General features: G+C 40.7%; 1 protein-coding gene across 3 annotated transcripts; it reads left to right on the forward strand.

Annotated features, from left to right (window-relative positions):
- The first annotated feature begins 62,071 nt into the window (after positions 1-62,071).
- NXPH1 (neurexophilin 1) lies at positions 62,072-217,310 on the forward strand. Of its 3 annotated transcripts, none has more exons than XM_068157097.1 (3): positions 62,072-62,258; positions 63,232-63,515; positions 212,797-217,310. In XM_068157097.1, exons 2-3 carry the CDS (start codon positions 63,462-63,464, stop codon positions 213,556-213,558), a joined length of 816 nt encoding a protein of 271 aa, XP_068013198.1. In that variant the 5' UTR covers positions 62,072-62,258; positions 63,232-63,461; the 3' UTR covers positions 213,559-217,310. The 3 variants fall into 3 exon arrangements, with proteins under 3 accessions (XP_068013198.1, XP_068013199.1, XP_068013200.1); XM_068157098.1 differs by having other exon boundaries at positions 63,354-63,515; XM_068157099.1 differs by lacking the exon at positions 62,072-62,258 and adding an exon at positions 62,502-62,516 and having other exon boundaries at positions 63,354-63,515.
- The last annotated feature ends 71,048 nt before the right edge of the window (positions 217,311-288,358 follow it).

Raw genomic sequence — 288,358 nt, forward strand, 5'->3', positions numbered from 1 at the left:
GGTAACTCTCAGTTTTTCTTCTGATAAACAGCAAGAAGTGCTAGCAATTATCAGTTTGTACTTCTTAAGCTGGTATTCCATAGAATCAGACCAGCAAAACTAGTTTCTTCGGATATGTCTAGAAACAGAATTAAACTTACCAGAAATGCCCTGCCTTAGAATTGTAGAATCATACAATCAGTCAGGGTTGGAAGGGACCACAAGGATCATCTAGTTCCAACCCCCCTGCAGGGACACCTCACAGTAGTTCAAGCTGGCCAGAGCCTCAACCAGCCTGGTCTTAAACACCTCCAGGGATGGGGCCTCAACCACCTCCCTGGACAACCCATTCCAGGGCTTCACCACTCTCATGGTGAAGAACTTCCTCCTCGCATCCAGCCTGAATCTCCCCACCTCCAGCTTCATTCCATTCCCCCTAGTCCTATCACTACCTGATATTCTGAGAAGTCCCTCCCCAGCCTTCTTGTAGGCCCCCTTCAGATACTGGAAGGCCACAATTAGGTCACCTCGGAGCCTTCTCTTCTCCAGACTGAACAGCCCCAACTCCTTCAGCCTGTCCTCATAGGAGAGGTGCTCCAGCCCTCTGATCATCCTTGTGGCCCTTCTCTGGACACGTTCTAGCACCTCCATATCCCTCTTGTAATAGGGGCTCCAGAAATGGATGCTGTACTCCAGGTGGGGTCTCACCAGAGCTGAGTAGAATCACCTCCCTTGACCTGCTGTCCACACTTCTCTTGATGCAGCCCAGGATCTGATTGGCTTTCTGGGCTGCAAGTGCACACTGAGAGCTCATGTTCTACTACTGTCTTGTTCTGTCCTGTGTGCAAATTCTGTATAGTGCACCAAGTTAGTTTTAAATCAACAAATTAATTAAAAGATCAATAAACCATGAGGTGGACAGCTTTGCTTATATGACCAAAATGATAAAGCTGTTTTCAGTGACTTGGCATTTGCCATGGTATCTATGATTTATTAACAAGTTCATGTAATTGTTAGCAGAATAACTGCATTGCTTGAGCACTCTCATGTCCTGACAGAATATGATCTTTTCTGTGCATACACAGTGCAAATAAAATGGAAGGTAATCTCTCTATATATACAATCCTAACGGGCAAAAAAAGCATAGCCAAAAATAAACAGAATTACAGTGAGAAGAAATGACTTACCTGTTGTCCCATCATACATAAGTGAGAAGGATGAAAACAGAAGGCCAATCTTTTGAGCCTCATCCAGCTGAATCTCAGTCCAGTGCCTTCTTTGTTGGTGTAACCTGTCTCTCATATACCTCTTCATCCTGCCTGACTGCAATATCCACACAGCAAAATCAATCCAATCATTTTAAAAGGGTATTTTTAATAATTATTGTTACACAGAAAGCTTTCCAAATTGGCAGAACTGTTGTAATGAAGAGGCACTGATACACCAGCTCAAAGAAAAATATTTCTGATGCTGATTTACTCAAGACAGTCTCAGGTTTTATGTTGAGTATATGCTTGCTATGAACATCTGCTTTGACCACATCCTATGTGACATAGGGTATTGCTTTGCTTGATGGTTGTGCTTGTTGGCTGATCTCAAATGTATTGCTTGGTATGTATTATTGCATTATTTCTGTTCCATCCTAAATGAGAAAGCCATTGAATTAAAATGTTAAACAAAGTGTTAGGTTGGACAATGCCTGAGAAGATTTTTAATTGGGCAGCCAAAGGGACATGCCCCAAAACTGGCCATGAAATGGTAGAACCATAGAATCACAGAGTGGTTTGGGTAGGAAGAGACCTTAAGATTATCTAGTTCCAGCCTCCACTAGACCAGGTTGCTCAAGACCTCATCCAGCCTGCCCTTGAATGCATCCATGGATGAGGCATCCACAACCTCCCTGTGCAACTTGTTCCGGCGTCTCACCACCCTCACTGGAAAGAATTTCTTCTTAATCTTCAGTCTAACTCTACTGTGCTCAAACTTCAATCCATCCTCTCTCTTCCTATCAATAGAAGCCCTTGTAAAAAACCCTTCACGACTTTCCTTTAGGTCCCCTTCAAGGTACTGGAAGGTCATTCTGAGGACTCCCTGGAGCCCTCTTTTCTTCCTGCTGAACAGCCCCAGCTCTCCCAGCCTGTCTTCATAGGGGAATTGCTCCAGCCCTCTGATCATCTTCAAATCAAGGACTATAGCATCATTTGGTGAAGTTGTCTTCCTAAAGATAAACTTGAATGGAAAATAAGAACAACTAAATATCAAAGGAAACTGAATGTGGCCCTGGGAAACCCTCAAAGAGAGAGGGAAGCTTACATTTAGCAGATGATTAAGTGAAATCCAGAGTTGAAAATTTCCATGTGGGAAACTCTTCCAGTATCTGTTCATACCAGCTTCTGTATGTTCTTTCTATACATTTGTTATAAAAAAGTATGAGACCATGGAAATAATTTGAGTCATGTATTACCTTTCCAAATAGAAACAAGATGGTTTGGATCCTGACTAGCATTTGAAGGCTTTTGTGGTCCAAGCAGATTAAGGGGTTTTAAAATATGGAACCCAAAGGACATTTTCATATAAAGGATAGGCCAAAAATGATTTGGGGATCTCAGAAGAAATAACAACAACTTTCTACATCAAATTATGGCATGACTTAAAGTAGATAAGAGTATGAAGGGCCAGGAGGTCTTCCACAGACATGTTTTCGCTCTTTTCCTTAGAGGTGCTTCCTGTGGGATAGGCTGGGGGGGAAGGAGGTGGAGGGCTGGGGAGTCAGCTTAAAAGATCATCAGAAAAGTACATTATAAATAAACAGGATTGGGTGCTGAACTCATCAGAGTGACTGACAGCATCCCTGGGAATACAGAGTGCTGTGGAAATCACAGCATAGCAGGAGATAAGGAGCCTTTCAGCAACTAAATTGCACAAGGACTGGGCTTTCTTTCACCCTTAGCATACAGAGTGCATTGCAATACTTTTATAAAGCCCTATCTAAAAAGTTATATTCCATGCATTTTTAATTAAGGAAACACTATGGTTTTTTTGCATGTTGTGACACAGGAGAGTAATAGCTGGCATTAGAAAGTGCTACCTATATGTTGTGGGGATGCTGATTGAAACCTTATGCATCATTTCACCACTTAGAATTTGGTATGAGGAAAATAAACCTGTTTTTCAAGTGAGTGCCTTGAAAACAGGAATTCATCTAAATGTGAAGGAAGCCAGAAGATATTATGGACATCATTTCCCTTCTGGAGCAAAATATTCCGTGTAAAATGTGACTGCCAACTCAGAGGAATTGTTATTTAGCTTCTGCCTACGAATGCTGACACATTAATTGAATTTCTCATCAGGAAGTTGTTCCAGTCTCCTCATTCACCTAGTTATAATCCATCTGATGCAGCAGTTGCTATGGTAACAGCTGGGTCAACATTTTTACCTGTATAAATATTGCTGGATATAGGCTGCTTTGATAACACAGTTAACCTGTGTAACTGTTACTCCTCAGAAGAAAATTACTGTCAATATTAATAATCAGATCAAACAAATTTGCGAGAATTTGCTTGCAGGAGAGCCTGGCAAAGGCTGGTTGCGTAAAGCAAGGCTGACACCTGCCGGCTCTTTCTCTTGAACACAAGTGTGTTTTCTGCATGCGGGACACGTCCAGCTTTATTTCAAATAGTCTTTTTAATTCTTTGCATCAGGAGAGTTTTGGGTTTCTAGCATCGTCCCCTATTTCTTATCCTTTTTTTCCCCCTGTGGGTTGTGAATGATTCCTCTGTAGGGCTTACAGCTCATCACAAAACGTCTGCATGTCCTTGGTGAAATCATGCTCAGAATCAGAGCTTCCCATTCTAACTTCCCAGATTGATCGTTCGTAAAGTTTGACATTTAGGACAAATTCAGTGGTGTAAATTGGCTAGTTAGGCATGCCTAAGGACTCTGATTGGAGGGTGAATAAGCCTTTTTCATTCTTTTAAAAACACCCTTTGTCATTTTAATTTTCTTTTTTTGAGGCAGCAAATGAATGAATATGTAACAAATAATCTCTTCCAGCCAGAGCTAACATCTTATGAAGCATCGTGCATATGGCCGGTGTTTAAAAATACCATAAATAAATCCAGCAATAGGACATGCATAAATCCTGTAGGATGCCTATTCTCCCAACACCAGCAAGGGCACAGCAACATCATGGGGGAACTGCAGGTGCACTGCAGAGCTGGTAATTCCTGAGAGCGTGGTGCCTGTCAGCTCTCAAGGGCAGACGGAAAGTCTCAGTGTCATGGAAAGGATTTCTCCAGTGACAAGTAATTTGTACGTCTCCTTTGTGGGGGTGTAGCATAAACTCCCTCTGTTTAGTTTGGTAGCTAATGTGAGAGAAAGAGAGCAGAGCTTTAAATGCCCTCCCTTCTGCTCCACTTCCCTTTGAAAAGTGTTCTGCTGCTGGCATTATTAACTCTGAAACTCCCTATACAGCTGTGGACTACAAGGACTGGCTCTCCTATGCAGCCGTGGAAGAGGCACAAAGGTTTCCTTGTGACCACTCGTTCTTTTTGTGTCCCCACAAAAGGCCAGTCACAATGTAGTGTGCTGTTAATAGTTGAAGCACAAGATGTGGTAATGTAAATGAAGCCTGAGCAGCTGAAGCTAAGGTTTGGGGGAAACTGGGGCCTAAATGATTGTGCTTTATCTTTCTTATTGAGTCACTGCCACATGACTCTCTTGGCTTAATCCCTTCATAGCATCTTATGCAGAGGCACTCCATTCAGATGTTTAAACACAAGTTCATTATATTCCATACATGCTCAGATGTCCTTGCATGTGAATATGACTTGGTTATTACTCTGTCCTTGAGTATGTATTTCACCTGCCTATGTGAATACAGGTAATTTGGCAAAGAGCTTCATTGTGGGGCTGTACTTCCTACTCTTTGAGCTAACATTGTGCTCTTCTCATTAGCAGGGATGAAACTGCACTTTTTGATTTAATAAGGAGTTATTAAGAATCTGCAAAATATCAACGGGGAAGCAAAGAAACTGAGCATCATTGAATCTGTGCCTGCAGTAGCAATACAAGGAGCTCAGGCTTTTCAAAGAGAGGAGCAGTGTGGAGAGGGGAGGGGGGTGATGAGAAGTGTGTGCATGCCATGAATGACCCTTCTGTTAGCTCTGCAGTGGTGTCAAAGAGTCTCCTATCTGTGACAGACAGACCTGACAGACAGCATCCTTTTGCTAGTTTTATTCCTACTTCATCTTCCATTTGAGATTCACAGATCTTAGTGTCAGGATAAAGTAGGACTAACTAAGGGGTCTCATGGGTACTGCTCTTCTAGGGCTCAGGCATCCAGGATGTCGTTACAATACGTAGCTTCCATTTTGCTGACAGGGTCTCAGATCACAGTGAAAGAGCAGATTTCTTGTTTGTGTGTTGTAAAGATTTGAATATGTTTATAGATTCAAAATATGTGCTCCTCCATAGAGTTCCTAACTGGTATACCTTTCTGTGACAGCCTGCCAAGGTGAGGGAACAGTAGTGGTACAGGCTGTGAAAAAAAGAAAGGTAGAAGAAAGTCAGTCTTGGTGCTGTGCAAGAATCTTAATAAATTCATCAGCTGCCATTGCAGAGCTGTACCAGTTTAGGACACCTGACAGCCTCACCAAGTTGGTTGCTGTTTTCTGGCAAAGGATTTCTGTTGCTTACCTGATACAGGCTGCTTTGCTGGGTGTCTGTGACTCCTAAAGTGGAGGAGCTACTGGATAGAAGCATCTGGGGTGATGAGAACCGCAGTAAGTCACAGGAGTGTGAGCATGTGGGCTTACATCACTGAAATTGTAATTGCAAGAATCATATGCAAGGAATAAATATGGTTGAAAACTTTTTTGTCATTAACCAAAGAAAAGGACGTCCCAGTTCTTAATTTCCAGTGTACATTCTTTTCCTAAATCCCTCAGATGCCCTTGAAAACTTCACCCCATGAATCATTCCCTACCTTCTCCCCAAACTCCTATCTCCCCTCCCAAGAGGAATGTCTCTTGAGAGCATTTCCCTAGAAACCCTGTCTGTAACTGCTTGTAAAGCTGGAGGATCACTAATGACACAGGAACAGATGGGAGTTCTCTAGTTCCACGTTCTTGCAGCCTTTCTTCCATCCATTGAGGACTGGATTAGAACAGGCAGAAATATTAACTTTGGTGAACTTTTGTCCATCATGTTATTCCATGTAATTAATAGTTTTAAATTCTGTATCCCAAGGCAGCTCAGAGTTGTGTGTTTGCATTTACACCTCTATGTCAGCACAGCTTGTGTTCCTTCAGAGAAGCAAACATTGATACCTTTCAGTTACAGTAACATAGCCACCAAGTTATTGTCTAGAGGGGGTTCCTGAACTCACAGTATCACAGAGTGGATGGGGTTAAGAGGAACCTCTGGACACTGTCTTTTCCAAGTCACTGATCAAAGCAGGGTCAGCTGGAGCAGGTTGTTTGGGATGTGTCCAGTTGGGTTTTGAGTATCTCCAAGGATGGAGAAACTTCATGACCTTCCTGTTCCAGTGTTTGACAAACTTCTATTTAAAAATTAAATGTTTTCCTTCTTTTGAAACTGTATTTCAGCTTGTGTCTTATTGCCTCATCTTACCACTGGACACTACTGAGAAGAATCTGGCTCAAACTTCTTTACTCACTGCTGCAAGGTATTTGTAAGTTCCCAATGGGCCATCTCTTCTCCAGGCTGAGCAGCCCTAGTCCTTGCAGTGTAAAGCATGCAGACTGGGAATTCAGGACATCTGGTTTCAGTTCTGGAAGTGACAACTCTGAGCAAATCAGAGTGAGATTCTGTGTCCTGTTTCTGCAGCGGAAGCACAGAAATCATGACCCAGAAAGAAGATAGGCTAAAGTAACTCCAAGATACTTTTGTGCTCCTTTAACCTTGGATTGCCCTGGGGTCTGGTGAAAGCTCTATCATAATCGGTTCAGCTCAAACTGTGCTTCTTCTGCAGTGTCCTATGGGGATGTGAAATAGGATTGCATGAAATAGAAATGTCATGGCTGAAATAGCCATAATGCTCTTCCTCTTGTCTCTGCTCCAAACTGTAGCATGCTCCTCACACAAGACCTTGAGCAAGGATGTTAGGAAGAAAGCTTATTGCTCCTTTTCATAGTGCATCTTCTAAAGAAACCTTACTTACTTGCACAGATAAGCATGAAGATGAAGCTTTTCTTTCTAATTTCTCTGAGTCTCAGGTGTAGGATTTCTGCAACTTGTCCCTAATTGGGTTTGGATTTTGGGCTGAGTTTGGGCTTTGTCCCATGCATTGGCCATGGCAGAGAGAAGCCTATTTATTTATCTACCTACCTACCTACCTACCTACCTACTTGCTTATTTATATATTTATTTATCTCTCTCTCTCACTCTCTCACTCTCTCACTCTCTCACTCTCTCACTCTCTCTCTCTCTCTCTCTATTTGTCCTGGGGTTTCCTGCCAGTGCTGGAGAGTAAACCATTTGTCCAAATAATTCAAAACCACAACACTTGTGGTTTTGTATTAGGTCATTTTGCCTTTCTGGAATGGAAGGGGCAGTGGTGCAGCAAGTGACTAATTTTTATATGGTGACTTCTAGTTGTAAGGACAACTTCCAGAAATGTCACCACAGTGGGAATGTGAGTCCAGACTTCTGGAAACTTTTCCTTAAGAGCTCTCCACTGTTGCCACCTGGTAATACTTCCCTCCGTATGCTCCTTGTGCCAAGATGGACTTGCATCTCATCATCCTGTGTCATGCAATGTGTGTTTGTAGCTGCAAAGGCCACCTGTATCCTGGGCTGCATCAAAAGAAGTGTGACCAGCAAGATGAATGAGGTGATTTGCCTCTTCTACTCTGCTCTCATGAGACCCCACCTGGACTACTGTGTTCGGTTCTGGTGCCTCCATCATAAGAAGGACATGGAGCTGCTGGAGCATGTCCAGAGAAGGGCCAAAAAGATGATCAGAGGGATGGAGCACCTTCCCTATAGACACAGGCTGAGAGAGCTAGGACTGTTTAATCTGGAGAAAAGAAGGCTCCAGGAAGACCATAGAGCAGCTTTCCAGTACCTGATGGAGGCCTGGAAGGGACTATAGACAAGGGCTTGTAGTGCTAGGATGAGAGGAAATGGATTGAAGCTTGAGCAGGGGAGGTAAGACTGGAGGTTAGGATGAAATTCTTTCCTGTGAGGGTGGTGAGACACTGGTACAGGTTGCCCAGGGGAGCTGTGGATGCCCTCTCCCTGGAGGTGTTCAAGGCCGGGTTGGATGAGGCCTTGAGCGAGCTGGGCTAGTGGAGGGTGTCCCTACCTAGATGATCCTTGTGGTCCCTTCCAACCCTGAATGATATTATGATACTATGATACCTGCATCTGGGGGCTTGGAATTAAGATGATCTTTAAGGTCCCTTCCCACCCAAAGCCTTCTATGATTCTATGACACCGCTAATTTTGATGCAAGTCATCTTGGCACCTGCCAAGGAGTGATGAGAAAATTCCACAGTCTTTTAGCTTTGAGAATCATTGGGATAATTTTTGATCTTTTTACCAAAGGCTTATTACTTAATTCAAATTGCTTTAAACAACAGCATGATACCAAAGGCCTGTAAAACTTTTGTGAAGTGGCTCACTTCAGCACCTGGAGGTTGCTTCTATCAGAACTAATTAATGATGAGTATATAGGTGGTGAAAAAAAAAATCAAGATTTGTCCTTGTTCTGGTGACATGCCTGCTCCCCTTCATTTTTAAACAATAATACAGCTACCACATTAAATGTTGCACTTTGACACTCAATGTTTGTCAATTGTTATTCAGATCCTATGTCCTGCTCATGTATTCATGCAGCAGTTAAAAGTGCAATTGCTGTATTATAGCAGCCTTTATCATCACAGCTGATTTTTTTACCTGATTTAAATCAAAACCTTTGATGCTCCATTAATGTATGGTACATTGGATAGAAGACAGGTGATGAGGTTTGAATGAACTCATATCCCTTCATATTCTCATCTCTTTGCATACGTATGGTCTCGAGGGCAACAGAAGTGGGAATGATAATGGGGAATTAAAGACTATTTAGAACTATGGATTTAAACATTGGGGAAGAAAAATGTTTATAAATGAAAGTATCCTTGAAATCCAATCATGTTGAAAAGACAATAAACACTACCAGCAAAAGAGAAATAATTGGAAATACAACAGTTTTGGAGCTGAGATTGTGATCTCAGAACAAATAATTTCATTCATGCAATCACAAAATGGGAGGTGTTGGAAGTGACCTTTGGAGATCATCTAACCCAAACCTGCTGCTAAAGTAGATTTGTCTAGAGCAGGTTGAACAGAACTGTGTCCAGGCAGGTTTTGAATCTCTTCAGACAACCTCTCTGTGCAGCCTGCTCCAGTGTTCTGCCACCCTTTTAAACTCCCTGTCTCCGGATCCACAGCTGGCTGATTTTCCAAGGGGAGTGGATACTTTTAAAAACAGTGAAGCCACTGACAATTAGGCTTATCTATAGTGCAACTTCTATGTCTAGAACAAGATGAAAATTGGACAAGAAGCAAGAGTGAGAATTACTCTTTGGGAAATGAACTTTGGAGCCATCATGTATTGTCCATGGCATCCTGTTTGGAGTAGTAGAAATGAACCAGAGTGAGATTACTGTCATTTTATTCTCAAATTCGTCTTGCTGTCAAAGGATATTTTCTGAGTTAAACTTTGTCTTTAATCAGGCAAAATTTGATTCTGTTGTTATTGTATTGCTATGGCAACGCAATGTGAAATGGTGTTTTGGGCTGGCTATGACCAACTGTTTCCTTTGTCATGTCCAGTAAGCAGCCCCTGTTACAGCCTGGAGTCCCTTGAGTGCAGGATCTAGCTTAGCTCTGTGAAGCAGTCTGTGATGAGTCAGAATAATACCATGGACGTTTTGACATGTTTATACTTCCACAAGAGCTGAGGCACATCAAAGGACCTGTCAGTCTACAGTAACAGCATGCAACACAGAGCAGATGATCTGTGGTAAATTAGAACCTGGGGGTTCTAATTGACAAGCAGCTGAGTATGAGCAAGCAGTGTGCCCAGGTGGCCAAGAAAGCCAGTGGCATCCTGGCTTGGATTAGAAATGCTGTGTCCAGCAGGAGTAAGGAGGTGATTGTCCCTTTGTACTCTGCAATGGTGAGGCCACACCTTGAGTATTGTGTCCAGTTTTGGGCACCTCAATACAAAAGAGATGTGGAGGTGCTGGAGCCAGCACAGAGGAGGGCAACAAGGCTGGGGAAGGGCCTGGAGTGGCCCAGGGAAAGAGTGGTCAAGCACTTGAATGGGCTGCACAGGGAGCTGGTTGAGTCACCAGCCCTGGATGTGTTTAAAGGTTGTTTGGATGTGGTGCTTGGGAATATGGTATGGGGGTGAACCTTTTAGAGTAGGGTTATCACTTGGACTTGGTGATCCTGAGGCTCTTTTCCAACCTGAACGTTTCTGTGATTCTGTGATTCAGGACCTGTGTCACTCCTCACACCATGAAGACTCCTGGAGCTGGGGTGCCAGCGCAGCCTGGCCTGATTTTACTTACTCATTAAGGAGTATGGTAGTAAACTGACATTTCCATTCTAGAAGGGTAATAATGATTCTTTCTGGAGTGAAACTTTATCCATAGCAGCATAATTACAGTGAATTATCTGGGGGTACTGTTCCAAGGCAGCAGTTCCCAGGCACTTGCTTTGAAGAATGTACCTCTGCAAATGTGAGAAGGACGATTTCTGACAACCCACCATTGATTACAGAAAATCGTTGAGTTCTGGTTTCACCCTCAAACATTTGTCTCTCTGCTGCCTTGTTTTGGAAGATGAAGCTTCACAGAAACTGAACAGTAGATCTTATTGATATCGACTCTATTTTACCTAACAGCTCATTTACCCCCTTCCTCTCTGCCTGCTTCCCTCCCTTCCCTTGCTGCTGCTGGCAAGCTAATTAGGCTGCTCCCTCAAGAAAAATTCATCCAAGGCCATAATAGCCATATCAGATGGAAGCTAGGATAAAACTCTCCACAGTATAGCCTTGTAAGTGCCTCTCAGCTTGGCCTAATGTTTCCCTGCCTGCTTTCTTTTTATTCCTCACTTTGTAGGGAGAATTCTCTCATCCTGTCTTCTATGCAAGTATTAAGTAAATTAATTAAAAGAAATTATGATGTGTGTTTCCTGAAATATGCTCCTTTATTTCCTTTTATCCCTCCTATTTATACATTTTAGGTGCTGAATCTCAAGCTTTGTCCAAAAACCCCACATTGTATATTTCTATATCTTTTCCTTTTGTAAATCCTTAACCTTCTGTTAGACTAATATATTAAAATTCTTCAGACACAGAGTAGCAATGCTCATAATCTACAGTTCATTATCTTAATTAGATCTGCCTTATATTATCCCACAGTTTATTCTCATTACTTTAAAGGTGATCAGCCTGAGAAGGGAATGTGAGCAGAATTTAGTGCGTTCTATTGTGGAAACATTTCTATGATCTGGCTTTGGATCTTTCAGGTGCAACAATGATGCTGCTGGTGCAGTTAATTAAAAAGTGCATTTGAATGGTATGAATATTCATTTTTTTTGGAATGAACACAGGATTAACTCAGGGGGCAGTGTCTGAAATGGCCCAGGGATGTGAAGTGAAACTGGATCCCCATTAAGACACAAATGAATCATTAAAAATGATGGAAATTCAAAATCCTCCCACCTTGCAAACTATTAACAAAGTATTGCCTGGGTTGAGTCTGCCTCCTAAGGTGGCAACAGACATTAATGTTCATTCTTCAGTAACAAATTATACGACATATCCTTGACGTACAGCTCTGCCCAGGAGCTAATACCCAGTGCTAAATCTTCTTTAAATAATTAAGAAGGGCTAGTGGCTTTTGAAAATTCTCAGGTTAAAGTGCTATATCTCTGAGATCCAGGTTAATTTTAATAGCTTTCTGCAGAAGATCAAAATTGCTTTCCCAGAAAGTGATCGTGACATTGAGAATGCTGTTGGGGAGGATAGAGACAAGAACTGCTGAGACCTTTGATAATGAAGCTCTCTATTCCTTAATCATCTCTCTGGTAAAACCCAGGACTTTAATATTCTGTGCAAGAATGTTAGAAATGTATCTTTTCTTTGTCTCGTGAATAGCTCCACTGAAAATATCAAAGTGGTGTCTGGGTTTTTTTTTCCCCCCAGAATTTATTTGTTGTAATTTATTTATTTTTTTTCTCATGAACAAAGGAAACATCAAATAATGAACAGCTTTTTTAAAAATAAAAAGCTTATCTGGTACTGCAGGATGCTTAAAAAAACGAGACTACAAACCAGAGATAAAGCCTCTTTGGTGTAGGACCGTTGTGTGAAGTTTAATGGGCATTTGCCAGAGAGTATTTCGCCGGCTGTGAGCTAGTTGCCAAGGGGATTCGCAGGATGCATGTTCTAGAATAAAATGCTCTGTGAATAAACTGGGGTCACTTAAGGTAATTTGCATGGTGCTTTTGACTGGAGCTCTGGGGTTGGGGCTTGCTGTGCACTCAGAGATAAGTGCACTGATGTGTGTCCTTTCATTCCTCTCTCTGCGTGTAAGTTCTTATATGAGGCACTTCTAGCGTCAGGCCTGCATTAGACATCTGCCTGGGAAAGCCCAAATTCACTCATCGCTTGTCTCACACGACACAGAATTTGGCCCTCCTAATACAAAAGAGAATCAGGAACATTCTATCTTTGTAGTTCAAGCTGTGTCACCACATAAAGGAAAGGGGGTTTTTGCACATTGAGAATCCCTCCCTCCTATCTTCCTAAATGAGGACAGACAAAAGGAGAAGGATTCTGCTAATTCCCATGTTTTCTTGAGGATAGTCAGCCTTTTTAAGGGAGGATATAGCAGGGACAGGGATAGTCTTTGAGTCAGATTCTTTTTACAGTGGTGATCTCCCAACTAAGCTGCTCCTCTTTAACCTGGTGGGGTATAGAATAGAATAGAATAAACCAGGTTGGAAGAGACCTTCAAGATCATCACATCCAACCTATCACCCAACACCACCTAATCAACTAACCCATGTAACCAAGCACCCTGTCAAGTCTCCTCCTGAACACCTCCAGTGACGGCGACTCCACCACCTCCCCGGGCAGTCCATTCCAATGGGCAATCACTCTCTCTGTGTAAAACTTCCTCCTGACCTCCAGCCTGAACTTCCCCTGGTGCAGCCTCAGACTGTGTCCTCTTGTTCTGGTGCTGGCTGCCTGGGAGAGGAGACCAACCTCTGCCTGTTTACAACCCCCCTTCAGGTAGGAGAATGGAGTTCTGTCCTTGACCTTGCAGTTGTTTGTATTCAAGAGGGCACCTTTTTGCTAGTTCCACGTGGGTCCTCTGGGACTGAGCTAGAATTTGAAAGTAGTATCATAAAAGTACATAAAGGAAAGATTAAAAAGTAACAAAAAGCTGTGATCAATATTTAATCTGAGTTTTATTAACAGTATTAAATGTGATAAATAACTCAGGAACATTGTGACTGGATACAGCATACACAAAATCCAAAAATCTCTTTCTTTGGCACATTTAAGCTTCCTACCCACTGGTGTCATTGAAGATGCTGCAGGCTATGTGTGCCTGGTAGGTCTGATGCTTGGACCACAGCAAATCTATCCCCTCTAGAGCTGTGACTGGTGGATTCAATCTGCATCATCTTTGACATCTTAGTCCTTGTAGAGAGACACTCAGCTCTTACTGAAATTGGATCCCTCAACATTTAAATACTAGCAGAGAGTCACTTAAGAAAATCTCTACTGTAACACACCGGTGCAAATGTATGCCATGTGCAAACTGCACTGAAAGGATTAACACGAGGGCTTAATTTGGCCTGCTAATTAGACTTGAGAAGGAGAAATTGTGGCCAGACAGCAGCTGTAAGAAGAAAGAATGAACAAACTCAAACTTCTTGTTCATCTGATCATGGTTCTCACCCTTGTTTAACTGTCTGGCAATTGTTGTGCATATGCTTGTGTTGTTCCTAAAAATGTATCCTGCAAGTGAACGCAGATAGTGAGGAGTTGCTGTTTCTCTCCTCCGCCATGGTTTCACCCCACTGTGAAGGCCAGGCTGATGGTGGGAAGGTACCTGGCCTTGCATTAGTGGCAGCTGTTTTCCTTGATCTTTCTTTGGAGCAATCACATTAATTTATTCATGGAATGTCATGGTGCTCAATTCTGAGGAGGAGTGTGAGCACTTGCCTTTTGTACCCTGATTCTGGTTTGTATCTTTTTGTGGAGTCCATGTGTCTATTGCCTGATAGTTAATCCCACTGATAGTGTGATTTAATAAGAGGGGGAAAAAATGATATAGCTGCATCCTGCCCATTATGCCCTTAGGAAGGAGATTTTTATTTGCTGTCAGATGTCACTGATGGAGCATTTGGCTTCCTTTCATCAAGTGACAACTGCAGTTTTAAGAGTACAGTACAAAGTGCCACTTTGAAGCCAAACATCTCAATTCACAAGTGAGGGAAGGATAAAGTTGTGCAGCTGGAGGATGCTATTTCTTCTCAGCAGCTGTCATTGAAAAGGCATGTGAATGCTCTAGATGTCAGGTGTCATAAATGCTCCATCCAGAGTTTGGCACGTGCCTGGTAATATCATGAGAAGTGTTGGAAAGAAGTTTCTGTACACATTGAAATTCTTCTCCAGATAAGCTTGTCCTGAATTTTGCTATACTGAAGTCTTAGGGAATGAGAAATAAACATAAGTGAGATCTGCAGAAAACTGTCCCTGTTTAAGCAGAGTTACAGAGCCTTTTTATATCACTAAGACCAAAATACATGACTTTGGTAGGAAAAATGCCCATGACAGGTTCTCTGCCCATGCCCCAACTCCCTAAATCCATAGATGTAACTGCAAGGTGACATCTTCACCTTCTGAGGACAGATGCATGTATGCAGCAGTGGCCAAGAATTCAAATGGGGGAAAAGCAGTATTCCAATAGAAGACATTCTTTACACAAGGAAAATACTATATTGTATGCCTTCTGTATACTCTACCAGCAGTTATCAAAGTGTTCTTTATACTCTTTCCCTTTTCTTCCACTTCTTCACTGGAGGCAAACTTCACCACTGGGACAGAGGAAAAGAAGAGCTGAAGCCATGAAAAGCCTTCAGGTCTTTTCACTTGATTCAGACTCTTGTCCTCTTCTACCAGATCCTTGCTTGGAGGAGTGCATTGTTTGAGAGAGCTGATGTGTGAAGGCAGCTGGGAGTTCTGGCTATATGAAGGATCCCAAGTCTCAGCTGTGTAATTGGTACATTAAGTACCCCAGACTGCTTGTGGGATGGTTCCCAAATTTGCAAATAGTTTGGTCTCCAGAAAGCAGATGGATGCTGAGTTGCATTTAGTTTGTCCTTTTCTTTCCAGAGTGTATTAAATATGATCTGTGTTTGACAGCCACTGCACTATTCATGTATAGGAACACTTACTAAGAGTCAGGAAAGAAAAACACAAGCTTAGGATCTGTTTAGGTCTGATGCCTGCTGACAGCTGAGGCTAAGAAAGGATAAGGTTTGAATCTTATTTAGTGAGATCTGTTTGGCCTTGGACTGTGGTGTTAACATACAGGTTTTCTGGTATGTACTGTTCCTTTTCAGTTGTCAGTGGTTGGCTTTCTCTGCTTATCAGTTCTGTCAACTACTGAAATCAGAGCATCTTTTCCTATTCCAGCTGGCAGTTGCCAAAGCTATGTGAAACAGAACTGACTATACAGAAGAACACTTTCATCTGTTGTTATGTCAAGTGAAGATGTAACACTAGAAACATAGGGGTGTTTATTGATGCAGGGGCCACCAGGCACTGAGTGCTGGAATTCTACTCAAAGGAAGCAAGCCGTGTGGGAAGAGAAGAGAAACTCTTCCTGTCAGGTATCACATCATTATAGGTGAGTCCAAAGAATAAGAAATAGCATCTTCTTCCAGTCCATTAGTACCTCTGCACAAGGAATCCTTTGACAGCTTGTGTCTGTGGTTCATTTAATTGAATTCTAGAAGAAAATTAGGAAAATGTTGCATACATTGTGCCTCACTGCATTGAGTTCATGTCAGTTTTTGTGAGGTAAGGAGTACTGGGCCCCACTGCACAGGTCTTCCTTCTGTACTCACGATCATGGGAGATTTAAAGAGATTATCATAGAATTACCTGGTTGGAAAAGACCTTAAGCTCATCAAGTCCAACCATCGTTTAACATCTCCCTGTACACAACTGTTAGACCAAGATTGAATGGGTCCAGAGGAGGGCCCCCAAAGTGATCAGGGGTTTGGAACACCTCTGCTACAAAGACAGGCTGAGAGAGCTGGGGTTGTTCAGCCTGGAGAAGAGAAGGCTCCAGGGACACCTAACAACAACCTTTTAGTACCTGAAGGAAGCTTACAAGATGGATGGAGAGAGTCTATTTACAAAGGCATGTAGTGATGGGATGAGAGGCAATGCCTTCAAATAGAGAAGAGTAGATTTAGATTGGATGTTAGGAACAGATTCTTTACCATGAAGGTAGTGGAACACTGCAACAGGCTGCCCACTGCAGCAGGTTGCCCAGGCACCATCCCTAGAGATACTCAAGGTGAGGCTCAACAGGGCTGTAGGCAACCTGATCTGGTTGAGGATGCTCCTGCTTACTGTGGAGGAGGTTGGCCTGGATGACTTTTGGAGGTCCTTTCCAACCCAGACCATTCTATACTTTGATGATTCTAAGGCTAACAAGAAGAGTTAGGTATGGAAGTAGCACTAACATCATACTAATTTTGCATTGCAGATGGCAAGTGCATGAATATTGTGGGTAACTGGAGCAGTCATCTGCATGGAAGTCTCCTAAGGAGAACTCATGATTCCACTTTGTCTTTCAACAGAATACAACTGATTCGTGGTCGCATGTAAAGACTTAATTTGGATATTTCCAGAGTCTGTTCTATACCTTATAAACCTTAACTTATTTGGAATGATTGATAAATGCTGCATTTGGTTTTGAGTTAAAGATTTGTTTCCCAATTTGTCTGAAAGGTAAAGAAAATCTCTGCCCTCTTGACCACGTATCAGGTCTGACAATTTTCTGTGATGGGTTTGTCGCGTATGTTGAGCAAAATGTGGCTTTTCAGATGAAAGTATGGTTTGATTTTTATACAGGAGGAACAATGACAGGAAATGTCAGTCTTCAGAATATAATGAGCTCAGGCTACATTTGTATTATTTCCTGCGCTTAAGTTTCATTACAGTAATTTTCCCAATGAATACATTGCATAGTATGCTATTTCCTCTTCTCATTACCATCTTTGTCATGGAGAGGAGGTTATAGAATCTCAATGATTCAGTTATTTAAACCTTTTTGATAGTCTCTCTTTTGAATGACCTCTCTGTTTCACCTTTTCCCTAAGGTTGCTGTACTGGAGAATAGGAGTTGCTTTCAAATAAAATTACTAAAGAAGGAAAAGGGCAAGGCAGTTCAGATTGCTCTTATCACAATTACAGAGGTTATAACAAGGATGAGAAAAAAATAAGCACACACACAAAAAAAAAATCACAGTCTGAATCTTCACTATCTTTCCACTGAAAAGCAGAGCAAACAATAGTAATTATTGTATGTGAATCTGATGCAAAGCTCACTGGAAATCACAGATTCCCCACATACCAGAGTTAAAAGATTGTTCAGGCTTCAGACACCATCGAATCAGGGGTAATTCTGTGTTTGGGGTTAAAAAAAACCACAATCCAAACCACTGTTAACCACTGATTGCCCTGGTGAGACCACATCCGGAATATTGTATCTAGTTCTGGGCTCCCCAGTTCAAGAGGGACAGGGGTATACTAGAGAGTGTTGAATGGAGAGAATGGAACATCTGTCTGATGAGGAAAGGCAGAGAGACCTGGGGCTGTTGAGTCCAGAAAAGAGAAGGCTGAGAGGAGATCTTATTAATGTTTGTAAATATCTGAAGGGTGACTGTCAAGAAGAGGCCAGGCTCTTTTCAGTGGTGTCCTGAAACAGGATAAAGGACAATGGTTACAAACCAGAACCAAGGAAATTCCACCTCAACATGAAGAAAAACTTCTTTACTGTAAGGGTGACAGAGCCCTGGAACTGGCTGCCCAAAGGGGTTGTGGAGCCTGTTTCTCTAGAGACTGAGTGTGTTCCTGTGTGGCCTGCCCTGGGTGATCATGCTTTGGCAGGGATGTTGAAGTTGATGATCTCAAGAGGTCCCTTCCAACCCCTACCATTCTATTATTATTTGTTTCTCTGGTAATCACTGAGGCTGTGACTTTTAAAAGCTTTGTCATCTTGAAAAATGTACAAGTGTGATTGGTTTATCTGCATTTGATATGTTTCAAGAATGATAATTTATAAGACTTTTGTATTCAAGTAAGAAGAGAAGATTTTAAAGGCTTGGTTGTTAGCTCAGTAATCCTTTCGGTTTCACTGCAGAAAAATGTGTTAACACGTTGTCAGAATTGCTCTGTCATGCCTCATGCTCTTTCAGGTTGTGCACTTTAGTAACACTTTGATCTCTGAAAGACAGAGTGAGGCAGCAAGGGTCATGCTAATGCAACCTTAGCTCTTCCTCCTGGAATGGGCTGTAATCATTTGGAGTTATCTGCTGGTGTCCAGGGAGAAAATTCACTCTTGGAGAACTTTTTTAGTTTGTGAAAACTTGTTGTTTTGATCTGAAAAGCACAGATTTTCCCACCAAACGAAGTGATAATGTTGGAAGGATTTCATTGTAATAGCCACCATTGTGCTTTATTTTATGAAGTATTGCTGTGTTTGCTCTTTTTGCATGGAGGCAAAGCAAACCATGAACTGCACTTGTTCATTATGAAAGATTTATGGAAAATAAAGTTATTTTAGAATCCCCTTCTTTCACCACCACCTCCCCTTTTCCACCCCACCCCTGTCTCATTTTCCCCTTTTTCCATTCAAATCCCAGAGCACCTGGGCTCTGTTGTAGTCTACTCTCACCCCAGGTGTGGCCACTTTGCCCTCCCCGCCCACTCCCCTTTTTAATTCCCCCCAGGGAAGGGAGAAGCCCTAAGCTGAGCCCATCTGGGCTGAGGGATCCTCCTCTCATCACTGGTGAGTCCCCATGGTGCACACTGGGTGATGGTGGTGGTGACAACAAAGGCCGGGGGGCCTGGTGGCCCCCCGGTTAGGTAGGAAGATTGATTACTACTCCAATATCTTCCACGGGTGCTGGCTGGGCCTCCTTACTGGGGCTGAGCTCCTCTGAGTGGTATCTTGGCTGGTTGAGGGTCTTGCTTCTGGGATGGGTGCAAAAAGGGTGGTTGTGGAGCAGGAGCTGCTTGGGCTGTGGTGGTGTACAGGGAGCAGGGGTTGCATTGGGAAGATGAAGGTGGGGGGGTGGGGGTGGAGGCAGAGTGGTTAAACTAGATGACCTTTAGAGGCTGCTTCCAACTCTGGTGATTCTATGATCTAGTTCCAACCCCCTTGCTGTAGGTAGGGGCACCTTCCCCAGCATCTTGAAGGGCATATATTTAATTTTTTACTGTACATAGAAATAAAAATGTAATATGGTAATTATGATGAACTGATGGACTTTGGATTTGAAACTACCTTATTTTGAAAATAAGGTCTTCTGTGTGTTGACACAAGAAATTAAATGACTACATGAAGTTCAAGAGTGAATAAAAATTCTTGGCATGGGAACCACTTAAAATCCTGAATTTGTGGAAAGGGTTTGGCTATTTCAGTACTGTTCCTCAGCAAAAGTTAGTCATTGTCTGAAGTGTAGGTAGTGGAAACACTGAAATAAATTCATAACTCAAAGACAAGTTGTCTTACTAATATATTAAATGATGTCATTCTAGAAAGAAAGTTCCATAATCCATGCTTAATTTTGCAGCCTGACTCAATACATTTTGATTCAGAAAAAGGGTAGGAAGGTTACTCCAGGAGAGTTGGGCTAGATGATCTTCAGAGGTCCTTTCCAACCCCTCCCACCCCCTGATTCTGTGACAGGCATTTGTTAATAGCTAGCTTTGCTTCCAAACACGCTGAAATATATGGAAATAAATACTCTTGTGTCTACTGATGTAACTTTCCCCTGAGAAATATGTTAATCTAAGGGTGATTATGTCAGCAACTAACCTCAAAATGTTGAGTCTTATATTTAAACAGATTTCCTTTACAAGCCTTCATAGTACCTCTAAAATCAAGTTTGGCTCCTGAGCTAGAACAATGGTAACTGCCTTAATAATTGAATAACTTATTGGTGTTCTTCTGTGCCTCTGTAAGAAATAAAGGTAAATATGTAAAAAAGGACAATAATTTACTTCATTTTTAGCAGCTCTTCTTAGTGAGGTCAAAACGAAACATGCATTGTGATATAATGAGAAGTATTTTATCACTATACGTTTGTTCCAAGCCTTTCTGCAGCTGCAGTTGAGAGTTTGTACACATATGGAAGGCTTGGGGTTTGTATTCTAGCATCTCTTTAAAGTGACAGCTGAGGTTTTCAGTCAAATCCCCTTGTAGAGCCCAAGCTGCTCTCTTTTTATTTCAAAGGTGTTGTCCACATTTCCTGCACAGATTGGAGGTTAACAATTTGGGACACAATAGTTTGAGTTATGGATATGAATTACAGCCCAGAAAGTTCCTTCTCAACATGAGGAGGAACTTCTTTACTGTAAGGATCACAGAGCACTGGAACAGGCTCCCCAGAGAGGTTGTGGAGTCTCATTCTTTGGCCCTGCTCTGACAGAGGGGTTGGACTAGAGGGTCTCCAGAGGTCCCTTCCAACCCCTAACGTCCTGTGATCAGAACCCTCAGCATTTGGATTCAAAGCACTGGCCAATGATATGGATTGAAACGGATTACTGACTGCTTGGGATCCATAGTCCCCAGAGGAAAATCACTGTGTGAAAAGTACTTAGAGAAAAACACTTGTGTCAAGTTGCAAAGTGTGTTGCCACGCATTAGGACTGAATGGACTCTGCCAGCCAAGTGAGTCTCACCATTTAAAGGCCCAACTGAGAAGCCTGTGGTGCTTCACAGGCATCTGAGATGCTCAACCAAGAACATTAAATACTAAAAGTTGAGATGAAGGATTTGAAGGATTCAGTGCTTTCCATTGTCATTAAGACCCTGGATGTGTTCACTGACCATTCTAAATGGTAAATAAACTTCACTTGCATAAAGCTTGTTTTCCTAGAGTGGGCAGGGAATTTGGGTGAGATACTCATGGAAGGTGCACAAAGGAAAATAGAAGCAAAGGCTTTACCTGCAAAGTTTTGTGTTTGGGTTTTTTGTTTGTTTTGTGTGGGGATGCTGTTCTCCAGTCTTCATCTGAATAAAATGGTGTCATGGGACATGCTGCAGTGTTGGTAATGAGTTTTATACCTATTCAGCCTGAGAAGTTTAAACAGATACAGGTTGTGTATCAAGTGGATTTAAAATTGTATTGTCACTGCCTTGCTTTCTGTGCTGATTGCTTTTGTATTGCAGCTCCATGCCTCAATAAACACTTTGATTGTCTATATCTGCCACTTTGTTCACGAGTGTCTCTATAATCTGTGATATGAAACTCTTTGTTTTAACACTAAAACTCAATGTGTGCTCCTACAATGATTATTAACTTAGGGATATAGCATCCAAAATGACATTTTGCTTTCTAGTTCCCTTCCCCCTGCTCCCCTGTGTACATTGCATGGTAGGCAGCAATCCACTTAAGTCAAGGGCTCAGCTTAGTGAAGGAAGCATCTCAGAAGGGGTGTTGTGAGTACAGCTGCAGACATTTCCACAGGTTTGATTACCATGCTGCACACAGCTATAATAATAAACCTTGGCTTAGCTGTTGTTTTAAATTCGTAAGATCTGAATCCAAACTTTCAGCACAAAGTATGACTGCAGTTTAACAAGTCTCTTAATCATGTAGTCCATCTTAATCACATCACCTCAAGAGCTGAATGTTCAGTGTTTTGCAGAACTGTAGTTTTAACACTTTGTCTAATCACTATGGTCTGATTTTTATCAGAAGTGAACAAACCTGCCTACAACTTAGTGTTTATTCTTTTCCTTATACTGTTTGAAGTTATTTCAAGCAGGTTTCACTCCTTTTCTGAAAGAAAGGAGGTGAATGAAATCATGGCTAGATTGATACACATACCTTTTATTGTTACCTTTTCTCATCTTCTTCTAACAACTGAGTTTCTTGGCCTGTCACAACCAGTCTGAGAGAAAAACAGTAACCTCACAGATAAATTTCCAAACACCTTATGAGATAAATAGCTGGGTGGAGACACAGAAATTTCTTCCTCTTGGTCCATGGAAGTGTGAGCATAGTCCTGAGACCCAAAAAGATACCAGGTAGCCATAGAAAATAATCTATACTGCTGCTTTTTTCTGTTGTGTAATTGGGTTCCAGACATTGCTATAGTTTCCTTTGGAATGTGTTGGAGTGCTGATGGCAGGTGTTTTCCACCTAGAAAGTCCTAATATAAGCAAGACTATTTGAAGTTATTTCAGTTCAGTGGGAAGAAATAAATCAGGGGACTGTGCCTAGAATTTTCAAATTTCTCTAGATAAATATTTTGCTAGGAATAACAAGTGAAAGGGACAAGGAATAAAAAGAGGCAAAGGTAAAATTTGTCTAGGTGATTTAATTCACAGAATGAAGTTAGCATTTTGTTTGTTCTGTGTGTTTGCTACTTCATTCTTCACATTTAAGAGTTTTATAATAAGGTTAGTTGTAACCTGTGACCCAATTCCAACTTCCAATCTGTCATCTTTGTCAACCAGAAAACTAAAATACAGGGAGATTTAAATAGATGACTAAAGGCTCTGCTGTAGGTTGCTGGTTATACCTCCAGAGCACAGTGCTCTGAACAAGCCTACTTGGGTACCAGAAGCACTGAAGTCATCCTAATAAAATGGTCTTTCTAAGATTAAGTTACCCTCAGCAAGTGACTTGAAACTGTAATGTATATTACAGCTATATCCTCCATCAGGATGAGGATAATAATCTCTGACTCCAGTATTTATACCTTAGGTGACACCTTGGAGTTTTGCCATTTCTTTAAACGAAGATCACATTTTGTCTTTAATCTATTAGAAGACAGGGGCTCATTGTGCTAACCCCTGGATGCAGGCTTTTAAATATCTACAGTATAAGAAACCTAACACAACTTTAACCCTTTCTTTAAAGAAAGGTGATATGTAAAGAGAGAGTCCCACTCACTGAAATGGAAGTATAAACCAGAAATCATAAATATTGTGTTTTAATTCTTATTGGGGTGTGCTAGTGCCACAATAACTTAAGACAGTTTTCAAGCTAATTAGAGAGAATATTATTTGTTTGTAGGCAGAAGGGGGACCATTCTCATTTCTATATGAAGTCACTAGGTTTTCTGATTTCTACATGCTTCTGAGCAGCTACTGAAACACCAAAGAATTAAGTTTTAATACTAGGCAAACATATTGACATCTAGGAAAGTAAAGTTGTACACACTAGTCCTCTTTATATGGGTTTCTTTAAAGTGGGAGCTGTAAAAAATCTTTATAAGTCTGGAAAACAAGAAGGATATCACAGGCTCACTTAGAAGAAAGATTTCCTTTTCCAAATTAGTGTAAAGAAGTGGCATTCATGTTGTTAATTCTTTATTTCCCCTCCACCTAACCAGATTCGGTCATCTATTTAACTCGCACTTCAGGATTTGCATTTGAGCTCAATGGAAAATAATCAAGTGAGATAAATTAAATTAATATCCTTGAAGATACAATTAGTTTAATAACTTTTCCATTTCCATTCCCTTCTTATCTGCATTATCACAATTCAATAACATCCTACAGTAAACCAGCGCCTCTGTGAACTTCTCTCTCTGCCTAGCATGGAGAGATTAGGATTTCTAATTCTAATGCTCAGATTCTCATATCTTGCCTTATATAGCACCTTTTATTGCAGAAGGAAGCTAGATGCTTTGATATAAAGGGGGATGACATTTCTCAGAGTTGATAGATATGTGCTTCTGGAGTGGAACGGAATGCCCAGAGAAACTGGATATGGGTGTAGTGGTTTTGCTTGGAGCTTGGGGCACACAGGACATCTACCCAGATGCAGGCACATGAGTACTCCTGAGTACTCTCACTGAGAGCTGCTCTGCTTTTAACCTCTGAGTGCTTGGGCTTTAGGTGGATGGAAGATGGATGGCCTGCAGAAAGCAAATCTGCTTTTTAGCTTAAGGGCACCTAGAAGGACCGTGGAGCCCCTGTTGCAATCATTGACAATGAACTACAATCCCCATGCGTTCTTCTCTGTGATGGATTTGCTGGGCTCAAGAGAGAGCAGTGCCCACACTCTTCAAGGTGATCTTCTATATTGAGTGTAATGAAGAACTTTTTGGTGATAGTTTTTATACTTCTTAGAGCAAACCAAACACCAGTTATATATGCATGAATACACAGAAACACTCCCTGATTTTGTATTTCTTTGTGTTGGCTTTTCCCCCTGCATTTCTGTCTTTGCCATCATAGAATGGCTTGAATTGGAAGGGAACTTAAGGGTCATCTAGTTCCTGTCCCTGGTCAGGGACACCTTTGTTGTTACAAGCTCAGCAAAACCATTGGAAATTTCCTCCATAGCAGCATCTGTTAGCATAATGATGCACCAAATTCATAGAATCATGGATTCGTAGAACGGTTTGGGTTGGAAGGGACCTTAAAGATCATCTCATTCCAACCCACCCAACCATGGGCAGAGACACCTTCCACTAGAGCAGGTTGCTCAAGGCCCTGTCCAACCTTGCCTTGGACACTTCCAGGGAGGGGGCATCCACAATTTCCTTGGGAAACTTGTCCCACTGTCTCACTACCCTCATGTCAAGAATTTCCTCCTAATATCCAGTCTAAATCTCTCCTCTTCCAGCTGAAAGCCATTACTCCTCATCCTATTACTACAAGTCCTAGTCAAAGGTCCCTCCTCAGCTTTCAAGAGCTTACAAGCCCTCTTCATCCAGTTTTTGCTGTATATGAGGACCCAACCAAGATGTCCTTCTTGGCAGAAAGGACAGATCTCTGTGGGAGTTGTGCAGTAGTAGTTGTTTTGGGTCAGCAATCTATTAACACTGGCAGTTTAAGCCACCGTGTTTCATAATTGCCCTCTGTATGTTTACAGAAAAGATTAATGTATACACATAGAAACCTTTCAAGCTCATGTGTGGGCTGGTTAATAGTTTACCAAGTGCTATCAAGCTATCTCAGTCCTCCCACTTATCCTTGTCCACGCTACCAAGTGTGCCTGGAGCAGTTTTTAGTGGAAGGGTTGTTCATTATATGAATAGCTCATGCTTTGGTCCTCAGGCCCATTCCAGGTGCACTAGAAGAGAACAAGCCATTTGAAGGAAAGAATTTCAATCCCTCACTCTATCCCAGACTTCTACATGACCTTGGTCAGATCTTTTATATTTAGCTTTCCAAGTGTGGTCAGACTCAGATCTGAAACTGTGATGGATCTGGGTATTTTCTGTTGGGTGCTGAATGTATGGGGAAATTTTAACCTCTCAGTCATTTTGCTTGTGCCTCTGTATCAACTCACTAGAACAGGTAATTAAATCCTTTTCTTCTTTGAAGATATAGAGAAAGGCCAGGGATAACAATAGTGCCCACATTTTATATAGTGCTGAGAAATAAAAGCCTTCCAGCAGGGTGTTGAAGACCTGAATAAATGGATTTTGTACATGTTCATAACTTTTTGTCTTGACAAAGCATAAGAAAGACCCAAAATAAGTGGGAGATAAGACTCATCTGGAAGGCTGAACCCACCTTGGTTTTCTTGACATTAATTTGAATTGTTTTTCCTAAGAGGACAATGTCACAATTTACTACTTTTGATGTAAATTAGGCCTTTTTTATTCAGCAGTATGAGGAAGGGAGCATACAAACCTTGCATACAAAAGCTTTACTTTTTATACTGCTATGATTCCAGAAGCATTTGAATATTGCTGTGCTAAGGTACACTCTGCTGAAATAGTTCTGGTTTCATTAAGGCCCAGAAGAGGAGTTCTCCTGAGGTAGCTCTGACAGGCTATTTGGCTTTGCAGAGCTCTGTGACAGCTGAAGCTAAACACATTCAGCCTTTACAGAAGGACTTAAGCATATCAATAAAGGAAGGAATGGAAAACAAGGAGATTTGTAGATCTAAAAAGAAAAGATTTCTACCCTTTAGGATTATTTTCTTTTTAAAAGGATAATTAAAATCATGGCTAAGGTTTCCCAGGACTTCTCAGTCTTTCTCTGCTAAATACTCTTTTCTCTTTTAGGGGTCTGGTTTTGCTACTTTAATAAAATTGTTGCTTGTAAAATCCAGTTTTAAATGGATAAAATCCGTAGAATCATAGAATTTTCTTGGTTGGAAAAGGCCTCTAAGATTCACACATTGCATTGGGTTGGAAGGGACCATCAAAGGTTATCTTGTCCAATCATCTGGCAGTGAGGAGGGACACATCCAACTAAATCAGACTGCCTAGTGATCATCAAGTCCAACTGTGAACCTAACACCACTGTGGCCATTAAACCACATCTCTTCCTCCTCTCCTTCTTCTGTGTTGTTTCAATTCTCTGTCTCTTCTTTAATTTGATGCTAGAAATTATTAAGAGTTAATGGTTCAGGCAGTGACTTCCATTACTTTGCTAGGGAGAAGTGGTACAAATCCCAAGGACTTATTTCTGTCTCTCAGGCAGGGTCTCTGCATACATTTATTCCATGTTGAAGATAATGGTCTTAAACAGTGTTCTGAAATTAATGACTATTCATAAATCTACTGAAAAATATCTTCCAGGCCACTACAAAAGACCAAAAATTAGAATATGAAAAGTTTGTAAAACTCTCTGTAAAGTGGTGATTGACTCTAGAATAAACCCCAGGAATTTCTATTGCTGGCTCCCTTCAAGATCAGAGATTAATTTCTATGAATACACCTTGGCTTTGCATGTGTTTAACAACGTTAAGAAATGAAAATAATTGAGCTTGAGCGAAAAAAGTATATAACAGTTTGCTTTGGACACTGAATTTCTCTTGTCCTCACAGTGTGTGGCTTTAGCCAAGTTATACTGTCCCCAAAAGGTAGTAATTTAATACATACCAATTACTTCACCATCTGTGATCCAGTTCACAAAATGAGGAATGGCTTAATTGGTAGCTCAATTTCTTTCTTGAAGAGTTTTAAACCCATATGCTCCTCACACTTGACCTCACATGACCCCGTTGATCTCTATATAGATTCATAGATTGGTTTAGGTTAGAAGGGACCTTAAAGATCCTATAGTTCCCACCCCCCTGCCATGGGCAGGGACACCTTCCACTAAACCAAGTTGCTCAAGGCCTCATCCAACCTGGCACTGAACATCTCATTGCCCTCTACAGCTACCTGAAAGGTGGTTGTGGCCAGGAAGGGGTTGGTCTCTTCTCCCAGGCAACCAGCACCAGAACAAGGGGACACAGTCTCAAGCTGCGCCAGGGGAGGTTTAGACTCGAGGTGAGGAGGAAGTTCTTCACCGAGCGAGTCATTCGTCATTGGAATGTGCTGCCCAGGGAGGTGGTGGAGTCGCCGTCCCTGGAGGTGTTCAAGAGGAGATTGGACGTGGCACTTGGTGCCATGGTCTAGTGTGGGGTCTGTGTTGATAGGTTGGACTCGATGATCCTCGAGGTCCTTTCCAACCTAAGTGATACTGTGATGTCCAGGGAGGGGACATAACCTTCTTTGAGCAACAATGGCCTGAGAACATGAGTCTAGTCTGCTCTAGTCTATTCTATGATTCTAACATAAGGTGAGGCTATATGAAATTTATTTTGATTGACACTCTTTGGGGATTTAGCTAAAGGAATTTCCTATGTATTTGACATAGCCTAAGGGGAAGGAAATTTGGACAATTGTTTTGGATCATCTAGTGCAAGGTAACTACTTACATGTTGTAACCTGATCATAGATCTGAGCTTTTTGGTTTGGAATCACCAGCCTCACTGAAATTACTGGGCATGACAATCACTGTCTCTTAAGATAAATGAGAGCAGTTAAGTGATAGTATGTATTAAGCAGTAACTGATTCAATGAGATTGCTACTATGAACACTGAAAGCAGATCCCAGCAGTCCTAAATTTCTGGAAAGCTGTCTCAGAGCCTGAGGATCTAATGAATAGAGCAGAGAATCAGCAGTCATGGGAAAAACAAGCAGGAAGGACCAGAAAAACAGGAGACAGAGAAATATGTGTTACGACTGAAGGAAAGCCAAAGGGGAAGGGGGAAGCAGCTTTTGGGGCAGAATGATTATTAAAAAGAAAGATTTAGAATGATGAAAGAAAAAACAAATATTCTATTGCTTGTTCCTGCTGTATCAGGGATTTATGCCTGTTCCTGGTGAAGGAAATGGGTTGTGCCGGAGCAAATGCAGACTCTCTCAGCAATTTATCCCCCTAACAAAACAATTGAGAAAACCCCAAATATCTGGTTAACTACATGGATAAGAAGAATAAGGATATAAAAGAGAGAACAATATTTCCAGCTGTGGAATTTGTTAGATAGGCAGTGAAGTGTGTTTTTCAGCTGAGTTTTGCATAAGAAACACATTTATGCTGCATTTCTAATGCAAATTGTCTGTATTTCACATGGCCAGAATGAATCCTTGCTGGCTTGATCTCCAGCTTTTCAAATCAATAGAAAGACTCTAATGTATTTTCAATAGACTTTGGAGCAGGCTCTTCCTCCCATGCACTCAAAATTACTTACAATCAATTTATGGCAAGAATCCACTTCAGAAAGCTTGAAAACTAGGAATATGCAGTTTCATAGGGAAGGTAGCATCAGTGGCCTAAAAATAGACTCAATTTCAATATACTGATCCAGATGCCTGCCTGTGAAGAATTTAGTCCCTGTGCATATGCCATCTAGCTTTTAGTGGCTTGAACAAAAGAGACAGAAGACTATGTTTAAGGAAGAGATGACAAGTGCCTCTTTTTATCAAATGTTCCCTGCTTCAAAATGGAAATACCCAAGGAGTTCATTTTGATGGCATGTTATTTCTTCCCCCCCAGTAACTTGTTGAGTGACTGATACCAAAATTGTTATAGAGAAATGGATCAGCCACTTAGATTCACACAGATGGGTCTGCAAAGAACCTTTTTGTGTGGTCTATTTTAATGCAGTGGCCTTTTTTTCCCTGTCTGGTTATGTCTGTACCTCAGGATTTGAGAATGTTTTGCAGCTTATGGCTGTGGAGGCACCCACCAGCAGTGTCCCAGCTCCTTGTTGAGTTAAAACCTAGCAGAATACCTTCCTCCCCTTGGGCCTTGGTGTCCATGCAAAACAAAAATAAAATGTCATGTGCACTGGCTAGAAGTTTACACCAAGATATCTGACATTCTGAACAGTCAGGGGATGAGGAGAGAATGTTTTGCAGAGTTTATGTCCCTGGTAATACAGGTATGGACTTGAAGCACTAAATTAGGGAATGGAGTACATATGCTAAGCCCAGCAGCCTTCCTGGGACTTGAAAAGAGGGGAGGACCTGAAAGAGTCAGTGAGCAGGGTGGGCTAATAGAAAAAGATGGACCAACAAATCCAAAAAGGCATAGAATATTTTGGAGTTGGAAAGTAGGATAAGAAAAGATGATCAAGGAAAGAGATGATGTATTGCTCTGAGGAGGCACATGGGGGAGTAGAGAAAAAGCAATGGGAGGTTGAGTGTAGCAATCTACCTGGATCAGCATGTGAGAAAAGGAGAAAATGGGTGAGGATTAGGGATTAGCATTCTGTTCTAGGAGGTGATAATTTACTGTTGTGCATCTGGTTCCTTGAAATGTGAAATAAGGGATTTTGGGGAGTCCTGATTGGGGTTGAGAGCAGCCACAGGAGTCATATGTTCCAACAGTACTTTTCTTTGCTGTGCCAGTACAGCACACTGTATCAAATCCATACTATGAACAGCCGGATGGGACAGCAGGAAAATTGGTAGAAATATTGATTAAAATGTCCCTGGCAGAGTTAACTATTCCACATCTGGAATTGTAAGAAGATTGCAATCAACTTCTTAGTATTTTGCAAAATCCAAGCTATGGGAGGAACAGGCAAAAGTACAAATTCTTGGTGCACAACTACCAAGCTGTGTTAGTTAATCCTAAAGTAGTCACGAGACAGAGCAATCCTGGGAATCCTAGCACTGCCAAAGCAAACAGCAAAACTCTGGACAGGGACCTACCCCCACTATGACTTCAAGAGGCAATGATGAATTTTGTCATTAAATGCTTGCCACGAGGACTGCACCATGAGTGCATGACTAGATTCCTTAGTATCACTCCTTGAGGAGGCAAGGAGGATGTCCAGAATGACAATGAGAGAGCCACAGACTCACTTGGCTACCTGACAGAGCAGCCAGCAAGAAAACTGTACTCTGGAAGCTGATACAGAGACTGCATTATTCCTTGCAAATCTCAGGAAGACACTTCTCCCCTCCTTTTGTTTTGTTGATATAAACCCAATATTTCTTAAAAGCGTCAACCCAAGAAAAATAAAGGTGAAATATATCCAAGAATTTGTATACCCCTGCAAAACTGCCAGCATCCTGCTGCTACAGACAGGGATTTCATTGAGTCAGCGGAGAACAGAGCCAGCACCTGGTGTGAATGCACCTGGCAGCAAGGGCTACCTAGGATGAATTCCTTCCTTTCCTCTCCTTGTGTCTCGGTTTTTAAATCACTCTCCACCATCTCCAACAACTGTTGATGAAGGAGTTCCACTGCTGACATCCTCATCCCTACAGAATTTGGGAGAGCTGTATGATAAGGTTGCTCCCAGCCCACAGACTGTGTGCTCCCTGACATTCAAGGTCAAATCTCATGGGGCCCTCAGAAACCTGGTCTAGTTAAAGATGTCCCTGCTCACTGCAGGGGCGGTGGACAAGATGACCTTCTAGGGTCCCTTCCAACTCAGTGCATTCTATGATTCTGTGATTTTTCAAACTCCTCCTGTGGAACTACAACCTGCAAGAGACAGAAAATGTTGCACTGTGCTGGGGTTTTAGCGAGATTGCATCAAAGTGACAGCTTGGTTTGTGAAAGGAATAGAGACAGATAAAAAAATAAGATGCTAAGGAAATAGCTGCATTTATTCAAAGTGAGGTTTATTCTGAGTATCCTTTCTGCCATCAGAGTAGCAGAATTTTAACAGTCCTGGTTTTAAGTCAGCAAGAACAGAACTCCTGGAAAAGAAATATATTTGAAAAGGAGCTTTCTGCCTATTATTTTTACCCTTTACATCTCATTTCACCCCTAAATCTGTTGCTTCTAAGCAGTGAATCCTGGCACACACTGCCCCACACGTACATGCTTTCATGCTGATAGTTCAGCTCTGGCCTCCTCTTCCAGACCAGATGTTCTGCTTCTCCCTGGTAATGGTTAACATGATGCTACCTCATCATACACCTCTCCCTGGAAATGATGCCAGTGCTACTTCAACATCAGCCAAGAGCAATGGGGAATCAATGAGACAGCTGGTACCCTCCCTGGGGATGGAGTGCTTTACCTTTTGGATTCAAGCAGTCACTGTGAGCTGAGATCTAGGATGCTCTGAATGATTTTTCATAGACAGGTGAGAACAAAAGAGCTTTGAAAACCCACTTCAATAGAATCTGGAGACATAGGGCTCTATTGATTAAAGAAGAAAAAAAGCCCAACACATACACAGTCCAGCTGCATTTTCATCTTAATTGATTTTTGTATGAGATGGAGAAGTGAATTCTGTTGAACAAAAGAGTTTTTAGAAATCTTTTCTTTACATACCATTAAGTAAGTAGATTTTTGCATGCACAACAGCTGTGTTGTGTTTGCAGAAATCAAATAATTCCCTTATAAAGCTCACAAACTGTAAATTGATCTCTTTGATCTTGTACACAACATATGCTAATCCTCAAATATCCAGGGAAGTAGGAGATGAGATAATGCAAACAAAATAAACACCTGGTTAATATAAAACACTTGTAAAGTAGGGTTTAAAGCCAGCCCATAGTTAGTATATTTACTTTCGTAAAATAAAAGGAGAGAAAGCTAAGGCTTTAAAAAGAGAGTTTAAACAGGAGGAATTTGGGTTTGTTCTGTGAAGTCTTATTAAGCTGCAAGCTGGAAAGTTCTCCTGAAAATAAATGAGAATAGGCTGCACTTCATTTCTTCCTACAGTGTGTATGCCTGCTTTCACAGGAGGTACTTGACAAAGCCCATCAAGAATAAAGCAGTCAGTTTCTACAAACATTGTCTGACTCGAATAGACTGGATGATTCTCAAGGTAATCCCGAATTCATAAGACTGCCTGGCTGATTTACAGCATCTAGTTCAGAGCATCCTAAGGAGCACTCTGAACATTGTACTACTTTCCCTTACCTCTGACACTGTACTTAATTTAGGGCTATAAGGTTTGGGAGTGATCTTTTTATGCTACTTGAAAGTCTCTCAGTCATGTTGGATGCTGCCAGAAACAACAATTAATAATAGCCATTTTCCTTCCAAGGCAGGTGATCCTCCAGAGATGTTTCTGATGTCTCCCTCTGCCAGGATTGCATGGAAAAACATCTAACCATGCCCTGTCTCTGCTAAGTTTGTTGAGATCAATTTTAGCAACCTGTCTTAAGCACATTCCTTTGTTTCACCTCAAGGTGTAAATTTTTCTCCAAGTCTCCAGATCTGCAAAACTCCATGGAACAGGAATGAAAGTGCAAGGTACCAATGAAAACTAGACATCTGCCATCGTTTCCATCAGGAATTGCACTGACTGTGGCTGATGACAGACCTCTCTCTGTGATTCTTCTTTTCTTACTTCCCTTTGGTATACAAAGCAAGCACGAGTTTTGCTGAATAGAAAGAAATACAGCTGAGTCACTTGTCTTCAAAGGACCTGCAGGGGAAGACCTGAAAATGCATTAGTATGACAGCCATCCTTCACAATAGCTTCCATGCATCCCGTAGAGATCATGCCTGGCAGGAAGAGCAATTTCCTTTGAAGAAAAGCACCATGGTTAGTTTTTTTTCCTCTCCTGTCTGGATTATATTTCAACTGCTTTTATTTTGCTTAATCAAAACCAATTTCCTTCCCTCTCTCTTTCAAAAAAGAAGAAGAAGAAAGAAAAATAAAAAAGAAGGAAACAAATCACAGCCCCCTGATGATCTTAATTAATTGCATTCAAAATTGGACAGTTCCTTGTAAATACATAGGTCATCTGAATACTGACAGTGCTTCTTATCTCAGTCCTCCTCAAAAAAACCCAAACCCCAAAATGCTTAAACTTCACAACATTCCTGTAAGGCAGGTAAATCTTTTCATAAAAGGATTATTTTACCCTTTACTGAGATACAGGCACCTCCAGGGTGAATTGCTGTGGTTGTTTAACTGCCTGTAGCCACATAACACAAGAAGCAAGGGGAAAGGAAATGAAAACCATTGTATCCAATTTAATTTTAAGGAGAAAATAGACAGAATGTAAGGCTCACCACTGGGATTTCATCAGGGTAGAGAAAATAATACACCTTAGAGTAACATGGCACAGTCTCTTTAGTGGATATGTATACATCTATAAATAACTGAGGGCTGAGTGTAAGGAAGGAAGAGACAGGACAAGGGGCAATGAATGTAAACTACAGCCCACAAAGTTCCACCTCAAGATGGGGAAGAACTTCTTTAAGGATCACAGAACACTGGATCAGGCTCCCTAGAGAGATTGTGGAGTCTCCTTCTCTGGAGAGTTCCTGTGCGACCTGCCCTGGATTCCACAGTCCTGCTCTGGCAGGAGGGTTGGACTCAAAGATCTCCAGAGGTCACTTCCAACCCCTAACATCCTGTGGTCCTTTGGGTGCAAGTAGCAGACATTCACACCTTGTCTGGGAGATAGAGCCTTTTGCAAGTTGTTGCTTCTCACATTGTCAGAGTCATAGAATCATAGAGTCTTAGAATCATAGACACATAGAATGATTGAATCAAAGAATCATAGAATCATTGAATGATAGAATCACTGAATCATAAAATAGTTTGTCTTGGAAAGGACCTTAAAAGTCATCCAGTTCCAACTCCCCTGGCATAAACATAGACACCTCCTACTAGACCAGCTTGCTCAAGGCACCATCCAGCCTGGCTTCAAATACATTCAGGGTTGGAGCCTCCATGGTATCAACCTGAGATTTAGTGTTAAAAGAGAAAATGCAAGGTACTGATTGACTGTTTTCCTTCCTGAGGAATCTAGGTATCCCTTAGGAGTTTGCTATGCAAATACCACCTGGGCATCACTGATGAGTTATGATGTTATCACTGTGCAAGGTGGAAGAATGCAGCAGATGTTTGAAAGTGACATAGTAGAAAAATACCAGAGGAAACATCATCTACCAAAAATGTTTGCTCCCTTCCACCCCCCCACCCCCCCCCTAGAGTCTCACAAGCCATATATGGCTGTTTATCCCTCGTTTTGTAGTGACTGGAAATGTTTATATGTCTTGGAATAGTTTGACTAATTCTCACCATCTGGGAATGGGCTTCTGCACTTAAGGTACTAGCTGAGCATGGAGAAAGGAGAAATTACACTTTACAGCCTCAAAGAGGCCCAGAGCTGTAAGCAAAAGTAGCAACAGTGGTAACAAAAATATAGAATTTTAATGGTCATGTCTGACTGAAATGGAAGAAACTGAAAGGAAGTCAATGAGGACAGAGTAAGCACTTGCTGCATTTGGGCTGCACTTGTCTTTTTAGAGAGTCACCATGAAGGTGTGGCCACAGAGCAATTACTTGCTGTGGCTCAAGAGAGATATAGCTATGGCTATGAGCAGAGCCTTCCTGATAAGGGCCCAACTAGTGGCAATGGGGTGGGGTAGGAGATCAGAAACAACCAAAGAAACCCTACTCCTGTTACAGACAGAGGTGTTTGATGTAAAGAAACTCACGATTTTATGAAGGAAAAATCACAGAATCACCTAGATTGGAAAAGACCTTTAAAATCATTGAGTCCAATCATTAGCCTAACACTGACAAGCCCCTGATAACCCTACTACATCTACACAACTCTTAAACACATCCAGGGATGTGGACTCCCCCCTGGGAAAGCCATGCAATACCTGAGAACCCTCTCAGTGAAGAAATTCATCTTAATATCGAACCTAAACTTCCCTTGGTGCAACTTGAGACCATTGGCTCTTGTTCTATCACTTGTTATTTTGTTGAACTTTCAAAGGGGACAAATAATGAGGTGGGATCTTTTATTATTTGTGTCCTTGCCTCCTTTTCTTCCAGTGGATGTGGTGTGGCTTCCCTAGCTCTGAATGGTGTAGTCCTTCAGTAAGTGCTTAAAGCAGTGTTTGGACACGTAAAAAGAAGGATGAAACTCATTTATTGAACCTATGCTCTGGCTCACAAAATAAGCCAAATAAGTTTGAAAGGAAACCAAGTATGTTTTTTTCCTCTGAACAATCCATAAGCATCCACAACAGCTATGTTCAGAGCTTGAGTGACCTCTTTCTCTGCACACCTCTTCCATAACTCATGCATTTATTTCTGACTTCCCTGGGCAAACCCAAGCAGTCTGTTGTACTGTTTATGGGTGGCCTTCATGCCATAGCTACATTAATTTCCAAGCCTCTCATGGATGTTCTTCTTAGGATAGGAAGTCTGCAGGGCTGCAGGGGACTGTGGCAAGAAGATGTGTATTGTCTCACACATGAGGTTTCTGCATGTTGCCACTGAGAGATGATTTTAAACAGCAGAGTCTGCCTTGATTTGTGTTACTAAGGCATAAAGCTGTCAAATGCTCTGCAGTTTAAAGAGAACAACAGCACTGATGATTGTGATTTCAAATAGATATTGATTACTGAATTATACAGAGAAGACCTGAGGTTATTTATTTCCTGGTCAAAAGAAATGGGAACTGAAATACCCATTGGGTGAGGAAAATAAAGATCCCTGAGAATCCAGGAACAAAGACATTGACCAACTTAGTCTCTGTGTTATGGAGGAACAATCAGATGGAAGCCATGGCATCTGCACCCACTGAGGAGCTGGTAGATGCCAGGACCCAGGACCCAGGGTAAGTCCTGCAGAACCAGAAGCAAGCAGAGCTGGGAGAAGCAATGGCCCACTTGCCTTCCAGTGGTCACCAGTGAAGGCCTTCACTTCACCTATGAAGTGAGGAGGTGGTGGAGATGTGCTGGGAGAAGGGGAAGAAAGGTAATGGTTCTGATAATCTCTGCACAGGAAGGAACAGAACTGTGTCCTTGAAGCAGAGCTGATACCATGTGGAAAATGGTGGAGAGTCCAAGATGCAGTTTTCACAGGACTGCCAGGAGATGCAGACAATGATGTGTGTTGCCTGTAATTCAATTTCAGCAGTATAAACCAGAAATCAGTGATGATACAAGAGCTATTGAAAGGTCTCCATCAAGTGGCAATGTAAAAAAAATAGAATTGATAGAATTTAGCTGTCTGTCCTGTTATTTCATAAATGCCAAGGTCTTTCATACCATACTCCAACAGACAGAATACTGGTTTTGAGTCAGTGATCTAATATTTGGGGTGGTTACTCAAAATCCAGCAGCTGAGAAGTGAGAAAGGAGTAATTCTGCATGAGAAACCTGACATTATTTCAATGGGGTTTTGCAGAATTAAACCAACCTGGTGTCTCTTACAGATTAGTCAAGTGATGCCTGGACCCAGCCTGAATCAAGTCTTCTCACAATTTCTCTTTGATGTATAGTGCCATCTCCTTCTCTGCTTTTCTACTATGTGAGCTTCTTTATCTTCTGCTCTCTCTGGTACTTTGTTTGCTTTCTCTTTAGAGAGAGAGAGAGAGGAAAATGGTCTGAGGACTCATTACTTTATCCCCAAGGCAACACTGGAATGGAGACAAGGGACATCATTGTTGAAAGACGGTAAAATGATGGGATGTAATGAGAAATACACTCAGGGAATGCCAGCTAATGCTCACAGCTCTCTCAAGACAGTTGTAGCACTGAGCATCTTGCGTTTGTCACAACCAATCATCCTGAAATCATTATGGTACTTAACAAACAAAGAGCTTATAGCCATGCATATTTTATTATATGCTCCATGAAGAATGCAGAAAGAAATATTGCAAAGACAAAATAAACTTCTGGTTGTGATCAATACTGCTACTACTACTAAAGAATAATAAGAAGAAAGAATAAGAATAAATTAAAATAGGACTGTGTGTAACCTGAGATGTTATTTCATGTGTCATTTGTGGTAACTAGGACTCCTTTCTACAATAGGTCTTTTGAAGCATAGTGGCCAAATATTACTGTATTTATGAGCTTTATAGGTCACTTGTTGCTGCTTATTTGTTCCATGCAACCACATACCTACTCAGGGAAGCCAAACTAGTGCCAGCATCAGAAGGTGTAAAATGGAGGGGTGCTGTGATGTGGACCCAAAGGGAAAAGATCAAACAGGGGCACACACAGTGTGCTCAGGACAGAACATCTTGTATTTATAGATAACCAAAGGGTATTTCAGATAGTTTCTGTATTGGAAGTGCCACAGGAAGCTAAGGGATGAAATGAAGGGCTCAGAGGTTTCAGTTCTGTGAAGGACAGAGAGGGTCTCACCACCCTTTCAGTACAGCACAGAAGTAGGTAGCTGCCACAACAGATACATTTTCTATAAGGTGCAAATACTAGTGACATTTCTGTGTTCTCTTCCCATTATTATTCAGAGCCACACTACCCAGCAGCTGCAGCTTCCAGAGAGTCCAGCTGAGGCTCAGCACTATGAACTAATCTCACTGCACCTTCAGGCATCATTTTAGCTGGCATCTCTCATTCTTTTAGCTTAGCTAAAACAAAAGACTGTCTTTGGAGTCTGTCTGCCCTGTTCTATGTGGGCAGGAATATGCAGGCAAACTTAGGACTCAAAAAGAGCTACATGACTAAGTGACAAGATCTGCACACACTGAAGCACCTGCTGTTCTGACAGCCCCTCCTGCAGGATGAAAAAGGAGAGGGGCTTATTTTGGTCAGATTTTGCAGCCCTGTGGTATGAGCAGAAGGAGGAAAGAAAAGAGAGTAATTTACAGCTTCCCCAGATGATCTGTGTATCCTCTCCCCCAGTCACTATTTCACTTGTTGACATTTTCTCTCCACTGTCCCTTCACCACTCCTCTCCTCACTCAGGGGCTTGACTGAGTTTACCTATCAGTGCCTCCCATTTTTACCACTGAACTATGTAGGAGGCAGTGCTGCCATTTGCACAGTTCTGCATATTCCAGAGACATTTACATTGTTTTTCTTGTTCTACTCTTTTTTAATCTTTTACTTTCTTACTGCTTACTATTCTTGTTCTACTCTCTGATTAGAATTGAAGTGAAATTCAGACAGACACATCAGTAACAGCCCCTGTAACAAGATTTTGGACTACATCTCAACCCACACAGTCACCTGTCAGCTCCCTGAGGCTTTCTTCAGTAACCTAGCATACCTTCTTTCCAAGGTTTTACAGAATGACCAACTGCAAGCCAACATCTCACTACCAGCATCGTTAGAGACACACTGAACACTCAGCCACATTTTTTGCTAAGCCACAAACCTGCCACTAGTGGTGGGATGAATAACTTGCTTTCTTGGGACACTGAACAAACTCTTGCCCCTTGACTCCTTGCACCTCTTGCTTCCTTGCACCTCTTTCTTGATGGCTGCTTTTGCAGTGTGCTCTGATGAACAGGCAACATTTTTACAAGGGCATACAGTGGCAGACTTTCCTACCACTCACTAGTTCTTTAAGCAGTTTGCTGGCAATCTCATACATGCCCCAGTCTTTTCATTCACTCTTTATTTCTGTTTCTCCTTGAGTAATGTCAGTTTCATGCAGTCTTTCATTAGCAGCTCGTCTAGCATCAGCTGATCCACAGTAGTACAGTATTTCCATTTCCAAGAACCTGTTGCTGTACATAATAGGAATCCTTTCATCACACAGCATTTTCTTTCATCTTTGTCCGTCACTGATTCCAGTCCAGTGACCTTTTCACTTCCTTTTACAATGAGCCTGTTTACAATTGTAAACCATTACTTGCTTTCATCTCACTTGCCTCATCCATTTCCAATCTCTTCTCTCTCAAGGACAGTGTAACATCACATCTCATCCCTGTGTTGTTACCTCTTTATTTGGAACTGGTCTTGCAGCTTTTTTTTTCTTTTTCTTTTCCTTTCACCTCTACATAATCTTAGCTCCAGTAGGATCACTGGGAAATTCAGAGCTTTGGCAGTTCTCTCCAAGTGGGAGAAAGGACAAAGTTAGGACAAGTGAAGCTCAGCAAACATCACACTGTTGGAGGTTTTGGTGGATTATTGTCTCGGTGTTTGATCCAGTGGGATTCTTTCAAATTCTATTGCAATGGTCTCTCAAACATGCAAGTTCAATTTTATGTAAGTGCTAAATACAGCTGTGAATTCTCACTTTCCCTGTCAGTTATAAGCTGTATGTCATACATTCTTGTGTGACAAAAAGGAGGTTTCTGCTTGAAGAGCAGCTCAGCTCAGCGTGTTGTTCCTGTAATTAACACAGGAGAAAACTCAAATCTTGGTTCTGAAATGCTTCAATGCCTTCAAACACAGGAATGTTCTGACAGCTGGATATCCAGTGGGAGTTTTGGATGAGGAATAGATACAAATGGAGTAATTTTTCTTCAGGCCTTTGCTAATGAGGACAATGGATAAGTGAAGCGGGCAGCATCTAACTCAGCCAAATGGCACACAGGTCTTTTATTTATAAGTTTGGTTATTGGCAGCAGTAAAACTTGGAGGGAACATTGCCAGCAGAGCTACACAGTGAATATTTATCTATTGATCTATTCTTCCCCTTCTAGAAGTGGTCAAATGCTACATAAATTTAAGTTGCTGCTCTACCACTCTGGGCTTTGCCCTATTCAAGCTTATTTGTCATGGCATCCATTTATTTGGATGCCTGATAAGGTATCTCAGTCTAAAAGAGCCATGAAGGACCCAAGACAGAAATCCAGAAGTTGGAGACCTCCAGATAGTGATTTTCTGCACAAAGGTGGCATCTAGAGTAGATGTATGGTTACAGTAATCCTCCACTTAAATGTTTGTGTTAAACCCTGAATAGGAAATTGGTTTGCCTGGAATTAGAATGACAAAGGTGTCCCTGAAGTCTTTGTGCATTACATTATACATACATAATATACATTTATTTTTAACTGGGTGACTAAGGTGAGCTTCTCAGCAGAATAGGTCACCGTCCCAGGGAGCTTATAAGAAAAGTTGCTTGTTTACCTAAAGTAACATGGAAACAATCCAGCTGGTGGCCAGTCAGTAGTGGTGTGCCCCAGGGATCAGTGCTGGCCTCTGTGCTCTTTAACATCTTTATTGATGATCTGGATGAGGGCATTCAGTCTATCTTCAGTAAATTTGCTGATGACACCAAGCTGGGGACAGGAGTTGATCTGCTGGAGGGTAGAGAGGCTTTGCAGAGGGACCTCGACAGGCTGGACAGATGGGCAGAGTCCAAGGGCATGAGATTTAACACATCCAAGTGCCGGGTTCTGCACATTGGCCACAACAACCCCATGCAGTGCTACAGGCTGGAGTCAGAGTGGCTGGAGAGCAGCCAGGTGGAGAGGGACCTGGGGGTGCTGGTTGATGGTAGGCTTAACATGAGCCTGCAGTGTGCCCAGGCAGCCAAGAGGGCCAATGGCATCCTGGCCTGCATCAAGAACAGTGTGGCCAGCAGGAGCAGGGAGGTCATTCTGCCCCTGTACACTGCACTGGCTAGGCCACACCTCGAGTACTGTGTCCAGTTCTGGGCCCCTCAGTTGACTTGCTGCAGCGTGTCCAGAGAAGGGCAACAAAGTTGGTGAGGGGCTTGGAACACAAGCCCTATGAGGAGAGACTGAGGGAGCTGGGGTTGCTTAGCCTGGAGAAGAGGAGACTCAGGGGTGACCTTATTGCCCTCTACAACTACCTGAAGGGACGTTGTAGACAGGCAGAGGTTGGTCTCTTCTCCCAGGCAACGAGCACCAGAACAAGGGGACACAGTCTTAGGCTGCACCAGGGGAGGTTTAGGCTGGACGTTAGGAGGAAGTTCTACACAGAGAGAGTGATTGGCCATTGGAATGGGCTGCCCAGGGAGGTGGTGGAGTCACCATCATTGGAGGTGTTCAGGAGGAGACTTGATAGGGTGCTTGGTTGCATGATTTAGTTGATTAGGTGGTGTTGGATGACAGGTTGGACATGATGATCTTGAAGGTCTCTTCCAACCTGGTTTATTCTAGTCTAGTCTAGTCTAGTCTAGTCTAGTCTATTCCACTGCTGGAAGCATCTTGGCTGTGTTTTAAAAGAACTGCTTCTCAATGACAGTAAATGTTCCTGGTTCATTCCGTATGTGTATGTGGAATATTCTATTGTATATATTATGTATATGCCTGTATCTGAGCAAGAGCTTTGAGTATCTTCATTGATGATCTGGATGAGGGGACTGAGTCAGTCATCATCAAATTTGCAGATGACACCAAGTTGGGAGCAGATGTTGATCTGTTAGAGGGCAGAAGGGCTCTGCAGAGGGACCTCAACCGACTGGACAGATGGGCAGAGTCCAATGGGATGGCATTCAACAAATCCAAGTGCCTGGTGCTGCACTTTGGCCACGGCAACCCCATGCAGAGCTACAGGCTGGGGTCAGAGTGGCTGGAGAGCTGCCAAACAGAGAGGGACCTAGGGGTGCTGACTGACAACTGCGTAAACACAAGCCAGCAGTGTGCCCAGGTGGCCAAGAAGGCCAATGGCATCCTGGTCTGCATCAAGAATAGCGTGGCCAGCAGGAGCAGGGAAGTCATTGTGCCCCTGTACTCGGTACTGGTTAGGCCACACCTTGAGTACTGTGTCCAGTTCTGGGCCCCACAGTTTAAGAAGGACATCGAGACACTTGAACATGTCCAGAGAAGGGCAACAAGGCTGGGGAGAGGCCTTGAGCACAGCCCTGTGAGGAGAGGCTGAGGGAGCTGAGATTGTTTAGCCTGGAGAAGAGGAGGCTCAGGGGAGACCTCATTGCTCTCTTCAACTACCTGAAAGGTGGTTGTAGCCAGGAGGGAGTTGGTCTCTTCTCTCAAGCACCCAGAACAAGAGGACACTGTTTCAAGCTGTGCCAGGGGAAGTTTAGGCTGGAGGTGAGGAGAAAATTCTTCACTGAGAGAATCGTTTGCCATTGCAATGTGCTGCCCAGGGAGGTGGTAGAGTCACCAACCCTGGAGGTGTTCAAGAGGAGATTGGACGTGGCACTTGGTGCCATGGTCTAATCATGAGGTCTGTGGTGACAGGTTGGACTCGATGATCTTTGAGGTCTCTTCCAACCTTGGTGATACTGTGAATTATCCCTTATCTGGTGACTGCTTAGCATTCATACTGGAGAGAAAAAAAAACAATAAAAGTCTTTCAGATTTGACCTTCAAAGTGATTTCAATTGTTATCTCAGGCCATTTTAATTGTATTTGTTTTTACAAAACAGCTTCTGGTTTTGACCATTAAGTAATTTAGACTTTAAGGTTAGGATTTTTTTCACTGTGAGGGTGACAGAACACTGGAACAGACTGCCCAGAGAGGCTGTGGAGTCTCCTTCTCTGATGACTTTCCAACCCTCTTGAATGCATTCCTGTGTGACTGCTCGGGCAGAGGGGTTGGACTAGAAGATCTTTTGAGGTCTCTTCTAACCACTAAAGTTCTGTGGTTCTGTGACTGTGATTTTAGTGTCTGGATGATGGAAGCAAAGACAGGCAAAGGGTTGCCTAGATAGCATCATTTAAAATCCAGTTAATGGTTCCAGCAAGTTTGAGGATGAGAAAAATGGGTTTCATTGTCTCTGACTTTAGTTGTCTGATATGATCTAATCTATGCTGGCCCCACTCCTACAGCCAGTGGAGGAAGATGGCATTTTCAAAACAATATGCTCCGACTAAAGTAGGTGCCCAATTGGTGCCAAGAAGCTACATCAAATGTCTAATGACTCTAAACTTCATGTTTGAGACAAATTGTGCTCTGGAATTTCCTGCCCTGGTCCTTTGACTTTGAAGCCTAAACAGCTAGCTAAGTTCTACAAGCCAAATTTTTGATCATTACACTTCAGTGTGGTGAATCTCTATCAGAAATGATGGCTACAAAAATACTGTTTGACTCCCTGTACTGCTAACACTGTTTAAGAGTGAAGGATCTGCTGAACAGTCCCTCTGAGACTAAATGCTCCTGGTTCATATCCAAAGTGCACAGAGGTGTTGAAGAACATGAAATGCTCTGCTTTATATCACAAGCTCAGGAAAACCTTTGGAAATTTCCTCCATAGAAGCATCTGTTGGCATAATGATGCACCAGGTCATAGAATCATGGAATCATAGAATGGGTTGGGTTGGAAGGGACCTTAAGTATCATCTAGTTTCAGCCCCGCCTCACCATGGGCAGGGACACCTTCCACTAGACCAGGTTGCTCAAGGCACTGTCCAAACTGGCCTTGAGCACTTTGAGATAGGGGTCATCCACAACCTCCCTGGTTAACCTGTTCCAGTGCCTTACCACCCTCACTGTTAAGAAATTTTTCCTAATAGCCAATCTAAATCTCCACCTTTCCAGCTCAAAGCCATTGACCTTTGTCCTATCACTACAAGCCTTTTTACAAAGTCTCTCCTCAGTTTTCTTGTAGACACCCTTCAGGTACTGAAAGGTTAGCTGCTTTCAACAAGTACAAACCACAATTTACCCTGAAGGCTGGAGCTAGACGCAGCTGTATGTTGAATAAACTAGTTTGGTTTTCTATTGAGGATAGAGTATATTCAAGCCCTTACTTTTTCCAGCTTGCAATTCCCTTGTGTAACCAAACTTCTCTGGTTCAGTTATTGTGGTGAGAATGAGTTATTTAATATTTGTGAGTTGCTGTATGTGCTGAATATTAAAACATATGAACACCTCACACAGTTGGGAGTGAAGCTCTGTGCATCACATAATTCTGCGTTTAAGATCTGTTGAAGGACCATCACACCACGGACAGAAATACGCTGAAACCTCTGTCTGTTGCAGCTGCAGCTCCACTCTGAAGGCTATATTTTCCAGCAAATTACTTCTGCAGAGTATTCCATGTTTTCCATAAATAGATAAATACATAAACAAACCCCAGATGATACAAAAGTGAATCCAAAGTGTAGATACTATTTTCTTCACAGCTCAGTCAGCAGGACTCTAGAAGGATGCACAGAATCAATCACAAAATCACAGAATTGTCAGGGTTGGAAGGGACCTCAAGGATCATCTAGTTCCAAGCTTCCTGCCATGAGCAGGGACACCTTCCACTAGATCAGGCTGTCCAGAGCCACATCCAGCCTGGCCTTAAAAACATCCAGGGATGGGGCTTCCACCACACAACCCTTCTTTGGTGAGAAGGCACCAAAGACAATCTCAGATATGAAAGATTCCTTTTCAGGCTTACAGAGTGGTCTGGGAAGTGTTGTGAAGAGACAAAAATATTCATGACTGAAACTACAGTGGCTGGATCGAGAAAATAGTGTGAAATCAATTTTGTTTGGGAATGTTATGTTTTGAAGCACCTCAGGAAAAGATGATGCATGGACTGGTTTGTTGTGAAGACTTCTGCAGGAGCATGATTTCAGTTATCAGTCATCCTACATAGCTGGACATACCTATACCTGCCAGGCACAGCTGGTCAAGTGACACAGTTAAAAATGTGCCTAATTTAAAGAGTGCTAGTAGTTCCACTGGTGCATGGCTTAAGTGAGCAAAATTAAGATGCTTAAAGGCCCTAGATTAAACAACCATCTAAAAAGTTACCTCTCCACACACAGTTGTACTAAATAACTACATGTCCTGAGTGAGTCTACAGAGACATCTCAAACTGCCTACCAGCAGGGTGACAACAGACCCAATAGGGACAGTGAGCAGCTTTTAAATGGGTATCTTCAAAGTGCTACTAGCAGCCTGTGTCCTCAGACAGATTATCAGTAATTTAAAAACAACTTATATTCCTTTTCCAGCTGTCTATAAATGGACTGATATGGTTATGGTTTTGGAGAGCTGAGCTGTGTGAAGACTAATGATTGCGCACTGAATTATAACACACAATTAAATTTGGAACGCAGTAGTAAAATGATTAGGTTGCTGGGTTTGGTGGGGTTTTTTTTGGTTGTTGTTTTGTTGTTGTTTAATTTTTTTTTTCTTTTTCCTGTTTTGGAAAGCTGTTTCATTTTCATCATATTTTTATTTTAATCATATTTTCCTATGCTGCCTTCCGCTCACGTATTTCTTCTTTGCAACAGTGGCTTTTGGGCTGAGGCCTGAATCCTGCTGTAGTGGATCTTCTCTTACACACTTTGCATTAGCAATTTCCTGCTTCACTGCCCCTCCACTATGAGACAAGCCTCAAGATTTAGTGATCGGATAGCAGAGTTGAATAACAGCACTTCCATTTCCTTTTACAGAAATTGGCATCTCTCTTGCCTTTGGAGAGCCTCAGTCACCCAGATGCATCTAAACAAAAACTGCAACCGAGAAGGGGAAAAAGTAGCATCAGACTTTTTAACAGTGGCTTTTAGGCATCTGTATTTTTAGGAATATAAGCACAAACAAGCTGATTTGCATTCAAAGGGGATTTTTTTCAGCCATGGCAGTGCAGCAAGAAACACTGTGTTTGGGTTTAGTGGGGTGTTTTTTTTTGCCATCTTCTGCTGGGTAGGTCTCATCTGCTTTCTGCAATTCTGCTTTACTAGGGGAGGAATGTTGGAGAGTGATTGTGCCCTTCATCTCTCCTATTATCTCCTGCTAATCCACTGCATTATTGTCTTTTCCCCCTTTTGATTAGGTTTCAGGCATGGAGAAGCTTTATACAGCTCCGGAAGACTGCTGGTTCAACAGATGCTTTCTGAGCCAGGCAGCTGCTGTTGGAGGTCTGTCCATCTGAGGACTGGACTCTGATTCAAATGGTTTCTTCTGGGCATGGTTTGTGCACCTGTGCTACTGTAAGATAGGGGTGACTGGACAGCTAAAAGATCTGATTAGCCTGAAAGTTTCTCTTTGACAGTAAATACTGAATAAAGTCTGCAACAACAAAGTTTCCCAGCTTCACATAATCAGCAATTTAAACACTGACTGACCCAGAAGGGTGCAGCTGGGCTGTTGTCACTATTTAATAACACCTGATGGCTGTGCTGTCTCTTTTTAAGTTCTTTCAGTTGTGCAATCTGCACATCCTTTGCCAGAGCTCCAGATTTCACATACATCTTGACCTTAACTTGCCTTTAAAAGTACTTTCTTCTAATTTCACTGGTGAGCATTTCTTCTTGTATTGAGAGCAGTGCAAAATCTCCACAGCATTTTGTTCCTTCGCCATTGGTCTGACTAGCAGAGGAGGTGGGTTTTAGACGTTTTCCTTATGTGGAAGCTCTAACACAGTGGTGATCTTACCTTTCTCTGCAGCTGTCCTGCTTCTGTTAAAGCCATTTGAAGATTGAGTGAGCAGACCATAGTCAATGATGGGAACATGGTAACCATTTGTGAGTGATGTACTCATGTTGTCTGACTTTGCTCTTTATTTCTAAAGACATGATTAATACCTATTTGTCTCCATGATTCCACTGACTGTTCAGCTGAACTTTTCACACATCTCTTTCCTGAGTGGAAATTTCTTGTTTAGAGCACACTGAACTTCACTTGACATTTTATTACCACTTTAAATTCAAGCCATTTTGTACATGATATCTCTCCACTGCCATCTTTTTCTCCTGTCCTGAATAATTCTGTGTCATCATGGTGTGCAAATCATAGCACATCACAAGGATAATGCTCTTGTGAGATCCCACCTGGAGTACTGTGTCCAGCTCTGGAGCCCCCAACACAAGAAGGGCATGGATCTATTAGGGAGGCTCCAGAGGAGGGTCACAGAGATGGTCAGAGGACTGGAGCACCTCTCCTGTGAGGACAGGCTGAGCAAGTTGGGTTTGTTCATCCTGGAGAAGAGAAGGCTCTGGGTAAACCTTGTAGTGACTTTTCCAGGACCTGAAGGGGGCCTACAGGAAAGCTGGCGAGAGACTATGGACAGAACAAGGGACAAAGATTTTAAACTAGAGAAGGGAGGAAGATGTTCTTTACTATGAGGGTGGTGAGTCACTGGAACAGGTTGCCCAGAGAAGCTGTGAACACCTCATTCCTGAAAATGCTTGAAGCCAGGCTGGATGAGGCTTTGAGAAACCTGGTCTTGTGGAAGGTGTCCCTGCCTGTAACACAGGAGGGTTGGAACTACCCGATCTTTAGGGTCCCTTCCAACACCAGCCATTCTATGACTCTAAAATTCTATGATTCTTCCAGACCATTTGCAAATCTGTTGAGCCCTGAAAATGCCCTGTGAGCCCCGTGGCTAAATCCCTCCAGTGTGAGTACTTTGAATTCCTAGCAGGATCTCCAGCTTCCCCTAGGCAAGCTTAGTGTTTTTAAAGCCCTCACAGAGAGAGTTTGACAAAACTTTTTAAGAAATCCACACCCTCCTGCTGCTCTTCAGTGTCCTTGTTTACATATTACTTGACTCTTCAAAGAAATACAACAGATTTATGAAGCATGACTTCCCACCACAGCTGGCTCTTCTCCAATATATTGTGTTTATTTCCTAAGCCTATGGGTTTGGTTCTTTAATATAGTTTCTACCAACTTGCCCCTGATGGAAAACAGATTTCCTAGTTTCATTTCAGCAACTACTTAAAAAAACTGGCATCACACTTAACATCTCTGGCACTGAGACCAGTGTATGTTTTAAGTTATGAAATGGAGTTGGCTCCCCAACAGCTTCCTACATGAATTGCTTCAAGTGAATGTTATTTAGTCCTGAAATCTGATTTGTTGCAACTTAGTTTTATGGTTTGCTCTGAAAGCTGCTCTTCTGACATTTCAGTTTGAGACAGATCATCATACCCTTACTCCGTATAAAGCACTATGGTGCCTGAGCCTCCCTCAGATCCTCCACCATGAGCAGGAGTGGAAAAATTCATTAAACATTTTCAGTCTTATCTTCCATGAGCACTCCTTTTACATCTTGATCATATATCTGCTTGACTAACTAGCTGGCAGGCTTCCTTCTTCTGAGCTGTTTAAAAGAAGCTTTTTAAGAGAGCTTCTTTTTTATGAAACATTTTTATGCCTTCAGCAAATTGCTCCTAAAAATATTTTGGGCTTCCTTGTGGTTTTCTTTAAACTTGCAGCTTTTATGATCTTCTTTTCTCCTCACTTGGATGAATATTTTTTGTTTTGTTTTGTTCTTTTTACTTTAAAAATCTTTCTTCACCCTCTTGTTTACAGATTTTATTCTTTGATAGTTGTTAACAGCTTATTATGAGCCTCTAACATGACAAACCCACAAGTTCCACACAACACACAATTTTTTACCCCTTTGCTTATTATATTTACATTCCTCTTGCCTAGCTCTCTCTTTTTAAGGTAGTTTCCTTTTTGAAGTCAAATACCATTCATGTTAATTCTTTCAACTCTTTTGACCCTATGGGCATGTAATATAAGGATGTATTCCATCCCTTTTGCCAGCCACTTTGAAGCTGGCCACTGCTTGGAGCTGCTTGAAAAATGGCTTTTTGTAATGTGGACTCTTCAAGCTGTTATGCTGCAAAATCATAAGTGGGCAATGTCTATGCTGTTTTCCAGGACTGGGACACAGTAGCTACTTCTAATGCTCTTCTGCACAATAGCAATCCCCCACAACCTTTGAAGACTTCTGGAAGATTCTCCAAACTCTTAACAGCTCACTGACCTGGCTTTATCACACACATGATATGATCCCACCCTGTCACTCTACTGAAAGGGTCCTATTTCATTTATTCGGCAGTATCCTGCAGCACAGAATCACAAGATGATGGGGCTTGGAAGGAATCTCTGGAGATCATCTAGTCCAACCCCCACACCAGAGCAGGTTCACCTGGAACACGTTGCACAGGACAGTGCCCAGGTGGGTTTTGAATGATTCTAGAGATGGAGACTCCACCACCTCTCTGGGCAGCCTGTTCCAGTGCTCTGCCACCCTCAACATAAAGAAGTTCCTCCTCACTTTTAGATGTAACTTCCTGTGTTCAAGTTTGTGCCCATTACCTTTTGTCCTGTCACTGGACACCACTGAACATAGGCTGATGCCATCCTCCTGACATCCACCCTTAAAGGACTGACAAGAATTGATAAGATCCCACCTTAGTCTTCTCTTCTCCAGGCTGAAAAGCCCAAATTGCCTCAGCCTTTCTTCATAAGAGAAATGTTCCAGTCCCCTAATCATCTTTGTAGCCCTTTGCTGTACCCTCTCAAGCAGTTCCCTGTCCTTCTTGAACTGGGGAGCCCAGAACTGGGCACAGTACTCCAGGTGAGGCCTCACCAGCGCAGAGAGAAGGAGAAGGAGGAGAACCTCTCTTGATCTGCTGGCCACAGTCTTGATGCACCACAGGATGCCGTTGGCCTTCTTGGCCATGCAGGCCAAGGAAAGGGAGAGAAGAAGAGCCAGCAGAAGGAGGAAATGTCTCAAGTGCAATTAAATTTAGGAACAGAAGTCTTTGCCCAGAGTCCAGTGAAGATAGAGTTCTCATCAAATGCTACACACTTATTCTTTACAACTATTTCGTGGGAAGGTATATTTGTGTTTTTTTTCCCTGGCCATGAGCAAAAAATAGACCTTCTGGGTTAGTCATCAAGAGCACTGTGCTTTCAAGCCTTGTGTTTATCAAGAATGTCCCAAAGTTTTGGATGCACCAGCTCAGTCCCTCGCAGGATACTTCAAAACTAAGCACTCAGTAGTTTGCTTTCAGCTGTCAGTTCTGGAGCTGGACCTCATGTCATGGACAGGGGCATCTGCTGCCTGTGAAATTAGAGTTACTCTGGATGTCACAATCACCTAGGCCTGTCATCATGGAGGTAAGGAGCTCTGTCTCCAGGGGTTGCCATATGTATAATGATCTCTTACTGAGAATTTATTAATCTTCTGAGGGACAGAGGGGAGAACATCCCTTCAAATAGCAAGGTGGTCAGATACCCCATGCAGGGGTGCTTTGCCAGAGCTGTGGGCTTGATGAAGAATACCATCTGTTCAGATAGAAAGAGGGGAGCAGTCCAACTTCACAGAAAGTTTTCACAAGTGTTGGCTCTCCACTTTTATTTTTAAAGTTCAGATGAATTAATGACTTGGTTCTGGTTTGGTTTTGCTTTCCTTCTTACACAGATTTCAGCTATTCCAATGAGTTCCAAAATGGAACCTTTCTGCCTTTGCTGTTTTCTCAGCCATGATGTAAATGTGTCTTTTCTCTGGCTCTGAGTATGGTACTGGGGGTATTTCAGAGTACACTTCAGTCTGCAGCCTGGAAGATTACGTTTTCTCCCTTTGACATTGATACTGTCATCGTCTACAGCTACCATATGCTCTTTGATGTTTTGTAAGAGAAGCCTTCAAATGTTCATCACTGTTACATGTGGCATACAAACCACTGGCCAGTTTTCCATGGTATCTGAAACTTTGTGCCTGAGAGATGAATCTTTCTGTGGTTCATCTACTTCTCAATGTAAGCTAGATTCCTCATCCTCTTGCTGATGTCTTCGATACAGGAGAATACATGGCCATTCTACAGCTCATGGAACCCATTTACTGCAGATGTTGACTCCTCTTCAGATGGATACTATCCCACCATGAGACTGTTTAGTAGCCGGGTGTTGTCAGCCTGCAGCTGAGGCTGGGCTGTGATGCCTCCATGAGTATTGGCAGTGCTCTTCTGCCTCCTCAAGTTCCTTCAATTTGTCACATTTACCAGTGCCAGGATCTCAGTTTCTGTGAGTACACCCCATCTTCTCAGAGTGCAGATAATTGTACAGATGATACCTCTGCATTAAGTGAATCAAGTAGCTTCCACTCTCCTTCTGGTCTCATTAGATAGCTTGCTCCAAGCTTCCGCAAAGGACATAGTTAAATAAGGGTAATTAATCTACTTTTGCAGCACCCAGCACTCAGACAGAAAACAAACAGCCACCTATTTATCATTCCCTCAGACCAGCTTTATACTGGATTCAGTTAAATATTGTTAAATCTGTGGATTTAATTCAGACTAGGAGTTTAAACTACCCTGCTTAAGGATTTACTAAATTTTAGTCAGTAAGGGCTTAAATTGAACAAGTTCTAAACCTGTAAGTCTGTTTTATCTAAGTACACTCTGCCATGCTGGCAATATTTTAAATTTAGCTGAACATAAACCCTAATTGAACTATGCAATCCCTGCCTCAGGGGATTAAATGTATTCATCTTAAATTTAGGAATTTTAATTTTAAATGTAATGCCCCCTTAAGAGTAGCTGATCTCTAGAATCCGAATCTACTCAATGTGTTTTTACTGCAGTGTTTGAAACTAGTCAGCTCAGAAAAGCAGATTTTATCCTAAAGAGTCTATTGTTATTGCAGAATATATGGAACATATTATATACCTGAACCTGTAAATATCCAAACTTCAAAAAAGTGGTACATCCAAGTTTTGATTTGTACATAGATGCCTGTTTAGTTAGCATGTGCTTGGCTAAGAAGAGCACCCACATTCATCTTGAGAGTGTTTTCCACACCTGTAAAGACAAAATGAGATCTGCAAGCCCCAATTTACCTGAGAAGCTGGAGTGATCATGGCCACCTTGCTAGATTTAAACACCAGGGCTGTTTAAATCAGGCCTCTGATAGCATCTGATAGTCTCATTAAATCTATGGGTGGATATAAAACCATGGACACGTCGTATGTCCTCAAGAGGAAGATGAATCTTCTAAAAATGTGCTTCTAACAATTATGTTTTATGATCCTATTACCTTATGAGTGGTACACTCCATAAGCTTAGCACCTTTGCAAATGGCATAATATATACTATCGACAGATGACACGAAACAACAGATTTGTCAGCACAGATCTGGAAGGACTATAGGCTGGGAAGTAAAAGATGGATCTGTCAGTACAGTAAATGCTTGATTCTCCAAAACAGGAGTCCCAGTTTAAGGCCTGCAGTATAACGTTTGGCTGGCACTGCCTGATCGTCTGAGACATAATTAACCAGGATTGATTTTGATCTGTTTTGCAAATTCTGCCTTAGTAACTTGGATATTACAGATTCACAGATTGCATGGGGTTGGAAGGGACCCTCAAAGGTCATCTTGTCCAAGTCCCCCTGCAGTCAGCAGGGACACCTCCAACTAGCTCAGGCTGGCCAGGGTCACATCAAGTCTGATCTTGAACATGTCCAGAGACAGGGCCTCAACCACATCCTTGGGCAGCCTGCTCCAGTATTTCACCACTCTCATAATAAAGAACAGTATTCCAGATGAGGTCTTTGTGGGTCTCATGGATTTTCATGTCCCAAAGTGTCATGTCCACATATTTCTTGGATACCTCCAGGTATAGTGACTCCACCACCTCCCTGGCCAGCCTGTTACAATGCCTGAGCACTGCTTTTTTTCCTAATATCCAACCTCCCCTGGTGCAACTTCCTGACTATATGTGCAAGGTGTTGTTCTTGTAGCAACATGGAAGGGCTGCTCAGGAGCCATAATTGTGTTGCTGTGAGTGTGATGTGATGACAGTCTCAGGCTGCAGCAAGAGCATCTTGGTAGGCTAAGGAGCACAATCTTCATGGTGAGAGCACTCAAGCACTAGAATTGGTGCCCACATGTGGTGATGCCTGCATATGGTGATGCAGTCAGTTACATTGTGACTTTTGGATGAGGAGCTTAGGGACATGGTCTAAGAGTTTGTGTACAAGGAGATGCTAGATTATGGTTAGACTCAATGATCTTAAGGTCTTTTCCAGCCAGGTGATTCCATGATTGTGAAATAAGAGCAGTGGTTTAAACCATAAAGTACTGAGTTATATGCTGTAGCACTGCTGGAGTACTTTGCCACAGCCTGTTGCAAAGCCTCCCTGGGAGTCTTTCTGCATGCTGCTTTGGGGAACATCCTTTGAATAACACCCAAATATTAACATCAAGTGCAACAGTTGCAACTCAGCACCAGCAGAAGCTGGCATTTTATTGTTGCAAGGGCAGAAGGTTGTTCAATGCCTAAGATGAAAAAACTCTCTTCTTGCTCTCAGTTTGTTATCCGAACTTTATGGACTGCTGCATGGATAATTGGCCCAGTATGCCTGGTGAATGTGAAGTTTGATGTCAGATGTGTTTTGCAGTATGGTGCTAAGCCACATGGTGGCACTGAAAGATTGTAATAACCTAGTGTAATTAAACATCCCTCCCCTCCCCAGCCTTTGACAGAGAAAGCATGAATTTTTACATTAAATGGTGTAAACCACGGGAACTGGTTGTTTCTCTTTCTTCTGATTATTATTTTGTTTTCCTTTTGGCTTCACTGTTCAGCATTTTTTAGTGATGTTTTCTCAAGACTAAGATGGGAATGCATCTTCATACAGTGCAGCTATTGCAACTGCACACCAAAGTAACTTGAGGAATCCACATCCCTTTGTTTTCAAACATGGATACTGGAGATCCTGACAGCTGTCTCTCTGTTGGGTTTTTTTGTTTGTTTATTTGTTGGGTTATTTTGTAGTCAGGTATTCATACCTCAGCAGCAACTGCATGCAATAGCAGGAATTTCATTACCTCTGTAATTTCTTTGATATGTTGCATGAAGCAGTCTCTTCCTTTGTAAAGTAAAGATGCAAACCTATTTCAGATTTTTGTCAAAGCTGAAAGTTCTTCCAAACTTTCTAACTTTCTATTTCTAACAAAGATTTACAATAGTCTGGTCTAAAACTTCTCACTTTGTTTTAATACCAAATGTAGGCTTGGGTGAGCAAAAGCAGTTAACTACTGTATTGTTATTACAGGTGAAATATGGCACATTTTGACATGATTTTACAAAGTATATAGCTCTTCCATATATATATATATCCTCTAAATACTTAAAATCTTGAATCTGGTTCATAGCCAAGTAACAAGACGCTGTTCGTTTTAATGGGCTGATCCCTGGGAGAAGATTGTCCTTTACACCTGACTAAAAGATTCCCCTCTAGATAATAAAACCCCAAACTCTTCTGAGACCTTTTTAGCCCTAACTACTATAGTTGTCACATGAAATCCTCATCCTGAACTACAGTCTTGAGTGTTTTTAAGGCTATTCCTTGTTGGCCAGATGAAATAATGTATTATATAAAGGACTTAGACAAAACCTGTCTTTAAAAATTCTTGTTGTTGCAAGAGGTATCTAAATGACACTTCTCCCAGGCTCAAGTCTACCTCATTTGAAGGTAGTCTGAAAACTTCCTTTGATCTGAAGAGGAACAGACTGGCTGCCCAAATTTACAGGTCTAAACCAGAAAAGACAGAGTGGGTTTAGGTGTTTTTTTCCTAACAGGAAAAAAAAACCATTGCTAATTTATGTCATGAAAGGTAAAAGAACCCCCTTCCTTCACTCAGGTTCTGTTTACCAAGCTCCTAGCAAAATCAGTGTGCTAGGTAACTTACAAACCCACTACGGAGTAAAAGCTATTTGAAAGAGTGCAGAGCTCCACATGTCACGCTCAAGACTTGCTCAGGAGCCCATTTCTTCTTAGCTACAGCTGGTGACCACAATATTTGACATGAAGAGTCCTGTGTCTGAGCTCAGCTCTCAGGCTGTTCTAACCTGGATTGTTTATCCCTTTATCAGCTGCTTTCTTAGAAGAGAATAAGCTTCTTTTTGAACACCAGCAATTCCAGTGATTCACCTTCCTAATGTCACCAGAGCTCTGAGGTTCTTTATTGCTGTGTGCAAAAGCTATAGCCCCAGCCTGGCTCCCTGTTGAATGGGCAAGTGTGTAGCAGAATATGCAGAACCACTGCAGGTTGGCCTTGCTCTAACTTGTTTGGCACACTATCAAGGGATGGAGATGAATGGGGAAGGAGCTGCCCTTAGAGCCTTGAATGTGACCACTCCAGCAGCAAGGAGAGGCCGGCCTGGTGCCCTGCATGGCTTTGGCTTCTGTCTTTAGACCATCAGCCCAACATATTTTGGTGTTTGTTTTGTTTTGTTTTGTTTTGTTTTGTACCAATACAGAAAAAAATGGCAGAGAGAAAGACACCAAGAGATCTATCTTCTTCCAGTGACTGTAACTGTGTCAGAGGGGTTTATTCCTGCTTACAGCACTGAACATTTTACTATGCTGCTTCAGAAGGAGGGGCTATATGGTGTCATTGTGGCACATGTGATAGAGAGCCAGGATATCCTGATCTGCCAGGCTTCTGGGGAGAAGTTTTGCTGTTCTTCCTTATTCTCTATAAGATGGTCTTCTGTCCTGAATGATCAGGGTTTATGCAGCTTTCTAGTCCAAGCCATGAAGAGCAATGTGCTCTGAGGAGTCCTAGAGCAGCTGCTTCAATAGTTCCCTGGGCTGCAAGCATCCTTCCTTCCTCTAACCCTGCAGGCACTCCAAGAAGCCTTCAGGGACTTTCCTGCTTTCTTCATTGCCATCACACAGAAGGTAAAGACAATTGTCATAGAATCATTTCAGTTTGAAAATACCTTAAAGATCATTGAATCCAACCATTCCCTAACTCTGCCAAGTCTGGGGCTACACCATGCCCCTCAGCACCACATTTCTGCCTCTTTGAAACACCACCAGGGATGGGAATTCAACCACTTCCCTGGGGAGCCTGTTCCAATGCTTGAAAGTTTCTTCTCATATCAAATCTAAACCTCCCTTGGCGCAACTTGAGGCCATTTCCTCTCATCCTGTCACTTATTACTGCAGAGAAAAGACGGACTCCCACCTTTCTCCAAGCTCTTTTCAGGACTTGCAGACTCTCTCCCACATTAATCCCTACTTCAAAGCAATTTAACTCTTATATTTAGCTCTCTTGTACAAAGCCTTCCCAGCTGACATCATAGACTTTGTGTTATTTTGCAATTAAAAAGCATAGCCACACATGCACAGATATTAATAAAACTTTTGTTATCAAGTTTTATTATTTCAACAAGTGTTGCTGTCAGCTAATAATCCCTAGAGTGGCCATCATGAAGCATTCCAATAATTGGATTTTAATTAAGAAATTCACTTAGTCCTGCACTATTTTTGAAATCTAATTACGTCTTCAGGAAACTCACCCAAGTTGTGGTATTGTGCAAACTCTTTCCATTGCTTAAAGTTTGTTTTGGTTTGTTTTGTTTTCCTTCTTTATTTCCTTTATTTTCTTATGGCCATTATTAAAACGCTTGTGGCTCCTGTATTGCCCCTGTAGAACATCGTCAAGATCTAATGGATGAAATAAATGTGTGCTGTGGGTTAATGCCCATTCTGAAAACAAAGGGGGGAGGGCTTGCAGGTGCTTTGCCCTCCCTGCAGGGTGTTTTCCCCCTGGGAATCTGAGTCTGTTCCACTCCCCCCTCCCTGCCCAGATAGGGTATAAAAAGCAGGGTACTGCAGCTATTAGCTCTCCTTTTGTCTCCTGCCTCTCCTGGATGAGAGCTACTGCAGCTGCCTTCCTGCTCCTCTGCCACATGGTCGGGCCTGATCCTTCTCCCTGCTGCCTCCATGCCTCTTCAGAGAGAGACTGGTTTTATATTATTCTTCTTTGTCCTCCTCCCATCCATCCTTGTTCCTTGCCCTTGTGAACCTTACCTGTTATTGTTATATATATATTGTTTAAAGAAAACTCTCTACCTCTCTACTTCCAAGCTGACTCCAAATTGTTGTTTGGTGGATTTGCTCCTTCCTTTTTTTGCCCCTCTCTGTTGGGAAGGAGGAGGGGGGAGTGGGGGAGAGATTCTCAGCCTTGCCTTCATCTGAGCTCTTAACTCCCAGTTAAGGCTCAAACCACCACAATGTGGAATGCAAATTCAAATCTCTATTATGCACTTTATGTTAGAAAAGAAGCTCCCCCTATGCAAAGAAGGTTAGAAAGCCTTTTTACTTCTTATATTCATGATCCTGAGATTATTTTTTTCTCACTTTCCTTGGATTTAAAGGCATTATTAATGAGAAAATCCTGTAGCTAAACTTGGTGGTAAATTTTATTTAGACAATAAGTTGTCTTCTCACTTCATCTAGAGTATTTTGGGAAAAATCCTGAGTTTATACATGCATGCTGAGTGTCACCTGGAATAAGTCTAGTGAAGCCTGTAGGCTTGCTCATATTTATATCACAGAAGCACTGAGTGATCCAGACACTGCTGTTTGTACATTACCTTTCAGTCTTTTTCTTTTTTTTTTTTGATGCTGAACGTCACATCTCACTCCAGCATTGTGTGAGTCCTCATGACATAGCAACAGGAGGAATAATTAAGAACACCATGAATTCAAGGCATTTGTTCTGAATCAGTTTCAGTATTCCTGTATTTTTCCATATGGAATACAGAACAACGCCACTTCACAGTATGTCTGTGACTGTAAGGAGGCAGGAATCAATGTAATAAAACTAAAAGTCTTGCAGAGATATTTTTATATTTAGAAATATTAATGGTACACACAGTCATATTCTGACCTTGAAAGAATGGGAATAAAATGTGACAAGGGACTCTGTTTGTAGTATTTATACGAACCATAAAAAGACTCTGTTCCAACATGAAGATTTCCTTGAAACAAAAGAGATCTATTTAAAATGTGAAGAGGGGAAGGGAGAAGAAGAGAAGGTCTGATGAATTAATGGTTGGCAATATGAAGAACGTTTCAGTAAGATTATTTACATGAGTGATATGAGGCATCTGGCCTGTACACTGTACAGTACAAATATAGAAAAGCTGTGGAGGCCATAATCTGTCACTGTACTGCATATGCAACTCCAGTTGAATTCAATAGTACTTCAACATGCATATAGATGAGCTGGTATTTGCTTATAGCACAGGCTGATTTTTTATTTCAAGACAGCCATTGTTAATATTTTTAAGCTTCCTTTACAGAGATGGGGCAAAACTTCCACTGACTTCAAGAGACAAAATTCCCAACAGAGGCACTGGCTGTAATCCTGAGACACAGAGGAAAAAAAATATAGTTAACAGCAAACTGAAAAAATTATTGGTAGTCTGTATCAATTTTTCATCTTCTTTGATCTGCTTCAGCCCTTCCTATTCTGGCCCTCCTTTGCCTTTATTACTTTACTTTTCAATTCTTTATTTCCAAGCAGTACTTCCAAGATAAGATACATGGCCTATATGAAGAACATTCCATGGAGTTCAGTTCCAGGTATTTTTATTTCATACATGACTGTCCATGTTTAGGCAGATTACCTGCAGCATGCAATAAGTTTAGCACAGTAACTTGATATTTGTCATTGCAGCATTGTGTTTTCTTCTAGTGCCTCATATGATTAAACCATGTGCCTATCTTCCCTTGGAACCTATAGCAACTATTAATCACTTGCCATCATCTTTGGATTTTCTGCTTGAAACCCTTTCAGTTCTACAAGCCAGGAAGCTATCTTTGCAGCAACAGGGGCAATGCCTAAAGATTAGAATGTATTTTAAAGCTTTAAAAATAGTCCAATTGCATTTTAAAGCCCAATTATGTTTTGGTTGTTTTTTTTTTTTAAGTCCATTAGTAAACCCACAATTTTTGATTCTTTAAAACCTCACTGGCTGACACTACCATACTGGAGACCTTATTGCTAAGATTACAAACAGCATTCAAATGGTTGAAATTCAAATTTGCTTAAAAAAATTGTCTACTATTCCACTTAAGCTGCTGTACTAATATTACAGAATCAGATAAAAGTCAAAACACTGAAAAATCCTAAATGTCAGATTTTCATAAGCATTGCATTCCCTTCAAAAAAGTATCATGTATTCCCAGCTGGAATACTTTGGAGCTTGCTTTTCTTTCTTTCCTCCTTTCCTCCTTTCCTTCCTTCCTTCCTTCCTTCCTTCCTTCCTTCCTTCCTTCCTTCCTTCCTTCCTTCCTTCCTTCCTTCCTTCCTTCCTTCCTGCCTGCCTGCCTTCCTTCCTGCCTTCCTTCCTGCCTGCCTTCCTGCCTTCCTTCTCTCTCTTTCTTTCTTTCTTTCTTTCTTTTTCTTTCTTTCTTTCTTTCTTTCTTTCTTTCTTTCTTTCTTTCTTTCTTTCTTTCTTTCTTTCTTTCTTTCTTTCTTTCTTTCTTTCTTTCTTTCTTTTCTTTCTTTCTTTCTTTCTTTCTTTCTTTCTTTCTTTCTTTCTTTCTTTCTTCCTTTCTTCCTTTCTTCCTTTCTTCCTTTCTTCCTTTCTTCCTTTCTTCCTTTCTTCCTTTCTTCCTTTCTTTCTTTCTTTCTTTCCTTTCTTTCTTCTTTCTTTCTTTCTTTCTTTCTTTCTTTCTTTCTTTCTTTCTTTCTTTCTTTCTTTCTTTCTTTCTTTCTTTCTTTCTTTCTTTCTTTCTTTCTTTCTTTCTTTCTTTCTTTCTTTCTTTCTTTCTTTCTTTCTTTCTCTTTCTCTCTTTCTCTCTTTCTTTCTCTCTCTCTCTCTTTCTTTCTTTCTTTCTTTCTTTCTTTCTTTCTTTCTTTCTTTCTTTCTTTCTTTCTTTCTTTCTTTCTTTCTTTCTCTCTTTCTCTCTTTCTCTCTCTCTCTTTCTCTCTCTCTTTCTTTCTTTCTCTCTTTCTCTCTCTCTCTTTCTCTCTTTCTTTCTCTCCTCTCTTTCTTTCTTTCTTTCTTGGTTTTTTTTTCAGTGAAAAAAACAACCACCTCAGTCCAGGTTCCCATATGCTCCTTGCTTCTTCTGGAGTGAAAATTGAGGAAAGGTGCAGTCCAAACAGCATTTCTGAGGGGTGTCTCAGTTCCACTGTAGCTGAAAAGCTTGTCCCAGTGGTCTTTGGCTAAGGAGGTCAGCTGAAGAGCAAAGAAGCCCTCAGTGAAGCCAATGGGACCTTCTGTCTCAACAGAAAATGTGTTCATCTATCCTTAAGAACTTAATCACAAGAGCCTGCTGACAACTCAAGTAGATTCTACACAGACCAGGGTGTTCATGAGAGACCTTGCTGAATTTATAGGGGACTGAGGTGAAGAGGAGCCATGCTTGTGATTCCAATAGAGGCAGGAGTTCCTCCCCAGTGCTTTCCTACATGAAATATAAGGACCTAGATGAGAAAGAATGGGAGGACCTCCTTCTATCTGACCAGGTGAAAGAATAGTTCTTTCCCAAGGACTAAGTCCTTGTCATTTCCAATATGAAGACATTAATGATCAAATCTTAGAGAAACCAAAGCAAGTTACCAAGACAGTAGAGGTGAAGAGTTCCTTCTTGAAAAACTTATGTCCTCCTCAGGAACATGACCCATGGAAATCTTGCAGACATTGCACTTGCTTTTCTTGCTCCATGTTAACTCTTATTTAAGGTAAGAGTGACCATGCTGGGTCTAAGTGAGTACCGCCACCAAAGATCAGCAGTATGTTCCTCACAGCTTATGGCAAGTTTGTTCTATGCAAGGAGAGTAACATTTGTATCTCTCTCTAATTCTAGACTGATTACTAAGTGTGGACAAAGCACCTCACTTCTGAGGAAGTAAGTGTGTAATAGATAGGAAGGAGGGAATTGAAAGGGAAAAGGCAGATGTAGTTTGCTATTTGTTACCCATTTGAAAGCATCAGTCCCTAGGTAGCTTCAACCTGCTCTGTGGTGCAGAGGCTGTCTGGAGGGGCCGGATGGCAGTGTGATTCCTCGCAGGCTGCACAGTGCTGTTCAAAGCTGTGACGTGGGCATTCCACATGTCTAGCAGGGTGATGGTGCTGGAGACATATGGAGGTGTCCATCTTCCAGGTGTCTGGAGCAGAAATGGCTGTGGGGGTGGCTCTGGTGTGGCTCTTAGAAAGAGTACTCATTACCTTCCTCCTCCTTTCTCTGTTCCCCTTTTATTACAAGTGTTCCAAACTCAGACACCCCCAAATTAAAATGGTATTTTATAGCTTGGTATTGAAGCCTCAGATTGCAGATATTAATTGCCAGTATGTGCTCTGAGGGAAGCAAGGATTTGGCAGGACAACTGAAGTCCTCTTTTTCTCTCTCATTTCCCTCTGTACAGCATCCTGGCTTGCTTCATGGTTCTCCTTTGGGAGGTGATAAATCTGAGTTTTGCTATTGAGGCTAGGCATCTGGTAAGGCTACCCTGAGCTGTTGGTATCCTCCTCTTCACCCTGTCCCAATGTCACCCTGGTAACGATACAGTTTGGGGGATGGAAGAGGGATAGAAAACCCCCATAGGACTCCTTGTAGAGAAGAAAGAAAACAAGGTCGATGAGACCTTTTCCTTCGCATGACAGCTGGCGGGATTAGCAGCACAGGGCAGGGATGAGCTTTCCAGCTTCACTCCGAGAGGCTGTCCAGCTACAGGTTCCTGCTTGCCGGGGAGAAGCAACCCTTCCATCCCAGAGCTTGGCTCCTGCAGCGGTCGCTCAGCTCTGCTCCACTATCCCGACACCTTGGTGCCTGGCTGGCGGGCACCCGCTGCCTCTACAGGCTAAGCAGCACTGCCGCTGGACGGGACACCCTTGAGGGAGGTGGGAAAGCTAAAATGAAAGGAAAGAAAGACGAAGGAGGTGTTCTCCCGGGCTCATTCCAGGCGCTGGGCAGACAGCTGGCACCCTCGGGCTGGCGGAGAGGGAAAGGGCAGAGCGGGCATCAGGGCTGGCAGCGCAGGCAGTGCAGGCATCCCAGGTGGGGAAGGAAGCACTGACAGACAGCATAAGCAGTGCAAGCAGCACAGTCAGCCCGGGTAGGGAAGGCAGGAGTGATAGTGCAGGGAGCTCGGGCAGGGCAGACAGCGCAGGCAGTCCGGGTAGGGAAGGCAGCACTGACAGACAGTGCAGCCAGCGCAGGCAGCCCGCGCAGGGAAGGCAGCAGTGACAGACAGGGCAGGCAGCAGCGGGCAGCTCAAGGCAGCTCGCAGCGCCCGGGGAGGGCTCTGATTCATCACCCCGTTCAGAGGAGAGGATGGGACGCCGCTGAACTCCCCTTTCTCTCTCTCCTCCCTTCCCCCCCTTCGCCAAGCAAGCCCCCCCCTCTCCTCCCCCCTCCGCTGCTCTTTCTCTCTCCCTAAGCAGTGAGGCTCGGACAGTCCTCGGCTCCAGAGCTTTATTTTAAGATGATCAGCCAAGGTCTTTGCAGAAGTTAAATAGCAGGCGCTGGTCGCTCCCTCGCCAATAAGTCATTTTTAATAGAGACAAATCGCCCTGGACGCCCCGGAGCGCCGGTGCCGCCGCTCCTTGCCCGCTCCCCCCGCCGAAGGCGAGCGGGCAGCCCAGGCAGCTCCCTCCTCCCGTAAGTGTCCTGCTCGGCGGAGCCGAAGCGCGGCCGTGTGCGGAGAAGGGGAGGCGAGAGTGGGGGGGAAGAGCCAGCCATCCGCCCCGCCGCCCTGACAGTGCCTGCGCCGGATGCGGAGCGGCCGCGGGACGCCTCGGTGCGGAGCGCGGCGAGGAGATGCGCAGGGGCGGCGGGCTGCGCCGCGGCGCTCGACCCCTCTAGTCTCGCCCATGGAGCGCCCCGCGGAGCCCCGGCCGCCGTCGGACACCCCACGCCGTACGTATCCCCGCCGCGGCCCCCCCCGCGGTGGCGGGGCTGTCCGCGGGGCGCGGGGGCGGAGGAGGGCTGGGGCCGGGGATGGGGGTCCGCGCCCGTCGGAGCTCCCCGGGGCGCCGGTCCAGGGCCGGCGCAAGGCGCGGAGAGCCTTAGGAGCGGCGGAGGGAGGTGGGCACTTGAGGGTGTAGGCAGAGTCCGCGCGGGGGTCCCGAAGGCGAAGCTTTTCGCCTCAGCTTTAAGAATCCAGGAGCAGCCGGAGCCCCGATCCAGTGTCTCTCGCCCCTTCTTCCAGCTCCCGCGCCTCTCCGCACTCCAGCGCCCTGCCGGGCAGCTGCCGCCCAGTCCCCGCCAAGGATGCGCAGGCAGGGCAGGGCAGGGGTGGCGGTGGCACCCCCGGGGCGTCCCAGCCAGGACAGGGCAGGGCACAACACGGCTGGCGGTGGCACCCCCGGGCCGTCCCAGTCAGGGCGGGGCAGTGCTGGCGCTGGCACCCCTGGGCCGTCCCAGGCAGGGCAAGGCAGGGCTGGCGGTGGCATCCCCGGGCCGTCCCAATCCACACCACGGGGCTCTCCCGCCCAGTTAAACGACTGAGCGCCGGGGAGCGCTGCCTCCTGACGCTCTGCAGCCAACCCGGACAGCGCGATCACTTTGCTCTGACGCTGGATTAACTCGATTTTAATTTTTTTTTTGTTTGTTTGTTTCCCCCCACCCCCAGCCAAACACCCCATCTCCTCCTTCTCTCCCGCCCCCCTTTCCCTACACACCTCACTTCCCCCCTTGTCTCGAAGCCTAACCTTGTCTTGTGGTCATGGGGTCTATAATTTCATTTTTGTCTAGGCTGGTGAGAGCTCTGCTTGTTCTGTAAAGTGGATGTCAGGTGGATCTATGTTCTGGAAGGAACAAAGAGGCAGCGAAGGCAGCGCGGGGGAAGTTTGAGCGGCAAGGATGCAGGCTGTGTACTGGTACGCGGTCCTTCTGCTGCAACCCACCCTCTACCTGGTGAGTGCACCCGGCCCCCTCACACGGGCCGGGGATTCGGGGCAGCTCGGCGGAAACGAGGGCACCATCCTGGCGGAGAACGGACAAACTCACTGCCCGTCCTTCCGGGGTCGTGCCAGGGCTCAGGCGGGATCGCTCGGCGGGGCGTGCCAGGGGGCCAAGTCCGTAACTTCTCCGTGGGGAAGGGGCGCGCCGCCGGAAGAGAGCGGGGTCGGGGATCTCGGGACGAGTGAACCGGTGTCATCTCACGGCCGGGTGCCCACGGTGCCTGAGGGGGCAGCGGAGCACCGCTGGAAGGGTGCGCGCCTAGGCTGTGGGCTGGAGGCAACTTCTTGCCCTCGGTTCCCTGCTGAGGATGGGAGCCCTGTGGCCCTACGTGCCACTACGGGCGACGCGGCACCGGCGTGAGGGCACTCAGTGACGAGCACAAGGAGGTATTTTCCACCTGAAGTGTCATTGACTTTGGTAGCAAATCTCCTCTCAGATTACTGAGGAAGCACGAGTAAACAGCAGCGTTATCTCCTGTCGCACACACTTTATTCCCTCCACAATCGCCGCGAACACAAACAACGCACAGCTGCTCCTTCGCAGCCCGTGTACTCATTTCGTCGGCCGTGCGCTCAGCAGGCAAACGTTCGGCGGGGTACTATCCCTTTCTCCAGCAGGATGGCCTGGAGAAGCACCCCAGCGCCCGGTGCCGAGGGTGGCAACGGCCTGGCTTCGGCTCCCGTTCCTGTTCCCGGGTCCCCGGGCGTTCTAGGAGCTGACGCTCCCTGAGCTGTCGCGGAGGAGCCGCCTGGGGGCGCTACAGTGCAGCGCGGCGGAGGGCGGCGCAGCCAATCCTGAGCGGTCACGGGGCGGGGCGGGGCGGGGCGGGGCAGGGGGCGCGCTCCTACCGCGGACGCGGAGGGCCGGGGGCGCGCCTGGCCCAATCCGGCCCGTGGTGGGTCGCTTGGTGGGTCCCTTGGTGGGCCCTGCGGTGGGTCCAGCACCTCGGAGCCGCCCGAGGTGGGTCCCGCCTGATGGCCCCTAGCCGCACCGTGTGCCGCGGGTTTCTCTCCTCCCCGTGAATTTTATAGCCGGGAGTAGGACGGGGAAGGGGGGAGCAGGGAGAAAAGTGCGTGGCAAATAATCTGTCAAAAAGCCGAAGCGAGATCGATACGTCGTGTTAAATTTTAAATGTGTTTGCTGGCAGTTAAACTGCTCTCGACTCATTACAACAACAGTGCTGGATTTATTCTAATGCGCTGCAGTCTGAACAACAAGCGCATTAATTCTCCTTTAATTGTAAACTGGGAGCATTTGAAAACCATTCAGTGTGGAAATTATGCTGATTCAATTACCGTTTAGTTACAGACTTCATTACCTGAATGCTTTTCTCTTTTTTCTTTTTTTTGCCTTTATTTTTTTTCCTTCGTCTTTTTTTTCCCCTTTTTCTTTTTTCCCCCCCTTTCCTATGTTTTGGCTTTGCGGAATAAAGGAGGCGATTTTCCAGTTTCTCTCGAAACAATGCGAAATATGAGACAAAATTAAAAAAAACAATTAAATGAGGAATAAAAGACAAGGTAGGGGGAGGGGATGCGCTAGTCGGCAGGGCTGTGTCTTCTGCCAAAACACTCGGGGGGGGGGTGGTGGTGGGTGAGAGGGCTTGTGGAGGGAGCCAAAGGATTTCCCTGTCTAACCCGATTGTTCTGAGTCGGTATTTCCATGGTTTTTGCCAGTCTTTTCCTATTCTTTGTGTTTAGGGAGTGACTCTCAGGGTTTCCATTAGGCCGTTGCGTGATAATAGCCTGTTTATTAGCGTCGAAGCTCGAGTTCTGATTAAAAGCTTCGGTGTGGTGCCACAACCCAGCAAGGTGCAGCACTTTGTCTGTCTGTGCCCATAGCTCTGTGTGGACCAGACGCAGTTCCAATTAGGAATGAAATTTCCAGATTCAAACCTGTTAGGAAGGGTAAATGAAATGGTAGCACAACCAGATTCCTACTGAGTTTGTTTTAAAAAATTCATTTTTAGAGGGGTCAATATTATCTGAGAGAGGGAAAACAGCAGCCCCCCTCCTTCCCCCTCCCCCCCGCGTGAACTAGGCTGTGTTCAATAATAGTGAATGGCCCCAGCTAAACTGGACTGCCTCCAAGTTACCCATCTACAGACACTCACTGGTTTGTGATTTCACCCCGCCAACCGCTGTTCTTTTTTCTTTTTCTTTCTTTCTTTCATTCCCCCCCCCCCCCCTCCTTTTCTTTTCCCCACCGTTAAACCTCTTCCTAATGAAATCTTGCGGCGGGAGGGGGAAGTACTGCTGCTCTTCTCCACGTTTTAAATTGAGCTATATGCCATCCAGCCTTATTGCCTGAAATTTATAGAGGTCACGGCCGACCAGAACGAGTAGGAATGTTGCTGGGTTAGGGATGGTTCACCCTATTATGTTTATTGATAAGAACATTAGTTAGCCTCTTCGAGACATGCTTTCTGTTTTTTTTCCCCCTTGTTTCGAGTTATGCAGTGTATCGAAAATGTTTTATTTGATTTGCAGTGGAAGTGCATTTCCTTTGGCCTAGACGGATAACTCGGGACTTACTTGGTAGAATTAGGAGTTAACCTTTAAAGACTTGCAGTTATTTTCTTTCTTCACGTTAAAAAAGCTGCAGAAAGTGTTTGAGCAGCTACACACGGTCTTATTTACCAGGAGACTCCACCGCTGTTCTTTCGGAACTATCTTAGTCTTATTCCAATACATAATGTTTTCTTACCAGCGCTGTGCCGAGCTCCAAATCGTCATTAAAGAATCACGTAAATATTAAGAGAAAAAACCCTCCTAACCTAATCAACCACCCGGAGATCGCAAACTCTTTTAGGTTTGAACTCTTTGTGTTTATAAGGATACCAGGGTTTTACACCATTCCCTTAAGGGGAACCTTCTCGTTTAATTCCTGCCAGGTTGCCGGTGAATTTCCAGTCTGATAGCACAGGACAGTAAAACCTCAGCCTGTTTCTCTTATTTTTTGTCACTCCTGAGTGGAAGCAAGATGCTGTAGAAGCAACTACAAAAGGCGCGGAGTGCTACAAGGACGGCAAAGATCCTAAATTAGTTATTTCTCGCTGGGACAGGTCAAACATGGCCCCAAAGGAGGAGGCAGATCCTTTCCGTACCGGCTGCAGAGGTACGGGGTGGGCAAGGTCCCAGGCTCTGGACTGGCGGCGGCGGGCGGCCGCCCCGTCCTACCACTCCCGGCCGCCGAACAGATCCCGCAAAGCCCGGGCGCCCGGGGTGGAAAAATCACTTCTAGACTGCAGGGGTTTTAGTCCCCCAGCATGTTCACAGGCTCTGCCTTCGCATGCTCCAGGCTGGAACTTTCCGCAGGGAACAAGCAAGGAATGATCCATGCACCTATCATTCCGGGCTGAGGAGACTTCGGCTCACTAGTTGGATACTCCTCACTCGGTTTAGCGTGTGTGGAACTAAAACCACTCGGAATTTTGCATTGCATGCTGCTAGGGCAAGGATCTCTTCCCCCCCGCCTCAGCCTCTCCAGCTTGTCATCCTTTCCCAGCAAAGTGTTTCTTTCACCGGTGCCTTTGTAAAGCAGGACCTACAGCGGGGCTGACTGGCAGAGTCTTTTCACTCCGTGCAGAATTTAAGCAGCGCCAGAGCAAATGGACGGGTGTTTTTTTTTCCACACACACACCCCCGCCCCGCCTAGGGCTGCGAGCAGGTTGTTTCTCAGCGGGGAGCTTCTCTCCGCGGCGCTTTGCCAGAGAAGTACAAGCGAGGGGCTCCTGGGGCACCTTGTTTTACAGGCAGTGGCTTTGGCAGAGGGTTTTGGAAGCAGCCTGCTGACCCCCTCCCCGTGCCGGGCTGGGATTTTAAAGGTTTGTTCCACGCCTTCACCGTAGTTTGGAAGCCTTCTGACAAGCTTTCCTCCAAAAAATGTTATCAGTAATAGAGGTTTAAAATTGTCCCCAGCGGTGACGCACTTGGTACGGTGTTTGCTGAGGGGGTAAAGAAGGGGTTGGTTAGCTCCAGAGTTTGTGTACATTTAATTTCGCTCAGTGTGGCACTGTTTGCGGTCATTTCACCCCGGTTAATGAAAGCTATGGAGAACGTCAAGAGATATCACGTGCCGGAGGAGAGAAGTTTATTTTTTTTCTTTTTCCTTTTTCTCTCCCCCTCCCCCCCTTCCCCCCTTTTTTTTTTTCTTTTTAAGATAGTTGCTGATTGTGTATTTCTTTGTCGTGGGAAGAAAGAAAAAACACAACCTTCTATGGGCAGAAGAGATAAAACAGAAAACAAAAGAAGGCATTGTCCTATCGTAATCACCACCCCCAGGATTTTCACAGAGGCATTTAGTGCTGAAAGCATTCGTGTGTTTCTTTTTTCTCCCCCAAATAAGCAATTTCTTGCAATTTTTAATTTGACGTCGAAGGCGTGGAGGAGGAGTGTAGGGGTGGGGGAGCAGAACGCTTGGCGTGGAGGGAAAGAAGTGGCTTTTGGTGCCAGAGTTTGTGTAGCCTAGAGATGATCCTCCTTCCTCTTTCTGGAGTTTGGGGGACGCTTTGGCGGTAATATAGGGGGAGTAATTATCCTTTTGGAAGGTAAGGCTCTGGATTACCAACCGAGCTCTGACCTCTTGTAGGAGAAACAGATGTATCTGCGCTCCAGGTATTTTTTATTTTTTTAAGAGGAGGGTGGTGCATTCTTTCCCAGGCTTCGTTATTTCCTAACCACCTGTGCTAAGAGTTTAAGTAAGGTTTTCCTCGAACTGAAATACCCTTTCCCAGGTGTTCAGTACACGCGGTTTTAGTTTCTGAACTCTCTGGAGAAAGCAGTCTGGAGAGGATTTCACCTTTCACGGAGAGAGGCACCCGAATATAATCTAATATCCCTGCCTCTCTGTGACAGCCCAAATCTTCCAAGTCGGTACCTAGGAGTATCCATTTTAAGCTCTTCAATATTTTCTTGCATCTCTAACCCGCCATTTTAATTAACTAAAAAGCCAATTTCTGACTGGTCTTGGAAAGTGCGGTGAAGCAGCTTAAGAAACCAATTGCTCGGAATGGCCAGCATTGGGAGAAAATGAATGTGTGAGCCATCCTTCCCTCCCTAGGACTGGTTTCTATTCTCCCGATTTGGTCTGGGTGAAGTTAAGCTCTGATTTATCAGATAGTTTGACACCCAGCTCGCTCTCTTGTAAGCGTTAAACCACCTCCTGGGTGCTTTCTAAATACAGCTTTAGCTCCCCCCCCCCCTCCCCCCCACCCCCCCACCCCCCCACCCCCAAGTAGATTGACATGTTGACGATTCTGCTTTAAGGAATGTGACAATAAAGTGGAAAACCAAAGGCTGGCAAGCACTTCATCAAGGATAAAAAGGTTCTGCTGTAAGGATGTCACTCAATTTATTGTGAAAGTCGAATGAATTACGTTTAATGAAAGTGCTCCCCAGATGAATATTACCAGCAATTTCCCGAGTTGGCTCTGTCAGATTGATATGAGGAAATGCCAACCCATATCAAAAAAGATCTCCAATCTCAATTACTATGCAAGCTTTCGAAGAGCTCCTTTTTATTGATATGATATATATTGGCAGGTTCTCAATGCTGTGTGAAGAGCTCTCTGTTCAACAGGACAGCATATTCCCTAGCTTATTGTTTAACCCTTTAATTATTTTATTTTTTTTTTTTTTTTTTCTGGCTGTTGTTTAAACTCCTGCGAGTGTCCTTCTTTTGAAGGGGAAACCGCCTCTTTTCCCTTCCATGACCTAGAGAGACCAAAGTTTTGTGTCTGGCAGAGAGCAGGGGCGATGCTCACTGCAGGAAGTTTGTTCAGCCTGGATGGACAAAGCCGAAGGTCAAGAGAAATAACTCGGCTGAGACAATGGTGTTGGATCCCTTCATTCTCAGTGTATTTCTGGGTGACCGTCCAGAGCACGGTAATATTTGTTACGACTAGCAATCCCAATATTCCCGCCCTTTTTTCCTCATTCCTCTAGGGTTTCTTTGGGCAAATTAGAAATTCACTAAACCCGCGAGGAGAGAGAGGAAAGCTCTTATGTCGCCTCATCTACATAAGAATTGACTTTGTGAGAGGCTTTTCTGTTCTATTTTAACTACTATGACACCGGTCGCTGCTTAGGAATACAGCTTCTGTTCCCAGAATCCATCTTGCTGGGCTTGCTTGTGATTAAAAGAGGGATTCAGTCAGCTTTCTTCTACCACTTCCTCGTTCTCTTTCATTTTTTTTAAACCGAAGAGGAGAAAGAGACGGTACTGCAGGAGAACCGGGAGGTACTCGACAGCCTGCAGCAAGACGGGACCGTGGGCATCTTCACACGTGCGTGCAGCACTAAAGAGGAAGCAGAAGGAGCTTGTCCTTTTCCCACGTCGGGTTAGTTTGGGTTCCCATTTTCCTCATCATTACTGGATCTGCATCTAAAACTTTTATCAGTGCAGGATTAGTCCACGGTTGTTTATCTCTCTCTTTTTTTATTTCTTTTTTAAAGTGAGCTTTTCCCCTCTCGGTAGGAGGTGTTGAGTGCTTCGGGCCGCGGAAGGCTGGCGCAGGGAGTGCGGAACAGGGCTTGCAGAGCGACTGGGACAAGGCGGTCTGTGGGGTGTCCAGCTCCTCAGCTGCGCTGCCGAACGCAGCCGCCGTGCAGCACCGTGGAGAGATCCCGGGACGGGCGGGCTGCAGCCTCAGCCCGCGAACGGCGCCCGGCTCAGTAACAGCTCCCGGCCCGCGGACAGGGCCCAGCCCCACGGACAAGGCCCTGCTCCGCGTCCCCACGTCGGTGCCGTTCTCAGTGCACTGCCGGGGACTTCGCCTGCCCTCGGAAACTCCCTGCCCCGGGCTAGTCAATGCTTCTGGCCCCTATTTTTCAGAGCTCACTCGCAGCCCGCTAGGGACTTGGGATGTGGCCTCAGTTTTCCTGAAGGATGAAGCAGACAGGCGGACCAACAGTTCGACGTGTTTGCTGTTGCTGCTGAATGGCTTTCTCTTAATGGCGAAGCAGCTGCTGTGTTTTCTGGGGAAAGTCTGACCTGAGGGGCAGTATATGAGTGTGGAGGGGAACAGGGATGGCGTCTTGGATTTAACAATCTAAGGGCTCTGGCAGGATGTGTCTGGGGACCAGGAAGGCTGTTCTGGCATGCTTGGGTTAGTCTCATTCTATGCCAGCACCATAGCATCCTCTTCTTTTGGGGAGAGACAAGGGGCACCCGAGAGCATTGAAATCAGATTCGGCTGTGGGACTCAGCTGACACGGAGACATGAGAGCAGGGAGTGATTAATTAATAATGACAGTTTCTATCCTGTAGGTCAGGGCAGAGGTGGCTCTCTGACACGGTTGATGTAATTTTTGGGGTAGTGGCACTCTGGGGCACCTGTAAGGGGCAGTCAGATCTTGCTCCCTCCCCTTGCTTGTGTCCTGGCAGCCAGTGCTTGGAGTATGTTCCCACTCCCTCCTTGCTTTCAAGAGGAGATAATCGCAGGCAAGTGCTTCCATCCCTGTAAATCCCCCCTCACTATCGACAGAATTGTCTTCTAGAAGTCTGCTGCCTGAAAAGCACTTGTCAATGAAACACTGACTTTTGACAAGGCAGGTGTAAGTGGATGACTGATGGAGAGTCCTTCAATAAAGGAATGTGATGGGAATTGACTGGGCTGAGTTGAAAAACAACCCACAATACCCACCAACCCTCCAGATAAAACCATAAACCATTTATTCCCAATCCATATTCTCCCATGAATATCAGTAGCAATTGTGACGCTTTTGCTAGACGTAAACATTTTACAGTCCCTTTTGATTACACCATGTCCCTGTGTGTGGTGCCTGGGAACTGTATTGTCTGCTTCAGAGATATTGCTTTTATCTTCCAAATGCCACCCTCATTAATGTCAGTGTCTTGCAGTCCAACTAGTGACAAATGTCTCAGGGACGTTCATCTGCCTTGCACATTGCATCCATCTCTCCAGGTGCCCTGTCTTTTCCTCTCCTAGGAGTGGTTTAGCAGTATTTTCTTCCTTGCCCCCCTGTGTGTGCCATAAAATGATTTGCCCACTAGTTGGTTAATGTCCTGCTAGTTTTGCCAATGCCCTCTGGGGTATCACCTCTCCCGTTAATCTGTGTCATCATTTTGGTGACAGGTTGACTTGTGCATGGAAAGATAATCTGCTCTTTCCACATCTGCAGATTGTTGAAGATGGATAAATTAGACTTTTTTTTTTTCTTCTCCCCTTTTTTTCAGGAAGCCTACAAAATTATATTGATATTAGTGTCCTGTACAGGATCCCTAGGCTCAGCAGACTGCTTTTAGCAGCAGAGCTGAGAGATGAGGTAATGCTAGGGAAGATCCGGTAGATCTGGTAAACTCAGATCTTGGAACTGTAGTATGTATTTAACTGTAATATATATATATATATAAAATATTGATTAAAATTATTTATTTAGACAGAAAAGCAGAGAGTCATTAAAAAGTTAACTGATACAGAATCCTCTATTGAAACCCAGAAGATGCTACTTACCTTCACAGATAGATAGATAGATAGTCACCCAGGGTGGAAGGGACCTGTTAATGTCATGTAGTCCAAACCCCTTGCAGTGAGCAGGGACATCCTCAGCTAGATCAGATTATCAGTAGTATTTTTCTTTTATTCTTAGCAAGAACATGCCTAGCAAGAACATCTGATGCTTTAATTGATAAATCTCTGAACTCTGTGGTGCTTCTGCCTGATATTGCATACCTGTGTCAGAACAGCGTAAGTAACATTACAAATGATTAGTGAGTGGCATTGCTCTCCCCCCCTGCCCCCAATGTCAGTAAAAGGAAAAAGAAAAACAGACAACACACTCTAGCTATATATTGAGAGCACTATTGAAAAACATCCTATAGATCAGATCCTATGGCCTGATCCTGCATTGTTATACAAGACAGGGTTTCTGTGTAAATCAATGGTTTACTTGTGCGAGGAGGACAGATTCTGTCCCCTGTTGAAGATTAAGTAGGCCATTTCTATCACTGGGAATTGCTTGTCATTATTCAGATGCTACTTCAAAATGAAAGCGTAATTGGCAGCCCTTAAAAAAGTTTAACTAATGGAGTTTATGTGATGCATAGTTCAGACCACCTGTACCATAATATTTATCTGCACAGTCACTTTTATAAGCCATTCTTGATTGAACTTTAGAAAAACAGTTTTTCTGCTAGGCTATTTTGTCAAGAAATGTTGTCGTAGGCCTTCAGGTACATAAAACTGCTTATATAAAATTAATGGACTGCTTTTTATATTTACAGTCTCATCTGGAGCATTTGAGATCTTGCAAAAGAAAGTCTGAGCTTAAAGCAGGACTAGTATTAAAGCTGTGTTCTCATGGTTGTTGCACTGTCAATAGCTATATTGTGAAATATTGGTCTGTTTAAAGCCAGAATGTTAGTCCATAATTTGGCTCTAATTTAGAGTAATTTCTCTTGTCACTTTCTGCAGCTACTCTGAATTGCATACTGAGGATTTTCTTAATGTTTATGTGGGGAATGCTTTGCACCTTGAGAAGATTTGGTAAGCAATATTGCTAGGTAAAGCATAGCAATAACACCGCAGCTTTATGGAGGACGATTGCTGAGTGAACAGATCTTTAAAGAGCAGGGAAACAGAAAGAAGCACAAATACAGAGATGTGACATAAAAGATGGTACAACAAATAGCACATCAAAACCTTCACCATTTAAACAGATGGGCTCCATCCTGCTGTCTTCACCTCTAATGGGTATTACCTTAACAAGGCCCACAGTTTTACATTCCCTGCTTCCACAAGAAATCCTATTTGCTTAATTGGCTTGCTTGGAGTACATGGTAGTGTAGTACAGGGGAGGGCAAAGAAGCTAGTGTGGATCCTGGAGAAAATTCTTATGAGGAACGACTGAGGGAGTTGGGGCTGTTTAGTTCAAAGAAGAGGAGGCTGAGGAGACCTCATCACTCTCTACAATTACCTGAAAGGACGCTGTAGAGAGGTTGGTGCAGGTATCTTCTCACAGGTAATTAGCAAAAGAGCAAGAGGGAATGGCCTCAAGCTGCAATAGGGTAGGTTTAAGCACACAGAGAAAGAGTAGTCAGACACTGGAACAGGCTGCCTAGGGAGGTAGTTGAGTCACCAACCCTGGAAGTGTTTAAAGGTCATTTAGATGTGGTGCTTAGGGCTATGGTTTGGGGGAGACCTTTGTAGATTAGGCTTAATGGTTGGATTTGATGATCCCAAGGGTCTTTTCCAAGCCGAGTGATTTTGTGATGCTGCAAACAGAGGTGCAAGAGACCCTTTACTAACACTGCTTTTGAATATCTGAATTGTAGAATTTTGGGATTTAGAGTAGTTTCTTGCACAAAGGATATCTTCAGATTCAGTGGAGCCACCTCTGTGAGTGGTCACTTGGAGTGAGTATAGAATGACATCATCTAGTCCTTGATAAGATGGTGCTCTGTGTGAACCATCTCATGTATTTTTGGTATCGTTCTACTGAATCAAATGTTGGTACCTCTTGCTGTGTACCTCCTTCCTCTGTGAGCAGCTCTTCTGGCTCTATTAGCAGTAGTCAGTGCAGTAGTGCACTATCCCACAGAATTATGAATCTACCAGAGTATAGCTTGTGTTTGGATCTTAAATGCAGAGAATATTTGTTATCTGGAGCAGAGTGTGAATCTTGGTGAATTAGCAGATTGTAATGTTATGGTTCAGTCTTTTAGTGTAATGAAATCCAAATGAATATGGAAATGTGTGACTAAGAACATGAGAGGAGGTGTGAGTGCTGCTTTTATTCCTCACAATTTGTAAATATTCTGAAACATATTTAGACACTTCAGAGTAGACAACAGACACTTCAGAGTAGACCACAATAGTCTGTAAATACTTAAACAGATTTAACTGAAGGTAAGAGACTTGCTCCTGTGTGCTTCACTGCTTTAATCAGGACCATAAGGGAGTGAGTGAATGCAGTGTGGTTTTTGCAGTTCTGTTTTTAGAATATAAAATTTTCTTATTCCATCCAGAAAAGACCACACACCTCTATAAATGCTGCAAAGTGTTATTTTTGCCAAGAGCTTACCTCTGGGTTGGTTACACTCTGTAAGACTATTATGCTTATAGCCAAGTCTTACACTACCTTCCATCCCTTACCCTAGTGATATTTTATTTATTATTATTGGATAATAATGAAGTTGATAATAAAAATCCATCGGTCACTGGTTAATAATTATATTTTTTTGCTTGATTTTTAATCTTTGGAATCATGATAGGGGACTTATTCTCACTTATGACTCAGCTTCTGAAGAAATAATTTTGCAAAATATTTGTGTCTTTGAATGCAAACCAAAGTTAGATTTTTTTTTCAACTAGATCTTTTTTTAGTGGCTTTGTTTTTAAAGGGTGTTTTTGAAATTTTCAGGCACCACCACCACTTATTGTTTTCTAGAATTCAAGAGAGATGCAAATGAGAAAGCTGTGTGGCCTGTACACGGTGTTATACCTGTGCTCTAGATCTGAAGTCTAACTGTTACTGGTGTACATTTATTTGCAGACCTCTGGAGACTTTTTTTTTTTCCTTTCAGAAGAAAACTCAACTTGAATGATAACTATATAAAGCAAAAAATACACCTTAATTTGTTCTTCCCCAAGAAACTTGCATATTGGATCAAGACCATTCAGACTCCTGAGAAATTTGCCATTGATTTCTCTGGTTGTAAAATGACTGAGCTTGATAAGTATTTCCGTTTTTATAAGGTGGTTGGAATTGATATGTCATTACATTTTAGCTTGAGTTGCTTTGTATGAGTGGGCTATTCTTAGCTGGCATAGCAAGGAAGAAGGAAGCACTTCTAATAAATGTGGAAGAATATGTATGTATGGCTATGTGGTATTCACAGAATCACAGAATGCCAGGTTGGAAGGGAACCCAAGGATCATCTGGTCCAACCTTTCTAGGTAATAGTCAAGTTTAAATGAGGTGACCCAGCACCTTGCCAAGCTGAGTCTTAAAATGTCCAGTGTAGGAGAATCCACTGGTTCCCTTGGGAGATGATTCCAGTGTCTAACTGTTCTCATGGTGAAAAATTTTCTTCTTGACTCTAGTTGGAATCTTCCCAGGAGTATGAGTGAACACACTATTCACTTGTGCCGAGCTTACTGTCCACCAAGACCCCCATGTCCCTTTCCACGGCGCTTCTCTCCAGCCAGGTGGATCCCAGTCTGAGCTGCACTCCTGAGTTATATATTGCCAGGTGCAAGACTGTATTTGCAGCCTTCAGTCCAAGCAACTTAGTCTCCTGTGAGGGTAAAAAAGGCTGAGTGGGCTCTGTACACTTTTATTTCTAGCATTGTTTCTGATATTGAGTTATGCTTTAGTGAATGCACCCAGAATAATGTCATCCTGTCTTTGGTCTGCTGTGAATCCCTTCCTTTAGATCCAAGACCTTTTGCTGTTTGGCAGAATGGCTCAATGGCTACAGTACTCCTTCACCTAGGCTAATGACTGCCTGATGCGTCCCTAAACTTCTATGTTTTGTTTTATCCAAGTGGCACAGTGTTAGTCATCTCTGTCTGGCACAAAAATGAATCTGTGCTGCCAGCTGTTATAGGTAGATGGTTTGCTGTAGCTCAACAGGTGGAGCTGTGACTTCGCCAGCCTGTTGATCCAGCCTAAAATTCAGCTAGTTGGACAAGTCCCAGACTCAGTTTTACATTCCCTAAATTTGAACCTACATTTCCATTGCTTATGGAAATTTTTTAACCTCCTGTCTGTAAAAAAATCAGATAAAGAGAAGCCTGCATGCTCATGTATTCATCAAGAAAAGCTGTTCATTGATGGGAGTGTGATGGTTCTGGGGGGGCTGCTATGCAAGTTTTTTCTCTCTCAGCTTTGCATGTCAATGGAGAAATGAGATAGAATCTAAGTTAGTGTTTCCAGTTATCTCTGAGTATGATCCACACTGCATAATCGATTTAAGATTTCTAAGGCATTTTCTGTCCCTGTGTTTTTGTTAGGACCTCAAAGACTACAGAAATGTTTGGAGTATGTTTAGAAACATACTAAACTAAACTCATTACCCTGTACATGCTGTATTTTTTGTAACTCCCGTGGGCTGTGGGCCATGTTCCATGTCACTCTTTTCTCCTTGATTTAGCTGAAGCTGATCATGTGGGGGTTAGAGTAATAGATGAAGGATCTTTTTGGGTTGGAAAAGCATACCACAGAAAAACAGGAGTGGCTTGGGATGAGTTGAGACAAAAGCCCAGAAGCTTTCAATTCTCCTGTGATCTCATCCTTTTATATTAATTTCTTTCCAACATACACCTGAGCAAACTTGTGTTGTCTGCTGAACGTTTAGGGAAGGATTGTTTCCATGTGGATTTGTGCATCCCTTGGTAAGTCAATGCTTCAAACATAACACTAGCTGTTCACTAATCACATCAGAAGTGTTCCTGTTGCTACAGTTACAACAGTAAAGTCAATTAAGGTAACAAAGACAATAGTAACTGAAGATTTCAAGTCACACCATCTTTAGTAAAGAAATAATCACCGTGACTGGATGAAGAAAAGGGCTCCCAAGCAAAGTCCAGACTGAAATATGCTGACAACATTCACCAAATGCTTATGAATAATTAAAAAATAAAAGCTGAAATCAAAGTGGAAGAGGGTATTTCATCACAGAAATGTAGGATAAATTAATCAAACCAATTGTTTGCTATTAATAATGTGGCCAGCTACAGTCAGATTCCAATAAATATGCCCAGTGGGGATGGAAAATCTACCCAACTGAAATTACATTGATAAATTTATCCTAGTTTCCAACACCTTCTGAGTATTTATTTAGGACAAAAAGGCTGTCATAAAGATAGCTTGACAGAAAATGGACTCAACTGTTCTTTTTAATTGAGATAGTTCTTTCTGACAATGGAAGTAATTTTCAGGTTACTTCAGGATATTAAACACATCACTTGCTTAGGCAGAGAATTCATAGCAAAAATGCCAGTATAAAAGTGACCTCCAGTGGCTATAAAAATCAACTTGAGGTTGCTTATTTTCATGCTAAGTAAACATGATATGGGAGCTACCTTGCTGAAAAATCACATGGTTTCACCTAAGGAATGTTTGCTATAGTCATCACTACTAGAGGGCTCATTGGGAGTGATACAGACTGCATGGTATTAGCTCTCATGCCTGAAGAAACAGGAGCTTTGTCTGTAATGAAATCTTGTTGGTTCTAAAATATGAATGTGTCACTGAAGTTGCACAGAAATAAGTACAGTAATCTAAAGGCAATCCTAGAGAAAATTCTTTCTTAGAAGTCAAAACAAAACCTCAAAGAAAGCAGAATCTGAATAAAGATACATCCTGTCCCAGTTGCTTAGCTCTCTCAGTTTCTTTGATATCTGTTTCTACAAGAGTCTGTCTTCTCTAAGCCTGGACCTCTGTTTCATTTTTGTCTACTTAACCATTTATACAGCATCTGGCATTATTGGTGACTGAGTCAGTATTGCCACAGACCTAAAACTCTGACTCTCTGACTTGTGTTACAGGCTTGGTTCAAGCCTGAGCTCTTCTTCTTTATTTTTTATTTTCTTTTCCCTTTTCTTCTTTTTGTCTCACAAAGTGTTACTGCCATTGAGCACAACAAAGAAGCACTGCAAGTGCCCAATGAAATGACTCTGCAGAAAATTTCTCTTACATGCACTATTCTTTATCCCTCATCTTTGTTGTCCTGTTTCACAGCTTCTAGTTTTAACTGGTTAGCTACTTCGCATTCAGTTGCTTAATAATTACTTCACATCATCCACACAGGCAAGCTCTGGCTTTCTTTAGCGTGGTGATTTCAGTTCATGACAGTCTGAACATCAACTTTGCACGTTTTCCAGTGTGCCTCTCCTCACTGTACAGTGCCTTTTCCATGGCTGATATAACTCAGACCATAGAAATCTTGTTTTGATCATCCTGGGCTCAGCTGTCAGCTTCAGTCACACAGTCAAGCATCCTATTAATCAGTTGTAAGAAGCTAACAACACATAGCTAAGCTCTTCTCCTGGGTGAATGACTGTACCTCACATTCAGCTATCACTTACAACAGAATTATTATCAGCTGTGATAGTGACACTTCTGGATTACTTTTGAGCTTAAATGCCACCACTGCAGCCTAAAATCCCATAACTTCTCTGGTAGGCATGCTCTTGACTTACAGAGGCACATGAAAACCAAAAACAGGGCAGTGCTGGCCACTGGGAAGTAGTTCCATCTAGGTCTGTAACACCCTAGATTCACTAAAGCTGTGATAGGGTCACAGGACTTCACTTTCCATCTGCATTTCTCTCATCAGCCTAATATCTAAAGTCCTTGCTATGAATTTAGGAGACTCAGTTTCTTCCTCTGCTCCAGGAAATGTGAATACAAAGCTCACATTTCCAAGGTAATTGCTTTAACCATTGAGAGGTGGAAGAATTTGGGGAATTTTCTTGATTTTCCTTGTTAATTTTATTCTGCTTGGTTTAATACACTCAGCTACTCCTCCAGTCTAGAAATAGGATCTTCTTGTAGGCATATTCTGAGACATTTGTGGAATTAAGTGTCTCTTGCTCTTTGGCCCTATGTGTATGAGTTCATGCATAGTGGAAGTGCTTCAGGTTTGGAGAGCCTTATATCAGAAAAAAAACCACCTTTATTTTCTGATGTGAAAGAAATTCTTGAACCAGAAAGCTGAAATTATGTTGCCTTGCCAACTCTTATCCATTGGGCATGGATAAGATAAAATAAGGTACCTAGTTCCAGGAGCAGTTTATGTCGCAGAAATGTCAGAAAGTATTTAAGTTAATTCTTTGTCTTCCTTTGGCTGCTCAGTTTGGACAGTTTGGTAGCTCCTGTGAGCTGTACTTTTAGAAAGATCCTTTCAGCAGGCTATGTGGGTATCTATGTCCAGGTTATGAACTCTAGCAGGTCATTGGGACTCACAGAGTGAGCACTTCATTGCAGTAATTATACCACCTTCTGGATCTAGCCTGGAGGGTTTTCCAAAATTGCTAATACTAATCATAAGCAGTCTCATGGTTTCCTGTTAATCTTCTTGCTGGACCTCCTTTATCTTCACAGCTGCATTCAAATCCAATTTTTGCCCTTACATTTTAAACCCTTCTGTCAGTCTGTCATAGCACAATTAATTAATTACTTCTAGAAAGCTGTTTATGTGCCTAAGATCCTAAAAGCTTTTACTTTTCCTTAAGAGCAATACTCATGGTCAGCTGGGGGTGTATGGTGTTTTGAAACAAGCTATTAATTTGCAGGGCACTACCCTCACTCCCCAACCATAATTTTTAAGCTTCTAATTGGCTTTATTTAATGATTTGTATATGTAACTCCCCATAACATCTATCAGCAAACTATTGCATGCTCTCTTTATGTCTATCTGCCTCTTCACCCTCAGTGCACCAGCAGGAGCTGTCAGTAAAATGAAAGGAGACTTTGGCTCCAGCATCTTATTTTATTGATCTAGGACAAGGATTGGTGCAGCCAGCTTTGTGGGCTGAAGAAAGCAAACTGTTTTGCAGAGCTGAAACACATAGAGGTTATTCCATGCAAACAGCTCTGAGCATTGAAGCATGTAAAGAATATTAGTGGTTTTGAACTGCAAGAGCTGAGGTGCCTCTGGGAAGAGGTAGTTAAGACTTGAGATTAAAAGCACCCAACAAACTAGGCTGGCTTTGAATGGGCATTTCAGGAATTGTAAAAATTATATACCTGACTAAAAGGCTGTGCCCTGCCACATTTCAAAGGTTTTTCTTTCTCCAAAAGGGCAACATTAGAATTTTTCAAAGAACTGTTTTTTGTTTTGGTTTGGTTTGGGTTTTTTTACATTTTCCAAAAACAAGGTATATTTTCCTGTAATCTTGTCCTCTAAGCCATTTTGTGTTAAACTTTCCACAAAGACTAAATATTGAGGCAGGTACCTTGCAAGGAAAATTTTATTCCAAGTAATCAGAGTTCAGCAAACTTACAAGCAACTGAGAAAAGGTCTTATTATGGGGAGTTTCAGGCAACCTTAATCATAGCCATTGCTATCAGGGCCACCTATAATTTAGAGCCACATGTGCCTTCCCAGGTGCTCTATGTGACAGTACTCTCCAAAATGGAGTTATCCTACAAATACATTTGTTGCTTTTTTAACACTGCACTTTGGAGAGGTTCAAATCATTAAATAGAATGGTCAGAAGAATGCAGTCATTGCTGTTATTTATAATTTCTTTATAACATTGCCTGCTCTATAGTGGTTACAGACAAGACTTCTAGTAATAACTTGTTTTATTGTGAGCTACTTAGAAAGGACAGAGGAAATGCTGGGCTGGGCTGGATGGATTAAAAGAAATAATATTTATTTTTAAACTAAAAGTGACAGACAGTTGCATTTGGTGTGCATGGAATGAAAAATGCTCTTCATTAAATACTCAGACCTGCAGATTGTATCAAATTTTACATAGCTTTAATTATTTTCTAAGTATATCTAGAAGTGCAGCCATCAGGGTGCTGTTGATCCAGAAGAGTGCAATATGCTTCTTGATGAAGAAAGCTTTTTCACCCTGTCATCTCTTTATGAGTAGACCTTTTTAATCTCTACAGCTGAAACATGTAGCTTGTTATAGCAGCTCAAATGTAATTAGTGAATGATCAGTTTGTGCAGAAACAACTAAAGGACAGAAGAAACAACCTCTCATTATTACTTATTTGTCCATCTTCAAATAAGTAGATTTTTCAAGGGGCAAATGAAAACAGGTCACCAGTGCAACCTTATTACTGTCTACAACTACCTGAAGGGAGGTTGTAGACAGGCGGATGTTGTTCTCTTCTCCCAGGCAGCCAGTACCAGAACAAGAGGACACAGTCTCAGGCTGTGCCAGGGGAGGTTTAAGTTGGATGTTAGGAAGAAGTTCTATACAGAGAGAGTGATTGCCCATTGGAATGGGCTGCCTGGGGAGGTGGTGGAGTCGCCATCATTGGAGGTGTTCAGGAGGAGACTTGATGGGGTTCTTGGTGCCCTGGTTTAGTTGTTTAGGTGGGTTGGATTGGTTGATGGGTTGGATGTGATGATCTTGAAGGTCTCTTCCAACCTGGTTTATTCTATGTATTCTATGTATTCTATGTAAATGTACTAGTAGCATGAATAAGAAAGTCTTTCTTCACTTCAGGTTACATGTGACCTTGGGAGAGTTTGGTTATGCCTTGGGACAAAATAAAAAAACCCTAAACAACTGAAAAAAATAATGCTTCATTTTGTAGTGGTCTCATCCTTCACCTTTATGTGGATTTAAAAAGGTAAATAAAATTGCTTTTTGTCAGTGCTCTATGTGAAGGTCACAGGAGAATTCAGACTGCCATTTGACCCATTATTGGTTCAGTAGATAACAATGCATTCTGTTCCCTTCCAGTAATCTAATTTATAAACATTTTACAGCCCAATATTTTATGCCTAGTCGCTAAAAAGTAAGAAATAAACCTTTCAGCACTTCATCACAGATTTATTTACAGAATAACCGTGTATCAAATAGAGACGTTTTTTAGTGTGCCAGGACATCTTGTATTGCAGCCTTGCAAAAATGGCAAGGCAGAGTGCTGTGAAAGATAGGAGGAATGACTAGCAAAAGCGTTTGAGGGCTCTCTGATAGTTGTACTTTTAGCTTCTATGTGCTTATCTCTCACAATTCTCTCAGATGATCATTGTGGCGGCTTTGGCATAAATTCTCTTCTTCTAAAATTGAAAACAAACAAAAGCCTCTGTGCCTGCTGTTAGGAGGTGGGGATAGAGAAAACCAGTTTAAATTTAGATGCATGATATAAATGAGATTTTTCTGGTTTTTGGCAAATGCGCTCCCTGGGAACAAGTGAGATGTTTGTTTGCCACAATGCAGACTACCCCAGTGCCCGCAGATTTCTCTCTGGATATCTGGAGCATTTGTTGGCCAGCACTTCAGCTGGTATTAAGTCTGGATGGTTCCCTTGATCTGGCCATATGTGACTACACATACCTTCTGCTGTTGCTTCCTCTCTTGGCTAGCAGAGCCATTGTTCTGAAAGTATGTAAGCTCTCATGCTTGGAGAGAGAAACAAACCCTTAAATGTGAAATGCTAGCATGAGACTTTCCTACACACAAATAATTCTGCATTTAGTCTGTGCAAAGAGAAGATATTTCTGTCACTGGATGTGAACAGTTCCTGTTCTTAACTATTTCTGTACTTCCTTAGAAACACCTGATATTTGCCATAGGTAGAATCAGGACACTGGATTAGGTGATTTGGTTATTACTTTGTTTCTCTATCAAGCTGAATACCCTGAATACACTTTATCATGAGTTTATCTCTTCTATCACACTGTTGGAAGGTAACTGGTGATAGCTAACCACTGTTGGACTCTACAAATGGTTTATGGCAACAGAACCGTGAGAGAAACCACTTCTTAAACTATCTGTGGGTCTTCAACAAGATCTGACTTGTGGTATCCCTTGACTTGCAGTATCTCTTCCAACTCCTACCATTCTGTGTTTCTGTGAAGATCTGACTTGTTATATCAAGTGGAGACACTGTGGACTATTTTTTTATTAAAAAACCAGAAAGTTTTCTGTGGTGGGATTTCATATAGCTTCTTCTGCGAGGAAAAGTAGGTATCACTGTGGCTGGCAGTGAGAAGCTCAACACCTCTCATAAAGCAGAAGAGATTTCTGTGAAGAGTTACTGTAGAGAACATTATTGTGGCTCTTCTTTAAAAACACAGCTGTGTGATTGGATGCAGAAAACTGTGCTTAGAGAATAGGAAGCATCCTTAATCCTCAACATATATTAATTCAGGTAGAAATGACAATATTTGAGCAAAGAAGCCCTGGCTCTTAGATTTGATTATTGATACGGGTGTAGCCTGGAAATTGCTCACATACAGGCAAAGAAATGCACTGCAATGGACCACACAAATACATTCTTGGTGAGTTCTGTCTTGAACCTCAGCATAAATGAACAAGATTAATATTGTATCTGAGACACAGGAGTAGCTCAATCTTCCTGCAATTCTCTCATCCTTCCTCTTGTCAAGTACTTTTCCTGATCTTTGCTTACAAAGGTATTTCTAGGCTCAATAAGGGATATGAGGGCAGTGTTTATTTGTAGTGTTCACAGTAAATCTCAGCTTGAAGGAAGATATGTGAAAGCAAGTCCATGAGTCTAAAGGAAATGATTCTTGTGTTTATTAACCAAGAGGGAATATTTTTCAGAATGTGTGTGTTTAAAAGGAGTTTTCTGTTAGGCTCAGTAAGATCTATGAATATGTGCTGACTATAACCAAGATTACTACATGGTTTGGAGAAATAAAGCTGGTTTTGATTTTTTTTCTTTTGCTTTTTTATATTAGCCCTTTGAGGAAAAGTACAAGCATAAGAGAGCCCTAAGGGGTTATAAACTGTATTCTCAACATATTATCAAGAGCAATAAATGTGGGAAGAAAAGCATAGTAGTTGCCCATTCTAGACAAAGTCCGACATAAAGCCCATTGGTGAAATAATTTGGTGTTTTTTCCTACTGCCTCCAGACAAGTTTAAGAAAAACTTCCACCCAAATCTTTTGGAACTTTGTAAAAAGTTAACCCCCACCCCCCTTACTCCCCTCTTTCCCCACCCCTTCCCCAACAAAACCATCACAACACGCAAACTAGTCGGAAGTGCAGGGGAGGAAAGAACATGCTGCCCGTTTTGCTCACATCTAATCTCAGCTGTTCAACTTCAAACAACCACAGCACTTGTCAGACTAACTAACCACAACGGTGCTGGTGGTGAAGTTGGAGGTGGAAAGCAGTTCTCTGCGAGTCATACTCTAACCACAGACACTTAACATGAACAGAAATGCTGGATACAAAGTGGGACATTGTACTACAGCTACATCTCTGTGTGAGGCAATTATCCTATCTACCATGAGCAAGGATGTTCGTATAGGACTAGCAACACTTCGTAAGTTCTGAACAATTGAAAGCATGGTAGATCAACACTTTTAATCTTTAATTGAAGCTGCAGACCCTAGGAAAAGATAAATCAGTGAGGCAGAAATAGTGGAAAAATATATTGATTTGCCAGTAATTGATTTTAAAAAAATATTAATAAAAAACCCAAATCCAACAACAAAACCACCAGCCCCATGAATCCTGATCTGGTTGTGCTATCTCAGATTGATATTTTGGGATATTGTGTGTTGCAACTAACTCATCTGTAATAAAGGCCCTAGATCAGAGAAATATGCCTCAGAAAAAGCACCAAACAAAACTCAACTTCTCATAATGCCTTAGAAAGCTCTTCATAGCTTATTGCCATAGAGAAAGATCTAGCAGAGGAATGGTGAACAATCTCCCTTTTTGGTGCTAAGACCTGTGCCATAATTTTTAGATGCCAAAAGATTTTGTGGTGTCTGATCTATCTTGAATAGCTGGGCTGAGCTCTCTACAGGTCTTTGCACATTAGTAAATAAATTCAAGCTGAGTTTTAGTGTTAATTTTTAAAGCGTTCACTGCTATGATGAAGAGAAATTGTTTGGTGTCACTTCCTTCTGACATGGGAACCCTGTCAGTGCCAGTCAAGGAAAACACCAAAACATATGCTGAACTCTGAGTGTGCCACACAGGTTGGAATGAGATGTGTTCAAACATTTGCTTCCATCTTCTGCTGGACTGAGAAATGCATCCTGCAAGAACATCTCTGAGTACTGTAAAAATTGACTCAAGGCTAAATTCTTGTATTACCAGTGAATTAATATTAAAACTAATTAAAAATTTCTATCTGAAAGATTACATTGTAATACATTGCTTAACATAATGCTGTCTCATTTTTCTCTGCTGTGAATTGAAAGTTAAACACCTGAGTAGTGCCAAAGTTCACCTGACAAACCACTGCCCAAGTTGTGAGCAACTCTCGAGGCAATAGCCTGAGGATTTAAACAAGAAAGCAGAGCTAACAAAGATAACTGCTTATTATTTTATACTGAGTCTTACATCTTTGTTACCTAGCTTAGTGGTATGTATCTGATGATTGGTACAGAAGCTGAGGGTCTTTCTCCTTCAGTGAGGCCCACAGAAGATCTAGGTACTATCCAAAGCAAGGTTTAAGTAGGATAAACAAATGGGAAGGGGTTGGCTTTCTAGCTAGTCTTCAATTATAGTGAGAAGTACTCCAGTGTTGGAAGTATCAGTAAAATCAGTTGTAATACTGTTTTAATGATAAGCCTGTTGTAAATTTTAAGCTATTGAAATAGCAGAGAAAATGATGGAATGCCCTTCTGTTAACCATTGTTGAGAGTAAGAGATCTATTTCACTTAGTGTTTTGGATCAGTCATGTTTTCTTATGTAAACTCTGGTGCATTTTACAAAAGAACCTTGCTCAGTGCTGGAGAGAGGTGATTGTCCACTGCTTGATAGGACATTATGGGGAGAGTCCCAGAATCTCATCTGAGATTGTTACCTGCTGCAGTTAGCACCTGTCTCATTCACACAGCTGAACAAGATGTGTCTGGAGTTCTTGGTTTGGACAGAAAACGAGTCTGTCAGCCTTTTGCTGATGATGCGGACCAAGTGTTGAGAAAATTATAGCTCAGATTTGCCTGTCAGATCTGTTGCAAACCTTTTACATCGGACAGTTACTGCTGCTTTTGATAGTCAGCACAACATGCACACGTTTGCAGGGCCTTTGCTTTGCCTTCCCACAGTTACCACCCTGCTGCTTCTGCTCGGTCCTGCCTCTGCTTACTTCATGTGTCAACCAGTGGAACCAGTACTAGCTTTATGCACATGTGGAGTGCTGGAAGGATGTGATGAGTGATTGCAGAGGCTGGTAAGAAAGGCTGGATAGCTTGAGGAATATACTTTCATGTGCTGGATTTTGTTAGGGAGTTGACTATTGGAAAGTGGTCTGCCACTTGGATTCAGAGGACTGTCAATGAGGCCAGAGTGTAGCCTCCTATGAGTAAAGATCAGTATTTGCATCAAAATTAAGCATAAAGGGCAGATACATTTATTTATCTGTTCATATGTGTGCATAAATGTGTTCATATGCATATAAATGACCATTAACTTGGTCTGCTTTGGTGAAAGTCCATACCAGGAATGGATTCTTGGCATTGCCTGTCTTTGACAGAGCCTTCAGGTTAGGGCTCAGACAGCTGAGGTGAGGCTCCCCATGAGACTCTATGTTTCAGAATACTAAAGGGTGCGCTAAGGACAGGGTCCTTTGTGATAATTGTCATACTTGCCTTCCAGATGAACCCAAAACACAGAAAAGCACTCAGGGTGCTGCTCTTTGAAGCAGGGTTGTCAGAATTCATTCTTTGTGAAGAGACTGAAGTGTGGAGTGAAGTGAACAAAGGTCTTTTGTTCTGGACAACAATAAAGGTTTTTTTGGAAAAGGAAAAGAGAAAAAAAAAGTGTGACTTATTATGTAGCTCACCTTCTGCCTGTGTGACTTGGGAAAAGATCTTTGGCCTTGGTCATATCTTTTCTCCCAATGTCTCTGCACCTTTTCTTGTGCAGAGACAAGAGAACTGTAGTCAATGTTGTGTGAGCTGTCCTGTATGTTGTGTTTTCAAATCTTGGTGACCTCTGATGACTTAGCATCTTCTCAGTGGGGAAACACTGCTCCAGGATATTGTGGCATGAGTCATACTCAGAAAAACTGTGTAAGCAGGTCATAGTGCCTGCTGGAGAGCTCTGGCCTGGATCTTTGGGAAGACAATACTTGTTTTCTACCCAGCCCTCTTGGGTTTCCAGCTGCATTATGCACATACACTTGATGAAAGGCTGATATCCAAGTCCAGTTGCTGGTTTCCTTTTGCTTTGGCTATCTTGATCAACTGATGATACTGAGGCAGAACCAGTTAAGTTGTGTGATTAGTCCTATGGTACAGTAGACAAAGGTATGAAACTTTAGGCAGGGACTTGTGGGAGGGCATGTCAAGACATGTAGCATAAGGCCCTTCAGAGGGGACAGGAATGTGTGTAGCTGCCTGCAGTGCTGTTGCATGGGTTGCACTTGGTGGGAGAAATGTAAGCATGTGATATAAATGGCCTCACCATGTTCAATTCCAAGGTTGTGGGCTACTGATTGTAGTGGATTTTATACTGTACAACAGTCAGGGTGTCACTGTGGTGCACAGGGGTAATCACACAAAGGTACTTCACTTGCCTGTGGTCCTGTTGGCTGGAGGAGCTTAATGCCCATTGGAAAGCAGATCTCATTATACTTCTCTTAACAGGAATCTTATTCCTTATCTGTGAATGGTTTCTGTGTTTTGTTTTTGCTCAGGGTTTGGCATTTGTTTTCTAGAGGCCCAATTAATTAGGTGAAAAACCAATGACAAAATGTCTATTTTTAAAGCTATTTCACCATACCCACACTTGAAGCAAAACTTGTACTTTACATTTCTATATTTTGAAAGGCTGAAAGACCCCACTATCACTCTTTTGAAAGTCAAAGGGAGATTGCCACTAGGCAATAAGCATGATAGATGCATTTGCACTTACATCATTTTTTTTTATCTGATTAATTTCTTTTTTTACTCTCTGCTATTGATAAAGTGAATGAATGGGGAGATCAGAACTACAAAGGAGTTAACACACCGGTCTAGGGTAAAGCTTTATCTACTTACCAGGCTGCCATAGCTCACAAAAAAGTGAAGTTTCTCTTCTTATGCAAACATTTTAAAAAATTTGGAAGCCTTTGTAGGCCAAGCTGTAGAGGGATGCAAGTATTGCCAGGCAGAAATCTTAATTTCAATCGCATGCAAGGCTGACAGTGTTAACATTCATATGGAGTTTATGAATAGGAATCAAGAGGAAATTACCTACTTCTTATCAATAGTCACTATTTCCTCTGTCTGCTGAGAGGGCTGAGGGAGAATGTTTGGTATCTTTATGATTAAAATGTCAAGTTATTCCTTTTGTAGGCTTTTGGAGTGCATGTGTTGTGTTACAGCACAAAGAGCGCACATCCTCTGTGCAGAGGGAACACAAAGTCTATTGTACTTTATAATGCTACCATTAAGTGATGCATGGAACAGAAATAACCTGATTTTTTTCTTTTTTTGATTTCTGCACATAGAAGGATTACTCAGTTGTCCTAGCTCTGAGGAGGAGGATCAGGGAGCAAAGTACAAGGTCTGCAAAAGAAAGTTTTCTAGGAACCTCGTGACTGTCTACCCATAAACACTGACTACTCTATAATCGAAAAAGGAGAGAATAGAATGGAATGGAATGGAATGGAATGGAATGGAATAGAATAGAATAGAATAGACCAGGTTGGAAGAGACCTTCAAGATCATTGCGTCCAACCCATCAACCAATCCAACCCACCTAAACAACTAACCCATGGCACCAAGCACCCCATCAAGTCTCCTCCTGAACACCTCCAATGATGGTGACTCCACCACCTCCTTGGGCAGCCCATTCCAATGGGCAATCACTCTCTCTGTATAGAACTTCTTCCTAACCTCCAGCCTAAACCTCCCCTGGCGCAGCCTGAGACTGCATCCTCTTGTTCTGGTGCTGGCTGCGATAGGCCCTGGATTCTTTCTGTCCTTTGCAGTGATCACTGAGACATTTGGTAGCTAGGCCTGATTTGCTTCCAATATTCATTGTAGAGGGGTGCAACGTGTGGAGCAACTCATGAATTACACTGGGGGAAAGCAGAAGAGGTTTAGGCCCTTTGCAGCTTCTTTAGATCACAAGTGTTCAAGATTTTCACACTTTTTCTTGCCAGGGCTTGGGAATTTTAGGACCCCAATGAGCCAGTTCACATTTTTTATGAAACAGATGTAGCTGCTGATTTTCTGTACTTGCAATTGCCCAAGGTGAGGCAATGGGTGATGTTTTCCAAGAAGTGCATGGCTCAAGGAGATCTCTGAGCCACAGATGGTTAGATGCTGCAAAGATATTCTGGGGAAATGTCACTGCAGACTGACTTATGCTTATGCTCTTCCCTAAGCACTTTTTGGTTGTTAGTGCTCAAAGAAGACCTTTGGTCACACCTCTCTGCCTGTTCTTAGAATCATACAGTCATTCAGATTGGAAAAGACCTTTAAGATCATTAAGTCCAACCATTAACCTAGCATTGCCAAGTTCACCACTAAACCATATCTCTAAGCACCACATGCACTCTTTTCATGCACTCCAGCGCCTCAATATCCTTCTTGTAGTGAGAGGTCCAAAATGCAACATAGTATTTGATGTGTTTCCCCACATGTGATGGGTAGAGAGGAACAATCCGTTGTCTAGTGCTGCTGCCCACGTTATTCCTGGTACAGTCCAGGATGCTGTTGACCTTCTTGGCCACCTGGACACAAGCTAGCTCATGTTCAGTCATCTATTGACCAATACCCTCAGGTTCTTTTCTGTTAGGCAGCTTTCCAGCCACTCTGCCCCAAGCCAGTAGCATTGCATGAGGTTGTTGTGATCCAAGTGCAGGATCTGGCATTTGGCCTTGTTGAACTTTGTACCATTGGCCTCAGCCCATTGACCCAGCCTGTCTAAATCCCTCTGTAGAGCTGCCTTATCCTCCAGCAGAAGCTTGTGTCATCTGCAAACTTACTGAAGGTGTACTCCACACCCTTGTCCGGGTCATTGATAAAGATATTCTAGAGAACAGGCACCAGTACACAGCCCTGGGCAACACCACTTGTGACCAGACACCAGATGGATGGAGCTAACTTCATCTGCTGCAATTCTTTGGGCCCGGCTGTCCAGCCAGTTTGTGACTTTCCAAGCCATGAGAAGCCAGTTTCCCCAGAAGGGTGATGTGGGAAATGGTGTTAAAGGCTTTACTAGAGTCTGGGTAGACAACATCCATAGGCTTTCTCTCATCCACTAAGCAGGTCACCTTGTCATAGGAGATTAGGTTTGTCAAGCAGGACCTGCCTTTCACAAACTCATGCTGCCTGGGCTTGATCATCTGCTTGTCCTGTATGTGCTGTTCTTGTGTCACTGGTGATGAATTTGTATAACATTAATCTCTTTTGACTGATGGAGGAAGGAAAATGGTTTTCTGTGCCACATCCCAAGACAGACTACAGCTACTGAGTCTGAGTCTTCTGATGCCTGCATCCATCCCTTGAAGCAGTAACAAGCATGTGAGTGGCTGCAAGCTAAATGTAATCAACTCTTTGCAGACAATTCTCTTTTCTGCAGCTAAAATGTGCTCATGCAGGTGGATAATCTAGTGTAATTTGACTATATTTTCCAACTTAAATGGAGCAGGTGTCTTATCTAAGAGACATCTGCCTCTACTGAGATTAAATATTCTGGTTCAGCTGATAGAAAACAAAATTGGCAAGCTTTAAAAAAATTAACATTTTTCTATGGCAGACTTGAGCTTGAGATTGGCCACCTGAAAAATGAGAACCTCATTGCAACCCAATTTTCATTTACCTTGTTCTTCTGCTGTTCAGTCAGCTTCCTTTCCTTAAAAAAATAGTTTGAAAATGTGATTTGCTGAATATTCACTGACACACAAATTAAAATTATGGACTCTGGTTTCATGCTGCTTCTGGTTCTGATATAGTATGTTGCTCCTCTAGCAGATCTGCATGGTAATTGCAGCCTCTGTGGGTCTCTGAAATAATTGTGAGTGTTCTGAAGAAAAACCCCAAAAGTTCCATTAAAAAACATCCATAGGATACTATCTTTCAAATGAAATCAGAGGATACTATTTGTATTTCAAAGCCTGAAGTGAAGTTTTAGATGGCTTTATAAAGGAGTTCCAGTGTGTTTTCATGTTCAGAGGATGACATGCATGGTGGAAATTCACAAAATAGACAATATACCCATCTGAAAAAAATAATAATCCAGTATTTTTCCATACAGTATATTGCAGGTTCATTCTACACACATTTTTAGTTGCATTAAAATAGGTGGATATGATTTTCTACTGTTTAAAACTGATGCTGACTTATACCTTTGATCAGAACAATGATTAGAAAAACACCAGTGCCTTACACTCGCTTTGTTTCAGCACAGATGAAGCCCAGAATGATAAATCACAATCTGTCCTTATCTTGCAAATGGAAAACCAAGGCTCAACTGATCACCATGACTGAGCCTAAAATCAGATTACTCAGTTGGTGTTTAAACAGTTCGAGGAAGAGGTAGTGAGAATCCAATATTTGCCTTTTTTCTACAATAGATACTTGTTGGTGGTTAGTGCTTTTGAAATGGAAATTGTTTCTCTAAGCACCTTTTAAATTTAGGGCTCTCTGGGGATGTCTGACTTTATGCTCTGGTTTGGTATTTTAGTGTTGCTTGCAAATAAAAGATAGACCTAGAGTCTATATTTGATTAAAAAAAAAATAGAAAGGAAAAAGCTTGCTTTTCATAGAGCAGAACTCAAGTTGTTTCTGTATTCTTTCGTTTCTGAAAGACATCAGGAACAGAAGAATGAAAACTTGAGGTTTTGGGAATGATCTTGTGGGTATGGAACTTCTACATGCAGCATATATTTGCATTTCTATGCCTTTGAAGATCTATATTAGAAATGACTTTGAAAATAAGATCGATAAGAATCACCACCACTGTAAAAGTGAACAAAATAAAATCTTTGGGCACTTATATTTGCAGTTATAGTCACAATTTATGAATGGAACTATCACTTGCATCTACTTGATCCGCTTTTACTTCCTTCATTTCTGTATATCAAAGAAGGGAACTTTAAAAACATGAACAGTGCCTCTGTAAATTGCTTAAGACTTGATATCAGGACATGTTGTATGGATGTGCACAAGAGTATAGAGGTGAAAACAGAACTATACTAATGTGTGTGGGAAACTGATGCAATAAATTCACTTTAGGTTGAAGAATTTCTGCATTTTCAGGATTGGGTCCTTCAATTAAAGTTGCTCCCCTTTCACTGTCCCAAGTAAAGAAAGTGAAGTAGGAAAGACTTCTCCTTTCTCTTTCTGTATGTAAATGAAACAGTATGAAAAGTGAAACATTGATTTTTATCATGTGTACAAATTATACTTTCACAAATTGAAGTAAAAACACTTCATGAAAATTATTAAAGGTGTGTCAAACCTGTTAATACTACATTAGTCTAACTCTATTGAGGTGAATCACAGACCTTGTTTAATAAAACACAGAATTAACTAGATTGTTTGGTAGTGTAACTATGGCTTTATCACTAGTGACAACTATTTGTGGTTCTACAAGGTACTGGAAACACAGCTGTGAATTTTGGGGCCAAATGTAGCCATTCCTTGTTCACGATGAGGAGACCAGTTCTCATTGCAGCAGTAGGAAAGGACAGGGAGAGGAAGGTGTGGTTTAGGGTAACAGAATCACAGTATTGTGAGGGTTGGAAGGGACCTCAAGGATCATCTACTTCCAACCCCCCTGCCATGGGCAGGGACCCTTTCCACTAGATCAGGTTGCCCAGACCTGCATCCAGCCTGGCCTTAAAAAAATCCGGGGATGGGGCTTCCATCACCTCCCTGGGCAACCTGGTCCAGTGTCTTACCACGCTTATAGTGAAGAACTTCTTCCTGATCTCTAATCTAAATCTACCCTCCTCTTGCTTGGATCCATTGCTACTGAGTTTGTGAATGGAATTGTTTATAGTGAGGAAGATCTCTGACAGGGAAGAGCAATGATTTTTACTTGAATCTGTGGCATCCAGCTGTATATTCTAAACACCTACAGTGAATGGGAGTGTTTTGAAGAGTACCTTACAGTGGGCATCGCATCAGGGACCTTCCTTTGACATCTCTCTGTGCTGACCTGATTGCTGAGGGAATTGATAGAAGAATATGTCAAAGAGCAGCAGAAAATAGATGCAGCAAAGGACAAACTTGTTCGCTGAACACAGGCAAATGATCTGAAGTGTTCATGGAGATGTTATGTCATGATTTCCTACTTCTACTGTCTGTATCTAAACTGTGGAATTTAAGAATTACTCCTCAGCTCCTGGACTCGTGTTCATGAGCTAGCCATTTCCTCAGCTGTATTGCATTGTTTTTATTCTTCCTCTACCTCTTCATTCCTGTATTTTCACTTTATCAGGAGAAAAGGGCACATGAGCTTTGAATGAACTTTAATAAGCTCTGGGTAGCTCCCCAGATGACTAATTGTGACCAGAATCTATAAGCTACATTCATTGAAGTCTGTGTTTAGTTTCTGGGTGGAAACTCTTTTCTGGGATGAATGACACAACTCAAGAGAGAGTTATTTTAAAGCACTTCTAGTCTCCTGTAGTTTTGGAGGATGCACGTTCCCTTGTACCAAAGGCCATTGTTTAGTTCAGGGATGACCTTTTATCCTGCCTTTTATCCTATTAGTGTCCCTTACTCAGGCTATGAGGATAGGCTAGATGCTTTCCTTTGTGTCTCTGGAAATTTTCCATTTTGAGTAGTTGCTGCAGGAGAGGACTGTGTTGTCTTTAGGCATGTTTTACACTGATGGTGTGGCAAATACTGTTCAAGTACAACTGAGGACTGGGGCCATATGCTAACTGTCAGACAGGATTGTTTTTCAGAACTATACTCACAGAAGTGAGTCCTTTGATCATATCCCAAAGGCAAGAGCAAGAGGTTCTCTCTGGTCATATTAATGTCATGCTGGTTTTCATTTATTTTTTTCAACCAAGTGTGGTGTTGTGTCTTTTTTTTCTTACTATAGTGAAAATCCTCATAAATAAATCATGGAGCATTAAATGACTCAGTATGCACTTGCTACTGAAAGTATTTGCCTTTTAATTTTAGAATGCTTTAAGACTTATTTTAGATGGCTCTGTGCTGGTATTATTTATACAGCTGTGGCATTTCTGCTTATTGCAGAAACTGGAACAACTCTTTCCTGGAGAATTAATTTCCATAAAGAAGTTTGCTTACTCATGAATACTTTCTTCTAGGTCATGATGTAACCCATCAGTAGATCAGAGGGGGAGAACTTGTCCTTTAGTTACCTGAAGTGATGCTGACATGATGATAGATGGTGTTTAATTTTGGGTATTATACTGTAAGCTCCCCATGACTGAGCAGTTTCCACTTCAGAAGTTTATCTTGTGACAGAGAAAGAAAACATGGCATTCTATTTAATATTAACACATCTTGTGATTGCCCCAAAGTCAATGTCACTAGGAATTTTGGATTAAAATTATGAAGTCATGAATTATAGGTACCCAGTTAGTGTGCTTTATTGTGCCAAATCTGGAAAAGAGGGGAGACCTCGCCACCTAACAATGTCTTTTCTCCCCTTGGAAGAAGAAAGCAAATACACAGTGTGAAGGCAGTAATGAGTAAATAATATACTTATATAGCTGCTGAGCAAAATGAGCTCTTGGTGTCTGTATTGTGAAGTGGCTGCCAGCAATTCACTTGGAGCAAATTCAAAATCTATATGCATATGAAGTAGTGTGTTGTGTCTGTCTACCTAGCTTTATTGGATAAATACAGCTGGATGAAATGTTTTCCATGCAATTCAGATGAGTGTGTCACCAAGAAGGCTTCCAGAAGATGATGAGACTCAGGGCTGGGGTGACGAGAGTCACAGCAATGTAGACTGGATCACAGGTGTCAAGTTTTTTGTGGTTTTGTTTTCATTTCTGTTTTGTATCCTGAGTAAGAAAGGATTAGAACAAGGCCATCAGCAGACATGGTGCTTCCACCCAAGCAAAGATCATGAAATGAGAGAGATTGAAACTTCAGTTTTGCAAATCTCTCGGTGTAGCTGCACAGCTGCACGTTCAGGAGTGCTACCAAAATCAATAGTATAGCACATAGAAGGTGTATGCTTATGAATTTCTGTGAAATAAGCCAGCTGTGGTGGGGAGTGTGAGGCTCTTGCAGATTAGGAATCAGTAACATCTGTGTGTTATGACTTTGTCTCTTTTTTTCCTTTCATTTCATCCATTTTCATTTGGAATTTGACTTTTTTTTTTTTTTTTCCCAAGGACTTTCACCATTGTTTTATATTGTTAGGCTAATTTGTCTTATTTCTTTCTTCTCCAATCTCATTTTCATTCTCCCAGACTCTTTCTCAATACATTTTCTCCTCATTTTATTTATATATTTATTTATCCTGCCATTTCACGCTTCAAGGTTTATTTTTGCTCTCTTTTCCTCGCTGTTCCTGTTGCACATATTTGTCTTGATTTTCTGCTACTGTTTAACCCTTTCCAGTCTATTTATTTTAATCCTCTCTATTGTCTATGGCTTTTGTACTAGGTTTTATTATACATGTATGGGAAATTGCAGAAAAGTAACATATAGCAATAACTGAATGCAAACACATTTTGTATGACAGTCCTTATATTCCAAGAGTACAAGTAATAGTTTTCTTACATTGCAGCGATGAGAAAAGGAATGCAGACAGAGTAGGGAAGTGATTGTCCCTCTGTACTTGGCATTGGTGAGGCTATACCTTGAGTATTGCGTTCAGTTTTGGGCACCTCAATACAAGAGAGATGTGGAAGTGCTGGAACCAGTGCAGAGAAGGGCAAGGAAGGTGGTGAAGGGCATAGAGAATAAATCTTATGAAGCTGGGGCTGTTTAGTTTGAAAAAGAGGAGGCTCTCTACAGCTACCTGAAAGGATGCTGGGGAGAGGCTGGTGCTGGTCTCTTCTCACAGGTAATAAGTGATGGAACAAGAGGGAATGGCCTCAAGCTCCAACTGGGTAGGTATAGACTGGACATTAGGAAAAATTTTTTCATGGCAAGAGTGGTCAGGCACTGGAATGTGCTGCCCAGGGAAGTGGTTGAGTCACCAACCCTGTATGTGTTAAAAGGTCATTTGGATGTGGTGCTTGGGGATATGGTTTAGGGGTGAACCTTTTAGAGTAGGGTTGTCAGTTAGACTTGGTGATTCCAAGGGTCTTTTCCAACCTGAACTTTTTTGTGATTCTGCAATGTTTTGGAAATTCAATTCTGTTGAACAAAATAAGTTTTCCATCATTTATAACTGTTGATCCATCAAAACTACAGTAATTGTGTGCTAAAGGATCTAATAAATAGGATTAGCTTGAGCCAACTGTTTAGGTTTGCATAAAGGAGAGTGAGACATTTTTCAAGCTTAAGGAAGAATTGCTGATGAAAACCCTCTAATGAGGTTTGAAATATACGTCCTTCTGATTTGCTTTACTCTTGTGCATTTTTTTGCAAGGCTGGTTAGGTGTGAACTACATCATTAGTCTTTAAGAAATGGTCAATTACTGGGAACTGCAAATTATCTCTACCTGTCAGTGTCTCCAAAGGGAAAGCTTTGCTCATCTGCAATACAGGAAACAGGAGGGGAGCCAAATGTCATGGGAATCTCTAAATCAGCTGTGACAACGAGCAAATCTGTCTTCAAAGAAGATCAAACCAATAACCCTTCCTGCCAGAGTGAGGAATTTAAAAGGAAAAATGGGCAAGTTCGGAAGCGGCACTGCAGGATAAAACTTTAATATTATTAACAGGTCTAAGGCAGCCAACTGATAAGAAATAGATGAACAAAGTAGAAGAAGAGCCTATCTTATAAACTGAAGCTGAGCCACAGCCTGTACTCCTAAGCTTTATGTTGTCTGCCCTTTCACTGTCCACTCTCACAGACATCCTTCAAGGGACCATTGCCCTTGTCTTCCCTACACGTTGCAGGGTGGCCCATGCACTACAGTGAGTCTACCTCATGTTCGGTGTCATCCTGAGGAAAAGACAGGAGGCACTAGGAAAATTCTAGAGTCTTCTCTCATTTTGGCAACCTGAAATATTCTAGCAACAGAAGCATATCTGTGTGGGGTAGGAAATATCAGGAGTTTGTCTTCTAGAGTTTTGGGTAAAGCAGCTAGACTATAATAATTGCAGATGCTATTTCTGTTTGGGAAGAATTTCTTGAGGCTCCACTCTCCCTTATAGGCTGAATCTCTGTCAGCTGCAGTGAAATCGTAGGCACTTGGGTCACATGCACAGAGCTACATGTAGCCACCTAAATTTAATTCAATACCACCCTTATTCTGAAAAATTCTTGTGATCACTTTATAGGTCACTTATTTGGCCATTGCTAGTACAGGAGGAATGTTTTTCTTACCTGTTGAGGATTTCCTCTAGGCTTTAAGGCAAGGTGAATGACTTGGGTGTGCGTGTGTGTGTGTGTTTTGGGTTTGACCTCACATCTGAAGAGCAAGTGATGCAGTATTTCATGTCCACCCTGCTAGTGTGTCAGGCAAAGTAAAACAAAGCCAGTTTTCCAACTGAAAGGGCTGCTTCTTGGCTTGGTTATGCTGCAGTAGATCTTTCCCAGCCGCAAGTAATGCTTAAGAGGGGTCCTAGGAGCCACATTAGCTATAAGATTTTCATTTGCCTAATAAAGGTGTCCAGCAGAGCCCTATTATAGAATGGTGCAGACACTGATCCTCATCATAAGCCTAGCAAGCATGATGGAGAAACACTGCAGTTGTGTGCAGCAAATATGTGAATATAAAGTCTAGCTAATATTATCTTTTAGGAAAATCCATGTCTCTCTCTTTTCCTTTACTATTTTGATCCCTAGAATTTGCAGAAATCACTGCTGTTATGACTAATGGTAGTAGCCACCAATTTGCATCTGGTTTGGCACCTCAGTAGTTTTGAAGAGAGAAGATCTGTGAAAAGATCACAGAATCACAGAGTGATTTGTGTTGGAAGGGACCCTCAAAGGTCATCTTGTCCAGTCCCCCTGCAGCCAGCAGGGAAATCTCTAACTAGATCATCTTGCTAGGGTCCCATCAAGTTTGACTGTGTCTCCAGGGATGGGGCCTCACCCACATCTCTGAGCAACCTCTTTGAGTATTTCAACACTCTCATTGCAAAGAATTTCTGCCTTATGCATACCTAAATCTACCCTGCTCCAGTTTAAAACCATTGACCTTTGTCATGGAGTGCTAGGGCTTGGAAGGGACCTCTGAAGATCAACGAGTCCAAACCCCCTCTCCTAGCCTAGGATCATCCTGTAAAGCACACAGGAACACGTCCATGGGGCTTTGGAATATTTCCAGATGTGGAGACTCCACAACTTCTCTGGGAAGCCTGGTCCAGTGCTGTGTCACCCTCACAGTGAAGAATCTTTTCCTTGCAGTGTTTCCTGTGTTCCAGTTTGTGTTCTTTGTTTGCTGACATCTTGCAGAGTGAGGCTAGTATTCAGTATTCCTAAGGTTGGAAGGGACCTCAAAGATCATCAAGTCCAACCTGTCACCACAGACCTCATGACTAGAGTAGGGAGGACACTACTCATGACCTTCCCATTAGGGGTCTGATGCACTACCAACTGAGCCACCTGTTCATCTTAGTCTTTAATTCAACAGCCAAACAGAAGTATCTGAAAAAAACTCCAAAAGATATGACAAGGAGATTAATGTGCTCAATAGCAGCCCTTTTCCTTGGGAAAAAGAGGCTGGGAAGTTTCCTGAACTCCACATGTGAAGGAATGGTTTGATATGGAAATGTTGGGAGGCTGTTTCTGTATTCTAACTTGTCATCCTGGATTTCTCGAGTGCCTTTTAGCTCACCATTTTATAGCACTATGCTTACAGGGATCTTGTGGCTGCTAACTTGTGGTAGGAATGGAAGAGCTACATATCGTGGACACCTTATATTTCCTAACAGGGGAATATGCACTTTTTTGTTTGTTTGTTTGTTCTGTGCCACCAATAATTTCTGTTGAATAAATATGGAAAATAAGGCTAGAAAGCTAAATGTCATGGCCAAGGTCAAACAGAAAAGAATAGCAGAGCTGGGATTTAAACCCACTTCTCTCCTAGGTGCCTTAACCACAGATCTAATCTGCCATTCTTTGTCTTAAAGTTAATTTATTTTGTAAGTCAAATTCTGGGAATATTACTCCTAAGATGTAACAGGGTAATAAAAATAATTAAGCAGATGTTGGAATCTCTAAATGAGTGTCATTTTTCGTTTGAAGGCTATCCCAACGTGAACTCAGATTTCAGTCTCTAGTGGAAATGCCTGTTATAATGTGGAGTTTTAACACATTACCAGAGAGAAGAATATTTAACTGCTTGCAATGTATTCAGCTCTTTGATTAATTGAAGGGCTCAGCAGTCAGCGGACATCTCATTAGCCAATTCACGTAGGCATGCTGTGACTATTTTGGATCACATATCCACAATTCAAGTTGATGGTAAAAGTCCAATTAAAAAGTAAATGTACATTGTAGCAGTGGTGTTGTCATGTGGCTGGGGTTTTTCCTTTTATTTCATTCCCAATTACTCATTTTAATGATGTGCTCCTGAATGCGAGGAACTAATGTTCTTATTTTTTGAGCTCTGCTTGGAGAAGTTGTCAGGCAACCTTGGGCATACTGTTCTGCTCAGCTGCTGCAAAGTTGTGTACTTGGACTGTATGTGCAGAGGTTATTGTGCCAGATGGTGTGGTTGTTGCTGGGATCTGAAGAATCACAGAGAGAACCCTGAAATATATCCCTTATGTCATAAAACACCACTTTAACCGGCTTTTCAGAGATGAGACTTATAGGTAAATTAAGGTGCAGAGAGCCAAATTATATCTAATGCTGAATATCAAAAAGGTCAGCTGATCCATTTCCAAAGGCATTCAATTTATTTCCAGTGTTAGACTAGGTTTTTAGCAAAATGTTCTTCACTGACATCAGTTTCTTGCTTTAGTCTATTGTTTTAAAAGACAAAATGTTGATTTATCCATCCAAATAATAGTTTAACTCTCCAGATGATGTGTTTTCTTATGTGTTTTCTTATGTGTTTTCTTATTCATCATATATGAAATAGAAATTATAGAACGTATTTGCTAGTACTTCAAGCTAGATAGAATTGTGCAGTTCTACCGAAGCAGTGCAAAGGGACCACAAATACAGGTTTAGCCTGAATTACACCAGGGCCAAAGCAAAGAATCAGGAAGCTGTGGTTAGCTTCCTGTCTGCACCTCCCTGCCACCAAGAAAACAAATGAAAAAGAAAGTTTTCTAATGGTTTAGCTCCATGGATCAGTCCTTGACTTATATGCAGCAAATATCAGTGCTGGGACAAAGGAGTGGGTAGTAGAGGGAACTCGCTAATGTAATCATCAGTTCTGTTAATTGGAATTCATTATGAATCTGACCCTCCCTCACCCTCCAAGTTAGAAGTGCAGAGGAGAGTACAACATGATTTGACACAGAGATGTGGAGCTGAGAAACATGGTTTAGCACCAGATTTAGTGGTTAGATAATGTGTGGACTTGATGATCTTGAAGGTGTTTTCCAATCAAAACAATTCTATGACTCTATGGGTAGTGAACTCTGGTGTAGGTTGGGGAAATCTGGGATTCTACACATCCCATTCTGTTTAATCCTAGCTGGCATTTGGGCTTACTTGCCTGAAGGTGGGTTCTTGGCCATCCTAAAAGGGCTTTGTGAGCCGCATGCAAGATCCCATTTCTCCATGGGTGCTTGTGTTCCATTAGGTAGCTTCTGAGTTCAGCTGAGCGCAGGAACCCTTCTTGCTCCAACTGAGGATGAACAGTGCCTATGAATGTGCACATTCTATTTCCCTCCCCCCCCCCCCCCCCCCCCCCCATATATAACTCAATTTCCCCAAAGGCTCTTGAAACAGCACTTAGCCATGTTTGCTTATTGGTCCTTTAGAATATCCACAGCAGCTGAATGAGGGAGGTGGTCAATGAGTCTAAATGGGCTAAATTGCTACCCTGTGTGGCATATATCACAGTATCACAGTATCACAGTATCACTTAGGTTGGAAAGGACCTCGAGGATCATCGAGTCCAACCTGACACCGCAGACCCCATGACTAGACCATGGCACCAAGTGCCACGTCCAATCTCCCCTTGAACGCCTCCAGGGTCGATGACTCAACCACCTCCCTGGGCAACCCATTCCAATGCCGAATGACTCGCTCGGTGAAGAACTTCCTCCTCACCTCGAGTCTGAACCTCCCCTGGCGCAGCTTGAGACTGTGTCCCCTTGTTCTGGTGCTGGTTGCCTGGGAGAAGAGGCCAACTCCCTCCTGGCTACAACCACCCTTCAGGTAGTTGTAGAGGGCAATAAGGTCACCCCTGAGCCTCCTCTTCTCCAGGCTAAACAATCCCAGCTCCCTCAGCCTCTCCTCATAGGGCTTGTGTTCAAGGCCTCTCACCAGCCTTGTTGCCCTTCTCTGGACACGCTCAAGTGTCTCAATGTCCTTCTTAAACTGAGGAGCCCAGAACTGGACACAGTACTCAAGGTGCGGCCTAACCAGAGCAGAGTACAGGGGCACTATGACCTCCCTGCTCCTGCTGGCCACACTATTCCTAATGCAGGCCAGAATGCTATTGGCCCTCCTGGCCACCTGAGCACACTGCTGGCTCATATTCAGGTGGCTGTCGATCAGCACACCCAGGTCCCTCTCTGTCTGGGAGCTCTCCAGCCACTCCGACCCCAGCCTATACCTCTGCATGGGATTGCCATAGCCAAAGTGCAGCACTCGGCACTTGGACTTGTTGAAAGCCATCCCATTGGACTCTGCCCATCTTTCCAGTCGGTCGAGGTCCCTCTGCAGAGCCTTTCTACCCTCTAATTGACTAACATCTGCCCCTAACTTTGTGTCATCTGCAAACTTGCTGATGACTGACTCTACCCCTTCATCCAGATCATCAACGAATATGTTGAAGAGGACAGGGCCCAGCACTGATCCCTGGGGGACACCACTTCCATAGCTTTCAGTAAACAGCTCATGGAAGGTGCAGTTCCCAGGAAATATTGCAGGTCTTTATTTAATCCACTTGCTCAGTGTATGAACTTGAGCCTTCACTTCAGCCTGTCTCTTACAGGCAAAAAATAAGAAAAAGGAACAGAAAAGATTTCCAGTGACTGTCGATTTAAGAGTGCTTTTCCCAGTCTGTTCCAGAAATTGAAGCCCTTTTCCCTGTGGCAGTTAGTCTGTGTGTATAATTCAAGATCCTCATATTTATATGTTGGCAACTTGGTTGCTGCTTCTATGTTTTTGGTGTGTCATGGTCAGCTTCTTTCATCTTCAGCACACTTCAATTACTGACAAAAACGGTAAATAAGTGCTTTGAGGAATAAAGTTCCATTTGTAAATCCCCACACAATGAGGAGTTAATCACAGGTAGTATGACCAGAGTGTAGTGGAAGCAGGAGGCTGATCCATTCACATTGATGCAGACTTTTGAAATTCATCATTCAGTGTCTAAACCAAGCATTTTACTAACTAACTTGCTGTATAGATTAAAATAAAAGGTTATTTTGATTAACTTTTTGTCATTTGTCATTTTGTCAGGTGAACTGAGAAAATGTAATTTAAATTCTTCAGATGTTTATCTTTATTAACATCTCAAAACTTACCAGAGAGTTGCTTTATTTTTCTATGTCACTGAGTATTACCTTGCTCTTTTGAGGTGCACTGACTCGTCAGTCTTTTGTGTCTATACAGTATTCATTTAAGTATCATTTATTCCTTGTGATTAGTAATCAGATCTGGGTAAGAGAGATAAAACAAATGTAAAAATATCCCTGTGTCTCTGAATTATTTCTTGCTTTTAAGCCAGAAGGAAAGCAAAACAGGTCATCAAGAAATTAAATACATAAAGATCAGAGGTGAGATAATGAGCTTATTTGCATTGCACTGGGATTTGTTTTGAACTTCAAAACATGAGATCATATACTAGACAACATTTAACTGCCAGCTATATGAAAGACTAAATCAAAATAGGCTTTTCTTATGTATATTTATATTTATATATATATATATCCTCTAACAATTATTGTCATACTGGTTGGTTTCAGTCTTCCATTCAGTAGTCTCTGAATATGAAGTTCTGTCACCTATTAACTATTTCTTTGTTTTTAAAAGAAACAAAACCAAACCCCAAGTAAACAGAAATAATCCCCCCCCCCAATCTGGAGCATAGATTTGCTCCAATAAATGAAATAAAAAAGGGCCACTATATTCTTCCTTGTTTTTTTGCAGTGTCTGAAACTAGCCCATGCTTTAGCTACCACATTTCTCTAAAGTCATTTGGTTTTCCATTAGGTTTCCATCAGTTCAAATTTGGTCCAAGATGTCACTTGGCCCAATCTTCTGTAAATTAGTCATGCTTGACTAGGGGTGCTCTCAGACACTCAGTGGCCATAAGTGGACACGTAATATTGTATCTGTGCTTTGCTGGTATAAAAATGGAAGCAGAGACAGAAAACATAGAGTAAAAGGAGTAAAAAACAGCTCAGGTGACTTTTTGCAGCAAGCCTAATGGGGTCTCCAATCAGTTCCACTGATAAAGCTGCTATTCTTGCTTGCAACCTATTTTCAACTGCATATAATCAGCCAAACAAACACAATATAATCTTGTGTGATGCAGACTGCTTTGCTGGCACCTGAACAGCACCTAATGTGCCAGCTGCTGTTTTGTTTTGTTTTGTTTTGTTTTGTTTTGTTTGTTTGTTGCTATATTAATGGATTTCACATCACTTTTATTATCCAGTGAAAATATAATAGAGACCATTTAAGATATGTGGATGCCAGGCTGGTTTTGTGGAGAAATTTGGATGCATACCATCTATTTTTGGAAGTGGTGATCTTTGTAGTTTTTTACTTGATTACATCTGTACAAAGTACGTGGCCTGTTTACTGATTTAAGTGGACACTAGGGATCCACTATGGATTCTGTAAGGGTGCCACCTCAGTTTTCAGCAGGCACTCTGCTGAACTATTACCATCACCCCAAAGAATTATTCTATGTCTCTTTTTATCCTCTGTTCCTTTGCCAAAGAAAGCCTGATTTTGAACACGCTGTAATTTTTAGTAATGAGGTGAAAGGAGGAGGGATGTTTAAGCTTCTAATTGCATCAGCATTTCAGATAATTTCTTTTAATTTGTTTTTGCCTTCTCAGTAGGCTGTCATGGGTATATTAGAACCTTCCAGTCCTGCACAGTGAAGACAGTGTGAGAAAAATTTAATGTAATTTTGACCCATAAGAGACTAATCAGAAAAAATGTGAAAGCCAAAATATTTAAGGGTTCTGTTAAACTTGCTCGGACAGGCTTGGTTAACAGATCATTTACGTTCCCAGGTGAAATTAGTGCTGATTTCTGAAGCAAGTAAGGGATGAACTGTAGCACTTGCAAGGATTTGTGAGTAGTTGTGGAGGGAAATATCAGCGAAAATCTTGGATAGCTAAGCACTATGGATTTTTGTGTACAAGATGACTATTACTCTGGTGAGACCCCACCTGGAGTACTGCATCCAGTTCTGGAGCCCCTATTACAAGAGGGATATGGACATGCTGGAGCGTGTCCAGAGAAGGGTCATGACAATGATCAGAGAGCTGGAGCACCTCTCCTACGAGGACAGACTGAAGGAGTTGGGGCTGTTCAGTCTGGAGAAGAGAAGGCTCCGAGGTGACCTAATTGTGGCCTTCCAGTATCTGAAGGGGGCCTACAGGAAGGCTGGGGAGGGACTTCTCAGGACTAGGGGGAATGGAATGAAGCTGGCGGTGGGGAGATTCAGGCTGGATGTGAGGAGGAGGTTCTTCACCATGAGAGTGGTGAAGCCCTGGAATGGGGTGCCCAGGGAGGTGGTTGAGACCCCATCCCTGGAGGTATTTAAGAGCAGGCTGGATGAGGCTCTGTCCAGCCTGATCTAGTGTGGGGTGTCCCTGCCCATGGCAGGGGGTTTGGAACTAGATGATCCTTGTGGTCCCTTCCAACCCTGAATGATACTATGATACTTATCAAATAATTCTCATGACTTTCACATATATAGTAAGCATGGATCTTCACATGCCTTTTAGCATTTACAATGTCTCTGGGGGGTTTAAAAATCACAGCACAGTAATTTAGGTGTGAAAATTTGATTGATTTTGATTTTCTGTATTGCCCAGAGAGCTTCCCTCAACTAATAATCAATTCCATATTTCTGATAAAACCTTCATGCAATATTTATCAGCTTTAAAGTGCTCTAGATTGGAAGCGTTTATGAAATACTTTGGAAGACTCCTTGTTTAAAGACATTGAAAACAGCTGTCCATAAAAACAACGGCAGTATTAAAACAACAACATAACATTCAGACTTATTTTACGTCTGCTAGCAGAAGCCATAAAACTTAACCACAGCTAACCCAGCTTCTTGTTCTTTAATTATTATTATTTAAAAAAAACATATTTCATGAATAAAATTGAGAAGTGGTTTATGGCATGTGATTAAACATGAGCAGTAGTATAAAGAAATATGTATAGAGTACAAAAACATGGACAATGGTGCATCAACAGAGGCAAACAAATAAGCATGTGAGTGCATAAGCATATGCTGGTTTTTTTTGGTGTATCAAGATGTAGAGCTTTCAAAACCATTATTACCAATATTTACCACTTGTTTCCTTCCAAGTCTACATGGCTAATTGAATATTATTATAATTTGAAAAGATTATCTTACTAGGGTAATGAACAATAAAAAATTTGTAATTCATCCTAATAAGCTTGAATGGTGACCCACATGCCTTGGACATTTCTAGCTGGGCATAATTTATCCACATCTTTGGCTGTGAAACAGTGTGGATCTTCTTAACCGAGTCCCTGACAGATGGTTTAAGCTTTTTCAGGGCTACATTTCCAATCATTTTGCCCATATTACAAAATTGGCCTTGGAAAAGGGTAAAGAGTTGTTATGCTGCATTAACATTTCTGAATTGCTTGCTGTGAAGGACATGGGGGGAAAAAAAAAAGAAAATCAGAAGAGGAATGTTTTAAAAACCACACTTTTCAAAGTTACAAATGTTACAGTCTGATGGTAATCTTCAATTAGATCACTCACCTCGATGTGAATGTGAATGTGGTCCCATTATGTGTGGCAATGAAAACACGACTCCTTACCTTGTTTCATAAATGATTCAGATGGCATTCGTGGTGTAAGAAGTGCTTGAAGTGTGGTAATTAGAAAGACTTCCTATAGTCTTAAACCCTGCTGATGGATAGCACAATTGACTGCTATTAAATGAACAGGGATTTCTGGGGCACTTTTCAAGACTTTTTACTGCTCCAAATGGAAAGTCTCAAATGTCTGCATTCCCTTCTGCATGAAACATGGATTGATCACTAGTACTATGCTAAATTCTCATTTTCTTTTTGCAGCTTCAGCTGACTGGCTGCTTCGCATAAAGTGCTGTTCTTTTCTTCCTGCCACCTTTTAGTTTATGATAAAAATCAATGAAAGCTGAAGCCTTCCACAGTCATCTATAAATTCAATTACTGTATACAACACACAGTAAAACTCCCGTGGTGTATACGTTGAGACATAATTTATGCCACTTACCTCCAGAGAGGTATTGATCCTGCTCTGTGAATATCTCACAAAAGGCTTGTTGAAGGCAAGCTCAAGGAAATATATGGTTATTGGGTCTGATCTATAATTTGATTAATAATGACCTATTTCTTGAACTGTGCTCCTTACTGCACTGTTTTCTGTGACTGAACCTTTTAGCTTTGACTCTTACCCCCGCTGACCTCCTTCAGAGGTTCAGTCCATCTTGCTGTCAGTCAGACTCACGATGGTCTCTTGATCCACATCAAAGGAGCCATAGGACAATGCTGGAATGACATGGAAGATATGGTTAGCATTTTTTAAATGACTGGCAGTCTTTGCTAATCCTGGAAGAAGTGGTTGCCCAGCACAGTCTGCACCCATTCTGTGATGGGATCCAGTCCTGCTTCCTGCTGTGTGTAGGAAGGCAAAACAATTCTGAACAAACAGTCCATCAAGGATTGTCTGACATACAGAGTAAAACCCCTATCTCTGTATCTCATGGTTTTGAAAGCTACAATCTGGCATATAAAATGCCAGGAAAACCCCTCTAGAATGACACAAACCAGAAAGTGGATGGATTTTATGGGAAGCCTTTCACCATTCTGGAGCTGGCAAAATCATGAGAATGAACCCTTTCTGCAAGAATATACACCTGTTATTTAGTGTCTCGGCACCTTGTCTCAGGTAAATTCCTCAAATAAAGAACTATTGAGTGGTGTCTGTGACCTAACAGTTCCAATTTCAAAGTTCACGTTCCTTGAGATGCTGCAAGAATGTTAGCAATTTGCTTTGCCATGTGAAAAATAACCATTGTGTGTTCACAGAATGAGAGTTCAGGAGAATTTAATTCACTTTGGGTAAAGACCTGGGTAGCAGGGTAAACTTCTCTATTATATGATTACTGTAAATAGTTCAACCTTGTTCTGACACAGATCCCCTGTTTTGGGATTTGACAGCACTTAATTGCCTATTGTGATTGCACTGTAGTTGATGAATGTCATAGTGGGGCATGACAAAATAATATTTATTGGAAATGAGAAAAATAGCCTGTTAAAGGAGTTGCAGCAATGTAATTTAGACCCAAATTGACCTAAACAAATGTAAAGTAGAAATATGCATAATAAGGGACACTTTCCATCTCTTGATTAGTTGGGTTTTCAACAAAACATAAAGTTATTTCATCAGTTCTGGAAACCTAGAAGTGATGCTTGAGTTTTAACTGAGTAAAAAGCAAACTAAACAACAGTAGCCTCATTGCACGTGCAGGAAAAAACCCAAACCAACCAAACACAAACCCAAGCAAAACAAACAAACAGGCAAACAACTAAATCCCCAAACCAAATCAAACAAAAAACCCCAAGTCAAAATAACCCCCGAGCCCCAAACAGGTTAAGGAAACAAACCCAGAAACTGAATTTGATTTTTAAAATGCCTTTAGTCTTATGAATTTTGTTATGAATGCCTACTCTTAGTGATAGCCAGTTAAAGCATTCCTCAGAGTAAGGATTACAGCTCTGATATCTGCAGCCAGCACTGTTACCAGCTCAAAGTCTCACCATGGCTTCCTGTCTCAGTTTCCCTGTCTGTGTGATGCTTTACATCTTTGCTTGAAGATAAAAATTAAATTACTTGAAAAAAAATCAAACTGGTGTGACTGTGAATCTTGACTGTGTTTAATAAGAGATGAAAGAGTTACTACAGTTGGAAGCAAATCAACTCGTCTTCATTTCTTTGCTGATTAGAATATTTATTTCTTGAAGTGTATTTTGTAAAGTTTTGCCCACTCCAAGAACAAAAATGGCTTTTCAGTATTGAGATGATGAGAATAAAATGACTGAGGAAAGTTTCTGGTGTAGAGTGGTAGTTCTGCCCAAGTGTGGAGTGGAAGTCCAATCCATGAAGGGCTTTCTGGAAGGCTCTAACACCATCAGTGAGCTTGACTTTTCGTGTGAAAAACAGAGAGGATGGGTTGTGATGCAAACTCAACCGCTGCATTTAGGAACTATCAATTTAGTTTACAAGCTGGAGAATAAGCTGGAAATTGTTGAGAGAAAGGAAGCTTGGTTGAATGAATTGCTCACAGGCTGACCAACATCTGCCAACATGACTTAGCCATGAAGAAGGTCAAATGTTCCGGAAGCAAGTCAAATGAGGTGCTTCTAGTGAGATGGGAAATAAGATTACTGGTACTTCACCTTTAGAATTATGTGCAATTCTAGTCATTCTTGACCCAGGAAGAAATAAGTGACTGGGAAATGCCAGACTTTTCTTTTATTCTTTTATTTCTTCCTCCCCCCTTAACCCCCCCCCCCCCCCCCCCCATTTGTTTTTTTTTGGGAAAGGAGGCTATAAATGTCTTGTTAAACCTATCGGGAAGGGGTTACATCTGCTCCGTATTTACTCCACGTATTTACACATGGAGTAAATGCAAAGGAGCATCTGGTCAGTGGGAAGAGCTGAATGAAGACCTCAGTATTGAGGTAGATTTTTACCAGTTTCTGTGAAATCTGAATTTAGAGAGGTTTGTAGTGGTTTATAACAAAAGGATGTTATGATTTTGGTCTGCTTTGATGTCTCTCTAGTGAGTTTTATTCTTCCAGGCTTGGGGTACTGACTTAGTCTTTTGGTTGCTGTGCATCTGCTGATGAGTGATAACTTGCCAGAATCTTAACTTTATTACTTTCAATTGTGTAATTGCATAGCATAAATCTGTGGCAACTGGACCAGAAAGCAAGGCAGGTATGAAAATTCTGCCTTGCTTCTGAAGGAAAGGCTCAGCAGCACAAGCACAAATGACTTGTACATCTTCCAGCCACATTGTGGCAGACAACAGTTTCCAGGTGTGTTTAGAGGAGCATTAGACCAGTGCTTTCCTTGAGTACAAGATGCCTCCCATTGAATTTGTTTGCTAGTGTAGCAGCTACTATGAAGCATATTTTCTCTTATCAAGGTTGACTCAAAGCAAAGCAGCCACCAGGATGTGAAGGGAGTCCAGCAGCAGACTGGCTCTGAACCAGCTTGAGGGCTGTTGTGATGCTGGGAATGAAGCCAGGGCAGAGGCTAGAGAAAGGGGCGGTCACAAATGCAAATGCCAGTGCTCAAGAAGTATAATCTGGAACTCAACAGCTGCCAAAATAGCCCTCTGAGTGGCGAAGCTAGTTGGCTTTTTTGAAGGAGATGACAAAAAGTGGCCAAAGGGACTGGTAATGGCGATTCTCCAACTATGTGATAAAACCAAGCCAAGTGAGTATTGTGCCTGTGCTGGTGTTTTTGGGAGAAGAGGCACTGTCAGCAGCATCCTAATTCAGGCAATCCCTGTTCTTGCATCTCTACATCCTGGATGTGCTTCTCTCCAATCTTCCTAGCTCCATCCTATTCTGGGACAATAACAAAATAAAAAAAATTGACACACACACCCCTTCCCCTTCCCCAGATCTTGTAATCTGTGAAGCAAGACAGTCTTTAAATTAGCAGCTGAGGCTTGACTGTTGGGCAGCTGGACACTGGCCAGGTGGGTCACTCCCTTCAACAGAGTCCACTTGCTGTTGCAGGGCAAACTGCAAGAGCTTGGCTCCTCCCTGAAGGTCATATTAAGCACTTTCAATTCTCACTGACTTCCCTTTAGTCTGATGCTGTGCCTGGTGCCCACAGCTGACCTGCCAGCCTTCCACCCTACTGCTGCAGCATGACCTCTGTGACCTGCAGCATGGGAGGTTGCGGGCAGGGGTCTCTGTCCTCAGCCTGAACACCTCCTGGTAGCATGCTCAGCTAATAAAGCTCCTGAATTGTGTTGCTGTCCCAAGGGGAAAACAAGCCAACCTTTCTCAGGTATAGTCAGGACTCTCTAAAACCCTTTGACACAATTAGGGGTAAGGCTTCATGCTAGGAATGAGGGCAAAAGGAGACAGAGGGAGAGACAGTGTAAAGTGATGTTTTTTGAAGTAAGAGAGAGAAAGAAAGGGGGGAAAAATTCTGGGGAGCAGACTAGGAGAAAGATTTCATATTTGAGAAGCAAATCTAGTGTGAAGGGAGATTGATTTCTGGGGGAGAGGCAATATGAAAGCTGTTACTAGAATTGACTTTTATTTCAGTACATCTGAAAAGACCCTTTCCATTTTCTACACACAGGATGGACTTGTGTGGCCAATTGCAGAATCACATGAGAGCTGAACAGATCATATTCCTGTGACCATCTTTATCTGTCATATGCCTTCTGTCAGGCAATTCATCTTCTTACAACTGAGCCATCACCTTAACCTGTTAGAATTGGTGTAGAAGGGAAGTGTTTCCTTCTTCTGCTCCTAAACACAGAATTTATTTTGTACTAACTTCAACCAAGAACCAAGGATGGACAAGCTACAACCAGACTTTTCTATATACAAAAAAAATGTCACTCCACAGTACTTTACTCCAGATCTTGGGTTACAAAGTGAGCAGTCAGAAAGCTGGGATTCCTAATTGGTGGATCATCCACTTCCAGCCCAGGAAACAATGAACTACAGCTTATACTTTTATACCTTAGCAAACCAGGAGACTCACTGCCTAAACATCTGCCTCTCTTCATTGACTGCAAAGTGAGCCCAGTATGACAAGTTCAGTTATAATGTTTAATTTGTAGACATCTGTAGGTAGATGAGGTGAGTCATACTCAATGGGATCCTGGACTTAAGACCTCAAATTACTAGCACAATCCTTTTCTTAGGGCTTGCCTACAGCTCAGTAAGTGGGAGGCTCAACTACTTTGAGACATTGTTCTGGTTGCTTGAAGCCGTGGAGTGCAAATTTCTCCTGTTCTCATGTTTTCCTTTAGAGGGGAGCTGCACCCTGGGGTTCTTTGTTATAAAACACACAAGAGAATTGCAAGGTGTTATTATTACAACTGTTATCACAGAATCTGATAAAGCATGTCTGGAACCTATTCTTAGAAATCCGATGATATGGATTTTACAGTTTTCCCAGGCAATCTATCCTGATGCTTTGCTCTCTTCACGTTAGAAAGTTTTTCTAATGCCTAATCTAAAGTTTCCACATTCCATTATTTCTTGTCCTAATCTCTGTGGACATGGAGAGCAATTGATTCCAATTCCTCAGCAGGATACTCTTGAAGTCTGTTATGATATTTCCTCTGAAATCTTTTCAATCTTCAGACTTGAACAACTCTGATTTTGTTCAGTCTTTACTTGCAGATCACTTTTTATATCATTGTGTTGCACCTTGCTGCTCTCCCTGGACTGCTGCAAGAAGCTCATGCCTCTTTCAAAGCACAGTGCATACAGGATGTTAGCTGATTGGTAATTCTGGAGTATCTACAGACAGGTCTTACACATGGTGCTGCCTATACAACCTGTGCAATAGTGTTTGCAGGGAGATGAGGTTGTTTATTTCTATTCAGCTTGTGATCCCCAACAGACCACAAACTCTTTCCTACAGACTCATTTTCCACCTTCTGTTTGTACAGTTGATTACTCCTACATAAACGTAGCACTTTCACTTGTCCTTACTGAATTGCATCCTATTGATTTCAGACCACTTCTCTGACTTGTCAGGTTCATTTTTAATAATGAAAAATGAGTTCTCCTACCTCAAAGCCTGTCTACGCATAGTTCAGTACGGTAACATGGGAGACAGAAAAGAATCACAGACTTTCCTCCCCTTGAATTCCTAAGGGGTGGCAAGGCACAGTGGTAGTACCTCTGCTGGCATGAGCCCATACTTTGGGAAGGGTCTGGAGAACAGGTCTTGTGAGGGGCAGCTGAGGGAACTGGGATTATTTAGTGTGGAGAGGGGAGCTGAGGGGAGACCTTTTTGCTTTCTACAACTCCCTGAAAGGAGGTTGGAGTGAGGTGGGTGCTGGTCTCTTCTCCCTAGTAATAAGTGATCGAACAAGAGGAAGTGGCCTCTGGTTGCACAAACGGAGGTTTAGGTTGGACATTAGAAGAAACTTCTTCACTGGACTAGGCTTCCCAGGGAGGTAGCTGAACCCCCATCCCTGAAGGTGTTTCAAATACACATAGATGTGGTGAGGGCTGTGGTTTAGCACCAGAGTTGGGAGAGCTGGAAAATGGTAGGACTCGATGATCTTGAAGGTCTTTTCCAAGAAAAATGATTCTGTCATTCTGTGATCTTTTGTTACAGTAGAGCCTGAAGGCAAGATAAGTTCATCCTATTGTTAGACTGTATTTTAAAGTGCTTCTCATAAAATTCCTCCTTCCATTACTTCTTGTTTTGGAAAAGGAGAGGGAGGAAAACTTGCTCCCATTTCTTAGAAGGAGGACCCTGATTTTAGGCACTGCAATCACAGGATTGAGTAGATTCCTGCTCTCTGAAGTTTGTAAACCAAACAGAAGAAACCAGGAACAGAGGCAAGTGGCTGAAGAGATAATGGGAAAGTGGCAAATGATGTGTTCTTTTGCTGGGACTTTATAGGGAAGTGTTTAATTAGATGTTGATGAGAGCAATGGAATGCAAAAATGTAGGGGAAGAGTACACCAAAGTGAAGTCAAGTGAAGGACACTGAGCATGCTAAAGGCACCAGCAAGGGAATGAAATTGAAGGAAGGAGGCTTTGGGAGGAAACTAGAAAAGAATCGGAGAAAGACTAGCCAAGGAAGGCCAACCTAATATGCACAATGTTGTCTGCCAAGAGGTCAATATTTTGCCTCTATCAAGCAACACATCTCTGGCTGTACTTGCTCTAGAACTAATCTTCAAGGTTATAAAGCAGGAGAGGAGTATGCAGAAGAATGGAAAGGAGGAATACTAGTTAGATGCATTGTGTCAAGACTCTCTGTGTGGAGATGAGGATGTCTCTCGTGAGCATAGTTCAGGAAAGTGCTTACAGAAGAGGTGACACCTTTGAAGCTAAGTTCTACCCTGAGTGACATGTCTGGCATTGTACAGCAGTCTGCAGAACAAATGCCTCCTGTAGGTTGCAAGAGGATGATGACACAACTGTATATATATATATATATATATATATATATATATATATATATATATATATATATAGTATATATATATATATATATATATATATATTCTTTTTTTCTTCCTGCTCCAGTGATGCTGCTTTCAGGAAGAATAGCAATGGTGGTGTTCTGTGATGCACGCAAAACATGGTCCTTCCATGGACCTTCAGACCTCTCTAGCTCTGTGACTAGAAAATGGGACTCTGTTTTCAGCTGCTGAGTAGTTCTGTATGAATTAAAGTGAGTTGTTCAGAAGGGTGAAATCAGAAACATTTATAATCCAAGTTGGTTGTTTGGGTCTTTTTTGTGTTACTTCTTTCCCCTCCCCCTGCTCCCCAGCATAATTGGGGCACATTAGCTTCACTGTCTCAGTTCATTAGGTCATTTCTGAAAATTGAAAATCACAGTTTTGTATTTATTGGTGTCTTTTAACTTGTAGGAAATAATTTGCAATGAAACTACTTATAAATTTCCCACTGTGTAAAAGACTCCAGAGCTGCTTGCTTATACTTCATCAGAAGAGCTGCTGGAAATAATAGCTCTTAGTTAGGCGATGACGTTGCCCAAGGACTGTAGCTTTGATAATTAAAAATGGCAGTCTCTCACGGTGTGGAAAACCCTCAGTTTTTATGGACTGCAGAAGGTCCTCAGATCTTTGCAGTGTATCAGGACCTAATTGTGAAGTGATGGAGCAATCTTTTCAGAGCGTGCCACAAAGGCGAGTTTATTTCTGCTGCAGTATCAAAACTTGGTGCAGGAATGGCTGAACAGCATCGATGCCATATCCAAAGGTAGTTTCTATTAACAAGGTTGCGCTGATAACATTCTCTGCAGCCGTCTGATGCTTACATCAGTTAAGATTTGATCTATTTCTATTTACAAAATAAAAATAAATAGAAACTGAAAATTTAAAAAGGTGACCTGCAAAGAAAAGAACTTAATAGTTGCCTGGGAGATGCTTTTATTGAGTCTGTATATGGCCTTTAGAGAGGAAGGGAAAAAAGAAAATCAGGATTATCTCTACAGGAGAAAGAGTGCAGTGATTTATATGTTAGAAGATTACTGGTAAAGGGGCTATCTGTTCGTTTTCCTTTTCACAGCATTTTTATCCTACCTTTGCTGTTTTCTTTCTTCTTCCGTCCCCCTCATCCCTTTTCTTGTCAATAGTATCTCTTCCCTCATTTTTCCAAATTACAATTTAAAATGTCAGCCTAACCTGTGGGAACAGTAAGCCAATTTAGTCTATTTTTAATGGTGTATTTGAGTCCAGAAGAACTTTTCTTGTCCATTTTAGTGCTTGTTTAGAGACATTCCCAAACAGTCACTGTGAATGGACATGGCAGGCTGTGAAATGCAATCTTGAGTAGCAAACCTTTAGCGAGGGGTTTTAACTGGATAAACTGAAGACTACTCTGAACTTTCAATGTGCAAAACACTTTTGAAGAATATTTGCTTTATATTCTAAAGTGTAAGCCTTTGGCTTGCTTCTGAGATTGACTACAGCTTGAGTAGGAACTGTGTTTGACTGCTAGATATGACTTTGAGAGTAAATGCTTTCATTAGGACTTCTGTAATAGACTTAGAAATCTTTTAATCCAAAATTTTGTTCCTGGAACGATTAGTTGCCTGTGCTCTAGCCTGAGGGGAAACTGCCACAAAGGAAAGCTATATTAAAAATGGATGGAAATGGAGAAATGGGCTACTACCACTTAAAATTCAGTCCCTTGTCTGTGGGGTTTTCAAAGAGCATTTAAATATGAAAAAAATGTAAAATGTGCAATCTGTATCAGTCATAATAAATTGAGACTTTCCCCCAAAAGAAAGAATTTGGAAAGATAATTTGCACATTTTGTTTTGCTCATTCATTGTAATTTGTTTTCTGAGGAAAATTTTCAGTGGCCCCAGCAGTTCAGACTAGACCCTCTTTAAGTGATGAAATTGTTACTGCTGTAACATCAGGAGATAGAATTGATAGTGGGCAATTCAGTTATTAGCCTAAATAAGTCACTTACTGGGTAGGTGATGGTTGGGAAGATATGTGTGACAGGTATCAAGATTAATTATTTCCTGAGATGTCAATAAAATGATGTCAAGGCTTGAGAAACTCTTTTGGCCAGAATCTGAACTTTCACTTATGGAAAGTTGCCCAGCAGAAAAGGACCTGGGGCTGATGGTTGACAGATGGATGAACATGAGCCAGAGTGTGCCCAGGTGGTTGAGAAGGCTATCAGCATCTTGGCTTGGATCAGCAATAGTGTGGGTAGCAGGGCTTGGGAAGTGATTGTTCCCCTGTACTCAGCACTGGTGAAGCCACACCTTGAGTACTGAGATTTTTGAGTACTGAGAGTTTTGGGCTCCTCACTATGAGGAGGACATTTAGGTTCTGGAGTGTGTTCAGAGAAGGGCAATGAAGGTGGTAAAGGGTCTAGGGAATAAGTTTTGTGAGGAATGGTTGAGGGAACTGGGGTTGTTTAGTCTGAAAAAGAAGAAGCTCAGGGAAGACCTCAATGCTGTCTACAACTCCCTGAAAGGAGATTGGAGTGAGGTGAGTATTGGTTTCTTCTCCCAAGTAACTAGTGATAGGATGAGAAGAAATGGCCTCAAGTCATGCTAGGGGAAGTTAAGATTGGATGTTAGGAAGAATTTCTTTACTGCCCAGGGATGTGGTGGAATCACTGTCCCTGAAGGTGTTAAAATACCATGTAGACATGGCACTTCAGGATGTGGTTTAATGGTCATGATTGTTTTGGATTGATGGTTGAACTTGATGATCTTAGTGGGTTTTTCCAATTTTAACAATTCCATGATTTGGAAGGACAATGAGTCTTTTAGAAATTAAAATTAATTTATGAGGACAAGGATGAACCTTTTAAATACCAGTTTCATAGAATGTATCCCAGTTTACCCACACATACAACACAGGATGAATTCAAACTCTCAGCACTCTGGTATGAGAACTGATGTCAAGACCAAGGATTTAAATCTACTCATAACCACAGAAAGTTTTGAAGAACAAAAAGCCTTAACAGAAAGTGAAGCTTTCTCTGTGTGTGACAGGGCTAAAGTGCTACCACAGAGAACTGACAATGTTTAGGGAGATTATATAAAGCAGAAGCAGGAGAAGGCTGACAGGTGCTAAAGAGTATTCAGGTCAGACAAAGACATCTGCCAAAGACATCAGTCATACCAGATAAGGAAAATTACAATTGAACCACTGGAAGAACAGGTGCTGCTCACAAAGGACTGTTCTGGAAAGTTAATGGTATGTCAGAACACAAAGTTAAATAAAAAGAAAAACACCCAGATTTAAAACTTATTAAAAAGATGGTGTAGAGAGGTGGCTGTTGGTCTCTTCTCCCTATTATTGAGTGATAGGACATGAGGAAATGTCCTGAGGTTGCACCAGGGGAGGTTTAGATTGGATATTAGGAAAAATATCCTTACTGGAAGAGCAGTGAGGCGTTGGGACAGGCTGCCCAGGGAGGTGGTGGAGTCACCATCCCTGGAGGTATTAGAAAAACAGTTAGACATGGCACTTTGGGACATGGTTTAATGGCCATGGTGGTGTTGGGTTGATGGTTGTGCTTGATGATCTTAGTGGTCTTTTCCAAGTGAAACAATGCTAAGATTTGGTTGCCTTTGTGCACAGCTGAGGAAGCTAAGTAGGTAAACTTGGCTGCTTGGCTGTGTGGTAAAGAGTCTCATTGAAACATGAAAGGTAAAACAAAACATTTACACATCCAACTTTCATTATGAATAGTTAATAGATTAAGTCATCAAATGGCTGAATACTGCTACACCTGAATCACTAAACATTCTCCAGGGAGGTATGCATCCTTAATACATAGGGACACCTACAGAATGATTGTCTTTATCTCACAGATTATTGTATTTATTACATTACCAGCATCCTGACAGAGTTATTTTGTATAAAGAAAACAAACACAAAGGAGATCAATAAGATATCAACTGGTTAAAGATCACAAAAGGGGTGACTTTGGATATCTGTCTCTAAACTCCAATGAATAAAACACTCCTTCTGTAAAGTATGAGACTTATTCCGACTGGAAACAGGTAAGATGCCAGATGTGACACTGATATAATTAAGCCTGATTTATTAAGTGACCATGGAGTTGGAAGCACAGATTTCGAGGCTACTTTGGACAGCCTGCTATAAATCTCCACAGTAATCAGTGAAGATGGATAATATAACATGGAAGAAATAGGAAGATCTAATGCCGTCACTTTATTAACTATAGCTGAAGCTGTGTATGTATATGCAGAAATGAGAAGAGGCCAATAAGTGCAGTGCAAAAATGGAGGGAAGCATGAAGTAATTTTAATCTGAGGAAGCAAAAATAGCAGTGAATTGTGGAAAAAGAAAAAAGATACACTGCAGGTATACAAGAGGGTGAATATTAATAGAAGCTTGAGCTTTAGCCTCCTACTTATTTTCAGGTTTAGCTTTCTATAGATGTCATCAAAAGGACTTTGGCTTGAAATGGAAAACCTCTGCAATTAAAACTGATAAAAGGAAATACATGTAAAGATAATACTTAATTAACCTGTGGTATTTATATAACAATGCACACATCCACAGTACTTTAAGCAGGAAACAAGAAACAAAAAGCAGTCAGAGACTTAAACCCTCAGATGCCAACCTGGAAGAAAAATCTGCTCTGTGGGTAGGTTGTTTTAAAAAATTACCAGTTATGAATTTTGGTTTTTGCTTTCTCTCATGCAGTGGGTGCTGTCTAGGTTACTGGAACATCTGTGGGTCATTGATTATAGAAAAGAGGTGAAAAGTTAGCTAAAAATATATATATATATATAGTGGGAGTAAGTACTTTAGCCTGCCAAGTGTTCTCTGCAGTCTCCCAAATCTTATAGCAAGAATATTTTAATGTCCTTCTAAACTCATATGGAAGAGACAGCACATACTTGTGGAGCATTGTATTTGCTTAAAAATAGAAAGTAATTTGCTGACCAAAGTAAGGGACAGTAACATTAGAATAGAATAGAATAGAATAGAATAGAATAGAATAGAATAGAATAGAATAGAATAGACCAGACCAGGTTGGAAGAGACCTTCAAGATCATTGTGTCCAACCTATCATCCAACACCACCTAATCAACTAAACCATGCAACCAAGCACCCTGTCAAGTCTCCTCCTGAACACCTCCAGTGACAGTGACTCTACCACCTCCTCAGGCAGCCCATTCCAATGGGCAATCTCTCTGTGTAAAACTTCCTCCTAACCTTCAGCCTAAACCTCCCCTGGCACAGCCTGAGACTGTGTCCTCTTCTTCTGGTGGTGGTTGCCTGGGAGAAGAGACCAACCTCTGCCTGTCCACAGCCTCTCTTCAGGTAGTTGTAGAGAGCAATAAGGTCTCCCCTGAGTCTCCCCTTCTCCAGGCTAAGCAACCCCAGCTCCCTCAGCCTCTCCTCATAGGGCTTGTGTTCCAAACCCCTCACCAACTTCGTTGCCCTTCTCTGGACACGCTCCAGCAAGTCAACATCCTTCCTAAACTGGGGGGCCCAGAACTGGACACAGTACGACTTGGTTAGTACCTGTTTTCATCTGTGGGTGAGGGGTGGAATGAAGAGAGAAGATCCCATACATATTTTGTGATTTCCTTGGGAAATGTACTAGCATGAAAAAGGAAAAAAAGTGGTGGCCCTGAACTGTCTTCCCTGAATCTGAAATTTGTTTCAGGGTTTGAGGTTGTGGCTCCTGTTAAGGATGACTTGTTTGGCTGGTGTGGTTAAAGCATACCAATAAGAGGCAGGAAGGTGATGAGATTTGTATCTTACCTGCCTGTCCTTGAGTTCCTCACTCTTGTGACCTCATCTGCATTCTCATAGACTGGCTGGGGAAGTGTGTGTTGAGGTAAAGGCTGGGGAGATCATAGCAGAAGTCCACATGGAAATTGACTCATTTCAAGCTCTACACCAGGGTACTCTAACTACTTTCCTTTTGTGCTCCATGATGAATTCCCTGGGAATGTCTTTTTGGATCACCTGCTGGCTATGGCTTATTTGCATATCCCTCATAGTTAAGAATGCATTTTTAATGAGGTTTTTTTATTTTTAGATCATTTTAACTTTCCACATCCTACACCAAAGTCCCATTTTTATATATATAAAAGTAAACATTTTAACAACTGTTCTTTCAGATTTGGCATCAGAGATTGCACATAATGCACTTTGAAATCACATCTGTAGGTCATCATTTAGCTCTGAGAGGAAACTCAGAAGACCAGGGAAGTACAAAAGCCTATGTCCACCTCGGGTTGAGTGAAGTGGCAAGCATTGGAGGTTGCTACCTGGGTGTGAACAATCATGATGTGGGGAAGGCTTAGTTCTTCCATGGAAAGAATCAGTTTACAAAATATAACTGACAGGAGAGATGTGCAGGGATGGAGGAGAGGGGAGGAAATAATCTGCATCCTCTGAGAGCTGTCGTTCCTGAGATGTAGGAGGGATTAGAAAGGGAGGTGTGACTCTTAAGCAGCATTATAGTGGAGTTATAGCAGCTAAGATTTTTCCCGTCCACTGGGAACAAGAAGAAATTCTCAGTGAGTCCTTTCAGAGGATTTTTATTATTGAATGCATTTTTTCAGTGTGTTCTCTGGATGCTTTCAATACCAATAATTACATGTCCCTGCTCTAAGAGGCTAATAATTTACCTTCACACAGGGTATTCTAATAGGGACAACAAAACAGTGGGATAAGGAAGATCAGAGCAATCAGGCTAGGGATATTATTCAGAGTTGGCATGGGCACAGCATGGAGGAAGACTTTTTTGCTTTTACATCTATTATGACTGCTCCACACTGGTAGGCTAGCTCAGAGACCTCATGTGAGTCAAAGCTACATGGGTAAGTAAATAGCAGACACATATTCTTGTAGCAATCACAACAGGGTAGTTTTAGAGAATGATTGATACTCTTCATGATATTGGCATTGACAGCCTGGTTTGGTATTGGCATGGGCAGCCTGGTTGTCAAAGGGGTTTATCCTGAACATGTGTGAGAATACCACAGCAATTCACAAACATGCATCCTCCAAGATGGTTGATGGCTGCTCCGAAACCAGTAGCCTCACAAGGCTTCTGCTAGCTTGGACATTTCATAGGAGAGAGTAGCAGAAGCCTGCTGAGTGTGGAAATGGGACCTGTTTCCAAAACATCTGTTGACATTATATATGCCGAGTAATTTCATCTCAAAATTGTCATGTTTTTCAACATAGGACATCTGTGCTGGTAAGCAGTATCTGTAAAGTGCAAACAAAAATGGAAGAAAATGTACCATAAATATGCTCAGACAAATAATACTCTTCAGCAGAGAAGCCAACACACAGAGTAACTCCTTCATCAGCTATTCCCTTTTCTCAGGGAATGTGCTTTCTCTCTTCCACAGTCTAGCAACTGACAAATATGTAGGTTACATTCATCAAATGACTCTGGGACTATAAAAGCTTTCAAGCCATGTAAAACAAGGTTGTTCTCCAAGCCCTAGCTTCTGTACTCCTTAGTAGTTGATCTTTTCTGAGCAAGTTGAAATCACAATGCCAAGTTCCCCATACACTGAGTGAGGCTGGTTTGGTACTTAGTCTGGGAGTCACAAAAGCTCATGTGCTAATCACTGGGGTGGGTAGGTTCCTCAGTAGGTCATGCCCAAAAAAAGGAGTGTCACAAGTTAGACTCCTTTGCCAGCCAGGAATCAAAGCCTGGAATTGCTGTTTGCACTTAGGTATCTCTGTGTTTTATGATGTTAACTTCTCATTGCAGGATGATACCTGATAAATAGTATAGTATTCCTACGCAGTTAGGGAGTTATGAGAACTCTCACCTGCACTATCTACAGAGACTTTTCATACTAGAAATTGCCTTCATCTTTTAAAAATGAAAGTACTTTGTGCCTTTTCTGTGGAAGCTGAGCTCCTGCTCTTCACAGAATCACAGAATGGTGGGGGTTGGAAGTGGTCTCTGGAGATGTAGCCCAGCCCTCCTACTAAAGCAGGTTCACCTAAATGAGCTTGTGCAGGACCACATCCAAGTGGGTCCAGAAAAGGAGACCCCACAACCTCTCTGGGCAGCCTGGTCCAGTGCTCTGCCCTCAAAGTAACTAAGTTTTTGGAGTCAAGTGCTTCAAACACTCAGCTGTTTTATAATGAGGGAGTATCAGACACTGTCATGGTTTTCATAAAACTCACAGCAATTTGAATGAGTTAAGTTTGGTCAGAGTATGGCTAGAAATCTAGGCTCCTCTGAGGTCTCAGACATTAGTGTCTTTCTAAATTGTTAATGAGAGGTGATTTATCTAGGCAGCCAGCTCAATAAAGAGAAAGATGCCTCTGAGTTTCCTCAGTAATACATCTATAATTACCAGAGAGGCTTTTCCCTGAAACCTAAGTGGGTTAGATAGGGTTTTCCTCAATTGCTTTCCTGATTTCAGTAACTTGGATTTTATCTATGCTGTATTTTGGCTGCGAAGGAATTCTGCCCGTGTTCCATCAAAAGCCTGTGTTCCAGCTATCACATATTGCCTCAGGGAAGAGACATGATGAGTGAGTGTGAATAGAGAGTTCTCAAAGGCATAAGCAAAGCATTTTCTGGGATTATTATTTTTTTTTCTCCCTTTTTTTTTTGCATCAGTACAGGAGCTCTGGCTCTGGCCTGCCATTCTGCAGGAAGGAGAACAGTGAGTGGGGAAGAAGGGCCATAGCATGACAGAGGCTGAACTCCAGAGAACTAGCAATTGTTGAGGCGGTGCAGCCTCTTCCACCAAGGAGACTGCTCAATGTATTCCCACTTGTCCTTCAGCAGCAGCATGGAGCTTGGTTTTCCAGGGTTCTGCTATCACCAAAGTAGATAGAAAGGGTTTGTTATTCCTGACAGTCTGTTGACTTAAATGGCTACTTGGCTTTACCTCAAACAAGCCTGCCTTGGATGTAGTAAGACATGTACTGAAATCAGTCCAAATTTTGATTGTTTTGGAGGTGAATGCTCACTCTTTTCAAGTATAGCTTGGAATTAGGATCAGTTTGGAAAAAAAATGCTGATGTATTTGTTTTGTGACCAAAATCATTAATTTTTTTTGCCTGGTAATTTAAATATTTAAAACACTTGAGATGAAACCACAATTTAGTTAAGTGTACAAGCTACTGTGCTGGGGGAAATTGAAAACTCTAAATCAAAGATTTTTCTTTTGTTTTTTTTCCTCAGTCACTATTGGAGGTATAAACCCGATCAAAGAATGAACCAAGGAAAAAGAGGCAGAAATCAGCCTTCAGGCCTGATCTTAACAACTTGATTGATGCCTCATAGAGAATAAATCACATTAAGCACTGAAAGTGAAGTTGATATTTGGAACCGATTCCATCCTCTGGCATTAGAAGAGCAGGGAACATCTTTTACATTGCTTGAGCTTCAGCAGTGATTTTTATTTTTTAGTAATTGCTTTTCTGTCCTTTAAAGCTATTGTATTTGAGTGGAAGTGGTTTTTTTTCCAGGAAGGATAGGTTTTGTATCCTCTTTGTTGTTGGATTTCTCTGGTTTTCAGCTGCAGGTGAGGATCAAGTGATTTGGGACCATCCCTTTTCTATTATATTATAATCTGAGTTTTGGATGTCAGTTGTCCATGTTTGGTTCAGGTCAGCAAAATTTAGCAGCAAAAGGGATAGCCAGGCTAGTAACCTTTTTCCTACTTCAGTGCACATATTGGCTTTTTGTTTCTCCTCCTTTAGTTTACTCTAGTAACTAGCAGGTACTGTTTAGATGTGTTTGGTTTTAGTTTTATGGTTTTTTTTTCTTGTATTTTTGTTGTTTTTCCTCTTCAGTTGTTTACAATATCACTATAAAATTGAGAATAATTAGTGAGAACTTCTTGGTAGTTGAACAAGACAGATGCTTGAAGTTCATTATCTTTGTAATCTTCTGCACTTAAAACACAATTTTACCTCATAGAGGTTTTCCATTTCTAATGGAAATTCCAGCAATTTTCAGCACAAACTTTATTTGCTTTTCTACAGTAATTTGGAAACTACTTGTGTATGGAGAAATAGGGTTCACAATGTCACTTTTCTTGCTAATGCCTTTGAAATCCTCTCTTCTCCTCCTTTTCTCTTGCCTCAGCTTTTCACTTAATCTGAGAGATGATACCTCAGCCTCTAAGGCAATTAAAGCTGCTTTTGGACCTGCATGTTTGAGCCCTGATCCAAATGAACTCTAAATACAAAGCTCATAGCTACAGCTGAGGCCAACTGAAAAGGCAGTAATTTGCCTGTCTTACCTGAAAAACTCTGTTAGATAAGATGTGAAGACTGAAAACCACAGATATGTTGTCTTTCCTTCAAAACAAGGCCTTATGGATTCATTTATCATCTGCAGAACTTAGCCAGACTATGGGGTTCTGGGGTTCAGACCTTTGCTTACTGCTCTTCCTCAAACATGCATCCTTCAACTCTTCATAAAGGGTCTGTTGCTGAAGTGTCTCCTCTGTGGTAAATTGGAATACTGGTTTTATATACTGCATTCTGAGGTGCTCAATTTGCCTTTGCATTGTGTAGGCAGTCTGTGTTCCTTTGGACTATGGTAGGACAACCAAAGAGTAGACAGATGCATAAACTCATGGGGTCTACTGCTTTTGTAGGCCTGAAATATAAGCAGAATATTGCCAGAAGTATATGAAACAAAAATTTCCAGCTTGTGGCTTGATGTACAATCCCTGGTCATGGAAGCTTCTTTTCCTCCATGAAACAGTTTTGTTTGCTTTCTGGTTTGTTCTTGGAGTGTGGTGGGTTTTTGTCATTGTTGTGGTTGTTTTGGTTTTGTTGTGTTTTTGTTTATTTGTCTTTGTTGAGGCTTTTTTGTTTGTTTGCCTGTTTTAAACTGTCTGCACTACCTTATTGCTCTCTTGTAAATAGAATTGCTCTCTGGGATCAATGAGAAACAGCTGTAAAAAAGCGTAACAGGAACTTATAAAAGAGTGTTTCACTACTTCTTAAGAAAGGATGACATGGTGATTTAGATACAGTAAGAAGAGTGGAGGTAAGTGATGTTTCTCATCTGAAGTACCTGCATAGCTACAAGCATTCTGTTAACTGGTGCTATAAAGAAACCGTGTCACTAGTAGTCAGGGAAAGTTTGACAAAAGTTATAGTTACCTTCAAGAGAGAGTATAAATGTCATAGAGTATGCTTTAAGTTTGCTGTTGCCACTGCATAAAAGCATTTACATTCAAGATCTGTTCCATTACCTGCAGTTAGGTTCATCCTTGAAAATATAGTTGTTAGCATAACTCTGTGGTGTACTGTATTTCAGGTTTATTGGTGATGAGGAAAAAGCCCTGGATACAACATTTGTTCCAATTTGTTCAGGTATCAAATCAGTTTGGAACCTTGTGTTCCAGATTTGACATAAATATGTCTGCAGATACTGTAGAAATGATCCTGAACTTACAGTTCCCAGGAGCTGTTTGTGATGCAGCCTGTTCTGCAAACAATATTTGCCTATGAAGCATAATTTATGGGGTATAGGACAGACTTCCATGCATCTTTCTCTGTGTTATGCTCTTCATTGATAGTGCGAAATGTATTATTGATTGCTATGAGGTATTCTGGTAGAGTACCGTGAGAGGATTGAAGTTTGCAGATTTATTATAGCATCATGGAGTACATTTATTCTTGGCATAATATGTGCTAATCGTATATTATTTAGAAGACAAACATCAGTTTATGAGTGTGAAACAAGATATTGCTTTAGAAGAATGCATGTAAATCTCCCTGTGGAAGATTCTAGCTGTTGGTATAAAAGGGATTTCTTCTCATGCATCCTGGAGAAATTATGTTTGTCAAGGATTATTAAAGTTGAAAACCCAACCTGTCAGACTGGTAGGAAACATCAGATTGCATATAGACTTCCAAAGACCTTTAATCTTTGCAGTATGGTTCAATAGACTGCAGTGGAATATACTGATGCACCGGGCTTCAGTTTGGAATTCCTTTATTGAGATGGCAAGATAAGGTAAATTGGCTCAATGAGTGTCTTTAGGTCTTTGGTTTCTTAGCAGAGTGTAGCACCACACCGTGACTTGCTAATTTCATTTCCAGTAATGGATGAATCAAATCTGGTGAGAGCAAAAGAACAGAGTTTTGAAACATAAAGAAAATATAAACAAGAAAGAATTTTCAGGCATAGAAGTAATTGAAAAAAGAACGGAGATCAGAACACCTTCTGTGCATGAGAATTTGTGTACCTACCTATCTTGATTGCCCACTACAATAACAGAGTAAACTAACATCAAGTCCTGAATAACTTACAGTGAACTCTTTAGAAACAGGAATTTATGGATAAAGTAAAATAAGTAAATTTATGCAAAAATGAGCCACTTTCCTGTTGTGCCATTTCATGGTAAGTTTGAAACTCACAGCACACTGATGTGCTGGCGAAGGCCACAGCACTCTCATGCAAATGTACACCCTTATGTAACTAAACCAGCAAAACTTGCCATCTAATATTTTAAGGATTTAGCATAAAGTGTTTTGAAGTTTCAGCATATTATTACTGGAAACTATTTTCAGCTTCTCAAGTGTTTCCCCCCACTTCTTTAAAGCTTGTTAAAATGAAATCTTCTTTTCCTTCATGTCTAAAAATAATCTAGGTAAACTCTGATTTTCTGTAGGTTGTGATGGATGACTGAAATCCTCATAAAACCAGGGTTATTAATAGGAAATTTCAGACTTGATACAATTTTTGGGTACAAGGATTGCTACAAAATTTGAATACCGAAGACATTCAGAGTTTAGCTGCATTTCCTTTTCCCACATGAAGAGTAGTCTTTATTCTTTGTAAGTGAAATTATTGTGCTTTGTCCAATGGACTTTGCTCTGACAATAACTATTATAAAGAAGACCTAGGCCCTTCCATCCCCTCAGCAGGCACACAGTGCCTGAATAGTAGCAAAATGTATGTGGTTTTGCTGCATGTAGTGGTTAGGGAATAGCCAACAGAAAGCTCATGCAGAGATGGAAGTGAGGGTTGTGTGTACTTAGAGGGGTGTTTTTAAGGTCTCTGTTTATCATTGCAGAGGGAATGAGGGCTTTAGGGACTTGGGGAAAATGTGGTGAATGCAGATCTACCAGTTAACCTTCTGACAGTGAGTGAGTATATAAGGAGCAGTTGCTATTAAGGGTTTAATCATAAGCCTCCAACAGATTGTGGCAGGCATGTTGAAAGCAGGCTGAAATTTTTGGGAGAGTTCAAACTCTAACAGAGGTGGTTAGACATGATTGTAGAAAGAACAATATCTGACATGTTTGCCTGGCTTCTTCAATGAATTCCTGAATCAATAGATAAAGCTGTGGCCATACATGCTGTTGAACTGCATTTTTGATAAGCATTTGGTGGCGTATCAGAAATGAGCTCATCTGTAATATCACAACATGTACGCTTGAGTCAAAATGAAACAGCTTGCATTGGAGAAGTCAGGATGAAAAAGTGTATTTTGGGAAATTGATTCAGATTATAGTAGATTTGCCAGCATTGTAAAGGTCATAAAGTGTATTTGTATATATAAACACTTTGAGAAAATAATAAAAATACATCCTTTAAATATCTAGTTAATAAATTTGAGTATGTGCAGGGTGCTTCTTATTAATGGTATGCTACTTATTAGTGGGGCATATATGTAATGCTGATCAGAAAAAATCTGAACTGATGTAGTTGAGGATGCCCCTGTCTTGGACTAGATGACCATTAGAGGTCCTTTCCAAGCTGGGTGATTCCATGATTTTCACTCTGTAATTTTATAGCTGCCTTCCAATAACTAAAGGAATCCTACAGGAAGGCTGCAGAGGGACTCCTTATAAGGGTGTCTAGCAATAGGACAAGGGGAGATGGTTTGAAGCTGAGAGAGAGTAGGGTTAGACTGGATCTTAGAAGATGTAACTCGGTATGAGGATGATGATACTCTGCAATAGGTTTCCCAGGGAGGTTGGGGATGCGTCCTCCCTGGGCATGTTCAAGACCAGGTTGGATGAGGCCTTGAACAGCCGAGTCTAGTTGAGAGGTACCCCTGCCTCTCAACAGGGAGGTTGGAGTAGATGATCTCTAAGGTCCCCTCCAACCTAAGACATTCTCTGATTCTATGGTTTTGGCACATACATCCACGTTTAATCTTTTGATTATGCATCCAATACTGAGGTGTGGAAAAAACTGTCTTCTTAATGAAACCAATGGCTCCGAGACTGAGCCTCAAACACAGAACTACCTGCCTGTGCTGGTGAATTGTGACTGGGAAAGAATGTTTAGAACTTCAGTTTTCTAAACAAATACTACATAGGCAAACCCTCTCCTTGACCACTTAGGAGCAAGGCTAACTGGTGCCCAGAGTGCAGGTGTGGTTTCTCGAAAGGGAAATCTGGTTGTAGGTCTCTCTGTGTTTGAACAGAAGTAGCAGAAATTAAAGATAACTGGAAGGAAGCAAAATGCAGATCCAAAAGAATTAGGACACAACATGTAAGCTTTGTAAAAAGGAGATGCAAGAAGTTTAAGCAGTGGTCGAGTGGAAGGAATCAGCAATAGATGAAGGAAGTTTTGAAGACAGATACGAAAGTCATTTGGTAGGGAATAAAAACTAGTCTGCAATACCAGAATGATGTATTGGAATGTGGTGCCCAATGTTGATTAACTGTTTGTCGGTACAGCTTAAAAAGATATGTTAAAATGGGAGAGGATTTGTTAAAATGAGGAGACTTAGAGGTTTGTTAGACATTCAGCATCTTTGGGTTAAGCAAAACGATTGGGGAAAAATTGAGGATTGGGTAAGACACCATTTGGAATTTTCTCACGTTATTACATTTCAAGGGATTCACCTATTGCTGCCTGAGAGATTCTGAAAGTTCTAGGAATCTCATTAAGCACATTTTGATATCATATCTCAAATGACTTTTTGGGGAGTTGATTAAACAGGAGGAATTTTAAGCTTCTATTCAGGAGTGGCACCTTTTATACTGCTACAGAATATAGTGCTAGAAAAAGAAAGAGTGAATTGCCAGGCCTTGATTTGACACTGATGCCTGTGGTTTGATGCCAGCTGTTTATGTTATCTAGGGTGTCTTGAAGTCTAGGAGAATAGAATAGAATAGAATAGAATAGAATAGAATAGAATAGAATAGAATAGAGTAGAATAGAATAGAATAGACCTGAGCAGACCAGACCAGGTTGGAAGAGATCATCAAGATCATCGCATCCAACCCATCATTCAGAACCACCTAATCAACTGAACCATGCAACCAAGCACCCTAGGAAGACTGAGAGATTGCATACTTGTCCCATCAGAGGATATTAAGCTGTTGGTATATTAAGCATAACCAGAAACAAATACAAATTCCCAGAGAAAAAACAATTAATATTAACAACAATTAATAACTGACAAGTGATTAAATACCTACATGTGTGTTTAAAATTAGCATCCATGCATAGAATATGAAGACATGTTTTCTCAGTAGAGTTTTTTTCAGCACTAGATTCAATCTGTGCAGCAAAAAGAATACCTGTTCTTTATGTCCATGATGCATCACAAGCCCTGTAGGTATAAATACGTCTACTGTTCATGATGAGAGAAAGGGATACTAAAGTGATGCATGAAATGGCTGAGATACTTGGAAATAAATTAAATTTAGTTCCCAGAACCAATAACCTGTGCAGTAATGCAAAAAGGAAAAGAAATCCATTTCACTAAATATTGGTACTGCAAAGATTGCTTGTGAAGTGCTTTTTATAAATGTAATGCAAAATAGGAAGGCACATCAACAGCTCCTTTTGAAAGGTCCATTCCTGCTAAGGAATAAGCAGAAGCAGAATAAGTGGAAGAAGCAGAACAGAAACATTTCATTGCAGATACTTGGTTCAGTGTACGTGGACTGTGCAGATAATGCCCTGAATGGCAGAGCAAGGTACTGTGGGGGAAGGAGGAGTACTGGAGGTACATCTTTGATGTTCAAGTCATAGTCTGGAATTGGATTTGATTTGATGCTCGGAGTGGCAGGACTAAGCCTATGATTTGTGGAATTGTAAAATCTATACAATTACTGGACTGTAATAGAAAAAGAAGCCAAACAGGTAGTTCTCCTCTCAGCTGTACATCAAAACAGTTTAATTTCCATTTTGTGCTCCTTCTCCTTTAAACTAGTGAGAATTACAGGAAAATTGTGCCCTGCAAAAAGCATTTGACATTGGACTTTTTTTTAACTTTAGTTCCAGATCAGATACCTAAAAGTAAGTGTCGGCATTTAGCTGGGAGTCTTAAGTTCCCAGCATGATCAGTTGCTTAAACATATTTATCTAGTGCCAGTTGAAACTCAAACTTCCCTGCTGCAAGCTGTTGGTCAAGAAGGGCTTGGATTTCCCTCATGGCTTATGTCACATTTACCACATTTGTGGATCTGGACAGCCAAAACCAGTAGTTTTAGGAAACTCAATTGAGACTTCAGTGTGGTTACTGGACCCTGAAGATGTATTGAGCGTATTGGCTAGAAGACACCTGGTCTCAACTGCTCATTTTCACTAGCTCTCTCTTCATTGACTACAATAGCAGCCTGGACACCTAGTTTGCATGTAGACACATGCATTATTAACATGAGTTAATAATCTCACGCTGAACCCTACCCTATGTGACCAGAACAGCACTTAGGGGCTCAATGCAGTTGTCCACACAAAGATGTTGCTGGAGACATCTGTTGATCTGGCAGAGATGGCACAGGACCTACAGTATATCCATGCCCTTCAGGATGCAAGGCAAGCAATCCTAGGCTGTTCCAATGACAGGAAATACCAGATTCAGGAAAATTAATGTCATGTTATGTGTGGAGATCAGAACAAGAGGTTAGCAAGTACTTTATGAATGTTCTGTATTAGGGAGCTATAAAATTCTTCTGTTTTTCATCTGTTTCAGAACACAGCCAGGTTATTAGGATGCTCCAATTCTATCTTTTAAAAGGATCAGTTTTGTTGAGAGATTTAACTGACTTTCACATATATTTTTAATGGAAGAAAATTAATGTAATAAGGAGGATAGTTTCTAAAGACATAGTGTTTAAAATACAAACCCCATGCTTTTGTTTCAAATACAGAATTCCCTATAAAAAAAAAAGGACTCTGAAGACAATCACTATAACAGGACTGAGCTCCAGATAAGGTCTGTAACCAGAGCAGAGCAAGTTCAGCCAGTATCAGGGTTAGAGCTGGGTTTGTATCAGCAGTACCCACCCACTCCAGGGGCTTAAGAACCAGAGTATTTTAAATAGTGGAAGCACTGAGAGACCACCTGCTCTCATGGGATTTTCTATTCTCCTCTGTTTGCATTTTGACAAAACCATGGTTTTACCTTAATCAGATCCTAAACAGAAGGAAAACTAATTCACCTCCAAGCTGATGCTTAGACCTTAGAATGGGTTTAGTTTCTAGCCATTCAGAGCTAGTCACCCTCCAATGCACTGCGATGTGCACACAGTTAACATTCTGGAGATGGCCAGTTCCTAACTCTACATCATTTTATAATCGATTAGCATTTATAAGTGTATTTTATGACAATAAAGGCTAATGTTGAATTTTTTAAATTGATATTGCTGATACTGAGGTTGTAGCTTGTGATTAGGCCATCATTATATTCAGCAATCAAACTTTGTGTGTGATATAAATAGAGGAGAAGTTTAAAACAGTGTCTTAGTGCCTTAAATTGTGCTCTCATGATTGTTATGTGTGGTAATATTTGCTGCCCTGCTCCAGCTCCAGCTCATCAAAGCCCCAAGATGTAGCTGAAATATGCATTAAATACTCTGTTATCTAGAATGATAAAAAAAGGCCCAAATTGGGCAGTTATAACCTTGCATGTATTAAACCCCACAGTATTACTGTGCAATGAAGTTTTTAGTGATGCCAGGATACAGTATTTTAATGCTATCAAGCTTAAGGAATGTGCAAAGTACATCCTCTTATCTCTCACTGCTAGGAGAAATGGCTGAGCTCTAAGATCTCAGAAGGTGATTGCAGAATATCAAGTATGTAAATTAAAAGGTGGGAGAGAAGCCAAGTTGAAAAGTCTTCGGAGATCCCCACTGTCAGTATGCAACTTCCAGATAAAGTTGAGAGAAATGAAATCCAGTGTTTTCTGTGGATAGAAAGCCAAAAATTCATCTGATGGCAAGTTTCCTGTATCAGGTGACCTTAGCAGCTTTCAGACCTTGGTTCAAGGAGAACTGAAATAATCTGTAAATTATGCTGTGGCTATTTGTTCATATGGTAAAAAAAAAGGGCAACATTATTCTGTCAGTAGCTCACAGCATTCTAGAAAGGATAGAGAAGACCTTGAAAAAGCAAATGCATTTTCAGGGGGAATATTTCTCTCACCACAATAATCAATAGGTTAATTAATAGCCTATTAAAAAAAGAAAAAGGAGTAGAAAGATTCTATACTATTGATTGTTTTCATAATTAAAACAAAGCATATCTCAAATATCAACACTTTCAGTGCAAATAACTTCATTACCATGAGGCAGAGAACAAACGCCTACGTTGTTGATACCATTTTTCTTCTTTAATCCATGGCAGCAACGCAAACTGGCAGCACTTAACATGATTATGTCAAGATCTCACACAAGTTAGCTCACAGCCAAGGGCTGACATGTAGAGTCGATACGCCAGGGCTAATTATGCTGATGTCAAAAAAGTTACCTTTCTGTGCGCAGGAGAAACGCTTTGCACAGATGAAAGCATGTTTGTGTGCTGTGGCTCTTACCTGAAAGATTGCACCAAAAGGTCAGCAATCTCTGATGCAATTTAATTGCAGCCTTGTTGACTATGCATGCCTTGTAATGTGATGCTCTGATCAAAGTCCAGTATCAGATTTGAGCTAAAAACATGTATTATGACTTTTAATCACTGTTTCTGCTGAATGATTATGCCTGGGAGGACCTAGTGCAGTCTGCATCTTAACCTTTGAAATGAATGCTTTGACTACATCTCTTGTGCTTTGTTTTCAGTAGTTCACAAATTGAAGGCATTATTTTTACTTTCTTTTTTTTTCTTATTTTTTTTCCCCCCATGAGATTTTGTTCAGTCTGTGGCATGCACATACAAGGAGAAGCAGAGCTCCTGCAGATCCTATTCCACATTCCAGGTTCAAACCTTTAACATTTCATTGGGGTATTAAAATGTTCAGGGCTTCCATATCTCTGTTCTGATTTTAGAATGTTCACTTATGGCTAATGGAAAACATATTGCTTATTTTACAGTGCTTAAACATCTCTTTCTTCCTCTCCTGTGCTGCTTAATAATATTTGAGTAGCACAGTAACTTGGTATTGCAAATGTATAGCGTAGCTCTGGGGAAAATCACGGATACAAGTGCCCCAGAGGATAAACTCCTGACTTTTTTGGTCTGGTTTTCTTCAAACTTCTTCAAAACTGTAGAGCTTTTTGAATTACTTTCCCAGAGGGACCATCTCTGGGCAAGATAATCCATAACCTTTCCCTCTTCCTCTATTATTAGGATGTTTATGAAAATTACAATCATAAGGAGAACTGATATAAAAATACACTGATTGTCCCACAAGCACCCTCCAACTTTGTGTCTATCCTATTTTCATTTTGATGTGGAAATGCATTTTCTGTAGGTTCACATAGTGCAAAGTTGCTGATTTGTCCTTTTTTTTGCTTGCTGGCTGCTCCTGGTGAAGCCACAGTACTGATTCCTTCTAGGAAATCACCTGTTTGGCTATGTGAATGCTGCCCATATCTTGTGCTTGAATTTTGGTATAGGTAGTGGAAAGTGATGCAAATAACTGTCAGTTGGCATGCACATCTTGAATGTTTTCAAGGTAACTGGTGTTCTGGAAATAGCAATGCCTCTTTTCTTTTTTTCTTCCCATGACTTAGAAACCAACTTTTTATCCTGTTTTGATGGATAAATGTGTTGTGACACAGCTGAATTCTTTAATCTCCTTTTCCTTTCCTCTCCCTCCACGTGCATTTCTTCAGTAATGACAGTTCACAGAAAAACTCTCCAGAGGGGTATAAAATCTTGGCATCTGTATTTCTTTTTGGAAGCAAGTATTCTGAAGGGCTATCCTTATTGCCTAATGAACCAAAACCCCAAACCTTGGATTTCATTATGCTTATGATTCCTTAACCCACTGGAGTCTCTCATCAAAATGTGGTCTCATTAATTGAAAGAGCCACTGTGCACCACTCCATTAAAATGTGCTAAGCTAACTTGTTGTCTGACATGCAATGAAATGAAGTATAATTATTGCAGATCTGTTCCTCATGGACTGCAGCATACATCATAAGCTGGAAAAATATGTCAGTCAGTTTGGTATTAGTTCTGGAGATCCAAATATGAATGTAAAGTAATGAGTCCAGAGAGGGTTGGTTGTCTTTTGGGTGAGCAAAGTGGCAAGTCTGTGCCATGGTCCCCATTCAGTTGCTGACTTCTCCTCCTGCTTTGAGAAAAAAAAAACAACTTGTATTGTGCTTGGTATTTGCATGTGTATCTAAGAGCTGAGGGAGCAAAGCACTTTCTTCACATACATGCCCCACTTTACAGATCCTGGACCTGAGTGCAGTCACCAATTTCTTCCTTGCTAGTGACAGTCATAGAATCGTTCAGGTTGGAAAAGGCCTTTGAGATCATCAGGTCTGACCATTAACCATGCTCTACCAAGTTCACCACTAAACCATGTGCCACATCTGAATGAACTTTAAACACATCCAGGGATGGTGACTCATCCACCCCCCTGGCCAGCATGTTCCAATGCTTGACCACTCTATCAGTAAAGAAACCTTTTCCTAATGTCTAACCTAGATCTACCCTGGTGCAGCTTGGGACTGTTCCTCATATTGTGCCACTAATTACCTGTGAGAAGAGACCAGCACCTCTCTATATTGTTCTTTCAGGTTGTTGCAGAGGGTGACATCAATTCTAATATCTACAGAATGATTCTTGTACTTTTGCAAATAGAAAGATCAGGTGAGCTGCAATGTATTTTGTGATATTAAACAGGGTATTTGCCCCAAGGAAGCTGTGAGAAAAGTTAAAGATCGAGAAGGAACAAAACACTTGCAATAGACTGGTCCTCTGGGAATCTGTTATTGTAGGAAAATCCAATAAAGATCAGATTTACAAACAAAGGCAAGGCTCTGAGTATGCAATTAAACACAGATTTTCAGTGCAGAATTTCTGTAACTGCAGCATGTAAACTTGTCTCACAAGTGGGTGTTCAGCTAGCTGGCTACATATAAGATGTATGAACCTATATTTATGGTACCTGCATATGCAAATAAAAGTTGTTGTTCTAGACCTCCATTTTATGCATTGCAAATACGGCTTTGGATTTCTGTAATGTGCTAAAATATTCCTCTGATTTATTTGAATAGTTCTCTGAAATCTTGCAAATTACTTTCTGGATTTCAAGATGCATAATAATCAATATGATTGAAAAGGACATAATAGGATGAGATTTTAGACTCAACTGCTTTCCTAGCTCATTTGGGAAGGTGTTATCTGAGCATCACGCACCATTATGAACATTTTCAGTGGATGGAATTGGTATTTGTGAATAAGTAAGTTGGTTCCATTGTTCTGTGTTCTGTTGTGCATACTATCAACATGGTAAGAAAGATCACCAGATGCTGCATGAGCTAAATGAGAAAGAGAACTAGTGTGATTTATGGTATTAAACCATCTCCTTTGGACTGCTACTTGTCAAAAGTCAGGAAAACACATTGGACCTCTCTGTCAGAGTGTTCAGGTTGACCCAGGCATCATATCTGAGGAAACTGGGGTTGTTCAACCTGGAGAAGAGAAGGCTCTGGGGAGACCTAATAGCAGCCTTCCAGTACCTGAAGGGAGCCACAAGAAGAATGGAGAGAGACTGTTTCCAAAGGCCTGCAGTGATAGGACAAGGGACAATGACTTCAAACTTAAAAGAGCAGATTTAAATTGGATTTTAGGAGCAGATTCTTTACTATGAGGATGGTGGAACACTTTGACAGGTTGCCCAGGGAGGTGGCTGGGGCCCCATCCCTGGAGATATTCAAAGTGAGGCTCAAGAGGGCTCTGGGCAACCTGATCGAGTTGAGGATGTCCCTGCTTTCTGCAGAGGGGTTGGACTAGATGACCTTTGGAGGTCCCTTCCAACCCAGACCATTCTGTGATTCTATATGGGTCACTGAATACTTGAATAGTTCTTGAATATTTCAACCTATTTAATTCCTCAAATGCCACTTTAAGCATTGTATACAATGCTGATACAGCTGCATTGTGAGCTCTCTTTTTTTGCTCACTCCAAGAATTAATTTGACTCTTCCTGTGACTGAGAACAGTACTCCTGTTTGGCTTAAGCTCAAAGACTTGTAAAAAAAAGAGCAAACTGGAGAAAGAGCAATGATTTGTTGAAAGCTACAGGAGGTCTGAGTCCCAAATCCAAATGTGACGTTGCTTACAATTACATAAATGGTGTTCCCATGCATTTATCTCAGCTATAACCAATAGCTAATAACAAATTATAGAGGGCCAACGTGATTTGCACACAGAGGTTTCTATACAGTGCTTTGTGTGAGTAAAAATCACTATTATTTCTTTTTCTAGCCAAAGAAAGGAATCAATCAAATTCTGGTGGAGAATATAATTTTCTTGCATTTAGTTTTAAATAGCATTAGAACAGCAGTCAGATTTTGAGGTGAAAGAGAAATACTTCTGGACCTGGGTCTGAAAATGTACAAAACATTAGACAATAAAGAGAACAACTGCCTTGCCTTTGTATTTCAAAGGGCATTAGCATTTTGCTGTACTGGCGGATAGCTTCTCAAACTGTTTTGCCTCTAAGTGACCTATTCTGTTATTTTTAAACTGTGTTAAATGACCTCTGAATGTAAAAAAAAGAAAAAAAAGGTCACTATTTTAAAGAGATTCTGATATCAAAATGTAGTAACAGTACTAACTGATGATTGCTTTGCATGGTGTTGCACCTTCCCTAGCTGAAAATGTGGACATTATTGTAAATGTGTAATAGTATGGAGAAAACAGCCTAGCTGTGTCAGAAAAGAAGGCTATCTGGTAGCATTGATCCTTAAATTACATTTGAAAACATGCAGGGATGCCAGTGTCCTGTAATTAGAAAAGGCAGCGGTAATGATGTGACAAGGACAACCCCATGTGGTCATCTCCAGCGCTTAGAAAAATGGGAAGAAATAAGTCAGGGCAATAATCCAGTTCTCAGCAGTGGGGAAAACATCTGCCTGTGTGTAGGTAGGCAGGGGAGGAAGGGGTGGTAGCAGGTGGGGATAGCCCCAAGGAACCTGCAGGTGCATGGGTGGGAAGGTCTGGGCAGGAGGACCGGCTGCAGTGGTCTCAGATGCTGTGCTGCTGTGACTTTTAGGCCCTGAATTTTGCTTTGTAGACTTAGTTTGTCTGGTTTTGTAGACAGAAGAAAAAAAAAATCCTTTTCAATCAGGGCATGCTGCTGAAGTCAAGATGAGAGTGTGGCTTCTGGTTCATTGTTGATATTGCCTAACATAGAAAGTTGTGTTGTTTCTTTCTCATATTTTTTCATATTAGATCAGAGGACATATACAGCGCCTCACATGTCAAGTGGCTTTAATTATCCTTCTAAAAGAGAGTTGTGAGAAATGAAGCAAGCAGGGTTAAATCTTTGGGCTGCTACTCAGATTTCCTCAGTCTTTTTGGCTGGATTTCTCTGCCTGCAGTGAGAATTTGCTTGAATAAAAAAAAAAGAATAAGGGCCTTTGGTTATAGCTTTAATTACAGAACAGAGCTGCAGGAGAAATCAATGTCACATTCGTTTAAATTTGCCATATTGGATCATGCTACTGCCCTTGCTGAACCTATGCCCTGCATTTGTTAGCTGTTCAGATCTGAGAGTCTTGTTGAATTTATTTTTTTCCCCTTTCCCCACTGTTTCCTTACAGGTGGATTGTTACAGTTTCAAGTAACTGGAAGATGTGGCAGCAGCTGCTGCTGTTATTGATAAATGGCGCAACCAGTTCGACTAGGACACACTGAGGTGCCTTTGAGGGAGTGAAATAAGAGGATTTAAAGGCAAAGCCCTGTATAGAGTGATGTATGAAGTACTATGAATGGTTGTGTTAGGTTGATAGCTGTGCCATAATACTTTCATAGTGAGGCATTACTGAAGGCAACACTGCATGCTTTGAAATGTCTGAGTAAACACTATATAGCTGCACCCCTCCTCAGGCAGACCTCAGGGCATTATCTCACCTGTTTCCCTCCCATGATGGGAGTTTTTATCTGATTTTCAGAGGGCAGCTTGATATCAGTGCCTGCTTTGGTCTGTCCTGCTCTCCTTCCCTTTGACTCTTTGCTTACTGGGGACACCTGGGTTTGCTGTCATTGCTCTTCCTCCCACACAGGGGGTCAAATATGAGGAAGGGCTCGCTCTCCTCTTCATTGCCTCACATATATAGAGCTGTATCATATTGTGTTACTGAGATCTTTCCTCCAACTTTCAGACTTTGTTATCTGCTTCTCCTGGCCTTTTCCTTTCTTTCTCTGCCACTTGCAAGTAAATGTTTTTTCACTCTGTTTTTCTGGGTTTGGATCTGAGGGGGGGAAAAAATCAATAAAACATTCAAATGAAAATATAGTGAAAAGGGAAAAAAGAAACCACACACAGAGCCCAAGGATGTGTGCTTGTTTGGTTGTAATACACTTGAAAGGCCTTTGTATTTCTGTGCAAGAGGGAATGATTGCTTTTGAAGGTATATTCAAGGATATTCACAAAAAATGCTTTGTGAACATCAGTGGATGAAAACATAACATTTATAGCAGTCGATGACAGAATGAGACTTGACACAGAAACAGCTTTTCAGCTTACATGAGTTCAGAAAATGCAGTGCAGTACGAAAACAGACTGTCACTATCTGATTCAGAAGATAAGCAGAGAGGAAGCAACTAGCTACAGTGAAAAGGCAAACATTAGGATTAATGATTAACAAAGAAGACTGTGCCATTTTGCTGGAATACCCAACAGGCTAGTTTGTTTGCACTTGGAAAGGCAAAGCCTTTTGCTGATATTGTCACATTGTTTTTAGCTGACATTTTGAAGTATGCATCTGTGATAAGCACGTTGGGAAAATAACCTGTATTGAGATGACAGGAAATATGATTAGATCATGAGAAATCCAGATCCCTCAGCAGAGAGACAATATTCAGAGGAGGCTAAGATGCCACTAGACAGGTTGTGAAGAGATTAAGGTTTGCATGACATAAAGCTGCGAGCTGGTCACACAGCGTGATAAAGGCTTATAAAGCAGGCTTTCCTCCCTCCTTCCAGGAACCTTCAAATCATCCACCCTGAAAGGAGATGATTGCTGAGAATTTAGGCAGGGTGTCTCACATGCCTACAAGGTCATGGCTGGCAAGTGGCAGAGCAGAGCACTGGTGTTACAGCATATGGTGATAGAGTGAGACCTGGTGGGCTGGAGAAAAGGAAGTTAGAGTGGGCTACCCAAAACTCATAAATACTCAGAGTATTCTGTTCTGATAAATTGGTCTGACTCATACACTGATTTGCAGAGCTTGCCCTGGAGGCATGGCAAAACATGCTTCATTCTCCCCTTTGGCACACAGAACCTACATGTTCTACTGAGTTGCCTGGGCTGTAGTCTTTACCATGGCCTGTGACACAAGGTACCAAGATGCTTGTTATTGGTATTTGATCATTATCCTGAATTTAAATGCCACTTAATATTTCCCTTAATTTCTTTCAATTACTCTGCATGTTTATATAAGACAGAAAAAAAAAACCCCACACTGGTAAACTCTCCTTGTAGGGAAAAAAAAAAAGAAGGGGAGAGCCCTACAGCCTGTACATCTCTGTTTTGTACCCCATCTTTACTTTACTGAAGTTTGAAACTGATCTAAAATTTGTGCATAAGCAGCTTTATAGAGACCTGACATTTTTGTTTACCTTTCCTTTAAGTACCAAAGGTGATTTCACAAAACAAAAGTCCTGAGTTTCTAAGTATTTAGCTCTCATTACTCAAACCCAAATATCTGCAAGAGAATTACTGCACTCAGTTGAACTAAACACACTCCAGATAGAGAGAACCAGCAGATTACCAGGTGATATATTTATACTCATATCAATCTCTTCTCTCTGAAATCATTAGGTCAAATTGTAATATAAATTAAGGTCCTTTGTTATATTTTGGTTGTCATGACTCTTCATTTCCATCTCCAGATGTCTCAATAATTGGAAGTGGAGTAGAGATTTTACATCATTCCTGCAGGGGACATAGATGAAAGGATAAAGGCTGAAGGGTTAACACATGAAAAGAAGCAGAAGGAATTATTATTGCCAAGTCCAACAAGGGTTCAGAGCAGGGTGTCAGAATGCATTGATTTAAAAAAAAACCCTGCCCTAGCAACAGCTGAGTTAAATGTATGAATAAGGACCTCAGGAATTGGGCTATTGTGTGATATTTCCACAACCACTTTGCCCATCAGTCAGCATTAGTGACTGTCTGGGAAGCTGACGCTGTCTGAAATAATTTGGTTGTAAGCATTGGCAATGGTCTGGGTATCCTTGTTTTGAAGGAGCATTTAAGGTGTAGATTACTGTCTTTATCCTTGGCTTTTTGACCGCTGTGTTCTATTATTTCTCACACTTGTGGCAATCCATTTTGAAGCCTGCTTTGAATATGAATAGTTTGCAGTGTTGCCTGCCTTAACTGCTTGGTCCTCATTCATAACTTATTTAATGATGAATGGAAAGCATCAGTAGTATTGGATGGGAACTGTGAATGTAGAGTCTGAGATTACTGAAAACTCATACTTGAATATTATGAGTTTCTTAACCCGAGTTAATTCCTTATGAGCTGCACACACAGAAGAGGCAACTCAGTAGGTGTCATGGACAAAATGTTGCTTTTTATTAGTATGAATATATAACTAAAAGGTCTCTTTTCTAGAATGGTTGTGTTTTGATGTGACAATGCAAAAATGCTACTTTCATAAACATGCTCCCACTCTGCATGAGCTATAGATTTATTTACCAGCCTTTGCAGCAGCATTTGTTGACCTCTTCTGCCTTAGCCTGGTCTGTGAAGACAGCACCCACTCTTGCCTTTATTATTAGTTGTAAAGCATTGAATCTTTTCTCTGGTTTGTAGGTGCTTTTGTGCTGTCCCTTTGGCACAGAGTCACACCTGGAAAGAAGGGATGTAACCAAAGCCCAGCTAATGGCTGCATGTTTACAACTGGCACTTTGGTCTGGGATCAGTGAGGAGTGCTATAGCAAGACCAGACCTTTCAGTTTCCCAGATCAAATAACTGCAAAGAGAATTTAGCTGCACTTCTGGTGTCATATCACAGTTTTTCATGGAGCTCATTATGATGGAGCATTTTAGATGCTGTCAAGAAACAGAACAGTGTGAGTAAACCCCAAATCAGTGCATTAGATGCAGAAACAAGAGATGTTTTCTGCCAAAGATCAACTGTTGTTGAACTTTGGAGGAGCAACAGGCAAGATAGTACCCAGACATCTAGTAAAGTAATTTGAATCATAGTACATCTGTCAGCAGTTGATTCCTATTACTGACAGGAATCAAGAAAACATAAAAAACATCATAAAAACACTATTCAGTAGACCTTCTTCTGAATCTAGCCATAAGCACCATTCTCATCCTTGTAGCAGGCTGACTTGCATGTCACTAAAGGTACATCTGGATAACTGGGCATACCATAAAATAAAATGTTCTCTGTGCCTTCCTGTCCTTGTTTCCATGGCAGGTGGGTCAGCACACAGATGTGAAAAAGTCTTATCAGAAATCAGTAATAATCTATTTCTTTTTCTGAACATTAGCATGTTATTGTTTTAATTGATACTATTTGTTGACATATTCATTTAAGAAGGACATTGAGATACTTGAACGTGTCCAGAGAAGGGCAACAAGGCTGGTGAGAGGTCTCGAGCACAAGCCCTACGAGAAAAGGCTGAGGGAACTGGGGTTGTTTAGCCTGGAGAAGAGGAGGCTCAGGGGAGACCTTATTGCTGTCTACAACTACCTGAAAAGAGGTTGTAGACAGGTGTGAGTCAGTCTCTTTGCCCAGGCAACCAGCACCAGAACAAGAGGATACAGTCTCAAGCTGTGCCAGGGGAAGTTTAGGCTGGAGGTGAAGAGAAAGTTCTTCACAGAAAGAGTGATTGGCCATTGGAATGGGCTGCCTGGGGTGGTGGTGGAGTTGTCAACCCTGGAGGTGTTCAAAAAATGGTTGGATGTAGCACTTGGTGCCATGGTTTAGTCATGAGGTGTTGGGTGATAGGTTGGTCTTGATGATCTCTGACATACTTTCCAACCTTAACGATTTTATGATTCTATGCTTCTAATTAGGCAATGATACAAACCCTAAAGGAACCAGGTGTCCATATACAAACCTGTGTCATAGAGAACATCTATGCGGTAGGTGGGCTTAATATACCACACATTTTATCACACAGTTTTTAAGAATCAAGCACTTTGGCAGGCTACCTCACACCTTTTCTTTTATAACTGTGCTGGATTTTTCTGCTGCTATTTCAACACTCACACTGGATCTCTCAGCTGTTCAACACACTTTGAAAAAGAGCATGCAAGAAATACCTGAAAAATACCTCTAATTTTTTTTCCTTTTCCTTTTTTTTCTGGAAGAGATGATGGGACTTAAATGTTCTGCAATACCCCTGGCTCAACTAAAAGAGTATAGTGAAATAGGGACACCTATTGGGAGCCTCGTTTCCTAATCATGTTTTATATGTTGTGTCCATACAGAAAAGCTGTTACTTTTTCAAACTGGGCTTTGAAGATTCCCATACTATTTCAGCTATTGTCAGACATCACTTTGGTTTAGCTCACATAGAAGGTAGACTCTCTCTAAGGCTGCAACTTTGCATGTAATTGGTGGAGACAAAATCTCAACAGATTTCAATAAGTTCTTTGCAGCTTGTGTTTTCTGCATTTTTTCCTGCTTGTCTAGCATGCTGACAAAAGCACTCTGGATTTTGAAATGTGAAAAAGAACTTTTCTTTGTCTTTGAAAGCTCAGACAAAATTTGAGGTGTTTGTCCTTGTCAGATCTTGAGCATCAGAACTAAGAAGCAGCTTAGTGAGCAAATGTATTGGAATAGACTTTTCTCATTTTCTTGGCATTTCATGATACCCAGAATAAGTGGGGAGGTACTAAGGTTTCTTAGGGTCACTTTATGGAGGTACTTCAGCAGAGGACACTAAAGCACCTACCTTTCATTATACCACCTCCCTTTCATTATACCACCTCCCTTCTTTCCCTAATAGATTTTCCACTGTTATGAAAGTCATACAGCTACCTTTGAGATGTTATTCTGCTGTTACCTATTTTCTGGTAGCAGATGAACACATTGTTCATGTTTGCAACCTGCCAAATATAGCTTAGAGATCTTAAAATGGAATCCAAAGTGACTGTGTTTTCATTGATTTGTATTTATTTCATAAATACAGAGTTCAGGTCAGAGGGGCAGCAGAGGTGGTAGAAGAAAAAATAGTGAAAAGAACTATGCCTCTAATAGCATTTTTTGTAGTCAAGGGTGTGTTTAGTAAACATCATATGTGAGGATGGCTTTCATTTATTAAAATCTAACACTTGGGTAATTTGTTGCAGCTGTAGGTAGTGACAGATAAATGCTGTCTAGAGCAGCACCTGTATATCATAGGATTGGTTTGGTTGCAAAAGACCTTTAGGATCCTGTAGTCCAACCATTATCTAATTCTACCAAGTCTGGTGCTAAACCATGTACCTCAGCACTGTGTCTCTGCCATCTTTTAAACACCTCCAGGGATAGGGATTATAGAGAATGCAGTTGTTCTGAGGACACTACTGCAAGGCTAGCTTTATGTGTATGCATATCACTGAAAATCACAAGCCAGAACCTGTGATTTCTGGTTAAATACCATGGGATAGTAAAACAGACACAAAAGGGGAAACAAAAGAAAGAGAATGTAATTGTCTGAGAGCACTGCTCCTGGCTAATGGCTTGTAGTTGCTGAGTAAAGGGAAACATAAAAGCTTCCTACACCAAGGATCTTGCAAACAGGAGCTGGAAGGAAAGGTAAAGCAAAGCCCAGGTATCATGTGAGTCTACCTAAGCAAGCAGCCCAGGGAAAGTGTGATGAGGCATCCCTTGGTGAGCCTCACTGGATGCTGGGTGGCTGGCCTTGCCAGTGCATCCTCCTTACAGGAGAGACTGAGGGTGGTGGGTCTCTTTAGCTTGGAGAAGAGGAGCCTAAGGGGTGACCTCATTAATGTCTATAAATATGTAAAGCCTTAGTGTCAAGAGGATGGAGTCAGGCTCTTCTCAGCGATGCCCAGTAACAGGACAAGGGGCAATGGGTGGAAGTTGAGACATAGGAAGTTCCATGTAAACATAAGGAAAAAAATTTTCACTGTGAGGGTGAAAGAACACTGGAACAGGCTGCCCAGGTGGGTTGTGGAGTCTCCTCTGAACATATTCATATCTGGATGCACTCCTGGGTGATCTACTCTAGGTGATTTTCCTCTGTCAGAGGGGTTGGACTGGGTGATCTTTTGAGGTCTCTTCCAGCCCCTGACATTCTGTGATTCTGTGGTCCCCTGGGTGAGCCACTCTTGGTGAGAAACAATTGAAATTTAGGTCAGACTCATTTCCCACATGCTTTGGTTTTTACCTGGGAGTTTATCTGCAGATTTTAGCTGCATCTGTAACAAAGGAGGAGGGCACACTGCTTGAGCACAGGAGGTAAGAAACGGGCCGAACACTTCTCCTTTCCATAACTCCCTGGGCACTTTTCTTGACCCCCTCAACACCTGCTTTATTTCACCACCTCATTTGCCACATACCTATTTGTTAGCGGGAAGAAATAGCTCTCCCTTGATCTGCGAAGGCATTCACTGCTGATCTGATAAGCAGACTGCATTTCAAATGAACTTGAAAGATGAGAAGATGACAGTTTGGGAAATGTAAAATTGAAATATGAATGGGTGATGTGCTACTGTGTGTGTGTGGGGTGGGAGGGAAACGTGGTAACTGAGCAGTTTAAATAGCAGGGTTCCCCTCCGTTTCTTTTCTTCCTAGTGCTTGTGGTAAATTACGGGCTTAGTACTCAGACTCCAGTGCATATTTTACCACCTTGTTTCGTAAGTCTGAATACAGCATTTAGTGGGAGGACAGCCTGTAATTATGCTGTAAGTTATCAAACAAACTGCAGATGTATAAATGTGAGGGTAGGCTTGACTACTTTGTTTTGAAAGGGAACTTTAATATTAAACAAATGTGTACTTATTGGAAATGGCAGTGTTGAAAGCCTGCATTGTGAGGCTGACTTAATAAACCTAATGCTTCCCTAAAGCTCTGTTATATTATGGAGAAGTAATAAGATATCTAGACTAACTTAAATATTTCCTTTCATCTTATAAAAAGGACACCCACTCCTAAAAGCAATTAATTGTCAGATTTACAGCATCTGACATACATGACCAGATTTTTAATATTACCTGGGCAGACGTGGTTGATTGCCACAATGAAGTATGTGCACGCACAGGAGCTAGGTAGAACAAGTAAATGAAATGTTTGTGTGCATTTAGAGAAAGAAGAAGTAACATTTGCTTCCATCTATTTTTAGAAATCCTCCCTGTACAAATCAAGCTTTGACAAATAGCTAGATATGAACCCACCTCCAGCAAGAACTGCAGCTGAATCCAGGGCAAATATTTCATATTTCTCATAATCTGTGCTTTGTATTTCTTCACTTTTTACTGCATTCTCTTTCCCTTTCTTTTTATTTCCACTTAAGATGGAGCAGAAATGGGGACGGACCAGATAACATGCACAATTTTGAAAATAATTCTAAGCCATTTTAAAGGATGATGTGACCTTACCCTCATTTTGCAGTCTGCTTTTGTAGACACAGTAGGTTTGGATCACTCACACACCAGTTGGACACTTCTATGAGGCAGCGTGAACTACTTTCAAATATTTTCAAAGTTCCCCTGCTTTTTGCTGCCAAATATGAATGTGATGCTGGCATGGGCACTGTGCAGGAAATGTTCTAGGAGGATAAAGGTTTTGCCAGTTGTCACACAAAGCAGTCTGAGTGGAAGAGAATGAACAATTAGACAAAGCTGATCTCTTCTTGTTACACAAATAATGATAACAAGTCCAGACACTTAAAGCATATTAGGTGTAGAGAAATACACAGTTACTGTCAACAGGGACAAACAGGAATCATAATGAATGATCCTGAGTTGGTGATTTAGTTTTGAAACCCAGCAGATTATTTATTGTTGGTTAAGCATATTTAAGGAATGTGGAAGCAGAAGATATGTGGTGAAGAAGCTGCATCTTGTTCACAGTCCTGAGGAGCAGAAGAAAAGAATGAGAGGGGAGAAGAGAGGAGGGCAGCAGGGAAATAGGAGTCTTGTAATTCACATGGTTCTCAGTGGTGAGAGTGTCAAGAGACCAGAGGTGGTGGCAGATGGACACAGAGAGTCCATTCACAACATGTACTTGAGATATTTGCTTTCTGCTCCAGTTTGACCTTTTATTGAATATGTCAACTCACCTGCTGTGAAACCAGCATCCAGACCTTTCATGGTCCAGAAGACTGTGGTTTGTTTTTTTTTTTTGCTGGAGCAGGCACTTTACACATTGTCCATTGTCATGCAAATTGCCATTTCAGACATCTGCAATATTTTGCAAGGAATTCTTTTTATTTGATTATTTTTTTTATTAATCCATCATACAGCAGACAAAAAATACAATTTCTTGCTGGAACATTCCCAATGCTGTTTAAGGGCTGTGCTAAACCAGGATAAATTGCTGCCATTTTTTTTTTGTTTTCTCCTTTCTATTAGATAATAGAGATTTACAAAGAGCACAGTTGAGAAAAACACTAGTATATGACTACATTCATTGTTTACTAAAGTAGAAGGTTAACTACTTGCCACAATAGCAAAAAGTTGGAGTAACCATTGGATTGCTCAGCACTTTGACTGAAAAGTAGTTCCATACCTGGCCCTTTCTCAGGAGACCAAAGAAATGCTCTCACTTCACGTGACTACTTCATTCACGCTGAATTCAGCAGAAATGTACTTTAATAGACATACCTGGTTGCTTTACTGATTAGATGCAGTTTTACCTTCAGTGCCTGCAGCTATGGGAGAACATGTTAGATTTACTAACAACATGAGAATGTTTCCATGTAGGTCTCAATCCCTCGCAAAAACCTTTGAAAATTCTCTTTCCTAGTATGTGAGAGTGCTATCTCAGAGAACATACTTAAAGGCTTAGTATAATAGAAAGGAAAGAGCAACTGTCCCTGTGCTGTGTGAGGGTTAAAGACAGAGCACGCAGCAAAGCAAGAAGTAGCAGGAATCTCTGCATGCAAGATCTGATTCTGGTGTCATTTGTGAGTCAGTCTTTTAGGTCTCAGACTGATTGGGAGACAATAGCCATTACATTTTTGTTGCCTAACCCAGCTGGTGAGCTTTTGATGTAGCAAAAGAACAAGACAGCAGAAATATTTTAATCTGAAAAACTGACACGTTAATTTTATGCTTAATCAGTTAGGTCATATGTAAGCTAATAGCAAAGCTCCCACAGTTACCTACAGTATTGTATTGAGACCTAGGGACCTGATCCTGATCCTGTGTGCTTTAGCGATCTAAAGTCATAAAAATCATGGGATCAACTGACACAGCTGAAGTGCCTGCAAGATAATGGGGTTTACATTAAAACTCAAAGGAAAGTCCAAGCTAAGTATCATTATGTTGGATTTAAGGTAGATTATGAGTTTGCACATTGAGTGTTTTGATGATTCAAGTGATAATTGTTATCTTTATAAAGATTTTAGGTCTTAGGTCTGAGCTCCCCACTTCAGTAAGCTTTTGTAGTTAACTCAAAGGCAGACATCAGTCCTGTGTAAGAGTAGGTGCTTAAAGTCTGCTGCTTGAGAAAATGTCAACGATTGGACTTGATCTTAGAGGTCTTTTCCAATCAAATCTGTGATTCTATGTGCTTGAAAAATGGAACATATGTCTCAATGTGTCACTGCTAAAAAGATTTGGTGTGCATAAATATTTGTATTTTGACAGAAAGCAGAGACCTCAGCTCTAGAAACCTTTGTGTTGAGTGCTGTTCATGAATGGGGCATGAGAGTAATTCTGTTCTGGGTTTGTTTGTGCTCAAAACACCTGATGTAAAACTCTTCATTACTTGTGAAGAGAGGCCATAAAATCAGATATACTGCAAATTTCCATGATGGAGAACATTTTAGTAACTTCCCTCCTTAGCTCACAGAACATGAAAATGACCCTTGAAAGAGCTTCGCTCTCGTTTTAGTGGTGACTGTGCAATAACTTGGAAGAAGTTAGAAGTGCTACTGTAGCTTCTGTTTCACTAATAACATGAATGTATTGTGCTTTTTTGTTTTTATTTATGGTGATTGGGTGAAACGAGAAGCAGGACTAGAAAAAGCAGGATTTTTGGTGTTTTTTTTTTTTTTTTGGCAGACAAATACAAAATTGGGACCAAAATGTATTGCAAACATGAATCCATCAGAGACAATCTAATTGGATCCGGATATCTCTGCATGAGACTGGCAACAGCTGCCCCATTTACATATTTCTAGCTATGTAGATAAGTGAGACACAAAAAAGGTCATTTACAATCCATGAATCCCTCGATGGAGACAACGAAATTACACTGATATCTTTAACCTCTTTCCCAGTACTCACAGAGATATTTCCCATATGGCTTTTGGTATGAAACTTCTGGTAGCAAAAGTCATCCACATATGCCAGCAATCTCTATAAGTAATAGGTCAATAACATGCAGACGCAGTCATAGCCACCAACAGAGACATGCTCCACCACTGTGAGTGTAATGAAGAAGAAAACTTGATGGACATATCAAATGTGTTCCTCAGAAGAGCACATATTCCCTCCTGAAAGGAAAGGGAAAAGAGAGAAGGCTAACTGCATGGAGATCTTTGGAGAGCTGTTCATACTACAGCATTAAGAGGCATTATTTATTATAACTCTGTGCCATGTTTGCAAGTAACAGGGAAAAGAACTGTCAGCATGAAAGTTCAATGGGGTCTGTCCTTTGCAGCATCCACTTCACTACTGTTCTGGAAGGGATGGGGAGAACCAATATTGCAGAAGTAATACTTGGTGAATCTGCCTCCGTGTGCCAGGAGAGTGTAATTCCACTCAGAGGTCTGCAGGGCACAGTAGCTAGTGTATTGAAAACTGCTAGTGATGCACCAAATAAGCATTTTTTAAAGGCAGAAGTATATGGGCAAAGGAGAAAGATGTCAGTCACTGTGATGACTCGGCTGCTGCCCAACAGCCAGTAACTGGAAATGTGTGGCTCAGCATTTAAGAGGAGTTTCTGAAATGAAGTTCTATTGGCTCTTCAGAAAAATTCATCTTGTTAAAATGGTTTTCTTATTTACTTCTCTTGAGAAACTTGGTACTTCTTCTGTATCACGTCCCCAAAAATTGAACCCACAATCTTCCACAGTTGAATAGCAGTGGCTTTGAAAACCTCGATATCCCTCATATACAGTCCTGCTCCTGTTCTAACTGCTTACTAGAAATAGCTTTCTGGTAAGAATCATTTCTTTGCTTCCCAAAGACACCAAATCGTTCAGCAGAGACAGGTCTACAGACCTCACTTTGTATTAATTCCATGTAAAACTTAATTGGAAGTGATAAGACATTTGGTTTTGTTTCTACCTCTCTGAAGTCAGCTATCCTTTTAATTCCTTCAGCAGTGAGAGATTTGCAGACTTTAGTTTGAAGCACTTACACCATCTGTATGTACAAAATCTGAAAGGAGCTTCTAGCAGCTTTATGAAAATCCACAAGAAGGAACCTAAAATTCCCTAAAGTTTTTGCAATTATGCACTATGAATTTGTAAATACTGAGTTCTAGTTCAAAAGAATTTAGGTAAAGAACTATGCAAGGAATTGGCAGAGGTGGTAAATGCTGGAAGGCTGCCCAGTCTACTGCTTTCTGTGTGTCCTTCTCCAAGTTGGAAGAGGGTAGATTTAGACTGGATATTAGGAAGAAATTCTTTATAGTGTGGGTGGTGAGACACTGGGACAGGTTGCCCAGGAAAGCTGTGGAAGCCCCCTTCCTGGAGGTGTTCAAGGCCAGGCTGGATGAAGCCTTGAGCAAGCTGGGCTAATGGAAGCTATCCCTGCCCATGGCATGGGGTTTGGAACCTGATGATCTTTAAGGTCCCTTCCAACTCATTCTATGATTTTTTTGTTCTAAAGTATGTAAACAATTAGCAATAATTTTAACTCAGATGAACATCTTTTTCTCTTTATGAAATATCCAACAGAATGCTGTCTGTCATTATTCTTCCTTCATATCCCAGAGTAATCAATTAAAAATGCAATCTTTGCATTCTGAAAAACTCCTCTGTAGGAGTTTGATTTCAGTTGTGAGCCTGTTGCCTCTGACCAACTAGGCAGTTGAGAACTGATTTAAAAGCTGGCATTCTGCACACATTTTTGCCTGTACAGCTTCCATTTGTGATGACTTAACAGAAGGAAACCACAAAAAAAACTAGAAGAAAAATGTGAAAAATGAAAAAGAAATGAAGATTTTGGTGTCTATCTTTCTGTGTCTGTCCAAGTGGCTCTGTGAGATGTGGGGAAAACTCAGTTACAAGTTTTCAAAAATCTGGAGAGTCTTGCAAAACCAGGGACAGTTGTGCACCCTGCACTGCTGCTCATGTGTGTCTCTTGGGTTTGGAGTTTTCTCTCAGTACGGAAAGGCTAATACTTGATGAAAATCTCAATCCAGTATTACCCCTCCCCCCATCTGTTTTTAGTTTTCTCTATCTCCTAGATGTTTTGTATAATTTTCACTGAGATTTACTTTTCCGATTTCTTTGCTTCTTTCTAAATGTCCACCTTGTACATAACATTTTATGTATCAACATGCGCTACAGGTCCAGTTCTGCAGAGTGGTTTGAAACCACCAAAACCCTATATGATCCCCAGCACCATTCCTGAAGTCATCAGCACCTTCTCACTTTAGGTACTTGTGGTTGGACAGGGAAGTTGTTCTTTAAAAGAAGAGAGAAGTGCCTCATGAAATCAAACACATTTGATCTTTTCAACTATTTTTAGTTTTTGTCAGTCTTCTATAGCCCTGGGCAAGATATAGGCAAAATGCCAACCTTGGCAATCTTTTCAGACACTCTAATATGCCAAGTTCTGGCAGCAGCACATTTTTATCAGAATTGTTTCCCAGCCACAGTAAACTGCTTCAAATACTGGTGTGCCTGTTATGGATATGACATCCACGGAGACCACAGTGATTGCAATCAAAAAGTAGCATAGGAAATGGAAAGAGCTAGTGTCAGATTTAGTGTCGGTTTTGATTCTCACTCTCCCCCTCATCATGACAATAAATGAACACAGTTCAGCTTCTGCTCTAGTAAGCCTTTTCCATGAGAACAAGGTATTAGAATCCAAGTGCTTAACATTCACAGTGAAATATTCTGGTGTTAGAAATGTAGTGGAAGTGTAGTAGGAAATCCAAAAAACTGCGTCTGTGCAGTGTCATGATAAGAGTGTACATGCACAGAGGAGTCAAGGAATTCAAAGTGATGATTCTCACAGGAATTTTAAATTAGTCTCTTTTTACCTTGCAGAGAGTTTTCTAACATTTCCTTTGGCAGCTATTTTCAGGCCTGTGTGCAGTGTGGATGTCGCATTTGCCATGGGAATCATAGCTTTGAATTGCTTGACATTTTGGTGAGTGTGAATTTCTTAACCTAATATCACAAAAATACTATTTTCAAGGGTGCTGCCTTCCCCCTGACCCCTCCCCCCAATTTTAGAAACTGCTTTCTTTGTTCTAATAACATAAATATGTAAAAACCAAAACCAGGAAGTTGTGATCAATAATATGATATTTTAAAGAGAATAGCGTGATGCTGAAGCTTTTTTAATAAGTAGTTGGCTGTGTAATCAGAAACCTAATGACATCTCTGTTTGCATAACAGTGAGGGTTGATCAGAAGTGCTGAAAAGACAAGGAAATTGTTTTGATTATGTGCACACATTTCAGCACTTTGCAGGATGCCAGCATGCATTTTCTGTGTGTTTATCACCTAATGCAGTACCCAGAGACTTCATGTTTACTACACAACAGGATCAGCACCCAAAGCCTTGACTTTCTAGTACCTTAAGCATACTTGTCTTCCTTTTGCATTCAAGCATTAAATTAGAACTGCTGTAAATATCATGTTCCGTATCAGCTCCTAGATGTGGCTATGACATGTTCTAGAATATATTGTTTCCATATGTTAATGCATTTGTTTCTTATCTGCTACTTTCAAACTCTGTCAAATATAAAATCTTTCCCTTTGACTGTATGCACACATCATTTGAAGCTTGCCAAAGAACAGCTTTTGGACTAAGCAGTATGCAAAAAATTACAAGGGCATGTTCTTTAAAGTACAAAAGGCATTTTTCCATGAAAAATAGCCACATTTTACTTTGATCATCGTTAAAGGTGCTAAACTGTGGACTGTGTAAGAAAATAAAAAAAAAAATCAACTCAGACAATATTTTTGCTTCAGAAAATCAAAAAGAAGCACTCAAAATAGGATTTGGCACAAAATTGCCTCTATGCTTATATTTGCTCTTCAGTTGCTATAAAAATATGACCTTTTCAGTGTTTCTCCTTGGGAGGAGGCTCTTATCTCTCGTTTCCTTTCCAAGGGAGATTAGCATATTAGTACTAATGCATCCTTCCACTAAAAGAATCCAGCAGCAGGACCAAATACCATTTCTTCCTTCACTAATCAATATGGTGGTACCTTTCTATCAGCTGAACTCAGAGAGAGACTGTTCTTTACTCCACAGGACAGTAGTCTCAATGAGGAAACTGAGAGATAAGTGTACTGCAGAGCCTACATTAACATGATGAAAGATGCCAATGTTATCTCATTTCTCAAGTGAGGTTTGGCTACCAAAGTTTTTGTGAACTCTTCTTTTAGGGCTCAGTAGACAAGAAATGATGGTTTTTACTCTTGGTTCCAAATATCAGTTGTCCAAATAAGTTGTCCAAGGATGTCATGCCTGTATATAGTGGAAGCTATCCCTGCCCATGGCAGAGGGGTTGGATGTAAATGATCTTCAAAGTCTTTTCCAACCTAAACCATTCTATGACCCATTGTATGAAATATTACCACACTGTGAAACACCACTAGTAAAGCTGTTGAATGTCAGAATTTGGCAAAGCAGGTTGTTGTTCTGATATGCTGTGCTGCAGGTGAGACAGAAAACTGTCTTTGTTATTCTTTGCTGGTAATCTTTTGTATGTTTTCAGATGCTGCTAACTAGTAGGTGACCTAATTTATGGTAGCATGGCACTTAAGGCAATGTAGTTGACAGTGTTACACTTGCCATACACTCACTATTTACCCTGGAAAATTAATACTTCACATGCTTCCGATAATTTACTCAAGTGTTGTGTGCAATGATGTTTTCTCTTGGCTTTGTGGTCAGTACTGAAATTGTTTGGCATTTCTCAAATCTGCTCCTAAGATGCAGATATCACTCTTCTAGTCATGATCCTTTGTCAGATACACCAACTTCAAAAATTCTCTTTGACCTTAAAGATGGAATTAGGGCTTGATTAATACCTTGTGTAGGCTTCTCATTCTGTATTTGCAAATCTAGGGATGAAGGAAAATCCTGAAATAGAGTTTTCATGAGAAAATCTTGCAGCAAAGTAAAACAAACCATGAAGGAAATAGATGTTTTGACTGTGAGAAACTTCTCATTTATAAAATATATTTGAAGTCAACTGATAATGAACAGAAGTAAAAAAAAAAAAAGGCTTCGGTTATCCCAGTGTAAAGCATAAGAAAACAGGCGTTATAAACATCCTCTCCAGAGTGCTTCAGAGTATGGTCATAGAAGAGTCCTGCCCTTTCTGACCAGTACATTTTAACAGGCCTTCTGCATATATACTTGTAACAGTGATGAGACAAAAGTAGTGTAAAGAGTAACAACTTTGCCTAGAAATTCCTCAGGTATTTGTAGAGAGCAATGAGGTCTCCCTTCAGCCTCTTCTCCAGACTAAACAATCCCAGTTCCCTCAGCTGGTCCTCATCATCCCTCTTCTCCAGACCCTGCACCAGCTTTGTTGCCCTTCTCTGGACCTGCTGCATCACCTCAATGGTTCTTCTAGTGAGGGCCCCACAACTGAACACAGTATTCAATGTGCAGCCTCACCAGTGCCCACTACAGGGGCATGATCCCTTCCTTGCTCCTTCTGGCTACACTATCCCTGAAACACACCAGGATGCTGGTGACCTTCTTGGCCACCTGAGCACATTGCAGGCTCATATTCACCTGGCTGTCAACCAGCATCCTCAGGTCCTTTTCTACCAGGCAACTTTCCAACTCTGCTTTCTGCCCCAAGCAGAGATGTATGATAGAGGGATGAGTCAGGAGAGGTGGGGTGACAGTCTTCCTGATGGAATCCCAGGCACAAATACAGGCTGGGCAGTAACCGGCTGGAAAGTAGCCCTGAGGAGAGAGACTTGGGGGTGCTGGTGGACAAGAGGCTCAACAGGAGCTCTCAGTGTGCACTTGCAGCCCGCAAAGCCAATCAGAGCCTGGGCTGCATCAGGAGAAGTGTGGCCAGCAGGTCGAGGGAGGTGATCCTCCCCCTCTACTCAGCCCTGGTGAGACCCCACCTGGAGTGCTGTGTCCAGTTCTGGAGCCCCTATTACAAGAGGGATGTGGAGGTGCTGGAACGTGTCCAGAGAAGGGCCACAAGGATGATCAGAGGGCTGGAGCACCTCTCCTATGAGGACAGACTGAAGGAGTTGGGGCTGTTCAGTCTGCAGAAGAGAAGGCTCCGAGGTGACCTAATTGTGGCCTTCCAGTATCTGAAGGGGGCTACAGGAAGGCTGGGGAAGGACTTCTCAGGATCTCAGTTAGTGATAGGACTAGGGGGAATGGAATGAAGCTGGAGGTGGGGAGATTCAGGCTAGATGTGAGGAGGAAGTTCTTCACCATGAGAGTGGTGAAACCCTGGAATGGGTTGTCCAGGGAGGTGGTCAAGGCCCCAACCCTGGAGGTGTTTAAGAGCAGGCTGGATGAGGCTCTGTCCAGGCTGCTCTAGTGTGGGGTGTCCCTGCCCATGGCAGGGGGGTTGGAACTAGATGATCCTTGTGGTCCCTTCCAACCCTGAATGATACTATGATACTGTGGATGATGAAGATGATGACCAATTGTCCAAAAGACCTGACTCCAAATCAAACACTTTCTTCTGCAATGAAATTTAATAGAATGAAAGTCCTGCATTCCACATTGTTGTTACGTATGACAAACAGGCTCACAACAGAGTCTGCACAGACTTTCCTTAAGCTTATTTTTAAAAAATTAGCAACCAATTCAGGGAAAGAAAAATGCACAACCATTTTATATTTAACCAAATTCAGCAAATGCAACACTCCAAAATTAATTGCCTATGTTTCCCCCCAGTAGTTGTCTCTTTAGCATATCAAGCTGACTTCCCTTTTGCATTCCATGTTGACAACAGTACTACAGTTAGGCTGTCATTCTGCCAACACAACACACAGTCAGGAGAAATGTGGAATATGGAAATAGCTGCTGGCTTGGCTAGAAATAAAGCCTCCTTTCTGGTAAGTCCCAACTGTTGCAGCCTGCTTTGTAGACCAAAATCAAAACCTTCATGGTGTAATAATACTTTTAAATATTAATTAAGGGCAATCTTTACCAAAATTCTCATCTGAGGTGATATTGGCTAGTATCATAATGCATGCCCATAAAGTTTCTGGAAAATGAGATTTAGAAAACCTTGGCACTGAGAAGGGCCTTCGCTGATCAGACTCGAGGTGAGGAGGAAGTTCTTCACCGAGCGAGTCATTCGGCATTGGAACGGGTTGCCCAGGGAGGTGGTTGAGTCATCGACCCTGGAGGCGTTCAAGGGGAGATTGGACGTGGCACTTGGTGCCATTGTCTAGTCATGGGGTCTGTGTTGATAGGTTGGACTCGATGATCCCCGAGGTCCTTTCCAACCTAAGTGATACTGTGATACTGTGATGAGTGCCTTTGAAGAATTAGCTTACATGGTCATGAAAAAGTGAGAAGAAAAGAAATATTTGGGAATAGAGAAACAACAAAATGTTCTCTAGTTAATTTAATTATTCTAACCTTTAAATGCTATGGTAATTAAAGAGAAACATTTTCATGTTCTTTTGCAAGGACAAGTAGAGTTTGTTTTGGAAGATGCTGACATTATACACAAATGAGAAAATCCCAGTGCTGGGGCACTGAAAGCTTTCTTGACACTGGCTTGGTGGTCTTCAAGTGGGAGTGGACAGCATTCACTGGGTTTGGATGTTTTGTTTGACTTCCACCTTGACTGAGTTCCAGGAATCTTTTCCATAGTCAAGACTTGGGATTTTACCATCTTAAGTGAAATGTGTAAAGATCTTACTACTTGCTGCATGTGTGATGCTCATTTTCCTTCAAGTGCCTCAACATTACCTGGAAAATGTGAGTTTGTTTTTAAGCAAAGAGGCTGAATAGCTTACTGTGAGCCAAGCTGCTTGTCGTCCCATTGCAGAGGTGAGGTATGGCCTGTGAGGACCTAAACATTTCCCCTGCCAGAAAGGGCAGTAGTTACTAGCTGACAGAATACTCTTGATTGCTCTGACTTTTGTTACTGTAGCCCGTGTAAGTTTTTCCATCAGGTGGCACTGACTGCTGAAACATCAACAAACCTTTACATGCAAACTCTTGGATCTGTTGCTGGAACTGTTCAGAGGTGGAAAATCACTGATATTACACAGCCTGCAGGAGCACTCAGCTGCCTCTTTCTGGGTCTGATCCCTGGAAAGAAGAGCTGTTCTTTTCTGGTGACAGAACCCATATTTGAAGCTTTCTGGTGCTGAGACCCTTTTGGGCTCCTCTATGCCTATTTGCTCTGTATGTTTGGCAGCAATTTGGTTCCTCAGGATTGAGGAATAGCAATCAATTCTAATAATTGGTTGATGTTTTAAATATGTACTTGGTCCTGGAGGATCATAGCTTCTGCCAGAAATTCCAAGCAGTTAGTCCCTTGGCTAGTATAAACACTTGCAGCTACTAATTAACAGTAGCTTTTTACTTCTCTGCTCTAGGGAGAATTGAACTGCTGCTAAATAACAGAGCTTCTAAGGCAGAAGAGCTGTATTCAGCTTATGCTTGTCTATGACCAGCATGGAAAAAAGGTGGTCCTGCCATTCCCTCCAGCCTTGCCTGCCTGTTGTGCTGGTGCTGGTGAGCATGTAGTGGTGGGATGGCTTGCACTGAAAACTAACCCTCCAAAATTTAGAAATTTTCCTTTGGATCAGCAAACTGATGTGACTCTGCTGAGGAAAAGGAGGAAATTGCAATCTGAGACCATGGGAAGGGCATCACTCTTTTTGACAGCAGGGCACTCTTGGACTGGCTTAAAACATCATGAAACAACACCTTCAGACCTTGAGATCCCCTCTGAATCATTTCTTGGCTCTCAAGGGACACACAACTCAGATTTAGAGCTCAGCTGAGGAAGAGAAGCAGATGTGACAAGATGAAAAGGAATAATGCAGGAGTGGTTCAGCAGGCATGGATGGTTCAACATCTCTCTGAGAATCACTTGTAGGATTAGTGTGAACCTGAGACTACTTTAACTTCTGCAAACTGACTTCCAGCAACCTTTTAAATAAAATTGATGGATAAGTGATGTATGTTTCTCACAGTTCTCAGCCACTACCAAGTGGTGCCATGGCTCCTGTGCTTGAATACAATAAGTCCTTTCAATAAAAAGTCACTTGTAGTAAGTAATTACTACTAATTTGTTGCTGGTAAGAGATAACTTCATTTATAGTCTATTTACGGCAAGGCTTTGTGCTCAGAGCAGTTTGGCAGAGCACACTGGGCCATGTTAACAGCAGGAGATTTTTTTTCCCTACAGGAATAATATTTCTATAGTAAGGGAATTTTTGGCTTGGTATATTTCCAGTCATTACTGAAAAGAGTTGAAGCATCTTCTCTCTTGCATTCCTCTGCAACGGCTGACTTTATATAGAACATCTGTCATTTGCTCAGCTTTTATTGCCATTCATATTGGAGGCTATGATGAATAGCTGTTTCAATGTCTTCATCAGATTGTGCAGACATTTTCTTTGAGCATCTCCCCACTTATCCTCAAAGGACTATGTGGACAGCTTAATTGATCTACTATAACAGAGTGGCATGTGTCAATGCGCCAGCCAGCCCTTTCTCAATATCTCACTCCTGTTCTCTTAATTTAGCTTTAGAGAGTGCTATGTTAGTATGAATGAGTAATAACTACCAGATCTCCTGATTGTATAGATTACTGATTGATCCACTGTGTATATGAGGCCCTCAAGCTACTTCACTGTTAGGAGAGCAGCATACTTCTCTATTTATTTATTTATTCATTAAATAACTCTGTGCTTAATTCAGGATAATTTTTGTGACTTGCTGCAGGCATGTCTGGTTTCATGACACCTCTCATGGCCACTGAATTTGTGCTAATATGGTTATAAGACTTTTACCCGCCACGTTAGCCCTACTGTATGGCAAATTTGTTGGATGCAGATGATTTTATAGGCTTTTGCCTAAACAGATTTTATAAACAGATGTTTTATAAACAGATGAGTATCACAGTAACCCTTTTGACAGGAGCTTTGATTCTGTTTCAAGAAGTAACTGAAGTCAATATTTAATTTTATTATTTTTTTTAATGTTTGCAAAACTTATTTTGGTGTGAAATGGAGAAAAATATATTTCAATATCAGATCAGAATGAGGGTCTAGATGTCAGTCAGGCTCAGTTAATAACAGCTATTTTGTGGTCTTCAGAAAGCCTCTATCCGTTATAGGGGTTAAATTTTGTGGGTAGTAGCCAGCTGAGAGAGTTGAAAGACACACTGAGCTGAATTTTGCATATATGTTGAGACAGTACTCCTGAAAACTGAGTGTGAGCCTCTTCCCAGTAGCAATAGAGGTTTGTTGGTGTTTTATTTATTTCTTTTATTTTATTTGTTCTTGTTTGTTTGGGTGGGGTTTTGTTTGTCTTGTTGTTGTGGTGGTCGTGTTTGTTTTTGTTTTGGTTTGGTCACAGAATCACTGAATCACCAAGGTTGGAAGAGACCTCAAAGATCATCAAGTCCAACCTGTCAACACAGACCTCATGACTAGACCATGGCACCAAGTGCCACATCCAGTCCCCTCTTGAACACCTCCAGGGATGGTGACTCCACCACCTCCCTGGGCAGCACATTCCAATGGTGAATGACTCTCTCAGTGAAGAACTTTCTCCTCACCTCCAGCCTAAACTTCCCCTGGTGCAGCTTGAGACTGTGTCCTCTTGTTCTGGTGCTGGCTGCCTGGGAGAAGAGACCAGCCCCCTCCTGGCTACAACCACCCTTCAGGTAGTTGTAGACAGCAATAAGGTCTCCCCTGAGCCTCCTCTTCTCCAGGCTAAACAATCCCAGCTCCCTCAGTCTCTCCTCATAGGGCTTGTTCTTGAGACCCTTCACCAGCCTTATTGCCCTTCTCTGGACACGTTCAAGTGTCTCAATGTCCTCGTGTATTCCCTAGACATACTTCCCTCTAGATAACTTCTGTTATCTTCTTCATAGATTCTGTCACATTTGCCCTTCACCTTACATAATCTCTGTACTTAGAGCTGTGGAAGGTATGGATTAGTGTCCTTCCACATGAGACAATAGTTTTTGTCTCCAGGTTATTCCCAGATGGATGGGGGAATAGCGAACCGTAAATCAGCTTCAAAGTCTAATGAAACTATTAGACTTTTTGTCTGATCCAGTACTTTTCATTTTGACTCCACAGATGGCTGAATAGCCTGGATTTTATAATTTTCTCTAGTTTTGTATCCTTAGAAATCACAGATTGCCCATTACACGTTTATGTGGCCATTTCTCCAATCTTTGTACTCCCATGCTCCAGTGGAGATCTCAGTGAAGATTCTCAATCCAGCTGTGCTTCTATCAGTGAAGATGGCCTGTAGCATTATATTGCTTGGCAGTATTCTGAATTGTCCACGGCTTTGCATTTGAATATGAAGAACTTGTGTGCAGAATGTTAGAATTTATTTCTTACCCTATTCTATAAAAGCAACCACACCAAAGCCTGAGCGAGAAAACCTTGACAAATACTACACTAAAATGCTCCCAGTTTGACAGAGTGACCTCTAATACTTCATCCTCAATTTGAGAAATAACCATAGCTGGAATTTTTCGTCTGCAAATAATTGCAGCTACATTTTGCAGCACTTAGCCTGATTACAGTTCCCACAGAGCTATGGTGAAGTGTGAGTTACATGTAGCTCTTCTTCCATTATGGGGTCTGAGTTTATCCTCCATGTTTTCTGATCCAGCTGATTGTGAAGAATTACCCTGTTCAGGCATATGAAATGGGGTGTCTTAAAAAAACTTACCAATTTACTGAAGCCAATTTTTTTTCAGAGTACTGTAAACATTTCAGTAAGATTAACCAAAAAGACTTCTCTAGGGTTGAACTTCTGATTAAAAACAGTGAGGCAGAGAAAGCTGAAACTTCATAAAGCTCCCATCCCATAGTGCATTACTGTGAGGGGAGTAGGACCTGTGAGGGAGAAGGAACTCATAATAAGTCTTCACCACATTGGTGGTTGATCATTTTGCTCCTCAAGATGCCAGCTCTTCTGGTTGCCTGTGATCACTTGTTTTCTCTTATAACCTCCTGTCCTGGTTTGAGTTAGAGCAGAGCTAATTCCGTTCAGTGATTTCACTTTTCATCTCAGTCTTTTCTCAGTAACTGCACTTTCTGAGGCTAATGGCATGTTTTTGCAGACAGTGTCTGCTTCCAGAAGTGATAGATCTTGATGTTTACAGCTAGTACTGAGGATCAGTTTGCAGAAAGGCTCTTGCTTGTACTCTTTCCTGTGCAGACCAAGGTCACTGTTAAATCTTCTGTACCACTTTGAGGTGCTGTAAAGTAAGAAATTGTACCTGCAGAGAGGATTGGACAGCTCAGGTGACTCTAAACTCACCAACAAGGGATTCAGAATAGAATAGAATAAACCAGGTTGGAAGAGACCTTTGAGATCATCATGTCCAACCTATCACTCCATACATTATCCATCAGTATAAAGTTGGTTGCTAAGTTATTCTCCAATGGCTATCATTTGAGAATGCTGTTCTGCCTTTGATCCCAGTCTGTGTGATCTTAAATCAAGTTTGAGTCCAGCTCCTGAATCTGGTTCCTGTCTGCCATTAAGTCCATTCTGGGATTCCCCTAGTGCTTGCCCATAGCATCATTGGTAACGGTGAAGCAGTTACCATCAGGGTGGTTGGGTTCAATATTGGTTTTGTACATATTTATGTATATTTAACTGTATTGTCATTATTTCCATTGGAGTAGTTTTAGTTTTCTTTTCAATCCATAAATATCTCTTATTTATTTCCTTCCTTTTTCCCTTTGGGAAGGGAGAGGGCTTAACAGAGAGTGTCTGTCATTCATCTAGAGGTCAGCCCAGCCCTAAATTTTGATATCTCCCCAAAAGAGGAATCACCTTCCATATTCAGTAAAAAAATTCTCTTCTGAAAGAGTGGTGAGGTGTTGGAACAGGCTGCCTAGGAAGGTGGTGGAGTCACCATTCCTAGAAGTGTTCAAAAAAACATGTAGATGTGGAGTGTCAGGATATAGTTTAGTGTTCAGGGTAGTTGTGTTGTGCTCGGGCTTGATGATCTTAAAGGTGTTTTCCAACTTTAATGATTCTATGGTGGAACTGAAGGAAGCAAACACTTTCTGCCACCATCTACGCTATCCATCTCTTTTGAAAATGCAAAACCTGGATAGAAAGGAAAATACCACTGAGATGTGCACCAAGGATGTGGGTGGAAAATCAAAAGAAAAACCTGGCCATGGCTCCACCTGTGTTTTTAATTCATCTTTCTTCTGCCACTCAGTTTATGTAATTTAAGAACTCAGGGTTATAAAGATGACATGGAAGTCATCTAAAGTCTTGAGTTAAGGAAACTGAATTAGATTTACAGAAGCTGGTGTCTGTTGCTCTAAACCTTATTTCTTTATGAGCAGTCAATGCGCTGCTAGATCAGCAGTCTCCAAAACAGTGACTGCAGTTACAGCACACAGATCTTCCACCCTACAGATGAAAACTGTAGCACTAATAATAGCAAGCTTGTGGTTAATGGTTAGAGTGTTTTCTGGAGTACCATAGTCTTTTGCCTTTTTTCAAAACTCAAGTAATAATAGCTTTATTTATTTATTTTTAATAAGATCATACATTTTAGCTACTGCAGTTTTATTTCAATACAACACTAGCAACTCTGGATAGTTGATAATCGACTGGAATTGCAGGTAGTTTGTCAGGAAACATTAGGTTAAATTTTGTTTCCTGTGGTCTGCCTGGAGGTTATGGAATTGTGTTTTTCCTTCTTAGTACCTTTTGTGGTTGTGGGTGGTACTTATTTGCTGTATATATTGTCAAGGGTTAGGGCTGGCCCAGACACTAATCAAGCGACAGATGTTTTGTTTTAACCCCTCTCCCTTCCCAAAGGAAAGAGAAGGAGAATATGGGAGACAGACTGATGGGCTGAGAAATCTAAAACTACTTTAACAAAAATAATAACAATGAAATATATGCAAATGTATACAAACCCAGTGTTACACCCACCCTCCCTAATAGCAATTTTGTGACCATAGAATCATAGAATGGTCTAGGTTGGAAGGGACCTCTAAAGGTCCAACCCCCTTTGCAGTAAGCAGGGACATCCTCAACTAGGTCAGGTTGCCCAGAGCAACCATCATCACTGAAGAAATCCTAGACTGGACTCAGTGGCAGGTGGGAACAGGATTCAGGAACTCATGGATCAGGAATGGAGACAGAATATACAGAATCCTCCTCAGATGCTGGCCACTGAAGAACAGAAAGAGCTTGACTTTCATGATCCCTCAGTTTTATCTGGAATGGAATGGAATCCCTTGTTGGTCAGTTTAGAGTCACTTGAACTGTCTGCTTTCTCCTCGCAGCTGCAGCCTTTTACTTTCTGTACCTCCAAGGTATTACACAAGACTTAGCAGTGATCTTGATGTGAACACCAATCTTTGGTACTAACTATAAGGGCTGCCACTTCTAGGAGCTGTTCAAAAACGTGCTGTTAACTTCAGAAAGTGCAGCTACTTAGAAGAGACTGAACTGAAAAGTGAAATCGCTAAACAAAATTAGCTCTGTTCTGGCTCAAACCAGGACACAAGTTCATGGCTCACATGACATTTCAAAAGTGAGCAGAGCTTTTGCTTTTTGTAAGAACCTCCTTCACACTTGGCTGTGTTTGCTCTTCAGGCAAATTCACTACCATGACACTCTTACTTAAGATGGTTTCCTTGGTTAAAGACCATAGATAGAGGCATTATCTTCACTTCAGCTTATCTTTATGGATTGAAGAATGAAACTAGAGTGGCACAAGTTTTCCAAAAGAATAACCTGTGAAAATAAATGTAATGCAGATGATACATTCCAGGCATATAAATGCGCAGGAAATGTTTAGTGTCAATGTTCCCAAAGATCTTTTCATCCTCCTATAACAATCTATCTTTTCATTTCCCTTCCTAGTCAGTCCAAACCCAGCAATAAATACTCACAATGCCTTTGGCGGCTGGTTGGTTATATAGAATCATAAAATGGTCTGGGTTGGAAGGGACTTCTGAAGGTCATCTAGTCCAGCCCTCTCTGCAGTGCACAGGGACATCCTCAAGTAGATCAGGTTGCCCAGAGCCCTGTGGAGCCTCACTTTTAATATCTCCAGGGATGGGGCAACAATCACCTCCTTGGGTATAACTGACAGAGATGCCTTCCAGTGACTGAATTTCCTGCTGAAATTATTCATTGCAGTGACTTTCCTGCAGACACCCCCTCCCCCCATTGATGTCACCAATAAAAGGGCATTTGCATGCAAGTACCATGTGAATTTCACAAAATCATCTTAATACTCTGTGCTGAAGCACAAGTGAAGAACGCATGTACAGCTGTGGATTATACAAACTGCTCCATCACTTTTGTGTCTGATGAGCTCTCTAAGCTCAGGGCATTTCTGAAATCAGAATATTTTTATCCCTTTTTATCTTGCAAGGGGCTTGAGTCCTCACAAAATGAGCGATTTTTATGATCTGAGATCTGGGCAGTCATTTCTGGCATTCAGTTGCTAGAATAGTTCTGATTTTTTGTTGTATTTGAGGGCAGATATTGATACTTTTAAGGACATGTCTATGAATTCACTATTCAGTTATCCTACAGGATATTGTGCTGATACCTTACATTACCTTGTACCCAAAATTCTTTACAGATATTGACTGCAAAGAAAAAAGAAAATCTGTTAGGACCTACATTTGAGACTTCCATCTCTTAACAGCTGTTTAACACAGCTGCATTAGCTTTTCTTGCAATGGTGAATATTGACTATGGTTCTGCGCTCTGGTGTCTGGGGGTCAGTGCTTGAACTGTCTGACCTGTTTGCTTGGTGATTATTTGCTCTGTTTTGTGGAATTCCTGGGGATATGTGGAAACAAAAGTGCTGTATCAATGCACACAAGTGTAGTAGGGTGACATTGCTTATGTGTTGACTTTGGCACAACAACCTGCCAGTTGGGGGAAGGCAAAGCCTAATATTCAACAGATGGCATAGTTCTAAACTCTATAATAATGACTGCAGTTATCATTACTGTCACTTGATGACACATACAATAGTTGGAAAAGACTTGAACTGGGTAATCACAGCAAATATACTCCAAAGGACCAGATGCACTTCAAACTATCAAAATGGGCTGACTGCCACTTCCCTCCATATTTCAGGTATGTTTACTGCTGAGGACTAGAAGCCAAAGCCACCTTGTTTGACATCACACACAGGGCTGGCATTGTCCCTTCTGTAGGAACAAGAAACAAAACATAAAAATTGGCATCTCTTGTGCACAGGCAAAGTGTTGTCTATTGCTGATATGTCTGTGTACTGTTATCACACATGTAATGGCACATATTAGTTTGCAAGGTTTTTCAATTTTTCATAAAAATTAAAATATTAAAAACCAGAAAAGGTTTGTTGTCGAAGCCTGAAGAGTTTTAGAAGAGTACAGAATACAGTTCAGTCTACTATCAACCAACATGATGGCGTTCAACAAGTCCAAGTGCTGGGTGATGCACTTTGGCCACAACAACCCCAGGCGGTGCTACAGGCTGGGGTCAGAGTGACTGGAGAGCAGCCAGGCAGAAAGGGACCTGGGGGTACTGGTTGATAGTAGACTGAATATGAGCTAGCAGTGTGCCCAGGTGGCCAAGAGGGACAATGGCATCCTGGCCTGCATCAGAAATAGTGTGGCCAGCAGGAGCAGGGAAGTCATTGTGTCCCTGTACACTGCACTGGTTAGGCCACACCTTGAGTCCTGTGTGCAGTTCTGGGCCCCTCAGTGAAGAAGGACATTGAGACTCTTGAACGATTCCAGAGAAGGGCAAAGAGGCTGGTGAGAGATCTGAAGCACAAGCCCTATGAGGAGAGGCTGAGGGAGCTGACATTGCTCAAGGCCTCATCCAGCCTGGCCTTGAACACCTCCAGGGAGGGGCATCCACAGCCTCCCTGGGCAACCTGCTCCAATGTCTCACCACTCTGACTGTAAAGAATTGCTTCCTAATCTCCACTCTAAATCTACCCTCCTCAAGACTGAGGGAGCTGGGGTTGCTTAGTCTGGAGAAGAGGGGGCTCAGGGGAGACCTTATTGCTCTCTACAACTACCTGAAGGGAGGTTGTAGCCAGGTGGGGGTTGGTCTCTTCTCCCAGACAACCAGCACCAGAACAAGAGGACACAGTCTCAAGCTGCACCAGGGGAGGTTTAGGCTGGAGGTGAGGAGAAAGTTCTTCACAGAAAGAGTGATTGCCCATTGGAATGTGCTGCCCAGGGAGATGGTGGAGTGACCATCCCTGGAGGTGTTCAAAAAAAGAATTGGAAGTGGAACATGAAGCCATGGTTTAGTTAGTCATGAAGTGTTGGGTGATATGTTGGACTTGATGATCTTTGAGATCTTTTCCAACCTTATTGATTCTATGATTCTATGACTAAGTGCCTCATCCAGTCTCTTTTTAAACACTTCCAGTGATGGTAACTCTACCACCTCCCTGGACAGCCCATTTCAATGGCCAATCACTCTTTCTGTGAAGTATTTCTTCCTAACATCCAGCCTAATGATCATAAGCTTCTCCTAGCAGTCCTGATAATCTTCCCATAGAATCATAGAATGGTCTGGTTTGGAAGGGACCTCAGAAGGTCATCTAGTCCAGCCCCTTCTGCAGAAAGCAGGGACATCCTCAACTAGATGGAGTTGCCCAGAGCTCTGTGGAACCTCACATTGTGTATCTCCATGGATCCTCAACTACCTCCCAGGGCAACTTGTTCCAGTGTTCCACCCCCCTCCTAGTAAAGTATCTGTTCCTAACATCCAATCTAAATCTGCTCTTTTCTAGTTTGAAGCCATTGCCCCCTGTTCTATCACTGCAGGCCTTTGGAAACAGTCTCTCCATCCTTCTTGTAAGCCTCCTTCAGGTATTGTATTGGAAGGCTGCTATTAGGTCTCCCTGTACCCTTCCCTTCTCCAGGCTGAACAACCCTAGCTCCCTCAGCCTGTCCTCACAGCAGAGGTGCTCCAACCATTTGTGCGGCCCTCCTTTGGACCTGCTCCATCTGGTCCAGTTTATTGGGAAAAAAACCAACAAAACAGGCAAATTATACCTCAAATTTTTACAAGATTAAAGACATTCTTGTCCCTCTAGCTTAAGACGACTGTGAACTCTTTGTTGTCATCCTGACAGGGGACTTCCAATTCATAATTTGAAGGTGGTATGTTTCATTTTGTTTTGTTTTGTTTTCATTTTGGTTTGGTTTGAGGTTTTGTTGGTTGGTTGGTTGGGGTTTTTTGTGTGTTTTTTTTTCTCTTTTTTCCCCCCAACAGTTCAGATTTTTATGATTGTTCTTCCTCAGATTTGAAGGATATTATGCTAATTTGGGCTCTGGCAGAAAAAGGCATTGGATTTTAGAAAATTAATTAGATCATATTTGAATGCTCATATTACTCCTTTGCATCTGTGTAAAAATAGTTCTTGTTGATTGCCTGGAGATTTAGGAGTGACCTACTATCACCCAATTAAGAAAAAATAAAAATCCCCCCAAAGCAGACTTTTTCCTGAGCTGTTCATTACAGCATCTCCCATAGTGGCTTTGAGTCAGTTTGTGTTAAGGGGCACACAGCCATCCCTTCATCTTTATTTCATTTCTATGAAGAAGGAAATAGAAAGTAAACCCACGTTGCTTTATTTAACAGTTCTGTACAAGCCTTCAAACACTACAACAAAGCTGGGATATTTCACATCAGCCATCAGTGGTCTAACACTTAATATTAAGACAGCTCCTACTGTGACATGTTTTAAACTGTTTCTTCCCTCTGCTGGGCTAACAACATAATAGTGATCAGGAAAACAGTTCTGAGCGTGGCATTGTTAAAATGTCTGCAAAAAATTCTAGGTTAAGCCTTCTCTCTGACCCTACCTTCTGTAATCGGTGCAAAGCAGATTGAGAGAACCTGCAAAAAAAGGATCTTTTTAAATGGAGACTGCTGTTTTGTCAGCTGATGTTGAGCTACTTTCACCAGGTCCTGGGTTCAAATCCTGATGTATTCATGGCTTCTATAAAGTGGAGTGTTAAAAAGAGTCATAAACAAGGGGGAAATCCATAAATCAACCTGAATGGGAAATTGAAATTATAATGAGGCTCTTACAAATCTCCTAATAAAATGAGAGATGTTGGTTTCTTTCAGGTTTTTTGTTGCATTATTGTTTTGTGGTGGAGATTTTGCCTGTGTGTTTGGTGGTTTTTTTTTGGGGGGGGGGGGGGTTTGGGTTTTTTTTTGTTTGTTTGTTTGTTTTTTGTGTGGTTTTAGCTTTGTATACAGAGCGCATGCATCTGGAAAAGATGTTCTTATTTTTGCAAGCAGGCTGCCTGTGTATACTTGCTCTGTAACATCAAGGCCATTGCTATCCACAGGAAATAATTTCCCAGGGTTTCAGTGCATCTTGGATCATGCTCCTTTAATTTTAGTCTTTCTGCAGAATTAAGCTGAACATAAGTTGAGAGTAGCCCTCCAAACGGATACAGAGCAGTCAGGAGAGATGGTATCACACTCAAAGGTTGTTAAAGGAGAACCCAGGAATTTAGGATTTGTTTCTGTGGTGTTGCATGTGCACTGTACAAAGAAATTTTGCTCTAGATTATAATTTTAAGTACCTGAGTCAATTCAGGAGTATCTCTGAGATGCTGTGAACTGAAGGGAGAGAGTAATTTCTGGCAGTCGTTGTCCAACTTCCTGTCTATCCTAGGGGTGGAGGGGGTGTTTAAGAGCAGGCTGGATGAGGCTCTGGGCAGCCTGATCTAGTGTGGGGTGTCCCTGCCCATGGCAGGGGAGTTGGAACTAGATGATTCTTGTGGTCCCTTCCAACCCTGAATGAAACTATGAAACTATGAAAATTGCTAACAGGAAAATTAAGATACCTATTTCAGAACAGACTAACTAACTAACCCAGGTCTGAAAGGGTTTTAGTGGGTGGGCTTTACTTGCTTATTTGAAGCAGTTTATTTGAGATCATGAGCACTGGAATAGACCGGCCAGGGAGGAGTTGGAGTCACTATCCCTGAAGGTGTTAAAAAGATGTGTAGACATGATACTTTGGGACATGGTTTAGTGGTCATAGTGGTGTTGGGTTGATGGTTGGACTTGATGATCTTAGAGCTTTTTTCCAACCTCAATGATTCTATGACTCCTTTAAAACACTCTGGAACTCTACGTTCTGAGTTTCAGTCTTAATATATCTGGGACCAGTTCTGCTACCTTTACTAAGTTGAGGTGATCCCAATGATGATGCTCCATGACTGTGCACTCAGTGAAAGAAACTAAATGCTGTCTGTACTGAGCACAAGCCAGAAATGTGTTGTGTATGTCTCCATCCTCCAGTTTTTAATAAGATAAATGGTGCTCCCTTAATTTTACAATATTTTCTAGACAAACAAATGACTGCCAACTGCTTGACAATGAGGGCAGTGTGGAATGTGTCGAATAAACATCCATCCAGCAAATCTGAGATGGAGTAGCACAATCACAACGCCACCAGCCAAACATTCTAACAAGTCCTCCTCCCAACCTACCTGAATAGACCTGAACCTCAGTATTGTGGGCAAAGGTTATGTACAGATTTCACATGAACTCTGTTGTCTGATTTTTGTTTTGTTTTGTTTTAATCCTCGACTGGAGTACCTTTGAGCATTGCAATCAAGAAAACATTCTACCTGACGAGAACATTTGTACAAATGAGGGGAAAAGGATATTTTAAGCAAAATTCTTGCTCAGTGGTAAAGTTTTTGTCTTTTCCTTTTTTTCTTTCTTTGTTTCATACTCTTCTATTCCTGCATCACACCAGAAACACAGTTTTATGTTGTACAGTTAGAATACAAATTTCAAGTGGTCATTAGACTATAAAGAATGTGTCTACCTCTATTTGTTATTGTCTCTGTTAAACTGCATGGTTTTGTACTACTTTGAAAGATCCATGTTCTGAATCTATGTAATTTTTAGAAAGCTATTGTGATGGAAAACCTGCTTACTTTTGGTCCCAGTTTTTAACAGATTGACATAATTGCAGCTTCACTTGCTGTAATTGCAGGCACAAAATTAAAAGCACAATTGTCATACTGATACTGGAAACCAATGACTGAAAGTGCACATCTATCTCTACCCTGTTAATCTGTGTTGTTGAATAGGATAAAAATCAGATTTATGAGCAGGAGGAGTGTGTGGGAATTGTGTTAAACTGATCCAGAGGAATCAGCTTAGATTCTCAAAGGTAATTAGAGGCTCCAAGTCCTGTTTTGATGCTTACAGACTCAACTGAAATCAACTGGAGTTCAGGTGATTGAAGCACTGTTGTGAAACTTCTTAATTTGATGCAATTTGATTCTGAGCTTACTTCAAAACCCGATCAGCTGAAAACAAACTAATGCTGAGGTTGTACATAAGAACATCATCACCCCAAGGCAAGATTAAAGTGCAGAAGTTTAGGCTGTCAGACACCTTATGAAGCCAAAGAAAGAGTTGCATGAGCAGTATATGCCTTGATGGAGCTACTGAGGCCACATTGTACTAGCAGCTGTGCACATAAAGAGTAAGAGACTGTACCTGCCACACAGAGCTTGAAGTCTAGATAGTGGAAGGGCAAATAGGAAAAGCCAGCTGTACAAAGAAATGACAAAGGTTACTCACCTCAGAGTAGCCAAGTTGGAATTAGTTTCCTAATTGATGAAACTCAGTCCACTGCAGCACACTGCCTTGCGCACTGAGAATACTCTTATATGGGATGAATGGATGTAGCTTTAGGGACCATCAGTTACTTGATAGTCCAGGAAAGGGAACAATCAATGAAATCACACATCTTATCACTTGACCTGCGGTTATTGCCCAGGTGTTCACCCTCACTGCAATGTATGCCAAGTAATGTGTTTTTTAAGTCTTCTGTCCTTAGATTAGTACCCAGTTATGGTCCCTGAGATTAATGATAACTGTGGAACAGGGTAAATGAAGAACAATTTCAATTATCTTATCAATACCTTTCTCTTTTTAGCATCTTCCATAGGTTGATCTGGTTTACCATCTAGGACTAGAATAGAGCTGTCTACAACAGATAGGTAACATTCTAAAAGTCCAACAACTGCCATCATTATTTGTTATGCTAAGGCTTTTTCCTTAAATCCTTACCCTAAATGATCTTTTAATTATTAAAATCAGCCAAAATTTTCAGCAGCTTAATATCAGGATAATACCTATTTCAAGTTGTTGCAAACAGACAGAATGGGATTGCAAACCTCCCCACAATAAATCAATAATGAAATAATTTATTGGTAGCATTTCCATCTCAGGCTGTAGAGCTGAGAGTCAGGATTGGTTTCTGTGGTTTTCTGTTGATACACCATATTTGACATATGTAGACAACAGACAAACATATTCTTCTTGTTCACTTGGTCTGTTACTTAGTTGTTACTAATCAACTATAAGGTAGAATTTGTCCTTTGTAGCCATGTGTGATGGGGTACTGGTGAAATTCATGGGAATCACAGTATCACAGCATCACAGTATCTGCAAGCCTTTCCTAAGTAGCTGGAGTAAAAAGCCCCTAGGTAAGGTGAACCTCTCATGCAGAGTGCCAAACTTTCTTGAGAGTGGACTGTGAGGGCTCATTTAAATCTGAAGAATAACTCCTTGAATATCTGAATTTGGGCTTCCAAATGGACCCATTTGAAACAAGTGATGACTCCTGAAATATTTGCATCTGCCTACCAAAAGCGTAGCTAAGCTATGTGGTACTCTACTAAAAGACAGAAATGGATTACAAAGAATTGCTGGAGTGTAGTCACAAGGTTAAGAAATAGGAAGAAAGTTATTGTTAATATGTCATTTTAAAATTAGGTGGTTATATAGTCATATCCTGCTTAGCTCATTTGTTAATGACTTTTGAGGGAAATGTTGGCTTTTTGTACACACCACATTCTATTTAGGAATAGAAAACATCTCTCTGCATTTTTACATTGTACAGAATCTGAACTTGCTCAATACTTGGCTAGTTCACACTTTTTAGAGGGTTTAGAGTTGTCCCACAAGGAAGAAAACAATTTGCATAAAGTGATAGGATAGAAATAAGAACAAATTATTTATCTGGATAGATAGATTTTTAAATCCATTGTTTGAAACGCTCTTTTATCATCAGCAGAGTGATGGATCATTTCTTTAAGGGAAAATGGCAGTAATTAGTTTTAATAGCTAGGAGAAATAAAAAAAAAATATTTGCTAAATCAAGATTATTTATTATTTGTATTCTAGGAGTGTCTTGAAGACTCCTGTGAGATCAGAGCTCCACTGTTCTAAGAACTGTATAAGGACAGCTGCTATCCCAAACTGTATACAGGCCAAAATAGATGGCAGGGAAACAGAAAGGGAAAAAGAATCACAAAGAATCAAAATTAATTGCCTGAGGGCACAAACCTAGCAGCAGAGCTAAGGCTGTGATCAGGTAGGTCTCTTCAAAGCCACCCTGGAGCCTTATGTATTGAAGCAGGTACTTCCTCTTCTTATTCTATCCCTTTTTACTTCCAATGCAATCCTCAATGAAACAACCAACCTCTGATAGTCACCACCAAGGCCTTACTCATCTCCTCATCTTGAGGATACCTCTAGCTAAGTCTTTTATAGAATATTTCTGTTTTCTGAGCATGATGTGAGGGTAGTCTTCATTTCCTTTGAGAGGGTTCCTCTACCCACGCTCACAGCTCATCCATGATACTCAGCCAGGAGAGTGTTTATTTTAGATTTTTTTATCTTTCTCACTCCTTTTGATCACTAATTATAACTTTCCTCTTCTGCCAAGTTTACCACTATATATTGCTGGCATCTTATTCTGCAGACTGTTATCATTACCCATCTGCCCTGCTGTTCCTGATCCTATATAAATACATGGTGAATTGTGAGTCAGGTGAATTTGTTCTCTGGTGATGTTCTCCAGATACTACAGTGCAGATCTTCTATTAGAAGGGTGAACTATATTGTGAGTTCGTGATATAGATGCACTGGCAGATGTAGGTTCAGACTTTTGTTAACAGGTCAGCCTACTTCTGTTTTTTGGCCTTAAGTGTGTGATTCTGCTTCTACCAGGTACACTGTGTAGTTGTGAGTTGAACTGCACGCTGCTGCCCAGTGCTACAAACCGATAGGAATCTGTTTATAATTGATTCACAATTGAGGCAGCGTCCGGGAAATGATAAAACTAATTTCTCCAGTTAAAATGATTACATCAGCTAGTACTGAATAGATTGCCAAGATAAATTTCTCCTTTCCAGAGATCAAATTATCAAGAAGAATCATAGTTTCATAGTTTCATAGCTTCATTCAGGGTTGGAAGGGACCACAATGATCATCTAGTTCCAACCCCCCTGCCATGGGCAGGGACACCCCACACTAGATCAGGCTGGACAGAGCCTCATCCAGCCTGCTCTTAAACACCCGCAGGGACGGGGCCTCGACCACCTCCCTGGACAACCCATTCCAGGGCTTCACCACTCTCATGGTGAAGAACCTCTTCCTCACATCTAGCCTAAATCTCCCCACCTCCAGCTTCATTCCATTCCCCCTAGTCCTATCACTAACTGAGATCCTGATAAGTCCTTCCCCAGCCTTCCTGTAGGCCCCCTTCAGATACTGGAAGGCCACAATTAGGTCACCTCGGAGCCTTCTCTTCTCCAGACTGATCAGCCCCAACTCCTTCAGTTTCTCCTCATAGGAGAGGTGCTCCAGCCCTCTGATCATCCTTATGGCCCTTCTCTGGACACGTTCCAGCACCTCCACATCCCTCTTGTAATAGGGGCTCCAGAACTGGACACAGTACTCCAGGTGGGGTCTCACCAGGGCTGAGTAGAGGGGGAGGATCACCTCCCTCGACCTGCTAGCCACACTTCTCCTGATGCAGCCCAGGATCTGATTGGCTTTGCGGGCTGCAAGTGCACACTGAGAGCTCATGTTGAGCTTTTTGTCCACCAGCACCCCCAAGTCTCCCTCCTCAGGGCTACTTTCCAGACAGTCACTGCCCAGCCTGTATTTGTGCCTGGGATTGCCTCGACCCAGATGCAGGACCCTGCACTTGCTCTTATTGAACTTCATGAGGTTGGCTTGTGCCCACCTCTCCAGCCTGTCAAGGTCCCTCTGGATGGCCTCCCTTCCCTCCAGCGTGTCTGCTGCACCACACAGCTTGGTGTCATCAGCAAACTTGCTGAGGGTGCACTCGCTGCCACTGTCCATGTCCCCCACAAAGATGTTGAATAAGACAGGTCCCAGGACTGATCCCTGAGGGACTCCGCTTGTCACTGGCCTCCACTGGGACATGGAGCCATTGACAGCCACTCTTTGGGTGCGGCCATCAAGCCAGTTCCTTATCCATCTAGTGGTCCACCCATCAAACCCATGTGTCACCAGTTTGGAGACCAGGATGTGGTGCGGGACAGTGTCGAAGGCTTTGCTCAGGTCCAGGTAAATGACATCAGTTGCTCACCCCTCATCTATTAATTTTGTCACCTGCTCATAGAAGGCCACCAGGTTGGTCAGGCAGGATTTGCCCTTGGCAAAGCCATGCTGACTGTTCCCAATCACCTCTTCACTATTCTTTTGAGCGAGTAGTGACTCCAGGAGGATCTGCTCCATGATCTTTCCAGGCACAGAGGTGAGACTGACTGGCCTGTAGTTCCCTGGTTCCTCCTTCTTGCCCTTTTTGAAGATGGGGGCAATGTTTCCCCTTTTCCAGTCTGTGGACTGCCATGACTTTTGAAATATAATAGAGAGGGGTTTAGCAACCTCATCTGCCAGTTCTCTCAGCACCCGTGGGTGTATCCCGTCGGGTCCCATGGACTTGAACACTTTCAGGTTCTTCAGGTGATCACGAACCTGATCTGCACTTACAATGGGCAGTTCTTCCTCCCTGTCCCTGGCATTGTCTTCCATAACATCAGGAGTGTGGCTAGAGGCCCTTGCAGTGAAGACTGAGGTAAAGAAGTTATTAAGTACCTCAGCCTTTTCCTCATCACTTGTGACCACGTTTCTGTGGGGTTTTGGTTTATTTATTTATTATTTAAAAAACCAAAGTCAAACCAATACACCAAAGCACAGCATCTTTAGAACTGTTGATTTGTTACATATTAAATTTGGAGACCCATAAGTGTCATGTATTCCTAACCCAAAATAACTTGTAACTGGTAAAAAATAAATTACTTCTAACTTTTTACCTGGGCTTGTGGTAATAGGATGAAAGAGATGGTCTGAAGCTTGAGGACAGTGTATTTAGACTTGATATTAGAAAGAAATTCATTACAGTAAAGGTGGTGAGACACTGGAACAAGTTGCCCAGGGGATGTTGTGGATGACCTCTCTCTGCAGGTTTTCAAAGCTAGGTTGGATAGGGCCTTGAGCAAGCTGGTCTAGTGGAAGGTATCCCTGCCCATGACATGATGGATGGAACCAGGTGATCTCCAAGGGCCTTTTCAGCCAAACCATGCTATGATTCCTGAGTGTTTCTTTTTGAGCAGGCAAAGTGCATTTCCAGGCTCTGTGAAAGAAAGCTATCTCTGGAAAAGGACTACTACCAGACATACAAGATATCCCACCTCCTATCTTTTCAGTGAGTATTGCCATGAGGTCTTCAACAAATGTCTTTGAACTCAGAAGACGTAGGCTTTTATGTGCCTAGAGATATGTTTAAATACAGTGGGACTATTAGATGGGTAGGTGCTCATTTTCTTTTGCTTTGTGAATACACAACTTCACATTTTGATGCACAATTATCTTTGAAAAAAAATATCTGGGAATCTAGCATCTAATTCTTTAGATGCCTCAATACCTTTGCAAACTTGACCATTCATTCCCAGGTAAGAAGAGTTTGTATGTCTTAGAGAGTTGTGAAATGAAATCCATCAAATATTTTGGGTTCTTCCCAATATATGACAGAGGCATCTGTGTTTGAATGGTAGAGTATACCTGCAATCAGTGCTATGACTTCATCACACAGTTATACTCAACATGCAACCAGATTTCTTAGATTCCTAGAATGGTTTATGTTGGAAAGGACCTCAAAGATCTGATTACACCCCCCTCCCCCCCAAACCCCACCATGGACAGGGGCACCTTTCACTAGCCCAGACTGCTCAAGGCCTCATCCAGCCTGGCCTTGAACACCTCCAGGGAGGGGCATCCACAGCCTCCCTGGGCAACCTGCTCCAATGTCTCACCACCCTGACTGTAAAGAATTGCTTCCTAATCTCCACTCTAAATCTACAAGACTGAGGGAGCTGGGGTTGCTTAGCCTGGAGAAGAGGAGGCTCAGGGGAGACCTTATTGCTTTCTACAACTACCTGAAGGGGGGTTGTAGACAGGCAGAGTTTGGTCTCTTCTTCCAGGCAACCAGCACCAGAACAAGAGGACACAGTCTCAAGATGCACCAGGGGAGGTTTAGGCTGGAGGTTAGGATGAAGTTCTACACAGAGAGAGTGATTGCCCATTGGAATGGGCTGCCCAGGGAGGTGGTGGAGTCACCATCACTGGAGGTGTTCAGGGGGAGACTTGATAGGGTGCTTGGTTGCATGGTTTAGTTGATTAGGTGGTGTTGGATGGTAGGTTGGATGCAATGATCTCAAAGGTCTCTTCCAACCTGCTCTGGTCTATCCTATCCTATCCTATCCTATCCTATCCTATCCTATCCTATCCTATCCTATCCTATCCTATCCTATCCTACCCTATCCTATCCTATCCTATCCTATCCTATCCTATCCTATCCTATCCTATCCTATCCTATCCTATCCTATCCTATCCTATCCTATTCTCTGCTCCCTCTTGCCCTATCACTAGAAGCCCTTGTAAAAAGTCTCTTCCTGACTTTCTTGTAGGTCCCTTTTAGGTACTGGAAGGACCAGATTATGAATGGTTCTTACCAGAGAATATGGACATGATCTGGCCTTTGGTTTTCTTACTCCAATGCCCTGTATGCCAACTGTAGCCCCAAATTAAACCTTATACTTAGGCTTGTCCAGGCACTGCTTCTTTGACATGCTAAACCAGTCTAAGATCTCCTGAACATCCAGATGTGGTAATGGTCTGCAAAGCTGGCCAGGCTCATAGAGAACAGTGTGCTGTGTCATCCTGTCAGTCAGAGAAGTCTTGCCATAAAATTGGAACTTGGAAAAAAGTTCCATTTTGGAGTTTATCTGACATTGGTGACAAGATAAATCAAAGTTTGGAGCCATTTCTCAGCCTCCCTAAGTGCAGAGCCTGTTATGCAAGGTTACCAAGACTCTGATGATTCCTCTTGTGTGTATTTGTTTGACATCAGGTACATCTGTGCTTCAGAAACAACACTTTGTGCACTATGCTTATTTCATCTGGTTTGCGTATGGGTAGGTGTGTGTATGCTGTTATAAACTACCTGAAACGAGGTTGTAGACAGGTGGGGGCTGATCTCTTCTCCCAGGCAGCCAGCACCAGAACATGAGGACACAGTCTCAAGCTGCACCAGAGGAGGTTTAGACTGGATGTTAGGAAGAAGTTCTTCATAGGGAGAGTGATTGCCCATTGGAATGGGCTGCCCAGGGAGGTGGTGGAGTCACCATCACTGGAAGTTCTTTAGGAGGAGACTTGATGGGGTGTTTGGTGCCATGGTTTAGTTGATTAGGTGGTGTTGGATGATGGGTTGGACGTGATGATCTTGAAGGTCTCTTCCAGCCTGGTCTGGTCTGGTCTGGTCTGGTCTGGTCTGGTCTATTCTATTCTATTCTATTCTATTCTATTCTATTCTATTCTATTCTATTCTATTCATCTTGTGTTTCTGTCTCTCTGGGGATTTCATAGCTCCAGGTTATCTGACCTTGTGATGTGGAGATCTGAGTGAAAAACAGATATAAAAAAAACAACTGAAAAACAGTCAGAATTTCAATACTGAAGCATATGGGAGAACCTTAAAAATCAAACTGACAAACAAGAGGTTACTCATCATAATTCAAACACAATTGTCCTTAGGGACAGCTAGAGTTACTCCACATGCACAAATATTTGACAATACAGTGAAATTACATAGACCACAGAAACAACACAAGGTGGTATCAGACAGGTACATGTAAGAATAGAGCATCAGTGTGTTTCTTTAGATTCAAGTGGTCAGTATTGACAGCTGCTGTGGAAACTAGGTAAAACAATTTAGATTAGACTAGTAGTGTGGTGTTATTTCTTTAGGTGACCCGATAATATACCTGCATAGTTTTTGTTGTTTACTTGTAGGTTTGGATTACATCTTTGAATTTCTAGGCTTTGGATAGAGAGAAACTTTTGCTTTTTAAGTCAAAATAAAACAAAAGAAATCTGTGGAAGGATTTTGTTTAAAGCACTGGACTTTTTCTGTGTTGGCATCCTCACTGTACTCTGTATCCTCTAAACCACATTCCTCTTTTTTTGGCTTACTTAGGAATAGTATCATAGTATCATAGTATCATAGTATCATAGTATCATAGTATCATAGAATCAGTCAGGGTTGGAAGGGACCCCAAGGATCACCTAGTTCCAACCCGCCTGCCATGGGCAGGGACACCCCACACTAGATCAGGCTGGACAGAGCCTCATCCAGCCTGCTCTTAAAAACTTCCAGGGATGGCCACCTCAACCACCTCCCTGGACAACCCATTCCAGGGCTTCACCATTCTCATGGGGAAGAACTTCCTTCTCACATTCAGCCTGAATCTCCCCACCTCCAGCTTCATTCCATTCTCCCTAGTCCTATCACTACTTGAGATCCTGAGAAGTCCCTCCCCAGCCTTCTTGTAGGCCCCCTTCAGATACTGGAAGGCCACAATTAGGTCACCTCGGAGCCTTCTCTTCTGCAGACTGAACAGCCCCAACTCCTTCAGTCTGTCCTCATAGGAGAGGTCAGAATAACTCATTTAAACGGAGTTTCCTATTTTCCATGAAGAAATAAATTTAATTCTTGTTTGTAAATGGCACCATTCATTTGGGAGTACAGCTGATTTTTGTCTGTATAATGCAGTTTATGTTTTTAGATGTACATTTGAAACAATATTTCTGAAAGTGTATAATTTTGGAAGAGATTTAATGGAACAAATTCCATCACGAATGCTGAAGGATTAGAAAATTCTTACTGGTACAAAACTGGGTTCAGGTTTATTCATTTTCTTTCCTCTTGGCCCATCAAATCTAGATTTGTTGAACTTTATAGCATTTTACAATCTGACCTATACATTCAACATTTGTTTTAAGAAAGGACTAGAAAAAACTGAGTTATATTTTGTTATTTCAAAAGACACCTTGATTCCTTCCTTTACTGCAATCTTCAGTGATAATTTTCATAACACTGTAGCCAGGCATTGAGGTAGGCAGAAGTAGCAAATAAATAAAAGAACTATCACAGAGAACTTAGGAACCTTTATTCAGGAAACATTTGTAAAGATCATTATACAGCCCCAGATAAATGACACTAACTTCAGCTAATTTTTCTTGATTAAAATGCTATTGATGATCTGTGGGAGGAGAGCAGGGGCAAACTTTTGCTTCTTGAAGAAAATCTCATAATAATGACATACTGCATGATACTACATGTGATTCTTTTCCTAGGTCAGTGACCTATTTATCCTTTTTTTTTTTTTTTGGCTCAGAGATGCCAATTTGCAGCTTTCCCCCTATTAGAAATTGTTTATTACAAAGTAATAAGAACAAGAAATTGTATTAAGATATGCTGATCTCCAATGAGGGTATCACATGCCTCTTCTGCTGATTTTGATACAGCAATATGACTTGTCAAATTAAAACTCATAAGGAACTCAATCTAACTGGATCTAACAACTGCCTAGAGCGATAATTACTAGATAAAGAAGAGGGGCAAGAAATGGTCATTGAAAACAAAAGGGAAGGCAAAAATGATTCAGGTAGGTAACTTTAATTAAATCAAAACAGAATAAAGACAAAACACAGCTGCATCATGCATATAAATATTAAATCAGCCATCAGCAAAATTTTAATGTAATGAAGTACAACAGCAAGTCAAGTCTGACAATAATTCAGAAACATACCTCAAACAAGGTATGACTCCAAGGGTAAGCCATAAATAACAACCATAACAAAGGTAGCTCTAGCTCCATGAATAAACACAATTCACTACTGAGTTTATACCCAGCCTGACTCACTATGGAAATTATACTCATGAAACTATCAATTTCACTGAAGGCCAGCTGTTAGAAAACTGGAATATCACTGTGATGAATATAGCTCAGATTCTTATCTCTTCTCTTTCATCACCTTGACATTAAAGATTCATAGTAGCACTTGCCATATTTTTCTGCTTCCTCCTTGGTCAGCATTTTAAGTGGTTATGCAATAGCAGTATGAGAATGGTTTTCACAGACTGTTAGGAGCTGGAAGGGACCTTGGAAGTTCATCCAGTCCAATACCTATGCCAGAGCAGGAGCACTTGGAGTAGGTCACACAGGAATGCATCCAGGTGGGCTTTGAATGTCTCCAGAGAAGGAGACTCTACAACCTCTCTGGGCAGTCTGTTCCAGGGCTCTGTCACCCTCACAGTGGAAAAGTTTTTTCTTATGCTCACATGGAATGTCCTGTGCTTCAGCTTTCACTCATTGGCCCTTGTCCTATCATTGGACATCACTGAGCAGAGACTGGCTTCATCCTCCTGACACTATCCTTCAAATCTTTGTAAACAGGAATGAGGTCACCCCTCAGTTTCCTCCTCTCCAAGGAAAGAGCCTCAGCTCTCTCAGCCTTTCCTCAGCAAGGAGATGTTCCACTCCCTTCAGCATATTTGTGGCTCTGTGCTGGACTCTTTCAAATGGCTCCCTGAGGCCTTTCTGGAACTGAGGAGCCCAGAACTGGAATATCTCCCCAGAACTCCAGCTATATGCTGTGCTATTGAATTTGCTTGAGACCATTTTTTTTTAATTTTATTTTTTTCCTGCCCCTCATTCTTCATAGACTTCCCACAGATTCCTACCAGAACTTTTCCACACAGCTTTGCCTTTCATAATCCCTCATTATCGGCAAATTTCACAGGAATTTCCCATGCCACAGTCTACCTCTCAATCACCTACATAAAATTGTACCTCCCTAGTAATCTTATTAGGCAGCTCTTTCACTGCAGTACAAAGACCATGTTGGAAAATGCTATCACACAGTTCTTAAAATCTATTTACAATATGTGTACTGATCATACCACATGGGTTTTTTTGTTTTATTTGTGGTTTGTTGGTGGGTTTTTTGGTTTGGTTTTGGTTTTGTCACTGAAGCACTGAAAATGTCTGACACACAGAGATGAGATTCATAAAATGCTATATATGCCTGGAAACACTTATCCTATTGTTTGTTGCCTGTAAAGGCAAAATCTATATCAAAATCTTAAACCTAGGATCATAATAAGTGGGAAAAGCAGACTGTCTCTTTATATTTTGTCTTTCTTTTCAAAATTAGAAATGTGTCTGCTTTCTTCAGATCCTTTAGCATTTTTACAGACCTCCCCATCAAACTAATTATTGGATGAGGTCTCTAAGATTACAGCTTCTTGTTTCTAACATTTCAGCATCAACACTGTCGACACCTGGTGCTTGTTATTCCTTAGAGTTCTGATTGTCTCTTGAATCTCTTCAAAATTTGGCTCAGCTGTCTGGAAAGTGGCCATTTGTTGTTAGCCTTTTCATTCTCTTTATGGAGCTTGTCTAAGTACTCCTACCATATTTCTGTAATAAAATGATTTCTACTCCTATCAGACTTTCTTGTTATTGATATTCATTCCTTCATGCATTGATACCCTTGCAAAATCCTTGCACAGCCTCAGCCTCCATAAACTCTATCATCAGAAGCAAACTCTCTGCAATCTCTAATCCTCTGAATAGTCCCACTCTTGCCTGAGGAACAAATGTGCAATTTGTCAGTGCTCACCATCACACCATAAAAAGCATCTTCTCTAAAGGAACCACTGAAACCCTTGAATCTAGTATTTGAATGTCCTAGATTATAATATATTTTACCTAGTATACCAAATGTCCTTATGGAAACTGGGGAGACAAGATGGTAAAATAGAACAACAGACTTACACTTGAACAAACTCCAACAGAAAATCGATAATGGATGTAAGTATCCACATTTCAGTAGAGGAATTCTTTTAATAATCATTCCCTCTCTGACCTTTTAGGCCTGATGCTCAAAGGAAAGTTATAAGATAGCTCCCAAAGAAAATTTTGGAAAGCAAACTTACCAGTTTTACTGGGTACTAAAAAAGCTAGCTCTTATAGCTACAAAATTAATAATAATGATTTTTTTTTACACCAGCTTCCTCATATTTCTAGCTAATAATCAGATAATAATTATTTCTACCTCCTAGCTTGTCATCAAAAGTCTTACTAAAATTCTCCTGTCTTCAGTACCAATTTTTCTTTCTCAGATATTGTAACTGGTTTTGATTATGTGTAATGACTTTCAACCCATATTTAACTTTGCAGTTTGTTATTCCTACTTCTGATCTGAAGGAGCCTCTGCATAACCACAGATAGTCTTTTTGCTGTGACTTCTGGAGGTCATTTACCCTAACTTCTTGCTCATAGCAGAGCTAAATGAAGATAATCAGGTTGATCAGACATTGTTTTTAGCAATGATCTGGGTGAAGCTCTCTAGTGCACCCTCAGTAAATATAAAGATGACATTAAGCTCCTTGGGAATGCTGATCTGCTTGAGGGTAGGGAGGATACACAGGAATCTGGACAGGCTGGGCCAGTGGGCTGGACTCAGTGGTATGAGGTTCAACAGGGCAAAGTGCCAGGTGATGCACTTGGGTCACAACAACCCAGTGCAACACTGCAGGCTTGGAGAAGTGTGGATGGAAAGCTGCCTGGTGGAAAAGGACCTGAGTGTGTTGGCCAGCATATGATAGAATATCAGCCAGAATTGTGCCCAAGGAGGTCAAGAGCATCCTGGCCTGTATCAGAAATAGTGTGACCAGCAGGACCAGGGAAAAGATTGTACCTCTGTACTGGGTACTGGTGAGGTTGTACCACAAATACTGGGTGGTATTTTGGGCCCCTCACTACAAGAAAGACATTGAAGTGCTGGAATGTGTCCAGAGAAGGGCAGTTAAGCTGGTGAAGGGTTTAGAGCACAAGTCTAATGAGGAATGCCTCAGGGAAGTACAGTTGTTTAGCCTGGAGAAAAGAAGGCTCAGAAGATACCTTCTCACTGTCTACACCTTCCTGAGAGGAGGTTGTAGCAAGGTGGATGTTGCTTTCTTCTCCCAAGTGACAAGCAATAGGACAAGAGGAAATAGCCTGAAGTTGTTACTGGTTCCCTCAAAGTCCGAGTGATCAAAGGCCACCACTGACAATGATTAATGTTGCCTTGCAGGCCAGTGACAGATCATGGAATCATAGAACTGTTTGGTTAGGGAAAGACCTCTAAGATCATGCAGCCCAACTGTCAGCCTAGACTACCATGGCTATTAAACCATATCCCAGGTTGCCATGGCCACACATTTCTTGAACACCTCCAGGGATGGCAACTCCTCCACTTCCCTGGGCAGCCTGTTCCAATGTCTGACCACTCTTTCAGTAAAGAAATTTCCCCCAATATCCAATTTAAATCCTCACTAGCACAATTTCAGGCCATTTCCTCCCATTCTTTCACTTGTAATCAATGTGGAGATACGAAACCTGCAAATTACATGTCTTGGGTTTAGCATAAATATATTGTCATGGGCAGTTTCTCTTAAGTGGTTGCATTCCTTCTCCTCTTCATCCTTTATTTCTATCACAGCAGAGCTCAGAATAAAACCCTCAAGGTAATGAACATTCATTTTATGTTACGACTTCCTCAGGCAGTTTGACATTTTATACCTATTTTACCTTTTTTCAACTAAATGAGCACTGGTAATGCATACATTTTGTGTACTGGAACAGGTCATGTCCCTTTCTGTCACAGTCCACCTTGTTTTGTGATTGTGCACCCTTGGATGCATAATGGAGATATGGCCACTTGTGCATAAAGAAACATAGCTCAAATCAACTGTAAATCTTTGTGCTTTATTAGACACCACTTTTTTTTTCCTTTTTTTTTTCCTTCTGAGTGATTTATTCAAAAGATCTTTGCCAATGGTGCATAACTTTAAATTGGGTCCATAGACTGTAGACCAGGTAATGGATTCTTCTCCTTACCTTCCTTTGTTACATGATAACATTATTGCTTTTCCTGTTTTTTTTTGGATAAAGTTGGGGTTTGTTTTTCTCTTCTGTATTCATATTAGGATGAAAATAATCTAAACCAACTTTTTAATATCTTAATTTGTTGTTACTTTACATTTGTTTAGCTCACTTCTTTTACCCTTTATGATATCTTGCAAGGTCATTTCTTGCTAAATCAGAACACAATTTCAGGTGAAGGTGTCTGTTTGAATTTGGAGAGAGAGTGACATCGATACTGATATGAGACACATTGAAAGTGATATTAGGGAAGAGAGCAAAACCCACTGAAGAAAATCAGATAAAGTTAAATTCTGGAAGATTATGATTTGTTGTTGGCTTCTCTCTCTTTTTTTTTCCCTTCTTTTTCCCCCCCCCCCTTTCTTTTTTCTTTTTTTTTTTTTTTTTTCTTTCTTTTTTCTTTTTTTTCTTTCTTTTTTCTTTTTTTTCCCCCTTTCTTTCTTTTTTCTTTTATTCTTTTTTCCTTTTTTCTTTTTTCTTTCTTTTTTCTCTTTTTTCTTTTTTTTTTCTTTTTATTTTCTTTTTGTTTTAAGACTTTCCTTTATTTCATTCCCCCCCCCCCCCCCTTTTTTTTTCTCTCTTTTCTTTTTTTTGATTCCTCTTTTCCCTTTTTTCTCCGAGATCATTAAAGTTTCTTCTTAAGGTGGCTCAACATTGTGAATTGGAACTGTTCACTATGGGTAGCTTTCTGAAACCACATAGACCAAACAGATTTGCTAACAATATTTGTGTGAAAATAAAGTCCTTGTGCTGTGAATGGTCAAAGCTGAGCTTCTGTTGTGTTTCTAATGCACACACATTTTTTATTTTCTTTTTATACATTACATGGAATGAATATCCACTCTTTTATAACATGGATCCATCAGTGTTGTAGAGTTGCTAGTAAAGCACTAGCAGGTGCTGTCTGTAGGAAACAAAACTTTCTGCTAGGCTGCATTATCCATTATTACTGTTGCAATAGGTTTCTGATGTGAAAGTTGTAGTGTTGAATTTCTCTTGAGATAACAATTTACAATTAAATGGAGACTGGTTGATCAGGGTTGACACAATGTCGCCAACATGAAATCAAAGTGGGGATGGTACATTTGCATTTGCTAGCTTTGTGAGATTATACTAACAGTGTGGGGCTGCCTCACTCCCCTAGGAGCACAAAGAATTTCAATTCTGAAATGCTTCTTAAAGAGGTGAAGATTACACCTCCTCCATGTTGTCTCCAAACAGCTTCTGTGCTAGAATAACCTCTAGCTCTTCCCACTGCTTGAGCTGCAGTTCCAGGCTTATATCCCATGGATGCTCTATAGGATTAATGAACTACTAAATCTTTATGACTGCTTAAATTCTCATCATTAAACCATTTTCTCATAACTCAGATTGATTAAAAGGAGAAGAGGCAGAGTTTAGTCTTTTGTGAATGTAACTGATATAATTTGTCAGCTTGCATTATTAGTGTTCTTTGTTTACAAAATGGAAACACAGAGCATAAATTCAGTATCCTAGTCCTATCTCACTTGAGCAGCACAAAGTCTATCACTTTTTGTGGCATTGTCTGTGTAGAAAATACAGATGCCAAAACTGACTGCTTGCTGCTTGTCTGTGGATAATCTGCTGGATATATAAATGTAAACTTTCTTTTCCTCACAGGTGTATATCTCTTGTTAGAAAGGTGTTAAAGTTCTTCTCCATATGATAGACAATTATCAGATGAACATATTAATGAATTGCACTTCTGTCTAAAGTACATTCTACATCTCCTTGTAGTGTCTTCAATGATAATGTGTCAACAATAATTGTACCTACCTTCGTTGTGAACAGGGCTGTTCATTCAGCAATGCATGAATGTTAGATTCATCTGGTAAAAAGGTGAGAAAGAGGCAAAGCTGAGAGGCTGTGAAATATGGGATGAGAAAAACATTAGCTTTTCATTCTGTCCTCCACCACCAGTTGAAAAAAAGTTCTTTCCTCTCCTGGAGGAAAACACTTTCCTTTCCATAGGGAGTGTGAGAACAGGAGTGTAGGCCTTCAAGAGTAGAAGGACTTGGACTGTGGCAGTCAGGGAAAGAAGAAAGGAAATATCTAATTCACAGGAAAGACCTCATCCTCTTCTTGAGGAGAATTCTAGTTGTTCTAAGAAGCAAGAGCAAGAGGGAGAGAAAATGGAATTGAACTTCAGTCCTTTATGGAAAAAAAAAGTGCTGAAACATGAGCTTTTCCCTCTTACCCATAGTCCTCCTTTTCAAATATTATTTTCTGAATAGAGGATGAATTAGTCCTTCACTTGTATGTTCCCTTGTGAAAAGGGAGAGGACTTTAAGATTATTTTATAAAGCTTTCTATAATTACTTGCTAGAAACTAACACAAAAGGCAACTGTGAATATGTTTTCAGGAACTAGCAAAGTATAATGAGGAGGAAAAGCCTTTTCTTCTGATTATTATTTATATTATCAACACCAAAGAGCTCTAAGTCATAAATCAGGACCACATGGGGAGGCAATGATTCAAATGTAAGATAAGGGACAACACATGGATGCAGACAGCTAAAGGAGCAGAAGGAAACAATGAAGCAGTGCTGGTCACTATATGAGAAAATGTCTCTGTGTATTATTAGTTTATATTTATTTATTTTTTTAGGCATCACAGCAAGAGAGTTTTAATGAGGGATGTGAAGAAGATAATGAGGTTGTGTGGCAGATGCCTGGGAAAAAGTCACAGAGGAGCTTGTTTTAAAATATCTGACAAGTGGGTAATGGAAGCCAACAGTATGGTCTAACTGGAGACAGCTCAGTGGAGATGGTAAGACAAAAATGAGAAAGGATTTAAAGGTGAAGCCAAATAGATTATATCTGATTCTTTCAAAAGTCATAAACAGGCAGTGGTCAAAGAGACTGACACTTTTATTCCATCAGATTCAGTTTCATGGGATCAGAGTTCACCAGAGGAACAGATGTTATGATAGTGGAGATTTGAGGTGGATTATGACAGATTGGACAAGACCTCTGGCATTGTGGGTGAATATGAATGGGCAGTCATTAAAGCTGCTATGCAGAAACATCTGCAAAATTTAGACTGAAGTTTATCCACATAGGACAGTGACTTGTTTATGAAGGAGATTGTGATCTCAGTTTCTAGAAGCATTTGAGGCAGGATTTGTAGTGAAAAAGGAAGCACTGGCTGGTGTTGAGAGGAAGTTGTGTTAGTGGTGCAGTTTGCCCCTCTTCTCTAATGTTGATAACTAAGAAGTTTTTGTCTGAGTGAGGGTAATAAAAAATGTTAAAAATTAATACACATACATACAAAAATACAATGGGAGTAGTTACAGTGACAGAAACTTACTTCTGTCTGTGTTTGTGGAACAGATCTATGCATTTCATCCCATTCTTTTTTTTAAAAGCTTTAGCTGGCTACTTTGAATTTTAAATAACCCTCAGTATTTAAAGTTCTATTGCAAGGCTGGCTATATCAAAAAGCTTGCAAAAAGAGGTTAGGTTACCTGAAAATCACCAGATTAATACAGATGATCAAAGCAATTACTACATGCCACAGTTGAGACCAAGTAGTTAATGGGAGATTTGGAAAAAATAGTGCACATAATCGATTTCTTCTTTAGCCTTTATAGAAGAAGGCGGCAAATATGTCTTGTTTGTGGGGAGCTTAAGCCTAGAGAAAGCTCAACTACCTTGTTACATAGAGAGTATCCATAGAAAAATATCTGAGCTCATAATTTTGCAAAGGAGAACATCAATCTGTGTTTATTGAAGGCACAGAATTTATTTCTGAAATGAGAAAAAAATATTGTGAGTGAAGATAATTCCATTAGTTCCATGCTTAATTTGTCATCAGTCTGGTCTATTAAACATAAACCTGGTTATTACATCCTAGTACCTGTGGCATGTCTATGAATACAACATCCCATTTTAATATTTTAGTTAGGGGAAATGTTAAGGTTGTATTTTTCTCTTTGTTTTTCTTGTAAAAACACCTCTCCATGATACCCACTGTCCTAAATGGTGCTGATAAATGACTTAAGACCAGTCTATCAAAGTCAATGGAAAGATTTCATGGCCTTTTTGATCAATCCTGTCTGTCTTTGGGCATTCTGGATTGTGGCTTTTGCATTCAGTTGGAAATTATTTCAGTTGCTTCCTCTTTACAGAAAAAGGGAGATTTACTTTCAATCAGACTTTACCTGTGAAGAATTTGTTTCTCAGAAAGCACAAACAGAGTTTTCAGAGCCCGGGAAGATTTTGAGGAGTCTAGAGGAGGGGGAGGAATGACCTTGATGGATGTCTCAGAGAATTTGTGAGAGAGCAAAGAAAAAGGTCTTGTTTCATTGTGCCAGGGGAGGTTTAGATTGGATATTAGGAAAATTTCTTTACTGAAAGAGTGGTCAGGCATTGGAACAGGGTGCCCAGGGAGGTGGTGGAGTCACCTTCCCTGAAGATGTTAAAAAAATGTGTAGACATGGCACTCTGGGGTATGGTTTAGAGGCCATAGTGGTGTTAGGTTGATGGCTGGGCCCAATCTTAGAGGACTTTTCCAACAAAAACAATTCCATGATTATATGATTTTCTGAGTCACTGTTCTGGAATCTGAGGGACTAAACTGGGAGGTTATAGACTTTCCCAGGGAGGACTAGCATTTATCACAAAATCCAAAATCTATCATCAGTGGGAACCACTGAGGAAATTACTTTGTATTGGTTTTTTGTGGTAAATAACAGGCTGGGAATTCTGTGGTGGGTTGGTGGTGAGAGTGCAGAAAGTCTCCCCATCAATGAAGCAAAATTTTCCCAGAAAAAAAGTTGGTAAAATTCTGTTGTCTTGTCATCCCTTAATGTTTCTGGTGTAAACATTTCTGCTTCTGCTGCTAAATAATAGTAGCTTCCTAGACTGCAGAGAGAGTTTTTGCCATCTCATTGTCATTGCAAACATCAACTGATCGCTGATGCCAGATCTGCACCCTTTAAATCTCCCAAGTCAGACCTGCTTAGTTTGCTAAGAAATGTACCCATTCAGTACTGCAGAGTCAATAAAAATGTAGCTGTGGCAGAACAAGGTGTATTCTCTTCTCCCTGATGTGCCATAATCATCAAATTGTAAGCTAAGATACAATTCCAGAAATAATATTGCACATAACACTTGATGTATGAAGCAGAAAGAACAGAGTTAATTTGCAGATGTGAATTTGAGCTTTCATGTCCATCAGACAGGAAAATCTGGTTTTGACTGAAAACTGAGAATATTTTAAATGGAAGCCACTGGTGGAAATGTACATGGAATGCCAAAAAGGGTTTGGATGATCAATCTTCTTAGCTCTTCCTGTCAGCTTTACTGAGACTTTGTATTAATTTCCTTGCTGTTCTTCCTTGTACATCCCTCTGACTATAAATTTTCTGATGGTTTCTTGTTCTTACACACATATTATATTTTGTGCTGTGCAAGAAATGGCACCTTTTTAACAATCTAATATAGGGTTTACCATCCAAAAGACAACAGTGTGCAACACTCTCATTGTGATCTTACGTTTGTGATTCTTTCTCTATGGGTCTTTCCTCATAACAACAGCTGCTCAGCACAACATTTAAACACTAAATTTAGCCTTTGATTTTTAAGGTATCTTCAGAAACTACCTTAAGCTGCATCCCTGCTATCCAACTAGTGCTATTTTGGTATGGAAGAAGCTTTTGCAGTGGGAATTAAGGTGTGATCTTGAGTATTCTTAAGTATTCTGTAATCTATGCTCTTGTTTTTTCTCTGTGATTACTGTCTGTTTGCTGTTTATGCACAGGTGGTCTTATGATAGAGTCATAGAATCATCCAGCTTGGAAGGGACCTCTATAGGTCATCTAGTCCAACCCCCCAGCAGTGAGCAGGGGCATCCTCAACTAGATCAGGTCACCCAGAGGCCCGTTGAGCCTCACCTTGAATATCTCCAGGGATGGGACCTCAACCACCTCTCCGGGCAGCCTGTTCCAGTGCTCAACCACCCTCATTGTAAAGAACTTTTTCCTATCATCCAATCTAAATCTACTCTTCTCTAATATCAAACCATTGCCCCTCATCCTGTTACTTCAGGCCTCAGTTAGGGGTTTGGAACACAAGCCCTATGAGGAAAGACTGAGGGAGCTGGGATTGCTTAGCCTGGAGAAGAGGAGACTCAGGGGTGACCTTATCACTCTCTACAACTATCTGAAGGGAGGTTGTAGACAGGCTGATGATGGTCTCTTGTCCCAGGCACCCAGTACTAGAACAAGAGGACACAGTCTCAGTCTGCACCAGGGGAGGTTTAGGCTGGATGTTAGGAAGAAGTTCTATACAGAAAGAGTGATTGCCCATTGGAATGGGCTGCCTGGGGAGGTGGTGGAGTTGCCGTCATTGGAGGTGTTCAGGAGGAGACTTGATGGGGTGCTTGGTGCCCTGGTTTAGTTGTTTGGGTGGGTTGGATTGGTTGATGGGTTGGGCACGATGATCTTGAAGGTCTCTTCCAACCTGGTTTGGTTTATTCTAAATAAAGGTTTATTCTAAATAAATGCTCCCTCTTCAGCCTTCTTGTCGGCCCCTTCAGGTAGTGGAAAGTGGTGATTAAGACTCCCTGGAGCCTTCTCTCTGCAGGCTGAACAACCCCAGTTTTCTCAACTTGTCCTCATAGCATAGGTGTTCCGGCCCCCTGATCATTCTTGTGGCCCTCCTCTGGATGCTCTCCATCAAGTCCATGTCCTTCCTGTATTGAGGGCTTTTTGCTACATTCTAGGACTACTTACGTATCAGTGCCATCACAGTAGCAGCCACATTTCTCTGCAACTAGGATATTTGTACCAAGGTAAGTATTTCAGGTGGTACCTCACTATTAGCAGATGGCAGGACTGAGACCTGGCTAAGTGGCTTTGCTACCTTAATGCAGCTTTCTTCACATTTTTCAGAAAAGGCTATTCTTGGAGGTTAAAGAGGGTATTTTTAAAATGTTGTTTTCCAGCAGCAGATCTCAGAAGGGAGAAAACTGAGAATTTCTTGACAAAGCTCTTCTGTGTCATGACTGGGGGTATTCACAGGAATTGGCTTGGTGAGTTTGAGTTTAAAATCTTAACCACGTTTGTTTGGTCCAGAAGGAGCTTATTTATCACAAATGAATAAATGAGGAAAGCTTTTAGGTGCAGGCTGCCCATCTCTTTTTACACAGTTGGCTATTTTTTTGTTCTTCCAGTACAAATCTACTTAAATGTTGGCCATAAACCTTGGCTGCATTTTAATATTGGCTGTGTACTTGTGATCTTTCTCTACTGATGCTTAAAAAGGGCACTGACTCTTCCTTTTATTTGATTTCTGTCTGCAGTTATAAAATTAATCTCCCAGCCTCATGCTGCAATGAGCTGTGTCAGTGGAAGAGAGATAAGTTTCTTTTTTTTTTTTCCTTAAAACTTCTTCCAAAGTTACAAGGAGTTTAACACATTTACTCTCTCTTTTCAAGTTTAACAAAGCCCTCGTCTTTTTCTGCATTTCTATTTTATCCATGTCATTTTGATTCTTTTGTTTTATACTTCACATTTTTTTTCCACACTCTCTTTCCCCTCCTCCCCCCCTTCAAGCCTAGTTTATAGTCTCTGACAGGATTCTTTCTATGCTATCTGCCAAAACATCTGTTCCTTTTCTGAATAAAAAGCTTGCTTCTCCAGAAAGTGTCACACGGGTCCATACCAACTATAAACCTTCATTTCTCTTTTCTGCTTTGCCAATGATGGACCAGCGCTGGGGAGCTTTGTATTCTTGTCTGCCTTGTCTCATTTTTCATTATGTCCAATTCAGGTAGTTTACTGGGGGGTGTTTGGGGGTGTGTGGGAAATTGCACCATTTGGATTCCAGTGTACACATTTCCTTTCCAAATCTGCTATTAGTTATTTGTACTTTCTGTTTTTAATCTTTCAATTATTTCCTGAATTTATGATCCAAGCAGATATAAATATTGGTTTAACATTTATTCCACTTAAACAGATTCTATTGCCTGCTCTTTTTTACTAGGATCTTATTTGTGTTAATACCAAAAATGCAACCTAACTGTCCTTAATTCTTCTTGGATTGATTTTTGGTGATGCTTGGATTTGATTTTTGCAGTCAAAGTGGCATTCAGAGCAATTCTTGAAGAAGTTGTGGGACTTTGTGTGTAGTTTGATTTTGCCCTTTATAACTTTTAATAAAGATGAGTATGGAGTAGACAGACTTGGCTCTATTGTAAAGTTCTTTAAGACAAAGTGCTGTGTTAGAACAGAATATTACTTTTGTGTTTTGCTCCCACTATATAATAAAATTGATGTAAATAAATATTTTTCATGCTTCATTTTATAAATAGTCAATACTAGCAATGCATCATTTAAACATTGTCCCCAAATACAGAGATACATATTTATTGTTTTTTTATGTTTCAAAGTAAAGGAAAAAAAATGTTTTTCATGTACATTTGTCTGTGGCATAGTTTGCTGTTGATATGTTGCTGAGATAATTTTCTTTTGACTATGTTAATAATTAAGAGGCTTTGCTGGTGAATAGTATTAAGTTCCTGCAATCATCTGAGCCTTAGTGTGGTGGTAAAAAATGAAACAACAATGGATAGAAAAATCCCCCTGGAGTAACTGTAGTTGTTTCCCTATTTCAGTCCCCTGAAGTTTCAATTAATTTTCACAAAAATGAATGAGATTTTTATTATTATTATTATTATTATTATTATTATTATTATTATTGACAACAACAATATATATCTGCCAGAAGTTTCTTCTTCCATGTCTCAGCAAAACTCTGCATTTACATTGCAAGGTTTGCAGCCTTTACTGAGAGTTTTCAGTGTCAATCTGGTATGGGGATGGGGAAACGCATCCTGCTCCATTGTTCCCTTTCTCTGCTAGATACAAAGAGAGTTTCTCCAGGTGGCTGAGATTTGATAAATGCTGGAAAGCTGTGTAAAGAGAATGGCTAAGGAAATTGAATTCAACTCCTCTCCATGGCTCAATTCCCCCCCTGGAACAGGTGGCCTGGCATGCTGGCCATGAGTTCCTGTTGACTGAGTCCATCCAATACCTCAGTCCCCTTGTGCAGGGGATTTGTCTGTGCAAACTGGCAAGCTGCCTTTCCTGGAGGAGCTGCATCAACAGAAAGAGGGCTGGGAAAGGCTCAAAAGTCCTGAGTCTTTTCATGGCTCTTGCTGCTTTTTTTCCTAGTTCTTTGAAGTGCTTCAGGGGGATGAGTGCATGATCTCTTATGTGAAAATTTTAAAATTCCTAGTCAAAGAAATATTTCCAACATGCTTTCTCAGGCAGCTTTCTGTGGGGACTATCACTGAGATCTTAGAGTAAGGCTTGTAAGAGTGTTTTTTTCCTTTCTTGGTTTAAATTGGGCAAAATACAAGTGTAATGATTTTTATTTATCTGTTCATTTTTAACCTATTTTACTATGTTGATACTGACATGTGGAACAGATTAGGACTTCTGCCACGCCAGGGCAGCTGTGAAGCAGCTCCATTAAAGTGCAGTTATGACATCCTATAACTTTTGTTTATTCTATACTAGAAAACTAGTGGTCAATCAGAGAGGTTGTGGAGGCTTGATCTCTGGAGTCATTCAAACCCATGTTCTGGTGTGACTTTCTCTAGGTGATCCTACTCTAGCAGGGGGTGGGGGTTGACTAGATGATCTTCAGAGGTCCCTTCCAACCCTTACCAGTTTGTGATTCCATATGATTCTGTGAGATACAACCTGAATGGCAGGTAGCTCACCAAAGTGGGAAATTACGTTCATGTATCCCTCTGTGTGAGCTACTTATTCCCCTCCAAAGGCATTGTGCAACTCAGTTCATGAAGCCTGAATTCAGTTAATACAGGAAATTATTCACTCCAGTGAGCACACAAAACTACTGTGATTTGTGTTTACTTTGGAAGATTTACATTTTTTTTCAGTGGATAAAAATGAAGAAAATTAGTGCTCTGCCAATACATTGCAACAAGTACAGTTCAGAACCTCTGAGCTAGAGAGGTGCAGGCTCCTGAACCAGAAAGCACAGAGCTGCATCAGCTCAACATGATGCCCAAATTAATAAGCTTTGATAATAGGTGGATCTAATTAGCTTCTGTGAAAGTACCATGTCATAGAATCATAGAATCAGTACGGTTGGAAAACACCTCCGAGATCATCAAGCCCAACCAGTCCACACAGTTTATCTGCTTTGAGGAATCTGCTAGTATTTCTGTCTGAGATATAAATCAAGAGTCTCAGGGCCATAGGCTCTTCAGTCTAGTTTGCAATGATGATGTGTTCTAAGCTGTGCAGTAAAGTAAATGTAACCTGTGTAGAGAAGTCTCCAGGAGGCAGGTTTAAAGCAGAAATGTGGTTCTGAGCTGAGGTACAAATACAATCTTCAATCTTGTCAAAAAACAATACATTTTGACATACACATGTAAGAAGCAGGAAAACTAATATAATTTTAATGCCATTTTAATCTGGCAGCCCCTGTGCCAGTAGAACTCCATGTTCTTCTAGCTTTATGTTTTGCAGTAAAACTTGAGTGCATAGTAGACCATGTTACAGTATCACAGTATCACAGTATAACTAAGGTTGGAAGAGACCTCGAGGATCATCAAGTCCAACCTGTCACCACAGACCTCATGACTAGACCATGGCACCAAGTGCCACGTCCAATCTCCTCTTGAACACCTCCAGGGACGGTGACTCCACCACCTCCCTGGGCAGCACATTCCAATGACGAACGACTCTCTCGGTGAAGAACTTTCTCCTCACCTCGAGTCTAAACCTCCCCTGGTGCAGCTAAACCTCCCCTGGTGCAGCTCTGTTGCCTCTGTGTTTCTTCTCTCTCCATTATTAAGTGTTAGTCTGAAATATAATTGAATGCAAATTTTAAAAATAACCAAGGAAAAAGATTAGACCTGGAGATAAGGAAGTTAGAATAAACAAAGCTCCCTGAGAAGCAAGATTTTTATTCAGAATGAAAAAAAGAAACAACAAAGAAAATGCTCTTCATGCTGTGGCTTGAAACTTGAGGAGGGGAAAACCTTTTGTTCATCTCTTTGCTGCATGATCCTTTTTTTTACAGTGAAATTCAACACAGGCTGAATCTCAGATGGTTTGGAATTTTATTACCATCTAGGGTAAGATTTTTGGATCAGGCCAAAACTAACAGATTTTTTACACAGTCCCTTAGGAATTCTAATTGTCAGGATTTGGGCATTATTTAGGAGCAAACGGACAGTGCTGTAGTGTGAGTCTGCAAGATCTTCTTGGCTGCAAGATCTTTTTGGCTGGGGATACTTTTTGATTCATGTAGGATCACCTAGAGCTTGGCAGATATTTAATGTTTCTAGTTAGACAGTTTCATCTATACCTCATTTGGAAAAGATGGCCCAAACTGTAATTAACATTGTCAATTCTAGGCATGTTCTTGATGACAGCGGTGGTTAAAACTAGTGTTGATCCGAGTGGGTCAAGCTGCATGCCTCAGGAGCTCTACAGTGTACTTCAGAGTCCCTCAATAGGGATTAGCAATTAAGTTACTAGTTCAAATCTAGGAAAGGTCAAGAGTTAATAACACTCTTCTGTTCCATTGGTTAGTGGGAGACAGATGCAAAATGTAGTCATCAAAATCCAATTCCTAGTATATATTTTACATCACAAGCACCGAACTCCTAATGATCCCTTGCTGACAATATGAAGAGAATTGGCAGTAACTGAAAGGGCACAGACAGTGCAATGCAGCCCTTGCTGCCATCACCCAAAACAAAAAGTACTGCCATTTTCAGACTGAAGGACAAGCTGGGCTATTGCAGTCTCTCTGCCTGAGCATTTTGTGCTCATGGGATGTATTTGAAAATCTTTTATTCTGAGTGATAGCAAACCATATTTTGGGCTGCAAATATAAGATTATTTTAAATGCTCTGAATGCAGAAAAACTTGCAATTTAAAACTGAGAGATCATTTTGAATATGTGTGGCCAATACTCAGCTGGGTTAATCTGACAGGGAGCTGCTGAAAAATTAGTTAAGTGGAGCTGTCAAAGGATCTGATTCTGCATTATTCAAAGTCTGTCATTATACTGGAAAATGCACTAGTGCGTTTAGAGAAAGTACATCATAGATAAATTGTGTTAATTATACAGGATCACAGGATGTTAGGGGTTGGAAGGGACCTCTGAAGATCATTGAGTCCAACCCTGCTGCCAGAGCAGGACCACAGAATCTTGTGCAGGTTGCACAGGAATGCATCCCGACAGGTCTTGAAAACTTCCAGAGAAAGAGACTGCATAACCTCTCTGGGCAGCCTGTTCCAATGCTCCGTGACTCTTACAGTATTGAAGTTCCTACTCATGTTGAGGTGCAACTTCCTGTGCTGCAGTTTACATCCACTGTTACTTGTCCTATCGCTGGGCACAAGTGAGCAGAGGCTGTCCCTTCCTTCCTGACACCCAGCCCCCAGATATTTATATATATTTATTAGATCCTCTCTCAGTTTCTCCTGTCCAGACTAGAAAGCCCCAGGTCTTTCAGCCTTTCCTCATTAGGCACATGCTCCAAGCCCTGGCTTTCTTCTCCTTCTTGGGCATTAAACAAGTTAGAATTAGGATTAGGTGAAAGGATGAATGTTAGGGACTTGGAATGAAGAGTTAAGGTTTTGGGGTGCAGTTTAGGCTTCAGGCATTTGGATAGGGTTGCTACAATGATGCAGCAAAACTGTAAATTCCCAATCTTGATGTTCTCATGCCATCCTGCAACTGCTGAGTAATAGAAGGTCTTTCCTGTAAACATGATGTATTTTAGACCAAATCTGTGTATATGCTGTTCTCCATGGAAAAATTGCTCTGAAATGACCAGAAAATCTATGCTATTAATTCATCCAGGATTTTTCTGGATTCCACTAGATGAAAATATTTCCATATTCTAGTAATAAAGTCTGCAAGATGAATGCACAAGATAAGAGTCAGTGGGCAGATAAAATGCTAAAAGGATCTTGTAATGAGTACTGACTGGAATTTTTCTTGCAGCCCTACAGTCTTAGTTATCTATACTGCAATCTAAGAAAGATAATACTCTAAAAAGCTAATAGCTTGAATAAAGTGAGTGGTTTCTAGTTTCCAGTGAGTTTATAAAAATTATATAATTTGAAAGTTATTAAGTTGCAGCAATGAAATATATTCTTATATTCACTAGGTTTGGAGAACAAGCTCGTGGACTACTCAGAGCAGCTGTTGACTGACAGCTGATGGAAAAAAAAGGGGAACTGAGAGACTCGTATTTTGGAAAGAAGATTAAATTAATATATGATTTTTATATGTTTGATTTCACTATGATATTTTGTCAGAGGAACAAGACAAGTATTTCTCACTGTTGAAGAATGGTGTCCCGGCTCTTGCAGGAAACTGGGATCTCTTAATGCTCTACTGGTGGCTTTCAGACTTCTTCATGACATGGACTCAGTGAGGTCAGCAACAGAACTCACTTCTGAGATGACTTTATTTCCTTTTCAAAGAGCTAGTGGCATTTTCTATCTCAACCTGTTATTGGAATTAACATTTTGTGGACATCTTGGATATAGCATTGGAAAGAAAGGTCTAGAGATTTGTACTAACCCATGGTTGTGAAGTTGAATTAGGACATGAGCATTATTTCATTTTTAGCTTTGCCTTTGCCAAATCTGTTTCAGGGAGAAAGCTCTCTTAGGTCAGTAGCTAGCGATGTTTAGTTTCTAGCACAACCTGACCCTGACCACAGGGTGGTCTGTGGACGTTGAAATGATAGTAATAATATATAACACTAACTGTGGGCTTTGAAAGGATGTCTATTCTGCAAATGCATTTAAAAGAATTGAAGTAAAAATGTCATTCACTCCTTGAAAAATGGAACTGCTAAGCATTTCTATTTAAATTAAATGCTTTTATGAGTTCATTGACTGTTATTTAGCAAGTGTATTATAGTGAAAACATGTTACCTATTGCCTGAGAATGAGGGTTTTATTGCTTTTTCATAGTTATCTTTTGAATCAGTGTTTGGCAGGTAACAAATGAAATTTGCTTGCTAAGGTTAAATTGTTTTGTGCTGCTGCTGCTCAGCCACACAGATATAGAGGATGAGACAATGGGGAAAAGTTATTTGCTTTTTTGGCCAGACATAGGAATATATTAATTTACAGTCATCTTGACCTGTCTTTGAAGAAATGTTTATTCTCTGAAAGGCAAGGAACTTAATTCCTGTCTGAATCACCCCACTGTTCTTGCAGGAGGCTGTGCAGAATTGCAGATAGAATTGGCCCAAGTAATTCAGTGTGGTTAAGGTGGTGATGATCGGAACAGTCTGAGGTCAAAGCAGAATGGACTCCAAGTATCAGTCAGGAAAAAGAAAGGCTTTCTGGAACCTGGTATGAAAAGTTCCTCTTTCTTTATTGATTTTCAACACCACTGGGTTTCCTAACTCATGCAGATTTAAGACCACTAATACCTGATTTGCCCAGAATCCTGAATCTGTTATTCTTTATGAAAACATGCCATTGAATAAATGCTAAAGCCCATACCTATGAGGATTCCAGCCTTTTTTTTTGTTTTGCTATGGTGTCTTTTTTTTACATGGCAAAAAACTTCTGGAAACCAGGCTTTGCAGGCTTCCCTTTAAGTCTAAGTCCAGCTTGACAGCCCAATGTAATTTTTTTTACCTACCTGAGAAGTCCTTGTGGTACAAGGTCAGCATAATAAATTTTATGTTTTTATTCTTTATGTTGGAAAAGTAATATAATGCCATCACTACTTTATTACCCTGCAGTCAGTCTGTTACTATGCAACTTAAAATATTTCAGCCATCAGCACTCCATTATAATTTGCCTTTAAAGACTACATTTCTTCTAGTCATCCTGCCTAGAAGTGCAGTTATGGATCAAGACACTGGAGCTAGTTCTTACGTGAGCTGAAGAGATGGTAAACTGAGAATACACTGTATTTACCTTACCATAACCAGTGCTTAAGGACTCCAGTATTTCTGTTTATCAGTTGAGTTGATATTTCTTGCTAGTTGGAAATATTTGGACTTTTTTCTGATGACTGCGGAAGTCTCTGAAGAGTTTAAGAAAGTGGTACTCAAGTGCTGGTCAGAAAAAAAATAATTAATCTTTCTGTAATTTGAAGGTGCTCAGCAGAAGTCAGCAAGCATAAAATAATCCCAAATATGTCATCTTACTAGATCTTGGACTATCTTGATTCAACTTGCTTCAGTACGTCTTAATGTGAATTTAAAGCAGTGTATCAGAACTACTCTGTGTTACAGGCTAGGACTTATGCTTGTCCACAGAAAAGCTCACAGCACTGCTCATTATCTTAGAAATCAGTGTGCTGAAGAAATGTTCACATATTTTCTTCCTAAGTTTTTCCTTTCAGTGGGAAAAACTTAGCAACGAATAACCTCCTTCAACTTATGTGTCAATGCCCAAGGGACTCTTAACTCATCTCAATTTAAATTAATGACTTTAATGATAGTACTAGCAATTGGACCATGGCTCTCATGAGCCAGATATTTGCATATGGAATTTGATTAATCCTGCTGGCTATTAATTTTCAGTTTTAATTAGGTGTGATACAATTGTAGAAGGAAAATACAAGACTGCTATCAGGAACAGGCAATGTTGATTTTCCATTAGGTAGTCAATTCTGGTTTGTTTGGCTGTGCTATGTTCCCTTGTAACATCTCTTTGGTTCAACTCAGAAATGTACCCTATATGTACAAACTGGTCTGTTGAGAATCTTAGAATGATAGAATGGCTTAGGTTGGAAGGGACCTTATAGATCATCTAATCCAACCTTCCTGTCATGGGCAGGAATGCTTCTCAACTACACTCGGCTGCTCAAGGCCTCATCCAACATGGCCTTAAACATCCCTAGGGAGGAGACATCCACAGCCTTCCTGGGCAGCCTATTCAAGAGTCCCTCCACCCTCATACTGAAGAACTTCCTAAGATGCAGTTTAAACCTACTCTCCCTCAGCTAAAAACTATTCCCACTTGTCCTGTCACTAGACACCCTTATGAAAAGTTTCTCTCCAGCCTTCTTGTAGGATACTTTCAGGTACTGGGAGGGAACTCTGAACCTCCCCTGGATTATTCTTGTCTCCAGCCTGAACAACCTCAGCTCACTCAGCCTATCCTTGAAGCAAAGAAGTACCATGCTGAATTAATAATACTAGTTTACAAGAGGTAGAAGAAATGGTGTATAGTATCCTCTTCCAGTATTCTACCCATTCCTTCTCATTGCATAATAGGACTGTTGTCATCAAGAAGAATTTTTTTCCTGGGTCTTGTAGCTATGTAAGATGCGATATCTCCTGCTTTCCAATAGGGCAATCTGCATTATTTTGACATCTCTGCACTTTGAGACTATTGCAACATATTTGTGTATGTCATAACCAAGAAAACAACATGCAGCATTTGGCTAGCCCAGCAGAGCTGGTGCCCATGTGCTGCTCACTGCTGAGCAGACCCCTTGTAAGAATTAGTAGACCTCAACAAAACATCAAGAAAATGTCAATAAAAAGTAATTGAGTGTCCTTGCAGTAGCACAGCTGATTAATCTCCCTCTTCCTTACCAGAACAACATTAAAGAAATACACATGTTTCCTCAGAGATGGATTTTAATAGATTTTGATATCCATTGACTGACTGACTGAATGATCAATGCATATGGAACAGACACTGTTAGAAAGTGAATATATTGCTGCTTCTGGCTGAAATGCAAAGAGCAGCAAACCTCCTTTGTGATCATAAGACTTCTGAGAAGTCAGTAGACATGTCTAGCAAGGGTATAAAGTGAGGGTGGAGGCATAAAAGTTACCAAGGATATATCAAACTCCAAATGAACCTTGAAACATCTTCCGTTGTGCTTTTAAAGTGCCTTTCCTCCAGCATTCAGCTGTTTGTAGTAAATGAAGAACTCATACTAAACAACAGGCAATTTTAATGAGCAGAATCTATACATTTGCCATAGAATTTCTTATACTTGTGCAAACATTTTTTTGCATCTCATGAGGATCTCGTGCAGGTATACAATTTTTTTTGTGTGAAAATGTGCACTCTGCCAACCTCAGGGGTTTGGAACAGAAGCCCTATGAGGAGAGACTGAAGGAGCTGGGGTGGCTTAGCCTGGAGAAAAGGAGACTCAGGGGTGACTTTATTGCTTTCTACAACTACCTTAAGGGAGGTTGTAGACAGGCAGAGGTTGGTCTCTTCTCCCAGGCAACCCCCACCAGAACAAGAGGAGAGAGTCTCAAGCTGCACCAGGTGAGGTTTAGGCTGGAGGTTAGGAAGAAGTTCTATACAGAGAGAGTGATTGCCCATTGGAATGGGCTGCCCAGGGAGGAGATGGAGTCACCATCATTGGAGGTGTTCAGGAGGAGACTTGAGAGGGTGCTTGGTTGCATGGTTTAGTTGATTAGGTGGTGTTGGATAATAGGTTGGATGCGGTGATCTCGAAGGTCTCTTCCAACCTATTCTATTCTATTCTATTCTATTCTATTCTATTCTATTCTATTCTATTCTATTCTATTCTATTCTATTCTATTCTATTCTATTCTATTCTATTCTATTCTATTCTATTCTATTCTATCAGAGTGAGTTTAACTTTTGCATTAACAGTGGATGATTGGAAACTCTATGTAGAAAGTAAGTAATACTAGCAGGGGGTGTTAACAGCACACAGTAGCTTAGTTCATGATACAGTGCTAGGACATTTTACTAATTTTTCACCTTCTTCCAAAGGTATGGCTACCTACATGAAAATGGACCTTTTCTTCAGTGTATTATACATAAAGCAAACCAGTCCAAAATTTGATCAAAATGTTGCTCTGTGGCCTTTCATATAAAATCTAATTTAATGTAATATTGCTTTCTGCATGTATGCAGAAAATGGCAAACCAATATTAATAAAAGAAGGCTCACAGGAATGTGGAATGAGAACAATAGATCCTTGACAAAATTTATTTACCTAGCTAGGCTTTCATTTCAAAGTTAGCAGCATTCCATGAGACTGGTATAATACAGGGGTCTTAAAACTCTGTTAGACATTTTTAACCCACTTTAATTTATTCCATGGAAGTTTAATCCCCTGCTGAAGAGAGATGGAGTGAATTTTCCAAAGTCATAATCCACTGAAGTAAAAAATCTTTAATGACAACATAGGCAGCAGGCTTCAAGAGTTTAGTTTAAATTCTTTCTAACAATGTAAAACGTAGGGCAAGAGTTAATAGGATATTTCATACAGTTATATTTCAAACCCTTTCCAAATCTTTTTAAATTCCCTTGCATTGCCACCATTAGAAGTGTTTGGGCTGAATTTCTGCACTTCTAAGGCAAAAAGCAGAAAGCTGTAAAGTAGTAATGTGAAGATTTACACAGCATATTGTAACTCGTTTGGGCCTTCAGTTCACAGCCTATTATGCAGGATAGTTTAATGTTTTCTAAATTGAAAGAGAAGTGATATTTTACAAACCAAACACCATCCATTCTGCCTTAACTAGGCAAGAAAATGAAATCAAACTACATAATGCTACACTAGGTTCTGCTCCTCCAGAATTTTTACCATTGACTTTTGGTGGGTCAGTATTTCACCTATAAGTTGACTCCAGAAAGTCCATTCATTTCCTGTGTATTCCACACCCATCATTTTATGCTTGCCCTTGATTACTACCTCTAGAGCTTTCTAGCTCTGGAATTATCTGTAACTCAGACAATACCTCCTTTTTTGATCTGAAAGTTTGTCTAGTGACAACCATAAAGTTTTATAACTTTGCCTGGCCTTCTGAATCCCACAGGAAAAATGTTCTTGCCTTGCTAGGTTTTTGGAATTTAGGTGACACAAAATGAAGCTAGGAGGTGACTGGTTCAAAGCAAACAGAAGAAGAAGGTTCCTCAGAGAGTCTGAAGCTGAGGTGTGATTACTGGTCACAGGGTGTTTCAGATGCTAGAAGTTTTAGAGAGAAACAGGCAAGTTCTACTAAATGATACTTGTTGAAAGTTATTAAATTCATAACCATAAATGTAACTGAAGAAGTCCTTGATTTGCAAAACCTTGAAGATGGGAAATATTTTCTGGTAGAAGTTGTATATTTTCCTGGTTTTGGACGCCTTGACAAAAAAACCCAAAAACCTTCAGTCATTGTTGGATATATGGTGCAGGACTAGATAGACTTTTGGTTTGACTTGATAGTGTTCTCAAGTTCTAAATTAAATAGACAAGGACAATCATGTCTTTTTCTCTAGGAGCTACATCTTTGAAGGAAAAAAATGTGATTCCTTCTTTGAAAGGCAAGAGTAACAGCAGTGTCTGTCTTCACCCCGCTTTCCAGAAAAAGAGTGGACCGTTTCTTAGGGCTGGATTTTCATCACTCTCTGCCATGGATTTATGGTTTTCATTCTTGATTCAAAGTTCTTGGTCTTCTCCAGGCATTTAGAGGAGGCTGGATGTTTAGCTCTGAACCTATTTTCAACTCTGGAAGTTTGTGAAAGGACAGAGGAAGTAATGGGTTCTTACAAAGAGCTGCCACAGCTGAAAGGGCGGCACTGGCAGAGTGAAGCAGAGAAAAAAGAAGCAAGAAGCAGTTAGGACACTGCTACCAGAAGAATGGTCTCCATAACTACAATCTAAGGCTGCCTGATTTCAAGTGCCTATCTTTAGAAACCTAAATGCTTTTAAAAAGCCTGCTTACTAAACAATTTTTTTTTGCAGTCCCTAGTGAACAAAGCAGGCTCAAGAAGACTAGTTTTTCAGTTCCCAAATACCTGTGAAAATCATTTGTATGATTAAAACCCATGAGATAACAGCTACATTGTATGAAGCTACATTGTTTGTGAAAGGAAACCTTTGGATGGGAAATTTTCTGAATATAAAAGGAGGAGCAATGCTGGCAAATCTACTCACCTTGATGGAGGATTAACGCAGCAGTAGCTTGAGTGTGCTTACAGATGTATAGGGAGCAGTAGACCTGAACGTGACTAAAGCACTTCGGCAAGTGCTTAGATAGAGCAATCATTGTCCTATTTCCAGCCTGCTGCCTTTGTGTTCTTTCTGTGGTGTTCTCTCCAGGGGAAACTATGCACTATAGGTCAGATTTTTCCTGTGTATTCTTAGACATCCACAGGAAGAGCATTTACTAAGTCCTTGAAGGTTCATCGACAGCTCATAGAGCCAGAAGAGGTATTTCATTCAATCTCTCTGGACTATGACATAAGCCTAGATGAATAGTTTAGACCTAGTATCTGTATTCCAGGAGAGTGAAGTGATCATTCCCACCCTAGATCATGGACTGGGCTGGCACAGAACATGTCCCGACTCTTTCCTACTGTGAGGTGTCAGGTTGCCACTTTCTTTCATCGGTCTTACCATTTACAGGACTTCTGGCAACATCACAACCTAGCCCACAGTCAATATGAATGCAAGGAAGAGCAAATGAGACTCTAAAGCAAAATTTGATGAGGGAATTCTTAAATATTCTCATTGGAGCACAACGATTGAAGGTGCTTTATCACCTTTGCATTTCCTGAAAACTGACAGTTGCTATTTTTCAGACTTATTTATAACAAGTGTCTTACATTGTGTAGAACAACACTCTGCAACTGTAACTTTTGCTAATTATTTTTTCTTTTGCAGAAGAGCCCACTGCAATATCGTAATATTTTATGAACAACAATTGTTAGGAATTACAATGTCTCTGTGGTGGTTTGGCTCTGGCCTGGAGGCCAGATACCCACCAAGCCACTCTATCACTCCCCCTCTTAAGTGAACAGGGGAAGAAGGGAAAGAAAATATAACAGAAGCCGGGGATAAGATAGGAGCAATTTAATAACACTAATAAGCAAACAGCAAATAGACCGCGCGGAAGCAAAGAAAGCAGAGAGAGAGATGTTAGTCTCTACTGCCCATCAGCGGGACGGTGGTCGGTCTCGGGAAGCAGGGCTCTCTAAGCTTGGTGGTTCCTTGGGAGGATAAACGCCATGGACGAATCCCCAAACTTCCTTCTTTCACATCCTTCTTATACCTGAGCTGACGTCATATGGTATGGAATACCTCTTTGGCCAGTCTGAGGCAGCTGGCTCAGTTGTGTCCCCTCCCAAGATCCTGCCCACCCCTCAATGTACTCCTGGGGCAGGGAAATGTTGAAAGGACACAGCTCGGATACCGAATTCAGCTGTAGCCAAAACACTGCTGTGTTATCAACTACTGCTGCAGAAAAAAACACAGCACTAAAATGATGCTGTGAGGAGAATTAACTCCACCTCAGTTCAACCCAATACAGTCTCTAAACAAAGCAGTGTCTCTACTGTTCAAGCCCTCATATTTCTGTGGGTACAACTTTTCTAATTAGGGTTTGATTCTTAGATCTTAAATGGATATTAACTGATATAGACCCTCTAATTTCAATGATGTTAAATTTCACTGAATTTACATCATCTGTCTTCGGCTGAATTTATATCAGTTTCCCATCTTGCATAATCTCTGTTGTGAGAAAAAGCTCAGGTAGCCACATTTTCTTTTCAGCGAGGGTCATTCAGAACAAGCACAATAGATTGTAGATTAAACCAAGAAAATTACAGAATTTGAAGCTGATCTGAGCACAGTTGAGAGTATTAAGCTGATTCTTATGAATCCTAAGTTAGGTCTACACAAAAATTGCAGTGACAGTGTATATTAAGTTAAATTTCCTAACTTAAATATAGTAAAAGAAAATATTACCTTCCCTGTGGTGTCTTTTTGTTCTCTCTGTGTCAAAACCTTGTATATTTTTTTTTTTAATGCTTAATGAATGACCCCAGTGATTTTCTTTTACAAAATAACGTTGAACATTTCTTTTTCTATAGTCAGTAATGAAAGGGAGGTCAGCATATGAATTCTTCAGGGCTCAGTGCAAGGAGCTGTTCAATATATTTGTAAATGACTTGGGAAAGGTGAGTGATAAAGTTTGCTGGTGACAAAATATTTGTGGAGGAGAAAAGATAAGAACCAACAGTGAGGAATGGCAGAAAGATTTTATCAGAAACAAAGAGGTTGTAAATGAAGGAATTAAAATCTGTGGTAGTAAATATAATGTGAAACACATGGGGAATAAAAAGTATAACCCATCTTCACATATAAATAGGATTAAGACTTTAGGATTATGACAGTTCCATACAATCATCACTTCAGTGCTCACTAGTGATGCAAAGCAACTAAAATATTATACATTAGTGGAGGGAAAAAAAGTTAACAAATAATAAAAGCCTTTTTGCCACCATTCAAGACCACATCTTGAATACTATGTACCATTCAGATCTCCTCATCTTGAAGACTGAACTGAGAGCAGAACTGAGCAGGCTGCAGAGAAGGAGAAAAAGGAAATTCAAATTGTACAGAATTGTTTCTATACAAGGAATTGGTTTTTAACCATGCAGCTGGTACTCAAGGCTATAAAATTGATCAGTGTTTATTTGCTACTATGAATAGCTGAAGTATGTACTGGGGGGCTAGATGTAAGCTTTTTATGGAGCTAGAAATAATAATTTTTTCCACACATTGTAAAAAAAATAAAAATATAAAAGTAAAGTGTAGCAGCAAAGAAATGTAACAAGGAAGATGGGAAAGTTGGCTAGAGACTGAATTTCCCACTTGAAGAACAAAGGGTTCTCCAAAGAAGGCAGCCGGAGCCAGGTTCAAAACCAACTCTAAGTGGGAATAGGGCTGTGGGACGCACTGCTGAAGGATATTGTGCAGGTTAAAAGTTTACAAAGGGTCAGAGTGGACAAATGCACAGAAGAGCAGTTTACTGAGAGTTACTGAAGTGGAAAATACAGAAACAATAACTACCAGAGGAAACTAAAAGTATTTGACAACTGGGAAGAAATTGAGAGACTATCATACACTTACCACGTCCTTGCTCTTCTCCAGGCATCTCTTCTAGCTGTTATTTGAGACAGGTTGTGTTTCTAAATGAGTCTTTGGGTTGATTCTGCTTAGCTGCTTTTGTGTTCTCGTTTGACACAGCAGATCAGGATTTATTGTTCCATTTGTCAGGTTCATCTGAGTCTGCTTCTTTTTTTTTTTTTGATTGGCCAATCCACATCCTTATTCTTTTCATATCATGTAGCAAAAAGTCTTGTAAGTTAAAAGCAGAGAGGTCTGCTTCTATGAAATATTAATGTGTGGTTTTCCACGTTTGTCCTCCCTTTCTGAATTGTCAGTCTGTAACAAGTACAAGTCTTTCATCCTGGTTTACTACCCCCACCCTGTTAGAGTCATATCTCCATTAACTTTCATTCTCAGTTTCTTTGTTTATGGTCACATTCATGTAGAGTACCGGCTTCGATTAGTCTGGACATTATTCACTGAATAAAATATTTCCATGCCGCTCGTAACTACCTACAGTGTATAGACAGGCATGGGAAGAAAATATTATCAAAGTAGAATGATTAAGTACATCCAGATTTTCCTCCACCCATTGAATTAACGGATTAATACGAGGAAACTGGATGCAGCTAAAAGATTGCAAGTGCTGTCCTGCCTCGATAGTTGTCCATCTTACAGTTATGTCCATCAGTACATTCTTACCCACGCTGTTTCTGCAAGATCTGATTGAGGAAAGAAAATTCTGAGTTCTTTCATAGTGAGCTTATGCAAGCACAGTGCTGTCAAATTCTTGCAGGGCTATGCCAGCAAGAACGATCTCGGGTTTGATTAGTTATTTACCTGAAGAGAGAAATTTTCTACCTTGAGTATTAGATTGTTTGTTTACATTTTCATTTGCCCTCAAGTAGTCACACATTCAGTGGAATAAATACATAATTTCTAAATCAATGCTATAATTACAGGTAATGAACTCTAATAGAGCTAGAATAAAAGGAAATGTGTGAGAAATCAAGAGGCATTATGTACCTCTTTGAATTTATCAGTCTTAAATTAACATTAATATACCTATGGCTGATTTTACACTGAAAAGAGGCTTTCATGGCTTCCTGAGATCCCTTTCAATCTTTGTTTTTTCTGCTTCAAATGTTCAGGTTTGACCTGACAAAGCATTGAGGGCTCAGCATCTTGAAAGAAAGCTCCAAATTTTGTGAGACAAATAAGCTGCCTATTCTGTAGGGAGTTCTAAATGAACTGCAAATAGTCATTAAAACACATTTAATGATGTTAAATGTTGTCTTTAAAAAAAGGCTCACCCTCAAAATGGAGGGTATGGAATAACTGGTATATTCCATGTTAATGGAGCAAAAAAAAAATGAATTACAGATAAGTTCCTTTGTCTTTTTTAATGACACTTTAGGCTTTTGTTCTCAGTGGAACCACTGTCTTTACTCCTTCCTAGAAGCAGAAGAAATGGAATAGCATTTCATCATTCATTGGAAAAGAATTACCAGGCAGTCAGCTCCTTGTATCCTTTTATATCAGTAAACTTTACTAGGTAATGGAAATTTGTACTTTCCATTAAGAGTACAAGACCAGAACCAAAGGTCAGTCTGCCATGTGTACTGAGTGCTCTCCCACTGACATTTCTAGCATTGGATAAGCATTTCTAAATCTTTTTGTTCCTTGTTATTGTTCTATATGAACACTCCTAACATCATAATCCCTCCTAGCTATAGTCATGGAGGCCCTGTCCCTGGAGATATTCAAAGTGGGGCTCAATGGGCTCCAGGAGGCCTGCTCTAGTTGAGAATGCCCCTGCTTACTGCAGGAGGGGTTCAACTGGATGACTTTTGAGGGTCCCTTCTGGCACAGCCCATACTATCATGCTACTTAGCCCTTTTGCAGCTGTAGTGGTGCTGTGCATTATTGCTGGCAGATAGTTAAGCACCACAAAGCTGGCCATCACTTCTCTCCCTTCCCCAGTGGGACAGGGGAATAGCAAGGAAGAATAAGAGCAAGAAAAGCTGGAGGTCAAGGTGAAAAAAACAAAGTTTAATAAATGAAGGATAAGTGGAAGAAGAGAGAAGAAAAGACAACTGATGCAAAGGCAACACTCATCACTTCCCTTGAGTAGCCTGACACCCAGACAGTTCCTGAGCAGAAGATGCCCCCTCCCTCAAGCCCCTTTTCTTCCTTTTAATTTCTAAGAATGATGGAATATCTTAGCTTAGTTCACGTCACCTGCTATGCAGTGTCTCCTCCCAGCTTAGTGCAAATCTCTTTATCTTTTCACTTCAAGGGCTGAGAGAGAGGTCTTGATACCATGTAAACACGGCTCAGCAAGAGACAAGGTCTTGATTCTCTGCTACTACTGCTCAGCAAGATCTGGAACATTAGTGTGTTACTAGTGTTTGGGTTAAAAATCTAAACCACAGCACCATATGAGCTGCTATGAAGAAAAGGAGCTCTGTCCTGACCAGGTCCACTCCGATGAGCCAAACTTTTCAGTGTTTTGTCTAGGAATGGCACATGGGTTTGGGAAAGAAGGCAACTCTGGTTGTAGCGAACAAATTGATAAAGTAGAGCATGCAAGTTTCTTAATTGTGTGCGAATGTACTCAAGGAAGAGGACAACAAAGCCACTATAGAATTTGGGCTGCTTGGTATTTTAGCTCTTCATTAGCTCCTGTTCTAAAAATGTTTAAACATAGCACTTTGTGACATAGTTTAGTGATAATGGTAGTGTTGAGTTGACAGTTGGACTTGGAGATCTTGAATGTCCTTTCCAGTCTTAATGACTCTATGATTTCAAACTAGTTTTTTTATCCCTTTCTTTCATTTTTTTCTTCCATACCATAGTATGCCTCAGTTTTTACACAAAATGCAAAATCTCAGGGATTTGCATTGAGTTTTCCCGCATTTTATTGCAGCCTTGTGATGGAAAGAAGAGAGGTGGAAGAAAATTGTGGATTATTTAATGTGAAAATAACTGCTGCAGTGGCACAAATTGCCTTACACAGCAATGCTCTGTGTTATTAGGTGTGTGTCTGAGGAGGTGCTGTTTTCTACAGCATGGAGTATGCTAACAGTATATTTAAAAACCATTTAGCTGGTTTCACATTGGTGAAGATCAATGAATTCTAGACCTTTTAAAATTAACCCTTGTGGGCTCTTGTTTTTATTTATTTGTTTGTTTATTGTATTGATTAAACCTTGTAGAGATATCTATTACAGTGGGCCTCACTGGGCGACTCTTGGGAGGTTTCTGGGTGCACTGGCAGGTTTATTTGAGTGCTGAGAGGAGGTTACTGGGAACACTGGGAATCACTGGTGCTTACACAGACACTTGACTAGGTGAGGGTAGGCTCAGACCTTTAATCACTATTAGAGCCAGTTACCCACACTGAAAATCACAAGTAGAGGTCAAGGGGCTAATGGCATGACCACAAGTCTTTCAGGTATTACAGAAGTGATGACAGTAGTAGTCAATTTATTTGTTAGATCAGGTGTGAAGCAGAGTGGTATGCACAGAATCCTGAATGATCCATTTCCATGAAATATACTGGCTTTCAGAAAACCACATGTATTGAATCTGTCAGCAACCATTAAAAAAAATACCTCCTTCCTTTTCTGGGTGTTCAGTTTTGTACATCTGCAAAAACCAGACACCTTCTCTTTAAAAGGTTTTTATACTGCTACATCTTGTTACATAGATCTTGTAGTGTAATCCTGTGAAATGTAAATCACTGGGTGCAGGAAGGAAAACAAAGGAAAAGCAAGCTGTGAGCAAACTAAAATACAGTGGTAAGCAATCTGTATCCTACCTACAGATTGCAGGTATAGTAACTCTGCTAGCTAACTGTTTAGATTCATAGCAGGTTGACAGATTCATGCTAGACAGGCACATTTTTCCTTTTAACCACATTTCTTCTCTTATTTTGCACTCCTTCCCCATATGCCACAGCAAAATTATATTCTGAGTCTCTTCCTCTCTCCCTGTGACATCTTCATTGCTGCTTCATTAACCAGTGCACCATCAGTGCATTTCATTACAGCTTCTCTCCTGGCTCACTGTGTTGATGCTAAGATGCAGCTACAAATTGGCTCTCAAAATGCTAGTCTGTGTTTTAATCCTTCTTTCTAGTGAAAAGAAGTGGAAGTAATCTCCTTGGCAAAATCCTAAATAAACCCCATATTTTATCTATTACCCTAAGTGGCCCACCAGCCTGGAATGCACTGGGGAATTATAGTGTGGGATGTGACAGATTTATTTACCTATTTGTTTATTGTAAAAGGCTGGGGGCATACCTCCTACCTGATCAGTGTATTAAGACAATTTAGACTGATTTTATGTCTGAGGCTTCAACTGACCTTGAAAAAGTACTGGAGTTAATGAAAGCATGCTTCAATTCCATGATTGTTAGGAAATGAAAAGGCCATGCTGTGATAGATATCCTCCATGACATATTCCTCCAGTTGTACCAGTAGGGAGGGGACATGATTTAAATACTAGCTGGTTTCCAATGGATTTCCTGGGTTGAGAATACACTCAGTTCATTTTTAAGTGAGGAGAAAGATATAACTGCAAGTACGATAGAAGCACATAAATCATGATAGAAGCCAGAACACAGAGGAATAAAATGGGCATATTCAGAATCTCCTGTCTAGCCATGAAAAGGGAAATAAGAAATTGATGACCTCTTCAGAGCAGTTAAAACGTTAAAAAATGTGGCAGTGTGCCTGCTGTGAATTTTTAGGGGGAATGGGACAAAGGGTGGTGTTGGTCCCTTTCCACCCAGCCACTGCCCCCTGCCAGTTGCAGCCCTCCCTGCTATGCTGTCAGAGCTCTCTACCAGTGCTGCACGTTAGACAGCTGTGAGGCTGCATCTGTTCTCTGTTTTCCACATAATTAAAGCAAAGAGAAAAAAAAATTATATAAACAAGACAAATTGCTCTGACATTAAGTTATGTGAAGAACTATGTCTGAAATGTTATGATTTTGTAGGACCTTGGTGCACGATTTGTGTCTTTTCTAAAGATGAGATTTTGCAGGGGGGTTGTTATTACTCCCTTTAAATTGGTGGCCCTATTTTGCATGTAAATAGTTAAGTGTCTTTCTGTCTTGCACAGATCACATTTTGCCCTGGGAAAGAAGATGTGAATAAAGAAGGGAAGTGAGAAAGGAGAAATGTGTGTCATACTAGATACAGACATGGCAAATCAGTAGCTAATCTGTAAGGGACTATATGAAAAGATTGTGACTGACTGCCTTGCATTCATTGAGGTACAGTAAACAGTATGTACAGCTGTCGACACAAAACTCATTAAAAATCGCTGTTATTCTATTATCCATAGTTGTGACTGAAGGTCCCAGTCAAGAACACAGACCAATGTGTACTCATAAAAGGAGTAGGGAAATTTTATTATTACGATTAGATTTAAAATGACAGGGACTTTGAGTATGGTCAGGCTGGCACCACTAAGACAGCGCCCTGAGAGCAGCCTCCAGGGAAGGCAGAAATAAATGAATGTAACTGATGGTGGAAGACTGTTACTTCAGAGAGAACATTCAAACCAGAGTACTTCACTCTCAGGTGAGAAAAGGCCAGTGAAAACCTTACATACAGACTGAAGGATGACATGGTTGTATACTTGAGTCTTTGCAGTACTTTGTTACATACTCATCACTTACAGGCATCACAGCAGAAGTAGATTTCAGGGTGAAGAATAATGTGATTGGCTGGGATGAAATCTGAAGGCTGGTGTGAAAGACTGGAAAAGGAGAATTAAGTAAGAATTACTTGGAAAGAAGAGGAAAGTAGATGTTTCTGGTTTGTATTACTGCATAGAGAGAGATAGTTTGATTTTCTCCAAGAGACAAAAAAAATCCAATCCCTATGATTCTGAAATGTGATCATTTTGTTCTCAGGTGGGAATGATGGGTTTTGTACGATATATCTCAATATATCCTTTCTTTCTTCTTCCTTTCCTCCCCTCCCCCTGCCCCCCCAGGTTACCTGTGCAAATTTAACAAATGGAGGAAAAACAGAACTCCTAAAATCAGGGAGCTCCAAATCTACACTAAAGCATATATGGACAGAAAGTAGCAAGGACTTGTCCATCAGCCGACTGCTGTCACAGACTTTTCGCGGAAAGGAAAACGATACAGATTTGGACCTGCGATATGATGCCCCAGAAACTTATTCTGAGCAAGATCTCTGGGACTGGCTGAGGAACTCCACAGACCTGCAAGAGCCTCGGCCCAGAGCAAAGAGACGGCCCATCGTCAAGACGGGGAAATTTAAGAAAATGTTTGGCTGGGGCGATTTTCATTCCAACATCAAGACTGTGAAGCTCAATCTGTTAATAACGGGGAAAATCGTTGACCACGGCAATGGGACGTTTAGCGTTTACTTCAGGCATAACTCCACTGGTCAAGGGAATGTATCTGTGAGCCTAGTGCCCCCTACAAAAATAGTGGAATTTGACTTGGCACAACAGACGGTGATTGATGCCAAAGATTCCAAGTCCTTTAACTGTCGAATCGAGTATGAAAAGGTTGACAAGGCTACCAAGAACACACTCTGCAACTATGACCCTTCAAAAACCTGTTATCAGGAGCAGACCCAGAGCCACGTGTCATGGCTCTGCTCCAAGCCCTTTAAAGTAATCTGTATTTACATTTCGTTTTATAGTACAGATTATAAACTAGTACAGAAGGTGTGTCCTGATTACAACTACCACAGCGACACGCCCTACTTCCCGTCAGGGTGAGGACCAACATGTGTCTGAGACTGAAGCCTGGGGAATAAAAGAGGTGTATGACAGGGCTGTAACCTCAAGGAGGAAGGCCACATCTATTGCCTGGAATGTGTCTACCTGCTGCTGCTGCTGATGTCAAATGGCTGCAAATATGTTAGCGGAAAACTAATGTAATTTTTGGGATTTTTTTGTTTGTTGGTTTGGTTTGGGGTTTTTTTCTTCCCAGTCAGCTCCATGTATCAATCTAGTTGTAAACCGCTATGGATTTGAAATAAAACCATACACATACACAGAGACACACACTCTTTTCAGCTCACATCTATTGAGATTCCTGTTAAGAGAGCTTTCGTTGTCTGGTATCTAAGGTTTCAGGATAACCTATCATCAAACAAAACGGATTAACTAGACAGAGAATGGTTTCTAACACAGACTGTTATGGAAATCTCTTTGAAAGTCCTTTGAGTACATGCCAATCAATAATCCCCACTCATGCATTATACTGCTTGGAGTAGCTGTACTGGTAAATACTGTAGGAGTAAGTACTTGTTAAAATGGGAAAAATGTGTGTCTAGAGTTCAGTATTCCTTATTATATGAACACAGCAAAGCATTGTGACTTTCTTTCCAGCATACAGTAGGCACATTCGAGGTGGTGTTAGGTGGCTCTTTTTCCATGGAGCAATCCTGTTACTAGTAAAGATGGGCAAACATTTGGAATTTACATGTGGGCAGACATTCTGGTTTCATGTTTCTCTGACTCTTTAAGCTCTGATTCTTTAAACCTGGGTGAATTTAGGCCACCTAAGCTACTTAAAACCTCCCCAACTGATCTCTAACAAGGAAAACGCCTGGTGGAGAACATGTAAGTTATAAGTGGCTGTCTTATCTTTATTACAGAATATTGTAACAAATTCAATATCCTAGTCTTCATTTGTATGAATGGTTTGTATTGTACATAATTTAACCAGTGTTATTTGAGCTGCTTATTAATATTAACTTGTAATTGTCTCTCTGCTTGTTATTGGTTAAAAGCAATCAAGGAAATGAGGAATCCATTTATCAATGTAGCTGTAAACTCCATTAAAAGACAGAACTATGTACAAAGCATTTATTCAGCTAAAGTATTGTTGAAAGCTATACATATACAACATTACAGTCTGTCTGTATTTAGCTATTTTATTTCCAGAGGAGAAAAAAAGAAAGAAAAAAAAAAAAAGAACTGTACATAAAAATAAAAAATCTTAAAGTTGAGTTTCAATATGTACTGTGTAGATAGTGGTTTAAATGGTCCTGACCAGCGGATACCTTTCCAAGTTTGACATGGTTTTCAATCCTGTCTCTTTGTAGATGAACATCTAGATGCATCTATTTATAAGTCTGGGTGTGTGCATGTTTGTGCGTGCATAGGTACATGTGTGTGTGTCTGCAAATCCATATAGGCATATATGTAGAATACAGAAAAATTACTCAAACCCTGTTCTTAGCCAGCAGAAATTATTACTGAAGGGTCTTGCTAAGCTGAGTGAAAGGTCCAACTCAGATAAGAAATTAGAGGAGCAGGGCTTTGTTTAAAACATTATTTAGAAGTGGGGAAACATGGAGCCACTCTGTATACACAGGCCTGTCTTTGCCTTAATCCTAGCCTCCTCTGAGGTAGTGATCTCTCTTTATGGAATGAAGAGATCCCTTTTTGTGTACAAGGGATTTTTCTTCCTACAAACAAAAAGCTCATAGCTTTTATATATTTTCTTTTTTCCTTTTTTCCCCCCTGTGCGTGTGTATGTGTGTGTACAGTGCCATACCTTACTCTTAATATCCAGATAACCAGTAGCTATAACAAGTCAATGCCTAAGAGAAGGCTGCCCAAAGAAGAACTCAGTATTTAATGTCATGTCTTTCAGAATTATCATTCCTGGCAATGCTTTCTTTCCAGTCGCATCCTCACTGCCAGGTTCTGTGCTCTTGTGTCCAAGCTGTGAGTGAAGATATGGGTCAGCTTCCAACTATGGACAGCGTCATGAACAGCTTCTCCAAAATCCCAATAAACACTCCACTGATGTTTCAACAAGGGAGAAGTTTGAAACAACTTCTAGTTGTGGACCTTTGTTGCTGAAATGTGCAGAACCTAAATGAGAACAAAACAAAGCAAATGGATAACATTATTGACAAGTAAATATTTTCCCATTGATCTTTGCATAGGAGAGGAGACTTCCATGTTATTATTGCTTTGGCTTCTTCAAACAGATATTCTTGTGGGAATTTCTTCATTATATGTGACATCTCCCAGGACAAATAGACTCTGGCCCCTGTGTAGATTTGGAGAAATAAATTGTCCAAGCCATACAGTCCAGATTCTGATCTCACTCAGAAACATGCTGAGATGTTTTTTTTCAAATGTTATATTTCTTTGACAGGAATCGTGATTATACTGCTAATGTTTCCTCATTGATGCTCTATGGAAAGTAACTGCTCTGAATATAAAACATAATTTGTGCAATGACCAAAAGTGAAATCTTTGGCTCTGTTAAAGTCAGTGGGAATTTCGCTATTGAGTTCCATACAAATCCCATTTAATAGTGTGTAGGATTCCAGTGTTAAATATGATCAGCAACCTTAGCAATCTGTATTATGACTGAGCATTACATGCTTTGTGTTGCCACTTATATTTCTGAAGAAATGGATGTGAAATGCTATTACTGGTACAGTTTCATTATTTTCTTTATTTTTATAAACTTCCCATAAATATAAGAAGCTTATGTACTCTGTTTGTGTATATATTTATCCGCTTCTCAAGTTACACCAAGACAAAAAGGAATTATTCATCATGCAACGGTTCTGATCCTTTTAATTTTGATAGTGGGTACTTTCTCTGCCTCTATCACTATCAGCCACATTATTTTTCAGTTTTAAGCCTCTGAAGAACTTTCTCTTCTTCATAAGTATTCTTGAGTTTGAACTTGGAAGAGCTCCTTTTGGTGACCTGGTTGTAAAACCACAATCTAATAGCAAAATATATAATGTTTTACTTAGCTGCTAGTTCATTGCATTTTATTTCCTCCAGTCTCCTTGGGAAATATTTTGTGTTTGCTAACCTGGTTAAAGACTGGGTTTGGTTTGACCACTTGAGAAAGGAATTTAATGGACATGAATGTGTTAATTCAGTTAAGCAATGTATGTATGGTTATGTGGGTCTTGGACATGAACAATGCCTTAATGGAGTGCTAGGCCAGGCAAATATTGCCTCATTACAACTCACTACTTCTATACATAATAAAGATATATATCTCTAAAGGTATATTTTTTGGGATTAAAGGAGGTTGAGTTATTTATTTTAAAGAAGTGAAGAGACTGATTTTATTCACTTTTTTTTTTCTAATTTAAAAAAAAAGTCATTTAAAGCATACCCTGTGTCTTATTTTCACTACACAGCGAAGTCACAGATAGGATTTTAATGAAACAAATTATTCTTGTTACAATAGTACGTAGATCATGTGCTTGAGCAAAGATTGATGTATTAAACTGGCTTTGGATGGGTCAGTGATAAAATTTCTGTGCCATTTTCTGTCCCTTTGAGAAAAGGAGTCCAGAATATAGAAAACATATATAGACTATAATAAAAAAATAAATATCACTGATCAAAGTTCCAAAGAGTGATGGAAAAATGAAAGGCTTGCAATTGTTAGTTTTATCAAAATACTTCAGCATGGGATAGAAAACATACTTTCTTCTCTCTTTGTGAAGTCACTCATAAAGTTTTATCCCTTTCTCCTCTTTTCCTAAGATTGCATGGATAATAAGTGAACCAATAAATTCATCTTTACAAAGATCTTGTCTTTCAAAGTATCCCTTACTTAAAAAGTATGATGTCAGAAACTGTTCAAAAGTACTAATCTACAACGAAGTAAGAACGAGTCAAACTCAGTAGAATGGAACGGATTTCTTGTAGTGCTCTGTTGCATGTTAACCTAGAGATTTAGGTAATACTACTCAAGGGGTTTAGTCAGAGGGCACTGTAACTGTGATTATATAATTTCATCCTCAAGCATTCCAAATCCTATGCTGTAACTTGGAATCTAGTAGGAATATCAGAAACTACTCTGTAAATTATGTTTTATAGAATTGTGGAGGAAAACAGATTACAAAATATCTGCTACTTTTACAGCAACACCAACCTAAAGCTTAGGCATCTGAGAAGGCACTGAACTATAGGTCTCAGCACTGTGTGGGTCCTCTATGTCCTTCTTTGACAGAGGTGGTCAAATCATATCCGACTGCAGCTAGAAATGGAAGAGAATCTTGTCACTAGTGATCTGTGCTTAATTGTGTGTCTGACATTGCCAGAGACCTCAAATGGCTGCATCAAAGACCTGTTGTAGTAGGAGCTGCACGATGCAGAAATGTACACAATACCTAATCAGAAATAGATTTGATGTCAAGAACCGCCTGTTTTCAAAGCAGGTCACTGCAGAATACTTGTAAACCATGTATTTATGAACTTGAGGCATATTGTTTATTAAATTAGGGTTTTTAAAAAAAATATAAGGACAGTTGGAGAGCAGTGAAGGGGAAAAGGACCTGGGGGTCCTAGTGGATGGAAGGTTGATCATGAGCCAGGAATGTCCTCTTGTGGCCAAGAAGGCCAATGCTGTTCTAGGGTGTATTGGAAGGGTTGTGGTTAGTAGGCCAAGAGAGGTTCTCCTCCCCCTCTACTCTTCCCTGGTGAGGCCACATCTGAAATACTGTTTCCAGTTCTGTGCCACTCCATTCAAGAAGGGCTTCAGGGCACTGCTTGAAAGAGGCCAGTGCAGAGCCACAAAAATTAAGGGAGTGGAACATCTTATGAGGAGAGACTGAGGGAGCTGGGGCTCTGTAGCTTGGAGGAGACTAAGGGGTGACCTCATTAATGATTATAAATATGTGAAGGGTGAGTGCCAAGAGGGTGGAGCCAGGCTCTTCTTGATGATGCCTAATGACAAGACGATGGGCAATGGTGGAAGTTGAGGCATAGGAAGTTCCATGGAAAAATGAGGAAACATTTTTTCCACTGTGAGAATGATGGAACACTGGAACATGCTGCCCACAGGGGTCGTGCAGTTTCCCTCTCTGGAGATATTCAAAACCCATGTGGATGCATTCCTGTGTGACCTGGTATAGGTGATCCTGCTCTGGCAGGGGGATTGGACTGGATGATATTACAAGATCCTTCCAGTCCCTGATATTCTGTGATTCTCAAAAAGTAGCATTTTAAACTACTCATACATCAATGAAATACAAGCATTCCTGACCCTTTAAAAAAAAAATCTCTGGCTCTATTGTGTCAGTCTGGAGTTCATAAAAAGGATGGGAGACAATTAGTTTTACATGTGTATTAAAAAATGGAATCTTTGCTTACAATTTATACTATAGCCCTTTGATGAGCTGCCCTGTTATCACTGCCATGTGTGAGTATGAAAATTGTTTTAAAAAATATTTTGACAGTGGAAGCCAGACTAAAAACCTTTTCTTTTTTTCCTTCTCTCTCTATTTTTTGTCCATTCTTAATTTTTCTCTTTCCTTTCTTTTTTTTGTTTGTTTTTAAGAACAAGCTAAAATCCACTGATTGAGTAATTATCTAGATAAAATTTGAGAAAGTCAGTACCTATTGAAAGGGTTAACATTTTTTGCTGCTTGTGTAAAGTTAAACTGCTGTTTGTAAAGCTAAAATTACAGGGCTGTGGGAATGTTGTGTTTCTTTGGTTAATAGACACCTTATAATATGACCTAAGACATGTAACATGATCTGTCCAAAGAGGTTGATGCATCCAATGGTTAAAATTAAAACATTTTCATTGTTTTCTGTCCAAAAAGGCTGATGCATCCAATGGTTAAAATTGAAACATTTTCATTGTTTTCTGTATTCCATGCTAATTAGTTAAACTATAATCATTACCCAAACAAAAAAGGAGATCACATTGTTTTCCACAGGTGTTTACTTTTTTCATTGGAATAGGTCTATCTAATGGTTTTCATTTCTTTTGAAGGGTCGTGGATCACTGCCTCAGCTTCAACTGATGTCCTGTGCATGGTATCCATGATTTTAAATCCTTTATCTTAGTTTGCATCTGGGATATCGAAACAAATGTAATTTTTTTGTAGGTGCTTTAAACCAGAAGCAGTGACTCACCTGAGCTTTAATTCTAACAGAGTTATTGTCCTGTTGTTGAAGATAGGATTTGAGACAATAGAGCATGTGTAAGATTGATTCCTAGTTCGATGTACCTTAACCATAAAGCATATAGAGATATTGCCATGAGGGATGGCTTTAATGAACTGTTGCTAACAGGAAATTAGAGGAGACAAATTTTTTTATGGAGTTGAAACAGTTTATACACACACCAGTGATGATGTGGAAATCAGTGATTTCTAAACATAAGTCTGATACCTTGTCCAATATTTTATGGAAGGGCCACTGAGTTCCTGGGAAAAGCCCAGTGCACATACAGGTCTGATAATCATAGGAAATAAGTAAAACCAGAGTCAGCAGGAGCATAAATAATATGAGATCTTCAGTTCATTGTTTAGGTCACAGCAAATCTAAAATAAGATCAAAAACCTACTCAGAAACAGGCAACTCGAGGAAAAATGAGGTTACTCATGGAACATGAATGAAAACTTGTATTAATTATTAAAGTATGCAGTAGCTATAGTTGTGATGACAATTATTATGCCATATTTACGAAGCTTCTTTTAATTTCTTGGGTGGAAGTAGAGTATTTTGAGTAATCATAGAATGGGGATGTCTTGGAGACAAAAGCTGGAATTTTTTTGCATGGAATTTTCAACAATTGCAACCTACTCCCTCCAGTGGCAAATACTCTGGTCTCCATTCTACTGACTGCTATCAGAATTCAAAGTGTTATTGCTGATGGTTAACAAAGGAGAAATAACAGAGCCTGGCTGGCAGGGGCCTTGTGTTCATGACAGTTTTATTTGGTTGAGGTTTTTTGGGTTTGTTTCTGTTTCCTTTCTTTGTTTGTTTAAATTTTTGTTTAATTTTTGTTGTTTAAATCCAGAGGTATAAGAAAGGCATTTACCTAGCAAGCATTCATTTCAACTCTTCATGTGTGTTGTTCCTTCATAAAGTGTTGGAAATGAGCTGATACATGGATGTGCAACATTAAGTGCACTAGTCTTTATTTTGCTAATGACCTGTAGGTTGTGCCCAGTTAATAATGTGGGCAGACACCGGCAACACATCTTGTGTGTCAATAAGCCTTTAACAAGGAGATTCCCAAATGAATCTTCCATGATATAAGAACAATGTATTAAACTTTTAGTTGATAAGCTTCAGTAAGTTGGTTGTAGTCCTTCAGAAAACAGAAGTAATAATCTCTGTTGGATATTTGACTCAGACTTTGGAATGTGTTTTTCTCAAGAGCTCACAGTATCTTTCAGTACTATTTCCTCTGTGCATCTGAGATTTATTCATTGGCCACCATTCTTTTAATCAAAACTGTTAAAAGGAGAAACATTTTATTAAGTAATTTTTCATTTTCTACCTTTGTTTCTACTTCCCCCTCCCACACTGTTTCTGAATTTAGACCCTGTAAGTTTTTCCTCCTTTTTGAGATAAAAGTATCCTTTTCACTTATTCATGAGAGTCTTACAATTATTGTTTTCCCATTTAGATCATTTTGATTAATTGCACAGTGTTAGCTGTAAAGTTGCTCTTCATTAACTGTTCCAGAGGATCTCTCTTGGTCTTTTCAGAAAACTCTCTTCTCCTCAAACACTTAGAGTCAAACACTATGAATGGATGGAGTATTTTAGATGGAATCCCAGTGGAAAGGGTCTCATCACCTTTCTCTAACAATGCTCCATGTTCATAGTTACAGAGATCTCTTGCAGATCTCAAGCTTCAAAAATTTACTTCTAATGAGCTCTCCACTACTACTTCTACTAGAAATGGCAAACTTTAATTATACTGCTTTCTAGATTTTTTTTCTCATTTACCATTTAAGTTTTGAAGTAGCATTCTTCAGATATCATAATAGCTGCTTTCCTACACCATGCTTTCTGCATCTCTAACGTTTTTAGGTCCATGTTTGGAGAAGAGGAGTCTGAGAGGAGACCCTATTGCTCTTTACAACTACCTGAAAAGAGGCTGTAGGGAGGAATCAAGTGATAGCAAGAAAAGGAACAGCCTCAAGTTGCACTAGGGGATGTTTACAATGGATATTAGGAAAAAAAAAAAATATTGAAAGAGTGGTCAGGCATTGGAACAGGCTGCTCAGGGAGGTGGTGGAGTCACCATCTCTGGGGGTGTTAAAAAAATGTGTGGATATGACACTTTGGGACATGGTTTAATAGCCATGGTGGTGTTGGGTTGATATCTTAGAGATGTTTTCCAGCTGAAGCAATTCTATGATTCTATGTTTAATACATTTCTAACTTCACAGATGTAAGAATCACCTGTGAACTTCATTAGCAAATTACTTAGAGCTAATTCTAGATCACTGCTGTCATGTCATATACAAGAAATAACTTGTTATTCTGTTTGACTGATTTCTGATATGCCTTTTTACTCCCCTTTTTGTCTGGGCTAATTTTGCCTATTTCAGATCACATTCAAGTAATGCTCCACACTAATGTGTGTTACACATAGGTGCAGATGAGATGTATATTTATGTATTTTACTACAATTGAGCTAATGAGATGACTGCATTAACTCCTTTGAAAACTAAGTGTCAAGTGGTAGTGGCACTTATAATTAATCCTCAGGTAAAGATTTCATGCCACAAATAAAACCAACCCACCAAACAAATACTTTATTCATAGGGCTGGGAACTAAAGTAAAGAATGTTGTTGTCTATAAATGTCTAAATATAAGTGAAAGGTAAAGTGATTTGCTTGGAGGTACAACAAATCAATAAAATAATTTCCCATCATTGCTAGTAACTGCACACTACTTTCAATCTGTTTCCTGCTATTTCTGGTATGTTTCTAGGTGGCAGGCTAATATAAAGTAGCAATTGCCAGCCTTTAGACTTACTCTATTCCTTCTACTTCCTCCTCCAAATGTTATTAACAAGTTTTTAAGTAAAGCCTTTGCATTGTATTCCCCTTGCTGCTCTTGTATGAGTAGCTCCCAAGAGAAGGGAATTAACTTTCTGTTATCATGATTATCCCTTTCATGTTTTGAATTTCAAAATTCCTGGGACTTTCAGTTTATCTACTTGGCATACTTTAAATTTGCATTCCACCCTTTCCCTAGCAGGTACTGATTTTTCATCTCCCAGGTTTAGATTTTTTCCATCTGCTGTCTTTGAGGCAGCAATATGTAGTCAACTCAAAGACTTATTTTGGGGTTTTTTAGGATAGTTGGGTTGTAATATAAGATGCATTGAGCTCATCATAACATGAAAGCTGTAAATTCACTATAGAACCTGTTCAATGATGCAGATTATATATGTATAACCAGGAGGCACATAGAACATCAATTAAGTAATGAAATGCAATTGAATCATGATAGAGTGGTAGAGGATGGAAGGGACCTCTGGAGATCATTGAGTCCAACCCCAACCAATACATGTAAATAGCAGCATAATTTTATGTATAAATGTAAATATTTTGCTTCTTTATTCTTTATTATAGTTGTGATATTATAATAGCTTTTCACATATTAATAAGATGAGGAAGATACCTTAGATGACACACTGAAATTGGGTGGTAAATGATGAGACCTAAAATTAGAGTCCCACTAACTTCCTCTCAGGTTTTGATCAATAAATATTGCTGCTCTGCAGTTAATTGTAAAGTACGTATTTGAGCCAAGTAAGGCCACTAGATCTATGTTTTAGAGTGATATAGATGTAAAGAAATAAACAAAAGTGAGTTGAAAAGCTGTTTAATTCTGAGCTCTTGCCCAGAAGAAGGGTTGAAAATACTCAGACCATACTTAAAGATGCTTGTCTACACTGTGAATTGTTTTTAAGACTCTCCAGTGTGCTTAATTGATCATTTTCATAAGCTAATCTGGTGCCAGATTTGGCCAGTGTTTCTCAAGCCATTTATTTTTGTGACTCTTCTCCAAGGGAAGATATTCTTGTAGTCTCCTTCTCCTTCTCCTTCTCCTTCTCCTTCTCCTTCTCCTTCTCCTTCTCCTTCTCCTTCTCCTTCTCCTTCTCCTTCTCCTTCTCCTTCTCCTTCTCCTTCGCCTTCGCCTTCGCCTTCGCCTTCTCCTTCTCCTTCTCCTTCTCCTTCTCCTTCTCCTTCTCCTTCTCCTTCTCCTTCTCCTTCTCCTTCTCCTTCTCCTTCCCCTTCCCCTTCCCCCTCCCCCTCCCCCTCCCCCTCCTCCTTCTCCAGTTATTTAATTCCAAATACTTTTGGGCTGAAAAAACAAACTTTTATTTTGTGTGTGTGTGTGTTTGTTTGTTTTCCATTACATTCTTTTGCATACTTGAAAGCTGTTACCAGATTCATCCCTCTGTCACAGTTTTCCTAGGCTAAGCAGTTTCAGTTCTGCATTTCTATGAGTAACACTTGTCTAGGCTTTCAAGCATGGAACTCCAAAGGCTGTTCTGGCTGGTGTCTTACCAACACTGAGCAAAGCAGAATATAAACAATAATTTTCTGTTTTGTTCTATATAGTGCTAACAATGTTGTGTGCAATACTGATGTCATTGTTATTTCTCGTCATTTATCACTAGCTGTGCTGGATATGCTGCCTACAACTTGCTTATGCAGCAATGCTGTCTGACCTGTAATTCTACATTTTTAAGGTTTTTTTCTGATTTTGATTTTTTTTTTTCTGCCTAAGGGAATATTTAAACAAGCAAATTCCAGTAAGCTAGGGTATAAATTTACAGCACACTAGCTTCTCTCTGCCACCGTCCTCTGTGGATGCTGGTAGCCTGCATTACTGCTCTCTCTATGCAATGTGTGGAGTAGACAACTTCACACAGAGCTATACTTACTGCTTAGCAGAAGTATCAGCAGGAAAAGTTAGTACATAGCAGCAAGTGTACTCTAAATTCATGTTTTGGTTTGCTGTGCTAACTTGTTTGTGTAGACAAGCTCCAAGTGTAATACTGCACTTGGCTCTGTTGAATTTGCTGCTATGGATTTCAGACCATCCCCCCTACTTATCAAGATGCCTTTGGTAATCAGCAATGTATCTCTCTCCTCCCCTTTTCACTTTCAGAGTTACAACATCAGCTCTTCATAGTATTTAATGATACTGTAAATCAATATTGATATTGTAAATCAATTTATATTGGCTTCAAGTTGTGCCAAGGTAGGATTAGATTGGATATTAAGAAAAAATGTCTTTACTGAAACACTGGTCAGACACTGGAACAGGGTGCCTAGGAAGGTGGTGGAGTCACCATCCCTGGAGATGTTAAAAAAAAGTGTAGGCATGGCACATCACAGAATCACAGAAGGGCAGGGGTTGGAAAGGAATTCTGGAGATCATTGGAGATCAACCCTCTTGCCAAGGTTCACCTAAAGAATATCACACAGGAACGCATCCAGGAGGGTTTTGAATGTCTCCAGAGATGGAAATTCCACGTCAGGACGTGGTGATGTGGGCATGGGGATTTTGGGTAGGCAGTTGGACTCAACAGTCTTACAGATCTTATGATCCTGTGACTGCAAGATGGCACAGGTGAGGCCTTAACCTTGCCAGAATAAACAAAGTAGCATTTTTACAGTTACGTTTTTTAAACTAAAATAACAGAAATTTAAACAGATAAGTAACTGGGGACTCAACAGAAGACTCAACAGATTAACCACCAGAAGAGACAACATTCATGGGTTCAGAGTATGAGATACTTTTATCTGCATTTGAAAGGAAGGAAGGTCATAAACTTTAAAATTTAAGGGTTTTTTTTCTCTGTGTGTGTGTGTGTGTTAAGGCAGGAGAAAGTTTCTCTTGAACTAGAAACAGCTAATAAATTCCTAATTCCTTCTCATATTAATGAGGGAAATAACTTTCCAGAGGAGGGCATTTGAATCTTCTTTGGGATTTATGCTTACAGATCCTAATGGATTAGAAGTAGCTGTTACCTCTGGCCCATTAGTATGCATGTGTGATGATCTTTTCTTGGATCAGAGGCAGTGTTGTCCCAGTCTGGAGAAAGGGCTTTTGTATAACACTAAGACAAGCTCCTACATTTTAATGGGTATCATGTGCCTAGGAGAAGCTATGCAAGGTTTCCTTATACGTTAATATTTCCTTATCAAAACAAGGACTTTAACTTTTAAGAATATTATTCCATTCTGATCCTCACTGGCCATTTAGTTTTAAAGAAAAATTCATTCCTCTTTATAGAATTTTAACTATAAATGTTTGGAAGACAAAATTCACCCACAGCTACTCACTGTTTTATTATTACCTGTCAGCTCTCTAACTCTGATTTGGCCATTGTAGCACGTGGAGTACCTTCATGTGAAAACAAAGCCACAGGGCATTTTGGTTACCTGCAGGCGGAGGTAGGCTCTGTGAGCCCTGCAACAACACACCTTCCTGTGCTGAAACCCTGCTGTGATGGGTCTAAATGTGAGAAGGTCACTGAGGTGATAAGTTTGCACAGCTCATGGGCTGAAGGAGGTAAGTTCACAGGATAAGTGAATTCAGTTTCAAAAAAACCCCAAGGGCAACTGAAAAGCATGAACAAATTTATGGAGCCTGGACTGGAACCAAGGAATGATTTCATTTAACACCAGTCTCTTTTCTGAAGATTGCTGGTAAAATAAGTTTTCTGTTTCTTCTTCTCCTGGTCTGTTGTCTCTAAATACTCAGTTTTATCCTTCCTTTCTTTCTTTCTTTCTTTCTTTCTTTCTTTCTTTCTTTCTTTCTTTCTTTCTTTCTTTCTTTCTTTCTTTCTTTCTTTCTTTCTTTCTTTCTTTCTTTCTTTCTTTCTTTCTTTCTTTCTTTCTTTCTTTCTTTCTTTCTTTCTTTCTTTCTTTCTTTCTTTCTTTCTTTCTTTCTTTCTTTCTTTCTTTCTTTCTTTCTTTCTTTCTTTCTTTCTTTCTTTCTTTCTTTCTTTCTTTCTTTCTTTCTTTCTTTCTTTCTTTCTTTCTTTCTTTCTTTCTTTCTTTCTTTCTTTCTTTCTTTCCTTCTTTCCTTCTTTCCTTCTTTCCTTCTTTCTTTCCTTCTTTCTTTCCTTCTTTCTTTCCTTCCTTCCTTCCTTCCTTCCTTCCTTCCTTCCTTCCTTCCTTCCTTCCTTCCTTCCTTCCTTCCTTCCTTCCTTCCTTCCTTCCTTCCTTCCTTCCTTCCTTCCTTCCTTCCTTCCTTCCTTCCTTCCTTCCTTCCTTCCTTCCTTCCTTCCTTCCTTCCTTCCTTCCTTCCTTTTTCTTTCTTTCTTTCTTTCCTTTCTTTCTTTCTTTCTTTCCTTTCTTTCTTTCTTTCTTTCTTTCTTTCTTTCTTTCTTTCTTTTTTATGCCCCTGAATCAGATCTTGTGACAGCTGCAGTACAAGTTGAATCAGCCCTCAGACCTTTCTTTCCTAAGAAGAACTGAACAAAGATTTCTCTTTTAAAATATGCAGGGTTCATCCTCACCAGTCCCATGAGAATCATCTGGTTACAACACTTGTCTAGAAAGTGGAAGACATGAATTCAGTTCTTCACTCTGTCAACTTCCCCACTGTGGCTGCATTTTCTAAGGCTACAACTCCTCTTTTCTGTTTTATGTTCTCTCAGTAGCCTAGTAGATTGAATGACTCCAAGGATTCAAGAAGAGAAATGTCTCAGGCTTAGGTGTTAGGTTAATTGTTCAAATGTTCACTTAAGCAGAGTGGTCATATGAGATTTATCTGCAAGCTCTCTCTGCCAGTCATTTGAAGTAATCTAACCAGGTTTCATCTGCTAATGTGTATAGTGTGTTTGATTTAAGTACTGGTAATTTCTTTTGTGGATATTTTCAACTCTAGAATGAGATATCATGCTCTAGGAGTCCAGGCAGGTCACACTGCATCATTTCCACAGAGGTCATAGGTACAAGGTCAAATTTACACCTTGAGGGATTCAAGTGTCCTAAGTATTCACAATTAGGTGAGTTTTGGGGCTTCATTTCCTACAATTCCTTGCTAAAACAAAGACTTTGTAGCAATTAGAAGTACTCTGTTCTGGAGCAGACTTAAATACATACATGACTATTCATAAGATACTTAACTTCAAGCCCACTGAAATCTGTGATAACTCACAGTGGAGTCACTGGAGACTTTGCCAGAACTTTAAGTGCATATTATCACAACCCAAAGACATCACAGGCCACATAAATGTTTATTTTTCTCACAGACTAACATTGCTGAATCTTCTCAATGAGAGGGATGAGATAGCCAAACCAGTTTTTACTTTCTCTGGTTTTGAGAGGCAAGATCTACTCAGTGGATATATTGTTTTGTGCTTGTCTTCCCTCATCTGCAAAACTAAACACCTCTTCATCCCACTCCCAGGGAACACAGAGACAGTGGTCTTGATACTGCAACAGGAACAGTCCTACAAAAGGTTCTGTCTTCCTTCAGACCACCACAATAAGAGGAATAGAATAGAATAGAATAGAATAGAATAGAATAGAATAGAATAGAATAGAATAAAATAAGTTGGAAGAGACCTTCAAGATCATTGTGTCCAACACCACCTAATCAACTAAACCATGCAACCAAGCACCCTGTCAAGTCTCCTCCTGAACACCTCCAGTGAAACTATTAAACAATAGTTTAATAATTGAACAATAATTGAAACTATTAAACTATTATTATTATTATTTTTTTTGGACATTTGTTACAGTTATTTATTTACTACGTACTGTTTATTGCTTATTGTTTCATAGTGGGATTTCTGATCTCAGCCAGTCCCTGTCTCAAAAACTAGCTAAACTGCAATGGGAGCTTGAAGATGTGTATTATGGATGCTAAAAAGTAAGATTAGAGGGGAAAAGGAGGGAAAGGAGGTCTGGAGATACTGACTATTTCCTCAAAACTAAGTGCTGCTGTACCTTATTGCTAGGACAAAACATGTATCTCAAGTATCCTCTGAACTACTGTCATCTAACACCTGATAACTTGTAGGTGTGTAAAATGTAAATCTTAAGGACAAGCATGGGGGGTACACAGTAAAGTAACATTCCAGAGAAGAGTAATAGAATAACTGAGAGAAAAAAATTCCTGCATGACAGCAACATCGAAAATTAGATCATAAAACCTGCTACCCCATTCCTGTAGCTATAGGGGTGTGGGGGGATTTCTGTACCCTGTTCCGTATATAGTGCAGATAGATCCTTGGTTTTGAGCTTCTTTTGATTTCCACATCTATTTTCTGTACTCCTTAGCTTGAAAGATCTTCATGTCCTAAAAGGAAGAAACATCTGAGGATGTTACTTTGTTTTGTTTTGGTTTGGTTTTTTGTTCTTTTTTTTCCCTGTGTAACTTAATTACTGGATAGCCTAATATCATCCTAATTGGAAGCTGAACTTATTTTTGTTGCAGTAAGGAACACTGTAGAACACTGCTGCCCATATTCCAGATTCACCCTGACTCACTCTACCTGAGTATATTGTAGTCTTCTGAAATCTTTTTCTGAGCTGTTTTGCACCTGACTCACATGGGTCTTTTTGCTACCAGAGACTCCTGAAGGCTTTATCAAGGTTATCTATCTTGAGCACAACAGTACCTCAGGAATTGTTTAAGTGGTCAAAGGCTGCCACTTGTATAAAACCCTTCCTAGTGCTCTGAGCTGGTCAGACTGGCTCATACCAATAAATCCATTTTAGGATTTATTGGAACACAGTCACAGGGACACAGCCACATACTGGTTTGTCTAAATGTCTCTAGAGACTCACCCAGTTTTGATGTCTCTGGCTTGGAGCTGGTGTCTAAGAGTCACAGCCTGCCCATGGAGGCTGGCCATAAATCTTAAACAGTTTGCCCTAAGGATTTCTGCACTTGGAGAGCAAAACTTGCTTCACTATTTTTTGGAGCACCTTCTATCAACTTACAACTATGTGTCATCACCCAAGTGAGGTGTTTAATGGTCTCATTGCCTTAAAATCTTTGCAAATGCATTTAGCCTATAGGTAGGGGGAAAAAAATGCTCTACTACATGAAAAGACTTATGGAATGATTATTTTCTTTTTCCAGATCAGATATCTGCTAAGAGACCTGCTCCCTTTATCGACAAACAGAAGCTGCATGAATTGATAAGCAACTTCTGTATCTATGAACTGCTGGGTATTGCAGTTCACAGACTATTTGAGTTATACTGGGGTAATTTGGCACATATCATGTAGAAAACACAGTAAACTGCTTGCTTGTGGTTTTGCTAGGTGGGCTCTTTTTTTCCCCCCTTTTTTTTTTTTGAGCAATGCAATTTTCTTTTCTGAATTCATTCTATTTACACTAAACTTGCTGTCTATTATCCATTGCAGTCCTTGTGATTATGTGAATTTTTAGTACCTTTCGTGGCAGAAACCATTACAAAGGCTGAAAACATTTCCATCATTTGTGTATATCCAGACAACTTAAAGTGATTTTCTTCTAATGCAAGTTTTCTTTTTCATAGCCTTAAAGAGTGGTTGATAGGCTTTTGACAACACACTGGTTTTAATGTGCAGTAGAAGAGCTGCTGTGGGTGAGCACACTGTCAATTTTGCAAAAACAATTCAGCACAGCCCACATTTGGATCAGTATTTTTGACCCAAAGAGTCTAAATACTCCATTTCCATTGAAAACCGTCTTTAGAAAACATATTTCAGTTCATTTCACACTGTGTTAATTGTGTAACACACTGTAACCATTACCTTTTACCAGCCACAGTTGCTCATTTAATGGGAAATGATGACTTTAACAAGGAATTATTAGATCTGTTTGATCTGACAATGCACATGTGGACAATGGGGGCTGCTGGCTGGAACACGCATCGTTTTCTCCCCCTATGAGTACATAATTGAATTACAAGTCTCATTTTAGGAAGGAAAAAAGTGTCAATAAGCCTTATGTTTTGTAGCCAATCCTGCTGAGTGGAAAATTTTATTTAACATTACTAAATAAGTATGAGGCATTTATAGTTACTTTGAGGCTAGCTTAAAACACATCAGATTCTCTAAATGGAAAGCAGGTAAATAAAATTGTTTTTATTGTAGACTAGATAAATTTTGGACTACTTATTTTTTTCATTAAATATTGCTCCAACTTGAAAAGTTGATATTGGGGGTCATCATCTCAGAATTTTAGTGGCAGGAAGAACACACACAAGTATCAGAAGGTCAAATTTGACACTAATAAGAAAACTTTTTTCCAACAGTGTTATAATAGAATAGAATTAGAATAGAATAGAATAGAATAGAATAGAATAGAATAGAATAGAATAGAATAGAGTAGACCAGACCAGGTTGGAAGAGACCTTCAAGGTCATATCATCCAACCCATCATCAAACATCATCTAATCAACTAAACCATGCAAACAAGCACCCCATCAAGTCTCCTCTTAAACACCCCCAATGATGGCGACTCCACCACCTCCCTGGGCAGCCCATTCCAATAGCAAATCAGTCTCTCTATGCTGCTTTAAATCAGTTTTTTCTGGGTTTGTTGGGGAAGAAAGAAACCGTTTGCTGTGTCACAGATGTCTTATAGGAATATAAGTCCTAGGTGTACCATATTTTATTCTGCCATTGCTGTCTACTCTTTTTTGTTCTAGGTATTTAGAAAGGTAAGTGAACTGCCACTCTGAAATGACTGGCGAACCTGAAGTCCAGTTTTCACGTCACTGAGAGACAGGAGTTAGGGATATCTACCTTGCAGTGCTGTGAGCAGCAAAGATAGCTTTCTTAATTAAAGTGCCTCCCATTCGGCAGCTATACAGTCTCAGCAGGATTCTTAGTCCAACTAATCATCCCATTCTGAGAGGGTAAATGCACTTATGGGAGTGCACCTGAACTGATTTGGCTGCTCCACCTCAGGACCCTGAGATAGTACCTCTGAAACAGCCCATCACAAGCAATAGCTGTAGCCTTAAGTCTCCTTGACAGTCATTTACTAGGGCTTTCAAAAATAATTCAGGTTCCCCAAACAACAGATTGGTGCTTAGAGTCATCGTGCTGGCACTGCTGCTGTTTTCACAGTTATAACTACAGCCTAACGTCCCAGGTGTCCAATTCAGTTCTGTGCATAGTCTCTTGCAACTGGCAGTTTCAAAGCAACCAAAGCACTGCTGCAACTTTCCCTACTGATTAGCTGCACAGAGCACTAGCTCCAGCCTTGAAGATGGACTGTTACAGAAGCTAGGAACATCTAGTTTATGAATGATATACAATTCACACAAAGTGCCTAATGCTTTCTATCCTGTAAGGTCTGTAGCAGAAGGGACAGATTAAAGTCCCTAACAGCTGGAACATCTGCATAAACAACAGCCAAGTGGCACCAGCTGTGTCTGAAAGAGGTACTGTAAATGGGAAGAGAGACTGAGTAACCTAATTTCATGTGAGATCCACAGTGGAAAAAGTTAACTGGTTTGGTGCTATCAAATTGAACTCAGTCCTTCCATTCCCTTCTCCCACTCTTCCCACAACCTCTGTGTGACAGATGCTGGATACCTACAGAACTGCTTAGTCAAATCAGTCTAGAACCACTTGGTGCAAATGATGGCTAGTAATGCACTTTGAAAGTTTTGGAATTATTACCTGAATCCTATTTAACCCCAGGTATGTTGGTGTTTACAGCAGGATTTGAGTCATTTCAGCAGTCCTAAAATCCCTATACCTGTTCAATAGCAAACACTTTGGATCTTCAGTGCCCCAAGACATGTATGCAAAATGAAAGCTTGGTAGAAATGTAAAAAACCCATGTATTCCATCTGTGTATCTATAATATAAAATCTCAGCAGCTGAGTTGCAAAAGTCTTAAGTAATGTATTTTAAATTGTACATTCTGATATCAGGTCTAAATTTCAGTAAAGCAAGGATCTCACACCCACCCTGTAACCAGTGTTGGAGGTTACTGATATTAACCATTCATGAAATGTTGTATAAAAAGAAGGTACCTAACATTTCCATATTGACTGAAAGTAGCAATTAATGGAGTCAAGTAACCTCATTGTTCTCTTACAAGCCTACTATGTTATCTTTTGAATATAAAGAAAATATAAAGCCATTCAGAATCCAGTTAGATATTGATAGTTCCTTTCTCACTCTCTGCATTGGCTTTGAGATTCACTGCCTCTTAGAATCTGCTGTCAGAAATATCATTGCATTTCTGGGAGGCTTAATGGAAATAATTTTTTGTAGCTTTGGTTCTTCTTCATTAGGCTGTTATTTGTTTGGCTTAAGTGATGGATCACTGATAAATTGGACTTTTCTCATATTCCATACCACATTGGTTTGAATTACCATGCTCAAACCTCCCAGTAAGCAAAAGCAAAACTGGAGAGATTACATCTTTGATAAAATTACAACCCCCAGCTTGTAAGTAATATTAAAATTGACTCTGAATATAATCAAGAATTTGTCCAGTTATCTTTAATTGATCTCCCTAGAAAGATAGCACAGACTGCAAACGAAATTGCAGTACATTACAAATCAAAGCAGTAACATAAAATCACTGAGTAAAACAAAATTGCTGTTTGTGCCTATCTCGGACCTTAAAAGTTGTAACTTCTCTCTAAATGACAGGAGAGTTCATCTGTTTATGGAAATAGTAAGTAAAGAGAGACATCTAGGACAAGACAATATGACATATTCAATGTTAAGATGTTGAAAAATGGTTTTCTTCTTTGTTGGTGTGGTTAGGTTTAACAAACCTATGAGGAAAATCCAGATCAAACATAAGAGTTCCATAAATGTTGTCTTAGACATTACCAATCACAGTGGATTCAAGATCTTTAAGTTTCATTCTTGCTTTTATGTAAGAACATGCCAGTACTCTGATTTTAGCCTCCTGCTGTAGTAGGCTGAAGCCCTAGGCTCCATCTCTTTAAAAAAGCTTAAAATCTGTTAGACCTGTGACTTATAAGTAGGTAGGTGTTTAGAAAGTCCCTCAAGGTCCCTTCCTTCCTGAGGTATATGCACAGTCCTGTAGACTTTGCAGTCATCGCCTGTCTGTTGTTGATCCTAGCAAGTGCTGGTGGTCTTGCACAGATTTGACCAACTCTTGGTGTTTTTGGTTCAAAATTTATTTCAGATTGAACAGGACTTCTGATCACACCAGTTCTTGGGAGACTGTCATGTGTGAAGTGTCAGCATGTGTTGTAATATCTTCAGCCTATTGTTTCCAGCTATTATTTCTTAAAAATACCTCGGGGAGACGACTGAATTTGGACCTGTATGACTGAATATGATTTCCAAAATGGAATAAATGCATGTTGTACAAGAGAAAAATTTCAGTTGCAGCCATAGATTAGTCCCTAGATATCAGTTGGAGAATTACAAATGTTTTGCCTTAAGTAGCATCACAGTTGTGAAAAAAAAATCCCTATTGACTTGGGGGTATGATCTTTGCAGTATTTTGTATACAAGATTTTGGGGCATATTTTAAAGAAATCTATAAAAATGAACTTGAAGATGACTGTGTTTCTGAATACAGACAAAAAATGGATAGACTAGAGATGTCTTCTACAGGTTGGACATTCACAATACTAATTCATAACCTCACTAAAGACAGAAAAACCTCACTGAAGAATAAGAATCTCTAAATCAAACAACACCTGTTAATTGTGTCCATGAAAACTAAAATTGCACTAGGAAAAAGTTCAGAGAAGGCTCTTAGGATGAGCAAAAGAATCAGAAGTCTGCCTTTACTTCAGACATGAAAGGAGGCTGTAGTGAGGTGAGTGCCAGCCTCTTCTACCTAAAACAAATGAAAAGATAAGAGGAAATGACCTCAAGTTACATCACAGGAGGTTTTGGTTGGATATTAGAAGAAACTCCACTTCTCAAACACTGGAACAGCCTACCCAGAGAGATGGTTGAATCCCCATCCCTGGAGGTATCTAAAAAATGCAGACATGTGGCGCTGAGGGACATGATTTAGTACCAGACTTGGCAGAGAGAGATAATAGTTGGGCTTGATGATCTTAAAGGTCTTTTCCAATCAAAATGATTCTATGATTCTGTGTTCCTGTGATTTTTAGGAGCTGACCTCTTTGATATAGAACAGAAAACCTGGTAAGCAGCTATGCAAGAGAAAACAGAGACACAAAGGATTAGAGCAACATTCAGGACTCATTTCAAGCTTGACTTGAACACACGACTGTACCTTAGGATGCAGTGCTATTCCAGAGGGAGCTTTTACTGTGTCTTCCCTGAAAGGATCTGCCAGGCATTGGGTCATCCTTCCTAGTCTTTGGGGTATGTTTTGGATGGATAAAGAGACCCTTCTGTTTAATTGTATTAGTTCATTTGACTTTAGTTAATGCCGTGGCAGGGCTGGGCTAACATATCTGAAATCATGTTAATTGACCATGTTGTCATGTCTCTACCCCTGATGTTTTCTCCTGAGGCTAACTGAGCTTGAAATGCAGTAGCTTATTTTGTCAAGGGCTTTTAATTGGGTTAAAGTCTCCTGAGCAGGCGGCACTGAGAGTTTCACTTAGAGCCTGAGCAGAGGGCATAAATAACAAGCATGGAATATTTGCAACCTTTTTGGTACTGGATGAATTTCCCCTTGCAAAATCCCTTTCTCAGCTGAAAATCCTAAATATTAAAATGGGTCTTCTGATGATTAATTGTATTTTAGAATAGCTAGTAAGTTGTAATTTGGTTTCAAAAATTAGGATTCTGAGGGAAAACTTTGATTAAATCCCTAGGAACAATAAATCAGATATAAAAATAAGTAAAGTATGACAGGTGGCTTGTTTTTTTCTTTTCCTTATGGATGCCCTCTTGGGTGGGAAGCAACACAGACAGAATATTGGTGTATGATAGAGAAATAGCATTTACAAAATTACAGCAGTGCTTTATGCATGCATATTAAAATAAATCAGTTGTCTGTTGCACCCTGAAGATGACAGCATAGAGAAAAACTGTTCCTTTAAATCCAAGTAGCATTATCTTTAGCAACAGTTATTCAATGATTTTGTTTTTACTCTTAAACAGCTGAAGCACACAGTAAATGATTGATAATGCAGATAATGGAAAGATATTGTAAAGTGATCTCTTTATTTTCTGTGATAGGACAGCTTAGAAGAATTGCACTTTTGGAAAGTGCCTAATAGTTAGCAGGCATTTCTGGTTATATCTAAATTAAATCATGTGTCTTCATTAATTTCCCTGATAACTGTTCACAATCAAACCTGCGCTTTCTGCAAGAACACCAAAATCTGAACTCACCTGTGAATTATTCTAATGCTATGCGCAGAAATTCTATTCTGATGACAAAGACGACAGCTATGGATGAGGTAAACTTTAAAAGGTGTAAGAAATGTATACACCATTTTTGATTCCTTAAAATTAATTTTGATTCTCAGTGTTTGTTAGGATGTTGGATGTGTTTGTTTAAATTCATTAGAAATAGACAGAATGTTGGATGAAATGAAGAAAATAGTTAGCTTCAGGTGTCAGGCTCAGATATTTTTTTTCATTTCCTGTGCTGGAACAAGATGAGTAACACATGGTCTAGGTCATGGACAGAAATCTCAGGTACTTCTTTAGCATAGGTTTTAGATAATAACAATGATCTTTTGAAAAATATTGAATAGGGTATAGTCCTGGTGAACCCACAACAACCATTTCTTCTTGGAGAATGATTTAAGATGTATAAAGAACACTAAACTTTCTATCACCTGATGCAATGAAGATAAACCTAAAGAGTCATATTGTTTAGACTGGAGGAGACTCATGGGAGATCTCATTGCTCTCTACAACTCTCTGAAAGGAGGGAATAGAATAGAATAGAATAGAATAGAATAGAATAGAATAGAATAGAATAGAATAGAATAGAATAGAATAGAATAGAATAGAATTACCCAGGTTGGAAGAGACCTTTGAGATCATCGAGTCCAACCTGTCATCCAAAATCATCTAATCAACTAAACCATGGCACCAAACACCTCATCAGTCTCTTCCTAACACCTCCAGTTATGGTGACTCCACCACCTCCCCAGCCAACCCATTCCAATGAGCAATCACTCTCTGTGTACAGCTTCTTCCTAACATCCAGCTAAACCTCCCCTGGCACAGCTTCAGACTGTGTCCTCATGTTCTGGTGCTGGTTGCCTGGGAGAAGAGACCAACCCCCAAGTGGGGGCTTCTTCTACCAATTAAATAGTGACAGAACAAGAGGAAATGGCTTCAAGTTGCACCGGGGACGGTTTAGACTAGATATTAGGAAAAATCTCTTTACTGAAAGGGTGGTCAAGCATTGGAACAGGCTGCTCAGGGAGGTGGTAGAGTCACCATCACTGGAGGTGCTGAAAATTATGTAGCACTTGTGGGAGTGGTTGCATTGGGCTGATGGTTGGACTTGATGATCTTAGAGGTCTTTTCCAACCGTAATCATTCGATCATTCTACATTTAAGTAGAGCCATTTTTTTTTTCATGCTTCTTGATCTTTGAATCTAGGTGAGGTGTTTATTGGTTGGGGGGGGCAGTTGTTTGTTTTTCGTTTGGTTTGGGTTGGGTTTTCTGTAAAAAAAATTTTGGTGGGGTACTTTTTTTTGTTTGGCTGTTTGTTGTTTTGGTTTTGTTGTCTGTTTGTTTTCCCTGGAGTCTTGCCTATTTGTATTACCTATAGCTAGAATAGAATAGAATAAACCAGGTTGGAAGAGGCCCTCAAAATCATCGTGTCCAACCTATTATCCAACCCACCTAATCAACTAAACCATGCAACTAAGCACCCTATCAAGTCTCCTCTTGAACACTTCCAATGATGGTGACTCCTGTCTTGGCTGAAAACGGGGTTGCATAAAAAGTGATCTCCCCAAAGCTGACAGGCTCGGTGAAATTCATTTACATAAGTGGAATTGAGGGAAAATTTTTGTCTGCTAAGAAATGGAGAGCAAAGATCTAGAGTGGACTGGAAACAAGGACAGGGTAGAGATAAAAGAATGAGATCATTAGGTCAAGTCCTTCAATCAGCTAGTCTATTTTTCAGACCTAGGCTAACTCACTGACAAAAGTATATTATTATTCTTCAATCACACCTCAAGCCTGCAAGCCTCTTGATGTCTAGAAACTTTGAATTGTTTTGCATGATTTATGCAGTCACTTTTCAACTTAAGAACTTTAGTCTGCTCAGCAGCTATTAGCTTACAGGGGAAGTAGATGTCAGACCGACATCATCCTATTTTTCACATAGCTTTTTATTTTAGGTTCTGAAGTTTAATCTCTTTGTACAAGGCATAATAAAAAAATGCTATGTGAAAAAAAAAAATATGTAGACAGAACCAAATCTGCATAACCAAATTGAATTAATTAGAAAAAGCCTTTGTATCCTACCCTAGGATTTAATATAACTTTGAGGATACGTAATCTCTGAGAGATAACAGTTTTGAAAATAGGAGGATTATTTTCTTGTTTGAATGTGTAAAAATGTTATAAATAACTCCTGCTACCCCCACAAAAAGCCAGTCAGCTAAATGGTAATATATCTGCACATGCATAGGGTAGAATGAAACAAAAAAGGCCCATCTGCAGGTTCATTGTCCACTCCCATTAGTCATCTCATTTGGCAAACTGAAAGTGAATCGCTTGTGTCTGGCAGCTCTTATGCAGAAAAGATCACAGCAATAATAGGAGATGTTGAAATGCTAAAAAGTCATCCTCCCAGGAGGGTTTTGCCAATTAGGAGAGGACTGAGAAGCTTGTGCTACAAGTGGTAACTCAGTATGATTCAGGATCAGAAACGGGAAAGAAAGGTGGGAGGAGGAATATGAAAGAAAAGCAGCAAAAATCTGTAAGACAAATTGGAGACTAAAATCTTCTAAAAAGCTTCCAGCACTAGTCTAGTTGGTTATATGAACTGAAGTGTGGAGATATTTTAGTCACAAAAAATTCTCATGGGTGAAATTGAATAAGGATTCAGATTAAATGTATGTAATTAGACCTCTGAGTGCGCAGTCAACATGCTCCAAGATTTAACCACTCACCAAAAGTGTAGCAATTTGGAATTCCTTTCTGCATTTATATGTAGTTAAAATAATTTATCTGAAGGTGTTAGATCCTGGACAGAGCATGGCAACAATCAACAAGTGAGTTGTATCCTGCTACAATCAGAATAAGGGCAAGAACAGGGTAAAAAACAGGGCTCCCTGAATACCCTAAGCAAATATATCATGATGGTTGCATATGCAGTCTTAACAGTAAACCACCATCCCTACACTGCTAGTTGTGGAAAACAATAACTACTCAAAGCTTTACTGTCTTCCAAATATGGTAGAAATCAATGCCAGAACAGTGGATCAGTCCTCAGCCTAGAACATACCAGCTCCTGGCAGCTCTAGTCACCCAGTATGAGTTTGTCATAGCACTGACATGTATGTGGGTACAGACATAAAATTTATTTAACTACTGATTTTTTAACTGGATGCAAATTTTATTAACCTCTTAAATGCTTGCTTTCAGAAACTATAGCATTAAGGTCATGCCTCCTCCTAACACCTGCTGCTTCAAAAAGAGAAAATTATTTCTCCAAGGACTCAGTTGTCCTTAAGTCCAGAGTATACAGGTTGCTTACACTTGCTGAAAATGCCCTGGATTTTCCCTTTTGTAATATGAGATGCAAGAAGGCTGTGAAATAGAGCATGCCTTGGTATAAAAAATGGTTTGGAATATTTTTGTGAATGAGTGCATTAGGTCTCTTTTCCCTTATTGTTGTTGGTTGCATATTAGTATTAAAAGAGTCATTGTTTTCCTCATGAAAACATTGCTAAATCTAAAAGCTATGGATTAAGTTTGACAGGAATATTCCCTTTTATTTCTCAGAAACACTAGTCTATTCTCTTTTTCTCTGGTAAGTCCTCTGCTGAAACTCCTCTGTTGTCCATTCAAGGAGGAGGAACTATACCAGGAATCCTGGATGAATAATAATAATGTAGCAGAAAAGATGATATAGTTCAGACATTACAAAGGGTGACAGTGCTACATGTAAAAGCAAATTTTGAAATGGTTTTGAATAGCAAGAACCCTCTGTGAGGCCAGGATAGGTTTATGGGTAATGCACAAAACTCTGTCCAGGCTGCAGCCATGGCTGTGGATTACGTTACCTAAGCCTATTGCCATTCTTGCTGTAAGCTGCTCTTCTTATCTAGTAGTAAAAGCTGCAGTCCTTCTGTGGTGCTTAGACAGTCTATTAAGCAGGCAGGGAATTATTTGGGACAGTCAGATGCCAGTATTTGCTTCAGTGCTGTAATGCTGGGAGCTTACATGTGGCCAATAAGCAAATACAGCACTCTTTCTGTACACACAAGCACAGCCTGCACTGCTGTTTGTGTGATAGAAGCTCCCCGTTGTGTGATCTGACACTAAGTTGTATGTCTCTCAAGGGATGTAACAAAATGCTTTCCCACTGTATGACCAAAGTGGGAATACATTTACACCCACTGGATGTGGAAAGGTTTTAGCCCTTACATTGACTCTGTCTCTGTGCTTCTGCTGGACATAGACATTTGAACCCTATGATTCAGCACTACCTTCCTTAAGCAAACCTGGAATAGCTTTGTCCATTACCCATGTAGTCCAGAGGCTATTCTACAGACAGGAATCCTGATGAAGACGGAGCTGATGGGGGCAACATGATCTGGTTGAGGATGCCCTTGCTTACTGCAGCGGGGGGTTGGACTAGATGACCTTTGGAGGTCCCTTCCAACATGGACCATTCTGTGATTTTTTGATGAATCTCTGTGCTCAGCACACCCAATTCTTGCTTAGTTTGAAATAAATCTGCCCCATTATTTTTTAGTATTTTGAAATAAAAAGAAAGTAGGCATTTGAGGTAGACATTCACTCAAGCTCGTGATCTGTGAACTAAAATCTCTCCTAGCAGAGCTGTTCTGATGAATTCCAGTAGCTCCCAGGAGGCTCCCAGAGGATCAGCTCATAATACTGTGGACTTCCAGTTCTCCAAATATGCCTTGCAATAACTCACTGCTGTAGTCTCCAGAGAAACTAGGAAGTTGTTCTTTCTCATATCACAGATAAACAGAGGTGCAATGTCGAGCATGATCAATATTACATTTATTTGTATTGCATGACTTACCTGATACAACATGATACAAATTGTTGATATTTAGCCCTGGTTCTGCTGTTTGGAAATGGGGGACTGAAATGGATTTTAGGGAAAAATGCTTTGCCTTTTTATCTCAAAGGAAATCTTATAGAAAAATACTCAAATGAGCTAGAACAACGACCAAAAAAGGAAAAATTAAAGTTCAGATGAATAAACCCTGAATGCTTAAGCCAGAATTAAATACCTGAGACTCCTCTATAGAATATATAAACAAAACCATGAATTCACAATTAATCTGATCCATCTATGCCCATTTTAGAGAGACCACTATCTAGAGGTGCCTTTTTAACATCCTGTGGCAGGATCTTGGGGTGATTAGCTCAGCCTCAGAAACTAAGGTCAGGGTTTCCGAGGAGAGGGAGAGAAGTCCTCTCCAACGATGAGTCCTCTAGCTGGTACCCTGAACAAGGAACAGCTTTATAGTCCTCCCAAGGCTCACTTACTCCTGCTAAATATTAAAACTGAACTCAAGTGAAGTTGATTTGGCTCAGTCCCATAATGCTGAAGCATTATATTTAATTTTATCCACTGGAAATGAAGGAAAAAAAAAAATCCCAGGGGTTGTGGTTTTGTGTTTGTTGTTGTTTTGATTTGGTTGAGTTTGGTTGGTTTAGTTTGTTGTTGGTTTTTTTTTTTTGGTTGTTGTTTTTTTTTTCCCCCCTACTCTAAAATATATCTTTGGAAATAGAGTTGCAGTAGGATAATTTATTTATTTATTTATTTTTTTTTTTTTCACATAGAACAGATTAATTAAATTCAAATGGAGCTTATTCATATAGAACGGAAAATCTGATATACAATCCCTCTTTTACTAGGAAATAATAAATATCCTAATTATGAAGCATGCTGGCAGATAGGAAGATCTATTTGTCTTCTAAAAATCCAGATTTCAATCTTTTTGAAGGAAAATGCAGAAGGGGAGCAATGTCTCCTCTTCCACAGGAGCATCACTAAAACTGGAGAAATATATTTGGAGTATGACTTTTTCCTGTGTGTTAATGTTACTCAAAATTATCAAGAAATACCTCCCCACTTTCAATCAACAACAACAACAACATAAGAATGAAAAAAATGGGCAACCATCTTTAATATTTGATATTCTGGCATAAATTATCTTGCTTTCCCAATAGAACATGGTGATTGATGTTTAAATGCTAACTGGCTACTGAATCTATAGCTGCACTTTGCTTTTCAAGCAAAATTTAAAATGCAACAATCCTGGTCATATTCAAGGAGCTTACAAGCTAGTTGGCCAGATCTGGCCATTTGGTCTTTACTTTATTGTTCTTTAGGTGCCAGTTATGGTCAATCCACTGTGTTTACATTGGTGGCCATCACTGTCTCCCTCTTTTTTTAACTGACAGCACACAGCAGGAAAGAATTGCAAAATGTCTGGCAAACTCATTAGTCCTCATAACTACTGCTGTGCTCAGCTAACTGGAGTTGTGGCAGCAGAAGCCTTAAATGGATGACTGCATACTAAACATCACATTCATTAGCTCTCTTTTTTTCCTTCTTCTTCTTTCTTTATTTTTTTCTTTTTTTCATGCTGGTTTCCCCCCTTCCTTTTCTATTAAAAACTGTTCTCAACTTTCAGTCATTTGAAGGAACAGCAAATCAAAAGGTAAGGTGTTCTAAAATGAAAATTAAGATCACAGAATTTTCTTACCTAAAAATTTCTTCACATCACATGGTATATACTGTAGAAATATGGTCTGATGGAATCATAGAATCAGAACTGTTTCAACTAGAAAAGACCTGTGAGATCTAACTGTTGACCTAATGCCACCACATCTCTGAAACCATGTCACAAAGTGCCATGTCTACATGTTTTTTGAACACCTCCAGGGACTCAACCACCTGCACCACCAATTTATTTCTTCCCAAATGCTTCCCAACAGATAAAATTAATGAAACCACTTATGCATTAGATTTGGGGATAAAAGGAAAGAGGAAATGATATGCCTCCTGCAGATAAATCCCAAGATCCACCAGGGGTATTGCCAGTCTTTGACTGCCAGGTTAATGAGATCTGCAGCCTAAATAAGGGAATGCTAAACTACTCATATTTCCTGCCATGCATGAAAAAAAGAAAATACTATGGAAGATGTTACTTTGTTACTCAAGAGAATTTTTACTACAGATTTTAAACATGTTAGAAGTTCTTTCCTGATGTACTTTTCAAATTAAGTTTGCTCCATTTCAGAAATATGTATATGACCTTTGATTATTATGATTTTTACCTTCCTTAAAATACTTATAAGAAGTATATGATGGTGGGTGGTGTGGTTGCAGGAGTGGTCTCTATGGGAGGAAGCCAGGGATTGCCTTATGCTGAATACAGTCGCTTCCAGCCAGTTGCTCCATGGATCTACCACAGGACATAGCTGAACCCATCAGCAAAGCTGGTGAAGCCTTTGTGAAAACATTTTAAAGGGAGGACATAAATGCCTGCAATTAGGAGTTAGGAAATCCAGTGAGAAGCAGCATTATTAACACAAGGTTCAGAGAAGGAGGGGGATGAGATGATCCAGCACCGCAGCAGAGATTCCCTTGCAGTCTGTGGAGAGACGGAGAGACCATGGTGGAGCAGGTATTTTTCTGCAGCCAATGGGAATAGCATGCTGAAGTAGAATGGAGGACTTCACACTGGAGCATGTGAATATTTCCTGAAGGGTTTGTGACCCATGGAGACTCCATGCTGAAGCCAGATTACACCAAAGGACAGTAGGCCATGGAGAGGCCCCACATTTGAACAGAGGAGAAGGAAGGAGCGGAATAGAGGAAGTGTCTCATCCCTCTAAGCTGCTTGGGACAAAGAAGTAGTAGTGAAGTCAGGAATGAAGGAGTGAAGTTGTACCTGGGAAAAAGGAGGAGTAGAAGGAAGGTGTTGTTTTAATTTTGTCTTTATTTCCCCCCATCCAAATCTATTTCAACTTTCAATAAATAAATTTCCTCAAAGTGAAGTCTGTTTTTCCTATGATGGTAATTGGTAAATTAAGTCACCATCTTTATCTCAACCTGCAAATCTGCAAGCCTTTTTCTTTTTTTTCTGCTTTAGTAGAAGGCATCTTAGAGGAGGAGCATTGAGAGAGCGGCCTCTGGCCAAGGGCAGCCTACTATAGTTGGAAATGACAGGTTATAAATCCATTTACCACTTTGGACCAAAGAAAAACAGATCATAAGGTCATACCAAAGAAAATAATTAATCTTTTAAGACACTATTTGATCTCACAGATAAGTAAAGTCTTAGACACAACAAAATAAAAGTGACTCAACAGATCAAACAAGAAAAATTCTCTCTTGCAGTAATTCAAGGGGGACATTCAGAGTAAGTATTAGTGCTGAGTGCTAAATCCAAGTCAGTTGCCAGTTTTTTTCTGTCTTACTTTTGCCTATCTTTGATGATAAAACCTCATTTTACAACATAATAGAATTCTTAGTTTAAACAATTTTTATAAGAATGCTGAAGGATTTACATTCAAGTAAACACTGATTATTGGGATATGTTTTGCAGAAACTCATTATTTTTAACTTATTCATGTTCTTTCTCTGATGGAAACTTTAATTGTTTCTTAACTATTTAAGATAAGGCACTTTTGAAATTTTGTAGTTGAAAATACCACGTCTAAATGCACAACACTGTAGAATAGGTTCCTTAGTCCATTGCTGCATGAATACACACACACACACAAAATCAAACCCCTACAATATAACAAGGCCTCTGGAGCTATAACTGAATAACAAAGTAAAAAGCCATTTAAATGCAGAAAAAAACCTCCAATCCAGTCCCAAAACCCTGAACCCCCAACAACCCTACCATTTGGGGAATTAATTAAGAATCTTGAATTATTAGAATTAGAATTAGAATTAGAATTAGAATTAGAATTAGAATTAGAATTAGAATTAGAATTAACCAGGTTGGAAAAGACCTTCAAGATCATTGAGTCCAACCTATCATCCAACGTCATCTAATCAACTAAACCATGGCACCAAATGCCCCATCAGTCTCTTCTTAAACACCTCCAGTGATGGTGACTCCACCACCTCTCTGGGCAGCCCATTCCAATGGCCAGTCACTCTTTCTATGAAAAATTTCCTCCTAACATCCAGCCTAAACCTCCCCTGGTGCAACTTGAGACTGTGTCCTCTTGTTCTGGTTGCCTGGGAGAAGAGACTAACCCCCACCTGACTACAACCTTCATCTAGTTAGATGTAGAGAGCAATAAGGTCTCCCCTGAGCCTTCTCTTCTCCAGGCTAAGCAATCACAGCTCCCTCAGCCTCTCCTCATAGGGCTTGTGCTCCAAACCCCTCCCCAGCTTTGTTGCTCAAGCAACTTAATTATCAAACTAACAAAAAAAAACCAAAACCCAAACCCAAACAAAACCAAAGAAAACCAAACCCAAACCAATCAAACAAAAAGAACAAAATGCATCTTTCGAAGATAAAAGGTAAAGAAGACAAATAAATGCTTTTTCAGTTGCCCATTTGAAAGCAAAAAGGCCCCTTTGGAACCATTAAACTGGAAAACCCCAAACCACTATTTGGAGAACAGAGATATAAGAGTGCTTAGAATTATTTGAAAGAGAATTTCGATTCCTAACAGGCACTGGAGAAAATATAGGGATTTCCCTTTATTGTCTGAAAGCAAACCAAATTAAAGGGCAGAACCTCTAAATTTAAAAAGATTCTCAGAACTTCCTGCCAGATAATGGAAGGTAGGATAGTGACAGAGAAACAAAACTAGGATCTTACTACATAGAACACTTGTTCATGAGCTTAAATTGCTATTAAAGTAACCTAAAAAAGTGCTAGATGAATGTAAATGTGTAATTCTGAACCTGGGGAAAGCCTGAAAGATGCTTTCTTTCCTTCTTCCTTGAAATTATGGAGGAAAAAGGATATAAACCTCTCCGGATAGAATATAAAACGCAGTCTGGATCCATCTTTAGCTTCAGAATGCTCACTACTTATCATAGTTGTCTGTTTGAAATTTTTCTCTTTGTATACAAATTACTGATTTTACCACTTCTGTTTAAAAACAGGGGCCTGATATTGCTCCTGCCTCATATGTTTTTATCCCCCAGGATAATTTCTTTGCTGCTAGATCGTTCACATTCACTAGAGTAATGTTTCTGTGACTGAAGCCTCAAAAGTTAAACTGAAGCTATAGAGTTTATTATATTCTGAAGGGCTGTAAGATAGCTTTTGTACTGAAAATGTGTTCTTTGGAATTATACCACTGCTTAAAAAACCCATACCATATCTTCTGAAGATCAAATGCAATGTCATGTCCTTACCCAGTGTAGATCTTTGTATCTTCAAGGTACATCAGGAGTACTGTTCTGCTTCACACCTGCTGAGAATCCAGCTGCTGTTTCCTCATGATCACATGAGATTTCCTTATCTGACCAAAACACTTGTCTAATTCCTATTAAAACCCAAATTTACAGCACATTAGAGACGAACTGAGACTGAATTATAGTTCAGACACCTGGAGCTGCCTTTTTGTGCAACTGAAAATTCTCTTTACACATTGACACTACAGTGTGGGTCTATCACGCTTTTTTTTACTGTGTTGCCACAAAAGATTTTGTGATAAAAGATGAGGTTTAGACTGGATATTAGGAAAAAAAAATTTACAGAAACAGTGGTCAGGCATTGGAACAGGCTCCCCAGGAAGGTGGTGGAGTCACCATCCCTGGAAGCGTTCAAGAAACTTGTGGACATGGCAATTTGGAGCATGGTTTAGTGGGCACAATGTTGCATTGATGGCTGGACTGGATGATCTTAAGAGTTCCTTTCCAATCTTAATGGTTATATGATTTTAAGGTTCTAGCAGCTATTGGTTCTGCAATTGATTTGATATTTAAATTACAATTTATTTTCCTCAAAATTTTGATGTACTCAGTCACAGTGTAGCACAACTTACTGACATCTCAGTCCTCCTTACATGAATGTTTTGTCACTGCTTTCCATGGGAAAAAACATTAGACTTTTGATTCAGTAATTCTCTTTGAAAGAAAATCTGACTTCCATGTTTGATAGAGGCACACAGAGTCCTGGAATTCAGTGGCCAGATCTGTCTTATTCTCAACTGGTAATGTTGAGCCTCGAGTTTCAGATTTGCTACAGCAGAATAGAAGCAGAAGTGTTTGGCAGTGGAGACTTTGACTTCTGTGCTGTGGATGCCAACTACATCCCAACTTTATGCTTGCATCTCTGTAATATTGTATTGCTTTGAATAAAGTATTAATTTCTGTTTCTCTAAGACCCATTTGTAGGTGTGTGTTATGGGGTATACTATATCTTAGCAATTATTTCCTTGGCTAATCCTTAAAAAGGGTAGAAAATTACTTAAAAATTAGTGACCTTAAGTTTGCCCCTGCAATTGCATTCTTGATGACATTTTAGTCTGGTATGATATTTATATCCTCTTTTTGATTTTAAGTTTTTTTGCTACATAGTATTTTAAGTTTAATCAAAAGTCAACTTAGAAAGGCCATTCTGCCTAAGGGATATTTTTCCATTAAGTATTTGACATATTGGTGGCCTTGAGGGATTATTGGTTTTTGAAGAAATATTAACAGCTGGAAATTTGCATTTTAATACAGTTCTCCTCAACTACTCAAGCAATTTTATTTTTAAGACCTGTGACAGGCTTCAAAGCTTTAGTTCTAAAGCAATCTTGCCAAGTAGTAGCTAACATAATTTTACTACAAATGATTAAGTTTCCTAATAGGTTTTCCTTTTCAAAATCTTGTTTAAGGTGTCTGTGAAATCAATACCAAAACTTCATGACTTTTACTAGAACTAGCATTGCTAATTTGGCTGAACTGGAGGGAACTGGGAAAAAGAACTCTCTTCAAAATTCTTATGCTCAAAGAAAAAGCAAAGTGAAAACTAACCCCAAACAGCAGTCGTACCATAACTCTGTTCTGTAAATCTAAGGTGGATGAGAACATCTGCAAATTGCTCTCTTTGATCGGTTTGTTAAAATTATGACTATACAAATAGGTTATCATAAACATTTGTGTTGCTTACTGCTATCTGAGGCTTTTAGGTGATTCACATGCAGAAAGAGGCATTACAGTGGAATTGGAACAGACCTGCACACTATAGAACTGCTGAAACCATCACTATGCAGGCGTTGTCTGCCACAGATGCCCTTCAAGTCAAAATATTAATTGACTTCATGCAGTTGTGTCAACACAATGAAGAACTTTATGACTCAATGGTCTTAGAGCTCTTTGGTTGATGGTTGTATGTGATGGTCTCAGAGATCTTTTTCAACTGAAACAATTCTATGATTCTGTGATTCAAGGACAGATTTGAAAATGGGCTGAACTGAGTTAGTCTATCCTGGAATTAATTTGGAGCTGTTAAAATGCAGGAATTATAAGAAATGTTTCTTTGCCTCACTTTTGAGTGAATTTTTTCCTCTCACTTGCATCTTCATTTCAAATCCAGTTGCACTACCATTAGTCAGAGCAACGACCCTCCCCCCCCAATTATACAGCTGAAAATTGTTCTGAAAACTGTGGAGATGAGAAATTTTAGGATATCTGGCAAGCACTCACCAATATAGAGAAAATGGAAAATTAATTTAAATAGATAGAGTTGAATCTATCTGATATAGTGACCTATGAAATGCTGTTTAAAAAGAAAAATGGTTGTCTATACTACCCTGGGCTCAGTAATACATCCTCATTGATGTAATATGAATTTGTATGTGGGGACTGCAGTTGTCCTTTGAAAGCAATGTACACACCCCTTCTCCATATTTCCTAGAAATGAGTAAGTTTCAACGCAGCAGTAAATGACTATATCCCAACCCCCCAAAAAACTTTCTTTTAAACTGGTAACAAAATATGTATTTTGTCAGACTTGATAAGACCAATGTGTTGAGTCAAATACCTCAAGCCAATAAGATACATAAGAATATGATTACAGCTAGAGGCTGTAACTTTATTAACTTAATTAACATAATGATAACTGGGGAGATGCAAAACAGCTATTTCACCCAATATCACTACCTACCAGAAGTGCTTCAGAGTGCTTTTAACTAGGATATATATCAAATTAATCAAATTAATAATAAAATAAAACTTTCATTTACATTCCTCTGCAGCTGACAGTCAAATCTTTTCCTGCTTTCTTCTTTAGTCAAAAAAGAAAGTGAAAGGTGTTTTGGCCTATATTTAAAACTTTTCCATGTACTGAGGCAGGTCAGCCACCAATTTGGAAACCACTTGAGACTGTCTTTCCCCTCCCCCACACACTTTGTATCCCCATGTACCTTGTACCAAAATTTTTGCCTTTCAAAATGGCAAAAACTGCAAGAAAAATGTGTCCTGACACAGTTGCCTCTACAAGCTCCTCTGAGCTTTCTAAGTTTCTTGGGTGTTTGAAATGTGAGAAAATATATGTTGCAGAAATTAATTTGGAAACAAGGACTTGAACTTGCAACTCATCTCAGGGGAGCGCACTAAGCTACTGCCTCTTTTGAGGAGTGGCTCTCTATTTCTTCCATAAAAACCCTTCAGAAGTCTCAGTTCTGGCTTAATGTGAAGTCACCACAGGCTAAGATAATAATTTCCTTCCTAGCTCTTCAGTGCTCATGCCTTTGAATGTTTTAACCAGCACTTTTCCTTGAAAAGTAGCTAATATTTACAAAGTTTCATAGTGAGTCTAAATTTCCATTGGGTTTAAGACAAATACCACAGGCCTAAGAGGATAAGTCAGTCCTGAAAATGTGCATGAGGACTTACTTTTCCACATACAGGCAGATGAAGCGGTTTTCTCTAGGAGAGTTTAAATCATTTAGTTGTAGTTCTCCATATTTCTATCCTTTTTGCCCAGCTTGAGTATTCTCAACTGCTGGGCACTGCAGAAATTACAGCCAAGAGATGTGAAACTTTTGTTTCTTTATTTGTGAACTTGGTTTCCCAGTGCTTTCTTAGTTTAAGTACACCAAGTTTACTGGAAGTTATATCTGTGATTGAGGTTTGATTTTAATTTTAAATTCTGATCTTTTACAGTTTCTTTAGAAGCTGCTTAAATTGATTCCATGTGTCTGTGGTAACACAACTCTGTAAATAATTTTACATTTGTTAAACTGAAGGACATGAAATTTCCCAGAAATTTTAGTAGAAGTCAGTTCTGACAATCATGAGAGTGATTGAGATAGTGACAGGCTCTATTGCTCCCCTCTATGACCAAAGTGAACAACATAAAATTAGCTATTCTCTGTGAAAGGGATCCAATTCAAAAAGTGAAAATTACTCAAGGTAGTAAGTACAAATTCTGAGAACTTAGCACTCAGTCTTGTAAACAATCGCTTACAAAATGTCCTAATGCCCTTGATGAGAAAGGGGGAGTGGACATTCTACCACTTTTACCTTGTCCATAAGCAGTGATTAGATATTAACAATTATATGTGGTTAGAAGCTGGTGAAGTGTGCTTATAAGGCAACCATACATATGCTGAATATTTGCTTAGAGAGAAAACAAAAAGTGAAGTATGTTATTTTTCCTTCTGAACATATTACTACTCTCCATTAAGAGTATGAAACATTACAGGAGAAAACACAGAGGGAAAAAAGAGGTATCTTCAGTAGATATTTGTAAGACATGCTGTGAATAAAAGAAGCTGCATAATTTACTGCAGCCTCAAGGGTAGCTATAAATTATATTCAGATAAATCACTATTTGCTCTGTTGTTGTAGTGAAAAATTCTCCTAGCAACTACTGCGCTGTACTGCATCTGCTAGTTAATACACAGAACATGCTTTCATAAAGGAATGTATATAAATGGATGAGAAAGATCTTGATCTTCTCTGGCAAGCCCACAAGGTAAAGTGGTTAATTTTCAGTTGAAAGAAAAAGGAAATCTTTGAGTTGTTCTAGATTATTTGGATGCAACAGTAGAAAGGTAAGATGTAATGTATGTCCGGACAAGAAAAGTTCTAAAATAGCAATAGAGGAGAAAATATATATTGGTGAAAATTAGAATTAAAAAAAAAAAGAGGAAAAAAATTTAATAAAGCCTGAAATAAACTATTTGAAATGTTATATAAAAAAATATGAAAATAAAATAGTACCAGCTATTGGCACTTGAAAAAATAAACTGATATGATGAAGAAATGAGAGCATTTGTTATAGGTCATCTGACTTGGAATGGAAAATTCCTTCATCAGCTCTTGAAGTGTTAAAAACCAGGAGCAACTATATTCATGAGGGACTTAACAATAACCATTTTGAAACCCATTAGGTAATGAAGACAGTAAAACATGAAAGTAGTTCCTAGAATACAGACAAGACAGCTTTATGATCCAGAAAGTAGAAAATCCATCCAGAGGAGAAACTGTCCTGGATCTACTTCTTCAGTAGGGAGGAACTAATTGGGAACGTGAGTGTAATACAGAGCTGCTTTCATTACTCACCATTTGTGTTTGATTGTAAGAAAGTAAATGCTGTTGTACAAAGAAACTGAAGAAATATGGCACCCACAAAAGGAATGCCTATGCCAAACTGTTAACCCTGCCTTGAAGTTCTCAGGGAAACAAAGGGTACAAATTCTAGGAACATGCAGAAAGTTGTGCTGCACACAGTGATGCTTGACACATCTCTGATGAGCTGATGGTCACCAATTATCTCCTGAGTTGTTTCTCTCCTGTATCACAGTATCACAGTATCACACAGTATCACAGTATCACTTAGGTTGGAAAGGACCTCGAGGATCATTGAGTCCAACCTATCAACACAGACCCCATGACTAGACCATGGCACCAAGTGCCACGTCCAATCTCCCCTTGAACGCCTCCAGGGTCAATGACTCAACCACCTCCCTGGGCAACCCGTTCCAATGACGAATCACTCGCTCGGTGAAGAACTTCCTCCTCACCTCGAGTGTAAACCTCCCCTGGCACAGCTTGAGACTGTGTCCTCTTGTTCTGGTGCTGGTTGCCTGGGAGAAGAGGCCAACCCCTTCCTGGCTATAACCACCCTTCAGATAGTTGTAGAGGGCAATGAGGTCACCCCTGAGCCTCCTCTTCTCCAGGCTAAACAATCCCTGCTCCCTCAGCCTCTCCTCACAGGGCTTGCGCTCAAGGCCTCTCCCCAGCCTTGTTGCCCTTCTCTGGACACGCTCAAGTGTTTCGATGTCCTTCTTAAACTGAGGAGCCCAGAACTGGACACAGCACTCAAGGTGCGGCCTAACCAAAGCAGAGTACAGGGGCACTATGACCTCCCTGCTCCTGCTGGCCACACTATTCCTAATGCAGGCCAGGATGCTATTGGCCCTCCTGGCCACCTGGGCACACTGCTGGCTCATATTCAGGTGGCTGTCGATCAGCACCCCCAGGTCCCTCTCTGTCTGGGAGCTCTCCAGCCACTCCGACCCCAGCCTGTAGCTCTGCATGGGATTGCCGTAGCCAAAGTGCAGCACTCGGCACTTGGACTTGTTGAATGCCATCCCATTGGACTCTGCCCATCTGTCCAGTCGGTCGAGGTCCCTCTGCAGAGCCTTTCTGTAGTTTGCACCACTGTGTTCCTGAGTAGTGGGGAATAACCATTCCCTTTGAGCTACCAGCTGTGGTCTGCTTTGCTGCAGGGGCTCACTTGTGGCCTCACACTCACTTTGTCAATCCCTACAAGTCCTCCAGTTGAGCTGCTCCTCAGCTGAGTGTGACTCAGCATTTGTCCTTGCTGAATGTCCTCAGACCCTCTTGGCCCATTACTCTTGCTTGCAGAGTTTTCTTTGGGAGGCAGCCCTGCCCTCCAGCCTGCTGACTGTCTCTTCCATTTTGGTGCCATCTGTAAACCTGAGGTAATTTTTTTCTTTTCCTCCAACCTTCTTTCTTTTTAGTAAAATCACTGGGAAAGGATGTCTGCTGCATGGCATTACATGAGGTGCCTGGCTGAGGGATCTTAGAGGGCCATCTTCTCAGAAACCTCAGGGCTTTCCTGTTGTACCAAGAATGATGGTATTTATTGGGGCACCTATCACCCACTTGTATGACTGAAACCTGCATGGATGGCATGGAAGATTTGTCCCGTGTTTTAATTCTCAGCCCAGTGACCCTGGATATTGCAAGAGTGGACTGAGGAAGGAATGTGTATTCCGAGGAGCTAGGTATAGAAAGGTATTATTTACTCCAAATTCTGTAGGCTTTAGCATGGATCCTTATTTTAAAAAATCTTGATGAATTTAGTGAGCATTAAGGCTGTGCTGCCTTCTTATTTCAACAATTTAGTTTTTTACTATCCCTAACCCATGATGTTTTAACCCTGGTCAAAAATTTGACCTCGTTATTCAGCTGGTTTGACTACCTAATTTGGAAGAGCAAATCTGGCAGAGGAAAAAGTGGGGGGGTGGGGGAAATCAGCCATTTTTCACTTTTTGCCTCAAGCATGTAACTATGAATGATTCATGGCAGTTCTTGCTCTGTGACAGATTCATTATTAAAAGTTTATTTAATTATCAATACTGTGCTCTAGTCTATTAAGAGAATCATATTTTATATTGACTATTACTTGTGAATGAAGTTATCAGTGTCATTCAATCCACTTGGAATCCCGAACATCTGTTTCATTAAGCTGATAGCATTTGTTATCGACATGTTTAATGCAATGTATTTTCCAAGGGCATATTGGCAGCTTGTCCATGTGTTAAGAGAACTCTCTAGTTAAAGCTAGGATATGTGACGCTGTGTGTCCTGTTTGTTGTTGTCTGGATATTTAGGGTATTTTTTTAGGCTCAAACTCATTTTACTGCAGTGCCCACTCCAGTAGTGCCAGATTAATTTATTTCATTGCTATTTTCACTGCAAGCCTGTGACAAGGAACACAATGATCTCAGCATGCAAATTATATCTGGACGTACAAATAAAGGGATTTATTATCTGCTGTTAATGTCACTTGTTTCCAGTTTGCCTAAATGCATTAAAAACATATTAGGATATTATGGATATTATGCAAGCACAAACATATTTTAATGCATTCTTCTTTTTTTCCTTCATTCCATTTCAGATTACTATCCATTAGCATTATCAGTATTTTGTCTCTTTTGTACTAGAAATTGAATTCTGCATTAGAGAAGGTGGATAATGTTTAATAGGAAAATTAAAAGTATTGCAAAATAGAAAAGGTTTATTTATTTTCTGTTTAAGATTGGTTTTATGCTCAAATGATATTTTCTGCTTGTTTTCATTATTCTCTGTTGTTTAAACGTTGGAAAATACCTGGGTGAATAACTGGGTTTTCCTAACCAGAGTTTCCAAATTTAATCCAGAAGCTTTCTTTAAAAGCACATGGTACAATTACATAAGGATGTGTTTCTTTATTTATTTTGAATATACAAAGCACAGGGAAATCAATGACCTTTTTTTGCTCATTTTGGTAGACTAAGTCTTACAGTGATTTCAGTTGCCAAAATGTCTTACTTTATGAGGAATCAATGCTCCATCTATATTTAATGTTTCTTTCCAAGCCAAATTTTGTATCTTGCTGTTAAGCATTTTTCTCCCTTGAAGTTTACCCCTGTACCTGCGGCTTAGGAAGTGCTTTCATAAAGCTGATACTATGCTGGAGACAGGAAAATGCAAAAGAGAAAGAATTTATGGTGGTTTGAAATATTGACATTTCAAGTATTCTGAAGGTTCTGTGTCTGTGGTTTTGGTTTTACATACTTTCATTGCATCAGTTTGAAGGGAAAAAAACCCTATTGTAATACAGATCAAATTAAAGATAGAAAAATACAAGCCTTGAATTATTTAATATTTTTTTGAGTAGTCTGCAAAGGATTAGTCTAGCAACTGGCAGAAAGAGAAATCCTGATTCTCCATGCATGTGCCAGTTTTATGATCAATCAAGTGACTGTGTTTAAGGCATAAAGCAGTGATTACATATAGTGATAAATCAATATGAAGTAGGAAACATGCAACTTTCTGCGTTGTGCAGCACAACCTTAATTAGCAAAAAACAATCAAAAGCTTTTGTGAGAACTCTTTATCTTATTGACTGCTCCATGAACTTTCGTCTTATCCATTTGTCTGTGTTCACTCAGATACTTTCATAATCTTAATCCTTCTATTTATGCAACCACAGGCTTTTTAAGGAAAACTTCATAGATTTCAGGAGGCCTGTGGATGTGCACTATCTGGACTTCAGCAAGGCCTTTGACACTGTCCCCCACAGCAAACTGCTGGCCAAGCTGTCAGCCCATGGCTTGGACAGGAGCACACTGCGATGGGTTAAGAACTGGCTGGAGGGCCAAGCCCAGAGTGTGGTAGTGAATGGTGCCACATCCAGCTGGTGGCCAGTCACTAGTGGTGTGCCCCAGGGATCAGTGCTGGCCCCCATGCTCTTTAACATCTTTACTGATGATCTGGATGAGGGCATTGAGTCCATCATCAGTAAATTTGTGGATGACACCAAGCTGGGGGCAGGTGTTGATCTGCTGGAGAGTAGAGAGGTTTCGCAGAGGGACCTCAACAGGCTGGACAGATGGGCAGAATCCAATGGCATGAGATTTAACACATCCAAGTGTCGGGTTCTGCACATTGGCCACAGCAACCACATGCAGTGCTACAGGCTGGGGTCTGAGTAGCTGGAGAGCGGCCAGGCAGAGAGGGACCTGGGGGTCCTGGTCAGTGGTTGGCTGAATATGACCCTGCAGTGTGCCCAGGTGGCCAGGAGGGCCAATGGCATCCTGGCCTGCATCAGGAACAGTGTGGCCAGCAGGAGCAGGGAGGTCATTCTGTCCCTGTACACTGCACTGGTTAGGCCACACCTCGAGTACTGTGTCCAGTTCTGGGCCCCTCAGTTTAGGAAAGATGTTGACTTGCTGGAATGAGTCCAGAGAAGAGCAACAAAGTTGGTGAGGGGTTTGGAACACAAGCCCTATGAGGAAGGACTGAGGGAGCTGGAGTTGCTTAGCCTGGAGAAGAGGAGACTCAGGGGTGACCTTATTGCTCTCTGCAACTCCTTAAGGGAGGTTGTAAACAGGCAGATGTTATTCTCTTCTCCCAGGCAACCAGCACCAGAACATGAGGACACAGTCTGAAGCTGTGCCAGGGGAGGTTTAGCTGGATGTTAGGAAGAAGTTGTACACAGAGAGAGTGATTGCTCATTGTAATGGGTTGGCTGGGGAGGTGGTGGAGTCACCATCATTGGAGGTGTTCAGGAGGAGACTTGACAGGGTGCTTGGTTGCATGGTTTAGTTGATTAGGTGGGTTGGATGATAGGTTGGACATGATGATCTTGAAGGTCTCTTCCAACTTGGTCTGGTCTATTCTATTCTATTCTATTCCATAGCTCCTGACTAGTTCATAGTGCATATAGGCTCAACTGCATGCAGGTTTAATCAAGTGTATTTAAATGTATTGAAGTTATTCTGAAGGTCCAATTTACATTACCCATTTTTTTTCTTGTCACAAGGGGGAAAAATGTCAACATTTTTTTCCTGTCATTCCATAGGATTTCTTTATGATTTATATCTAAATTAAGTTGAAATATAACCAAAAGGGTGCAGAATAAAAAACCTACACAATGAATGATGTCTCCATGTAAAATGCATTCGAAACTGACTTACTCTGTTAATTTTTTTTTTTTCTTCCCTGTGTGGACTTTTTGACCTCCTGGTTTGGTTTTACTCAATGGACTTCAGACACAGATAAGTGGCAGCATTAACTGTGTTTCAGAATAACAAGGCTGTTAAAAATCTTCTCTAGAATTCTCCTGGAAGGAGGAAAAAACCAAAACAAACAAACAAAGGAAAGAAAATGTTGATGTCTGTACCAGGATCAATGAAACACATGAAATTATGTCCAAAAAAGAGTGATTTTCACCCATTTTGGAAATTTTTTTATCTAGAACATGCTTTTTACTCAAATTTGAAGAAAAAAATTATAACATTTTTCTGAAACAACTTGAACCTATTCCTCAGGTAAAGCTATTTTCTATGTGACTTAGCACTGATAAAATATATTTTTTTGTCTTCTGTAAATGAACTATAAATCTCCTCCTTTCCCTCTCTCTTCTTCTGCACTAGAATTTTCTTTACAATGGAAATAAACAAACTGTTGACACCACAGGAACTGATTTCTTCAATTAGGTTATGGTATAGACATACTTTACTAGAACAATGTGTGGTGTATTCTGCTGATCCAGCAGAGCATGTAGAGTTATCAAAATGTTTGGTTTTTTTTTCAGTACATATTTATACTTATTAAATCTTCACTTATTGCAGTGAGCCATTTTTGATTAACGTTGCTGTTTCTGTTTGATAGCTTTGCTGCAAGCTTCTTCCTTTTTTTTATGAAGTACATTGCTGCATAAACTTATTTTTTCATCAATCAGGTCCCAGATTGCATAGTTATGACCAGTTAGGAATAACTTTTATTTTGGACTTTTAAATATAGTTGATGCACCCTTTACAATGGAGAACCATGAGGATGATTAGGGAAATTTGAGCATCTCCCCTATGAAGAGAGACTGAGAGACTGAGAACCCTGGGGCTGTTTAGTCTTGAGAAGACTGAGAGGGGATCTGATCAATGTCTATAGATATCTGAGGAGTAGGTATCAAGTGGAGGGGGCCAAGCTCTTTTTGGTGATGCACAGTAATAAGGCAAGGAACAATGGATACAAACTTGAAAATAAAAGGTTTCGCCTCAACATTAGGAGCAACTTCCTTACAGAGAGGGTGACAGAGCACTGGAACAGGTTGCCTAGAGTGGTTGTGGAGCCTCCTTCTCTGGAGACTTTCAAAATCCACCTGGATGCATATGCATTCCTGTGGGATCTACCCTAGGTGATCCTGCTTTTGGCAGGGGGGTTGGAGTTGATGATCTCTGGAGGTCCCTTCCAACCTCTAACATTCTGTGATTCTGTAATCTGTCACTTACTTTCCAAATATTGACTTACTTATTTTGGTAGAACTTAGGAATATGGTTTGTTACCAAAACCATAATGCAGCAGCTGATCAGCTTAATTAAAGCCTGTTCTATACTTTGTGCAGAGAAGTACTTTCAAATTATGATGATGAATTAATAATTAATCTTTGTGATGAACTGGTGATACGTGAATTCTCATACATATTTCTGGGGAAAGTAAATAACAGATGTAACCCAGCAAACAGCAGAGAACTGATTTACTAATCATATATAATAGAAACTTTGTTCAAAATTTCACAGTGACTGCAAGGCAGGGAATCAGGAGCTCATGGTTGCAGGAAGCTCTACTAGCCAACTCCCAGAGTAAGGCTAATAACACAGTGTGCATCACGTGAATCTGATAATCCTAAGAGTGCTCATCAATATACTATCAGAAGTAACTGAATTGCTTTCACTCTTTTCACATTCTACAACTGTATCATAAACAGCAGAAACATTATAAAGCCTTCTTGCTGAGATCTTCAAATCTTAGTTCAGCAGCATCCAAACTACAAACTGATCACCTGCAGAGTTAAAAATTCATTAACTCCCAGAAAGAAATTATCATCTTGTTTTTAACTTTAAGAAATGGGGGAACTACTCTCTATTTAAGGAAATAGTGATTTCTTGAGACCAATTAAAAATATTTCAAAAGTGTTTTTGGGGAAAAAAAAAGGCATTTAAATGCAAATAAATCTGTGCCAATTTACTTCAGCAAGTCTCAGAGAAAATAGCTTAGTACAAATACAGCTGCTAACTATAAACTATCACAAATATCTTGGAAATAATGTGGAAATAGACTAGTAGTGATAATTGGTATCATTAAGTCAAAATCTGAGATGACATGAATAATTTCTTCACTTTTCTCCTCATTCCCTCCAAAACTTTAATCTTGGCCACCTTTTTTTCTTTGTTGTTTTGTTTTGTTTGTTTCTGTCTTTCAAAGATAATACATGAAGCAAATGAGCTGATATAAAATGGAAACACTAATAATGGAGAATATAAAGGATGGCTGGACCTACTTCAAAGAGAGGCTCTTGAAGGCACAGGAAGGAACAGGCTGTGCCCATGTGCCGAAAGATGAGCCGGTGGGGAAGGTGACCAGCCTGGATGGGCAAGCAGCTCTTGAAGAAATTAAGGGGAAAAAAGAGGGTGTATCGCCTTTGGAAAGGGGGAGAGGCAACTCATGATATGTTTAAGGATGTTGTTAGATCATGTAGGAGAAAAATTAGAGAGGCAAAAGCCCAGTTAGAACTCAAGCTGGCCACTTCTGTGAAGGACAATAAAAAGCGTTTTAATAAATATATTAATGGTAAAAAGAGGGGCAAGAAGAACCTCCCCTCTTCATTTGACCTGGAGGGGAACATTGTAACTAAAGGTGAGGAAAAGGCTGAGGTGCTAAATACCTTCTTTGCCTCCATTTTCAACAGTAAGGCAGGAGGACTTCAGGACAACCAGCCTCCTGAACTGGTAGATGGGGTTAGGGAGCAGTGTAGTACCCCTGAAATCCATGAGGAAGTACTTAGGGACTTGCTGAGCCACTTGGATACTCACATGTCCATGGGACCAGATGGGATCCATCCTAGATTACTGAGAGAGCTGGCAGGTGAGCTGGCCAAGCCGCTCTCCATCATTTTCCAGCAGTCCTGGCTCACTGGAGAGGTCCCCGATGACTGGAAGCTGGCCAATGTGATGTCCATCCACAAGAAGAGTTGGATGGGGGAACCTGCAAACTCCAGGCCTGTCAGCCTGACTTCAGTGCCAGGCAAGATTATGGAGCAGATCATCTTGGGGGCAACCACAGTGCACCTGCAGGATGACCATGGGATCAGGTCCAGCCAGCATGGATTTAGGAAGGACAGGTCCTGCCTGACCAACCTGATCTCCTTCTATGATCAGGTGACTCCCTGGTGGATGTGGAGAAGGCTGTGGATGTAGCCTATCTGGACTTAAGCAAGGCCTTTGACACTGCCCCACAGCAAACTGTTGGCCAAGCTGTCAGCCCGTGGCTTGGACAGCAGCACTCTGTGCTGGGTTAGGAACTAGCTGGAGGGCTGAGCCCAGAGAGTGGTGGTGAATGGTGCCACATCCAGCTGGCAGCCAGTCACTAGTGGTGTCCCCCAAGGATCAGTGCTGGGCCCCATGCTCTTTAATATCTTTATTGATGATCTGGATGAGGGGATTGAGTCCACCATTAGTAAGTTTGCAGATGGCACCAAGTTGGGAGCAGGTTTTGATCTGTTAGAGAGTAGAAGGGCTCTGCAGAGGGACCTTGACAGGCTTGATAGATGGGCAGGGTCCAACACAATGGCATTTAACAAATCCAAGTGCTGGGTGCTGCACTTTGGGCACAACAACCCCATGCAGTGCTACAGGCTGGGGTCAGAGTGACTGCAGAGCGGCCAGACAGAAAGAGACCTGGGGGTACTAGATGATAGTAGGCTGAACATGAGCCAGCAGTGTGCCCAGGTGGCCAAGAAGGCCAATGGCATCCTGGCCTGTATCAGGAATAGTGTGGCCAGCAGGAGCAGGGAAGTCATTGTGCCCCTGTACTCAGCAAGAGTCAGGCCACACCTTGAGTCCTGTGTCCAGTTCTGGGCCCTTTAGTTTAGGAAAAATGTTGACTTGCTGGAACATGTCCAGAGAAGGACAACAAAGCTGGGGAGGGGTTTGGAGCACAAGCCCTATGAGGAGAGGCTGAGGTAAGAGGAGGCTCAGGGGATACCTTATTGCTGTCTACAACTACATGAAAGGAGGTTGTAGCCAGGAGGGTGTTGGTCTCTTCTCACAGGCAACCAGCACCAGAACAAGAGGACACAGTCTCAAGCTGTGCCAGGGGATTTTAGGCTCGAGATGAGGAGAAAATTCTTCATAGAAAGAGGGATTGGCCATTGGAATGGGCTGCCCAGGGAGGTGGTGGAGTCATCATCCCTGGAAATGTTCAAAAAAGGATTGGATGTAGCACTTGAACATTGGAAGCCTCGGTTTAGTTTGTCATGAGGTGTTGGGTGATAGGTTGAACTTGATGATCTCTGAGGTGTTTTCCAACCTTATTGATTCTATGATTCTATGATATCAGGAATCTGAAATAGTAAGAAATAAACCAACTTCTACATATTTCCCCAGGTCATTCTCATTTTTGCATTGAACTCTCAAATCTTATGGGCTTTTCATTCTCTGCCCCTAAACCTATGTGATTTAAAACATTTTTCTAACTTGGTTCTTAGTCCTTGTAATGTCTGCTTTAATAGTTTCCTGTTTGCAGTTCAGTCAAGCAAATTTCAATTAAGGTAGCAACCGAGCAATGCTGATGTCCTGTGTAGACTGTTTGCTTGTTTATTTTAGGAGGGGAGGTTCAATTTGGTGAGTGTTTGCTCATCTTAGTCAAAGGAAATATATGCAATATTGACAAAGCTCTTTTTTAAGACACATCTTTTAAGAGGACATGAGTCAGCAATTCTCTTACATTCTGTGGTCATGCTCTTAAAGGGAAAAATGCTTTTGGCTGGTAAATCTATTAGTGGACTAATGAGCACATTTATGTTAATAGCATGTATTGCCAAGGGTTGAACATTCTATTGATTTCCATGAACTAAACTACTTATTTTTCCACTTATGTCTCTTACCAACTCCATGCCCTAGTTTGTTGCTCTGTTGTCTGTGCTGAACTGAACCTAATTCAGAGGTTCCTTGGAATGGCAATGAGGCTACTGCTGAGGTGAAGGATAACTCAAGTGGATATCTGGGCTGCATTGCAACTCCAGGTGAATTTTCAGTCTTCAGTTATGGCTTATCAAGTCTCTTTAAGCATTCACTGTATCATTTCTAGGTGAATCCTGTAGTGTGGGAAGTGTTTCAGGAAGGTTCCATAGTGAACTCCCTATGAAGAGGGAATGGAGGTAACATAGCATGAGAGGTTATCTGAGAGCTGCTCCTGGCTTCTTTGTGGATGGAAATGCTGCTTTGGTCTGTCCTGTAGGACACACCCTCTGATGTAGGTCCTGATTTCCTGATGCAATGAACAGACAGACTCAATTCTTCAGCCTCTCTAATTGGCTTTTTAAGAAATTCAGGTGCATGCACAGAGGAAAGAAGGATGATCTATGTAAAGCCTCATGAAGTGTCCAGGTAAAGCAATTGGCCTCTGAAAAAGCCAAAATAAGAGTGCCACTGCTTGTCAAAGGTGGTTACTCTTTCTAGAGCATTTTGTGAAACTAGTGTTTTGTCAGGTGAGCAGGTACTGTTGAATAATGTGCAACTGCTGCTGCGTTGGTTTATCTACAACTATGACCCCAAAACCCACCAGTTTAGTAGATTTAAAACTATTTTCCTGAGCAAGACATGTGACTCTTGCTCATGAGTGGAGTACCTCTAGCTATTATATTGGATGATGAAGTAGCATTCCAATTAGGCGACCTTAATGAAGTATTTCAGAGACAATACAACCTCATTTTCTCTGGTGTTTAGGAAGCACAAGCAGCTAGCCAGCTGTACAGTATCATGTAACATCAGCTGGCTCTTCTAAGTGTGTGTTGTTACGAACCTGTACTTGTACATAAGTGCATAAGATTTAGCTAGGTGAAGTAATCAATACTCTATTGTCAAAATATTTGTCCAAGGTTATGCTTTATGGGACAGATTTAGTGTTTTAAAACAGAGAGAAAGCTCAGGTAGCAGAAGGTTACTATTCAGCTGAGGCTTTGATATTTATTTCTCTGCCACTCAGTAGTTTATGGATCATGCTGGTTGCTCAGCAGCTGAGACATTACAGCATGCTTAATCTTCCCTAGTTTTTAAGGGTTAATACAGCATTCATTTTCAATGCAAAGCAAATAGAAGCCACTGCCAAGTTAGGCCAAGATGTTAACAGCACAGAGATATGCTTTACAAAAAACCAGATTCCATTCTTGATGGTCTTATTTCTTGGGATGGTTGACAGAATAACATGTGGCAAGGGGTTTGAGTGATTTTTTTGAGAGGCTATTCTTTTTCTGATGGCGTCATGAAGGGCAAGTGATTTCTCTTGTAACTGCAGGGCAGGTTTTGTGGAGATACATGACCCAAACCATAATAAGACTCAGTGAAGGGCATCAGTATAGGGAATAGGGACCTTTACTTTCCAAGTCGCACTGGAATACGGATGGTTGGATTAGAATATTTTTTTTTCTGATGCAGTACTTACCGATGGTGTGTTTCACTTGCTGTGCAATGCATGGAGTGAAAAGAGAGATTTGTTTTTTAGTATGGGATACTGGAAGTGATTACATCAGTTTCAACAGTTGTGAATTGCTTCAAATTCCTGAAGGAAAAGTCAATGCACAGAGTCACAGAATCATAGTATTGTCAAGGTTGGAAGGGACCTCAAGGATCATGTAGTTACAACCCTCCTGCCATGGGCAGGGACACCTTACACATTGCCCAGAGACATATTCAGCTTGGCCTTAAAAACATCCAGGGATGGGGCTTCCACCATCTCCCTGGGCAATCTGTTTCAGTGACCTGTTCTACTGGCTCATCACCCTTATGGTGAAGAATTTCTTTCTAACCTGTAATCTAAATCTCCCTTCCTCTCACTTGCATCCATTCCCTCATGTCCTATCACTGCACAACACCCTAAAAAGTCCCTCCCCAGCTTTCTTGTTGGCCCCCTTCAGATATTGGAAGGTCACAATAACATCTCCTCAGAGCCTTCTCTTCTCCAAACTGAACAACCCCAACTCATAGGAGAGGAGCTCCAGCACTCTAATCATCCTTGGCCCTTCTCTGGACACGTTCCAGCACCTCCAGATCTTGCCTTTACTAGGGGCTCCAGAACTGGATGAAGTACTCCAGGTGGGGGTCTCACCAGAATGGAGTAAAAGGGGAGAATCACCTTTCTCAACCTGCTGTCTGCACTTGATGCAATCCAGGATATGATTTGCTTTCCAGGCTGTAAGAGTACACTGACAGCTCACACTGAACTCATCCACCAGCGCCCCCAGGTCCTTTTCTTCAGGGCTGCTCTCAAGCCAGTCACTGCCCAGCCTATATCACAGTATCACCAAGGTTGGAAGAGACCTCAAAGATCATCGAGTCCCACCTGTCATCACCGACCTCATGACTAGACCATGGCACCATGGCATATCAGTGCCTGGGAGTGCCCTGACCAAGACGCAGGACCCTGCACCTGGTCTTGTTGAACCTCACAAGTTTGGCATGGGCCTACCTCTCCAGCCTGCCAAGGTCTTCCAGCTTGTCAGCTGCACCACACAGCTTGATGAAAAGCTTACTGATCCTGTATTTTCTGCAAGAACAAATAACAGAGAGTCGAGACTGAACAACTGTGGCAAAAGATAATATAATATCTTTATGATTAAAATGTCTTGTTAACTTCTTTCTAAAAAAAAAAAAATAATATTATTAAATATGCTTTCCTGAAATAGCATTTTAAGATCTAGCAATTTGTCATTGGTTTTATAGTGGTTTTAAAATATTAGGTTAAATTCTAGGTATACAAGACACTATGAAAATGCATTACTTCTGTTTTTCAAAACATCAATTATTTACCTTAGTCTGGTCAAGTGATGAAATGTTTATTAATATATATATTAGTATATTAAAGCTGTAACACTGAAGCTGTAAGTAAGTCATCTCCCTCCACCAAAACACTACCCCAGAACATGGATGAAAACAAAATGATAAAGGTTGTAATAAAAATAAATTATGCTTTGGGATAAAATGCAATTTGCACAATTAGGTGATACAAGGGAATGTTCTATAATTAGGTGCTATACAAGTGTAGCCATCCCTTAATATCAGTAGTATGCAAGCCTTTCAGACTTCATTAAAGAGTTCCATTGGAATATGTGAATAACAGGATTAATATAGCCATGGGCACTGCTGGGTCAGCTGGCAATAGATCAATCCAAAACGCAGAGCATATTAAAAGGATTATAGATTAGCAATTAGATGTCTTTTTCATGAGCAAGGAATAGGTCCTCAAGCTTTGCCAAAGGTTAACAGAGATAGGATGTTGATTTTTTTTGGAGTTTATAATCCAGTGAGAGTCTTAAGGTGAGGGAAGTTATGGCATTTTCAGGACGGTAAGAATTATATGAACAGAACACAACAAACCTTTCAGGATCAGTGGCTTGGCTTCAGGAGGAAACTGTTCTTACAACATAGGATACAAATATCTACTGTTAATAACTACATCTCTTAGAAGCTTCGCTTGGAATGCTCTGAGATGCCAGGCTTAAAGCCTTTATCTGTAGCATTCAGTTTGAAAATATTTGTTAAATTTCAGAGAAAACACAAACAAATTCTGTAATTAAACCTCTACAAATCACTGTTAAGTACTATTAACACTAGACACCATTGGAATTAGAGTTTGACACTTTCAGTTTGCCAGTAACACAGATATCTGAGATTTCTTTTTTATTGCTTCCTGATGAAATACTGGATGGCAATATTGGTACGTTTTCAACAGCATAAAGAGAATGTAGTATGTGGAATCAATAGATATTGATCTCACTGGGAGCTGAGTCTCAACATTTCTAAAAATCAGGTCACTTATTTGGATGCCTCAACATGCTTTTACTGCAGATATCTAGCTCTGAAAACAGGATTTTGTATGAAAGGTGTGTTTAGAAAGGTGTGCATGAAGCATGTTTAAAAAAAAGACACTGAAACTTATTTTGTATGTGTGGACATTCACATGTGAAACGAACCAATGATACCTGGAAAGAAAAGAATGATTAACAGCCAGAAATTTATTCAACAAACTTCCACATTTATGTCTGCTCATCAATAAATTTAACTCCTTCATTATTCAAATGCCCTCTTATTTTTTCTGAAGAAATTTTGGGTCAGATGTCAGACTCTTAATATTTTACAGTATCTATTTGTTGCTCTGTGTGAGAGACTAAATCTTGTCTCTCTTGATGTGACTCAACAAAGATAAAATCTCCTTTGCTGCTCGCCCAGACAATAGCCGATGTGTATTGGGCAGACGCCAATGGATAACGACTCTCTGTAAGGTGCATAGATAAAGATTGCTTGCCAGACAGCAGCTGCCCTGGAAGTAATGGGCAGAGGCCACTGCTATCAATACCCTCTGGAATATGCATATTCACCACCTGGGCTCATACCTAAAAATTCTATAAAAGATCTGAGCAACTACTGGCTCAGGGGAAGGAAAAGACCTGGACAATGCCTCTGAGAGGGAAAACACGGGAAAAGGAAAAGACTGGATCAATGCTGCTCTGAAGAAAAACAGAGACATCACCATGTAGCCTGGAAGAAGCTGACCAAGAGGAACCCTCTCTTCATGTCCTAAGTTTTTCCTGCTACAATTCATGGAGCGGAAGAGGCTGCTCAGAGGACAACACAGCCAACGAGGACATCTCCATGCCAAAGCTGCAGCAGCCTTCCTCCACAGACTCAAACTGCCTTGGGGGGTGAAGGGTGTGGTAATATAATTCCCTTCCTCTTCTCTCTCCTTCTCTCTCTCACTCTCTATTCTCTCTGTCTGCTTCTGATCCATCCACTTTATTTGTGTAATGAGTAGTCTAGCTGTTGGTATTTTGGCCTTATTCATGCCCTTAATTTCATAACACAGGAATATTCAAAAGAACTGAGTCTCTTTCCGTCTCTGGACTGAGACACTCTGTAAGAAATGTCTTAGTGGGTTTGCTGAGATCAGAGATTAACAAATTGCAGTGAACAGTTCTCTTAATAACATATCCGCCAAAGAATAAAGTCTAAGTTTGAAGATTGTAGAAATATTTGCAAAGTTTGTGCAAAAAAAAAAAAAAGAAAAGAAAAGAAAAGGGGTTAGGAATTTCTTGAACAATATTTTCTTTTGAGGGATGAAATCTTGTGGTTGTTTAAGTTGCATGACATTCAGGCTGATTAAAAATAGCTCTTAATAAAGGATGAAACCAGTTTCAGCTCCAAACCTTTTCATAAAATGTGTAAAACTTCATGGAGGTGCTCTGCCTTCAGTGTAGCAACACAGATCTGCAGAGACCTATGGGTTGGATAAAAGGTTTAAAACTAATTCTCCTCAAGCCATTAGCTTTGTAGGGGCTGTAGCTGTATCAGGTAGTTTCTTGAATCATTCACTGTTTTTTAATAACAAGAACCTTCTGGTGGCATCTGTGTCTCTGAGGACTTGAGAAACTATGGTGCAAATGCAGTTTGATTCTGAATGCCTCCTGAGTGTGCCCAGTACCACCACTTATTGGTTTTATATTAAATGCTTCAACTTTCTACGTAGAAAAGATTTAAGGGATTATGTGTAATAAACACACGATTTAAAACCCCCAAAGTATTACTTTCTAATACTGGGGATATACAGTTATATTTTAATCTCAGCAAACCTCCATTTTTCATAATCACACTTGGCATTCAGAAAAGTGGGAGAAGGAAAGGAAAAAATAAAAGCTATCCTTTTTCTATTTAAAAAGTTTGAAGATTGCATTTCTGACGGAAATCTCTATAATTACTACATTGACTTTAGCTAAAGCATACTGGAAATTTTATAAAGTAGAGATTTCTAATTACAATTCTTTTCAATTTGGTTGAATTGTGACAGCTGCTCTGATTTTGACAGACAAGAAACAAAGTGTTTGCCGTGCGATGACAGCAACATCCACGACGCTAATTGCAACTTTTGTTGGAAAATGTCATGAAATACATTTCCAATAGGATCCAAACATAAGGGTGTCTCTTCATTCATTTAACTTTGCAATAGAACTCTGGGACATTGACATTATTTTTGTCTCATTTAGACTAATAATTCATTGCAGCAGCTATAGACAGTGGTATGGGTAGCAACCATCAATGAACACTGAAACAGTCCAGTCAGCTCTCTGCCTTCATCAAATGTTGTTTGGCAGACAGTGTTCCTGGGTGACGAGAACAATGGTGTTACATTTCTGATTAATATTTTTTTTAATGCATCAAAATAAGTAGAAGCAAGGAAAAAAATTGTCTGTGTGCTCTTTTCCTCTTCACACTGTTAAAAACCTGAGATGAAGTCTAGTTCTAGAACTGAGGCATTATGTATTTTCTGGCACAATCAAAAAGCGAGAGTCGCTAAAGGTGGAATGTTCTTAAGATCACAAACAATATAGGTACAGAAAGCCCAATGATATTTTTTTCCCCTGTGGTATTTCCTTCTAAAATCACTTTAGCACAGATTTTTTTTTTAGTGTGTTTAAATACCTCTCTGTGTTTGAATGCTCTCTACAACTACCTGAAAGGTGGTTGTAGCCAGGAAGGGGTTGGTCTCTTCTCCCAGGCAACCAGCACTAGAACAAGGGGACACAGTCTCAAGCTGTGCCAGGGGAAGTTTAGGCTCGAGGTGAGGAGAAAGTTCTTCACCAAGAGAGTAATTTGTCATTGGAATGGGCTGTCAAAGGGAGGTGGTGGAGTCACCATCCCTGGAGGTGTTCAAGAGAGGATTGGACGTGGCACTTGGTGCCATGGTCTAGTCATGAGGTCTGTGGTGACAGGTTGGACTCGAAGATCTTTGAGGTCTCTTCCAACCTTAGTGATACTGTGATACTGTGATACCTCGTGAGTTTTATTTCCACACTTTATACTTTTCAACTTATGTTGTATGATTTTAATACACCATTAAATTGGATCTTTTTGTAAACCTCACTATGAATATTACTCATCCTTAGGTGTCTACACACCCAATAAAAATGTGGCCTTCATAGAAAATCATACTGGAATATGCTAAGGTCCTGCCCAGTATTACTTGGGGATAATTGATAGTTCCCTTTAGAGTCTGAGGCAATTGTATTGTCCAATCATTATAGTATTTGTTGAGATGTATATACTGTAAGAGAACAAGATTGCAAAAATATTCAGGAAACGGAAAAGAATGAGATCTTACCTGTTCAAAAACTTGTTTTGAATAGGAATTGAATACACAGAACATTTTCTTCTTGGAGAAAGATGAAAGTGGCAAGAGGAGAAAAGGTTAACTTTATGAAACTGAAAGATGCAGTGGTACATTTCATTGAGGCTCAATAACCAGTGCCTTCTCCCCAGGAGTGCTTTGGCAGGACTTCTGCACATCCCGGTACTTGAGAGAGTTTGCAAAACCTGCTACCCATGTATTCTTCAGGGTCAGCCCCATGCTTTCTACCTTACAAAAATTCTGACACCATGACAGGTCACAGTATAAGCATTTTTTCTAGCCCTACAATCAAATCTTTCTCATTTATGTCTTCTGTAAGGAACTGGCATTGCCATAGTTGTTTATTGCTTATCTATCAATGCATTAGAGGACGCAGTCTCAGGCTGCACCAGGGGAGGTTTAGGCTGGAGGTTAGGGGGAAATTTTACACAGAGAGAGTGATTGCCCATTGGGATGGGCTGCCCAGGGAGGTGGTGGAGTTGCCATCACTGGAGGTGTTCAGGAGGAGACTTGATAGGGTGCTTGGTTGCATGGTTTAGTTGATTAGGTGGTGTTGGATGATAGGTTGGACACAATGATCTTGAGAGTCTCTTCCAACCTGTCCTGGTCTATTCTATTCTATTCTATTCTATTCTATTCTATTCTATTCTATTCTATTCTATTCTATTCTATTCTATTCTATTCTATTCTATTCTATTCTATTCTATTCTATTCTATTCTATTCTACTCTACTCTATTCTATTCTACTCTATTCTATTCTACTCTATTCTATTCTGCCTCAAAACCTCTGTCTTCAGCGGTTTCACAATTTCCTTCCTTGCCAGCTCCCAGAAATGTCTTTTAGAAGTCACTCTCTCACATTGTTCAGACCCATGTAGGGTAGCATGGGGCACTCCCTCTCATCTCTTTCTGCGTCCTCTCAACTGACATGAAACCACCTTCTTCCTCTGTCTTGTTGAAACACAATGGACTAACACTGAATGAAGGCTAGATCTTTATATTCCAGTATCTTAATCCCTGCCACAGCAGCTGGATAATAGAACTGTAAGCTCAGGTTTTGAATTATTAATTTGTTTGGATGTGGAAACAGAATTAAATGGTCCCCCAGCAATCAGAAAATAGAATTGTTTTGTAATCAAAAAACCCAACAACTTGTGAAGTAGATTTCTGGTATTATTCCTCCCTAAAGCATCTTCAGAGGGATAACACACCTATGAAAAATCTGTATTTCTGTATTGTGTGCTATTGCAGGAGTGTAACAGGATTGATACTTAATCTAGAATATGCAGCTGTATAATATTGTGGTGCAAAAATGAATCATGTCAGACACAGCAAGATTTCTGTGATTCCTCCTTAGCCATATATAGAGTGTTTTTCCTATGCTTAATGCCTTACACTTCAAATTACCGTGGACAAACTAAATCCGGCTTGCTGAGAAGCTCAGGGTCTCATTTTGGTTTTGACTACATCATACCTATCTTTAAGATATTGTAGAATTTTTCAGCATTCAGGCAGGAATTGGTGCTGTAATTTCATAAGTTCTAGGTCCATTGCAGACTAAATGTAGCTATCCTTCCCCCCCACCCCCCCCCCACCCCCCCCGAGTGTATTGTTTCATGGCCTGCTCAGCTACACAAAGGGTAATATTCTGAGTCCAGATGATTCCGGGAAACTGCCACTGATCATCCATCCTGTCCAGTCTTGTTAAACAAACAAGGTATATGACTTAAGGGTCACAAACCTTTCCGTAGATCCTGCTGTAGAATACTGATATAATAGATTGTACCTGCTCACCTTCCTTTCATAATATATATTTCTAGTGCAGTGCTCTCTGTACAATGCCCTTCTCTGTTTCATTGGCAAGCTGTGATTATTTGTTTGTGTGTTACAATAAAAATAAACTCCATGAATGGAAGTAACACAGGAGAGATCTCAATAGAGTACAGGCCAGAAAAAAGCACTGTATGTGAAAGCATCTGAAGGAGCAGAGTGGGAATCGTTGCTAGCAATACAGAATGTAGGTGGTGGTGGCAGATAATTATAGCTCCTGCTTACTACTCTAATATATGAATAAAAAGTAGGGGACTGTATGAGTGCTGAGAAGAAATCAGAAGTTGCATGAGGAAATTCTCCTTAGCAGTTACAGAGACATAGACAGAAGGATGGAGCATTGCTTTGGGAGATTCACAGTCTGCCTGAGCAGCTCTGCAGCTTCTCTGGTGCATACGAGACTGGAAGTGCTCTGAGCAGAGCAGGGCTGCAGGTGTGTGTTTGGAGTTTTCTGCTGTCATTACAGAGAGCTGTGTTTTTCATCCCTCAGTTGTAACTGCCTTTGCTTTTCACCTGCTTGCTGGCCTTGTTAATAATCAATCACATTTTATTCACTTAACCTTTGTTTGCCTACCCCCTGCCTCGTGCTGCTTCGTGTCACAGCGGATGGCACAACTTCAACTCTCTGTTGATTAACAAATGCACACTGTATGCGCTGCAGCCATTTTAATGTCTTCTGAGTGTTGTGCTGTAGCCACTTTAGCTGCTTCTTTGCATATTGATTGAACGCTGCTCGCATTGAGTATTGACTGCCACAGACAATGTTCTTCACTTACCATTATCGCCCTTGTTTCTTTCTTCCTCATCACCATTCCTGTAAACATTGATGTTCATCTGGTTTCTCCTGCCCTTATATTTCTTCACCATCTGCATCTTTGTTTCATTCTCATACTTGTAAATTAACTACTTAGAACCTTTTGTGTGTGTGTGTGCTTTTTTGTTGTTGTTTTGTTTTATTTTTTTTGTTATAGCCTCTGAGTAACATTTCTCCTAATCATCAGTACAGCCAATTTCAGGAGTTCAGTGCTCAGAAATCATCAGCCAGCATCCCTTTTTCTCTCAAATGAAGATACCGATCTAATAGTTAACCTCCCCCCCTCCCTCCCGTTTGTTTCCTCGGAATATCAATACAGGCATCTAACATTTTAAGTTGTGGAAGAAACCTAGGTAGTAACATGAAGTTATTATTCACAGCTGTCAGGAAAATAAATTTGTCTTAATAATAATAAAAATAAAAGCAGTAGTCAGCTCTAAATTACAAGAGTCTAGGACCTGAAGATAATCATCAGGCAAGATAAACACAGGATGCAGCAGAGAGGAGCACAGACACTGCCTGATGTGGTAGATGATACTGAAGATGCCAGTTCTATAAACTAATGGAATATAACCTGGGAAGCAGGAAAAAAATATAAACCAAAACCATTAAAGAAATCAAAACAAAACCAAAACAAAGCCAACCAAACACGCACCCCCAAACACAACAATTTTAGGGATGTAAAAAGAACCAAAGCCAGATATCCATATAGCATAAGTTTGCATAAAATATATGGATCAAAAGCACGAGATATGAGTGTTGGAAAGTGTTGAGAGGGTCTCAAGTAGAGAAGAAATAAAACTTCTGACAAAGAGTTGGAAACTCTCTGACCAACATAATTTGCTTTGCTTTGAGCGAGAGGATGGACTGAATGACCAATGATCTCATGTCTTTGACTCAAATCTTCGTAAAATTATGAAAGCAGACATTTAAATGTGTTTTCTATCCACATTATTCTTCTGGTTTATTGTTTGATTGTGTTTTTTTGTTTTGTTTTGTTTTGTTTTGATCTGTTTGTTCCCACAGACTTTTTTGTTTCTGTCTTCATTGAAAGGTCTTATTGGCAATTTATTCCAAAATACTTTCTAACATGTGGTTACTACAGGGAAAAATATTGTGTGTGTGAGAAGAGGGGAGTGATTGAGCATTTTTTCCAGTTTGGGAACACCAGAAGAAAAGTTGTCCTTAATTAAAATATCTTTTCTTTTATAGGCAAGGAAGAAATTTTATTTGGGGCCAACAGTCACTACACTACTGCATTTAGAGTGTGGGAGGTTCTTATTTTTAGTCTTCCTGGTGGCTCAAGTTCTTTGCATGTGCTAAATTTCTTTTCTTGTACCCCAGTCTCATCCTTGCCTCATTTACTGGAAATATTATAATCTTGGTCTGTTGTGAGAAATGTTGTTCAGCAAAAGAGCCAAGCTCATATCAGAAAACATAATTGGACACCCAAATGAAAATGCCTGATAAAGTTTTGTCAAGCAGGTCTCAGGATGTAACACAGAAAAGGAGGGGGAATTGCTAAGGATAGGGCAGGGAAGAAGAGATCCAGCAGGTGTTCCCCACTCATATATGTCAAAGCCAGGGACAGATGTTGAGTCAAGCACAGGCAGTCAGGTGATGGGGAAGGAAGAACTGAAAGCAGATTTTGCTGAGGGCAAGTGAACTGTGCTGGGCAAATGTCCCAGATTAAACCCTGTGCTGCAGTCCCACCTAGGACAATGCCAATACCAAGTGCCAGACAGGTACAGCCCAGTGCCATATTTAGCAAACCTTCCCCATTCAACAGAAACTTCCTTTTTGTTGCACGGAAATTTTGCCTCATTTCCACCCACATTTCTTCACCAGATTTTTTTTAGTCATTACAGAACACACAAACAAGTTTTTAAAAGCAGTTATGGTTAAAGTTGAAGAAACTGACACATTCCTTTGAATTCCTGTGAAAAGATAGGCATTTCAACTTTCATTTCTGGAAAGCCTCTCCTGTACATCAGGGTTGTGAAAGAAAAAAAAAACAAAACCAAAAAATCACACAGAAAAAATACCCTCAAACCCCCAACTGTATAGTTGACTCACATATCCTATGTGTAATAAATTAAGTAGAGAAGAAAAAAAAAAATATTTATTTAAATCAATAGCCTGAGCTTTTAAACTCTCTTGTTTTAATAATTTTTTAACACCACAGATGTATTTTTATATTAATTGTTACATTTTCTGTTTCTCTCACAGATTCTTTACTCAATCTCACCTTGAGCTCTGATACTCCAGAGACTTCCTGCACTGAGTTACTTGAAGTCATTTCCCATGTCAGGCACCTTCTTGACCCAGTGTTTTTGACCTCACTTTGCTGATTCTTTGCTGATTTTTTGTTCAGCCAATGTTATAAATTACCCTTTTCTTTCCTATTTGTCCTGTATCCTCTGCTGTTACACTCTCTGTGGTAACTGTATTCTGTCTTCTCTGACTCCTTTGGGATACTATTATTTTGCTAATTATTCTGTAGGTTCTACTTGGGTATAGGATTCTACTTGGGTATAGCACCCTACTCTTAAGCATCTTACCTTCATATTTTCTCTCAAACTCTTAGGCAGCTGGAGTTCTTGACAATGAATTTCAGCTGCCTGGAAAAATGGGCTCACGCATCAAGAGTTAATGCCAGTCTACTCATTCTTTAAATAATCATACCATCAAAGTAGGGCCGTAAAGGAGACACAGCAACAAACCAGCAGAGTCCCTGATGTTTTGATGCAATCTGTAGTGGATGTCTGTAAACCTGAAGGTGATGATATTTCACATGTATGAGATTTTTTGGGTCCTGGCCTTTGGCAATAATGCTGTAGGATTATGCTTAAGCAACTTTAAGTGTAAGTATGTATTGACTTGCTCTGTGTGGTATGTGCTAAACTGCTTAATGTATGGTGGCACTTTCATATTCTCTTTCCCATACACTGCTTTTCACTATGTTCCACAGTGGCACTGAATCATCTTATTTAATTTCATTTTGCTCAAACCTAACTGCTTTTCAGAGCCTAACTGCAGTTTTGATAAATGTTCTTTCTAGACTAGTTAATTTCTTAGGCTGATAAGAGTTATTTTAATAAAAAAATGTAGCCTCCAGCTAGAGCCCAGATTTCAAAAGATAAGAACATCTAGTTTTCTCTTTTTTATTTTCCCCCCTGAATCAGTTACTTCAGTTTAAAGACATTTTTTTTCCTAGGCTGATTAAGAAGAAAGACTGACAAATTGAACTTCAGATTTACTCTTTCACCAGACTGATACAAGAAGCAGGTAATGAGATCAACTCATTGTTAGTCACAAAGAGGTTTCTTTGAAATGAAACTTGTCAGACATGCTTTATCTCTTTAACAGTCACAGAGATTGATACCAACAGAAGGATGACACTTAGGCCTGTTACAGCAACTAATGTGTATCCTCACAGCTTCTCAGAGCTGCCACTAATTTGATATCAATTTGGATTCATAAAGCTGCATTTCTTAATAGCCATTTGCCAAGACCATACTGTATATTTTTTTGGTGGTGTGGAACTTTCATCTGTCTCCTCCCAGATAAGTTAAACCTCAGCTCTCATTTTTCCAGGAGACATTGTTTTTCATGTGTTAAATTCAAGAATAGCAAAGAAACAAAATAACAGTATTTAGTTCTCCCCAGTACTCAAACTGATGAGACTGTAACTTTTCCTTTGCCAATGTGGAGTGAAAATCTACCAGCATCTCCTGTGTAGGTAGGCAGCCTGAGTATTTCCAGCCCTTCCCTGCAATTTTTTTGTTCTAGATTTGCTGGCAGTTGGCTCAGTGTGCTATCCCTCCAGGAAAGTAGACTTAAAATTATGCAACACCCAAAGCTCTTCTGCGATGGGTAGAATTGCAATGAGCAGCATACTCTGATAGTGCTATTTAATCACATTGCATTATGATGCGTTTATCAAGACTTTAAGTATTACAGAAAAGTTTGCCTTTTTACCTTTTCCTTTTTGCCTCCCCCCCCCCCCCCCCCCCCCCCCTTTTCCCTTTCCTTCTGAGCTGGCTGTAGGCACAGGCCAGGGAAGCAGTTGCTGAGAGCAGCTAAGATCTGGAAACAACAAATTTCTGCGTGCCTTTGCTGTTTCCTTTATCAGTATTTCAGCCCTGCAAAGCTCTATAACTTTCTGCAGCATTACCAGTAAAGGTATGTCAGGAAAGACAGTACCTTCCTCTTATACATGTCTGCTCTCAGTTCTCAGGGGTGACCTTATTGCTCTCTACAACTACCTGAAGGGGGGTTGTAAACAGGCAGAGGTTGGTCTCTTCTCCCAGGCAGCCAGCACCAGAACAAGAGGACACAGTCTCTGGCTGCACCAGGGGAAGTTCAGGCTGGAGGTCAGGAGGAAGTTTTACACAGAGAGAGTGATTGCCCATTGGAATGGACTGCCCGGGGAGGTGGTGGAGTCGCCGTCACTGGAGGTGTTCAGGAGGAGACTTGATAGGGTGCTTGGTTGCATGGTTTAGTTGATTGGGTGGTGTTGGATGATAGGTTTGACGCGATGATCTTTAAGGTCTCTTCCAACCTGGTCTATTCTATTCTATTCTATTCTATTCTATTCTATTCTATTCTATTCTATTCTATTCTATTCTATTCTATTCTCACTTTACCTGTTCCTTACCACTAAAGAAATGCCAAACTGGCTCTTCAGGTATTTTCCCTCCAGTGCACACAGTTTTGCATCTTCTGTGTCCCCTTGGGTGTCTGCTAAGGTCTTAGGTGGTAGAAGAAAGAGCAATCTGGTTCTAGTAGGACCTTACAGGAGCAAAACTGAGTTTGTCTGCACTGTTGACAAGGCTTCAGAGGACCTGCCCTGATGTACTGTAATTCTTTACTGACTGAAAGCATTTTACTGCCCTCTCAAAAATAGAAATAACATTTCAGTGAATTGGAACAATTTTTAACAATTATTTAGGAATATTTCCAACTACTTTTTAAATTAAAACAAATCCAACCCAAAATAAGCACTGTCAGATAAAAGCACACGCACACAAAAACAGAACAGAAAGGTAGTTGAAGTGGAAGCTTTCTAAATTTATTTTCTGATGAGTCAGTATTTTCACACAAGATAACATTTCACAGACAATTTCCTAAGGGGCTGTATAGTCTTGGCCAGACTATGGCTGCAATGAAATAAATACATACCTGTTCCTCAGCATTGTGCTGCCTTTTAGTTTCCACCCACACATTAGTCCTCAATGTTATTGAGGTTTAGCTGCAGAATTAATGACTAAGATATTTTATTGGGAGTTTCTTTGTGGGAAGTGAATCTATTCTATTTTCAGCACTCTGATTGTGGGACCTTGTTTCCCTCAAAGTAAAACTGTCACTACTCCTGTCTACACAGGAGCAAGTCAGTCAGGGGACTTGGTAGAGTTAGATGATGGTTGGACTGGAAGATCTTAAAGGTTTCTTTCCTACCAAAACAATTCTATGATTCTGAGTCAGTCAGGGGAGTTCAAAGTGACAGTGGGATGATGCAGATTGTTGTGGCAGATAGTGATCTCCACACTGCAGCAACCTAGTGGTAGTCTGGCTGTTCCAGTCATTCTAGTAAAGCAGATGTTTGTGAGGGGGCAGTGCCTTTAAAGGCAGACATAGATTGCCCAGGGGGGCCGTGGGGCCTCCATCCTTGAAGATATTCAAAGCTTGACTCCAGGTGACCCTGCTTGAACAGGGAGGTTGGATGTGATGACCTCCAGAGGTCCCTTCTAACCTCAGCCACTCTGTGATTCTGTGCTACTGGGAAGAAAATGGAGGATGAGCTTATCAGGAGGCAGGGATTGACTTTGTACGGTGTGGACACAAAGGAAATAATTAAAATATAATGGAGAGGGAGGCATCAATGATGGGATTAAAAAGGAAAGATGATACGGAGGAAGCAATGACTTGAGGAAACCATCTTAATGTAGCAAAGTGGATAGGGAACAGTTTGCAGGGGAGAACTGCATTGCCATAATCACAGAAATAACTTTCAGTCTACTTCAGGACATTCACAGAGGAAATATCTAGGGTTCAAGGGAACAGAGGAGTATTCTGTAGAAACATTACAAAGACCTCTATAACCAAAGTTGATTTATTAATTAGTAATAGCCTTATCACCTGTTTTTAATATATCTGTATAGTTGAAGTTTGCCTTTATACGTAGACCACTGGTCTTGTAAACCATCATGACTTTGAATCTTGTTGGGGCCTTGAGTTTTACTTTTATAGGCTGGAGGAGCTGGGGTTGTTCAGCCTGGAGAAGAGAAGAATCCAGGGGGACCTTAGAGTTGTCTTCCAGTACTTGAAGGGATCCTACAGGAAGGATGCAGAGGGACTTTTCATAAGGGTGTCTAGCAATAGGACACAGGTTTGAAGCTGAGGGGAGTAGGAAGAAGTTGTTCAGTATGAGAGTGGTGAAAATCTGGTATAGGTTGCCCAGGGAGGCTGTGGATGCTTCCTCTCTATGGGTGTTCAAAGCCAGGCTGGATGAGGCCTTGAGCAGCCAAGTGTAGTTGAGAGACATCCCTGCCCATGGTAGGAAGATTGGAGCAGATGATCTCTAATGTCCCTTCCAATCTAAGATTCTATGATATACACTCTTTCTCTTTCTAACATGAACAGTTTCATGCTGCATGGTAATATGTCTACAGATATGTCTGTGACAGTGCTACACCTTTTCATTCAACTCAGCAGCCATAACTCTGAGTGTAAATTTAAAAACAAGAAGAGAAGAATTTAAGGAATAATAATAATAAAAAAAAATAATTCAACTTGTTCATTTTTAACACTGGACTGTTAGTAATGACACAAAACCGGCTTGCTGTGTCACCCCTTTGTGCTGCAGGCCTCCTGAGAGGTTGCCATGATGAACTTGCTCTTTTAAGCCCAAGGGCCTAACATTAGCAGCATATGACAATTTTCTTGTTCGAGTCTGCTTTGCAAAGCGCACAGGGAGGAGGAAGTGAGCTGGATGCTGTCATGTATGGGCTGGTGTGGTAATTAAGCAACACTGTTCAAGCGTGGAGAGAGGAAAATGCGAGAGTTTCACTGTTAGGCTTCTTACACAACCACAAAATGCAGCTTTTTGCCTTGCAATAAGGGACTTTTTATTTAAAAAAAAAAAAAAAAAAGAGAAAGTGCAGTTATTAAACTCAGCATGGAGACAATCTGAAACAGGATCTTCATCAATCAGATTAACTACTTTCCAAGATGAAAGTAGACGAGGCACAGTGTGAGCCTGAGAAGATATTTATCAAAACCCATATTAATAACCACTTTCAGCCTTCTCCTGACAGTTTCATCTTAGCTTCCATGTTTAACATTTGAGTATCATATGTTTTTGTCAGGATGAGGCTGCTAAGAGCATCAATTAATTAATTCCTCTGAAGTATGGTTTGGAAAGGTAATAAAGTAACATTCCCTAAGGCCAGGACCAGTAATTGTAAGCAGCATTCTGGTACTGTGCAATTTGTTACTTCAGAAAGAAATTAAAAGCACAGAATCATTTCCACTTTTAAAAGCAGAATATATTCAACTTTATTTTAATAAAATTGCTGAGAGGGATCCATTTATTTTTTTTTTTTAAATAATATTTTCAAAGCAGATAAAGAATGCTGCTGCTTTTTATTTGTTTTATTTTAACAGGAAAAAAAAGTAGAATGCCTCTGGCAAAGATCAAAGGCAAAAAAGATGACTGGAATATGTCTCAACATTGTTATTTATTTGTTATCATATTATGATTTGCCTTGTTATTTGGGTCTCAGTGTTCTGTTCTGGAATTTTCACTGTGGGGTGAAAGCAGCCTGCTGCCAACACAGAGCAATTAACCCTTTCTGTTTCCATGCCTGCCATCTTTACATAGGGAATCTTTTATGCACCATGGTTTCCTCATCCTTCCCCCTCTTTAAAGAAAATATGATCCTTGTTTCTTTCTCTCTGTAAAAGGAGATTTTATGTATTTTTCCATGTGAATAGTGGAAGAAAAGCAAGGATAAAAAGCTGTTTAGTGACATAAGAAAATGTCAAAATAGTCTTTTTTGATATTCTTAAAGTCATAAGCAGATAGTGGTTGAATTTGGATACCTTGCTTTAATCTTGCAAAATAAATGCACCTTTTTTTCTTCCATGTCCTTTTAGTCTCACCACAAAGAAAGGGATAGTGCTACAGAAAATGACATCTTATACGTACGTAAACTGTTGACAGTGGTAGCTCTTTTCTCATTGCCTGAGGGGAATGTCAGCCTAGCTCATTAGTGTGCCTTAATGACTGCATGAGCCAGATCAAAATACTCTGTTCACCAGTCACTAAATAAGTGTCTCCAAACATTTTCTATGCATACATTTCAGTCTGGTCTGTCCAGAAAATGAGATCCAGTTGGTCATATTCCACCTCTGTATGTAATGTGTGTAAGTGTGTCTGTGATACCTTTGTCTACCTTTTTTCTTACATACTTTAGAGTTCTTAGACCACTTTCAGCTGGTTAGAAGTAGTTTTGAAGATATTTAGGTTCATGGGGACTAACTACTCTGCCCCCTAAGAGGACTAGAGATACGACAATGACTTATAGAATCATAGAATCATTTCGGTTAGAAAAGACCTTTAAGATGAGTGAATTCAAATGTCAACCTAACACCACCATGGCCAGTAAACCACATCCCAAAGTGCCATGTCTACAGGTTTTTTGAACACCACCAGGGATGGAGATTCCACTGCTCCCCTGGGCAGCCTGATCCAATGCTTGACCACTCTTTCAGTAAAGAAATTTTTCCTAATATCCAATATAAACTTCCCTTGGTGCAATTTGAGGCCATTTCTTCTTGTTGTATCACTAGTTACTAAGGAGAAGAGACCAATGCCCACCTCACTATGCCATTCATTCAGATAGTTGTAAAGAGCAATAAGATCTCCCCTTAGACTTCATTAACTCTCTAGATTTATATTCCTATTTTACACATTGAGGCTTCACCTGAACACCATTACTCAAGCACAAGAGATAAAGGGAAACCTGTATAACATCATTTCCTTTCCTTAAGAGTGAAATCCAGAAGCCTGCAAGCTAGGCTTTGCAACAGCCTGTCATCATTTCCAGAATCAACCTGTTTTGAAAGAATAAAAATGTATTAGGCAGTCAAATATCCACTCAAAAGGTTGTGCTTTACATGGTGAAGTTATCATTTTTACCTCCTTCAACTTCCAAGAAAGTGAGGTTTTTCCCTTCTTCCAAGGCGGAACTTCTCTCTGCTTCATTTTTCTCCCTGGGAATAAAAAGGACCCAGTCATCCCCTTCCTCAAGGAGAAACCCAGATTCTCAGCATTTGATAGTATCTGGAAGAAAAACCCCATGATATCTGTATTTGGTTATATTTGTGGTTTTTTTTTCATTTATATTGTAAGACTCATAAACAATTTCTGGAGATCTGATCTGTAGAGATCTTATAGCACCATGCAGATAAACTCAAAATACATTCCAGGGTCTGCAAAGAATTTGCTAAATCCTGATTTAATAAACACTTGAGCAAAGCATGCAACTTTTGAAGGAGGAAACTTGGACTAGAACAGATCACCTATGAAGAAGGGCTCCATGTCAACTTCCAATGGTCAGTTTTATGATGTGGTGTAGATGCTACTTGTTCCTAGTCTTCTGAGAGGGGTTTCTGTGGGTTCTCAGATTGATGGTATTCATCACCTTTGGGGTTTTTTGTTTGTTTTGTTTCGGTTTGTGGTGGGGTTTTTTGTTTGTTTTGATTTTGTTTTTTGTTAACTGAATGGAGAATTATAGGAGAAGTGATTTAAACAAATTTCATTAACTGTTTTCTGAGCCGTGGTTTCTACTTGGGTCCTTCTCATTATTAACTAATATTGCTGAACATTTATGCTGTTTTGGTGAATAGGAAACAAATCTAAATTTTTCTTCAGGTAATATAAGGAAATAGCTTCCAAATTTACAGCTAGACTATGCCTGTGTTTACAGGCAGGAGTGATGAACAGACATGAAGATATTCCTGGGGCCATTAGATGAATTGGTCTAAATCAGACTCAAGGCCCAGTGGGATTCCTCTTGGCTTGGAACCAGGCTCTTTTCCACATATTAAATTGATATAGCTGTATTCAAATCTAAACATCTTCACAGAAGGTCTGAAAGAGTTTGGTTCAAATGCTTTGCATGTGCTATTTACCAAAGTTTAGCATAGCTACAAGTGAAGTAGGGAACATTTTCTGTGTGATGCAAGGGGACATTAAAAGGAGTGTGAGAAGACTGTTTAGCAGCCAGCCAGAATCACTATCTGAGGTCCCTTGATTTGCATTCAGAGGTTACAGAGAATACTGCAAGAGGGAGGATTATGGAATTGAAAGGTCTTAGGCTCAGGCTGACTGAGTTTGTAAGCGCTTGTAAAGTAAACTGAAAAAAACCTGAGGAAGCTGGGAGTTGGAACAAAACTAGTTTGTCTTATGTTCTAATTTGGCTTCAGAGAATTAAAGGTTGATCTTTTTGCTAAAACTCAGAGACTGTGGCTGAACTCTGTGAGAATCAGATGTATTGTTAGTGTCTTCCTTACTAGGGGGACTGTTATTGCTGGATAAAGAAAGTGTGCATAAAAGCAGAAGGATTACTGTGATTTAATATCACTATTCCAATCTGCAGCTCTGTAAATGGAATTGATTCTTTTTTGGTGTTTACAACGATGGAAAGTTACCATTTTGAAATGCACAGTACTTCTTGCAAAGGCAGTTAGTGTGAAAGAAGCGTTATCAAACCAAGAGTAAAGCCACACACTGAGCTGACCCAAAGCTCTGTGACAGTGCTGAAAACATTTTGCTGCCTAGGATCTGTGAGGCAGTAAAATGAGTATACTGCTTAAGATCAGTAGAAAACACTGGTGCAGACCAAGCACCCTTCATGTGATTAACAACCTGAAGAGGCTTGTTGTGAAAAAAACCTAAACTGCAGCCTACGATTTCTGCTACAGCATCCTGGGAATTAGAGATCTTTTTAAACAAATATTTCCTTTCATGAAGTTTTGTTCTGTGCTCCACAGGGTCACTGGCACAGGTCAAAAACATTAAAAAAGAAAAAAATATCTCTGTTCCTCCTGCTTTGAAAACATTTCCCTGCTGTTTGCTGATTATCAGTTCTGGTTACTTTGAGTTACTCCTAAGGCCTGAGGAATGAAGCTGAAGATCAGCACAGAGCTGTTAAACACACAAAGACAGACAACTAAAATGAAAGAAGAAAATGAAGCATTTCTGCTAAATCTCTTTTATTATTACTGAGATGTTGAGGTTGTGCATATATTGCATGAATATGTATGTGGGGAGCAGCACAATATTAGCTAGAGGAGCTGCAATGCTTAAGACACTGATGTGCCTTTCAGAGTAAATGATTATGGTCAGGTAGGTCATATTTCCTGAACATAATAATGTAGGAAATAATTCTTTAGAAGATTTGAATGGAATTATTGTGTTGTTTTATCCTGTGGAGGTCCACCAATACTCCAGATCACACTTTCTGAGCTGTTAGAATTAATTTGTGGTGTTATAGAGGACACAGTCTCAAGCTGCGCCAGAGGAAGTTTAGGCTCGAGGTGAGGAGAAAGTTCTTCACTGAGAGAGTCGTTTGCCATTGGAATGGGCTGCCCAGGGAGGTGGTGGAGTCACTGTCATAGTATCATAGTATCGTAGTGTCATAGTATCATAGTATCATAGTATCAGTCAGGGGTGGAAGGGACCACAAGGATCATCTAGTTCCACCCCCCCTGCCATGGGCAGGGACACCCCACACTAGATCAGGCTGGCCAGAGCCTCATCCAGCCTGGTCTTAAACACCTTCCTGGAGGTGTTCAAGAGGGGATTGGATGTGGCACTTGGTGCCATGGTTTAGTCATAAGGTCTGTGGTGACAGGTTGGACTTGATGATCTTTGAGGTCTCTTCCAGCCTTGGTGATTCTGTTTTTTCAGTCTAAGTCAAATTACAGGGTCTCTCTGTTTAGAATTAAAGGATGGGAATCTGTGAAGCTCCTCTCTGAGCTTTATCATTCTGCTTGAGAATGTGATAAGTGATACCCCCCCCGCCCCAAAAAAAAAAGAAGTAATTTTAATGATTTAAAAAGAATGATTCCTAGCAAACAGGTCTTTCTGTGTACATTTTAAAAGCTCAAATCTTAAGTAAGACACTTAGGATAGTCATGTTTTCAATAAATATTCTGCTGCCCTATTGTCATACTGAATTGCATATGTTGTACAAGGATTTGGTAGCTTTAGGTTATAGACTAGGAGACTTGGCCCATTGGCCTGGCTCACAGGTGACAGCTAGAAAGATTCAGTCTTCTTACAGTTTAGTAGATTTAGGATGGACATTAGGAAGAAGTTCTTTCCTGTTAGAGTGGTGGAACACTGCAACAGGTTGCCAAAGGAGCTAGTTGAAGTCCCATCCTTAGAGATATTCAAGGTCAGGCTTGACAGGGCTCTGGATAACCTGATTTAATGAAGGGTGTCCCTGCTCACTGCAAGGGCTTGGACTAGATGACCTTTGGAGATCCCTTTCAACCCAAACCATTCTATGATTCTACAGTTTTCATGGAGCTGTTTTCAGTATTCATGTCCTTTGGCAGACTCTTAGGTGTAGAAGAGTACATCTGGGACAATAGGACTGCAATTGTGGATCATATGGAAGGTTTTTTTGGCAGCTTTCCTTTCCTCCCTGACTGTCAAACTCCCATTTCTGCCATTTAAATTTTTTCCCCCATTTTTTATTTATTTCTTCCTATAATTTCACTGCACAGGATAGCCTATGTAGATAAATCACTTGGCCCCACTGTGGTTTCATGACTCTAAGGAGAAACAGCTGATGAGGTCTGTATTTATTTATTTATGTATCATGCTTATTTTGAATAGCTTGATATACCTCTTTTTCTCCCTATGGTTCTGAAAGCTCAAAGGGATTTTCTTTATCCTTTTGCTTCCCATTTGCATGTTGACCAAAGGCAGTTGTGCTTGCTGATAGCTACATGCTTGGAGTGACATGAATTCCTATTTAAAATGGCATAGCTAATGGTCTGCATGTGCTAGTTTCATATATTCAGCCATAAAACTACAACGAATTCCCCCTTACTGCCATCTCACAGGTGAACTGGAGGTTGTTTTATGCATTTGGAGAAACAGTGTCCTGCTGCTTATTTTCAACAGTAAATAATGTATGCCCAGAGTGGAACAGAATTTCCTTAAGTTTTATTTATTTATTTATTTTTTAAAAGCAGCAACTTCAAGAAATACTGTCAGCAAGGAAACCAAAGTGATTTAATTGCAATACCCAGCCTGAAACATCCGTGAAACCTACAATTCTCTGGGAAGCAATTATTCTGTATTACTGAACTTTTGAGAAAAACTTACTGATTATTCCTCATAATTTACTCTGATGGGAAACATAAAATGGAATGTCCCAGCTGGTCATTAGAAATTGTGTTCCTACCAGTAAAAATATTGGAATTTGACCGAACTCTATAACTGTATTTTTAGAAAAAACTAATGGTCTTTAAAAGTAACAGAAGACTCCTACTGATATGTCCTGGCACAAAACATTTCACCTGAAGGACTTAGTCCGTGCTCCTTGGACCCAGAATTATAATGCCATCTGGCACATGTGATTTAAGCACCAAGTTCTTAATGAGATAAGGTCGAGCGAAATATGGATTCAGGGTACAAGAGTTTAATAATGTTTTATTCATCATAGTGAACATTTGCATATACTTTATGAGAACAGTTCTTACAAGAAACTTTTCACCTCCTAGCGTTCTTTATACTATGGTGGCATATAGCTTCTTCTGAAACATGTATAGTATTTTTATTTCTGCATTTTTCTGTATTGAGATATTTATGCTTAGCTCTGGTGAGGCCACACCTTGAGTATTGTGTCCAGTTTTGGGCACCTCAATACAAGAGAGATGTGGAGTGCTGTAACCAGTGCAGAGGAGGGCAATGAAGCTGGGGAAGGGCCTGGAGAATAAATGTAATGAAGAGCAACTGAAAGAGCTGGAGCTGTTTAGTTTGAAAAAGATGACGTTGAGAGGAGACATCATTGCTGCCTACAACAACCTGAAAGAACATTGTGGAGAGATTGGTGCTGGTCTCTACACACAAGTAATTAGTGAAAGAACAGGAGGGAATGGCCTCAAGCTTGGACTGGGTAGGTCTAGACTGGACATTAGGAAAAAGAGTGGTCAGGCACTGGAATGTGCTGCCCAGGGAAGTGGTTGAATCACCAATCCTGGATGTGTTTAAAGGTCATTTGGATGTGGTGCTTGGGAATATGGTTTAAGGGTGAACCTTGTGAAGTGGGGTTATCAGTTGGACTTGGTGATCCTGAGGGTCTTTTTCAGCCTGAACATTTCTGTGATTCTGTAGTCATCTAAGATTAAAATTTATGCTGAAATAATTACATTTTTATGTCACACCTTTTAAGATCTGAGGCAAGTAATAGTGGAATACTGAAGATTCACGCATTCATAGAATACCAGATTGGAAGTGACCTCAAGGACCATCTAGTCCAACCTTCCAAGGTAAGAAAATAGTTTAAATGAGATGGCCCAGCACCCTGTAAAACTGGACCTTGAAATTGTCTAATATAGGGGAATCCACAACCTCCCTTGGGAGCTAATTCCAATGTCTAGTAGTTTGAATGGTGAAAAAAATATTTTCTGGCATCCAGTCTGATCTAAAAGCCTCCTTTCCAACTGATTTAAGGTAGGATAGTCAAGTTTTGAAATGTTGAACTTTGAAGTCCAGATATCCCTTGTATTACTGAACTGGATAAATTTTTATAAGCAGACAAGGACACAATGATTTCCAAGAAAGCATATACGTGTGTATTTATGCACACATCAAAGCCAGCAATCTGCTCAAACTTAAATGTCTTACCAGTATAACCCTGCTAAGACACAGCAGTTCCTTTATACAAGGAACAGGAGTATTAGCAACATGTCTGATTGCTCTCAGCTTCTTCAACATGATGAAGGCTGAGTGCATTCTTCAGTTCAGTTTTGGGTGAAACAAAGAGGTTTAAACAAAAAGATCTTGTGCAGGCATATCATGTACACTGTCTAATATAGTTGTGGGTGTTCTCATTACCCACATAATGGAAAGGCTCTGGTTAAGATTCGTCTTGCCTTGGTTATATGTAATGCATCTGTCCATATTTGAATTAATTGTGTAAGTCCCATTACAGTCAATGGAGATATAGCCAATACAGTCAATGGCATCTAGAGAGCAGTTCATCTTGTCCTAAATTTGGTCAGATGAATTGTTCTTTAAACTCCATTAACTGTATTGATTAGCTCTCCAAGACTATAATGGAATCCAGACAGTAAGTCTGCTGTAGACAGGCTAGATGGTAGACATCTGGAGTAAGAATTTCATGCCCTCTGCTCTTCTTCACTACTGTGAAAGCTGGTTGAAATACTAGTGACCCTGGTGACTCAAAGACAACACAACACAAGAAAAATACTCTGGTACAAAGAGCTTCATAAAGGAGCAGTACTTTATTATCACAGCTCTGGGTGCCTAAGTAGCAAAAGGCATTGGAAGAACTGATTTTTGTTTGCCCATTTGGGATTGTCTGGAGTGGCTCTCAAGATGTTTTTCCAACCATAATCTCATATGGCTGCTCAGGCTAGCATATTTGTCCTCAAACATGAAGGGGCTTTATCCACTATCTGGATGTTTGCAATGTGTCCCGTTCAGACCAAACAGTATAAGGATGCAATGAGTTGCTCACACAATGCAAAACACACCAACGCCCCCCCCCTCCCCCCCCCCAAACTTCATTGTCCTTTGCTGCTGACTTGCCCTTTTGTATTGTGTTGTCTTCATAAATTCTGTGCTTACAGAGCCTAGAGGAATTTTTGTAATCATCTAATCAGCCCTCCTGACAGTCTTGACCATGAGATTTCCCTGAACAATAACTGCTTGGACCTGGACTGCATCTTGATTTGAAAAACAAGCCTTGGTGAAAGATCCATCACTGCCATCAATAAATAGTTCTAGCTAAAACTTTTCCCCTTTATTTCCCATATGAACTTTTCTAGTGATTGAAGCAGTGTGCTAGAATGGAAAGCTCTCTTTTACCATATTTTACCTCCTTTGGCATATAGTTACAGATGGAGCAAGATAAACAAGGGCTTTCCTGATGAGTAGATATGTGCAGTAGCTGCCAGAGTGTGGTGTCTATTTCCAAGCTATTTTATTGGAGCTGTTTCACATCAGATAAGTGGTTAAATATTTATCACAGGCGGGGGCTTGGGTCTCTCTTTCTTTCTTCTCATAAGCGTACAATGAATATTGGGTAAGTCTTTACACAGCTGGCCAAATGGGTTATTTATACAGAATATCACAGAGCTAAAGAAAGGGTGTCATAGATCCTTCTTCCATAGTCAGGATATTCAGTTGGGATGTAAAAAATGCCCTTGTCTGAGTTGGGCAAAGAACAATCTTAAACTAAGAATTCCTGTGTGAGTGCAACTTCACAACTACTGAGCCGGCTACTCTGGGTGAGCTCTTCTTCCATGGATATTCTTTCCAATCCAAATTTAATTCCTGCTGTGTCCATTTAAAAAAAGTTTTGATTTAGGAGAAATATCATTTTCCCCCAGAGGAATCCTTGTTGAAAAATATTCAACATGTTGCTTTTAAGTTATGGCTGTTTATAACAATCCTTTATTAGAATAAACCAAACCAGGTTGGAAGAGACCTTCAAGATCATCGTGTCCAACCCATCAACCAATCCAACCCACCCAAACAGCTAACCCATGGCACCAAGCACCCCATCAAGTCTCCTCCTGAACACCTTCAATGACGGCGACTCCACCACCTCCCCGGGCAACCCATTCCATAGCGCAATCACTCTTTCTGTATAGAACTTCTTCCTAACATCCAACCTGAACCTCCCCTGGCGCAGCCTGAGACTGTCTCCTCTTGTTCTGGTACTGGGTGCCTGGGAGAAGAGACCATCATCAGCCTGTCTACAACCTCCCTTCAGGTAGTTGTAGGGAGTGATAAGGTCACCCCTGAGTCTCCTCTTCTCCAGGCTAAGCAGCCCCAGCTC

Source organism: Melanerpes formicivorus, unplaced genomic scaffold (assembly GCF_026170545.1).
Source record: "Melanerpes formicivorus ecotype bairdi unplaced genomic scaffold, bMelFor1.0.p_v2 SCAF_35, whole genome shotgun sequence".
Classification (NCBI taxonomy): domain Eukaryota; kingdom Metazoa; phylum Chordata; class Aves; order Piciformes; family Picidae; genus Melanerpes; species Melanerpes formicivorus.

Coding starts and splice junctions, on each gene's coding strand:
- NXPH1 (XM_068157097.1), top strand. CDS start 63,462: ATGCAGGCTGTGTACTGGTACGCGGTCCTTCTGCTGCAACCCACCCTC. Junction 63,516..212,796: donor TGCAACCCACCCTCTACCTG/GTGAGTGCACCC, acceptor CTGCCCCCCCAG/GTTACCTGTGCAAATTTAAC.